The 280850-nt window shown below is 54.4% G+C and overlaps 7 protein-coding genes across 10 annotated transcripts; 5 read left to right on the plus strand and 2 right to left on the minus strand.

Annotated features, from left to right (window-relative positions):
* The first annotated feature begins 37651 nt into the window (after window positions 1–37651).
* Window positions 37652–132886, plus strand: CAMK2B (calcium/calmodulin dependent protein kinase II beta). Of its 2 annotated transcripts, XM_082846069.1 has the most exons (23): window positions 37652–37796; window positions 71245–71339; window positions 89781–89840; window positions 97046–97100; window positions 100809–100874; window positions 106650–106722; window positions 110024–110126; window positions 110215–110298; window positions 111001–111095; window positions 111257–111379; window positions 111839–111922; window positions 112679–112721; window positions 118875–118915; window positions 119080–119151; window positions 120633–120677; window positions 122240–122288; window positions 123678–123791; window positions 124134–124214; window positions 125160–125273; window positions 130141–130216; window positions 130322–130416; window positions 130596–130830; window positions 131050–132886. In XM_082846069.1, exons 1-22 carry the CDS (start codon window positions 37732–37734, stop codon window positions 130826–130828), a joined length of 1866 nt encoding a protein of 621 aa, XP_082702195.1. In that variant the 5' UTR covers window positions 37652–37731; the 3' UTR covers window positions 130829–130830; window positions 131050–132886. The 2 variants fall into 2 exon arrangements, with proteins under 2 accessions (XP_082702195.1, XP_082702194.1); XM_082846068.1 differs by lacking the exons at window positions 120633–120677; window positions 123678–123791; window positions 124134–124214; window positions 125160–125273.
* Window positions 132887–135316: 2430 nt separating this feature from the next.
* On the minus strand, window positions 135317–145709 carry YKT6 (YKT6 v-SNARE homolog). The gene is made up of 7 exons (XM_082846086.1): window positions 145469–145709; window positions 142936–143018; window positions 141647–141747; window positions 140527–140631; window positions 140174–140239; window positions 137828–137929; window positions 135317–137005 (listed from the first exon to the last, which is right to left on the minus strand). Exons 1-7 carry the CDS (start codon window positions 145570–145572, stop codon window positions 136970–136972), a joined length of 597 nt encoding a protein of 198 aa, XP_082702212.1. The 5' UTR covers window positions 145573–145709; the 3' UTR covers window positions 135317–136969.
* Window positions 145710–154033: 8324 nt separating this feature from the next.
* GCK (glucokinase) lies at window positions 154034–199987 on the plus strand (the record flags this gene model as incomplete). 3 transcript variants are annotated; one of them, XM_082847050.1, is made up of 10 exons in its annotated part: window positions 154034–154200; window positions 190188–190350; window positions 190778–191085; window positions 192102–192221; window positions 193878–193973; window positions 194162–194261; window positions 197310–197493; window positions 198646–198801; window positions 199350–199583; window positions 199843–199987. In XM_082847050.1, the coding sequence occupies exons 1-10, from the start codon at window positions 154156–154158 to the stop codon at window positions 199985–199987; spliced, it is 1551 nt and encodes a 516-aa protein (XP_082703176.1). In that variant the 5' UTR covers window positions 154034–154155. The 3 variants fall into 3 exon arrangements, with proteins under 3 accessions (XP_082703176.1, XP_082703177.1, XP_082703178.1); XM_082847051.1 differs by having other exon boundaries at window positions 190931–191085; window positions 192102–192242; window positions 193815–193973; XM_082847052.1 differs by having other exon boundaries at window positions 190931–191085.
* A 3302-nt stretch (window positions 199988–203289) lies between these two features.
* MYL7 (myosin light chain 7) lies at window positions 203290–205536 on the plus strand (the record flags this gene model as incomplete). Its single annotated transcript, XM_082847064.1, has 6 exons — window positions 203290–203412; window positions 203600–203675; window positions 204007–204111; window positions 204541–204619; window positions 204829–204877; window positions 205435–205536. The coding sequence occupies exons 1-6, from the start codon at window positions 203377–203379 to the stop codon at window positions 205534–205536; spliced, it is 447 nt and encodes a 148-aa protein (XP_082703190.1). The 5' UTR covers window positions 203290–203376.
* Window positions 205537–217110: 11574 nt separating this feature from the next.
* POLD2 (DNA polymerase delta 2, accessory subunit) lies at window positions 217111–224829 on the plus strand. Its single transcript, XM_082846028.1, has 11 exons — window positions 217111–217156; window positions 218456–218729; window positions 221511–221632; window positions 221810–221933; window positions 222221–222335; window positions 222481–222679; window positions 222949–223029; window positions 223181–223338; window positions 223542–223669; window positions 224156–224257; window positions 224611–224829. The coding sequence occupies exons 2-11, from the start codon at window positions 218510–218512 to the stop codon at window positions 224769–224771; spliced, it is 1410 nt and encodes a 469-aa protein (XP_082702154.1). The 5' UTR covers window positions 217111–217156; window positions 218456–218509; the 3' UTR covers window positions 224772–224829.
* Window positions 224830–224991: 162 nt separating this feature from the next.
* AEBP1 (AE binding protein 1) lies at window positions 224992–234531 on the minus strand (the record flags this gene model as incomplete). The annotated part of the gene is made up of 21 exons (XM_082846055.1): window positions 224992–225875; window positions 226086–226185; window positions 226339–226478; window positions 226559–226910; window positions 227113–227292; window positions 227381–227577; window positions 227845–227968; window positions 228131–228216; window positions 228319–228463; window positions 228563–228647; window positions 228993–229132; window positions 229211–229320; window positions 229960–230007; window positions 230125–230208; window positions 230330–230407; window positions 231100–231165; window positions 231243–231377; window positions 231509–231580; window positions 231708–231770; window positions 232295–232636; window positions 234279–234531. 21 exons carry the CDS (start codon window positions 234529–234531, stop codon window positions 225268–225270), a joined length of 3408 nt encoding a protein of 1135 aa, XP_082702181.1. The 3' UTR covers window positions 224992–225267.
* Window positions 234532–255001: 20470 nt separating this feature from the next.
* Window positions 255002–263142, plus strand: POLM (DNA polymerase mu; the record flags this gene model as incomplete). Its single annotated transcript, XM_082846324.1, is given in 15 exon segments — window positions 255002–255177; window positions 256483–256666; window positions 257410–257455; window positions 257458–257507; window positions 257635–257802; window positions 258649–258720; window positions 260494–260614; window positions 261963–262132; window positions 262239–262328; window positions 262429–262559; window positions 262561–262592; window positions 262595–262662; window positions 262738–262782; window positions 262785–262826; window positions 263056–263142. Coding segments are annotated over 15 exon segments (1482 nt in total).
* Window positions 263143–280850: the final 17708 nt, after the last annotated feature.

The raw sequence follows: 280850 nt of genomic DNA on the forward strand, positions 1-280850 counted from the left end.
TCACGGTGAAGCAATGGCGCCGCAGGGGTTTGGGGGAGGTCCCTCCTGCAGGGATGGGAAGCCTGCTCCTTGAGGGGCCGCGTAATTGGGAAGCTGCCCAGGTTATGACCTTGCAGGGACTGGGGTCAGGAGCATCGTGTTACGGTTAGGGTTAGAGCAGTGTCCCCTGGTGGGCCTGGACTTGGGAAGATCGCCGAGCTGCAGCACGGGAAGTCAGAGGCCCCAAAGATGGTGTGCCTGGCCCACACAGCGTCTCACAGGGGGTTTGGGGTTAACAAGAGGCCAGGGAAGGGCTGCAGAGCGGGGGCTTCAGGTGGGGAAGCTGCCAGCAGCCTCAGTGACCACCTGTCAGGGCTGGGCCGGTGCAGAGGGCGCAGGGGCAGGAGACCACGGGCCAGGGTGCAGGGTGCCGGCAGAGGGTGGAGGATAGCAAAGGGAAGTGGAAGCAGGGGCAGGAAGGAGGGGAGAGGACGTGCCCTGCTGGGCCCCGTACATCCTGTGTGTCCTCAAGGTGAACAGCCCCATCGGTGTCTGGGAGGGCAAAGCATCAACGCGGGCCACCCCTAGTCTCCCAGGTGCAACGTTTGTGCCAACTCCTCGGGGGAGCCCTTAGCCCTTGGTCGAGGGGGAGGCAGGCGGTGTTTCTGGAGCATTCCGTCGCAGTGTGTTGGACTGGACAGCATCAGGACATCCTGGGTACCCCCTCGGACTGTGGATCAGCGCCTCCCAGCGCCAGTCACAAGACGGCGCACCCTGTGTTTACGCTGGATGGAGACAGCCCGGCCTCTGGAACCCCCGGCTTCCTGGCTTAGTGACCCATATAAAGCACAGGGATCTGGGGCGGGCAGGCCAGGTGGAGCCCACAGCACGCCCACATACCCCAGGGCCTGGGGCCAGGGGTGGGGGAGTGGGCGTCCAAGGAGTCCAGGTCTTGAAGGCCAGGGTCATGCCTTGGATTTCACCCCAAATTCCTGAGGATTCGAGCAGGGAGAAGCTTCTGATGTGTGCTGAAGAGGAGCAGGCTTGGGGAAGGGGAGTGGGGTGGGGGTGGGTGGCGGCCAGGCCCCTTAGAGCCCCCATCAGCTTCTGCGTCCTATCTGCCTCCCTTCCTCCCTCCTTTACTACCCCCCCTCCCAGTCCTCCCTCCTTACTTCCCCGCCTGACCCAGCTGGTCCCAGCTCACCTCGCATGGTCCCAGGATCCTGGCCCACGACCTGCTCCAGTAGGAAACTTGAAACCGTGTGCTGGCGGAAGGTGCAGGCCGGGCCCAGGTGTGCAGGGTGACAGGTCCTGAAAAGGCACCTGTTGACCCCTCCAGGGGCGTCGTAACCCCATGGATCCCCCTAGCCTGCTCCCTCTCACCCCCACCTCCATGGCTGGAGGTGCACCTGTGAGTCTCCCCAACCTTGCCTCAGGCTGGAGGCCACCACTGGGAGGTGGAGGGTGCCTGGCTCCTCGTGCCTCAGTTTCCTCAGCTGCAGAATGACCCATGCTTGCGAAGGGCCTTTGGTGCCTGCAGCCCCTCTGGGGTACCACCCCATGGCAGGTCAGCAGTAGGGCAGGGGAGGAGCACCGCCTGCCACCCCCGGCCTCCTAGAGCCGGGCCTCCCGCCCACCCTGCACCTGCAGATCCCCCCGCTTCTCCTGGCCTTGGCTGGCCCCTCACAATTGCCTTCAGAGACCCTGACAGAGGTCACCACCCTGCCCTCCTTCAAGGAGCCCCAGCCCTGGGGGGACAGTCCCTGGCCAGATCCCCTCGGCTCCCCTCTTAACTCTTCCATTTTTCTCCCCACCCCTCCCCACTCTGCTCCTTTCCCCCCCTTCCTCCATCCCACTCCCCCACCTCCAATTTTCTCTCCTCTCTCCTCTCTGCTTTCATCTCCCCTGTTCCCATCCCTCTTTCCCTCCTCCCTCTGTTCTCCTCCCCACTTCCTCAGGCCTCCCTTCCTCTCCTGACCTCAAGGTGGGAAGGTGACCTGGTCGCCAGGGCAGTCAGGAGGTCCACATCCTTTAACATGTTTATTGTGGTAAATATGCATAACACAAAATTTACCATCTTAACGATTTTGAAGCGGCATTAAGTGCATTCACCTTGGTGTGCAATCATCACCACCGTCCGTGTCCAGAACTTTTTCATCGTCCCAAAGTGAAACTTCATACCCGTTAAAATACTTTTCAAGGACTTCCCTGGTGTTCTAGTGGTTAAGACTCCGTGCTTCCACTGCAGGGGGCGTGGGTTCAGTCCCTGGTTGGGGAACTAAGATCCTGGATGCTAAGATCCCCGATGCTGCATGGCGTGGCCAAAAAAAAAAAAATTTTTTTTTTTAACTCATTGCTGGTATTGGAAATGAGATTTTACAGAAGTCTCAGTTTCCAGGGTCTCCTGAAAGCTTGGGAGCCCAGGCAGATGGGATCCGGGCGATGGCTGTAGCATGTGGGCAGTCAGATACTGCAACCCCAGCACTCTGCACTGCCCACCACGGACTCCCTCTGCATCCAAACATTGGAAATGGGGGGCAGAAGAGTTTGTGTCAGAGTGCTGTAATGATGGAAGGACTTGACCAGCAATTGCAGGTCGAGGGGACCGTGGGCCAAGGAATGCAGGTGGGGTCTGCGAGCTGGAAAAGGCAAGGAGGAGGATTCTCTCCCAGAGCCTCCACAAGGACACAGCCCTGCCAACATTGATTCCCGCCCCATGAGACCCATCTGGGGCTTCTGACTCCCAGGACTCTGAGAAAGTAACTGTGTTTTTTTAAGCTACTGAATTTGTGGTAATTTGTTAAAGCAGCAGTAGGAAATTAATACAGGCACTGCCAATATTTTGTACTTTAACCAGTTTAATAGGTGGGTGCTGGTATCTTGTGATTTAATTCGCATTTTTCCACTGGCTAACTATGGTAGACATCTTTTCGTGTGCCTTTTGCCATCTATATATCTTTGGTGAAATGTCGGTCAAGTGTGTTGCTCATTTCCTAATTGGATTGATTGTTTTAATGTTAAGGTTTAAATTTTTAAAATGTATTCTAGGTAAAAGTCCTTTGTTTGATACGTGATTTGCAAATATTTTCTCCCAGTCTGTGATTAATCTTTTTATCCTTTTAGCATAGACTTCCCAAGAGCAAAAGTTTTTAATGTTGATGAGGTTCAATTTATTAAAAAATTTTTTATGAATCATGCTTTTGGTATCAAGTCTAAAAAATCTTAATGTAGTCCTAGATCTCAAGGATTTTCTAGAAGTTTTATAGTTTATGTTTTACATTTAAGTCCATGATCCATTTTGAGTTAGTTTTTGTATGCAGTGTGAGGTATAGGCTGAGATTCTTATTTTTACCCCCTGGTGGCTCCAGCACCATTTATTGAAAGGGCTATAATTCCTCCACTGAATTGCTTTTGCTCCTTCATCAAAAATTAATTGGACATATTTCAGTGGATCTATTCTGGGTTCTCAGTTCTATTCCATTGAGTTATGTGTCTACCCCTCCATCAATACCACACTGTCTTGAGTTCTGTAGCTATATGGTCAGCTTTGACATTGTGAGTCTTTTTCTCTTTTATACTTGTTTTGGTTATTCTAGGATCTTTCCCTTTTCATACAAATTTTAGAATAAGCCTGTCTAGACTACAAAAAGTCTCATTCGGATTTTGGTAAGAATTGCACTAAACCTGTAAATCAATTTAAGAAGAATTGACATCTTTACTGTGTTAAATCTTCCAATCCATGAATGTGGTATGTCTCTCCAAGTATTTACATCGTTGATCTCTCCATCAGCATTTTGTAATTTTCTTCATATAGATTCTGCATGTGTTTTATTAGATTTGTACCTAAGTATTTTTTTAACATCTTTATTGTAGAGTATAATTGCTTTACAATGGTGTGTTAGTTTCTGCTGTATAACAAAGTGAATCAGCTATATGTATACATATATCCCCATATCCCCTCCCTCCTGCGTCTCCCTCCCACCCTCCCTATCCCACCCCTCTAGGTGGTCACAAAGCACCGAGCTGATATCCCTGTGCTATGCAGCTGCTTCCCACTAGCTGTTTTACATTTGGTAGTGTATATATGTCAATGACATATGTACTTAAACACTTTGTATTCTTTGGGTCAATTGTAAATGGTATTGCATCTTTTATTTTCCTTTCCTCTTATTCATTTTCAGTATATAGAAATGAAATTGGCTTTTTTTTTAACATCTTTACTGGAGTATAATTGCTTTACAATGTTGTGTTAGTTTCTGCTGTATAGCAAAGTGAATCAGCTATATGTATACATATATCCCCATATTCCCTCCCTCTTGTGTCTCCCTCCCACCCTCCCTATCCCACCCTATCTAGGTGGTCACAAAGCACTGAGCTGATCTCCCTGTGCTATGCGGCTGCTTCCCACTAGCTATCTGTTTTACATTCGGTAGTGTATATATTCCATGCCACTCTCTCACTTCATCCCAGCTTACTCTTCCCCCTCCCCGTGTCCTCAAGTCCATTCTCTATGTCTGCGTCTTTATTCCTGTCCTGCTCCTAGGTTCTTCAGAACCTTTTTTTTTTTTTTTTTTTTAGATTCCATATATATGTGTTAGCATACGGTATTTGTTTTTCTCTACAACTCAATTTCTTTAATGGTTATGGGACTATTCAGGTTATTATTTCATCTTGTCTGAGTTTTGGTAGTTTGTAATTTTTGAGAAATTGGTCCATTTCTTCTAAGTTGTCAAATTTATGTGTATAAAAGTGTTCATAGCATCCTCTCATGATCCTTTTAATGGTTGTAGGATCTGTTATGATATCCTCTGTTTCATTTTCGATATTGGTAATGTGTGTCTTTTCCCTTTTTATCTTGTCAATCTTAGTAGAGTTTTATTAATTTTATTGATTTTTTTTAAGAATCAGCTTTTTACTTCATTTATTTTCTCTGTAGTCTTTGTGTTTTTTATTTTATTTCTGCTCTTATCCTTTGTATTTTCTTCCCGTTCCTTTGGGTTTATTTTTCTCTTACTGGTTTCTTGAGGTATGAGCTTAGGTAATTAATTTGCAGTTTTTCCTCTTTCCTAATGTATGCATAATGCTATAAATTTCCCTCTCAGTGCTGCTTTAGCTGTATCCAACAACTTTTTTTAAAATTCAGTTTTCTCTGTCTTACTTTTCTTTGAGACTTCCTCTTTCAGATATGTTGTTAAATTTCCAAGCAAGTGTTTGTAAAGTTTCCTACAAACTCTTGTCTTTCTACTGATTTCTACTTTAAATCCATTATTGTCAGAGGGCATACTCTGTGTGATTCAATTCCTTTAAGTTTGTTAAAGTTTGTTTTATGACCCAGGATATGGTCTATCTTGGTGGGTGTCAGTGGGCACTTGAAAAGAATGTGTATTCTGCTGTTGTTGGGTGTAGAGTGTGTTCTATAAGTATTAATTCCTGTTGGTTGATGGTGTTGTTCACTTCTTATATCCTTGTCCGTTTGGTAGTTTTATCAATTGCTGAGAGTCCTCAACATTTTTTTTTTTTTTTTTTTTCAGCTGTGCCATGTGGCTTGTGGGATCCTAGTTCCCCGACCAGGGATTGAATGTGTGCCCTTGGCAGTGAAAGTGTAGAGTCCTAACCACTGGACTGCCAGGGAATTCCCTGAGAGTCCCCAACTTTAATTCCGGATTTTTCAATTTCTCCTTTCAGCTCTACCAGTTTTGCTTCATGCATTTTGAAGCTCTGTTGTTTGATACATACACACTTAAAGATTGCTATACCTATTTGGTAGATCTTTTTATCATTAGGTAAAGTCCATCTCTGTCCCTAGTAATTTTCTATATTCTGAATACTGCTTTATCTCAACTTAATGTAGCCACTCCTGCTATATTAATATAAATCATAAAAATAATAAAAAGTATATGTTTTGATTAATGTTTACATGGTATACTTTTCCCATCCATTTATTTTCATTCTATTTTGAACTGAGTTCCTTGTAGACAGAATGTAGTTGGGGCATGCTTTTTTTATCCATTCTACCAATCTCTGTCTCTTAATTGGTGTATCTAGACCATATATAGTTAATTATTGGTATGTTAGGCTTTTATTTCTTATTTAAATTTTCTGTTTTTTCCCTTTGTTTCTCATTCCTCTGTTTCTTTTTCCTTGGCTTTCTTGAACTTTTTTAAATAATTCCACTCTGATTTATTTGTAACATTTTTTAGTATATTGCCTTGCATACTTTTATTTAGTGATTGCACTAGGTATTTCCATATACATATATAACTGATCACAGTCCATTGGTGTTGACATTTTATCACTTTGAGTGAGTGTAGACACTTTTGTTAATGTCTCTTTATCCTTCCAAATTTTAAAATACAACTGTCTTCAGTATTTCCTCTACGTTGAGGAACCACATTAGATGGTATTAGGATTTTTGCTTTAGCCATAAAATATGATTAAAGAAATTCATGAAGTGAAGTAGTCTATTGTGTTCATCTTTATTTACTTTTTGGCCACACCACGTGGCTTGTAGGATCTTAGTTCCCTGACCAGGGATCTAACCTGGCCCCTGGCAGTGGAAGCACAGAGTCCTAACCACTGGATCACCAGGGAATTCCCTGTTTATCTTTATATTTGTCCTTCCATTGTTCTTTTCTTGAAGAAGTTTCCAGCCTTCTTTTGTTATTATTTTCTATTTGGAGAGCTTCCTTTAGCCATTCTTTAAAGATAAGTCTGATAGCAACAAATTCTCTTAGTTTTTCTTCATCTAGGAATATCTTTATTTCCCCTGCCTTCCTAAAGGATAATTTCACTGGATTTTGCAATTGACTATTCTTTTCTTTCTGCACTTGAAAAATGTTGTGCCACTCACCTCTGACCACCAGGGTTTCAGGTGAGAAATCTGCTATCATTTGAATGGTATTCCTCTATTATAAATATATCGTTTCTGTCTGGCTATTATTAAGATTTTCTTCTTTGCTTTTAACTTTCAGAAGTTTAATCATGATGTGTCTTGGTGTGGGTCTCTTTAGGTTTTTCCTATTTAGGGTTTTCTCAGCTTCTTGAATCTGTACATTTATGTCTTTTGTAAGAATTGGGATTTTTTAAAAGACCTTATTTAATTACTTTTTCACCCCCTCATTCTTTCTCCCTGCCTTCTGAGATGATATGAATGATATGATATGAATGTTGGATCTTGTGTCGTTGTCCCATAGATCTGTGAGGCTCTGTTCATTTTATTTTTCAGTCTGTTTTCCTCCTGTTGTTCAGTAAATTCTATTGATCTTTCTTCAAGTTTACTGATTCTATATCCTCTGTCATCTCCAGTCTACTAGAGAGTTCATCCAGCAAAGTTTTTAATTTGGTTAGTATATTTTTCAGTTCTATCATTTTTTTGTTTTTTAATAAGTTTATTTATTTTATTTGTTTATTTTTGCTTCGTTGCCACGTGTGGGCTTTCTCTAGTTGTGGTGAATGGGGGCTACTCTTCATTGCAGTGCATGGGCTTCTCATTGTGGTGGCTTCTCTTGCTGCAGAGCATGGGCTCTAGGAGCGCGTCCTTCAGTATTTGTGGCGCCTGGGCTCAGTAGTTGTGGCACATGGGCTCTAGAGCGCAGGCTCAGTAGTTGTGGTGCATGGGCTTAGTTGCTCCGCGACATGTGGGATCTTCCTGGACCAGGGCTCGAACCCGTGTCCCCTGCATTAGCAGGCGGATTCTCCACCACCAGGGAAGTCACCTATACTTTTTACTTTATAGAAAATATTTATTTTTAAAACATTTATTTTATTTAAATTAAAAAAAAATTTCTCCAACCCCTAACACCACCTCTGGCAACCAACAATCTGTTCTCTGTATCTATGAGCTTTTTTTTTTTTAAAAAAGTTTCCACTTATAAGAGACATTATATGGTATTTGTCTTCCTCTGTCTGACTTATTTCACTTAGCATAATGCCCTTGAGGTCCATCCATGTTGTCACAAATGGCAAGATGTCATTCGTTTTTATGGCTGAATAATATTCCATTGTATGTGTATACCACAATTTCTTTATCCATTCATCCAGCAGTGGGTATTTAGGTTGTTTCCATGTCTTGGCTACTGTAAATAATGCTGCAATGAATATGAGGGAACATATATCTTTTTGAGTTAATGTTTTCATTTTCTTTGGATAAATACCTAGAAGTGGAATTGCTGGATTGTATGGTACTTCTATTTTTAATTTTTTGAGAAGTTTTCATACTGTTTTCAATAGTAGCTGTACCAATTTACATTTCTACCAATAGTGCACAGGAGTTCCCCTTTCTCCACATTCTTGCCAACACTTGTGTTTCTCCTCTTTTTGATAGTAGCGTTTCTAACAGGTGTGAGATGATAGCTCATTATGGTTTTGATATACGTTTCCCTGCTGATTAGTGATGTTGAGCACCTTTTCATGTACCTATTGGCCATCTGTATGTCTTCTTTGAAAAATGTCTATTCAGATCTGCCCATTTTTAAATTGAATTTTAAAATTTTTATTGTTTATTTATTTTTTATTGCTGTTGAGTTGTATGAGTTCTATATGTATTTTGGATATTAACCCCTTTTCAGACATTTGACTAGCAGATATTTTCTGCCATTCAGTAGGTTGCCTTTTCATTTTGTTGATGGCTTCCTTTGCTTTGCAGAAGCTTTTTAGTTTGATGTAGTCCTGGTTCCAGTTCAAGTCTGTGACTTAGGAAGATCCTAAACTCCCCTCCTCCCACAGAAACGCTGACTCTGCAACTATATATGGAACAGTTTCCCCTTAGAGAAACCTAAGGGCTGGCTGAGTGATAACTGTACTCAGCAAATGAGAAGAAAACCACATCGAAGTGGGCAGGAGCGGCTGGGAAGGAACTCAAAACCTGGAGCTTCTCTCTGATGAGAGGTGCCCACATGAGGCACCCCAACTTTTAAGACATGCACTTGAAAGACGAGCCCCTAAAACATTTAACTTTGAAGACCAATGGGACTCACACCCCTAGACCCACAAGACTGTAACGATATGAGTGGAGACTCTTATAAAGGGCTGGTGCACTTGGACCCACACACTCTAGGGCCCAGCTCACAGGCAGCCGATCACACCCAGACTTAGAGTGAAGAAGGCTCATCTGCTTATATTAAAGCACTGGCCTGCGAGGCAGGCATCTAATTTAACACACACCTCTAAGAGCCTGCTAGAACACATTCTGGGGATGAAGACTGGTGGTACTTTGTGCTTTCCCTTTGCCATGCTCCAGAGCACCAGTATCTCCTGGAAGGGAACTTCTACACACATCTGATTTTTGTGGCTGCTGCCGAGGGGATGCCTCTTGATCACCTGGCTCTGGAGGTCAGAAGAGCTTGCATTCCTCGTCCCATAGGACTGTAATAACTGGCGTCACCCAGAAAGGAGCTCATACCCTTGTCTGGTGCCCTGATTTTTGTGACTGCTTCCAGGGGACACATCTATTGATACATTGCCTGGCCTTGGTGGCCAGTGGGGCGTACACTCGTGGGTCTCACAGGACTGTAAGCAATGGAGAAAGAGTTCTTAAACAGCCATCCTCAGGTACAGCAAGAAGTAACAGACCCAGGAGCTTTGTCTTTCTATGAAGAAGGCCTGTTGGCTAATCATCATGACTGAGGCCTGAGGGGCAGGCTTCTAATTAGGTATGCATTTAGGGGCTAATTATAATCTTTTCTAGAGATCTCGGAGGGTGGATGTTATCTTTCTGCTTATCCTCTGCCATGCTACAGAGTGCCATGTCTTCTGGAGGGTATCTTTACCTGCATTGGTGCTCTGTTATTTTTGTGTGGTGCCCATTTTTCTGTGGCGGCCACCCAGGAAACACCCCTTGATCACCTGGTTCTGAGGACCAGGAGGGCTTGCATTCCTGAGTCGCACAGCACTGTGGCAATTGGAGAGATGGTTCTTGGCAGGCTGCCACCCCTGGGGCACAGTGGACTGAGGCATACCCTCCAGTCTTTCTGTGAAGAAGCCTTCTTTGCTTATCTTAGAGCATCAGCTTGAGGGACAGACTTCAGGTTTGGCCCACAGTTAGTGGCTTATAGAGCCACTCTCAAGGCGTGTAGGCTGTTGACACCATCTTGGCACTCTCCACCTGCCTTGCTCCAGCTCACTGGTATCACCAAGAAAAGAGCTATGCTCATCAGGAGCCCTGATTTTTGTAACTGTGGCCCAGGGGATAACTCCAGATCACCTGGCTCTGGTGGCTAGCAGGGCTTACGCTTACAGTTCCACAGGACTGTGTGTATTTGCGTACTTTAAAAGCTGCTGCCTGAAGGTCGGACTTCCAGTCAGCATGAGCATGAATCTAGGTACTGAGATCCTCTTCTTTGGGACATTGACAGGTCTTGGCACATTCTTAACTACTGGGAGCTATTAAAAATAGAATAGGCTGTTTGGACAAGTACAAAATTGGAGGGAAAATCAAGAGTTGGGGCAGGGTTGAACAAGTTTTATCTTCTAGACAAGGTTACTCCTTCAAGACTGAGAGAGGTGGTTGTTTCATCTACTGGATAGAAAGCTACACAAAGTCAAGCAAAATGAAGAAACAGAGGAATAGTTTCCAAATGAAAGAACAAAATAAAAACCCCAGAAAAAAACTTTAGTGAAATAATTAAATGATATTTAATTATTTACCTGATAAATAATTTTCCTGGTAAAGAGTTCAAAGTAATTGTCATAAAGATGCTCACTGAACTAGAGAGAAGAATGGATAGACACAGTGAGAACTTCAACAAAGAGATGGAAAATATAAGGAAGTACCAAATAGAAGTAACAGAGCTGAAGAATGCAATAACTGAACTGAAAAATACACCAGAGGGTTCAACAGCAGACTAGATGAAGCAGAACAAATAATCCGTCAACTTGAGGACAGGACAGTGGAACTCACCCAATTACAGCAGGAAAAAGGAAAAAGAATGAAAAGAGTGAAGGTAGCTTGAGGGAATTATGGGACAACACCAAATGGACTAACATTTGCATTACAGGAGTCGCAGAAGGTGAAGAGAGAGAGAAAGGGGCAGAAATCTTATTGGAAGAAATAATGATGAAAACTTTCCTAACTTGGGTAAGGAAACAAACATCTGGAGCCAGGAAGCCAAAGACTACGAAAAGAGAGGAATCCAAAGAGACCCACACCAAGCACACTATAATTAAAGTGTCAAAAGTTAAAGACGAGAGAATTTTAAAAGCAGCAAGAGAAAAACAACTTGTTGCATACAAGGGAACCCCCATAAAACCATCATCAGATTTTTTTTTTAGCATACACTTTGCAGGCCAGAAGGGAGTGGCATGATATATTCAAAGTGATGAAAGAAAAAAAAAACTTCCAACCAGGAATACTGTACCCAGCAAAGTTACCATTCAGAATTGAAGGAGAGATAAAAGAGTTCTATGGACAAGCAAAGCTAAAGGGATTCATCACCACTAAACTACCCTTACAAGAAATGTTAAAGAACCTTCTTTAAGCTGAAAGAAAGGCTGCTAAGTAGTAACAAGGGCACATATGAAAGTATAAATCTCATTTGTAAAGGTAAATATACAGTAAAGGTAGTGGTTTGATTACTTATAAAGCTAGTATGATGATTAAAAGACAAAAGTGGTAATAATGAGTATAGTAATTAGCTAAGGGATACATAAGATAAATATATGTAAAATGTGACGTCAAAACCATTAAGCAGTGGGTGGAGAGGAGTAAAAATGTTGAGTTTTAGAATGGGCTCAAACATAAGTTGTTATCAACTTAAAATAGACTGTTATAGTTACAAGTTGTTATATGTAAGCCTCATATAACCAGAAAGCAAAAACCTACAGTAAATATACAAAAGATAAAGAGAGAGGAATATAAGCATACCACAAAAGAAATCAAGTCACAAAGGAAGAGGAAGAAGGAGGAAAAGAAGAGGAAAGAGAAGAAAGGAAGAGAGAGGAACTATAAAAATAACCAGAAAACAACTAACAAAATGGCAGTAAGCATATTCCTATCAATAATTACCCTAAATGTAAGTGGGCTAAATTCTTCAATCAAAAGATTTAGAGTGGGGCTTCCCTGGTGGCGCAGTGGTTGAGAGTCCGCCTGCTGATGCAGGGGACACGGGTTCGTGCCCCGGTCCGGGAGGGTCCCACATGCCGCGGAGCGGCTGGGCCCGTGAGCCATGGCCACTGGGCCTGCACGTCCAGAGCCTGGGCTCCGCAAGGGGGGAGGCCACGGCAGTGAGGGGCCCGCGTACCGCAGAAAAAAAAAAAAAAAAAGATTTAGAGTGGCTGAATGGATTAAAAAAAACAAGACCCATCTATAGGCTACCTACAAGAGACTCACTTTAAATGTAAGGACACACAGACTGAAAGTGAAGAGATGAAAAAAGATATCCCATGCAAATGGAAACCAAAGGAAAGCTGGAATAGCTATACTTATATCAGACAAAACAGACAATAAAAGACTGTAATGAGAGATAAAGAAGGGTGTTACATAATGATAAAGGGGTCAGTCCAACAAGGGGCTATAACATTTATGTATGCACTGAATGTGGAAGCACCTAAATATGTAAAGTAAATATTAACAGGCCTAAAGGGGGGAATAGACAGCAACACAATAGTTGTAGGGGACTTTAATACCCCACTTACATCCAGACAGAAAATCAATAAAGAAACATTGGTCTCAAACAACATGTTAGAGCAGATGGACTTAACAGATATTTATAGAACAATCCATCCAAAAGCAACAGAATACACATTCTTCTTAGGTGCACATGGAACATTTTACAAGATAGCTTGTATGTTAGACTGCAGAGCAAGACTTAATAGATTTAAGAGAATTGAAATCATATAAGCATCTTTTCTGACCACAGTGGTATGAAACTAGAAATTAATTACATGAAGAAAACTGGAAAATTCATAAATATGTGGAGATTAAACAACATGCTACTGAACAACCAATGGGTTGAAGAAGAAATCAAAAAATACCTTGAGACAAATGGAAACAAAAATGTAACATACCAAAATTGATGGGATGCCGTAAAAACAGTTCTAAGAGGGAAGTGTTTTTTTTAAAATACATTTAATTAAACAAATATTTATTAAGCACCTACTTTGTGCCAGGCACTGTGTTATGCACCCTCACTGCATGCTGTCCACACAGCATGGTAATCTCAGAAATTAAAACCAAGAAAAGGAAAGTTGTCACAACCCTACAAACTGGGGGCGGGTGGAAGCAGGCAGAGTGCATATAGGCGATTCCCGTGCCAGAAAACACACCCACCAGAAACTTGTTTTCTTTCTCGGGACAAGTTTCTGCTAAGTGGTTGTTTTAAAGCATCTCTGTATATACTGAGAGGGAAGTTGCTGTCACCACACCCCCATACACTGAGGCTTGATGGACATTCGAATACTATGAATGCTACTCAAAAACAGGAGGTGGAAAGGGTATTTATATTTGGATTAGAAAATACTCTTTGAGTTCATATGGTTGCAACAGCCCTTAAGAAAGATATAAACATCCCTGCCCTGACTGCATAAACGTTTAAGGTAGACCTAGTTCTGGATTCCTGAGTCAGAATTGTCCAGTTGTCTGCAAACTTGCAAGGCCAGAGAAGCGAGGGGAGATTTCTGTTCTGGAGAGGAGAGAGTGGATGGCATCCCTGGTTTGGAAACACGCCAACCTGCACCTGCATTTACAGAAGCAACGCGAATGGGAGGACATCCTAGTGCTACTCTGTCTCACGCACACACTGGGGACTCAGAAATGGTCCTAGTGGTTGGCGCCCAGCATGGAGAGGCCCCTGCGGAAGTTGTGCAGGTCGTCAGTCTTCCCATCCAGCACCTCCAAGAAGCTCTTCAGCTCCACCTTCAGGTGGCGCTGTCGGTACTTTTCTCAATGTCCGTCTTCAGAGAACACACGTTGTCTTCTAGGTTCTGACTGTCTGCTGCCTCTAGTTTCTCAGCGATGTATTCACACTCTGACCTGAGTTGTGGAATGATTTCACTTTGTTTTTGGAGGTCTTTCAACTTCGTCTCCTTTTCTCAGAGTTCTGATTCCAGCTCCTCAACTCTTCTCTTCAACTGGATAGTCTTCTCGTTCTCTCTGTTTATCTCACTGCATTGCTCTTCCAGCTCATCAAATCTTGTTCCAGAGCTGGTCGTTCTCATCGTGGCAGAGGGAGAACTGCCTCTTCCACTGCTCCACGCTGGCTGCTGAGTCCTGTAGTGCCGTGGTCAGCTGGGTGTTGCTAGGAGGGAAGTTTATAGCAATAGATGTCTATCTCAAGAAACAAAAAAAAAGTCTCAAACAACCTAACTTTATACCTCAAGGAACAAGAAAAAGAAGAACAAAGTTGAAAGTTTATAGAAGGAAGGAAATAACAAAGATTAGAGTAGAAATAAGTGAAATAGAGACTAAAGAGACAATAGAAAAGATCGATGAAACTAAGATCTGGTTCTTTGAAAAGATAAAATTGACAGACCTTTAGCTAGACTTACCAAGATAAGCAGAATACATAAAATAAATAAATAAAATCAGAAATGAAAGAGGAATGAACAATTATACACCAAAAAATTGGACAACCTAGAAAAAATGGATAAATTCCTAGCAACGTACAACCTACCAAGACTTAATCATGATGAAATAGAAAATCTTAACAGACTGATTACTAGTAAGGAGATTGAATCCATAATCAAAAATCTCCTAACAAACAAAAGTCCAGAACCAGATGGCTTCACTGGTGAATTCTACCAAACATTCAAAGAAGAATTGATACCAGTCCTCTTCAAACTCTTCCAAAAAACAGAAGAGGAACGAACTCTCCCCAACTCATCTTATGAGGCTAGCAATATCCTGATACCAGAACCAGCTAGGGATGCCACAAGAAAAGAAAATTCCAGGCCAATATCCTTGATGAACATAGATGCAAAAATTCTTAACAAAATATTAACAAATTGAATTCAACAATCCATTAAAATGATCATATACCATGGTCCAGTGGGGTTTATTCCAGGGATGCAAAGGTGGTTCAACATCTGCAAATCAGTCAATGTAATACATTAACAAAATGAAGGATAAAAACCATATGATCATCTCAATAGATTCAGAAAAAGCATTTAACAAGATTCAACATCCATTTCTGATAAAAACTCAACAACTGTAGGTACAATTTTTACTTTGTAGAAAATATTTTTCTTTATAGAGAAATTTTTTATAAAAAAACATAAAACTTCTTTGCTGAGACTTTCCATTTCTTCATTTTTTTCAAGAAAGTTTGTAATTGCTTATTGAAGCATTTTTATGATGGCTGCTCTAAAATTCTTGCCCCATACTTCCAACTGCCAGTTGAGCTTGGCATTGCCCTCGGTTGTCTTTTCTCATTCAAATTGTGGTTTTCCTTGTTCTTGGTACGACGAAGGATTTTCAACTGTATCCTGGATATTTTGGTTATTATGTTATGAGTCTTAATCTTATTTAACTCCTCTATTTTTGCAGGAAGTCACCCTTTTCAGGTTTAATGTATACTTTCAGGCCTACTTTTATGGGTTAGGGTTCCAAGGTTTAGTTTTTGGAGTTCTTGCATGGCAGCGAGGCCGGCGTGCTTCCACTGGGCCTGGGGCTCTGCATGGCACTGGCTGGAGGTGGAGAGACTCAGGGCTCCATGACGCTTTCTCCCTTAGGTGTCTGGTGGGGGATCCCACAGCACCAGCTCTGTTGGGCCTCCCCTCTCCCATCCTTGGGCCCGAGGGCAGCCTTTCCTGTTGTCTGCCTGTTTTGTCGATGCCTAGTGGCGATTCAGATTGCAGGCCCCTGCGCCAGCCCTGATGTGGGAGATAAAAAGCAATGCCGGGACATACAACATGTTGTTCTCAAGTCCTGTGGCCCCAGCCTGCCTGACTTCTTCTTTCCAGCTTTCAGGATCCTTTAATGAGTGTCTGCTGGATTATGTCCAGGGAGGAGGAACTGGAAAAGGGAGTCCACGCCATCCATCCTGTTCTGGAACTGGAAGTCCATTTCCGGGAGGTTTTACCATCACAATATTTTCTCTCTAAAACAAGGAGCCATGATGGCTCCTAGATGACAGCTTGGCAGATGGCAACCCACACAAATGGCACTGGGGCTTGAGGCTGCCGGAAGGTTCCCATCATTGTGAGGGGCGGAAAGAAGGCAGGCAGATAGGAGCTGGGAGAGGGGTGCGAGGAAGTGGTCCAGAGCATCGTGCAGCTACCCAGCCTGCTGTGACCCCGGCCCCACAGACACCCCCCCACCACCACGTCTGCTGGGGCACGAAGCACAGCACAGTGTGGAAAGTGCAAATGATCTGGGATGGGGGGACAGAGGGATGAGGAAAAGGAAAAGGGAGACAGTGAGTGAGGACAGGAAGACAGGCTGCTTAGGGAGCCTCAGCATCCATCCAGCGTCTCCTCACGGACCTGCGGGCTGACATTGCTCGCGGGAGGCTCTCGCGATCCCTGTCCCCACCCCCCGGGCTCAGGGACCCCTGCAAGCAAGAAGGGAAGGCAGAGCCGGGCCTGGGGCCAGGAGGAGCGTGTGGGGACGTGGGGTCCCCAGGTGGCGCAGGAGGAGGCCACTTTTCTCAGCCGTTCCAGTCCCAGAGATAAAAATACCAGTTTGCAAAATCAGCTGCTAATCTTGTTGCTAGGTAGAGTTCAACCCCAGAATTGCCATTTTGTGCTAAGTTTGGCTGAACAGCTTTTCCTGGGAATTAGACTCAGACACAGGCCCAGGTCTTAGAGGGGGCACAAGGAGACAGGTGCTTTGCTTATAGCCTTGCGAGGGGACAGACCAACAGACAGGGTGTGTGTCACACCCAGACTGTGGAGGGACAGTGGCCCCGTGGAGGAGTCCCCACTCCACGGGGAGTCTGTGTGGAGGCAGCACACGGGGCTGGGGGCTCCCAACGGGGAGGGGCTGGGGGCAGGGGATACTGCAGTGAGCACCCTTGGGCACCTTGGGGGCAGGGTTCCTGAGGTGCGGCCTAGAACCCAGCCCCTCCAGCTGAGGACCCGGGGACCGGAAGCCCTAGGGGACTGTGAGCCCTGGAGGGGCAGGGGAGAGGGTTAGGAGCCAGGTGGAGGGGATGAGGCTGAGGTGCTCTGCACAGAAAGGCCTGGAAGATACATGGCCACAGCAAAAGGAGGCATCTTAATGACTGTAATTAAAATGCCAAGGCGGGTCTGCAGCGGCCAGGTGGTTGCTGAATCCTGCTGAAGAGCTGCAAGTGCCTGAGACCAGGGGCCGCAGGCCAGCCAGGCCTCTAGGGCCTCTGAGCCAGGAGAGGGAGGGCCATGCCCTCCTGGGAGCTTACGCTCTGGTCCTTCTCCTTCCTGGCCTCATGGACCTCACGGGGACAATTGTAGGACCCTCTCCCCAGGCTGCTTTGTTCGTCTGTTGGTTTGCTGGTTTTGGCCACATTGCGTGGCCTGGCCCCCAGCAGGGAAAGCGTTGAGTCCTAGCCACTGGACCCCAGGGAGCTGCCTTCCCCAGCCTGCATTCGCACCCAGCTGCATTCTGCTTCCTCTGGGCCCCTGCTCTGCTGGGAGGCACGAAGTCAGAGACGGCTCAGGGCCCCTGGGGCCTGGTGGGGAACCCAAGCTTCCCGGGCAGAGGCCCACTGGGGGCCACACAGCAGTGGCACCAACCAGACTGGCTCCCGCCCTCTGCTCCCAGCCTAGAGCCTGGGCCATACGGAGGGGGCCGGGGGTGGCCCAGGTACCCATACACAGTCTGTCAGGCACAGTCCTCACCCAGTGTCTGCTGCCTTCTCCTTTCTGGACCCGGTTGTCAACAGCCTCTGCCTAGGAAGGCCACTAAGGTTGCCTCTCCAGGGCCCCTGGGAGGATGCTGACACCCGTGCCCCTCCAAGTGCAGGAAGGGCTCCCTAAAATGTGACATTGCAGAGGAGAAAGAATCCTGGGCCTGGGCCACGTGTTTGATTTAGAACACAGCCCTGGCAGTGCAAGAGTCTGGCCGGCAGCCACTGGAGGCCACGGGAGGGCAGCATGTTTTCTCTCCTAGAAGCAGGAGGCGGGGCTGCCAGGCCTGTCCCCCTCCTAAGGGGCAACCAGCTGTTCTTTTTGTTTGTTTGTTTTAATAACAGCTTTATTGAGGTATAATTCACATAGCATAAAATTCACCCTTTTAAAGTGTACGATTCAGTGGTTGTTAATGTATTCACAGAGTTATGCAACAATCACCACTATCTAAATGTAGACTATTTTCATCACCCCAGAGAGAAACCTCCTATCCATTAGCAGTCACTACTAATCCCACCCCCCCCATCCCCAGGCCTAATCACCCACTAATCTGTCTGTATGAATTTGCCTGTTTCATAGGATGAAGTTGGACCCCTACCTCACACCATACACAAAAATTAACTCAAAATGGATTAACAACCCAAATATAAGAGTTAAAAGCATAACACTCTTGGAAGAAAAAACATAAATCTTCAGAACTTTGGATTTTATATTGGCTTCTTAAATATTACACCAAAAGTACCACCAACCAAAGAAAATTAGATAAAGTGGACTTCATTAAAATTAAAGGTTTTTTTTTGTTTTGTTTTGTTTTTTTGTGGTACGCGGGCCTCTCACTGTTGTGGCCTTCCCCATTGCGGAGCACAGGCTCCGGATGCGCAGGCTTAGCAGCCATGGCTCACAGGCCTAGCGCTCCGCAGCATGTGGGATCTTCCCGGACCGGGGCACGAACCCGTGTCCCCTGCCTCGGCAGGCGGACTCTCAACCACTGCGCCACCAGGGAAGCCTGAAAATAAGGTTTTAATATCCAGAATGTAGAAAGAACTCCTACAACTCAACAACAAAAAGACAAATCAACTAAAATATGGGCAAAGGACTTCAATAGACATTTCTTCAAAATAAATATACAAATAATCAATAAACAGATGAAAAGATCCTCCATGTCAATACTCAATAGGGAAGTGCAAAAACTACAATGAGATACACTTCACCCATACTAGGATGGTTATAGTGTTTTGTAGAAAGGCAAATAACAAGTGTTGGTGAGCATGTGGAGAAATTAGAACACTTACATATTCCTGGTGGGAGCGTAAAATGGTGCAGGTTCTGTAGAAAACAATTTGGTGGTTCCTTAGAAACTTAAACATAGGATTACCATATGACCAAGCAATTCCACTCCTAGATATATGCCCAAATGAATTGAAAACAGGGACTCAAACAGATACTTGTGCACCATTGTTCACTGCAGCATTCCTCACAATAGCCAAAAGGTGGAAAGAACAGTAATGTCCATCCACTGATGATTGGATAAACAAAATGTAGTATATCCATACAACGAAATAAAAATGAATGAATTTCTGATATAGCAGTTCACCCTTATCCATGGCTTCACTTTCCAAGGTTTCAGTTACCCATGGTCAACTGTGATCCAAAAATACTAAATGGAAAAATCTTAGACAATTCATAAGTCTTAAATTTCTGCCATTCTGTGTAGTGTGATGAAATCTTGTGCCATTCTGCCCGAGATCCCCAGTCACTGACATTGTCTGCTCCTGACATTCAACCACTGACATCATCATGGCTCGATGTTCCAGGATCACTCCAGTCAGATGATCCTCCTTCTCACATATGGTCAGAAGGTCAATAGGAGCCTGATGCTACATCACAATGCCTACTTCGTTCACCTCATTTCATCTCAGCATGTAGGCATTTTCTCATGTCACATCATCACAAGAAGAAGAGTTACTACAGTACGATAAAATATTTTGAGAGACCACAGTGACATAATTTTTATTACAGTATACTGTTATAATTATTTTATTTTATTATTATTGTCAATCTTATTGTGCCTAATTTATAAATTAAACTTGATCATGGGTATGTCTGTATAGGAAAAAACACAATATACATAGTGTTCAGTACTATCTACAGTTTCGGGCATCCACTGGGGGGCTTGGAATGTTTCCCCTGTGGATAAGGAGGGACTACTGTACATGCCACACCATGAATGAAACTTGAAAACGCTATGCTATGGGAAATAAGCCAGATGAAAAAAATGGCAAATTGTGTATGATTCCATTTATCTGAAATATCTAGAATAGGCAAATTCATAGATCTAGAAAGTAGATTAGAGGTTACCAGCAGCTGGATGGTGGTGGGTTGGGGAGTTACTGCTTAATGGCTACAGAGTTTCTGTTTGGAGTGATGAAAAAGTTTGGAAAGCGATAGTAGTGATGGTTGCACAACATTGTGAATGTACTTAAATATCACTGAACTGTACACTTAAAAATGGTTGAAGTGGTAACTTTTATATTACATATATATTACAATAAAAACAACTTAAATTTTTTTCTATGTATTTCGGTTCCAGGGGATAGACAGATTGCCTGGACAAGTTAGTTTGCCTCTCTAAGCCTCAGTTTCCTCATCTGTAAAATGGGACCGGACATAATACCTATCCTATGAGGTTGCTGTAAAAATCGAATGACATAACACATGTAAGTACATAGCACCAAGTTTGGCACGTGATAAGGGCTCCTTAGGGGGGAGCGGTCATCATTAGTTTGTGTGTGCGCGAGAGAGACAGAGACAGAGACAGAGAGAGAGAGAGAGAGAGAAACCTGTTCAGTTTCCAGTTTGATGCCATCCCTTCCTCGAGTTACTACTTCCAGCTGTGGTGGAGGACTTGGCTGGACCACTGCCTTCACTGAGAACAAGTAGAAAATCCAGATAAAAAAAATTGGTTTGAAGGCATCAGACAGCTGCAGACAACCATGAATTGAGGAGCCAAGTTTCCAAACAAAAGAGAATTGGAGAGATGTGAGCTCGTATTCTGCACACCACTTATATCTCCAGGTGTGAACCAGTTCTTGGCTTAGAGTGGCTAGGAATCTGAGCATGGGGCTACTACCTGAGAGGCAGGGAAGCCAGCAGAGTTCTCAGCAAGTTCCTGGAGAAGCAGAGAAAATTTTAATTATAGTGCTGACAAAATAGCCAGCACTCAAGAGGCTGGAAGCCCCAAACTCAGATGTTGCGCCTGAAGCATTTGCCTATATATTTAATGCACATGATGAGAGACTAAGAAGCTAAGAGTGGAATTTTCAACAATCTAATGGTTATGAAGAGACAAAAATTGGAATTTAGGATCTGGGTTGGGGCCTGGGGAGGGCTCCACCCTAGGAATGACCATGAACCAAAGATAGAAGGAGGCATAAAGACTGAAATCCTGCTTCCTGTTACTTTGGATTAAGATAGTCTGCCCACACTCTAGCTGCCTCCAGAGGATAAGATGAACACTCTATGGAGAAAGGTAAAAGAACCCAGAACCTCAATCAGTTGTCATGGACTGTGTCCAACATTCAATTATAAATTATAGACATACCAAGGAAACCTCAGATGACTCAGATCTTGGGGTTATCAGACAGACTTTAAAATAACTTTTTAATATTTTAAAGAAAATAGATGATTAGATGAAGAATTTCACTAGAGGAAAATATATATATATATATATATACATTTTAGAGCTGAAAACACAATAATTGATATTTACAGTACAATCCGTGTGTTTATGATAGGACACGAGAGAATAGAGGATTAATGAAAGTTGACTGATAGGATTAGTAGAAGATAGGACAGTAGAAAATATCAAGGCTGATGCACAAAGATGGAAAATACAGAAAATAATGCAAGAGGATACATGGAACCTGTTGAAAAGTTCTAAAATGTGTACACCAGAGTCCTAGAAAGAGAAAGATATTGGAGCAGAAGAAATATTAGTGGACATAATGGCTGATAATTAAAAAAAATAAATGAATGCTATCAGTCCACAGATTCAAGATACTCAGTGAACCCCCAAGCAGGATAAATACAATGATAATCTTTAAAGGAACCAGAGTAAAAATAAATAACCATAAAGTAACTTCAAAGGAGTAACAATCAGACATAGCAGAGTTTTCAACACAAATGAATAATCAGAAGGCATTAAATAACATTTTTAAGTGCTGGAAAAAATAACTACCAACCTAGAATACTATAGAATTTGATAGGAAAAATATTCTTCAAAAGTGAGGGTGAAATGAAGACACTTTAGGAAAAATAAAAAACTTAAAAATGAGAGTCTTCATTGGCAGATTAGCTACACTTAAAAAAAAAAAAGTACAGGGAGTTCTTTGGGCAAAAAGATAATCCCAGATAGAAAGATGGAAACTGAGGAGGGAATAAAGAGTAATGGATGGAAATGGTAAATCTAAATGAATAGTGACTCTATAAAACAACAACAGTAAGGCCTTCTGAGGTTCAAAATGTACATAAACCCATGGGAGTACAAGTTAACAATTCTGATATACTATAATAAGCAAATAGATGGTGGATGGTGGTAAAAAAGGAAAGAGAAAAAATTTTTAAATAGAAATAAGTGTACTTTGAGCCCTTCGTTTGTGCTGTGCCAAAGACAAAAAGGGGAAACACAATGTAGCTCTTCCCATATGATTGCATTCTGCTATGTTTTTTTGGTTTTGTATTTGATCTTCCCTTTCTGCATTTAGTATTCCGTACTCAACCTACTGAGTTAATTTGTACTCCTCTAAAAAAGGAAGGAAGGAAGGAAGGAAGGAAGAAAAGAAAGAAAGAGAAAGAAAGAAAGAAAGAAAGAAAGAGAAAGGAAGGAAGGAAGGAGAAAGAAAAAAAGAAAGAGAAAAAGAAAGAAAGGAAGAAAGAAAAAGAAAGAAAGAAAGAAAAGAAGAAGAAACCTATTCTCTACCCCAAAGCTTGGCTCTTATCATGGAAAGCCAGGCTTTCAATAATATTGCTTCAGCTAAAGTTTATAAATTAATTCAGGTAGTAATGTATTTCTTGGTTCTCCACTATAATTACCTTTTCCATGAAGCAGTGACTATCACTGAATAAATGAGAGAAGGACCCAGGCAACAAAAATTTTAGGGAAAGAAAAAGACTATGTAAATATGTAAAAATAAAATGCATGACAATAAAAACAAAAGAACTAGGAAGGTTGGAAATGGAAATAGAGAGTTTTAAGGTCTGGGAAGAGGTTAAAAAAGAGTGCTAATTTATGGTAGACCCTAATAGCCTAATAAGTAAAGGATGCATATTGTCATCAAGGGTAACCACGAAAAGAATAATAAAGGCATGTAAATAGTAAATAGTAAAATAATAGTAAAGGAATGTTTACAACACAGGGAATATAGTCAATATTTTATAATAACTATAAATGAAGTATAACCTTTAATAAGCGTGAATCACTATGTTGTACACCTGAAACTTAAATGACACTGTACATCAACTATACCTTGATACATTTTTTTTTTTTAAAGTAAAGTGATGCGTAATTAACAGGCTAATAGATGGGAGACAGGAATAATAAAAAAAAATCCAAAAAAAAAAAAAAAAGAGGCAAGAAAGGCAAGGATTGAAAGAATATAAAACAGGTGGGATAAATAGAAAACAAGGATTCACATAGTAGGTATAAACTCAAATATATCAGGAAGTACATTAAAGGTAAAGGGACTAATTACTCTAAGATAAATACTAAGACAGACTGGATCAAAACAAATTAAACTGGTAACTGCCTGATGGGGTGCCGCCTAGACTCGGAAAGGGCCGCAGAGAGAAGTCTGACGTGGCCTCCAGTCCCTGGGAAATCAGAATCCAGCTGGAAATGGAGCTCCTGGTGAAATAGGAGCTGGAGGACTTGTACCAGCAGCAGCATCACTCACTGCAAAGCTACAGTAATTACCCAGGGTGGCCTTAGTCAAGGATAGACAAATAGACCAATGGGGGCTTCCCTGGTGGTGCAGTGGTTGAGAATCTGCCTGCTAATGCAGGGGACACGGGTTCGAGCCCTGGTCTGGGAGGATCCCGCATGCCGTGGAGCAACTAGGCCCGTGAGCCACAACTACTAAGCCTGCGCGTCTGGAGCCTGTGCTCCAACAAGAAAGCCCGCAATAGTGAGAGGCCCGCGCACCGCGATGAATAGGGGCCCCCGCTTGCCACAACTAGGGAAAGCCCTCGCACAGAAACGAAGACCCAACACAGCAAAATAAATAAATTAATTAACAAACTCCTACCCCCAACACCTTCTTAAAAAAAAAAAATAGACCAATGGAACTGAACTGAGTCCAGAAACAGGCCCACACATGTATGACAACATTAACACTTGCTTATAAATTGGGGGAAGAAGAGTCTTTTCCAGAATTACTGCTGGGTGAATTGAATGTACGTATGCAAGAAAATCTTGATGTTTATATTACACACACACACACACACACGACACACGTGCACATGCACATACACGCTCTTAATTCATAAGGATTGTAGAACTAATTCAGAGGGAGAAACGATAAAGTTGTGGGAAAAAGACATAGGAGAATATCTTTATGACCTTGGGGGTAGGCAATAATTTCTTAAATAGGATATAAAAAGCATAATGCCATGGAGGAAAAAATTGATACATTTAATCACACTGAAATTAAGAACTTACATTTATCAAAAGATACTATTAATAATGTGCGAGAAGGTGAAAAGCCAAGCCACAGAGTGGCAAAAGATATTTCCAGTGCATATATCTGACAAAGGATTCTGATCCAGAATATTCAAGAATTTCTACAAATCAATAAGAAAAAGACAAGCAACCAATAGAAAAATTGGGGAAAACATGAACTGCACTTCACAAAAAGGGATATCCAAATGGCCCAAAAACATATGAGAAGGTGCTCACCCTCAGGTTATCAGGGAAATGAAAGTTAAGATCACAGTGTCACATGCACCCACCTGAACGGCCCCAAATCTTACAACACCAGTTCTTACTAGCTAGACTGTAGAGCAGCCAAAATTCATATGCTGTGTTGGTGGGAATGTAACTTGGTACAACCACTGTGGGAAGAATTGGCAGTGTCCATTAAAGGTGAGCATACTCATCCCCAACCACCCAGAAATTCACTCCTAGGTATTTGCCAAAAGAAATGCACACACTTTCACCGAGACATGAGCAAGGATGTTCACAGCAGCATAATGGATGCAGCAACAGTGGTATAGTTGCATGGTTGGAGATAGTGTGGCAATGAAAATGTTTCTAGTCCTAGACACAGAAACATGTTTGGACATCACATGGTATTGAGGGGGAAAACCTGGACACAAATGAGAAAATGCTTCACAGCTCCAATTGTTGAAACCTCACAAACAGTCCATACTAATCTGTGTTGGCAAAGGTTGCTATAGCGGCTGTCACAGTGGGGGTGGGGTCGTAACTGGGAGAGGATAGGAAGCATGCAGCCATTGTTTTGTTTCCTAACCTGGGTGCTGGGTGAAGGTGGAATTTTTTTGTGAGTACATACTTGTGATTTGTGCACTTTTCTGTATATATGTGATACCTCAAAAAAATAATTATTTAAAATAATTATCTTTCTTGAACTTTGACCCATTCTGTTGCCCTCTCTTCCTCCTTTTTGCCCCAATGAAGATGCTTCTTATTTAAATGTTTTTTAAAAATAATCTCGAGGGCTTCCCTGGTGGCGCAGTGGTTGAGAGTCCGCCTGCCGATGCAGGGGACACGGCTTCGTGCCCCGGTCCGGGAGGATCCCACATGCTGCAGAGCAGCTGGGCCTGTGAGCCACGGCTGCTGAGCCTGAGCGTCCAGAGCGTGTGCTCCGCAACGGGAGAGGCCACAACAGTGAGAGGCCCGTGTACCGCAATAAAAAAATAAAATAAAATAATAATAATAATCTCGAATTTACAGAAAAGTTGCAAAATAGTACAAAGAGCACCTATATGCTCTTCAACCAAATGCCCCAATTGTTAACACCTCACTGCATTTGCCTTATAAATCTGTTTCTCTGTGTATTTTTTCTGACTCATGTGATAATAAGCCATAGGCATGATTCTTCATTATCCCTCCATGCCCCTGTGCAAAACAAGAGTCCTCTCCTACATCAACCCAGTACAACTGTTGAAATCAGGAAATTATTCTTGCTCCAATATCACCATCTAATCCCATGCAAATGTTGCCTGTGGCCTTAATAATGTCCTTTATAGGCTCAGCATTCAGCCCAGGACCCCGAGTTGCATTTAGCTGTTGTGTGTGTTCAGTTTCTTTCTGCCTAGAGCAGTTCTCCAGTCTTTCCTTCCTTTTGGGCCTTGAAATTTTTGGAGAGTTCAGGTCTGCTGCTTTGTAGAATGTCTCATTTGTTTTACTTCCCCTGTGTTCCTCATAAATGATGCAGAGGTAATGCTGCAATGTCGATTTGTTCCACTCTGGTGATGCTCACTTCTGTTGTGTGGGTAAGACCGTGTCTGCCAGGTTTCTCCACCTGTGCTCTTCATTCCTTCCTGTAGATCGGAGTTTCCACCTGGTGTCATTTACCTTAACTGTAGTGTGTGTCTTCTGTCAGTGGACTCTCTTAGTTTTGTTTATGTGAATTTATTTCAACCTTTTTTTTTTAAAGGACATTTTTACTGGATAAGAATTTGGGGGGGCTGATCGCTTTTTTCTTACAGCACTTTGATGATGTCATTTCATTGTTGTCTGGCTTCCATTGTTTCTGGTGAGAAGTCTGTTATAATTCTTATAATCGTTCCCATGTAAGCAACGTGTCTTTTTTCTCTGGCTGCTTTCAGAATTCTCTTTGGTTTTCAGAACTTTGTCTGTCTGAGTGTGGTTCTTATTATATTTATCCTGATTGGGGTTTGTTGAGATTATTGGATATGTAAATTGATGTTTTTCATCAAATTTGGGAAGCTTTTGACCATTGTGTTTTCATTCATTCTGCCTCAATTTCACACTCTTTCCTTTGAGACTCCAATTATACGTGTGTGGGATCATTTTATATTGTTCCACAAGTCTCTGAGGCACTATTCATTTTCCTTCAGCCTTTTTACTCTCTAATCTTCAGATTAAATCATTTCCATTGATCTATCTTTATATACATTTTCCACTTGGGGACTGAAATTTCCAATCCATTCACTGATTAAGACCATATCTTTCTTTAATTCTTTGAACACAGTTATAATAGCTGCCTTAAAGTCTCTAAGTTCAACATCTGGGTCATTTTGTGTCCAGTTTTTCAGCTTTTGTAGATTGCTTTTTTCTTTTCTGGGGATCATATTTCCTGTTCCTTTGTATACATAGTGATTATTTTTTAATTGACTATGGACATTATGACTAATATGTTGTAAAACTCAACATTCTGTTAATTTCCTCTGAAGAATTTTGACTCCTGCTTTGTAGGCAGTTCAGTCACTGGCTGATGACCTTGGTTTTGTGCTTTGTTGTTGCAGATCCTGGACAATCTGAGGTGTTTCTCAAGGCCCTCTAATTTAGCATGACCCGATCCTGCCCAGCCTATATGCACAGACTGGCTCTTGGCCAAGGACTTGCAGGTACGCACGTGGAGTTCTGGGGACCTGCACACAGCTCCCTCGTCTCCGGCATCCTGTTCCACATACTCCCACTGCTTCTCTGCCCAATCTGATCTTTATCTCAGCAGGTCCATGTGACCTCTGTGCCACAGAGCTGAGTGATTGTAAGTTGTCCTTCTCTCAGGGATTCAAGTCTGGCCTGTCTGTCACCTATGGCCTGAAAACAGTTGTCTCATACATTTCATCCAGTTTTATGGTTATCTCTGGTGGAAAGGTTATTCTGGTCCCAGCTCATCCACAGTGTCTAGGCATGGAAGTCACAAGTAAGCTTTTTGATGGAGAAGGTGGCACTTATCTCCACCCGCTGCCCCCACACCCTCCTTGAGACATTGTGCCCCAGCCACTGGACCCACCACCAGTGTTCTCTGCCTGGACACTTCTCAACTCTGGCTTCCAGGACTCTTTCCTCTCCTAGTTCTCTCACCCTCAGCCTTCTCCATCTGATCTCTTTGATCAACCCTTCCTCAGACCGTCTGCTCAATGCAGGCTTCCCCCGGAGACCCATAATTGGCCTTTTACTCTCTTCCTGGCGACGTTCACTATGGCTCCCACCCTCCTCCTTCTGATGATTCCCTGGTCTGTACCTTCAGTTTCCATCTTTGCTCTGACCTGCAGGTCCATCTTCACCTGATGCTGCAGGTGGTGGTGCCAGGAGGCCCTGAGTGGAACTTAATGCCTTTACCCCAAAGCTGCTCCTCTCTCGTGTCTTCCCCCAACCCTGCCCCCTCAGAAGGAGTGGTCATGCAGCCCTGCCCCCACCCCCAGCCCTACTCATTTCTCCCTTGCAATGGCCACCAAGTCCTGATTCCAAATGGGTACCTTCTAGACCCCTGCCAATAATGGTAGCTATTATTAATATTGTTAACATTAACATCATGAAGAAGGTGAGATGTGCAGTTTCCACGGTGTGGCCCCTAGCAGCTTCTCTTGGGAGTTGAGAGAAAGGGGAAGCTGAGGAGGGTTCAGGAGACCCTGGGTCCTAGGATAGGACCAGAATCAACATGGCCCCCCTGCAGAACCCTGGGCAGAAAGCCCTGGGCACCAGCCACTTTGATAGAGACTCAGCCAGGTAGGAGCAAGGGAGCTGTGGTGGTGTGAGGGGCAACCTGCCTGGGGACCGGCCACAGTCGGGGCTGCTCTGGAGCCTGTGCACACTGACTGCTATGAGGGTCCAGGCCCACCAGCCAGCCTGCCGAGACCCCAGCTGAGGTCCTGCCCTCCAGCTGTACGGAGAGGGTTTCTGTAGTCACCTTCCTGAAGGAGAAGGAGCCTCCTCCTCTTGTGACTGTCCTATATGAGAGCCCTCAAGCCCTAGTGGCCTGCCAGGCTTGGGGGGATGCTGTGCAGGAGGGTCAGGGACTGGGGAAAGGGGCAGGAGGGCTGTGTCCATGGTGTGAAGCTTCTGATCCACCAGGAAGGCCAGGTGCAGACAGCAGCTGGTGGAGGCCAAGGCACCCTGGGCTGGGGCCTGGGCAGGAGTGAGCCCACTACACTCTGCCAGCCTCCTGGCAGAGTCCACCCGCCCCCTCTTCCACCCACTGTCCTCAGGACCCCTGGGTGGAGGGAGCCCAGAAACCTGGGAGACCCCCATGTGATGACTGCCAGAGCAGGAGACCCTGCACACAGGGGTGGGGGGCACCTCAGAAGAGGGCCGGGGGTGGGGAGTCCTGGCAGGATGAGGGAACGTGGCCCTCTGGGGAGAGTTTAAAGTGTTACCTCCCCTCTGCTACCCGAGACCCACGTTTCCGGGGTGTGCGAGGAGGCAGCATGCTCAGAGGTAGGCGTTGCTTCCCTGGGGCTAAGGCCTGTGATCTTAAAGTTCTGTTTCCATCATTTGGACCCTTTCCGGGTGGCGCTGCACGACCGGCTGGATCACTTGCCCCTACGCCTTGGGAGGGCTGGGGTGCCCCCAACCCTTACCGCTGTTGGCCCTACAGCTCAGAGCCCAGTGTCCTCATTCGCAAAGAGGTGACCATGTGCCCGCATACGGAGGGCCACGGCTACACTAGCACTTGAGTCACCCTGGCTGTTGGCCGCCTGGCCGTGGCCTGACACCTCTGAGGGAGCGCATGCCTGCAGTGCCCCATAATTACGGTGGCTGTGTGCAAACTGCATTATATTTGGCTCCCCCCACGCACGAGGCTCTTGTCTCCACGGAGCTCTCCCTCCCCACGTGTCACGTGGCCCGGCATCTCCATCCCCTCCTCCGCGTATCTGCCAGGCCAGTCCCAGCGGGGGGTGATTTGGGTTGCTTCCAGTTTTCTGGGTTATAAATAGCACTGCTATGCATGTCTTTATTACAAATCCTTCTTTCCTCCCAAACCCTGAATAACCGGTGCCCTGCGAGCGCATCCTTCCAAACCCTCCTTGCTTCCCGGCGCGTCCCACCTGCGCCACGTAGACCCTCACTATGGACGGTCGCCTGGCAAGTGGACAAAAAAGCACCAGGGGCAGGAATGCAGCCCCTTCCAGGTTCATGGGCATAAACAAACCAAACAAAAACTAAAGGAAGGAGCACCCAGTATTTCCTGATGTTTTAGTCCTTTAAATTTAGAACAAGCTCCTCGTGCACCTGGGCAGAGGCTGTCAGGTGCCCTGGGCCCTGGTCATTTCCTGGTCAGGGCTGTTGGGTTTGTTTACTTACCTTTTTTTTTTCATATTCTCATTGACTTTTAAAAATAGTACAAATATAATAAGTGAAAACATTCTTATTGTGCAAAGTTCACCATAGTTTTTGCATTTCTTCTATGGTATTTTACTTTTGAGTCTCTATGAGTCATTTGTATTTTCGTAGAAAATTTTCCATTTCAACTACGTTTTTCCAATTTATTGGTGAAGTTCTGTGCATAGTGTTCTTTTGTAACCTTTATCTCTTTATTTCACTTTTGTCCCCCATCTTAACCTTTTTGGACTTATTTTTGTTATTGACCAGACATCAAAAATTTGTCTATTTTACTATGAAAAATTTTTTCAAAGATCCAGCTTTTGGTATTATTGGTTAGTTTTACTACTGGTTGTTTTTTATTTCACTAGTTTCTGTTCGGCATTATCAAACTCCTCCCTTTACCTTTCTTGAGGCTGTCATTCTTTTCCAGTGTCTTCGGCTGTAAATCTTAGTTTATTCTCAATCTCGCTTGTTTTCTAGTTGGCTCATCTCCCCTGAACACTGCTTGGCTGCATCTCACAGCGTGTGAGGCATGGTGGTCACTTGTGTCCGTTTATAAGTTTCATTTTTGTAGTTTCTGTAGTTTCTAATTTAAATTTCCTGCTGAGTGGATGTAATTGTCTTCCTGTAGTTATTTATTTTTAATGTTATTGCACTGTTGTCACTGATTCCTGCTTTTGTAGAATTTTTTGAGACCCTCCTTTGTCTGCTACTTGGCCAATCGCTGGGACTGTTCCATGTGACTAGAAGAACATGGTTCTCCACACGTGATACCAACATTTTGTGTAATTTTATGGTGACCAAAGAGGAAAGTGGGGAGAGATAAATTAGGAGTTTGGGATTAACATAAACACACTATTGTATATATAACAGATAACCAACAAGGACCTATACTGTATAGCACAGAGAACTATGCTCAATATTTTGTAATACGCTATAAGGGAAAAAAATCTGAAAAAATACATACATACATATACATAATATATGTCTCTGTGTGTGTGTGTGTGTGTATATATATATATATATATATATATATATATATATCAATCACTTTGCTGTACACCTGAAACTAACACAATATTGTAAATCAACTATACTTCAATAAAAATAATCAATCAATACTATTATAAAGCTAAAAAAATTTTAGGGGTAATTTACATACATAATGACATGTCACGCATATAAATTACATTCACATAAAAATGCACTGATTTTAAGTGTTCAGTTTGCTACATTTTTGACAATGTATATACACTTGTGTAATCACAAAGAAATACAGACCAGTTCTACCACCCCAGGAACTTCCCTCGGGCTGCTGGGAGTCAATCCCCACATTGCCTGAGCAGTGCAGCTGCTTTTCTGATTTTTATAACCATGGATTAGTTCTAGAATTTTGTAGAAATTGTGTCCTGCAGTATGTGTTCTTTGTGTCTGGCTTCTTTTGTTCAACTTTAGTTCCAAGAGATTCACCCATGTTGTCAAGTGTATCAGTAGTTGTTCTTATTTACATACACTGATTTGTTTACCCTGCCCTCCCGTGTGTGGACATTTACGTTGCTTCCAGTTTCAGCTACTATGAATAGAGCTGCTATAAACATTGCTGTACAAATTCCTTTTTTTTTCTTTTGACATACATTTTTTTTCTTTTGCGTAAATACCTACGAGTGGAATTAGTGGGTCATAGGGAAGGTATTTGTTTAGCTTTGTAAGAAACCATCAAGCAGTTCTCCAAAGTGGCTGTCTCTAATTTCTGCACATTTTCGTTTATAGTGCTTTGCGTCTGTTAACAATAGTAAATCCTAACAGCTATTAGGTATCAGCTCCTGTCACAAAGCAGAGACTCCCAACTGGGATCAGAATTAGATCCCCGAGCTGGTGTGTACTCAAGCCCTTGCTCTTTCTGTAGCAGTGGGCTCTGCAGACATTGGCTCCTTAGGACTGACACCTGGAGAACTGGTGGGCTATGCTCACGGGTAAGGTGGCAGAGACCACCGCTTGTGCCCCCTCCAAGATGCCTTCTCCCCTCTTCTTCAGTGACGGATCCCCACATTTTAGCTGGGTCAAGACCTTTTCCCCAGCATCCTTTGCAGCTAAGTGAAGTCATGTGATAGATTCTGGCCAACGGGTCATCATGGGGAGGGTCATGTGGCCAAAGCTGACAAGGGCACTCTGTCCATCCTCCCTTTTGCTATCTGGCCACTAGGAACACGGATTTGATGGTTGGGTCTCCACGTTGGGGTCCCGGGAAGAGGGCCTGCCCCTAGTGGTGGAGCAGAGCTGTAGGCAGCTGGGTCCCTGAAGGCTACATGGAGCCGAGCAGCCATGACCGTGACCACCAGGGGTGCCACCTCTGGGTGCCTGGGGAGGAGGGAACAAACGTCTGTTTCCAGGCAGCCCCTAGCTGTTGTACACAGGTCCTCTGTATTGGTGCTGGGGATCCCAGGCCCGCAGCCACTTCAGCGTACCCTTCAAGCATGTGGGTGGAGGGCAAGCAGGTGAGCACAGGAGGGACCTGAGTGCAGGGTCTCCTGACTCATGTCAGGAGGCAGTTTCCACATGACAAGTCCCTAGTGTCCATGGCGAGGGAAATACGAGCTGGGCATGGCTCCCTGGCCCCTCCTGGCCATGTGGGACCCTGTGGTGTCATGCTGCCTGCCCCGCTGGCCTGAGCAGCCCTGGTTGATGGAGACGCCTGTGTGAGCATGTGGGAGGGAGCGTCGGCTCAGCAGGGGTCCCTGCACCCTGAGTGTGAATCTCCCAGACAGACCGTGCTGTCTACCTTGTGCTTGGATGTCTGGAGAGAAAGGAGGAGGCCTGGAGGGTTTGTGCCCTCATGTCCGTGGGCTGAGCCCTTGGAAAGGCCGGGGGACGCTGCCCATGTCCTACGGTTAGCTTTATTACTCTGTCTGTTAGTCATTCAGGTGGCTCAGACTCCCTTGGAGGACTCAGGTACCAAGCAGAAAGTGCAGATGGACAAATGACAGATGTGGTGGTGCCTTTGCAGGCACTCTCTCCTCCGTCCTCTTCATTCCTTAAACACACCAGCTGGTTCTGGCCACAGGGCCGTTGCACAGCTGTTTTTTCTGCCTGAGATGCCCTTTCCCCCTATCCTAGTGTCTCTCTGCCATTCAGATCTCAGCTTAAATGATGTCACCTCCTCAGAGAGGACTTTCCTGGACACCCACTCTGAAGTTGTCACCCTGTCACCTTCTTTGCTTTAAATCTGTGTAGAGCAAATATCACTACCCAATGTTTTCTTGTTTGTTCCTTGTTGGTATTGGGTGTAAGCCCTGTGAAGGTGGCAACCTTGCCCATCTTGTTCCCTGGTGTGACACAGTGCCTGGGCAGAGCTGGACACAGTCGGCACACACTCACTTCATGCACAAGGCCAGTAGTCACCCTTGAGCAGAGTGTAGTGATTAAAGGCACCAACTATAAAGTCAGGCGATTGGAAGCTAGTACTGATTTTTGCCATAGATTAGCTGTGTGATCTGAGCCCAGTTACAGATCTGTGCCTTGGTTTCTTCATTTGTAAAAGGAGGCTAATGATAGTCCCTATCTTGCAAGGTTGCTATAAGTTTATATGAAGTGGTGGGTGTTGGACCTTTAGAAGAGTTTCCATAGTGTAATGGGTACATTGTAACTTGTAGCTATGGCCTTCATCATCATCATCACCACCACCATCACCACCACCATCACCACCACCATCGCCAAATCACCACCACCATCACCACCATTACTACCATCACTATCATCACCATCACCACCACCATCACCACCACCACCATCACCACCATCATCAATCACTATCATTACCACCATCACCACCATCATTACCACCATCACCACCACCATCGCCATAATCACCACCACCATCACCACCATCGCTACCATCACCATCATCACCATCATTACCACCACAATTACCACCATCACCACCATCATCACCACCACCATCATCACCATCATCAATCACTATCATTACCACCACCATCACCACCATCACCATCATTACCACCACCACCACCACCATCACCACCATCATTCATCATCACTAGTATTGCCTCCATCACCATCACCAACATCACCACCATCATTGTCACCATCACCAACATCACCACCATCATTGTCACCATTGCCACCATCACTGCTACTATCACCATCCCCACAACTATCATCATCATCATCACCATCACCATCATCACCATCCCCACCACTACTACCATCATCTCGCCACATGCCTGCCATAGTGCCCTGCATGGACTGCCATGTCAGGGCCAGGTGATTGGAGATTGATGCTCTGGGGTATGGCAGCCTGCTCTTCCAGGCAGATGGCTAGGACTGGGAGAGGTGGTGGCAGTGACATCCCTCCCATGACAGCAACCCCTGGAGGCAAGGGGCATAGGGGAGGCCGTGGCTTTCCTGCGAGAATGAGCCCCATGTGCAGCACTTTTGGCTCTGCAGATGTGATGCTTGCTGCCATGGTGACCGTCCTAACAATAACCTCCCAGAACTGATATTCCCCACATCCATCCCAGCTGCCACCTGGGAGAGAGAGCCCTCCTCACTGACGAAAACCAGCTAGAAAGGATAAGGTGGGAGGTGGAGATGACGTGGAGGTGCGGGTAGAAGAGGGCCCTTCCTGCAAGAGGGGTGAGAGGCCAAAGCCAGATGAGAGGGCTTCTGGGGTCTGGAACTCCAGAAAGCATCATGGCTGGTAGCCCTTCTCCCTTCCAGCTTTTCCACTCTTCTGGGGAGGAACCCTCTGGGTCTGGAGGTGGGGAGTGGGTTGTCCTGTGAGTGGAGTTGAGGGGTTGGGCTGTATAGGCAGGGACCCTCTGGGTCCCTTTGGTAGTTCAGTCATTCCTCACTGGGGTGCCCTGATCACCCTGCCCTCCCTGCTCTCCTCAGGGTCACTCGGTGTCATGCCTTTAAGGTTCCAGCCCAGAGGAGTGGCTGCCCTGTTGACCTCAGGAGCTAACAGGAGTAGAATGGCGGCCTCAGATCACACCCTTTTAGTGACCCTGACCTCATGTAAACTTGATCCTGGGCAGTCTCCCCACCCGGGGGAAGGGACCTCAAAACAGACACCCAGAGTGCTGTGTCCTTGCCCAGGCCTGTAGGACGCCGTGCATGTGTGTGAGTGTGCATTGAGTGTATATATGTGTGTGTATGTGAGAGTGTATGTTTGAGTCTGTGTGCCTATGTGTACGGTATATGAGTGTATGTGAGTGTGGGTTGTGTATGTGTGTGTATTGTGTGAGTGTGTATGTGTGTGAGCGTGTATTTGTGTTTGTATGTGTGTGTGTGAAAATAAAAGAGAAAAGAGGCTTAATGGGGCAGTAAGGTTTGAGTCCCAGCCACTTCTTGGCTGTGTGACATTGGGCAAGTTGTTTCACCTCTCTGTCTCTCTGCTGTCCCCCCTACTAATGTGGGGATCATAATAGTATATGTCTTCTAGGACTGAGAATTAAATGAGATAATACATGTAGAATGCATATAAGCAAATCAGTGTCTGCTGTCATGGTGATTTTAATGCCACTTGATCATTGCGTGGCCTCACACTGGAAGGAGCACGTGTGACGCTGTCAGCGCACAGGGTCTGCTTGTAGCCTGGACAGAGCCTGGTTTACTGAGGGGTGCAATTTTGTTTTGTTTGCTTGCCAATTGTATTCTACTGTGTGGGACTGTCTCCTTCTCCTTCCGCTGCAGATGGCCCAGCATGTGTGGGGAGAGGCTCCTGTGGGGCAGAACACAACCGTAAGAGCAAGCCTCTGTTGGTGGGTGAGGGGCCTCCAGTGCTCCCCTGGCTGCCCCAGGAGAGGTGGGCGCCTGCCCACGAGGAGGCACCTGGGGTGCTCTGGTTCCAGCACTGAGCCCTGAAGGTGGTCTCCCCCTCTGCCCGGCCCTGCAGAGGTCAAGGCCACATCCTCCACAGGGCCCCCTCTGCCCCCAGTCCGGGTCCGGCCTTTACCCCAAGTGTTCCTTGGCCTCCAGCTGTCTCTTGGGTGCAGGCTGGGTCTGCAGAACCACCCAGTACAGGGACTGGTCACCACCTGGTCTGCTCACCTGCCTGACAGCCGTGTGCCAAAGGCATCCTGGTCGGGTGGTGGGGGGCCCTGGGTCCATCCCCACTGCCCACTCCTGCCTTGGAATCCCTGCATTAGATCTTTTATCCAGGAAATATTTATTGTGGCTTCTGGGACCAGGCCCGGGCTGGCCACCAAGGTGAGCGAGATGAGCAGGACAGGCCCAGACCCTCTGCCTGGGGAGCCCACGGTGCAGCAAGTGGTTCCTGTCAGGGCTTGCTGAACCGCCCAAATCCGGAGCTGGCTGCTGGAAACTGCATTTCCCCAGGGCCTCCGCAGGACGGACCCTGGCCCTTTCCCCTCTGAGGAGCATGGGGCTGCTGAGCCCAGTGGGTTGTCTTCGCTGGATCTGAAGTCCCGGCTCTGGATGGCAGCCTAGGTGTGGCCCTGGGAGGGGCTCTTCTGTGGGGCATGGGGTCAGCCCAGCCTCGCCTGCCCCTCCCCCCCGCTCTCCCCTCCTCCTCTCCTGGGCCACTTTCAAGATGGACCCGCTTCTTCCAGGCCCGAGCTGGAAGCAGGCAGGTGGACCAGGCCTGGGAGAGGGAAAATGTGTGCCCCTACCTGGGCAGGGGGGCTGAGAGCTCTCAGGACCCCAAGATGCAGACGGAGCAGCCACTGTTTCCCTGATTCGACACTCTGCCTGAACTGGCAATATCTGTTCCTGGGACCTGTGTTCCAGACACCCCAGTGTCCAGTGCTAGGAGGAGGGAGGGAGGGAGGGAGGGGCTAGGACCATGGGGGAGGGGGTAGCCTTCACCCTTTCATCTCCCACTCCCAGTGTCCCCAGGGTGCAGGCCTGGTCTGGGAGGCTCCTGGGCAGCTCTGCCAGGGGGCTGCACTGTGCGGTGTGTTAGAGTGGTGGAGACCCGGGCAGGAGGGGTCCTGTAGCATCTCTTCCTGGGGGTGTGAGGAATGAGTCTGTGGAGGGAGGGCCCCCCCCTCCCGCATGTGCACCTGAGGCCCCTCCTGAGGTCCAGGTCAAGGCTGGCCTTCAGGGGAGAGAGGGGGCTGGGTTCACTGTGTGCAGTCTCGTGTGTGTGTGTGTGTGTGTGTGTGTGTGTGTGTGTGTGGTGCAGGGAGTCGCCAGGAGGCAGCGGAGAAGCAGCCAGCGGTTCCCTGTGTGCTTCGCCCCAGCCGCATGGCCGCGGGTGCTGGTGCCAGCGCAGCATGTGCAGGGCCAGGGCGCGAGTGCGAATTCTGGGAGCAGGAGTGGGTGCGAGAGCGTGTGCAGGGCGCGGGCGCTGCTGTAGGTGCAGGGCTCAGGTGCGTGTGCGGGTGCGAGTGTAGGTCGCGATTGCGGGCGCGGGGAGCGTGCAGGGGGCGGCGGGCGGGGCGGGCGCGGCGGCGGCAGTGACAGCGTCGCCCGCGCTCCCCGCGCGTAGGTGTGCGGCGCGCTCCTGTCGGGCACGGAGCGCGCAGATCTCGCGTGCGCTCGCCGCCCGGCGCAGCCCAGCCCGGCCCCCGCTCGGCGCCGCGAGCCGAGGTGTCGCCCGCGCCCGCTCCCGTGTCGCCGCCGTGCCCGCGAGCGGGAGCCGGAGTCGCCGCCGCCCGAGCGCAGCAGAGCGCACGCCAAGCCCGTCCGTCGCCGCCATGGCCACCACGGTGACTTGCACCCGCTTCACCGACGAGTACCAGCTCTACGAGGATATTGGCAAGTAAGAGCCGCGGCGCGTGCGGGCTGGGCCGGGGACCCCGGAGGGCGCCGCGCTCCGAGGGCCGGGACCCTGGAGACCCAGATCCTCTGCGCCGCCGGCTCCGGGTGCACTGCGGCCCCGCGCGACCCCGGCTCCTCCCGGCTCCGAGCCCGGAGCGCACGGTCCCGCGCGGCCCCGACCCCCGGGCCCCTGGGGCCCAGCCGCCGGACCTCGGCGCGCGCGGCCCTGCCGGGCCCTGTCCAGCGCGACCGCCCGGCCGGAGGCCCCGGCTCGAGGCGCGGGGCTCGGTGCAGCGGGGGCGGCAGCAGGTGTCCCCGGAGCGCCCGGCAGACGTGACGCATTTGGCGGCCGGAGGTCGGAGAGGAGCGGCGCGCGGGGGCGGCCGCGGGGCCTGGAGCGCGGGGGAGGGGGCGGACCTAGCCGAGAGGGTCGTCCCCGGCGCGAGCCGCGCTGTCCCCACCCCCAACAAGCGGCTGGGCGCGGGGGCGGCGGGACTTGCTCTGCGCCTGCTTCTCCGCGTGGCTCCATCCGCGCGGGGGGTGCCAGCTGCGCTCCGCGCCGCGTGGGAACAGCCTCTGCTGTGGGTGCCCAGGGGAATCGGGGTTCTGGAGGATTTTCCCCCAGATCCTTCTGGAAAGAGGAGTCTGGAGTGCTGGGGGCTGAGGTCAGGGAGCTTGGATCAGGTCACCGGGGTGAAGATGAGGGGGTGAGGTGGGAGCCTGATGAGCTTCAGGGTCATGGGGCTGGATTCTGGAGAGTTGTTTGCGGGGAGGTGATGGGAGGGACTTTGAAAGCTCGTTTCAGGTAGGGCCTCACCGGGGAACAGGTGGCTCCTGGGCTTTGCTCGCCAGCAGGAGCCGTGTAGGGCCCTAGACCTGCCTCTGCCTCCGGGGTCTACCCCGAAGCGGGTCGGCGGCTCCTCTCTGGACTGCGGGTCTCCACTCTGTGCATCAGGGTGGCTGCACCTGGCATCTCCACGTCCGGCTCCAGAACTCCTGAAGCCCTGGCTCCAGCCCGGCGTGGCCAGAGCCCCTCCCTCCTCCAGCCCACCCCGTGGAAGGGGCGCTGGCGAGGTTTCCTCTTACTCATCCAGCGGCAGATCTTTTTTTTCCTTTTATTAAGAAACGTCTGTGGTGATACCTTGTGTTGGCGAGGGAAGCTGATCACTGATAATTGTGGGCGCGAGCTGGGAGGAGTGCGGGGGGTGTGAATTCCCCAAGCCTCCCTGCACGTGGGGGACGATGCCAGTTAGGCCTGGGGGGTGCTGAGGGAGTGGGGTGGAGTGGAGAAAACCCGCGGCAGGGTGCGGGCAAGGCTGGGCCCTGGGGACCCCAAAATTCCCTTCCCTCAGGTAGGGGCTGGTTGAGTGCCTGTCCCCAAGGCAGGGGGACCTGGAGAGCAGAGAAGGGATCCAGCACACAAACTGTGTGCATCCCGGAGGCCCGGAGGAAGCTTCCGGGGCATGTCTGGGAGCAGGCCTGTGAGGACAGGGCGACGGGCTGGTGGTCCTCAGGTGGGAGCAGGTGGTTGTCCGAGGCAGAGGGCGGCAGTGGGGGGAAGGTTACCCCATTCTAGGGGACCTTCTTGTCGTTTCTCTGCTTGTGCCCAGGCCCTCCCACCAGGCACCCCCGGGCCCTTTGGCAGAAATGCCTCTTCCCGTTCACCCCGTCTCCTCAACCTGAAGCTGGCTCTGCTGACCTCTCCTTCACTTTAATGTGAATCTCCCTGGGCCAGCGGCCCTGTAGGGTGGTCAGACCGACCTCGGGCCTCTGGTTGCAGCAGCAGCGACTGGTTATTCTCATCGCTGCCGTCCACACCCACACTGGGGGATGGAGGTCCTTGGTGCTGCCCTCGGGGAGGCTGGGAGGGGTGGCGGACCCTGCAGTGGAGGCCAGGCTCCTCGGGAAGGGAGCTGGGGGCCTGGGGTGGGAGTGAGTGAGGAAGCCTAGCTGTCCAGGGGGCCCAGGGGCCTGGGAGAGGAGGGGAAGACACCCCGCCACCTGGGCCAGCCCAGCACCCCTTGGCGGGGCCCCCAGGCACCAGGCCCAGTGTGGGATGCCCAGGGGCCTGGCACAGCCCTGCTGGGGCTTCCTGGGGCGGGGGAGGAGGCTGGGCCAGTGCAGGGTGAGCTGCAGCGGGGCAGGTGGTCAGGAGGGAGGGTCGGGCACTGAGGCCAGCATCTCTGCCCGGGGCTGGGGTCCGCAGTGGCCATGTCGGTGGTTGTTGACAGTGCCTGGCCGGCCTGAGGCACAGTTGGTGTTGCTTCCCGGCCCAGGTGGATGCGTCCAAGTTTATTTAAAGCTGCAGCCCCTGGCACCAGTCAGGCAACACTAAACTCCCTGCCTGGGAAGGGCTGGGCCACAGGCCCACAGCTGCTCTCATGACGCGGTCACCAGCCTCACCCTTCCCTGCCCTGTCCCCTTCTCCACCTGTCCCACCCTCACCACTGCTGCCTCTGCGCGGGATCGTTCCCTGGGGACCCGGGTATTGGGTCCGAGGGCCAGGAGAAGCTCATTTCTGGGGCTCTGCCCTTCCTTGCCCGGCCAGGGCAGGGCTCCCTGACACCAGCCTGGAGGCCTAAGTCCTGGGTCAAGAGTCACCTTGAGCCCTGGACAGTCACAGGTCAGGGCGGTGAAGCCCTCGGCCCAACACGACCGGCCAGCAACATGGCTTAAAATGTTTCCATATTGGATAGATTTTTTTAAATAGAAAAAATCTTCCAGGAGTAATAAAACAAACACTTGTGTCTCTTCTACCCGGAATTGGAAACTGTTCCTCTTTTGTCATTTTGGCTTTAAGTCCTTCATTTTAAATTGTAAGAAATAAAGCATTACAAAGAAATGTTAAGTAACCATTCTCCAAACCGACTGTCATGCATTTGGAATTTATCCTGCCAGACTCTTTTTGCTTCATTTACGCACAGATAGAAGGATCGCCAACTAATATATAGGATTCTTTGGTGTTTTTTCTTTAAACTTTACATAAAAATTTGGGAACGTGCTTCTTCACTCAGCTTAGGCCTCTGGGCATCTGTGCATGGGGACACATTCTGACCTTTCGCTGCTGCTTGTGTGTAGTGACCATAGTATCTGTAGTACGTCACGCTCCCTTCCTCATGGCAGTCTCGGTGTTCCCAGAGTTTCTCTCTTCCACTCCTGCAGCGGGTTTGCTGGTGCGCAGGTGTGAGGCTTTCTCTAGGGTTTGTCCCCCCTGGTGGGGTTGCCAGCAGGGGTCCGGGTGTTCTCTGCCGCCGCCCTGGGCCCACTCCCTCCGACCCGGGCTCGGTGCCAACCTGATTTGTCGGGCTGTTTGTTGGGTAGGAAGCAGTCTTGCATTTTGTGTTCAGGCTCCCGAAGCTTCCACTTTGGGGAGTCATCCCCTTTAAAATATGAGTGGTTCTCCCCGGGGAGAAGGCAGCTCCCACACGGCTTTGGATATAATTCAGGCGTTCGTGGACCCCTCCCCTTGGGGGAAGGTTGTAACAACCCCTAAGGGGCGCATCACTTCCAACATTTGATTTTATTTGATTCGAGTTGCCGGGGAATCCCCCCTCCCCTCTCCCCCCCATTTTATAGGCATAGAAATGCAGCTCAGGGTGGGTGGGCAACTTGCCCTGGCAGCCGGGAAGGCCCCCACCTCCAGCCCAGGGCACCCCTGTCCCTCCCAGCTTCCCCCGAAGCTCAGCTAGGCCCCGAGCTGACCTTGGTATGTCCTTGGTTCCATCCAGCGTGCCCCAGTCGGGGGACAGCAGGTCCTGTCCCGGGCTGTGACCCCTCGCCGGGAGGATAGCCATCGGCGTTCTCGGCGTCCTCTCAACTAGCAAGCGGCCTGCTAAGTAGTTAATAGATAAACTCAGGAAATTCAGAGCAAATCGACTGTGAGCCTCCTGAGCTCCGAAGCCTGGTTGCCAGGAAAGACAGGACTCAGGTGGGGGAGGAATCACCGTGTTTGCTTTCTCCGCTCTCGGGCACACTGGGTGCTTCCTGCCCCAGGGCCTTTGCCAGCGCTGTTCCCTCCTCCTCCGATGGCCACACAGGTCATCCCCCTGGCTGCTCAGCAAGGTCCCCGTGCCCTCTTCCCGCCTCCCGCCCCACTCAACCTCTCCCCACTTCTGTCTTCCCCTGTCACTTGGCACCATCTGACACCAAGGTGTGGGGCAGGTCCTGCCCACAGTGGGGTCTCCTGCACGTGCGAGGAAGCGGTGAGCGAACCCGGTGGCCTCTGTCTCCTAGGCTGGCCCCCAGCGCTGGAGTCTGGGTGCCTAATGTAGGGTATTTAGAGAAGAAGTCGCACATGTTGAGGCTGCTGTGAGATGCACATGAAGGTGAGGCTAGTTTAGTTACTATTGAACGGTATTTTTATACCATAACCTACTTTGCTGAGAGCTAAGAATATATCTTGCGCTTGCGACTTGCACTCTTTCTCTGCTGGTAACAGTTAAATGGTGCTTATTACATTAAGCTGCTTGATCTGTGAAATAGGTACCGTGATCACTCCCAGTTTGCAGAAGAGGTGCCTGAAGCTTAGAGAAGCTCCACACGGGGCCAGGGTTTGAATCCAGGCAGTTGACTCTGGAATCCATCTTCTGCTTCTCTCAGAAGCTCATGACCCTACCCCATTCTGTGTTTTTAAAATACTGTTATTCCACTGGCCGACTCATGGCCTGCTTGTGGTCTCCTCTGACCCTGGGCTCCTCAGGGCCTCACCTGTCCTTAACAGGCTGCTCACCAAGCCTTCGTTGTGCTTTTCCAGCACAAAGGCACTGCCCTACGGTTCCTTTTTGTAAAAACGTCATTTCCTTTGGTCGTCCCTCTGTGACAACCAACACGGCCCCCATTTGAGGCCGGCAAGGCTTAAAATTTTATTTTATTGATTAAACAGGCAACAAGGATAGTATCTTATAAAGAAAAACCAATACATAAGTATGTGCAGCAAATGTGACTCTTCCACACTCAAGTTTCCTCATCCCCCAGAGGAACCTGGCCTGTCTATTTTAATGTCAGTATAAGGATATGTGTGTGTGTATATAGACGCAGGTATGTATACTCACACATATACACCTCACACATATGTATGGTTTTAAAAACACGGATGCAGTCGCCATATATGTGATTCTTCAATTCGTTTGCCTCTTACACTTTTTCATGATGATCCCTCCATGTCAGGGGGACTTTTCTTACAGTTAAGTGCCTGCCAGTTCTCTTAGAAGCAGAGATGGGTGTATAGGTGGTGGCCATATTTTTAAAACCAAAAACGGGTCCCCCTTCTCTGACAAGCACGACAGAGGGAAGAGAGGATGCTGTGTTTGAAATTGGGGCTCCCAGGGTTATCAGAAATGCATGATCGTAGTGGATGAAGGAACACTTTTGTTCTTGGTGGGGCCTGGGTGTGGGACACAGGGGTCTTGTTCAAAAAGAAGCCAAGAACGTATTCCTCTCCTTTTTTTAAAAAAAAATTGGGGGGATCCCCCAAGAGCCTAGGGGAGAGAGACGCCATGTCGGATTTTCTTTCTTCTACTTAAAATGAAATTCTAGCAGAGATGGTTCCCTTAGAGAGCCCATACTGAGCTGCCTGGAATTTACCAAATGCTTTAATAAGAAAGACCAAGGGGGAAAATAAAAGGAGAAAAAAGGAAAAAGAAAGACCAAGGGGAGGTGACATGAACGGCGTCTGCTCCTTGGAAACATCTTGTCCCTCCCACTGCTCTCTGTGGCCACCTGGTCCAAGGCAAGAGATGTGGCCTTTCTGGAGATTTCAAATATATTTTTGACATGTTTAATTCCCCCTCTCTCCCTCCCCTCAAAATGGAATCTGATTTGGTTATTTTTAAAGCATCTTTCACAGCTGCAAGTCACTTTGTTAGTGTAGAAACGTAAAAATGCATTATGTATAACTTGGTTTTCCAAAAATTATCATATTGGCATGTTACATAGAAATGTATATTTTATTCATATAAGGATCTGAATCTATTTAAAATCTATTTAAAATGAAAACATCCTCGTGGTGCTCCTAGGTGCCTAACTTTCTGGTGGCCCTTATCTCCTAGGTTAGAGGGTCACCAGCTCGTTCAGTGGCCACAGTTCCTGGTGGACATAGTTCTTTTTGCATTGACATAATGATCCTAAAATAACTGAAGTTATGATTCTTTGTTAAGCCAGATACAAGCATTTGTTGAATTCTGGAACAGATTGGCAATAGCCGGGCATAGATTTAAGAACATTTTTTTGGAGGACGCATAACCCACGCTGTTCTACGGGCCTAATTTGAGAACTACCACCTTTCCCCACTTTATGAGCAGCCGGTGGGCACTGGGGGAAAGAGATGCTGTGACCGTTACCATGAAACGGGAAGCGTGTCCTGTCCTCGGATGTAACAGGACGCCATGGCGTCGGGCACATCCAAGTTGGTGCCCGTTTGCAGCAAGGAGCTGGGGGGCAGCCCCTGCCTTCGTCACTCAGCCCACGCTGAATTCCAGGGCTTAGAACCATGCCCAGCGCACAGTAGGTGCTCAACAGAGTGGCTTCATGTCACCCTCTAAAAGATGGGAGGCTTGTAGGTGGCTGGGGGCTGAAGGTGCTGGTGGTCTCGGAGGTCCTCGGAGATGCCCGGCCTGAGTGGCCATCTGTCTTGTCACCTGATGAAGGGTGGCATGACTTAGGTGCTGGCCACGGAGCTTGATGCCAAAGGGTTTGCAGCGTTCTGCCCGTCTCTTAATAAAGTTCTTCACGTGGCTTTTGATCTTGTACATTGAGGTGCAGCCTGATTTTCAAAGCCGTTGGTTCAATCCAGGCCGTCTGTTAAGGGCTTTCTGGGTGAAGAACTCCGGTCTAGTTAGGAGCTGCACCTGCTGAAGAAGGCGATCAGGGCGGTGGATCCCAGCCCCCGGCTGCACCTGGCAGACCCCACCTCAGACCAGCTGTATCAGACACGAGGAGGACGCTGGTGATCCAGTGGGCAACGCAGACACAGATCCTGCAGGGGCCTCTGTGCCCCAGGCCAGGCCCCCATGCCTGCTCCCTCTCTGGGCTCTGTGAGAGCCTCACCTGACCACATGTTTGGAATTTGCCTTCCTTTTTCTGAACACTCCACGAAATTACCCCCAACCCTATCCAAGTCACCTGGAGCAGGCCTGTCCAGAAGAAACAAAACTTGAGCCACAGATGTCAGGCACAAGTGCAATTCAGACTTTTCTAGTACTTACAAAAAAACTAGACAAAGAAACGGGTGAAAAGAACTTTAATAGTATATGTATTTAAGTCAGTTTATCCAAAATATTATTTCAACATGTAATCAATACAAAAATTATTGTTCAGCTATTTTATATTTTAAGAAGTGTTATGTTTTTGAAATCTGTTGTGTGTTTTACACATACGGCACATCTCAGTGTGGACCAGCCACGTTTCAGGTTCTTAGGGCTGCACGTAGGCAGTGGTTACTGTATTGGACAGCGCACAACTAGAGTTTCAAGGTCATTTCTATTATTATTATTACTATTTGCAACTTTTCTGGTTTCTTTTGCTCTTCACACATTCAGCAAGTCTGCCTGCACACTGGTCATTTGCCAGGCATTTTCTAGGTGCTTAGGAAACAGTTAGTGAACAAAATCGAGGGTGCCTGCCCTCATGGAGCTTATACTGGTGGGAGAGGCAGGTAATAAACATTAAACAAATTATATGATCAGGTTCTTAGGTGATTAGTACTTCTGCTCTGGGAATAATTAAGGAAACTCACGAGTGCCAGTTAGGAAGGTTGTAGTTATGAAAAGGGTGGTCAGGCCCAGGAAAAGGAGAGAAGCCTCAAATTGCTAAAATCAGGAATGAAAGGGGACATTACAACTAATCTTATAGAAATAAAAGACAATAAGGGAATTCTATGAACAATTGTGTGCCAAGTTAGAGATAACCTAGGTGAAACAGACCAATTCTTAGAAAGACACAAACAACTGAAATTGACTCAAGAAGAAATAGAAAATCTGAATAGACTTATAACAACTAAAGAGATGAATTAATAAATTAAAAGTTTTTCAATGTCCTACAAAGAAAAGTCCGTCAGGCCCAGATAACTTCACTGGTAAAGTCTATAAGACATTTAAAGAAGAATTAATACCAGTCCTTCAAAAACTTTTCCAAAAAATAGAAGAGGAGGGAATTCCCAGCTCATTCTGTGAAGCCAAGAACTACCCTGATACCAAAACCAAAGACATCTGAAGAAAACTACAGACCAGTATTCCTTATGAATATAGATGCAACATCCTCAACAGAATACTAGCAAAACAAAACTAGCAGCATGTAAAAAGGGGTCATTATGAGCAGGTAAGATTTATCCCAGGAATAAAAAGTTGTTTCAAGACACAAAATTCAATCAACGTGATATGCCGTATTAACAGAATAAACAAAGAAACTATATGATCATTTCAATAGATGCAGGCAAAGCATTTGACAAAATCTAGTACTCTTTGCTGCTAGAAACACTCAACAGACTAGGATTAGAAAGGAACTTCCTCAACTTGATAAAGTGCCTCTATGGAAACCCCACAGCTAACATATTTAATGGTGAAAAACTGAACGCTTTCTCCCTAAGACCAGGAGCAATCAAGTATGTCAGCTCTGTCCACTTCTATCCAACGTTATACAGGAGGTTCTAGCCAGGACACTTAGGCAAGAAAAAGAAATAAAAGGCACCCAGATAGGAGAGGAATAGGTAGAACTACCTCCATTTACAGATATCATGATCTTGTATAGAAAATGTCCTAAGGAATCCCTGTAAAAGCTGTTAGAACTGAAAAATGAATTTAGCAGAGTTGCAAGATACAAGATCAAAATACAAACATCCATTATATTTCATTATACTAGCAATGCTCAATCCCAAAATAAAGTTAGGAAATGCAATTTCATACAGTAGTCTAAAAGAATAAAATACATAGTAAGAAATTAACAAAAGGTAATACAAGAGTTGAATGTTGAAAGCTACAAACTACTGTTGAAAAAAATGAAAGAAGATCTAGATAAATGGAAAGACATTTTATGTTCACGGATCTTAAAACTTAATATTGTTAAAATGGCAGTACACTCCAAGTTGATCTACAAGTTCAGTGTAATACCTATCAAAATTTCAGCTGCTATCATTTATTTATTTATTTAGGCCGCACCAGGTCTTAGTTGTGGCATGTGGGGTCTTTTAGTTGCAGCATGCGGGCATCTAGTTCCTTGACCAGGGATCAGACCTGGGACCCCTGCATTGGGAGTGTGGAGTCTTACCGATTGGACTACCAGGGAAGTCCCTCAGCTGCCTTTCAAAAAAATAAATAAAAATAAAATTCATATGGAAATGCAAGGGACCCAGAAGAGCCAGACGATCTTGAAAAAGAACAAAGTTGGAGGACTCAGACTTCCCAATTTCAAAACTAACTCTACAGCTACAGCAGTCAAGACAGAGTGGGTATTGTCCGGCATAAAGGTGGGCATAGTGTGGCAAGAGGATAAACACATAGATCAGTGGAATAGGATTGAGAGTCTAGAATAAACCCATACATCAGTGGTCTGTTGATTTTTTTTGAAAAGGATGGCAAGACAATTCAATGGGGAAAGAATAAGGGGCCGTTCAACCAGTGGACAATTGTGTATCCGCCTGCAAAAGAATGAAGTTGGAACCCTACCTAACACCAGATACAAAAGTAGATGTACTAGTGAACAGTAAGCACACAAGATGCTCCACATCATTATCTCAAAATGGGTCATAGACCTAATTCTAGGAGCTAGAACCATAGAATTCTTAGAAGAAAACTTAGAGTCTATCTTTGTGACCTTGGGTTTGGCAATGGTTTCTTAGGCACAACACCATAAAGCACAAGCAACACAAGAAAAGTAAATACATTGGACTTAATTAACATTAAAAAACTTTTGTGCTTTAATGGACACCATCGGGAAGGTGAAAAGACAACCCACGGAATGGGAGAAAATATTTGCAAAGCATATATCTGATAAGGCACTTACATTTAGAATATTTTAAGAACTCACTACCTAACAGTAAAAAGACAAATGGCCCAATTAAAAAATGGGCAAAGGACCTGAATAGACATTTCTCCAATAAAGATATACTAATGGAGATAAGCACACGAAAGGATGCTCAACGTCTTTGGAAAATGCAAATCAAAATCGCAATGACATCCCACCTCACTTCCACTCGAAAGGGTAGAATCAAAAAGACAGACAATGCCAAGGGTTGGTGAGGATGCAGAGTTGGAACCCTCACGTACTGCTGGTGGGAATGTAAAATGGTGCAGCTGTTACGGAAAACAATTTGACAGTTCCTCAAAATGTTCCCTTCCTAGGTATGTACCCAAGGGATATGGAAACAAATATCCAAAGAAGACATACAGATGGCCAATAGGCACATGAAAAGATGCTCAACGTTGCTAATTATTAGAGAAACGCAAACCAAAACTACAATGAGGTATCACCTCACACCGGTCAGAATGGCCATCTTCAAAAAGTCTATAAACAATAAATGCTGGAGGGGGTGTAAAGAAAAGGGAACCCTCCTACACTGTTGGTGGGAATGTAAATGGATACAGCCACTATGGAGAACAGTATGGAGGTTCCTTAAAAAACTACAAACAGAGCTACCGCATGATCCAGCAATACCACTCCAGGGCACATACCCGGAAAAGATGAAAACTCTAATTTGAAAAGATACATGCACCCCAATGTTCATAGCAGCATTTACAATAGCCAAGACATGGAAGCAACCTAAATGTCCATCAACAGATGAATGGATAAAGAAGATGTGGCACATATATACAATGGAATACTACTCAGCCATAAGAAGGAATGAAATAAGGCCATTTGCAGCAACACGTATGGACCTAGAGATTGTCATACTGAGTGAAGTCAGTAAGACAGAGAAAGACAAATATCATATGATATTACGTATGTGGAATCTGTGGAATCTTAAAAAATGACACAAATGAACTTATTTATAAAACACAAAGAAAATTAACAGACACAGAAAACAAACTTATGGTTACCTAAGGAGAAAGGAGTGGGGGAGGGATATATTAGGAGTTTGGGATTGACAGATACACAACACTATATATAAAATAGGTAAACAACAGGGACCTACTGTATAGCATAGGGAACTATATTCAATATCTTGTGAAAAAAACCCATATATCCACACAGAAACTTGTTCATAGCAGCCTTATCCACAGTAGCCAAAAGGCAGAAACAACCGAAATGTCCATCAACTGATGAACGGATAAAGAAAGTGTGTTATATCCACACACTGGAGTAGTATTTGTGCATAAAAAGAAATGGAGTACATTATGGCTTGTGGTGCCTGAGGGCAGGGTCCAAAGCGCCGAGGCCAAGCCGCAGTGAGCCATCCCCCGTGTTCCTTAGCCCCAGCCTGCGCTCCGTCTCACACCAGGGCACCTGTCACTGTGCCCAGAAGCCGCTGAGAGCCACCTGGGAGCCGGAGGCTGGAGACTGGCGTGGGACAGACAGCAGGGGGTGAGAGGCCGGGAGGGGACACCCACAAACCTCTCCTGTTGCTTCCCCAAGTCCTGGTGTTCCATTTACCATGGTCTGGACTGGCTTTGGGTCCAGAGTGGTCTCAGAGTGGACACAAGGCCATGGCGGGACACAAGAGGCCGCATCCCTACCCTGTCCCCCGACCCGGATCGTGCTCCTGGCCCTGACTGGGGGAGGGGTTTGTGCCAGGATGGGTGCTGGAGGGTGAGGCCCCTCTTGGAGCAGGAGTGGTGGGTCCCAGCGGGTGTGGTGACGGGCATGTGTGGCAGGAGGGGACAGGCTATCAGCGTGACTGGCAGTGACGGGAAGGGCTGGAGTGGGGATGGAGGCCAAACCCCAAATCCTGGGCTCCGTGATTCTGGGACGTCTGGTCTCCTCCTTCCCGGGCCCGCACCCGCTGGGTGCCTCGGCTGGGTGCTCGTCCTTCTTTCTCCCTTCCTCCCTGCACCTCTCCTTACCTTCTCTTCTCCTTAGGCCCCTTCCCCAGGCTCCCATGTCTCCCACTCCTTCTGTCCCCTGGGGCACCCTCCAGGCTGGGCTGTGACCCCCCGCTGGCCTCGTCCCCAGCTCCCTGGCCGAGGCAGATCCAGGAACCCGTGAGCACCTAGGAGCAGGGCCTGGCCGGGAACCCAGCAGACAAGTGCCACACGGGGTGAGGGTCCTCCAGCCCCTCGTGAAGACTGGTGTCGGGGAGGACACCGCCGTAACGCCTCAAGCTCGCGGCCCACTTCTAGGGACCAGTAGGTGCCTTGGCTTCTGAGCTCTGCCCCTGGCGTTGCCCCACATGCTGGGGATCCACTTGCTCCTGTCCTGAGTGAGCTCCTTGGGACTGTCCCATCCAAGACTCCTGGGCCGGAGCCTGGGCGCTGAAGCCAGGGCTCCGGTGTCCCCGTCGTTCCAGTATGGGGTGGGCCCTGGCGTCTCCTCATCTGTGCTGTTTCCTTCCTCGAGGGTCTGTGGCCCTCAAGTCTGGGGGGGGGGGGCGGCCTCAGAGCAGCAGTGAGACTTCTGGGGCGCAGACCGTGGTCCCTGAAAGGCGGTGCTTTTCGCGGTTCCTCTGCAGGCCTGAGCGTGGGCGCGTTCGTATCCTTCCATTTTTATTTTCTGATCCGTGAACAAATGCTCATCTTGACCACTTGCCTGTGGGGCAGGCTGCCGAGAACGGCCTGTCCTGGGGCAGGTTAACCTCTCTCTTCCACTTGAAGCTCAGACTTTTCTTTCCTTCCTCCTTCAGCTGCGCCCGGGCTCTTCCTGGTGTGGTGACCGACGGGCCTTCCCCCCATTGGGCTGGCGGGACCCCGTGGAGCAGAGGCTGGGGGGCTGGCTTGGTCCTTCTGTTCCCCGTCTCCTCTCCTTTCTCCCCTCACTTAAAGGAGGCTTAGGGGTCTCTCCTGATGCTGTCCTGGGGACGCCTTCTCCTACCTCCCCATCCTCAGGCTCCTCCGCGCTGAAATGCAGGTGATTCCTCCCTGTGGATTGAGCTGTCGTCTGAGCTCCAGTCCCCTCTGCTTTCCCACGACCTGTGTCCCTCCGCCCCGAGGGACAGTTGGTGCTGGCACTGGGTGGGGGGCCAGGGCTCGGCTTTGCTGGGGACTTCTGTGCTGTCACCTCTCAGGGTGCGTGGGGTCTTCAGCCTCGGTCCCCACTGGGGCGCAGTCTGCGTGGACTGCAGTGGCGACCCTGCCTGTGCCTGGGCCCTCACTGGGCCCATCACAGCTGCTCGTCCCTTTCAGTTCATGGCTTTCTGTCTGGGATTGTTATGCTTTTTTCTCCTCTAAATTTTTCTTGTCAGCAGAGGTTAAGGTTTGATTTGTCATGGGGTTCCAAAGGCGCTCTTTTTAAAAACCTGATTTTAAAGTCAGCATGACAAGTTACCAATTTCTTCCATTTTTTCTTAATGATTTCTTAGAGATACGGCTGCCTATCCTGCCAGGAGATTTTTTTTTGTGGTAAAACATATATAACATAAAACTTACCGTCTTAACCATTTTAAAGTGCGCAGTTCAGTGGCATTAAGCACATTCACGTTGTTGTGTTATTATCACCACCATCATGCATCTCCAGAATGTTTTCATCCTGCAAAACTGAAACTCTGTCCCCATTAAATGCTAACTCCCCATCCCCTCCCCCCAGCCCCTGGCACCTACCATCCTACCTTCTGTCTCTGAATTTGACTACTCTGAGTACCTCATGTAAGTGGAAGCATACGACGGTTGTCCCTTTGTGTCTGGCTTATTTCACTGAGCATAATGTCCTCAAGTTTTATCCATCTTGTAGCATGTGTCAGAATTCCCTTCTTTATTAAGGCTGAATAATAGTTGATGGTATGGGTGGACCACATTTTGCTTATCCCATTCACCTGTCGATGGACTTTGGCTCTCGTGGTTATTTTCTTTATTTTTAAAATTTTCTTTATTGTTTTGTTAAAGACTTTTTTGACGTCGACGATTTTTAAAGTCTTTATTGAATTTGTTACAGTATCGCTCCTGTTTTATGTTTCGGTTTTTTTGGCCGTGAGGCATGTGGGATCTTAGCTCCCCAACCAGGGATCGAACCCGCACCCCCTACATTGGAAGGCGAAGTCTTAACCACTGGACCGCCAGGGAAGTCCCTCTTGTGGCTGTTTTAAAGAACAGAATACATGGTCTCCTCCCGCTGGCCACGACTTCTCAACACTGGGCTGTGTGGCCTTGGGCCACCACGTAACCTCTCTGGTTTCAGTTTCCCCCTCTATAAACCAGGAGGGTTGGTCAAATGACTTTGCGGGGTCCCTCATGTCTCCACGAATTGGCTCTGTGGAAACCCCACTTCCTTCCTCTGAGACTTGCCACAAAGCTCACCTGTCAGATGCTTGGGTGTCCACAGGCCCATCACACAGGTGTTTGCATTCCTGGAGAATAAAACTTAAGAGGGATGAAGTCGAATTGACCTGAAACGCAAAACAAAAACAAACCCCTAGAGCTTTAATGGATACACACCCCGTAGGAAAAAAGAATCAAATGGCCAGGAAGCCCATTGTTCTAAGCTCCAGAGCCCCTCGGGTCGGGGCCACTGTGGGTAGATCGCCGCCCACGTGCCCTGCCTCCTGCCAGGGCCGCGGAACCTTCCATTCGGTGTCCCTCCTCCCCGTCTGTCTACTCCTGCTTGTCCTCTGTGAGCTGCGCGGCCTCAGCAGTAATTTCAGGCCCCCGGGGGGTTGACTCAGTTCTGTCCCTGTCGGTGACTGCCTGGCACTGTGACGAGGGGGACGGATGTGGCTTTGAAGAGCTGCCTTTGAAGGTCGCTCTGCGGGCCCCTCGCTCACAGACCCGCTGCGGTTGGGTGTGCATTCCGCTGTCCTGTGACCCGAATCGGCCCTCAGGTCCATCCACGGTCGCACTGGGAGGGCAGCCACTGGGCTGCTTTCTGGAACGCACTGGCCCTTCCAGCTGTGCTGGGTGTGTCCCAGATGTGGAGACTGGAGCCGGGCTCCGTCCCCATCCAGGGTGGTCCCTGAGTGTGAAGGTGGCAGATGGGGGTGCAGCTGGGGCGGGCCCTGGGCTCAGGTTCTGGGGGGCCATATTAAGAGCACGGTGACCTGGAAGGGATGTCAGTGTCCCCAGATCAGGACAGTCAGCCTGAGCCCGAGGTAGGCGAGTGGGCTGACCTGGACCCCAGCACCCGGCCCAGCTCAGCAAGTGTGAGCTGCTCCTTGCCGGAACCTCCTGTACCAGTTCCTTCGGTGCCTCTGCTGGACCTCCCTGGGCCCTTCTGGCCTGGCCGTCAGTGGCGGGCAGCTGACCATGGACCGATGCCCGGGGGCGGGGGGGCATGTGTCCTTGGCCTCTGGCCTTGGGGGGTTCTCTCTGACACTCCCAACTGCAGTTTTCCTTTTGGAACAGAAATCTCAGGGTTCACATGCACGACTTCTCAACAGCGCCCCCCAGCACCCCTGTGGAGAGGCATCAGGTCTCTGCGTCTCTGGGGTGAGGTGGGCGGGCAGGCAGCTCCCAGAATCCCCCAGCTGAGCACCTCTATCACCACACAGTTCTGTCATCTTTATAATCGAGGTGAATTCACTTCCTTCCCATAACATGTTCATGCTTGTGAAAATATCAAAGTGTTTGCAGACATTTGTTGGTGAAATGGCTTGGTGCTCTCTGTCTAAGTGTCAGTAGAAGGGAGGGCCATGATGTGACACCCCGGCTTTGTCCGTGGCTGGAGCAAGGATGGTTGTGGGTATCCAGGACGGTCCAGGGCCCTCTCTCTGAGCTGGCTCTTCACGATGGAAAACAGAGGAAAAGTCAATAACGGTTCCGGCATCTTCTGTGGTCCCTGGTCTCTGATAATTCAGGGTGAGTTGATTTTTGCCTGGTGGGCACTCGAGGGGGACGTGCATGCACCCCAGGCAGGGCATGGGGCCAGGGGCAAGAGATTCAGGACGAGGGCCCCAAGTGAGGTGCCACCTGCACACAGGGTAGTGGGAACCCCGGGCCCCTTCAGGCCTGGTTGGACCTTCCTGTCCAACCCAACGTCATCCCCGGCCCCCAGATCATTGCCAGCTTCCCTTGACAAGCTGGAATCCCGTGCTGTTAGGATTCTGGGGGCAAGCAGGTGCAGATACAAGCGCTGCCCTTGAAGGCTCCAAGTTCATCTTAGGGGGCAAACAAAAACGTGCCTTGTTCCCTCTCTCCCGAGCATGTAACACACAGGGCCACAGGGGCTGCAGGTGGCGAAGGGGTGGGGGTTGCCTTCACATATAAAGAGCTTCTACAGGTCAATAAGAAAAGAGCCAAAATTCCAACTGAAATACGGGTGAAGGGTGTAAGCAGGCAGTTCACAGAAAACGAAATGGAAGTTCTTTCAACCCGTGAAAACATGAAGAATAGAAATTAAACCAGAACCAGTGCTCGCTTGTTCCTGAGTTCACCTCGGGCTTCAGGTACGAGACGGTTCTTCCAGGTGGCCCATGGGCTGGTGAGGCTGCCTCGATCAGTCTCCGGGCTCAGCTCTCCTGAAGCGGATGAACAGAGGCCCTGGGTGTTGTGGGTGGGCCTGGGACGGGCTGAGGCCCCACAGCGTAGGCAGGAGAGGAATTCCAGAGATCCTCCAGTCCAGGCTGAGCTGTCCAGCTGCGGGAGGCCCTGCTCACCCCCCCTCCCCCTTCCTCCTCCGGTTGTCCTCCCAGCGAGTGCCCCGCCCCAGGGGCCAAGCAGAGCCAGAGCGTTTCTGTTAGCTGCCCCCCAGCCTCTGCAGAGGCCACTGCAGGCCGCACCGCCGGCTCTGACCCGCAGGCCGTGTCCCGGCCTGGTGGGAGGAAGGGGCACCGGGCACTGAGGGGTCCAGGGTGGTGCTGGGGCTTTCCTGCCCTCCTGTCCCACCTCTGTCCTAATTTTGGCCTTTGCTTAATGCAAACCCAGTACTCGGGTCATCTCCATGGCTTCTGGGGGTGGGGGGTCAGGGCCCAGTGTAGTTGCTACTGAAGAGTGTACTGGAGAGAAGGGTGGAGAAGGAGAGAAGACAGACACCTACACGGAACGGGGGAGGGAGGGGTGGGCGAGAGTGAGGGGCACACAGACGTGAGCCTGGCCCCACGAGAAGCCCAGGAATGGCGTGCCCATGGAGGCTGCACGCGACAGGCTGGATTTGAGGCGGGTCCTCAGCGGACACCAGCTCTTGCCCAGGGGCCTCTCTCTTGTCCCCTGGGACAGCCTGCAGCACCCGCCCCCAGCAAGCCTCTGGCCTGGCCAGGATCTCATCCACCCCACCCCTTCCTCCACACTCCACCCCATGCACAGAGGGGGAAGGGAGTGGTGGCATTCCTCGTCGTAGTCCCCTTTCTAGAGGCGCCTGATAAATGTTAACAACTGGGCTGGTGGGCGGCAGGGACCCTGATCCATAGTGCTTGCCCATCCCTGTGGTGTAAATACCCCCATCATGTCTAACGTCAAGCTACCAGCATGACGTCAACCACAACGTTTGGTTTTCTGTAGCCAGGAAGAGCCAGCCTGTGAGCCAGACCCGGAAGGAGCCCTGGCAGCTGAGCCCCTGCTCTCCGTGCTGGGATGGCGCTGCTAGACTTCTGCTCAGCTCAGGTTCCCAGACTCAGCGGCTCCTGCCCCGCCCCCACTGGAATATTCCATCTATTCCCACCCAGCCCCCTACACTTTCTGAGCCAACAGAGGGCACCTGATAGGCGAATGTGCAGGAAGGGTGTGGAGGGGTGTCTGCGTTTAGGTCTTGCCTGTGCCACCCACAGTGCCGTGAGCAAGGCATTGGGTGTCCTCACCCTTCCCATCTTCCACAGGGGTCCTGAGAGCCCAGGGGCAGACACTTTGGAAGCTGTAGAGGGTGGTCCCGGGTGCTATGAGGTCTGGAGAGTCTGTGACACCCCCAGCACCCTCCTCACCCTGTGCACGTCCTCCGTCGCGCTGGGGTGTCAAGGTTTCAGTGTGACTCAGATATACCGGATTTTTCCTTATGCTTTTCTTTCTTTCTTTTGGCTGCGTTGGCTCTTAGTTGCGGCACGCAGGATCTTTTGTTGTCGTGGGCTTCTCTCTAGTTGTGGCTTGCGGGCTCTAGAGTGCGCGGGCTCAGTAGTTGTGGTGCGCGGGCTTAGTTGCCCTGCAGCATGTGGGATCTTAGTTCCCCTGACCACCTGCGTCCCCTGCATTGGAAGGTGGATTCTTAACCACTGGACCACCAGAGAAGTCCCTTCTTATGCTTTTCTGCATGTGGTTAAAAAAATGCCCCAACTCCCACCCCTGTCATAAAAAGATACTTTGTTTTCTCTTTATACTTAAAAAAAAAAACCTGATGGACTTTATTTTTTAGAGCAGTTTTATGTTTACAGAAATATTGGATGGAAAGTAGAGAGGTTCCATATTTACCTCACAGCCAGGCCCCAGTTCCCTTTCCTGTAACCATCTCACTTGCGTTCAGACGTGATACACTTGTTACACTTGATGACCAATATTCCTACATTAATATTAACTGAAGCCCATAGTTTCCATAGGGTTCACTCTGTGTTGCACAGTTCTACAGGATTGACAAAGGTATAATGTCATGCGTCCATCATCACAGTATTTCAGATCCTCTGTGCTCCTCTATTCATCCCCTCCCATCCTCCAGAGCCCCAGACAACCACTTTTTACTGTCTCTATAATTTTGCCTTTTCCAGAATGTCATGGAGTTGTGAATCATACAGTGTGTAGCCTTTTCAGATTGGCTTCTTTCACTTAGTACCATGCATTTAAGTTTCCTTCCTGTCTTTTTGTGACTTGATAACTCATTTCTTTTTAGTGCTGAATAATATTCCCTTGTCTGGAGGTTCCGCAGCTTAATTATCCATTCAGTCTACTGAAGGATGTCTTGGTTGCTTTTAAGTTCTGGCGATCATGAATACACCTACTATAACCATTTGTGTGCAAGCTTTTGTATGGACATAAGTTTTCCACTCCGTTGGGTAAATACCAAGGAGCACGATGGCTGGATCACACGGTAAGAGTATGTTTAGTTTTGTTAGAGACTGCCAAGCTGTCTTCCAGAGCATCTGCCCCATTGTGCATTCCCACCAGCAATGAGTGAGAGTTCCCGTTGCTCCACAGCCTCACCAGCATGTGGTGGTGTCTGTGTTCTGGATTTTGTCCGTTCTAATAGGTTTGCGGTGGTATCTCATTGTTTTAATTTGGATTTGATGACATATGATAAGGAGCATCTTGTCATATGATTATTTGCCATCTGTATACCTTCTGTGGTGAGGTGTCTGTTAAGGTCTTTGGCCTATTTTTAATCAGGTTGTTTGGTTGTGCTTTTTATTATTGTTGCTTTTTTTTTTTTTTTTTTTTTGGTGGTACGCGGGCCTCTCACTGCTGTGGCCTCTCCCGTTGCGGAGCACAGGCTCCGGACGCGCAGGCTCAGCGGCCACGGCTCACGGGCCCAGCCGCTCCGCGACACGTGGGATCCTCCCGGACTGGGGCACGAACCCCTGTCCCCTGCATTGGCAGGCAGACTCTCAACCACTGCGCCACCAGGGAAGCCCCAATTGTTGCATTTTAAGAGTTCTTTGTATATTTTGGATACAAGTCCTTAATCAGATATGTGTTTTGCAAATATTTTCTCCCATCTGTGGCCTGTCTTCTCATTTGCTTACCCCATCTTTCACAGAGCAGAAGTTTTTTATTCTAATGAAGCCCAGCTTATCAATTCTTTCTTTCATGGATCATGCTTTTGGTGTTGTATCTGAAAAAGTCATTGCCAAATCCGAGGTCACCTAAATTTTCTCCTGTGATACCTTCTGGGACTTTCATAGTTTTGCATCTTACATTTAGGTCTATGATCCATTCTGAGTTAATTTTTGTGAAAGGTGTAAGGTCTGTGTCTAGATGCATTTTTTGGCATCTGAATGTCCAGTAGTTCCAGTACTGTCTTAGACTGTTCAGGCTGCTATAGCCAAAATACCGTAAACTGGGTGGCTTATAAACAACAAAGATTTGTTTCTCACAGTTCTAGGAACTTCAAATCCACGATCATGGCTCTGGCAGATTCAGGGTCTGGTGAGACCTGCTTCCTAGATGGTCATCTTTCCCCTGTGTCCTCACATGGCAGAAGGGCTGGAAAGATTTATCTGGGGTCTTTTTTATAAAGCATTAGTCTTGTTAATGAGGGCTCTGCTCTCATGACCTAATCACCTCCCAAAGGCCTCACCTCTTCATTCTCCAGTTGGGGTTAGGATTTCAACATATGAATTTGGTGGTCGGGACCTGGGGGTGGGCATGGACACAAACGTTCAGTCCATAGCAAGCACCATTGTTTGAAAAGACAATCTTTTCTTCCTTGAATTGCCTTTATTCCTTGGTCAAAAATTGGTTGACTGGGCTTCCCTGGTGGCGCAGTGGTTGAGAGTCCGCCTGCCGGTGCAGAGGACGCGGGTTTGTGCCCCGGTCCGGGAAGATCCCACATGCCGCGGAGCGGCTGGGCCCGTGAGCCATGGCCGCTGAGCCTGCGCGTGCGGAGCCTGTGCTCCACAACGGGAGAGGCCACAGCAGTGAGAGGCCCGTGTACCACACACACACAAAAAAATTGGTTGACTATTTGTGTGGGCCTATTTCTGGGCTTTCTATTCTCTTCCATTGATCTATTAGCTATTCTTTTACCAAACCACACTGTCTTGATTACCGTAGCTTTATAGTCTTGAAGTCGGGTAGTGTCAATCCTCTAACTTTGTTCTTCTCAACAATATCGTGTTGGCCATTATGGGTCTTTTGCTTCTCTGTCTGCTACATTTGATCTTAGCCAAAAAGCCGAGAAGCAATTTTTGCCTCTCCGTATAAACTTTAGAATCAGTTGGTCTATAGCCGTAAAATATCTTGCTGGGATTCTGATTAGGATTACATTGAATGTATAGATCAACTTGGAAAGAACAGATATTGTGACAATATCGAGTCTTCCTATTCACGCATGGGATATCTCTCCGTTTATTTAGTTCTTCTTTGATTTCATTCATCAGTACAGACCTTGTACATATTTCGTTGATTTATACCTAGGTGTTTCATTTTTTGGTGCTAATGTAAATAGTATTGTGTTTTTACTTTCAAATTCCACTCGCTCATTGCTGATATATAGAAAAGAAATTGACTTTTGTATATTAATCTTGTATCCTTCAACCTTGCTATAATCACTTATTAGTTCCAGGATTTCTTTGGTCAATTCTTTGGGGATTTTCTACATAGATAATCATATCATCTGGGAAGAAAGACAGTTTTATATTTTCCTTTCCAGTCTGTATACCTTTTATTTCCTTTTCTTGCCTTATTGCATTAGCTGAGACTTCCAGTATGATGTTGAAAAAGAGTGGTGAGAAGGGACATTCTTGCCTTGTTTCTGAACTTAGAGGAAAAGCACCTACTTTCTCACCAAAAATATGATGTTAGTTGTAGGTTTTTTGTAAATGCTTGCTGCGGACTGTATTGTGTGCCCCCCAAATTCATAGGTTGAAGCCCTAACTGCCCCCATGTGACTGTATTTAGAGATTGGTTATTTAGGAGGTAATTAAGGTTAAAAGAGGTCATAATGGTGGGGCTCTGATCTGATAGGATTAGTGTCCTTATAGGAAGAGACACCAGACACTTTGCTCTTTCTCCATACGTACCCACTGAGGAAAGGCCAGGTTAGCACACAGCAAGATGGTGGCCACCTACAAGTCAAGAGAAGAGAGCTCACATAAGAAACCAAACCCTGCCGGACCTTGATCTTGGACTTCCAACCTCCAGAACTATGAGAAAATAAATAAATTTCTCTTGTTTAAGCCACCCGGTCTATAATATTTTGTTATCAGCCTGAGTTGACTAATACAATGTTCTTTATCAAGTTGAGAAAGTTCCCCTCTATTCCTAGTTTGCTGAGAGTTTTTTTTTTTTTTTTTTGCGGTACGTGGGCCTCTCACTGTTGTGGCCTCTCCTGTTGCGGAGCACAGGCTCTGGACGCGCAGGCTCAGCGGCCATGGTTCATGGGCCCAGCTGCTCCGCGGCATGTGGGATCTTCCCGGACCGGGGTGCGAACCCACGTCCCCTGCATCAGCAGGCGGACTCTCAACCACTGCGCCACCAGGGAAGCCCTGAGAGTTTTTATTATGAATGGGTGTTGGATTTTGTCAAATGCTTTTTCTGCATCTATTAATATGATCATGTGATTTTCTTTTTAAGCCAGTTGATGTGATGCATTACATTAATTGGTTTTCAAATGTTGAACCAGCCAGGCTTGCACAACTGGGATAAATCCTACTTGGTCATGACGTATAATTCTATTTATACATTAGTGGATTCAATTTGCTAATATTTTGTTGAGGGTTTTTGCATCTATGTTTGTGAGAAATATTGATCTGTAGTTTTCTTGTAATGTTATTATTGATTCAACTTCTTTAATAGATATAGGTCTATTCAAATCGTCTATTTCTTTTATTTTTTTTTACTGTTTAAAATTGAGGTATAGTTAATCTCCAATATTATATTAGTTCTAGGTGTACAATATAGTGATTCAAAATTTTTACAGATTATACTCCATTTAAAGTTCTTATAAAATATTGGCTGTATTCCCTGAATTCCCTGTGCTGTACAGTATATCCTTGTAACTTATCCATTTTGTAAACAGTAGTTTGTTATCCCCTACCCTTATCTTGCCCCTCCCCCTTCCTTCTCCCCACTGGTAACCACTAGCTTGTTCTCTATATCTGTGAATCTGTGTTTTGTTATATTCATTTGTTTGTTTTATTTTTTAGATTCCACACATAAATGATATAACACAGTATTTGTTGTTCTGGTCTATTTCTTGTTGTGAGAGTTTTGGCAAATTGTGTCTTTCAAGGAATGGGTCCATTTCATCTAGGATTCATCAAGTTTGTGGACATAGAGTTGTTCATAGTATTTCTTTATTATCCTTTTAATTTCCAAGGGATCAGTAGTGACGGCCCCTCTTTCATTTCTGACGTCTGTGTCCTCTCTCTTGTTATCTTAGCCTGGCTGAAGGCTTGTCAACTTTATGAATCTTTTCAAAGAACAGCTTTTGGTTTCATTGATTTTTCTCTGTTGATTTCCTGTTTTCAGTGTCATTTATTTCTGCTCTGACTTTTATTATGTCTTTTCTTCTGCTTACTTTGAATTTAATTTGCTCTTCTTATTTCTAGTCGCCTAACGTGGAAATGTAGATTATTGATTTTAAATCTTCTTTCCTAATATATGCAATCAATGGTATAATTTTTTTCTAAGCACTTTTTTTTACTGCATTCCACAATTTTGATAAGTTTTATTTTCATTTTCACTTTGTTAAAATGTTTAAAATTTTCTTTCGAGATTTCTTCTTCTTTTTTTATTTTACTGTGTAATTTATTCCATAGTTTTTATTTTTAAATGTTTGTAAATTGTAAAATATTACACGTAGACGATTTTCCATTTAAAAAATAACGTGGGGCTTCCCTGGTGGCACAGTGGTTGAGAGTCTGCCTGTCAATGCAGGGGACACGGGTTCACGCCCCGGTCCAGGAAGATCTCACATGCCACGGAGCGGCTGGGTCCATGAGCCATGGCTGCTGAGCCTGCGGGTCCGGAGCCTGTGCTCTGCAAAGGGAGAGGCCACAACAGTGAGAGGCCCGCGTACTGCAAAAAAAAAAAAAAAAAAAAAAAGTGAAACACCCCTGCACCTAAAAACCCAGGACAAGAAGGTAAACTTTGGCTTCCCTGGTGGCGCAGTGGTTGAGAGTTCGCCTGCTAATGCAGGGGACATGGGTTCATGTCCCGGTCCGGGAAGATCCCACATGCCGCAGAGCGGCTGAGCCTGCGTGTCCAGAGCCTGTGCTCTGCAACAGTGACAGGCCCGCGTACCGCAAAAAAAAAAAAAAAGAAGTAAAAAAAAAAGGTAAACTTGACCCACTGACCTTTTCCCTGATTCATATCCTCTATCATTAGCCTCCTTACCCAAGAGGTGATGCTGTTGAGATTTCTTCTTTGACTCTTGTGTTATTTGGAAGTATGTTGTTTAATCCCCATGTATTTTGGGGTTTTCCAGCCATCTCTTTGTTTTTCATTTCCAGTTTAATTCCATTGTGACCTGAGAGCATACTTTGTATTATTTCTTTTCTTATAAATTCGTTAAGGGTGTTTTATGGCCCAGAATGTGCTCTATCTTAGTGAAAGTTCATGTGAGCTTGAGAAGAATGTGTGTTCTGCTGTTGTTGGATGAAGTTGTCTCTAGATGTTAATTACATCCAGTTGCTAGATGGTGCTTTTCAGTTCAGCTGTGTCCTTCCCAAATTTCTGCCTGCTGGGTCTGTGCATTTCTGATGGAGGGGTGCTGGAGTTGCCAAGTGTACTAGTGGATTCACATACTTTTCCTTACAGGTCTTTCAGTTTTGCCTCATATAGTTTGTCCTTCTGCTGCTGGGGGTATACATGCTAAGGGTCATGTCTTAGAGAAATGACCACCTTATCATGATGGGAAATCTCTCTTTGTCCCTGGTAACTTTCCGTACTCAAGTCTGCTCTGTCTGAGATCAATATGGTATATCTTTCTCCATCCTTTGACTTTTTTCGTTGTGGTAAAATATACATAACATAAAATTTACCATTTTAACCATTGTTAAATGTAGAGTTTAGTGCCGTCAAGTATATTCACAGTGTTGTGTAACCGTCACCACTACCCATTTTCAGAACTTTTTCATCACCCCAAACAATAACTCTGTACCCACTCAGTAATCCCATTGAGTCCCACTTCCTTCAGATCCCGCTGTGTCCCCTGGGCTGGTGCCCACCCTCTTGTTCCTGTTGGCTTTGCTGCCTTGAGGCCTCCAGGAAGCTTCTCAAGGATGTCTGTACCCGGTGGAACGGGGACTCAGGGGACCCCGCTATGGCGGGGAGGGGTGGTGGATCTGGGCGGTACTGAGAGTGACCGTGTGAGGTGTGAGGCCCGAGAGGTTTAAGAGCAACACGGTGTCATGGACAAGCGTCAGAGTCGGGCTGTTCTCATCTGTGTAGGACTCACAGACTTGACGTGACTGTATAAAGTAACAATGATGACATGAGCGCATGAGAAATGTGAAAGGATTCCCCTTGGTGGTCATTTATATCTAAATCTCATTAGGATGTAGGGTGCATTTTGTCATAAGCCTTACGTGGTCAGGACATGGCTCCCCAGTCTGCTCACGGAGCGTTCCGTCTGCTCTCAGCACTGTCAGAAATGTAAGAAAACGTTCTCTCTGAGTTGACGTTCCTGGCTCTTCCAGATGAAGCCCTGCTCCCCGGGGTGTCTGGGAGGAGGGCAGTGGGGGGACCTTGATGCCCGCGTGGGTGGGGAGGGGGCTTCCGATGGGAGGAGTGGCCGCCATGGCCTGGGTGCCCTGTTCCAAGGGGCAGGCAGGGAGAAGAGGGGGCCACGCTGGGGTTTTCTCCATCTGGGATGCACCCACAGACTCCATGGGCAGCGCTGCTGTTCTTGTGTTTGGGTGGGTGTCCTCAGATGGCATTTCTGTCCCACCCAGGCCATTTGTTTCTTTGTTGAGGGTTGCATTCGGTGTTGAGCCCTTAGACTAGAACCCCTCCCTGTCCCCCGCTCTTGGCCCAATTGAGACTTCTTTGGGTGAAGATTTCTCTGGACTTGAGGACATGGCGGGGGGAAGGGTAAGCTGGGACGAAGTGAGAGAGTGGCATGGACATATATACACTACCAAATGTAAAATAGATAGCTAGTGGGAAGCAGCCACATAGCACAGGGAGCTCAGCTCGGTGCTCTGTGACCACCTAGAGGGGTGGGACAGGGAGGGTGGGAGGGAGACTCAAGAAGGAGGAGATATGGGTATATATATATATATGTAGAGCTGATTCACTTTGTTATACAGCAGAAACTAACACACTATTGTAAAGCGATTATACTCCAATAAAGCTGTCAAAAAAAATAAAAGTGAAACAGTGAAGACCAAAAAAAAAAAAAAAAGATTTCTCTGGTCAAAGAAGTTAGGGAAAGGCTGTACCTCATACTCACTGGTTGGAAATTCACAGTACAGATGACCATGTTAAAGGCCCTGGGAAGTCCTGCAGTAAAAAAGGAAGGAAAGAAGGAGGGAAGGAAGGAAGGAAGGAAAACATTTTAACTTACTGGTTTCTAAACCCTTTTGCCCACAGAACCCCCTTCGTACCTAACATCCGGGAACATCCTGTGGAGCTAATATGTGATGATGGTCATTTGGGAAATGTTTGACTGGTACACGCAGTGGCAGATTCCATAAGGCAGAGTTGGGGGCCAGCATGTGCTATGGGTTGAATTGTGTCTCCTCCAAATTCAGATGTGGACTGCTAACCCCTGTACCTCAGAATGCGACCTCATCTGGAAATAAGGTTGTCATAGACGTAATTAGTTAAGCTGAGGTGGAGGGTGGGCCCTCATCCAGTAGGACTGTGTCCTTATGAAAAGGGGAAACTTGGGCAGAGACACACAGGGAGAATGCCATGTGAACATGAAGGCAGAGATGGGGGTGATGCTTCTACAAGCTAAGGAGCCCCAGGGATCACCAGCAAAACCCCAGAAGCTGGAGAGAGGCCTGGGACAGTGTCTCCCTCACAGCCTCAGAAGGAACCGACCCCGCCAACATGTTGGTCTTGGACTTCCGGCCTCCAGAACTGTGGGACGATCTCTGTTGTTTCAGCTGCCCAGCCCATGTACTGTGTTGTGGTGGCCCCAGTACCCTAGCACAGCATGGATGACTTAAGACTTGCATTTCTGGCCCAGGCTCAGAGGTCGGGGCTGGGGAGCTGCCAGGATTCCAAGGAAGGACCTTGGAAAGGCCAGGGTCGGACTTTGGGGAAGTGGCAAGAGGTGGCGTTTTCATCGCTGGCGTGGGTTGTAAATCACCCAGCGACTGTGCCTTTGGAAATAAACTCTACAGAAATAACCGAGATGTTTACGGCAGGCATTTACAAGCAGGGAAATTGGAAACACCCCAAATGCCTGCCAATCAAGGAAGCACTCGGCTACCCATGGAAGGAACGTTCTCTATGGTGAAGATGACAAGTATATGCGATCTAGGTCAGAGAGTGGGAATTGCGTGATGTTAAATATATAAATTGTGATGTTAAATATAAAAGCAGGAACTCACGCGCTGATAAAAGGCATGCCAGGATGCTGCAGAGACCACAGGGATTAAATGTTGTCCAGTGTCGGTCTCTAGTGTGTCTACTTCAGGCCCTGTCCTGGAACCCAGGACATTCTGGATCCTGGGCAGGAGTGGGACACGGTCCCCTGATCTCTGTGTGCCGTCCTGTTGGTGGATGCTGGGCAGCCCTCATGGGCCTGCGCTCTGGACGTAGCTCTTGTGCTGGGACCTCGTGCTCCTGCCCAGCATGGCACGTGCTTGCCCAAATCCCCTCGGAGCCAGCACACTCTCCTCACCGGCTCTGACCCCGAGGCCGGGGAGCCTGGGGAGGGTCCCATAGCCTCCTGGTGTCCCTGGAGGGCGTCCACCAGTGAAGCAGTATGTAGCTGCCGGATCGTGCCGTGGAAGAGTCGTTCGCAGGGTGGGGAAGCAGTGAGAGGGAAAAGCAGAACAGAAACAGCAAGAGTCTCCTGAGTGTTGAAGAGGAAAGCCTTCCTGTGGTGCAGACCTCACTGGAGACACATCAGAACATCGTGGGATGCCAGACAACGGGTTACGGAGATGGAGGCGGCTTCGACTTGCTCTATTGAAACCACTTGTTTACTCCATTTTCTGCTGTGAGCAGGGATTCTGTTTTTAAAATTGTTATTATAAGCAGGAAAAAACCCCCACAACAACCTCATGTAGAAGTTCCTATTTTCTACCAAATTGCTTAGGTTCAGATTAAAAATATAAAGGGACCTCCCCCGTCATTTTAATCAAAGGTAGAAAAAAAAATTTTTGCTAATACACACATAAGCAGCAGCTTGACGTAGTTTAAATCCACAAATCCAAGCAAGCGAAGGGCCTGGTGTGGTGAGTGAGCGTGTCTGCTGGGCTGTCCTCCCCGCTACCCGCCCTCCCCACCCCCGAGCGCTGGCCCAGACCCTCCTCAGCCAGACTTGGGGCAGCCCAGGCCTGGCAGAATGGACGTACCCGGCCTCAGGCTGGTTCAGGACATCCATGTGTTAATTAACGCGGTAAATAAAACCGTTGGACCAGCCAAGTGCCTCTGCTGCCTGCTCAGCCTGTTCCAGAAAGATCTTCTTGTGTGGATCTGCCTGGGGAGTCGGGGGCCAGGAGGGCTGTTTTCACTGAGCGGGCACCCCTACGCTCACCCTGTGTGGGAGCCTTTACAAAGCAGATAAACAAGGCTTTGGTCCTTTCCTTTCCCTCGGGACTCCTGGCTGCTTTGGGCTGTGAAAGTTAAGAAGGCTGTGGACGGGTCGGAGCGTGGGCCCTTGTCTCTGGTTGGCTGTCAGGAATTCCCGCTTCCCGAGCACCTGAGTTAGCAGAGTATGGATGGGATCTCCCGGGTTGTTGGGCCACCGGGTGTGTCTGACAGCTCGCAGCCCTGGTGGCAGGAAGGCAGGTGCCTGTGAGGCCGGGACTGGGTGGAGAGAGCCGGAGTCGGGTGCAGGGCTGGAGCCAGGGATGGGGGCGGTGGAGACAGGAGCCACCACGTCCCTGGAATGTCTACTGGGAGGGATGCAGTGGAAGCGCGGAGCGGCTGCTGAGCAGCAGAAGTAGGGGCTCCCCGGGCTGCAAGATTCTGACGCCCGCTCCGTGCCGGGACCTCTGCACGTGCTGCCTGTGACCGTCATGAGGAAGCCCTGCAGCCCCAGGCCCTGGACGCAGGGTCCCGAGAGCAGCATCCGTGGTCAGCGCTTCTGTGTCCCTGCCGTGGGGACAGGGCAAGACCGGACCCTCCCGCCCCAGCAGCCTCTCCCACCAACACCAGCTCGCCTCAGCGGGCAGCGGGCAGAGGGCAGGCTGGGCAGCTGGGCTCGGCCAACAGAGCAGGGAGCGGACAGGTCCCCAAAGCAGGCGTAGTGGGGGCCTCCATGGGGGCTGCAGGTAATCAGTGTCAGGGGCAAGTTCCAGGTGGCAGCGGGCAGGCGGTCACGGGGGCAGCTCAGAGGCATGGCCACAGGTTGGACGGGGAGCAAAGAGAGAGTAAAGGGGATGGGGAGCCGCTGGCTGGCTCACTGCATCTGCCCGGTGTGCAGGGGCCAGTCACCCCCTTCGCTGGCGAGAGACTGACCCTCGGGTGCCACCGTGGGTCCGCGCGGCCACAGCAGTGCTGGGCGCCCACCTGCAGCAGACCGGACCCCAGGCAGCTCTGGCGTTAACATCCCCCTCTCTCTGGCCGGCCTCTCTGGTGTTGTGGTCCCACAGCGGACAGGAGAGCGCTTTCTGATCCACCAGCCGGCAAGGACTGAAAGAGTGTTTTCTTCCTTTCATTAGCTTTACCTGATTTTTAAAAGCCCCATGACATGCCTGGTGCCCGGGAGCCTCCTCCTCTGAGCATGTTATTCAGATCACTCGAAACCCGAGCGCAGCAGTACGTGCCACACCGGGCATCGTGTGGCGACCTCGAGGTTCAGGGGGTCCCCCCACCAGGCGCACCCTCTTCCCAGGCAACTTCACCCGCACCCAGACCTTCACCCTCACCCTCCCTGACCTTCACCCTCACCCAGACCCCCACCTTCCTGGCTTCTCCCCCACAAGCTGCGGCTGGGTGACCTTGCTGACCCTGCAGCCGGCCACCACCCGCCACGCCCTTCGTGGACGGTCCAAGTGTTGGGCAGTGCAGGCAGGTCCCACCCGGATGCAGTCCACTGTCCGCCCTGTCTGTGTGTGCTTCTGCATCTTCATCCCAGCCTATCTGTGGGTACGGTGGGGAGCCTCCTGCTTTGATCAGGGGCTCCGTGGCCTCCGCTCCATAGGAGACATCCCCCCACCTACAGACACTCCCGCTCATCCAGGGAAGCCTCGGGAGGTGACCCTCTCCTGCTGGCCTGCGGTCCAGAGTCTGCCCCATCCCGGGCTCTCCCTGTCCTTCTTGTCCCGCTGGCCTGACACATGCTGAGGTCCAGCATCTCCACTCTCCACAGTCGACCTGTGGTGCTCTTACTCTCTTATCACAGTCTGGACACTGTGCCTGACCCCAGCATCCCGATTGCATGTGGAGAGCCACAGCGTAGGGCCAGAACTGGACAGATGAGTAATTATAATGAAGTGGGCAAAGTGGGCCGAGACACGTGCAGCATCCGGCGTCCAGAGGAGACCAGGCTGACTTCCCGTGGGCGCTGGGAAAGACTTCCGAGAGGAGGTACTGAATTGAGTCTTGAAGGATGCAAAGGAGTTTGCCTGGGGGCAGCGGGGATGCGCTTAGGATACGGACCCGGGCCCTTCGTCCGTGTTGTTGTCTCAGTGACTGTAAGTTTCTGGGGGGCAGATGCTGTGAGCACTGAGGGAGGGTGGTTGCTGGCCTCACTGTTGTCTGTGATGTTCAAGGTGTCGGGGCCCCCAGCCCATGGCCCGCACGGCACTGGCGCTTCTGGGGGGCTTCCTTGTGATGGGCCTCGACTAACTAGCAAAGCGACCAGGAAGGGGGCGGATGCCTGGGGTGGGGGTGGGAGGAGACTGGGGCATGGTGGTGACCGGGAGGCTGGCTTCAAGGATGGAAGAGGGGAGCTGAGGGGCCGCCCGAGGGGCGGTGGTCATCGGGGGCAGAGCCTCTTCCCTGCACTCTCCCTCTGGGTAGTTAAGTCACCGAAAGCCCTCTAACTCGTGAGCTTCCGCAGGCGCCTGGCCAAGCTTTCCTGGTGACTTCCACGTGTCTTCAGCTGGGAGACTGAGCTCTGAGGGCTCCCCAGGGGCCCGGCACAGCCTCACCCCAGGCCGGCCCAGGTTCCCCCTTATAGCTGACAGGCATTGGAGTGCAGGTGCCCCGTGGCAGACCAGGGAGGGGTGGCCGGGCCCGGGGGTCGGGCAGCTGTTTCTAGAACTTCTCTTCAGGCCGGGCAGCAGGGGCAGGAGAAGCCCTCCACCAGAGGGGCCTCCAGAGGTGCCCCCCCCCGCACCCGGCAGGCAGGACTCCAGGAGAGGAAGGCCTGTGTCCAGGAGCAGGCCCTGTGCCAGCCTGAGTGCAGCCTGTGAGCACCATTATTGAGCGCTTGCTGGATGCCGGGAGCTGTGCCTGCCGCCTTCCTGGTTTCCTCCAGCGTCTGGCTCCTGCCCGCCTGGCACTGCCCTCATCACCAGCCCAGAGCCTTCTACGGAGGAGAGAGCAGGGTCTGAGCTGGAAGATGTGGGGCAGTGGGGCAGCCTGTCCAGGATCGTCCATCTGGCTGCCGGCTCTCGTTCACTTTATTTAGGCGCATCCTGCCGTGCGCCAGGGAGGATTCCCGGCTCCCTGTCACTTAGTCCTGTACTTACCCTGGCTGGGCAGCAGCCGGTGGACAGGCTGCGTGGGTCCCTTCCCCCTCCAGGGATGAGCTCACCCTAGGGCCCCTTGGTGCCTCGCCTGGCGCCCACCATGCTGAAAGCAGCCCTCTGGCTGTTGGGAACTTCCAGCATCGTGGGGTCGGATTCTGGCATAGGAAGCTCTATCCCAAGGAGGCTCGTGAGCCAGTGGTTGTCCGTGCGCTTTGGGGGCCAGAACGCGAAGGGTGGCGGCTCAGCCCTGTACGTGTGATACCCTCCACCCTCCTGGGCAGGAAGCGGATTCGAAGACCAGGGCTGGGCTGGGCTGGTGAGGGTGAGGCCAACGCAGCCTCGGGCGGCCCTCGCAGTGGCTCTGTGAGCCTTTCCCGCTCCTTAGATGGATGGGGAAACTGAGGCTCAGAGGGTGCAACCCGGTGCAGAGCAGGCCTTGAACCCAGACCTGCTCGAAGCCTGTGGCGTTTCCCCCTCACCACGCTCTCTCCCAAGCTAGTCTCACCGGTCAAAAAAAAAAAAAAATCCTTTCTTTATGTTTTTTTCTTAAAAAAAAAAATAATAAAAGAATATTTTGAGAACGTAACCCATGCACGTAGTGAGAAAATCACACAGGACAGAGGATGTAGAGTGAATTGTGTGCCCCCCGCCCAACCCCCGGCTCCCCGTCCCGCAGAGGCAGCCGCTGCCCAGTTCCCTGGCTGACTTTGGAAAAGCAAAGCTACGGCTCTGAGCACAGCTAGCCATCGTAAAGACCCGGGTCGTTAAGAAAATGTTCAAATAGATTTAGCGTAATATTTATTTATTTTCCAAGGAAGTGAATAGTCTGTCTTAATGACGTTTTGATCTCAAACAGGATTAGAGTGAAAAAGCGTTCCCTGTTTAAGACACTGCTTTCCTGGGGCCCAGAGTCCGGGTTCGGGCAGCTGGTGGGCTTCTCAGGCTGCGTGGGCAGCAGGGCTCCAGGGTGGGGTTATGAGGGGGGTCGGGGGAGGCTGTGTTCTGATGGAGGCCGTGCCTGCAGGGCCTCTGGGGAGGGAAGGCGGGGGAGGGGCCTGCGGTCGGGGTGTCCCCAGCCCCCCTGGCCCCACCTGCTCAGCCACCTGTGGCCTTTGTGCCCACCTCTCCCTGGCGGCCTCCAGTCTGGACCCTTCCCAAGACATCTCCCGTTCCGGCTGTGTCTCATACGTGCTGCGTCTAATGTTCTTCGAAGATGATCTCAAATCAAATTAAACCGACGGTGGTGACAAGTTGAATACCGCGGAGGGCCTTCTGACGGGCCCCAGGCTCCCTCCGGCCTGTGCCCCACGCCTGCCCTGGACCCACACGGGCCTGTTCTCTGGCCTCTGGCTTGCCGTGCCGCCTCCTGCAAAACTTCCTCCTCTCAAGGGTCACTGTTTCGGGGGCACGTGCAGGACGCCTCGATGGCCTTGGCAGTGGTCACCCACTCTCCTGGGTTCCCTTCTCTTGGCTCTCCAGGCTGGTCCCCTCTCGTCTCAGGAGCACTAATGCTGTGGGCGTGTACATGTCTCCTCTGCTATGGGACTCTGCAGCCTCTGCTGTAACTTGGGGCAGTGTTGGTGGAGGATCCGGGGGAGGGGGCCCTGGCCTCCAGCTTTGCAGCTTAATTATGCGATGCTTCTCCCTCCCTCCAGAACCTTCACAGAGTCCCCGCAGGCTGCACCAATCTATTCCGCGTCTGGAGCTGGGCCAGGGTTCATTGCTCTGGGAGGACTCCCTGGGCCTCACGTCCTGGGCATAGAGTGAGGGAGGATGCTCGCTTAGAGGCCCTCGGTCCAGCTGGCCCATGAGGATGCCCAGGCGGGGTGTCTCGCAGGAGCTGGGTGTGCCAGTCGGCTGGGCTCTGCCAGCTGCCGGGAAAGGGGCCCCTGCCGGGCTGGCACTGGGCGGGGTGGGCTGGGAGTCGTTTTGGGGGAGGGGTGCCCCTTCCTCGCACAGAGGCTGGGCCTCATGACCGGGTGCTGGGTGTTCACCGGGGGATTAATCGGCTCCCTGCCTCTGTTTCCCATTTCTCCCCCAGGGGGGCTTTCTCTGTGGTCCGACGCTGTGTCAAGCTCTGCACCGGCCATGAGTATGCAGCGAAGATCATCAACACCAAGAAGCTATCCGCCAGAGGTAGGGAATGGCTGTGCTGGCTGGCGAGGGCCGGGGGCCGGGGCTGGAGCCCGTCCTGAGGAATCGGGCTCGGCCCGTGGCTCACGGGGGGCACAGATGGAGCGGGGGCAGTGGGACGTGAACGGTGCCCGTGGCCGAGTGGGGCCGGGAGGGAGACGCACCCGCACACCCTCACATCTGGAATTGCACTGTCGCTCCGGTTTGGAGGCTCGTGGAGCCCCTGCCTCACCTCCCCAGGGCTGGACGGGGAGAGGCGTGCGGCCAGGTGGCTGAAGTGCTCAGGTAAGGTCGTCTGCCCATGAACTGTGGGCCAGAGGGGGCCTCGGTGACCCGAAGACTTTGGGTGACAGGGCAATGCTTGAGGGGCGGCACGAACGGCACGTTTCCTAACTCAGCCCCCGCCGGTCTTCCGGACGCAGGGATGCACGTGGGGACTCATCTGCCTATGCTGGGGAGGGCTCGGGGGTCTGCAGGGGTGGGCTTGGTGCTGGCGCCGGGCATGTGGCCTCACCCCATCCAGCACCGTCGAGAGCCCTTGCTGGGGGACGGCGCGTTCTGGGCAGACGGACAGACCCCTGCCCTCGTGGGATCCAGTGGAGTTCCACGTGGCGGGGATGAGGCGGGACGTCGGGGCAGGGGATGACATGGGGCGACAAGGCCAAGGTGGAGGTGCCGCCCTGAGCAGGTGATGTCAGAGCACAGAACCGAGGGGACAGGGGGCCGGGAGCCAGGCAGGGGGTCTGGTGGGGCCTCCAGCGTGGGTGTGGAGGCATGGGCCGTCCCAGTGAGGTAGCAGCACCACTGCCGCCCCCTGTGCTGTGGGGAGCCCACGGATCTCCAGCCCCAGGGTCAGACAGGAGGGGCTGGGTGACCCCTTTGGCAGAGGGAGCTAAGCCCCTGGCCTGACGGTCTCCCACCTCCAGGCACACACATGACCCCACTTAACACCCAGACACAAATCGGAGCCAACAGAGAGGCTCCTTCTCTGCAAAGAGGCCCTGACCGTAGGCAGTCCTGGCCCGAGTCCCTCCCCGAGGCGGGTGCTGAGAACGCCTCCGTCTGTAGGGTCTGCAGTTTCCAGCCCGGCGGCCTGTGTGGGCAGGCGGCTGAGCCCGCTCTGCGGTTCGCTGAGCTGCGTGTAGGTGTTATTTGGGCGCCTGCTGCGTCCCAGGCCTTCAGGGTTGAGTGTTTCCAGGGGCGGGTGCTGCTGTCCCAGCCCAGCTGAGGGGCTGCTTGTGCTCGGGTGATGAGGATGACACAGGGCCCCGCAGAGACGAGAGTCTGCGAGCCAGACAGCCCTGGGGTGTTTGTGTCGGGAAAGCTCAGATCCCGCAGCTAAACTGTGATCGTAATCATAATGCACAAGCTAATATTTACTGAGCGTTTGCTGTGTGCGTGGTGCCGCCAGATGCAGGGCAGCTTCCGTGTTTACTGACACTGGGTGTGCGGCAGTGGTGAGCCACCAGTGTCAGATGTTTTCAGGGGGATGTGTCCGCATAGTGTGTCCGTGGAGTTTCTAAAGCAGGAGGAACATTCCGCTTCATTCCATAGGCTTGTGCCAGGCCACAGGAGGAGAGAGAGCCCACCTTCAGAGGTCCCATGGATTCATGAGGGACACCCTCACTCATCCACCAGCTTTACCTAGCCTCTCCCAGTCAGTGCCCAGCACTGAGGATGGGGTGATGAGCAAACAGACCCAAACAAGCCACTACAGCCCCATTCGAGGGGTGGGAGCACAGGGGACAGAACAGGGAGGTTGGATGGGTCTTGAAGGATGAATAGGAGTTTGTGGAACTCAGGCAGAAAACCACCTGTGTATGTTTCCGTGGAATCACGCAACTCCTTTCAAGGAACCTCACGCTCCCCTGTTTATATCCTCAAAGTGTTCTATAAATCGGGAGGATCAAAAGCAGTGGAAGGGCTTCCCTGGTGGCGCAGTGGTTGAGAGTCCGCCTGCCGATGCAGGGGATGTGGGTTCGTGCCCCGGTCCGGGAAGATCCCACGTGCTGCAGAGCGGCTGGGCCCGTGAGCCATGGCCGCTGAGCCTGCATGTCCGGAGCCTGTGCTCCACAACGGGAGAGGCCACAACAGTGAGAGGCCCGCGTACCGCAAAAAAAAAAAAAAAAAAAAGCAGTGGAAGTCTGAAATTCCTTTCGTGCTCCACAATTACAACCTGCTTCTTCTTCCACCCCTGCAGTAGCAGGCCTGCTGCCCACTTCCTGAGAGCCAGCCTGCTTTCCATTGAGTCCCGGAGGCTGGGCCCCTGGAGACCCCTGCTAAGGGCACCGATGTGGAGCTGTGCAGACCTGGTGCTCCGTCAGCCCTGCGCCTGGCCTCAGTCTCCTTCCTGGCTGGGCGTAGCCTGGGTTGAATGGTGGCAGGCAGCGCCGCCAGCCCAGACTAGTCTGGAATCGAAGCAGCCAGCCCTTGTCTGTTGTCACCTTCCCTCGGGACCACATTCCGGGCCAGGGAAGCCAGGACACCCCCTGCTTTGCCTCTACTCTTGGGCCCCTGCATTGCGCAGGTCTGTGGAGGTCTTGGGCATTTGTTCCCCCCGTTTACCTCGTCATTATGGAAAATTTCAAACATCCCCAAATATAGAAAAAATGATAGAAGGAGCCCCCAGCTTCGACACAACAGTTTCCAGCTCCCAGGCAATTTAGTTTTCATCTGTGACCCTCCCCATCTCCCACCCCTGCCCATGTATCTGCAGCAGATCCCAGGCCGGCCACCATTTCACCCATAGTGTTCAGCATGTTTCTGTAACGGAAGAGGGTTCGAGAAACAACTGGCACCTCCCTGTGCAGGGACCCAGGGATCTTCTGACCCTCTCCAGCCCCTTTCGGGGCTTTCCGAGCTGAGTGGGCAGCGGAAGGGGCGAGGGGAGAGGGTCTTGGGCCCCCGACCCTCATCTTTATGCTGAGTGTGAACCAGCAATGGGGCAGCCAGGCTGCTGGGTTTGGTCTCGTCGCCGCACGGCCCTGACCACCTTACTGTATGACCCTGGCCATGTTACTTAGCCACCCTGTACCTTAGTTTCCCCAGCCGTAAAATTGGGATAAATCTGATATCTACCTCAGAGGGGCATTGTGAGGGTGAGAGAAGGACTAAGGTGCTTGGAAGGAGCTGGCTGAGTGTGGTGCTGCCAGGGCACCTGCTGCCTTCTTCCCGACTATCCTGCCCAGCCTGCAGGTTCCAGGACTCCTCCTCCAGGAAGCCTCCCTGGGCCCTCACATCCAGCTTGGAACCCCCCAGGTCCCGAAGCAGTCACCTTAGACATTTCTTCATTGATCACTTGCTCCTTGAGGGCAAATGCAGTGGGTTCGTCTTTGGGCCTTCCCAGCTCCTGGCCCAGAGCCTGGGAAAACACACGTAGGAACATCCCACCCTCTCCTTACCAGCCTTTGGGGGCTGGCTCCATAAAACCCAAAGTTCTCACCTGGCCTGACACTCAGCCTTTGGCCCTGTCTTCTCCTTACCTCCCAGCAGCTCTGCTCAGGCACTTGGTCTTTTCTGGTTCTGTACACCCCAGGGCCTTTGCACCTGCCTTCTCTTTGGAAATGCTTTTCCTAAACTTTGTATCTGCTTAACTCCTGTTGATGACACTTCCTCAGAGGGGTTTCCCCTGAGCCTCCAGTGGGAATCTGGGACCTAAGCACCCTGTTTTTATTTTTTGGCTGTCTCTCCCACGAGACTGCCAGGACTTCATCTGTTTCATTCACCACTGTGTCTTCCACACCCTGCTCAGGCCCTGACAGGTGCTGAGCTCTCCATGTTTTTGAATGAATGAATGAATGTTTTGAGTGAGTGGATTTTTTTTTTTTTTGTGGTACGCGGGCCTCTCACTGTTGGGGCCTCTCCCGTTGCGGAGCACAGGCTCCGGACGTGCAGGCTCAGCGGCCACGGCTCACGGGCCCAGCCGCTCTGTGGCATGTGGGATCTTCCCGGACCGGGGCACGAACCCACATCCCCTGCATCGGCAGGCGGACTCTCAACCACTGCGCCACCAGGGAAGCCCGAGTGAATGGATTTTGAAAGAGCAGATGTGTAGTCTTTGCTGGAGTGAGGTTAGTCTCCCAGGTGTGAAGTTGGGATAGGGACTGGGTGGAGTGAGGTCTAGAAGAGGGTTTGCTGCAGGGTGGGGTTTGCAGGGGAGGCCCCTGGTCACTGAGCGCCTGAGCATTTGGGAGGTCCAAGTTCAGGAGAAGTTCCATGGTGAAGACTGAGGGTGGTGGGGAAGCAGGGAGGGGAGGCCTGGAGCCCACTGCTCCTCCCTGAATCTTGGTGACCACCGTGCAGCCTGCACCTGTGTTCTGCAGGGTCCAACATGCTCCCAGCAGAGGGTCCTGACGCCAGACCGGCCCCCTTCCCACAAAGGCCATTTCAGAGATGTTTGCCCCACCTGTTGTCCTGGAAGGCGCGGGTGGAGGGGAGCGGCCCATGGGTGGGGAGGAGGACGCCAGGCAAGCGCCCTAGAAAGAGGGAGAGTGGGGAAGTGGAGACTGGACCCAGAGGCCGGAGGGGAGGCCCCACTTGTGCCGGCTTCATATTCAGTGCAGTGTGGAGCGGGCTCACTCAGCACTGCAGGGAGGGTGTCCACTCCTGGGCTGAGGAGACAGGCTTAGTCCTTCAAGGCTTCCAGGGATAAGGAGAGCAGCAGGAGGACGACGCTGGTGCTGGACACACAAGCACTGTCCCACCCGGTAGCTGGCAGTCCTTGAGGCCACGAGCACACTGCAGGTTACACCCAGCTTGTGCCCAAGGCAGGAAGAGTAAGATTTTTTTAATTTAATAATTAAATAGAGGACTGTGAGGCATTCAGAGGCTGTGAATGTACTGAATAATGGGAGATTATTAAACTACTGTTAACAAAAGCAGTTAGAGGAAAATTAATTGACGGGGTGGGGGGATAAGGAGAGCATCGGACCCACGAGGCTTACAAAGGTTTCCTGTTGCTCCTGCGTCCCCTCCCCCTCCTCCTCCCCCCGCTCACTGCCAGCACTAAGGGGCTGGGCTGTTGGCCTTTGGAGGGAGCCCCATGGACTGAGCTCCATTAGTACTTACTGGCCCCCAGTGTCCAGGGAGCAGGTGTCCCAGAAATGACCCCGGCCTGCAGCTGAACTCGGGGGAAGGACCCTGCACAGGAACGAGGGCTTAGGCATTTATTGTGTCCTGACCCTCAGCAGCAGTTTTCAGGAGGTCGGTGGTGGGCGCCCCATTCCACAGACGAGGAAACTGAGTCCCACAGAAGCAGAGATGTGCTCAGGATCCCACAGCCGTAATGAGCAGAGCCTGGGACACGGGCGGCTCTAGATTTCACCCAGCTGCGGAGGACCCAGGGTGGATCAGGTGTGGGGCTGACCTCACAGGTGGGGGGGCTGACCTCACAGGTGGGAGGCTGACCTCACAGGTGGGGGGCTGACCTCATGGGTGGGGGGGCTGACCTCACAGGTGGGGGGCTGATTTCAAAGGTGGGGCGCTGACCTCACAGATGGGGGGCTGACCTCACAGGTGGGAGGCTGACCTCACAGGTAGGGGCCTGATCTCACAGGTGGGGGTCTGATTTCAAAGGTGGGGGGCTGACCTCACAGGTGGGGGGCTGACCTCACAGGTAGGGGCCTGATCTCACAGGTGGGGGTCTGATTTCAAAGGTGGGGGGCTGACCTCCCAGGTGGGGGGCTGATTTCAAAGGTGGGGGGCTGACCTCACAGGCATGGAGCTGATCTCACAGGTAGGGGGCTGATCTCACAGGTGGGAGTCTGATTTCAAAGGTGGGAGGCTGACCTCACAGGCATGGGGCTGATCTCACAGGTAGGGGGCTGATCTCAAAGGTGGGAGGCTGACTTCACAGGTGGGGGGCTGACCTCACAGGTGGGGAGCTGACCTCACAGGTGGGAGTCTGATTTCAAAGGTGGGGGGCTGACCTCAACAGGCATGGGGCTGATCTCACACGTAGGGGGCTGATCTCAAAGGTGGGAGGCTGACCTCACAGGTGGGGGGCTGACCTCACAGGTAGGGGCCTGATCTCACAGGTGGGAGTCTGATTTCAAAGGTGGGGGGCTGACCTCACAGGTGGGGGGCTGATTTCAAAGGTGGGGGGCTGACCTCAACAGGCACGGGGCTGATCTCACAGGTAGGGGGCTGATCTCAAAGGTGGGAGGCTGACCTCACAGGTGGGGGGCTGACCTCACAGGTGGGGAGCTGACCTCACAGGTGGTGCTGACCTCACAGGTGGGAGGCTGATTGCATAGGTGGGGCTCACGGCCCGGGTGAGGGAGTCACCGCACAGGTGAGGGACTCAGCGCACAGGTGAGACAGGCCACAGACGTTGAGATCTGGGGCTGACTTCTGAGCCTCCTCCCGCCCCCAGGCTGATGCCCAGTTTACCCCCAGCTACCTTCACCTGGGGCCACCCCCTCCGCAGGGCCTGTGTGGCCCCTTCTGCCTTGGGGTCACCCCTGCCGGAGCTGTGACAGGGCGGAGCTGTCTGGCCCCTAGGGGCTCTGGGGCTGAGCCTGCACCCCGGCCAAACCTGCCCGGAAGCCTTCGCCCAGCAGGAACCGGGGGCTTTCCTGCTGCAACCGGCGCTGCCGCTTTGCTGTCAGCCCCCCGCGACCCACAAACGGGAAGACGACCGAGTCAGAGGATAACGGGCGCCGGGGAATCCGCGGAACTGGGTTACGGGAGGACGCGGCGCCGCATTGCAGGGTCGGCTGAGCATGCGCCGCGGGCGCTGGGCTCCCCTCCCCTCCCCTCCCCCCTCCCCCCTCCCCCCTCGGGCACCCCTCCCCAGCCTGGGCACCCCTCCCGCCTATTCCGCGGCCCCGCCCCTGCCCCTCCCTGGCAGCTCCTAGCGCCCCAGGGGCGGAGTCAGGGCCTCACCGTATAATGTCCCAATTTCAGATAAACAATATTTTTTTAGAATAAGTATGTCCCAAACCCCCAGCCAGCTTTTGATCGACCCTGCTCTCGAATCGGGGCTCCAGGGGACCCTGGGTAGTGGGAGGGGTCTTCCTAGGGACCCGGAAGGTGGGTGGAATAGGAGGGTCCCTTCCTTGGCCCCAGGCTCAGTCTTTAACTGGACAGACCCATCCCTCCCGGGTTCTGTTGCCAGGACTTGGGTTTTTGCGGAGTTGGGGGCGCCCACCTGCAGGTGGGGAGGGAGGAAGAGGGAAAGTTGGGGGCCCCTGTGGGCGGGGGGGACCCTCCCCCAGTCCCATGCCAGGGGGAGGATGGGGGAGCAATGAGGGAACCTGCTGCGGTGGCCAGATTTAGAAGTAATTTGAGTTTCAGATAGGCTGTGAAAAATCTTTGAAGACAAATATGTCCCAAACTGCACAGGACATACTTGTATTAGAAAATTATTTATCTGAACTTGGGACATATTTATATGAAAAAAACCTTGTTGCTTACCTGAAATTCAGATTTAACTGGTCATTTTGTGTTTTATCAGGCAATGCCAAACAGAGTTGTTGAGAGAAGAGGTCTTTGCCATTAATTCATTATTCAAACAGGCTAAGTCAGAACTTCCCCAAACTGGAGTGAAGGCAGGAGAGGAGAAGAAAGGAGGGGTGGAGGCCAGGCTGTGTGGGCAGGGGTCCTGGTGGACACCCCCATGTGCTTGGTGGCCTCACCTGTGAGGAGGAGAATGTGGCAGCTCCGTGGCCCTGTTCCCTGGTTCTGGGGTGTGTCTGTTCCTGGGGCACGGCTGCCTCTGTGAACCCTGAGTCCCAGGGGCTGGGGGGGCCTGATAGCGATGCTCTGTGAACTCAGGCCACAGCGGTGCCCACCCCATTGAGCTGTAGAGGGTCAAGAGAGGGTGGGGAGGTGGCAGCGCCTAAAAGGGGGACTGGTCCAGGGTTACTGGGAGGAAATCTCCACGAACTCCCGGGCCCTTGTGGGGTTGTTTTATCAGCCATTCCTGTCATTCCCCAAATCTGGAGGGGTCCTTACCGGCAGCCCTGTGCACCCCACATGCACCAAGGGCCCCCCTGGAGGTGAGCGTAGGGTCAGAGGGGCAGCCACAGGCTTGAGGACCCGCTGTCTTGGTCAGCACGGCAGCCCCTGGCTCCCAGCAGGCTGGCTCTCTGTCTCCGCACAGCCTGTCTCCCAGCTCCGGGGCGGGGGTGGGGCGGCGCGGGGTGCAGGGGCCTCTTGGTCTCCCTCCCTGAGCCCAAGGCTGTGCTTTGCGCACAGTAGGTCCCTAATGAACATGATGAAGGGGTGGGGGGAGCAGAGCGCTTTCAACTCAAGAACTGAGCTGGAGGAGGGGTCTGTTGGGAGGTGGTGGTCTGGGCCACCAGTAACTACAGATGGAAGGAGAAGGCTGGTGGGAGGGAGGCGTCCCAGAGGCCTTGCTGAGTCTGAGTAGGACCCTGACAGAATAAGCCCTGCACCCTCTGGGGGCCATGCCCTAGCCTGGAAAGCACGCCGTGCTGTGGCAGTGTCACGGGTGCCATCTTGGGGTGGGCTGTGATGAGACCCCACCCCCGGCATAGGACGTACTGCACTGGGGCTGGGAAAGGAAGCAGGAAAGGAGGAGGCCACTGGTGGGCTCCTGCTGTCACCATGCCCTGCTGTACTGGAGGGTGATACTGTCCCATTTTACAGTTGACAAAACTGAGGACTCGAGAGGTAGTCATTTTTATTCACATCACCTCCTTTTTGCGTATTAGTCAGTGTGGGAGCCCGCCCTAGGGTCGTGGGCATGACCAAACACAGGATGGGGACCCCGGACAGCTGAGATGGACAGCAGTCTGTGTCACACAGGCTCAGAGCCCGGGGAGGACACTGCACGTCACGCAGGCCACTTCGGGTGCACTTGGGGCAGAATGAACAGGTGACCAGAGAGTGGGGTGCCCCTGGCTGCCCCAGGGGAATGTGGTTGCTTGTTTGAATAATTCCTTGCTGGCAGGGGACCGAGGTCACCAGTTGAGGATAGGTCTGCTCTGCTCCTGGTCTGCCTGGGAGGAGGGCCGCTTGGCTGGGTGACCGGGCTGGGGAAGCCTACAGCTAGGCCATTCGGGCCCTCCCGGTTTCACCGGCCATCAGGGCAGCACATCACACGGGGCCTCAGTGCCAGGCCTTACATCATGAAATGCCACGTCTGTTTCAGAGCTGAGCTGTGCCCCGTGTTGGGTGATGACGGCTCTGAGCCTGAAGAGGGCGAATCTGTTCCCATGGAGGAGCAGCTGAAGGGCCACGGGGACCGCAGAGGGAGGGCTCTGGGGACCACGTGGCCAGCTAACAGCTCAGAGGCCTCAGCGCTGCGGTGTGGGGAGCGGCAGGTCGCTGGCCCAGCTCCCATACACCTGGCAGCTTGTCCTTGCCCCTCGAGGGCCCTTTCTTTGTCCCAACGAGGCAGTGGCAGCTGCAGGACCCACACAGGTGCCCTCCCTGGGCTGTGTGGCTGCCAGGTGACGCTGGTGTCATCATGGCTGGTTGCGTGCCGCCTTTTAAAAAGAAAACACACACAGGAAACTACCATGGGAGCTGCTCTTTTCATAATCATGGCTTTGCCAGTGCCCGCCAGGGCCTGAAGCGTGACTAGACCTTCCTGGGGACCCCAGTGCTGGATGCAGAGCAGGATGGGATGCCCCCAGGGCCCTAGATGTTCCCTGGGTGAGGAGGCTGGGGTCAAGCATGTTAGCCCATTGAAGGCTTGAGAAGCCCCAGGAGAAAGACCATAGGATGGCTGAGGCCTCCACGCCAGCCCCCCTGGCTGGCGGCCCAGCTCCGAGGCCCTACCCCACGGCCTTCCTGTGCCGCGTCCTACATCTGAAAGTTGGAGGCGATGTTAATAACAGCCCTTTGTCGCGGGGAGCCCTGGAGAGCCGAAGAGCGGACAGCAGAGGCTAATCCGAGGCCACCCGCAGACGCTCTTGTGCTCTGGAGCAGAGGAGCGACCAGGGTCCCAGGGCAACGCTCCCCTGTGACCTTCTTCCAGCTCCTGAACCAGCTTGTACCCCTCGACAGTGACCGGCCCGCTGCAGGACCCTGCGCTGCCCCTGGGGTCGCTCCCACATGTGCCAGCCCCCTGAGCCCTGTCAGGAGGCGAGAGCCCCCGAGGCCCTGGCTTGGGGACGTCCTTCCCGAAAGTCCTGTCTTCTCCTGCAGTCTGTCCCTGCTGCACCCAGAAAGGGGCTGAAGCTGAGGTGGGAGCCTCCAGGGTCAGCAGGTGCTGGTGCTTACACTTGAACCAGCCTCTGTCTGCCCTGGTCCACCCACCCCCAGGCCTGCTCATCCCCTTCCTGGGACCCTCAGGGCAGGACTGTAGGTGGTAGGGCGAGGTGCGCAGGCTGGAGGGTGCCGTGGGCGCTGCTGTGAACCCCGCTGGCTGCTGTGAATGTCCAGGATGTCCTAGCAGAGTCGGACTCAGCAACTTGGAACCACAAGAGCTTCCGGCCCGTGTTCCCGCGCTCTGTTCCCCTGGACCCTGACAGCTTTGGGACACGTTGAGTGAAGGAGTTGATGCTGGGCAGTGATTACCGTGAGCCCGCATGGAGTGGGATGTGGATATCCGTGAGCCTCTGAAGAGTCTAGAAAGCTCTCTGTGCCATCCGATGGCGTAGGTGGTGGAGACGGGTGGGAAGGAGAGGAGGGAACCCCGGATGACGCATCCCGGGGCCCAGTGACGCGGGTCACCTGGGGACAATGGGTCCTTGCCCTTGTCCAATGCAGCCGCGGACCCCCACCTCCCTTTGGAAGAATAGAAGCCCCTGGAGAGGAGACAACTGCTGGGGTCCTGAGTGTCGTGTTGGACGGAGGCTGGAGGAGGGAAGCGAGAACAGCAGCGAGGATGACAGGCCAGGTGCCCAGCTCTGTGGGCAGGCAGCGGGGAGGGGCCGGCAGCTGGGGTTTCCTCTCTTCCGTGGCCTCTCCCTGGGAACACCCCCCAACCCTTTTCACACATGGGAAACAGACTCAGAGAACAAGACTTGGTCCCGTTCAGGGCCCTGTGTCCAGTGTCCCAGTGGCCACCTGAGCCCGGCCCATAGGCGAGCCTGCCACACCCCAGCTTGACGACGTTGGTTTGGGTTCACTGCTGGGTTAGCCTGGAAGGAACAGGAGCCTGGGCAGCCCCTGACCCTGTGGAGCCAACAGCTGGACAGCCAGGATGGGACGTGGGAGCTGCCCCTAGCCCTGCAGGCTACGGCTGTCCTCGGACCTCCTGAGGTGGGCAGCGTGGGCATCTGACCTCCCCCCCCCCCCGGGGAGGGGAGGCACTGTCTCTGGCTGGCACAGGACGCCTGACCTTTGGTCACACCCACCCGGGTGAGGACAGGCGAGGCAGCCAAGGGCAGGGGCTGCTGCCTGGACTCCCCGCAGCTGCCGTCCTCCAGCCACACCCGCACCCCCATGCTGCGTGTTCAGGAAGGTGATTCTGTAGACATGTCACCCTCTGGGGCCTGGCTACACGCACACTCCCACGCCCCGCAGCCTGTCCACCCGGATCCTGTGGGCATCCTTCTCCCCTGGGGCCTTGGCCACAAGGGGTGGGCGTCTATGCTTCAGTGCAGAAATGGATGGTGACCCCGGGGCGGGGGCCTGACCCCAACCTGAAGCTCAGATCCCTGCTGACTGGTGTCCAGGAGCTGCTGAGTTTGGCGGAGTGTCCTGGGCAGCAGCCATGGTGGCCCACGATCTCCAGCCGGTTCCCTGACGTGTCCCAGCCTCCCATGTCCCAGGCCAGGACCCCAGCAGAGCCCTCTGCCATCCCCTCGTCCCCAGCTCTCCCTGGCCAGGTCATCCTCCAGCCAGGGTGGGCGGGGGGGGAATGCAGAAGCCCGCAGAGACCCTTGTGCAGGTGGGGTCTCCCCAGTGAACACAGCCCGCCCGGCCCCAGGGCCTAGGGGGGTCCAGTAGGCATCGGGGAGGAGAGAGCGTTCTTGAACCCCTCCATGTGCCAGGCGGTGTGGGCTTTCCACGCGGGGTTTCATGTTCGGTCCAGCCTGACCTGTCCTTACTCCTGACTTCCCGGGACGTGGCCGCACTTGTCCTAGGCCGAGCCCCAGGGAGAGGGTGGCAGCCCCTCCTCACGGCTGGGCCTCCTGTCTTCCCCCCGCCGCCCCGTCCTTCCTCTGCCCGTGCCCGGTGCCTCGCGGGTGTCCTTCTGCCGGTGACGGCACTGCTGCCGCTCGTGGCAGCTGGAGAGGGGCCAGGCGCCCACCCACGTCCCTCCGTTGCCCTTCTCCTGACTCCTCTCACCCCCCAACCGCCCCGCTCTGCTGTGAGTCACCCACAGCCAGGGAGCAGGTGGCGGCTGGGAAGGCGGCCGTCACTGTGGGGCTGTGAGGGAGGCCACCAGCCTCAGGTCCAGTCCTGGCCTTGGGGACTCTGAGCTCCTCTGGGTGCCTGTTTCTCGACCGTGCGCCCCACCCTGCAGGGTGCAGCAGGGCCCACAGACATCCTCTCCCACCTCCAAGGGCGGCATCTCCCGCCCTGCCCTCAGCTGCTACCTCTTCATTCTTGACTCAGCTCCGGCTGCCCCCACCTGGGGGTCCCTGCCTGGGAGAACTCGCCCTGTTGATGAGTTAGTTCGTGGCGGGGAAGAGCCAGTTTGAGTCTCTCTGCCATTCCACAGGGAGTTACTGAAGTCAAAGTTAACGCTTACAGTGAGTGGACAGCGCCCCCCTGTGGTCACGTGTGGCAGCGCCTGTCTCTTCCTGCCCCTTGGGGTCCCCTGACCCATCCCCTTCGCAGTGGTGGGTGCCAGCCACGGCACAGTGACAACCCCAAGCGGGCCCCTCCCCGCCTCCTGGGGGCACCTGGGGTCTGGGAGCTGCCATCCTGTGTGGGGTGTGCACCAGCGTGAGGCGTGCAGGGCTGCACGGGGCCACCTCCTTTCCCGGGTCACCCGGCGCCACACCTCGGGGACCCCCAGAGTGCAGGGTGGGCCTGCACAGAGATCAAGGCAGAATCACCCAGAAGCTTCCAGGTCCCGCGTTGCTGGGGCACGGGCCACAGAGCTGAGGGTCTGGGGCCTCAGGGGCTGTGACAGGAGCTCAGGCGGGTGACAGCTGGTGATGGCAGGTCCAGTGTCGCTGGTGTCTTTGAGTAAAGTGCTTTTTGTTTTGTTTGATAAGCGCTTTTATAGAGTATAAGTGAATGCCGTGTTTTATCGATGGGGTGTTTCTCTGCTAGGAGAAATAAATAGCTTGTTTCTGCCTCTGCCGGCCCCCTCGCGGGAGCAGGTGTAAGTGTCGCGTGCACGTCAGGTTGCCCCAGACGCAAGACCGTCGCTTTTTTGGCTACAGGCCCGCAGGCACTTAGGCTGGTCTCCATGTGGGGTGTGGATCTGTCAGGCACCCGAGCATTTAAGAGACGGCTGAACTCAGGGGTTCCCTAGAGCTTCACATCAGAGGGGGTGTGAGAACCGAGTCTGTGCCCGCATGAATGGCACGCTCCTCCAAAGCCCCACTCTGGCGCCCCCTTGAGTCTCCTTCAGGCAGCACCATCCCCCGCACCCCGACTCCGCTGTCCTCAGGGATCACGTCACTGCTGCACTTGCTCCTTGGGACCCAGAACCAGTGTCCCATGGGTCCCCGGGACACGGTCAGTGCTGGCCTTGGGTCTGTGGCGGGGAGGAGGGCGGAGAGGTCTCGCCTTGACAGGGTGGGGTTCTGGAGGCTGGCGGGGAGCTTAGCTTGTGCCCTCATTCCCTGGCTCCCCATTTTTCCATGTCCTATTTCAGAGGTCGCCCTCAGACCCCAGAGGCAGGGCACGTGAGGGGTGATGCAGGGACCGACCCTGGAAAGGGGGCCCAACACCCTCTGGGGACAGGATGCACGGGGGTGTCAGTGGGGCGGGTTCTCGGGGCTCACGCGTCCTTGCGTTCAAACCTGCACAGGTGTGGCTCACGTTCCGAGACACGTCCCGATGTTCCGTAACAAAACGCCAGCCGACGTGGTAGCAGGGCCACGAGCAACAGGTGCCTGGGCCTCAGGGCAGCTCCGGGCACCCGGACCCTCAGGGCACCAGGCCACAGCCCTGGGAGGGCCCTTTCGAGCCTCTTGGCTGGGCTCGAGGCACCGTGGCCTCCACAGCCCTGGCAGGTGCCTGGTTGGCCCCTCCTGGGGTCACCCGCTGCCTGCCCATCACTGCGGTGGGCAGGGCAGGGTCTGGCTGCGCAGGAGGACTCTTGGGACCTCCCTCAGGAGGGGGTGCTGGGCTGGGGTGCCCGGGGTGCTGATGGGTCCTGGGTGGGATGGGCAGCCTTTTGACTGCCTTCTCTCCACGGGCCTGCTTGGTGGTCACTGCTGTGGTCTTCTGAGTCCAGGCAGGTCCCTGAGGCCAGGGCCCCGGGAAGGAGGGAGGCTGGCAGGGATGAGTAGGTGCGGCAGTTCTGAGAGGTCACAGGGCTTGCTCGGGGTTGCTGGCCGGTCCCACATCCTGCTGTCCGCTGGGGGACGCGGTGGGGTGGAGGTGTCCTCCCAGGTTCCCACTGGTGGTTTAGAGCCAGGACACACTTCCTGCCAACCAGACTGGGTTAAATTAAACCCACCATGTCTATGGTGGGTTTTACGGTGTTCATTTGGACATTCAGAAATGATGCCTCAACTTTGTAGAAAGAAAATCATAGGATGCAGGCAGAGTTAGGATGCTGGATTCTTCCTCACATGGCCACGTGCTGGGCCCGCGATGGGCCTCCTGGGCCGGAGAGGGACAGCCTCCTCCTCCAGCCCCTCTTGTGGCTTCTGGTTCTCATCTGAGGTCATGGAATATCAGCTTAGATTTTTAATTCCAGGGCAAATGTTACCATAGCGGGTTTTATGACACACCCTCATCATATTTAACTAGTGGCTTTGTGCTCCCTGGAGACAGGATCAAACTTCTAAAAAAAAAACAATATTTTTCCCTATGATAAAAGTAACACAAGATTGTTGTCCAATTTGGGGAAAAAAATATAAAGAATAAAAATTACCCGTAATTCTGCCACCCAGAGTGAAGCAATTACTATCTTGATGTGATGTACACACTTGGACTCTTACCAGCTCGGACCACGTGTTGTGATGCAGAGTTTCAGAGCTGCTCTCTGGCTGAGTGCTGCTGGGCCCAATATGGAAAGGGGACAGCCGGGAGTGTCAGTGACCTGCGTGGCCGTGGGGTGGACACCAGCACCTGGGCTGGGCAGCCTGGTGTCTCTTCTTTTTTAACATCTTTATTGGAGTAGAATTGCTTTACAATGGTGTGTTAGTTTCTGCTTTATAACAAAGTGAATCAGCTATACGTATACATATATCCCCATATCCCCTCCCTATCCTACCCCTCTAGGTGGTCACAAAGCACAGAGCTGATCTCCCTGTGCTATGCGGCAGCTTCCCACTAGCTACCTATTTCACATTTGGTAGTGTGTATATGTCCATGCCACTCTCTCACTTTGTCCCAGCTTCTCCTTCCCCCTCCCCGTGTCCTCAAGTCCATTCTCTACATCTGCATCTTTATTCCTGTCCTGCCCCTAGGTTCATCGGAAACTTTTTTTTTTTTTAGTATGTGTTATACTAAAATATATATAAGTGTTAGCTTACGGTATTTATTTTTCTCTTTCTGACTTACTTCACTCTGCATGACAGACTCTAGGTCCATCCACCTCACTACAAATAGTTCAATTTCGTTTCTTTTTATGGCTGAGTAATGGTGTCTCTTCTCGACCCCAAACAAATAATTTATCCCCCCGAACATGCCTCGGAGTAGGTCCAGATTTTTTGGATGAGGCTCTCTGTCCTTGGTGACAAGATTCAGTAAAAACATATAGTTGTTTGTTATCTGCTTTCCAAAGATGGAGTCCCACATGGATTTTTCTCCCGGTTTTTATCTATGACTGCAGTCAGGCAGTTTTTCCAGAGAAAACTACCCCTGCTCCCACCGCCTCATAGCCTCCTGTCTCTCTCTGACCTCAGCCTTCCTCTGGCCCCATCTGCATGAGGGTAAGCTGCTCAGGTGCCGTCCACATCAGGAGGAATCTGCTGTGACATTATGGGGACAGGAACAAAATTGGAACGTAGACTGTGGGTTAGATTGAGTATCGTATCTGCACTGGATTTAGTGAGTGGGGTAACTGCCCTGAGATTATGTAAGAGAACGTCCTTGTTCTTATGAAACACACCGAGTGTTATCTGGTAGAAGGACACCGAATGCGGGGCTTACTTTCACATGCTTCAGAGGAGCTAAGTGTATGTATAGGAAGGACAGAGATACAGAAGTGCGGTCCAATAGTACTTTGTACTATTCTTGCAACTTTAAGTTTGAAAAATGTTCAGAATGATAAATGTAAAAAGAAACACTATGAAAGAACAAAACAACCCACAAACCCACAACCGTGCACATCCAGCCCTTGTAATTCCACCCTGCGGGCGAGCAGTGGTCCTGGATGTTGCGAGAACCATTCCCCTGCTCTTCTCTAGAGTGGGCCTCACGTCTGTGGAAAGCCATCCGCCCCCCAGCTGGTTATGCTGACTGTTGCCTGTTTTGGAGCTTCATACAGACGGAAAAGTGAAAGCCACCCCGCTTGTGTTCTTTTGCGGCCACTTTCCACTTATCCCTCCTAATGGTGACTCTTGGGCTGCATCTTGCCTGCTGATGCTGTAGCTGCCCCGCCCACCCTCCCCCCCAACGCCCCCCACAGGATGGGCCACAAGAGTGCTTGCTGCATTGGATGTGGAGGTGAAGGAGTGAGGGAGGGAGCAAGGGAGGGTGCGAGGGTCTGTCCCGAACGCCCGGCCCCTGCCCTGCGGTTCTGCCAGAGCCCTCCCAGGGCCAAGGGGCCTGGCAAGACAGATGGGAGCCGGGTGGGCAGCTCAGGGAGGTGTTACCATCTCCGGGAGGCTTGAGTGCTCATCCTGAGAGGAGGGAGAGCCAGCTGGATGCCCCAGGTGTTCCCAGAGAGATTCCTGTCTGCAGGCATGACTTTCCCGTTCAGGAGAGGCACATGTGTGTTTCCAGGTATGTCCGTGTTCAGGACTGTCCTGATTCTCCCAGCCTCTGTCACATGGCCCAGGGACAGCTGACCACACACTAGCCAGCGGGCTCCCTTCCTGCAGGAGGACCTGTTGGTGGCTGGGTCCTTTCCCCCCAGGCAGAGGCAGGGATGGGCTGGCAGGTCTGAGGAGCCCTGCCGAGTGGCTTTACTGCTTCTGAGAACATTCTGTAATTAGCACATTAATTGTGTCCCGCTAGTGAGGGCTGTCAGGCGTTCCCTGGTGAATCAGGCGGTCCTGTGGTCTTGTCTGGTGTATTAATGTCCTCCCCAGGCCCCTGCAGTGAAGGGCTCAGTGCAAGCAGCGGCGGGGTGGGGGGGTCCCAGGCCCCGAGCACCCCCTCCCCAGTCACTTTCCGCCCTGGAGCAGCTGCCATCCTGAATCCCCACCTTTCTTCACTGTCCGGCCGCCCGTGTGTCCGGTGCCGTGCGTGTCGGCCTCCATGTGAACGACGCGCGGTTTGGGTCCTCCTCCGTGAGCGGCTTTTTCCACTTGGCCTCACGTTGGGAGGTTGGGGTGATGTGCACACGTTGATGGGTATATTCTGTTGTGTGATTTATTTCTGCCTTCTCCTCTCAGTGGAAATGTGGTTTTTTTTACTTTTTTACTGTGACAATCTCCATCAGCTTTTAAAATCCTCCTGGCACCTCTGTTTGAAAGATAAAATTTCTGGCTGATAAGTTGCTTGGTCCTTGCGGGGGGGGGTGGCCTCTGGAACTGAGGTCCTGTGCCTCTTGGGGATGGGTGCAGGGACACAGGGCTGGAGTGGGGAAGGGACCAGCAACAGTCTTACCCAGGGTGACTTCTCTCTGAGGCTTTGACTCTCCTTCCTGCTGACGTTGCAATGAACACCAGGACCCATCAAAATTCAGGCCTGTGTTTTGTAGGTTTGTGCGTGGGGGTGGGGGTCAGGTTGAGCATCCTTTGCCCAGATGTCCAGCCAGAGGCCGGCCCAGGCCCATGCTGACCTGCAGCGCTGGTTGGACGCCCCCAGCGGGCCGACAGCCCTGCTCTGCCAGCCCCTCAGCCGCTTCTGAAGAGCAAATTAGGCCTCAGCAGAAAGCTCTGCAGAGTCTGGAATTAGGACAAATTAGTGAAGGATTGAATTGGTGCTGTCCGTTCTGTTGCTGAGAGATGGCATTTTCTCTTCCTGAATCACCTGGGGAAACTTTTGGCCCCGAGTGAGCACCGCTCCCATCTCCCATGGGCCTCTCACCCCAGGCACTGGGCAGCCTCTTCCAGCTCAACACTGCCAGCCAGGGATCAGGATGGGGGTGGGGGGCACAACGTGACGTGTGCCCTGGGCAGGCAGCGGTCACCCGGGTGGGCACTGAGGGAGGTGGTGGCCAGGTCCTCCTGGCCGTGAGTCTCGTGGTTGGCAGTCTGTCCAGCATGCAGTCGAGGGGCACAGGGTGTCACTGGCTGCAGGGCCACAAGGTGATACCATGTCCCTTTTTGTCCCCAGATCACCAGAAGCTGGAGAGAGAGGCTCGAATCTGCCGTCTTCTGAAGCATTCCAACATCGGTGAGTAGCCCTCGGGATAGGGGTCCCAGCTCTCCCATACAGCCAGCAGGGGGACCCCAAAGGCGTCCGTCCCTTTCCTTCTCCATTGAAGTATCCCACCCTCAGGCCCCTGGAAACATCTCCTCCTCCTGACCCGGAGGGATTCCTGCAGGGACTTTGGGGCAACCCTCTGGGGGAGGTCAAGGCTGGACTCCTCCTGGACGGGTCCCTGCCCATCACTCTGTAAGTCTGATCCATGATTCTGGTGAAAACACACAGGGGCCTCACGTTCCATGGCTTCAGAAAAGCCACAAGACGGCCTGATTACAGAGAAAAAAGTTTGGAAACCGAAGACCACACCAGGCACAGCCCCAGCCTGAGGTCTGAGGTCTGATTCTGGAGAACCTCTGCCGTCCCCCCAGCCCGGGGCCCCTGGAACTGCCATCTGGGGCGGGGATCAGCTGCCCCTTGGGGGCACGTGGAGCCCCAGGAGCCCAGGTCTTGGCCTCAGGGAGTGTGGGTGCCCTGCCCACGGTAGGCCCCTTCCTTTTGAAACCCCAGACTGAGTAGGGACTCAGTCCAGACACAAGCGTAGGAGCTGCTGGGACCCCAGACCCCAGAAGCTGGTGCAGATCTCCCGGGGCCTGTCAGCCTCCGCCTGCCCGCCTCAGCCGTGAGCGGCCCCTGTCCGCATAGCACAGCTGCCTGTCCTTCTGCACCTCTGGTCCCTTTAGGGACTCCTGAGGAACGCAGGACCCAGCCCTTGACCACACTGGGAAGCAGCCGGGTGGCACGGGGGGAGGGCGGGCCCGCGTTCTCAGAGGCACCCAGGGAGCTCATCAGGGAGGATTCCTGGGCACTCTTGCCCGTGCGCTGACTCAGCTGTGCCGGGATGGCGCCCAGGACTCTGTCTAAAAGGGACGCCAGGCTGTGCTCAGCAGCCACGTCCGTGCCCCTCGCAGGGCAGGGCCTTGGCCGTGGGGCCAGGAGGGCCGCAGGGGGGCTTGGGGGTCCTCGGAGCTGGTTGTGGGAGCTGCTGCCTCCCTGGCTGTGGCCCCTGCAGGCTGCTGGCTCTTCTGCAGCTGGCCCAGCCCGGGCGCAAGGTGCAGGGCAAGGCAGATCTCCCGTTTCTGGGGGGGGCCTTTGGTGTCGGCCCCAGGGCTGCCGCCGCCCCTCGTGCCTGGGCCCATACTCTTTCTAACCACGGACTCTCAAGGCTGAGACTGTTGGAATCACAGTGCGCAGATTCCTGACCTGCCCCCCCGGGAAAGCCTGGCTTGGAGGCCTAGAGTGGGCCCAGGAATCGGAATCTGAGCCAGCCTGATGGGTGATTCTGAGGTGGGAGTCCACAGGGACCCCAGCCCCCTCTTCACTGGGCTGGGGCGCGTTTGGCAAAAGGCTGTTGCCCCTCTGCCCGTCCAGGTCCAGGCGCCCGAGGACCCTCTCTCTTGGTGCTCCTGGCTGGTGCCACCGCACCGCCAGCTCTACCCACACCCCTTCCCATGCCAGCTCCCTCCCCTGTGTCCGCTGAGCGCCCATCAAGTGTGGGTCCGCCATTCTGAGTGATTTTCAGGAATCCTCTTACTAGGGAGAAGACCCAGGTGTTCTTGGGTTGGTGTTCGGGGCCAATTCTTCAACAAGAAGCCCCCCTGCCCTGCCTGCATACCCCGTGTGGTTCTGGGTGCGTTCTGAGTGGTCCCTGGAGTCCGCCTAGGGGGCTTATTCTAGAACACAGGGGAGGCAGAGCTGAGACTGTGGGGTTCAGCTGAACATTCTCTGTAGACTCAGGAGGGGCTCTCTGAGGAGTGAGTAGTGGGGGAGACTTTTGGGGGAGGTGAGGGGAGCCCCTTGCTCTGTGGCCTGTGTCTACCCAGCCCCATCTCTGAAAAGAAGTGTTCCCAGCCCCTCACCCCCGGGTGAGGAAGCAGGACCACATTCAGATAGAGGCGGGGTAGGGCCTCTGGGAGGGGCTCCCCTTCCTGTCCTGGCTCACTCAGGAAGCAGTTGTGCTTAGGGCGTGGGCAGGGGAGGAGCCTCAGTTTGCCCGTCTGGAAAGTGGAGATGCTGCTACCTTCCTCACAGGGACCCCCCCCCCGCGAGGACCCGAGAGGGTTCCCCTGGAGAGCCGGGCGTGAGCTGTGAAAGCCCTCCTTTCCGAGGCAGTGTGCTGAGGTTCAGAGCTCAGAGATCTGGACTCGGACCCCACCTTTCCCCTCAAAAGCCACAGCAGCCACTGAACTGCTTTGAGGCACAGTCTCCTTGTTTGTGGACTAGGCGTGTTTCACAAGTGTGTCAGCCGTCCAGGCTTGGCAACTAACTACCCCAAAATGCAAACAACAAGCGTTGATTTTCTCTGTTTCTGTGGATTCAAGAGCAGTTCAGCTGGGTGATTGGGGCAGCCACCTAGTTTGTGGGATCGGTGCAAAATGAAAATGTGGGGACTTTTTTCAAAAATTATTATGAATTTCAAAACAGCAACAGCAGGGCAGGGCCCTCTTGAGCCTGGGGCCTGGGGCAGCTACACAGGTGGCTTGGCCATGAGCTGGCCCTGCCCAGGGCTCCAGAGACAGACAGAGACAGACAGAGACAGAGACAGACAGAAAGAAAAAGAGAGACAGAGAGAGGCCGAGACAGAGATTGAGACAGACAGACAGAGACAGACAGACAGAGATGGAGAGGGAAGGAGAACAAGGAACACAGTGCCTTTTCTTCCCCAAATTGTGGTAAAACATACGTAACAATATTTATCAGTTTAACTATTTTTAAGTGTACAGTTCTGTGGCATTAAGTACATTCACAATGTTATGTAACCATCGCCCTCATCTGTACTCAAAACTTTTTCATCACCCCCAGGGGAAACTCTGCATTCATTAAACACTACCCCGCCCCCACTGCCCCCAGCACCTGGCACCCACCATTCTACTTTCTGTCTCTATGAATTTGACACCCTGGGAACCTCATCGATGTGGGGACCATACAGCATTTGTCTTTTGGGAACGGGCTTATTTCACTGAGCCTCATGTCCTCAAGGGTCATCCGTGTTGTAGCAGGTGTCAGAATTTCCTTCCTTTTTAAGGCTGAATTATATTCCACTGTGTGTATATTCCACATTGTGTTTATCTCTTCATCCATCAGTGGAACTTGGCCTGTTAGCTATCGTGACTAATGCCGCCACGAACATGGGTGTCCAAGTCTCTGCTTTCAGTCCTTTGCGGGTATACCTCGCAGTGGATTCTTGGAGCATATGGTGGTTCTGTGTTTAATTTTTGAAGTTATGATCCAGTCTGGGAGGGGTCAGGCTGTCACCCTGCCTTATTCTGTTTGTTTGGAGGCCACACACGAGAGTGGAGGAGCCAAGCTCCCCTCTTAAAGGAGGCCCAGCAGAGCGTGTAAATACTTCTCCCCATCAGCACGACGGCAGTGGGGGCTGCTGGCTGCTGGTTGGGCTGTAGCATTAGGAGCTGGTACCCGGAGTCAGGCCCCCGGGTAGAAGCTCCCCTCCCAGGGGCTTTAGTTTCTGTTCAGAGACCAGGGGACACCTGGGCAGAGGAGACAGGTGTGGGCCGGCCTTGGCAGTGTGGGCCCGTCCCGGGAAGCAGGCCCGGGCGTCTGGGGACGGGCATGACCCACAAGGGCCCTGCTGTGGGCCATGCCCTCCACAGACACGTCTGTGCTGTACTCGACTGTCCATGAGGTTGGCTCCCTCCACCCGGGGACTCAGGAATCCCCTCGTCAGCGCATATTTACGGGCACCTACCCCGTGCCAGCGGGAGGCTTGGCCGAGGGCAAGGCTGCCTCCACCCTCACCTCACTGGTGGGCTGTAGCCACCTCAAGAGGTTGCTGCTCAGCACGTGAGGGTGTCCCAGACTTCCCACACTGCCCCCAGGGACTGCGGGTGACAGAGATTAAGCAGTGCCCGTGGCAGGCAGAATCTTCCACAGCCTTGTTAGAATGGGCCCCATCGGGCGGTGAGCAGACCCCGTCGGCCTTGACTCAGAAGGCAGCCCCCAGCCTACCTCCAGCCTCCCTTCAGCCTCCCTCAGCCTCCCTCAGCCTCCTTCCAGCCTCCCCTCAGCCTCCCTCAGCCTCTCTCCAGCCTTCCCTCAGCCTCCTTCCAGTCTCCCCTCAGCCTCCTTCCAGCCTCCCTCAGCCTCCTTCCAGCCTCCCCTCAGCCTCCCTCAGCCTCCATCCAGCCTCCCTCAACCTCTCTCCACCTCCCCTCAGCCTCCCTCAGCCTCCTTCCAACCTCCCCTCAGCCTACCTCAGCCTCCTTCCAGCCTCCCTCAGCCTCCATCCAGCCTCCCTCAGCCTCTCTCCACCTCCCCTCAGCCTCCCTCAGCCTCCTTCCAGCCTCCCCTCAGCCTACCTCAGCCTCCTTCCAGCCTCCTTCCAGCCTCCCCTCAGCCTCCTTCCAGCCTCCCTCAGCCTCTCTCCAGCCTCCCCTCAGCCTCCCTCAGCCTCCCCTCAGCCTCCCTCAGCCTCCTTCCAGCCTCCCCTCAGCCTCCCTTTAGCCTCTCTCTGGCTTCCCCCCAGCTTCCCCTGAGCCCCCCGTCAGCCTCCTCTCTGCACACTGACCCTTTCTCTCCTGGGCCCGGCTCATTGGTGGCAAATTCCCACCTCCTGGTTTCTGGGGCTGGAACTGCCTTCCCTTGCAGGATGGTCCAGCCAGGAGCTGGGCGGGTGGGCACCACGGGGGACAATGGCCCTGCAAGGACTTCCTGCTGAGATGAGGAGGCCAGTGCAGGAGGGGAAGGTGAAAGGTTTCCAGTCTCCAAACGCTCAGGGCCCATGCTGTCATTCCTCAGCTCTTCCTTCCCAAAGCCCATCATATGATAGTTCGCAGGGCCCTACCCTCCCTCACAGCACGAGGGACCAGGGAGGGGTTCAGGCACAGCTTTGGAAGGGCAGAAGGACCCCCCACCGAGAGCCCCCTGGCCTGGGACTCGGGGTCCTGTCCCTGGAGGAGCTGTGGCCCCAGCAGCAGGAGGCGCATCCTTGGGCTCCCCCGACCCCCTCGTCCCCCTGACCCAGTGCTCCCAGGCCAGACTCTTTCAGGTATTACTGGGACTTTATCTGCCGCCTCTGTATGCCACCCGCAGTGTTATTTACTTACTGTTATTTAAGTAAAATAGATTCTATGACAATTCTTTTCTTGACTTCACTGCCTGTGAAATCACGGGTCTGATGTGCTAGGTAGGTTTTCTTCTAAACCATTAAAGTAACGCATAACTATTTTTTAAATGTTAAAACTGTTTAACTAAAAGGAGTGTCTGTGCCCACGTGGCCTTGACTCCCATGCAGAACCCCCAGTGTCTCACAGGGTGAGGCCCAGGGCCCTGCCAGCAGGACCTGGGAACCTGAGCCCCTCTCACCTGCTCGGGGGTCGGGGCCTGCGGGCAGGGTGGCCTCCACCAGGAGGAAGGCCCAGCAGCACCCCAGACTTATGGACCCCTGAGGCTCCCCTGTGGAAGGGGGATTCCCCTGCATGGGAGGAGAGAAAGGCCCCACGGGGTGAGGGGGGTTCCTCTGGGTCGCTGTCTGCAGGGCTGGCGGGGTGGTGGAGGGTGGACCTCTCCCCTCCATGCTGCCCCTCCACCCCAGGCCTTTCTTTGCTTGGAGTTCCAGGGGAGGCTGCTCGGAGGGGCTGATGTGCTGGGCTCCCCGCAGAAAGGAGTCAGCAGGGGGAGGGCTTTTGGTCCCTCAGGGATTTTGCAAGAGGGGCCTCGAGGAGGTCGCAGTGAGCCGGGGGTCTGCTGTGTGTTAGGGAGTTGCAGACCCGCCCGGATGGAGTCGGGGTCCGGGCGCACCTGGGTGGGGTGAGGCTGGACGCCGGGCCCTTGAGCAGAGATCACAGTGAGCGATGGGAGGGGGGGATGGTGAGAGAAGCAGACGTGTGAGCCGAGGCGCCCCTGGAGCCACCCATGCCCCTTCTCCTTGGCAACCAGATGCCCTGACTGCTTGCGTCAGGGGCCTGCCCCCTGGGCGCCAGGCCGTGGCCCGAGGACAGATTGGGGTTCCTGGTGTGAGGACGCTGCTGGTGGGGCCCTTGGGAAGCCCGGAGCTGGGAGAGAGGGGATGCTGGCCGCCAAGCTGGGAGCTAGGGCAGCTTCGAGGGCGTGAGTGAGGGGCTGTGGGCCCCGGGAGAAGCTCTGCTCTTCACCCTTTTGGTGCTGGTGGCCCCATCCCTCGTGGTGGGGGGGAGTGAGGCCTAAGGAGCTGAGGGGCGGAGCGGGCCGAGGCTGGTGGAGAAGCAGCTCTGTGGGGGCTCCGAGCCCCAGTCCACACTGCTGCTTTGGCCTTGTGTGAGCTGTGTGACCCTCAGCCAGTAACTTACCCTCTCTGTGCACCTGTAACTTCTCAGGATGAGCACACTGCGGGCTCCTGACACAGGAGGCAGGATCCGTCACGTGGGGGGTAGTGTCCAAACGAGCCGTTCCTAGAAATACCTGCTGTTGAGTGCCGCGCGCGTCTTCACCTCGAGGAAAAGGAGGCACCGGGCTTGTGTTCTTTGTGCTGACATCCACTTCGCTGTTCACTCATTCATTCATTCCCTCATTCATTCATTCATCAACTCCTAACCAGCACGGCTCTGGCCGGGCCCTTGTTCCAGGCTCAGGGAGTGAAGAAAACGCACTAAAGCAGAGAGCGCGTGCGTGGCCTGGCACCATCCTACCGACCATGCCACTTCTGGAATGGGAGCTCAGGGTCTGACCTTTGGAAGTGATGCCGCACGGGGCCCTGGGCAGGTGGTCCTCCGCCCAGGGGTCCCTGCCCCCTCAGCCTGGCCCGAGAGGCTGGCAATGGCGCCCTCCGCACTCCTCTCCCATGAAGTCCCTGGACGGCTCCTTTCCAGACCTGGTGGTGTGGGCCTTCGTCCCTGCACCGCTAGCCCCATCCCTGCTGCGTCTGGGAGCAGGGGACCCGGCGGGGGCTGAGAGGGGTCAGGGTCTCCCTCCGGCAGAGGAAAGGAAAGGCAAGACCACACCCCTGAGGCCCTTCGCCTGGGGCCGGCCGGCCTGCAGGGCCCACGCTCACCCCTTGGGCTCTGCCTGCAGCATCCCCCGGGCCCTGCCCAGCCCGGGCTGTGGGAAGCCCCAGGCCTCGGCCCTCCTCCTTGGAGCGCTTGTGCTACTGGCCATGGGACTGGATGGGTCGGAGGCGGGCTGGGAGGCGTGGGTAGGCCCCGGGCTGCTTCCCACGCTCACGGCCTCTCCCATCCCCACAGTGCGTCTCCACGACAGCATCTCTGAGGAAGGCTTCCACTACCTGGTCTTCGATCTGTAAGTGCCGGAGCCTAGGGACTTGTGCTCTCATCTGCTCCCAGCGTTGGGCCGGTCTGGGACCCTTGGTCTCCCCAGCCCCTGCGGGCAGTCCTCCGCCTCCCGGGTAGCCTCGCCCCCAGCCGCGTGGGCCAGCCTCCCTCGGCTCTGCTCTTAGCTTGTTGGCTTTGCGCTGGCTGGCGCACGGAGTCCCAGGGGGATGGGACTGCCCGGCTGGTCCCCTCCCCCACACAGAAGGGCCTGCTGGAGGCTGGGGCGGAGGGGAGGGAGGGAGGGGAGGACCCCCGGAGGAACGGGCCCTCGGTCTTCCTTCCCCTTCCTTCCCCTGGCTGGGGCCCACCGGCTGGCGTGAGCATTTGCGTGTGTGCATGTGTGTGCAAGAGTGCCTCTGGGTTTATGATTGCGTGGATGCATTTGTGTATGTTGATGAATGGGCACGTGTGTGTGTGATTTGTGGGGGCGTGTACGTGTGTACACATGTGCACGTGATTTGTGGAAGGGTGTGCACAAGAGTGCCTGTGTGTTATGAGTGCATGTGTGCGTGTGTGTTTATGAGTGTGCACGTATGGGTTTCAGTGTGTGCACGTATGTGAGCGTGATTACATGAACACGTGTATGTGTGTGGTTTATGTGTGTGTGTGGTGTGTGTATGTGTGAGAACATGTGTATGAGTTGGGGTGTGGACATGCACGTGTGTGTGTGCATGTCCATGTGTGCACACACATGTGGCTTGTGGGTGTGCATGTGCACCCACATGCGCGTGTCTGTGTACACGTGCATATGATTTATGGGGTGTGCGCATGCATGTGTGTACACATGTGACTTGTGGGAGTGGATACACATGGGTATGTGTGTGCACGCATGCATGCGTGGCGCTAAGTGAGAGCGTCTGGGGCCTCTGCTGCCTCTCACTTCCTGATGGATTTAGAAGCGGTGATCTCATCCCCTCACTTCCCGACAGCTCCGGCTGAGTGCTGCTATATTTAGCTATCCGTGAGTCAGCACAGCTCGGGACCCTGGGGTGGGCAGGGGCTGTAGCTTTGGGGTGGCTCTGTGTGGCCTCCATGAAGCCCAGCCTGCGGGCTGTGGCCATGGGGGCAGGGCGTGTCTCCATGGGAGAGCTTCCCATCTCTCTCAAATGACAGATGCCTCGGCCATGGGGGCGTGGAGGCCTGAACCCCTGGCCCACGCGGGGTCTTTTGGCCAGGTGAGGCCTGCAGGGGCTGGGCCACCTCTCGGTCCCCCTGTGTCCCACAAGACACCACTTGAAGTCACCAGCCGGGTGACCAGGGCCGACCTGTGACACAGCTGCCGCTGCTGGGTGGAGGCTGTGCCCTGAAACGTCTGTTGCCTGGCCCCTGTGGAGGTGGCAAGCTTGCTGTCACCCCCGTGGGCCCCCAGACCCACCCAGTTCCACCAGCCTCTTTTCCAGGAAATACAGAGGCCCCCGGGCTGGAGGGTGGCCATGTACGGGCCCCTGGTGGCCAACAGGTGGGTGGGTATGTGTGATTCAGGAGTGGACAAGGTGGGAGAGAATGGTGTGCACGTGCGTGTGTGTGTACGTGTGTGCACACTCGTGCATGTGAGTGCGTGCACGTGTGTGAGAGGGTCTTGAATCTGCTGCCCCACACAACAGGCAGGTGTGGGGAGAGGCTCTGAGCAGGGCTGGAGAGAGGAAACTGGCTGGTGTTTTTGGAGAGGGTGACAAGGAGGGGGAACCTGGGCCTCGCACATCCTCCCCCCAAACCTCTGTGGCCCCCAGGCCTGTTGAAACTCCCATCTGCAGCATCCAGGACAGCCCTAGGCCTCAGGCAGCTGTTTGGGGGGGCAGGGAAGGCCTGCGCGGGGGGCTGCTGCGGGAGGGGTAGGACTGGAGGCGTGGAGATGCCCCCCACCCTGCGCACAGCCCTCCTGTGCCACTCTGCATCCCCTCTGCCACTCTGTAGCCCCAGAACTGGGGAGACGTTTCTGGCCTGGGTTGGCCTCACCTTCAGGAAGCCCCAGGCCCTTTGGTAGATTGGGGGCTCTGTGGATTTGGAGATTGACAGGTTTCCCCACTCCCCATGCCTCAGAATGTCACTTGGCTTTGGGGACCAGGCCTGGGAACAGAGGAGAGGGCTCTCCCAGGGGCTGTGGCTGCAGCCCAGAACTAGCCATGCTGTCTGGCCGGAGCCTGAGGAAAGGGAGAACACTGGCCTCCAGACCAGGCCCCTCCCGGCCAGCTCGAGACGCCAGCCCCCTGCAGCCAACTCCCTGACCTACAGCTCTGGACCACAAGGCCCCAGATGCACAAACTGAAGCCTCCTGTGGATGCGAGGACCCAGAGGGCCTGTCCCCGGCCCCGGGTGGAGCCTCCTGGGGGGGCTCCCTGTGCCCCTGCTACAGCCCCGAGCAATAGCTGTGGCCTTGCCACCTCTGCCCTATGCTTGGACTCAGGGTCTGCAGAGCCTGACCTGTGAGCTGTGTGTGCAGAGAGAGAAGCAGTGAGTCCCACTCCCTTGGGCTGGACGTAGAACCTCATCCTCCCGCTTCACACACACACGTGTGCACACAGACGCATGAGGCTCTGCTCCCTCGGGCGGTCACCTGCTCTGATCCTGAACCTCCGCGGGTGGCAGAGTGGGACCCTGAAAGCTCCCCCAAGCCCCAGGCTTGTTGGGAGTCTGACAGGATCTGAGGGCCAGCATCTAGCCTCGAGTGGGAGCATGCCAACACCCAGTGCATCCTCGTTTTTGTGTTTCTCTAACACTAAGAGAGAGCCCGCCCACGCCGGGGCCACTGTCCAGTAGGGCCCATGCCCGTGGTCGCTGAGTGCTGGGCACAAAATGAAGCCAACCCAAGCCCCAACTTCGAGAACTAATGGGAACTGAGATGCAAATGGAGAGATCACAGCACATGAGGCCAGCGCAGCTGCAGGTGGAGAGAGGGTGTGGCTGCGGAGGGAGTGTCCCTCGGTGTCCACACAGGACACAGGAGGGAGACTCTGGACCACACAGGGGTACAAAAGCCCTAGATGGAGACTTCCGGTGGACTCAGGGCTTGCCGGGTGGAGTGAAGGGCTTGGGCAGACCCGGGGTGGCTCCTCCCTGCTCCCCGTGCATCCATCCCTCAGCCCTGCTTTTCACCTTGCTGTCCACGCCCACATTTCCCAGCCCAGGGGATCTAGTCATTCTGGCAAGCGACACATGGCAAGAGAGTGTGTGGACAGAGGTCCCACTCTCCTTCTGGAAGTGGGGCTTTGAACACGTCGTGCCCTCGCCCACCAGGGAGGCCAGCTCCAGGCACCGTCTCTTCTGCCCCTGTGCCCTGTGTGTGGGCCGCATCCCTGGCCTTGGGGGGTTTGACAAGGGAGAACCGGAATTAGTCACAGGGCCTGGGTAACAGTGAAGAGGCCTGGCTCAGACTCCGGGGCTGCCTGAGCGCAAACTCTGGGAAAGTCCCTGAGATCATCGAGACTCAGTTTTCTGAGCTTAAGAGTGCCAGTGTCATGGAGGGGGCGTGAAGGCTAAAATGTGAAGTACCGCCCTATGTGAGTAAGCGTTCGGTAAGCTGTCAGTCCCGGGTGACGCTGGAGAAGGGGCGGAGGCGGTGGTGGTGAGGACGGTGGGACTGATGGCTGTGGATGTGAAGACGGCGGTGCTGCCGGCGGTGGTGACGAGCAGGTGGCGATGGAGGTGACAGGGCGACCTCTGTGTGCTTTTCCCACAGGGTCACTGGTGGGGAGCTCTTTGAGGACATCGTGGCGAGAGAGTACTACAGTGAGGCAGACGCCAGGTGGGTGCAGAGCCCTCACACCATCCTGGCCCCTCTTCTCCTGCCCGGCCTTCCCTCTCTAAGCCTGGCTCCTGCCCCTCTGGCCCACATCTGCTTTCATGCACGTTGTCCCTGACGTGGCCCGGGCCGACGGTCCACTGGGCAGAAGTGTCAGGCTGCCCGCCTGGCGGACGCCTGCCCCGTCTCCCCTGGGGTGGGTGGGAACTGGCCCACAGAGGGGCTCTCCTTGGGGTAGCTGGTGGGGGGAGAGCAGACAGAGCATGGCGGTGGGCATCCTCCTGCCCTTCCCTTGGACTTGGTCAGCCCTCATGGTGGTCGAAGGGGACCGACCTTCTCAGAGATACCATCTGCAGTGCAGCTGCTGGGAGATAGCAGGGCCCTTCCCCCCAGAAGGGCAGGCCCCCCGTGACCTGCTCTGGCCCGTGCTGTGGGCCAGATGCCACCCCGACCCGTGACAGGTGTGTCACTCCTGACAGCGCATCTCAGCTTGGAGATGGCTGCGGGCCACCAATCCCGGCCCGCCCAGCCCGGCCCGCCCAGCTCCCAAGGACACACGCGTTTAAAAGAAAAAGAAAAGAGGCCGACAGTGGCCCTCTCTAGGCGGCTGAGTTACGGATGCTTTTAAATTTTTTAATCTTCTTCGTCTATTTTAAAATTTTTCTTTAACGAATATGTATTCCTTTTCTAATCAAGAAAATGAACGTTATTTTAACAAGTAGCTTTTTGTGACTTGCTTCTGCACCCCCAGGCAACCTTGCCCGTCGGTGACAGCCTGGGTCCCCGTGCGAATATGTGAGTGGGTCCCTGGTGTCACCCGGGCACCCACAGAGCTGGGCGGCAGGAGGCTGGGGGCCTGGCGGGCGCTGGTGTGGGGTGCTGGAGCCGGGGTGAGCTGGGGTGTCAGGGCACTGGCTGCTTTTCTGAGGCTCCTTGAGGAAGGGCTTTCATTTTGCACAGCAGCCTGGGAAGAACCCGTTCCCTCCGAGAGCAGGAAGACTCCATTTTTATTTCCTACTTACAAGAAAAGTAGAAAGTAAAACAGAGGCACCTCCTGCTGCTCTGGGATGCTTGGGCGAGAATGTCCCAAGTATGTGTGCCTGCCTGCTGGGTGGAGCCAGAGCCCCAGACCCGGGGTCCTGACATGTGTCAGGGCAGGACAGGAGAGGAGGTCCCCAGCGGCTGCCCCCAGTTCGGGCCCCAGGGCCCGCAGCCAGGGCAGCGCTGGGGCCAGGAGGGCTGCCTTCCAGTGGTACCGGGGCGCCTCGGGGGGCGCTTGCCTTCACCGTCCTCGTCCCACCCCCGCCTGGAGCGTCCTGCCAGGGCTCCTCGGTTCTCAGCACCCACCGCTGGGCACGGCCCAGGGCCTGGCAGCCTCCTGCGCTCTGTGGTTGGTGGTCTCACTGGAGGGGGACGTGGCCCACAGCAGAGCCCCGCTCTTGGCTGGAAGCCCCCAGTGCCCACCTCTTCCCCATATGCCCGACGGCCACACTCCCTCCCCTGCCAGGTCCCCCACGCATGCCCCGTCCCCCCAACACCTGTGTCCTCGGAGCTCCTCCCTTGCCCACTCTCACCTGCCTCCAACCTCGTCTTCTCCGATGACCGCTTCTGCCCCCGCCCCCGCTCCCCAATTCTGCGGCTCCCTCCTGCCTGCCTGGATGCCCGGCATCCTGACCTTCCTGCCTGGGCCTCCCTTGTGGAGGCTTTCCTGGCGTTTGGGGCCCCACCCACAAATGCCTAGTTTCCTCTCATAGTCTCCACCTTGCTCATAGCCAGGCTACCAGGGGGGCGAGAGGGAGCGAGGGACACTCTCGAGGATCCCTTCCAGCTGGTCTCACTCGTTAAACCCGCACCTCAGGCTGCCCCTTTTCCCGGGAGTCCTGGACCCTGGAAGCGTGCTTTTGACCTTTGTGTCGGTGCTTAGCCTTCGGGCAGGACGGCCTGAGAGAGTGACGTGGATGCCCACGTGGGTGGGTCTCCCACGGGCATCGTCAGGAACTGTGGCAGATGGGGTGAAGGCTTTCTCCCGCCCTGGGAGGGTGTTCCCACAGGACCCCCAGTGAAAGGGGCCTGGGCTCTGCTGAGGCTGGAGCCCTAGACGCCCAGCCGTGGTGGTGGGCACCTTCCCGGCCAGCGTGCAGGCCTGGCCCCCGCCAAATGCGTCAGCCACCCTTCCGGTGGCCTGCCCGGGGCCGTGCTGCTCAAAGCTGAGCGAGTGATGAATTTCCAACGTGTCACGTCTCTAGAGGAAGAGGAAGCAGGGCAGGAGTTGCTTTTCTGAACCTTTTTCTAACCGAGAAGGCTGGAGATTCCTCTGAGGAAGAAGTGGGATCTTTATTTTGGAGTTTGTGGGGAAAAGGAGGGGTCTTTTTCAAACCTGGGAAAGCAAGAAGTTCAAAATATTTAGAGCCCATTTTTAAAAACCCTGAAAAGCAATATGGCTCATGAGGGATGCTTATGGGGGCCCGTGAGAAGGCTGGCTGTCCCAGGGAGGGGGCGAGGGGGGTGGGGAGGAGGGGGGAGGGGCACATCTGAGGTGACAGCAGAGCCCAGAACCATGAGAATAACGTCCAGGACCGGCCAGCGTCTGGAATGCCGCTTGGGAACAATTCTGACCACAAAAGTGACTTTCTGAGTTGTTCAGAATATGCAAAAAGGCCCCACGAGGAAGACGGTACGATGTAAATGGCAGGCAGAAGGGAGGCAGGACCTCATGACTGGCCAGGCGGCCTCATGTCCTCCAAGGCCGTGGTCTCAGCCGGGAGACCAGGGTGAGAGCAGGGTGACGAGGGCCCCGGGAGCGGCCCCCCAGAGGTCCCTGGAGGGTGGGCTAGCTGGAATGGGCCGCTCTCCAGGCAGGTGGCGTCCACCTGCAGGCCGCAGAGGCCACTGCCACGTCGGTCCCAGAGACGCTGTGAAGAATAGGCCCGGGAGACAGGCGAGCAGCGTTGCCGCACTGGCTGTGGGGAGGGGGTGAGCAGACCTGCACCGTTTTCTCTTGGGGAACGTGGTTTGCTTGGCCAGCTCATTTGTGAGTACTGGGGGCTAAGCCAGCACATCTCTCCATCAGGGCGGCCACGAAGCGACCTGAGCAGGGCCTGCGGGCTGGGTGGACAGGGGCTGCATCAGAGCTGTAGGGCTGGATTTCAGCCAACGGGCTGAGTTCTGTGATGCTCGGGGAGACATGCTGGCTCAGCAGGAGCAGTCACCCCATCTCTGGCGCTGGTTTGGGGCCCTGCATCCCCAAGAGGAGACACGGGGGAGGGCAGAGGGCACAGCCCACCCCCATCTGAGCCGACGTATCAATCGGTGCTGCGGCCGATGGATCCCTGGGTCCGAGAGACGTTTGGGGAACACGTTCCTACAAGGCTGGGCCTGAGGACACAATCGAGAGGAAAGAACCGACATGTCCCTGTGGTCATGGAGGCCACAGTCCGGAGCAGAGACGGACGCTGCCCAGACGCCCACACAGAGCGCACGGCCGCTGCATGACTGCAGTGTGGACGACGGGGGTGCCTCACGCTCGCTCGACACGGAGGAGAGTGCAGAGAGCGTCCTGGGGTTGAGAGCGGGGCAAGCTCACAAGGGTGGAGGAAGAAGAGGGGCTCGACCCAGAGCTGAAGACTCGCAGGGCTCTCGGCAGGCCTGAGCTTGGGGCCGGACCGTTCCAGGGCTTTCGGGGAGTGGCCAGGGGCCCAGGAGATGCCGGCCCGTGGGCTGTGAGGGCTGCTGATGCGCTGGAGGGAGGAGCGGGGTACTACGGGGATGGCCGGGCACACGGCACACGGCTGGGACAGGTGTCCCCCGGGGCAGAATCAGGGTCTGGCTGCAGCGGCACAGGCGGGGGCTGGTCTGCCCCAGGGTCCCCAAGGCCCTGTATGGGGTCGGGTGCTGCAGCGTGTGGGTGATCCAGGGACTCGAGGCTGAGCTCCGGGAGGATGCATTGGTGCCCCCAGCATGCCTCCCCAGGGCTCTGGGTTTGCCAGGGAGCCGCAGATTCCCAGGGACTGGGAAAGCCAGAGTCCCCTGCCCCGGGCCCTGGCTCAGTGGCCTCAGCTACAAGTGCTGGGCCTTTATCTGGCCTCTGTCTCCGCCCAGCAGCCTGTCCTGACCTCAAAAGAGCTTCCCCGACCTCATGGCTGAGCTCTGCCTATGAGGAGGGAAGCCCCTGAGTGGGTCAGCCTGGGCTGCGGGAGGGGTGCTGAGCCCGTGTCTGCAGTCACGGGAGGGCTGGTGGTGGCTGGGTGTGGAGCTGGGGATGCAAGGATGGGCGTGAGGACCACAAAGGATTGTTCCTGGCAGATGAGGACGTTGTGGGAGGGGCAGGAGTGGGGAGGGAGGCACTGGGAGCAGGTCGGGCAGGAGAGCTCAGGGCGTGGGGCGGGGATGGGCTTTCCAGCCCCTAGAGGCACCTAAGGGCAGGGGGTGCTGGGGGACTGTCGCCCACAGGTTTGGGCCCGGCTCCTCTTGACCCCTGCAAACCTCAGGAATCCATCATCAGGATTCTGAGGTCTAGGTTTCCGCAGGGGGGAACTCAGGTTTACTTTTCTACGCAGCAGGTGGGCTCCAGATGTGGCCGTAGGTATTTGAGGAAGAGGCCTGGTCCCCTGTCCCTTCTCTGAGTTTGCTGTTAGGAAAACGAAGCCCACCCCTCCAGCTGACCTTCAGTCACCCCACAGGGTCCAGCCATGGCAGGAAGGGTCCTGAGGGAGTCTGCCTGTGCATCCCTCGTCCCCACCCAGAGGGACTGTGGCTGAGACCCCAGGGGGTGAGCTCCAGGGAGCCGGTGGCCCTCCTGTCTCCCATGGTTGGTAACGCTGCAGGGCTGCTGTGGGAGCCCAGGGTCTGTGCCTGGCTTTGGGGACAGCTGGAAACTTTCCAGTCCCCTGGGGCCACCTGGGGGAGGCAGGCTCAGGCCACAGGGGCTGGGGGCATCTAGGTCTGATGTTCAGGGCACGTTGCTGAAGCACCGGTGTTGGAGGCGCCTGAGGAGAGCTGGGTCTCTCCCTCCAGCCAGTATTACCCTGGAGGGCTCGGGACTTCTCCCGGCTCTGGAAGGAAGCCCCTGGCTTGGGGCCCTGGGCCGTGCCAGGCTGTCTCTTCGCCGGGAGCGCATCCGGGACCCCAGGGCTGCTAAGGAGCTGAGCTGTCTAGCACGGCAGCCAGCAGCCAGTGTGGATGTTCAAGTTTATTCAAATGAAATGACTCCTGCCCTAGCACATGAGTGACTGGAGGCTGCAGCATTAGCGCCGCCCCAGAACAGAGGGGGGCCCTAGTGGCCAGGGTGTCACCCCACACTGCGGCATTGTCCTGCCCTCTCCCTCTCGCCCTCTCACCTCTGCCTTTTCCTGCCCGGGTTCCCCCATCTCCAGCCTGCCTTGCAGGGTGTGGGCTCAGGCCGGGCCTCCCTCCTGCAGGGCGCCCAGCTCAGGTCCAGGCTTGGCCGGCATGAGCCTGGGGAGGAGGGCCCTGGGGCCAGGCGTGTCTCCTCTGAGCAGCACTTCCAAGGGCCTGGCCCGAGGGGAAGGCAGGGTGGGGGGCGCAGGGGGCCTGGCCGGGCCTTGTGCTGACCTTTGGGGGTGAGGAAGGCTCCTCAGAGGTCCCCTCCTGGCCAGTGTCTCCTCTCCCATGTGGCAGGCCGCACCTCGATTCCCTGCTTCCCCGCGGCCCCCTGCCAGGCTGGGGACCCCCCCCCCAGTGCCACACAGCACCCTGCTCCTGCTCCCCCGCCCACTCTTCGGGGGCCACCTGCACTAACGCGCCTGCTGTTTGCTTCAGTCACTGCATCCAGCAGATCCTGGAGGCGGTTCTCCATTGCCACCAAATGGGGGTTGTCCACAGGGACCTCAAGGTGAGTCCCCACCGCGCTCTGTGCCAGGTGTTTGTTGTCTGTAACTGCATGTTGCGTTTACCAGGAGGCTCTGGGCTGGGGCAGTGCAAGCGCCAGGAGACACTGTGTGCGTGGGACGTGTGCACGTGCGTGTGTGTCTGCGTGTGAAAGTGCATGCATGTGAGAGTGTGTGTGCGTGTGCATCAGCACCTGTGTGTGTGCATGTGTGCGTGTGAAGGTGCGTGCATGCGAGAATGTGGGTCTGTGTGCACATGTGTATGTGTGTGTGCCTGTGTGGGCACAGGTGTAGATGTGCTCACATGCACACGTGTGTATATGTGTGTGGGAGCATTGTGTGCACATGCATGTGTGAGAGAATATGTGTATGTGTGCATGTGTGCACATCTGTGTGCGTGGTGTCTGTGTGTGTGCACGCATGCATGTATTTGCACACGTCCCTCCCATCACCTCTAGGCTCCGGGGCTGAGAGGGGACAGTTGTCAAAAATCAGCCTATTAACACGTGTCCACTCGGGGTCTCGCTTTCTGGGCTCCGGTTGAGATTCGGACCTGGCAGGTGGGACACAGGTGATGTGCGCGCAGGTGGGGCTGATGCCTCGGGAGCAGGGGCTGAGGGACCAGCCTGCATGGTCTCTGCAAACTTCCAGCCCTTTCTTCTAGTGGCTCTTGGCTCAGCTCTGGGCAAAGTGACCATAGAGCATTTAAAGCAAGGTTTGTCACCCACAGGGCTCAGTGCGGTGGGAGGGTCTTCAGGAGGAGCTGCACCCCATCCTCCTGCCTCCCTCCCTCCTCTCCCCCTCCCTCCCCCTCCGCCCTCCTCCTCCTCTCAATTTCTCCTCCTTTCTTTGATTTTAGCTTTCTTCAAGTCTGGGTTTGGGTCAGTTTCTTCTGTTGGGGGGTGGGGGGACCCCTGGGCCTGTCATCCCTGCTAAGAGACCTGCTGGTGGCGTTTGAGACCAACTTTCCCATGGGTGCTCGGGCTGAACGGGGTCACGCCCTTCCTCGGGCCGCCGAGGGGTGTGTGTCTGTGAGCTGATCTTTGTGGGGCTGCTCTTGGAATGTTGTCCTGCCAGGAGCAGGCCCAGGACCCTCTCCTGTGCCCTTCACGTTCCCGCTCTCTCTCTGCATGTGCCGTGCGGTCCCCTGTCCTTTCACATGCCCACCCAGGCCCGCCGTGTCTGCCTGTCCTGTGGGTCTCCCTCTGTCGCTGTGTCTTGTCTGAATCGGCCTCACTGGGGGCCTCTGGGAGGAGGGGCCGCAGGGGAGTGGGCGCGCATCCCCCCTTGACTGTGGACCCCGTGATGCATAAGTAACTTTGAGGCCAAAGCAGGCAAATGGAGATGGATGCTCCCCCCAGGCCAGGTGTGCCCTGGGGGCAAAGAGAATCCTTGCCGAAAAGAAGAAAAGGGGGCAGGAGTCTGCCAGGTGTCGGGGGAGCAGACTGCCCCTCCTCCTCTAGAGAGGCCTCCACCATCATGACTGAGACAGCCCCCCAGAAGCGGTGCTGTGGTGGGTGTCCTCTCAGCCAAGGTGTGGAGGGTGGAGAGAGTGGAGGGGGCTGATGCCATCCCAGGGTGCTGCGAGGGAGCCAGGGTGGAGCCCGGGGCCAGGGCGTCACTGCTCGGACCCAGCTGGCTCCCCTGCCTCTCGCCCCGCCCGGCCCCGACCCTTCTTGTCCAGTTCTTCCCAGGGACCAAGGTCACTTAGCTCCTTCTTCCTGGGGAAGAGTGCTGGTTTGTTTCCTCGGGGTGGGGGTATCTGAGCTGTAGAAGTCAGGTCAAGCCCCCAGCTGCAGTCCCTGACCCCTACGATTTCAGACTTCTTTTCTAAATTTAATTTAAAAAAATTGAAATATAGTTGATTTACAATGTTGTGTTTATTTCAGACTTCTTGATGTGGGGTGTGTGGAGAGGTTGGGGTCCCCTTGCCCCACGCACATTTGCAAAATCAAGGTGTTCAGAGGCGGGCTTCCCTGGTGGTCCAGTGGTTAAGATTCCGTGCTTCTAATGCAGGGGGCGCGGGTTCGATCCCTGGTCGGGGAAGTTCCACATGGCATGTGCTGTGGCCAAAAGAGTTGATGGGACATGCATTAAGAAATAAACTTTAAAAAAGGAAGAAAAGGGGAGTATTAAAAAAAAGAAAGACCAATAATCCAAAAAAAAAAAAAAAAAGATGTTCAGAGGCCTCCAGGCCGTGCTGGGCAGACAGGGCTGAGTGTCCCCAGCACACATCACCTGGAGGGACAGCACCTCATCCAGCCAGCTGTGTGTGGGCCTGGAAGAACTGGTTTCTGCCGGGTGGGGCTGGCATACTTCATCTCTTCCACGTGTGTCGTCCTAACACCCCAGGTGTACAAGTGGGGTTAACTCAGTTCGGTTCGTGGTGTTTGTCTTTCTTGGTCGCACCAAAGTGGCAGGGTGGTCTCAGCGGGCCTTCTCGTCGGGAGGGTGGCCTGGCGAGGGGGCCGAGGGCCCAGAGAGGCATGAGGAAGTCCAGCGGCTTTGAGCTCTGAGCGCTGACCGCTGGGAGGTGGTGAGGCTGGTGGGATAGGCTGGGATGGGAGGGGCCCAGCGCACAGGGCCCAGTGCACAGGGACCCCCTCGGGCCTTCGGGGCCAAGTGTCCCCAGTCAGGGGGCAGCAGCCTCGGCGCTCCAGTGGGACAGGGATGAATGTCCTTCCAGCTTGAGCAAGGGCGCTGCTGCCCGACTCAGGGAGGTCTGCATGGGACCTTTCCCACCTGCGGTCGAGGCAGGCCCCCTCTGGCCAGCATGGGGCCGGTGGGACTTGGTGGACAGACATCCTGCACTGCCAGGCTCTCGGGGCCCTCGGTTGTTCCTTCTTGCCCTTTGAGGGCTGCCGTCCTGCCAGCAGCGCCTGAGCGCTCCGGCAGGCAGTTGTGTGTGCAGCCAGCCGTGGTGAAGGGAGGGAAGCCCCTCTGCTGGTGGACGTCCCGGGCCCCTGCAAAGCCTGCCAGGGCCTGTAGGGTGCGCTCAGTTTTTGGTCCCAGCGCCCTGAGTTCACAAGCTTGCGCTTTGAAAGCCAGCTTCCCTCAGCTCTGGGGTGCCTGTCCCTGCCCCCCGGGGGTGCGGGGCAGGGACAGACTGCGGGGTGCAGGCCCAGCGGGGCCCAGAGCTCTGGGATACACCCAAGCCAAGGGTGTCAGCTGCGCTGGGGGGACACCCACGTGGTGGCGGGTCAGGCCTGTGTGCCCCTGTCTGCAAAGCACTATTTTGTCCCCCTCCCTCCCGTGACACCCCCGGGTGTAAACCACACGCTCTCGGGCTGGTCGCCTTCCCCGCAGCCCGAGAACCTGCTCCTGGCCAGCAAGTGCAAAGGGGCCGCAGTGAAGCTGGCGGACTTCGGCCTGGCTATCGAGGTGCAGGGGGACCAGCAGGCCTGGTTTGGTGAGTAGCCGGCTGGCCGGCCGGGGGCCAGGCTGGGGGCGTCAGCTGCCCCCGGGGCCCCTCACACGGCCCTTTCCCCTCCTGCTAGGGTTCGCTGGCACGCCAGGCTACCTGTCCCCAGAGGTGCTGCGCAAGGAGGCGTACGGCAAGCCGGTGGACATCTGGGCGTGCGGTGAGGCTGGTGTGCGGGGCGGGGTAGGGCCACAGGGCCACTGTGAGGGACCCGCCGCTGGGCTGACTCACAGGGCTACCCCCCGCTAGGAGAGCCCTCTCCACCCAGACTGGAGTCGCTAATGCGATCCTGGCTGTTGCTGAGAAGCCCACCGCCCCAGCACCTGCCCCGCGCTCTGCAGAGCGGTCTGGAGGAGGAGCGGCAGGTGCCCGGGTGGTGGATGGATGCTGGAGGGCTGGAGACCGTGCACACCACCCTGGCGGGGCCTGTCCTCTGCGCGGCGGAGGGGGCCGGCCTCGGGCCTCTCCTGTGAAGTAGGGTGAGGGTAGAGCAGAGGTGAAGGAGATGTATATGCCATTCCGCCGTCAGGGTCTCCAAACAGTGACACTTGCTGACGCTGGCTGCGGGGACCAGGGGGCGTCCCACTGGACCTTGAGGGTCCTGGTGTTCTCATGGGGCTTGCTGGCTTCGGGCAGTGACCCCCACCCTAGCTGATGCTGAGAAACTGGCTGAGGGTCCCCTAGCTGTCAGGCGGCAGAGCTGGGCATATGACCCCCACGCCGGGGGTCACACAGCTGACCCCACGCAGCAGCGCCCCACTGGCTTGTGGCTGCGCTGTGGGCTCTGTGGGCTGGGGCTGAGCTGCTGGGCGCAGGCGGTGAGGGCGGCAGTGCGAGGCCCTGCGCTTGCGGTTCCCCGCAGGGGTGATCCTGTACATCTTGCTGGTGGGCTACCCACCCTTCTGGGACGAGGACCAGCACAAGCTGTACCAGCAGATCAAGGCCGGGGCCTATGACGTGAGTGCCGTGACCCCCCCGACCCTCCCCATCTGGGGGAGGCAGAGGCAGGGAGCGGGGTGACGCCGCCCGTTTCCAGATGAGGCCCCCCCCTCGGAGAATTCTGTCTTCTGCCTGGGAAGGGGGCTTTAGGCTCCCTTGTGCGTGGCTTCCCTTCGTAGTTCCCATCCCCGGAGTGGGACACGGTCACTCCTGAAGCCAAAAACCTCATCAACCAGATGTTGACCATCAACCCTGCCAAGCGCATCACGGCGCACGAGGCGCTGAAGCACCCGTGGGTCTGCGTAAGTCGCCCCAGCCTCGGACCACCCCCCGGCGCGTTGACCCTGGCGCGCTCTCCTCGCATCTGGTGGGTCCCCTGGTTTCCCGGGGGCTGCGTGGCCTGTGACTTTGAGGCTGGCGGGTTTAAAGACCTTAGTCCCTGGGAGACTAAGGAGCTCTGTGGGAAGAGGAGGCCCAGTCCAGGGCGTGAGGGGATAGAGTAGTGAGGCGGGTGAGGGACAGGTGGGGGGGCGGACGGGCCATGAGGGTTGACGGGCTGGGGGGTTAGGCAAGCAGCGGGGACAGGTGGCCTCTGGCTGCAGTGGGCGGCCGGCAGCTCTTGGCACAAGGGCCCTGGGGGTGCTGCTGCCCTGAGCCTTGCTCCGAGCCCCCTCTTTAGAGCCCCGCCTTGGGGACAGAGCTGATGCCCCTCAGGGCTCCTTGCAGCGTGTGACCCCCTCCTCCCTCCCCCCTCCCCACAGCAACGCTCCACTGTGGCCTCCATGATGCACAGGCAGGAGACCGTGGAGTGCCTGAAAAAGTTCAATGCCCGGCGGAAGCTCAAGGTGAGATGCCGACCCCAGTGAGGGCCAGGGTGCCATGCCAGGCACGCGTGCTCACCCACCCAGAGGGGCCGAGGGCCCTGCCCTGGGAGCAGCTGGAGGGGCTCGGGCAGGCCTGTGGGGGTCCCAGTCACCTAGGATGGGCTGCTCGTCAGCGCCGTCCCAGACTAGCTCCCCCATGGCAACAACACCAGAGGTGCCCAGACGTGAGCCTGGTCCCCAGGTGCACAGCTGGTCCCTCCTCAGCCGCCCACGCCGCCCATGAGGCATTCCTGGGGCTCCCTGGGGGGAAAGGCGCCCTGTGGTCGGTCATACTCTCTGAGCGGGAGAAGGCTGAGAAGCTTCTGACCTGGGGCAGGTTTGGTCAGGAGATCAGCTGAGCTCTGCTGCTTGCGTGGGCAGGGGGAGGGTGGGAGGGAGGGCGGGGGGCCCTGGGCAGGGAGCCCGTTGGGAGCCAGGCCCGCCCTCCCGACAGGCTGCTCTGTGCTGAGAGTGAGTGTCCAGGCCTGGCGGCTGGCGTGCACGTGCCTGTCAGGGAGAGGAGGTGGCGTGGGGAGAGGCAGACCCCCAGCTGCAGCCCCGGGGGGTCTTGACGCCTTTAAGAGCTGGGCTCAGTGGGCAGTTTAGGACCTGGGATGCGTCCCTGTTTTAATGCTGGACATGGGTGGCATGTCTGGGTGCAGCTGCCTCTCTGCGAGGCCGTGACTCGAGGTGCGGGCGGGGGTCTCCGCCTGGCCTCAGCCGTGTGTCTCTCCCCAGGGCGCGATCCTCACCACCATGCTGGCCACGCGGAATTTCTCAGGTGAGTAGAGCCTTCTCCAGGAGGAGCAGGCCTACGGCGGGAAGGCTGGGGAACGACCCGCCACCAGCTGCCTGCCGTGTCCTCACCCCACTGTCCCCTCCTCTGCTGCTGGCCCGGCCCAACCTTCCGCCCTCTGAGACCCTCGGGCCACAGAGGAGGCCTGGGCTACGGCCGGGCCCCGCGAGGGCCCGTCCCTGAGTGTTGGGTCTGTGTCTGAGCTGCCCGCCGGCCGGGCCGCAGCTCCGTGTGTCTGTGCAGGCGTTGGTCGGCACCTCTGTGGCCTCGTTGTTGTCCTGAATCCTCTGAGCACCCGTTTTGTGTGTGGGTTGGGGGGCGGCTAGAGGAGGCTCCGGATGCTCTGGCTGGCGGCCGCCCCCCCGGGCGCCGAGGGTGGGCAGGGCTGGGGGTGTGCGGCCGCTCTGGGGGGCTTCGGCGCCCCTGAGGCCATGGGCCCAGGCAGGCCCAGCGGGGACAGTGTCACCCGAGGAGGGCCGCTGCCCCCGGCGCTCCTGTGGCTTGTCTGTGGCCCGCGATGCTGGTGCGGGTGCGTCTGTGGTCCGTCCTTGTTGTCCGTTTGCATCAGCACGCGCCCCATCCTGTTACTTTTGCTGTGGTGCTGTGCTGCCGGGCGGGGGGGCATGCTGTCACACCAGTACTAATAGGACGTGTCCTGTCCGCACGCCCAGCCCGGCACCCGGAAGGCCCCGCTGGGGTTTTCCAAGGAGAAAGGAGGCAAACGCTTTTCCAGTGTCAGTCGGTCTCCATCTTGTTTTCACGCTCCTGTGAAGGGATTCTGGAACCATCCGTCACCTAAACTTTGACTCTAATCTTCTTCTGCTTCCTTTGTCTCTTCTCTTCCCTCACCTCGCCCACCCCTCGTCTGTGTCCGCCCCTCCCCTCGTCTCTAACCCGGTGCTAACAGTGGGCAGACAGACCACCGCTCCAGCCACAATGTCCACCGCGGCCTCCGGCACCACCATGGGGCTGGTGGAACAAGGTAGATGTCCCGCCTGTCGGCATGCAGGTCCCTTTGCTGCACGCAGCCGCTGGCTGGGCCTTGAGAGCCTCCCCAGAGGCCCCGGGAGCCCCTGCTCCCGCCGTGGACACGCCCACAGAGCCCCCGTGGGCAGGGAGGCAGCCCCAACTGTCCCAGCGGCCTCAGACCCCACCTATTTCAGGAGGGGCCAGGCTAGCTGACCCCTGAGCCGAGTTGCCCTCCATGCCTTTGACCGAATTCCCCAGTCCTGGTTCCTGAGTCTGGGGGTCAGGAGACCCCTCTGGTCAGAGCCCTTTGCTGTCTCAGTCTCACTCCCCGCTTGTCCATCATGACCCCTGCTCAGAATGACCTTGACACCAACCCCAGGAAGCCTCGGGGCTGCTGCTGGGAGTTTAAATCCCGAGTGGGGGCCCTGGGGAGAAGGGCGTGAGCAGAGACCCTACCCCGTGAGAGCCCACTGGCTACCCTGGCCACCCCCGACCTGTCCCGCACACGCGCCCAGGGCCCTGCCCTGCGCTTCCAGCCGCTCGCATGGAGCCGGTGGTCTGTGCTGAGTCCCAAACACGCACGTCTGCCCCGTGAGCCCCAAGACGGGGCCCTCGGCCACCCAGAGAATGACTCTGAAGGCCTCCTCTTGGTTTCTTTCTACGAGGCCCCCATTACCTCGTCCCCACCCTGTGAGGGGAGAGGCTCATTCTGCTAACCTGTGCCCCAGTCTGTGAGGGGCAGACCTCCCAGAAGGCCCATGCCAGCTCCCGCTCATCCGACCGTGACCTTGGCCGCATCACATGAGGCTAGTGGACCCCAAGACTTCCTAGTGGGCCCATGGCCCCAGCCTGAGCTGAGGGTGGCACAAGTGTAGGGCGGGCAGAGCCAGCTGCAGCTGAGGGGCCTAGAAGAAGCCCGGCATTTCCTGCCGGTGCCTCGAGTGTTGGCCGGGACAGGGCAGACGCCCAGCCCCTCCCAGGCCCAGGCCCTTTCTTTTTTCTTTTTTTTTTTTGGTGGGGGGTACGCGGGGCTCTCACTGCTGTGGCCTCTCCCGTTGCGGAGCACAGGCTCCAGATGCACAGGCTCAGTGGCCATGGCTCACGGGCCCAGCCGCTCCGCGGCATGTGGGATCTTCCCAGACCGGGGCACGAACCCGTGTCCCCTGCATCGGCAGGCGGACTCCCAGCCACTGCGCCACCAGGGAAGCCCCCGGGCCCTTTCTTTACTGCACATCCAGCCCAGCTCTTACCCCGTGACCCCACAGGGTATGCAGGCCCGCCTGCCCACCCAGAGGACCCCGGCTGCTGCCTCCTGGGGCTTTCAGGGCAGGGCTGTCCTCAGCAGGAGGGCCTGTGCTCCTCCCGTGAGCCCGGTGACGGGTCCAGCAGGCAGGCCCCCGGGGTCGTCCTGAGTCAGCTTCATTTTCTGGGCCTTTCCGGAGCACCTGAGAGGGAGGGAGGGGCAGTGGGACACGGGACAGTGAGACTAGGGGCTCCTGGTGAAGCCGGGGGTGGGGCAGCGGTGAGCGAGGCAGGCGCCTCTGAGCCGCTCTCTGCCCGGGGCTCCCACCTGCAATGCCCGCTGCCTGCAAGGGGATGTGGAGCGTCCGTGCATGAGGCCGCGAGCATGTGCGGCTCTGCCCCCGGCGCCCAGGGCCACTCTGTCCTGGGGGTGGTCCGTGCATGTGGACAGAGCCCAGCATGGCTGTCCCTGAGTGATGAGCTAGGGGACGAGGTAAAGGCTGGGCCCTGTGGGTTGAGCCCCCATCCCCGCTAGGTCAGCCCACCTCAGCCAGTGCGTTGGACCCAGCAGACACGGCAGGCAGGGGGCTCAGTCCCAAGGCCATTGCTTCTCTGTGGATGACGGCCTCTGGGGTGACGTAGTGCCCTCGGCCAGCGGAAGACCGGGTGTCTTTGTAGATCTCTTGCAGTTCATCAAGGCGGCCTGGTCAGTCCCACTTGGCCTTCACCAAGAGGAGACTCAGGCAAACTGCTGGGGTGGCAATGATGGCCTGGCCCCAAGGACCTGGGCCGGGGTGGGGCAGAGGGTCTCTGCTTGTCTTCGGGGGTCTAGGGCGCCTGGTTGGTCCACCTTGGCTCCTGCTGTGTAGTAATGAATTCGACTTGAATTCGACTTGAGGAAACACAAAGGAAACTCCCTATGCCTTTGACCGCTAGTGTAGACAGGAGTCAACAGGATTCTGGAATTATTCTCAGACAGAGATGTGAATTTCCAGGAAACGCGGCGGCCAGGAGCTGAGCTCAGGAAGACGGCAGCTGTGTGTCCAGACACCCTGTACCCAGACACGCAGGTGTAGGTTACAGGGGTTCGCAAGGAGGAGTGTTTGGAAATCGATTACAAGGACAGGTGTCTGCTGCAGGGCATCCTGGAGCCTGGGCCGTGGTGGCGGACTGAGTCCCCTGAGAGGTGGCTTGTTAGGGAGGGGAACTGGTACCGTCCCGTGTAGCACGGTCTGGAATGTGGGTTTTGATAGAATCAGGGACTGAAGGGAACCCTCTTAAGACCCAGGACTGTCCCAGGGTCTGACCCAGGGGCCCCCCTTTCCTGCCCAAGGGGAAGACCAGGCAGAGCTGACTCTGCCCCCACCAGGGCACTGGGCTGGCCCTGACCGGACTTCTCAGACCAGCACTGGCGTGCACTGGCTTTAACTCAGCTGGCCGGGAATGCCGCTGGCCAAGGCTGTGTGGCACTGGGAGGTGACTCTCCCCAGACTGCCCACCTTAAATTGGGGGCGGGGGTCAGCTTGCTCGTCTGCTCAGCTCTCACGACGAGTGCCTTCAAGACGGTCTGGACCCCACTTTCCTCCAGCTGTGTCCAGCCAGCTGGTCGGCCAGCATAGACAGGGTCCCTGGGCTCTGTGACCACAGCACGACCCCCACTTCGGGGTCAGTAGGGAGGCTAGGGCCATGCTGGTCAGGAGTGAGGCTGCAGGCCCTGGAGGCCCGGGAGTTCCCATGTCTGCAGGGCTCGATTGTTCCTCCGTGGTGAGTTACAGGCATGCGGACGTAGCTGCCACCTGGGAGGTTTTCACAGTCCCCGCAGTGGGAAGTGGGTTGTGGCCCTGAGCAGGCGGCATTTCTGGTCCTGGATGCCTGCGGAGTCCGGCCTCACCAGGTGAGGCCTCGCCCTTGGGAGGATGAACTGGGGGACGAGGAAAGGGATGACCTGTGGTCCCTTCACTCGCTGGGGTACTGTGATGCTTCTCACGGGGTGAAGCCCACCGGGCGACAGGGTTGGGCCAGGAGTCAGGTTTCTCGTTAAACTTTGGCCCGTGGATCCTGGGAGGGAAACTTGAGGGAATTGATGGGTCCGTTGGGGAGGAAGGCTGGGAACTGAGGCTGCGCCCAGTGTAGCAGGTCTCCGATAACCCCGCGGGGCCCTCTGGCTGGGGGCAGCCACCTGTGTGCCAAAGCAAAGCCTGGAGGGCGGCGATGGCCACCTGGACAGGGGGTGGCCCAGCGGCCTGGTCACTGCACTGGGGACCTTGACCAGTGGTTCTCGAACTGAAGCAGCGTCAGGATCCCCCAGAGCAGATGAACAGTTAAACTGATGCCGAGCCCACCCCCGAGTTTCTGCCTCAGGAGGTCTGAGGCAGCCCAGGCGATGAGATGCTGACGTTGCTGGCGGGGGCGGGAGTGGGGTCCAGGGGGACCCCACTTTGAGAATCGCTGCATCTCTCTGGGTCTTTCTGATGCGCCAGCCGAGTCAACGGCCTCCAGGGATGTTCCCAGCAGGAAAGGTCCCCCCCGCACAGGCCTGCTGGGGGCCACCCTCCTCCCTCTGGGCAGGCGGCCTCCCCTTCAGGGCTGGCCAGCCAGAGCTTTTGGAGCCGGTGGTGGGGACTGTGCCACCTTCCTTCCAAGGCGAGGGACCCCCACACTCCGGCATCCGACCCCAGGGCTGCTTCTCTAACCTGCAACGGCTGTCCTGGGGCACTGCTTGGTGTGAGCGTGGGCAGGGTGGGTGAGGCAGGAGCCGCTGAGCCCTGGGCTGCAGACTTGCACTCCCTGCCTGAACGTCCACAAACCTTGTTTTCTCTCTCTTCTTTCTTCCTCACTCCCTCTCCTCCCCTTCTCACCTTTCCTTTTCTGTAAGGTAAGCTGACTTCCTTTGTTTTCTTTTTTTTTTTTTCGAGTTCTGTAATTAAAACTGACCTCTGCAGAGGGTGCAGATGCTGGGGGGCTAAGGGCCTGTGGGGTGTGGCAGGTCAGGGCCCCTGAAACTGGCTCACAGAGAGGCAGAGGCAGAGCCGGGCCGCCCCCGACCTCCTCCCCGGGGGTGCGGGGAAGGCTGGGATGAGACGGGCCGTCTGCTGGGCCTGGGCTTCTGAGGGGTGGTGGGAACCTGGGATCCAGGTGGCTCTTTGGACCCTCCCCCAGGTGTGTCATCCTGTTGATGTCACTCAGAGCTTAAGGTCCTTGGTGGGTGGGCACAGAGGCCCGAGTTGGCCCAGTCAGTGCTGCCAGAGCAAGGCCGAGCGGTGGCCCCAAGGCTCGGGCTGCGGGGTGGTTTAAGAGGGAGAGTGAGGCTGCCCCCCGGGGCTCTGAGCTGAGAGGCGTGGCCTGAGGCCTGGCCGTGGGACCAGAGCTCGGAGTCCAGTCTGCCAGGGGAGGGGGGCCAGGAGGCTGAGAGCAGGCACCTGGGGTTGGGGCAAGCCCCTCCCTCTGTGGGTGGCCAGCTGCAGCCCACCCACCCCTGCCTGGGAACATGGGGGTGCCTACCACTCCAACCTGCCGTCCTGCCCTGTGTTCCCATCTCGGGTGACGGGCAGCGCCCTGCCTTCCTTTTCGGGGAACCTGCATGCTGCCCTCCCGGAAGCCGCTGGTCACAGGTGGGAGGAGAAACCTTGGTGTCCCCCCAGGTCATGGCGGATGGCCGGGGGGAAGGCCCTGTCCCGGGGACGAGGGTCCTCGGGCAGCGCTGGCCAGGCCTTCCCCAGGGCAGCCCTGCTCGGCACAGGGCACAGGCCCGCTCTGTCCCCAGCTGGGCGCAGAAGCTACCTCTGCCTTGGGACCTTGGGTCGCCTGCTCGCTCAGTCTTGGGGAGCCCAGGCTCCTCGCAGGCCCCCGAGGCTGCCTCACGCCGAGGGGGTGGGCTGTCCTGGGACCCGGGCCCCTCACTCATCACGTCTGTTTCCTCCAATGCAGCAGCCAAGAGTTTACTCAACAAGAAAGCAGACGGAGTCAAGGTGAGGCGCTGGCTTGGCCCTGGGGGGTCTGGGCCCCCCCTGCCCCGTCTCGAGCCTACAGCTTTGCCCAATCCCCGAAGCTCCCTCTGGGCCTCCTCCCCTCCCAAGGAAGGGGCGTGACCCCCTCATTCTCTCCCTAATGGCTTCTCTTCCTCTCTCTGCAGCCCCAGACGAATAGCACCAAAAACAGTGCAGCTGCCACCAGCCCCAAGGGGACGCTTCCTCCAGCTGCCCTGGTACTGAACCCCTCGTCCCCCGCTTCTCGGTCCTCCCGTACCCCGGCTGTGTGCTAGCCACCTGTCGGGAGGCCGGGGGTAAAGCTGGAGTGTGTGCCAGCCTGTCTCTGACAGATGACACTTAGCCCTTCCAGCCCCACCGCCGCTTGGGTGTGGGAGTGAGGGTGGACTCCAGTTCAGGCCGTGCCGGAGAGCCGCTCTGGGTGCAGCGGACAGGCCCCTGCTGACTTGTAGGTCGGCAGTGAGAGCCCGTCAGGGAGCCGGTGAGGCTGACAGCCAGGATGCAGGGCACCAACCTTGCTCGGCCTCTCTGCTCGCAACGGGCTGACCCCCCGTTGATGGGCCCAGGCAGGCTCTGCAGGGAGAGTGGCCCGGGGGTCGGGGGTGAGGACAGGTTAGGCAATGGGGACTCCCCCGCCAACCCCTCTCCTGGGTGCTGCAGGGGTGTGCTGTCTGGGAGGTGGGGGCCTTTGGTTTCTCCCCGGGAAGAATGGGTGGGCCTGACCTTAGCTTCAGAGCCCAGTGATCTGGAGGGAGACAGAGACCCCTTGGTGGTTTCCCTGGTGATGGCCCAGCAGCAGCTGTCGGGTCTAGGGCAGCAGCAGCCATGGCATTTCCCATCAGAGTCTGTGTCCTGCAGGCCCCGAGGCAGGTGTGGGGAGATACACTTCTATGGCTGTGCGGGCCTGTGGCTGCCTGGAGGGTTCAGGGAGCTCCTGCTGGGGAGGGCTGGGCAGACGTGAGGTCAGACGGACCCGCCAGCACCAGCCCTCACCTGGAGGGTCCTGTCCAGGGGACGGAGCTGGTGGTGCAGGGCTGTGGCCAGCGGGTACCACTGTGGTGTCTCGTGTAGAGCAGCGCCTGTGGTGTCTCGTGTAGAGCAGGCCATCCCGAGAGGCTGGGGTTTGCTGGTCCACAGGTTCTGAGTTTGCTGAAAGCACACTTGGTGTCCCCGCGGGCCCCAGGCCGTGCTTCTGGGAGTGAGCCCTGGACCGCCCGTGGAGAGGCTGGGTTTGCCGAATGGCCATCCAGCGAGTGGGAGGGCGGCCTTGGCCCAGGAGGGGAGGGTCCCACGTGCCGGCCTCGCAGCCAGCCCCGTCTCGGACCCCATCCATCCCATGTGCCACCCCACCCCCATGACATCTTCAAACTGTGCCCCGCCCATGCTGAGGCAGAGGGCCCGGCTGCAAAGAGAGGAGGCGGTGCCCCGAGGCAGGGCACCCAGCGTGTGGCTTCTCGCCACCGCCCTCAGGCGCACGCTCTCCATCGCCCTCCCGTCGCAGGCGCCGGTGAGGTCCCGGCAGGTCTGCTTGTTCCATCTACATCGTCCCAGGTTTCTCTCCAGCTGCTCTGCTCCCCGCTGGCCATCTGCCGCCCTGCTGAGCTGCCACCCTCTCCTCTCCTCTCCTCTCCTCTGGGGGGCCTCCACTCTCCTCTTCTCACTTCCCTCTTTCCTTCCTCTGTGCTTCCTTCTTCTGTAGGAACCTCAAACCACCGTCATTCATAACCCAGTGGACGGGATCAAGGTACTGCGCGTTCCTCACCGCCCTCTTGGGAGTGTCTGCTCAGGCAGTAGGCAGACCCCCTGGCCCTGGGGAAGCTCTGGGATGTTGACCCCGGGGAAGCATTTGTGCCAAGACAACTGTGCAGGGACCCCTCCCAAGGCAGGACAGAGCCCCCCTGGTCCGCGGGCTGCTCCCTTTTGGGGAAAGGCCCCAGGTGCGGCCCTTTTTGGAGGCATGGTTGTACCAAGTCCACGGTGGACACAGGAGCCTGGGCTTCCTCATGTCCTGAGCAGGGTCCACTTCTCAGACCCTCTCCATCCTGCCTTGGCGATGGCCAGGTCCAGCCTAGCCAGGAGCAGCTGAATGCAGGGCCCATTTCAGAGGCTCAGGGCGCCAGGAAGAGCCTGGGTGTCCTCCGTGATGCGTGGCCAGGGCTGCGTGCTCCGGGGGAGAAGGGCCGGCGTGGGCTGCCCGGCGTGCCCCCGAGTGTGGGGCGGGGGAGAGGGGAGCAGCACAGACTCCCCGACCTCACCCGTCGCTCTTCGCCTCTGCCCGCTGCGCCCGGTGCTGCCCGCTGAGCTGCCCCCTCCTCCTGCCCCTCCTCTCTGCTCTGGCATCAGCTCCCATCCCATCGGCATCTTCACCCCGGGGCCAGGGAAGGGGCTGGCTCTCTGGGGTGGGGGGAGGGATGGGTGGGCGGCCACGCTGTGTTTCCAGAAGCGGACTTCCACCTGGGCCTGGGATCCTCAAAGGGTCCCCACACACCCCAGCCATGGGCCAGGACCAGGGGGCCTTGGGCAACTGGCTGTGGGCCGGCCCCCAGGCTCAAGGTGCTAGGAAGAGCCCGGGTGTCCTCTGTGACTCGGGGCCAGGGATGGGTGTTCCTAGGACGCTGTGTCTGGAGTGAGGCTTCTGGGGCTGTGGTGTGAGCCCTGATCCTACAACCTGTAGACACCCGCATTCCTGGGCCAGGGCCCAAAGCAGTGTGTCCTGTGAGGGGGCTGGAGGGGGCGGGGGGTCCCTTGGGGACCCTGTTAAGATGTTCCTTCTGAGGAGCAGGCAGGCCTTCTGGGGACCCGGTGACAGGTGGCTGGCACCTGGTTTTATATCTGAAGGGCAGTAAGCCAGGAGTGAGGTAGGAGGTGCTGGGGCCCCCTCTCTGCCCTTAAGGCCACCCGAGAGGTAAGGCCAGGCCTGGCTGGATGGTCCGGGCCTGGGGAGGAGGTGTGGTCACTGCTGCAGTCTGTCTGGGCCAGGCCAGGGCTCCGGAGCAGCTACTGGAAGCTTCCGCCTTGTCTGCCAAAATGCACGGGCTGTGGGTGATTTTCTGCTCCACTCGGAATCTTGGAATTCCAAAAAGCTTGTTTTCCTCTCTTGTGGATGAGTCATCTGAGCACACGGAGTCTTTCCACTGGGTGTGCCTTGTGGGGATAAGGGGAAGTTGGGGTCCTCAGCTGTTGGGGACATGGCGGCCCAGCCTGGGGACAGGTGACCCCTGGGGCTGGTGTGAAGCTCCAGCGCTGCCTGTGGGTTTCTGGGGTTCAGGCCACGTCCTGACCCGTTGTCTCCCCGTGTCTTCCCAGGAGTCATCTGACAGCACCCACACCACCATAGAGGACGAAGACACAAAAGGTACCCCGGCTCCCCGCCTGCGGGGGCAGCGGGGCGGGCCACTGGCGGGTGGGGAGCCGGGATGGAGAAAGGCCGAGACCTGTGGTGCGGGCGTGTGCCCAAGGGCTGACCCTGCTCAGGGCTGCAGTCCCACCTGAGCCTGGGTACAGACCGGCGCCGGGCAGTCTCCGGAATAGCATCCAAGCAGAGCCTGACGGGCCCGGGCTCCCTGAGCAGCGAGGAAGCCACTGCCCTGGGTGGGCCGGTTCTCTGCACGGGCCCCCACATTGCTCTGGGGGCTGTGCGCCCAGTTCCCATGGTTGAATTTGCTGTTTCTTCTCTCAAAGGTCCTTAAACCTGTGCCTGCCCGGCTGGCAGTCGATTCGGGGACGGGCAGCAAGGGGCGTTTCCTGGGCTCGTTGTGGGATTGGGGGCTGGGCTGCAGAGACTCGAGCTCCCACCCACTCTCAGGGCTCCCAGGCCGAGCTGGGCCGTGCTCCGTCTGTGCTCCGCAAGGGCCCCAGGGTGCCGGGCGCCGTGTGCTCACCCAGGGCCCCCTCTTCCACCCTCGACTTCCTCAGCTGCCCCCAGGGAGGGGATCTGGTCCCCCCTCCACTCAGGCCAGGCCGCCCGCCCCCACGTGGAGGGCCCGCCTGACCCTCTTGGCTCTTGTAGTTGAGCGCTGGGTGCCCTCAGGGCTGCCCCTGGGCTGGACAGCGGCCACTCAGCCAGTTTGGGGGTGCAGTGGCCCTGTCCTGAGTGCCCTCCCTGCCCCAGAGTGGAAGCAAGCATAAAGCTTTGGCCCCTGGGCGCAGGGAGGGTGGGCGTTCACGTGTTTTCTCCAGACTGCAGGCCCCGAACCATCAGCATGGGGCGTGGGGGTCTGCAGACCTCTCCCAGGCCCTGTCCTGTGGTTCTGTCCCTGCCTCAGCAGGCTGGGGGCCTGAGGCAACCCGAGCCTGCAGGAGCACAGGGGGGCGGGCCAGCCTGGCCAGCCTCGTCCCAACCCCTTGTCTGGCTGGGGGAGGGTGGGCAGATGCCCGAGGGGCCTCGCGGGGCAGGGCAGGGCAGGCACAGGGGCCCCGGGGGCCTCTCACCTCAGCTGTGTCATCCGTCAGATGCGGAGAAGCCTCGGTGGGCCCAGGCCTGGCCTCTGCTGGCCTTGGCACACAACATTCCCACCTGGAGGCCGGCCTTCGAAGGCCCCGTGTCCAGCCCTGCACGTGGTCCTGTGTCTGCCTCACATACCTGCTGTGATCGCACAGCCCTGGGCGCGCGGGGGTGATGGCGCTTCACGAGCCCTGGACCCCACCGCGTGGTTCTCCAGCTTAGCCCCTCTCCTTCTCCTGCACTCCCCCTCCTCTCCTGCGTGTCCTCACCTGCGTGTTCACATCTCGTCTGTCCGCTCAGCCCCCAGGGTCCCTGACATCTTGAGCTCCGTGAGGAGGGGCTCGGGGACCCCAGAAGGCGAGGGCCCCCTGCCCTGCCCGCCTCCGGCTCCCATAAGCCCCCTGCCCACCCCATGTAAGTAGCCGGGCCCCTGGTGCTGTGGGGGTCTCCCTGAAGGGCCTGCAGCTCCTCTGAGGGGGCACTTGAGAGCCAAGGGCCGGCCGAGCTTGGGCACCAGCTTGCCCCCGACAGCCCCCCTCTGAGGCTCCCCAAGGCCTCTGCCCCTCAAGCCCCCCTCCGTGCGGGCCTTCCCCACTGGCCTGGGGGGCCGCCCGGTCCACCGTTCTGCTCGGGTGTCAGGGCCAGGGCTCCTTGATGCTGAGACAGGCCCCAGGGCAGCAGAGAGCAGGGGCCCTGCTTCCTCTCCCCCAGCCTCGCCCGGCAGCCTCCTCATATGTCTGCCTCCTGTCCACCCAGCCCCCAGAATCTGTGACATCCTGAGCTCCGTGAGGAGGGGCTCGGGGACCCCGGAAGCCGAGGGCCCCCCGCCCACCCCATGTAAGTAGTGCCCCAGGCCTGCTGCTTCTGCTGCCCAGCGGCTCCTGCGTCCTGCCGTGCACGGCCTCAGCTGCTCCCAGGCCGGGCTGCCGAGTCCTGGCTAACTGTGTGGCCTGGCTGGCCGTCGGGGGGCACATGCGCTAACTACCCCCCAGCCCGGTTCCCCGACCCTCACCTCCCACACTGCTCCCCGCACTGCTGTCCGGGGCCCCAGGCCTCTCCCCCAGAGGGTCTCCCAGGCCCAGGGCAGCCGGCAGGGCCCCTCTGAGGCCGCCCACCCACGTGCCCTGCCCCTCGGGCCCTGGGCCGTGCCCTTGCCAGTCACGCTGACTCCGTGTGGGCCCCGGGGAGCCTCGGGGAGCCCAGGCACAAGGAGCTGTTATAGAAATCCTCTCAACCACAGGCCTGGGGGTTTAAGGGGAGAAGAAAGGGCCCGGCCTCCCTGCAGAACTGGGTTCTCCACAGAGGGGCCGGACGTTCTGCTCATCCTTCACTCACTCACCCCTTCCACACCTGTCGGGCGCTGACCGAGGGCCTGTCCTGCACTGGGCTGTCTCCTCTGTCCCTTCCTGGGCCAGGCTGCCCTTCAATGGAGGGCACCCTCCGCCCGCAGCAGCTTTCCACGTGCCCCCACCGACCTGGTCAGACAGGTGCAGCTGGCTGAACGTTCCTGAAGCTTCCCCCTGTGCCCCACACCCCTCTCTGTCACGCTCCACTGCCACGTCCCTTCTCCACCCCTCTGTCCCCCTCCATCCCCCATGTCCCCTCGTGTCCCCCTCCATCCCCCATGTCCCCCCTCTGTCCCCCTCCGTCCCCCATGTCCCCTCGTGACCCCCCGTCCCCCCACTCTCTGGCTTTGGCTCACCAGCTCATAGGTTTTGTCTTCTGTGTGTTTCCCGCCTGCCTCGTGTTTCTCGTGTTCACGTCTCGTCTGTTCCGCCCCAGCCCTCAGGATCTCTGACATCCTGAACACGGTGAGGAGGGGTTCGGGGACCCCAGAAGCCCAGGGCCCCCCACCCTGCCCTCCTCCGGCTCTCCCAGGCTCCCCACCCACCCTGTGTAAGTAGCACCTTGAGTGGCCCTGCTGGCTGCTCCTGGGGGCTCACAGGGGTGTGGAGACCCCTGGCTGCGGTGCGCCGCCCCCTGGCTCTGGGAAGGGGCCGGCTCGGGGGTAGGGGGACGTGGGGTGCAGGGAATTCCACACGGAGCTGCCGTTTGGCTAAAGACATGCACGTGTGCGAAGAGAACCAGGAAGCAGTTTCCCGTGGTCTAGAGCCACACGCTCCCAGGGTCTGCAGTCTGCGGGTTTCTTCCGCAGCGAGGATGGGACGGCGCCGGCCGGGTGGTGCCTGGGGTTACGCCCCCGCCGGTGATGCTAGGGGTGGGGGCCCGGCCGGGCGGGCGCTGGGCTGGGCCACCTCCCCAGGGAGGGAGGAGCCGCCGCAGCCCGTCTGCTGCCCGCCCGCCAGTATCGCTTACAGGGATGGATGACACCCCAGGGCGGCAGCCATCCCCACCTCCGGGGAGACACCGGGCTCTCAGAGGAGAGGCTGCGGGGCCGGGGGCCGGGCATGGCGGGGGAGAGGCTGGGTGAGTGCCGGGCCGGGAGGGCGCTGACCCCCGCCCACCTGCTGCGGGCCAGCCCCAGGGGCCTGGCCGAGAGGAGGGAGGGGGGAGGGAGGCCCTGGGAGCAGCCGGGCAGGCACGGAGGCCAGAATACTGTGGCCTGAATCCGGGCTTGCCTGAGGGGCGTGGAGGCGAGTGTCCGAGGTGAGGGACGGGGTCTTGCAGGCAGGCGCACAGCGGAGCCTGTGGGAGGGGGCCGAGCCCCGTCCCCATTTGTGCGGCGTCCTATCCGAGTCTAGAGGCCACCACGTCCCCATCTCTGGGGTCCTTGCGGCCCCTCCTTTCACAGATGAGAACGATGAGGGGAGGAGATGCGGAGGGTTGTGCCCAAGGGGGCCACCTGCAGCGTGACCTCGGCCCGGGGCTGCGACCCACCCTAGGAACGTGCGCGGGCCAGGTGGGGACCTCTGAGGACAGGGCATGCCACGGGTGCTGAGCACCCCAGGCTGACCTGGGGGGCCCACGGCACTGGCTTGCCCCTTTAGGGGTCTGTCCTGAGCTTGACTCTGGGAGGTGTGGCCACAGAAGGTGCTGTGACCAGCACTGAATGGAGGGGTGGCCGGGCCTGCAGGGTGCAGGGGAGGGGAAGATGCAAAGCCCTTGGGGGCACCGAGGGCGGGGGGGCCCCCCATCAGTCTCCCTCAGGGAGAGGGGTCCTCGTGCTTGGATGTGCACCCTCCTCTCACCCGGAGTTCCCGGCATCCCAGCTCCATAGGCCTGTGTGAGGGTCCTCGGGTGAAGGAACGTGGGTGGGGCCAGCCCGGAGAAGGGACTTCTGAGGGGCCGTTGTGGGGTGAGTTATGGCGCTCAGTGGGCCGAGTGCCAGAGCCAGGGTGCCCCCTCTCCAGCTCTGGGACCAGGGTTCGGCCCCTCACGGCACCGAGGCCCGGGCTGCAGAGGGCCATCCCTGGGCTGGGCTGTGGGTACCCTCCTTTCCCGGGAACGTCCCCGCCAGCTGTCTCAGTGTGGAAATGGGGTCGGTGCCCCTGGCCGGGGCCGTGTTCTCCATGATCAGGGATTACGCACAATCCAGGCTGATCCTGTGCAGCTGCCTCCCTGGGGTGGCTGGGGGCATCCTGGCACCCCTGCAGCTGCCGAGGGACAGGCCTTGGGGCCAACCTGGGGTCACTGGGGTACCCCCGGACCCTTTGCCGGTGGCCGGGCCTCCCTGGCCTGTTAGCTCACCCCAGGAGAGCCGGAGGGGACGTGGGGCTGCACTTCAAGCCAGACCTCAGCTCCGTCCCCGGAGTTGTCTGGTGGGGGGGGCTTGTCCTCAATAACGAGCCTCACCCCCGCCCCCAGGAGTCCCTTCGCGCAGCATGCCACTGGGGGGGAGGAAGGATTGCTCCGCAGCGTGGGGTTAGACGTGGGCGGCAGCCCCTCCGAGGGTCAGGAGCGTCCAGCCCACTCCTGGGCTCGTGTGGCCTCAGCTTTCCCATCTGCAGAATGGGCGTGGTGGCTGTTTCCTAAACTTCAGACTTTGCAATGTGTGCTGCGACCCTAGGTTTCTATTTACTTAATTCTTTCTCTTTACACTGACTCCATTTTTAATTACGCTTTGTTTAAAAATGCTCAATATTACTTCATTAAGTGGAAGATTCAGCTCGCCACAGTGCAGTAGGGTGACTGTAAAATCAGAGTGCACGGGACACAAAACAGAAAAAGTCACTCAATTCCAGCTGCAAGGCTGTTGGCTAAGGGCTCACATGGGGCGGGGGCGGCTCACGACGTTTGTGAAGAAGGGGGGTTGACAAGTGTCGGGGTGTCGGGGTGTGTAGACGTCCCCTTGGCGAGATCAGCAGGATGGCCTGGAGCTGACAGAGTAAATCGCAGGTGGGAGGTGGGGGCTCCTGAGCAGGGGCTGGACCTGGTGCCACAGGCGGGAGGCGGCGAGGTCCCGGGTGACAGACTGCCCTGGGCAGAGACGGAAGTGGCAGGGGCTGGGTGTTGCCCCCCCTCTGGGCGGGGTCTGGTGGGGGAGCTAGGCTGCGCTGGCGGGAGATCAGAGCCTGAAGCTCGAGGCCACCTCCGCAGAGGTGACAGGTGAACTGGGGATGGGGGTGGATGAGGTCCCAGAGGAGAGAGGGTTGCCCAGAATTGGGAAACGCCCAGGCAGAAGGTGGAGAGGTGGGCAGGCTGCGGGGGAAGCCCTGAGAGGGGAGACGAAGTGTGATGGGATGGGCGAGGGAGGGGGCGGTGTGTGGGTGGAGGTGTGGAATACCCAGAGGGTGAGGACAGAGGCCGGCCTGCACGTGTCTGTGTTGGGACCGAGCTCTGCAGGTGGACGTGGGGCATCAGGACAGCTGGGCCCACAGCCCGCCTCCCGGAGGCCAGCTTCCAGGGCTGACCAGACAAGGTGGGGCTCAGGTTCTGCAGAGACAGCCTTAAGCCCAAACCCTGCTGTGGTCCAGACACGGAGTTCGGCGGCAGAAGCGCCGCCAGGTCCAGAGAGAGCATGTCTTTTATATAGCGGAAGCCCACGCGTGCTTGCGGGTTGGTGTGCACACACACACACACACACACACACACACACACACAGCAAACACACACACGCATGCCCACGTGCCCACTCTCTCACCTGCGCACGTGTGCACGAAGGTGCACACACACATACACATATGCTCATGCATGCGCTCAACCATGACACCCTTGGGTGTCATGGAGCTCACCCTGCAGCCACTGTCCAGAGCCGGTGCGACACGACCCAGGCTCCCAGCTCAGACACGGGCACGCCTGGGCTCGCACGCAGCAGGCAGCATCTTCCACCATGGACTCTGTCCGCTTCCTAGCTGGGTGCCTGGGAAAGTGAGCGCCCAGACAGCCGAAGGTGCTGATGGGAGGGCCGTGGGCACATGCTTCAAAATGCTAACTGCACCTTTTTGGAGCTGGCAACCCGCGCTCTGGGAATGTAGCCTGCAGATCAACTCACGTGTGTCCTGGTCCCGGCTGCTCTGCCAGCTGAAGACTGGAGACCTACAGATGCCCATCACTAGGCCTGGTTGAGTGGGGATGCCCATCCCACAGGAGTGGCCGTGCAGAGAGTCTGTGGTCCCGATGTGCTGCTGGGAGCAGGGGGGACACCAGTACCCATGCTGGGAGTGCGCAGGCATGCGCAGCTGGTGTGGCCATGACCGGGGAGGGAACAGGGGGACAGAGCTCCTGGGGTCGTGCTTTCGGTGGCCTTCTTGGGTCTGAGTTTTATCACTGGCACGTTATCACTGCTTTAGGAGATCACCACGTGTGGATGCGTCTGTGCCTGTGTGCACACTCGTGTGTACTTCCTGTGTGCCTTTGGGTGTTTCTGTATCTGCACAGAAGTGGTTAAGCACCTCAGGACGGTACTTCTCTGGGGAGAGTGAGCGAACAACAAGATTCAGGGGAACACAGGCATCTGCATCTTTATCTGGAAGGTTTTATTTCTTGAAAAGAAATCTAAAGCAAATATGAAAATGGTTCAGATTTGAATCAGCAGGCTGTGGGCTATATTATTCTTTCGGCTTCTTCTATGTGTTTAAAATGTTTTGCCTGAAAATAAATGGTAGTTAAAGAGATAAAGGAGCCCCCAGGCGAGCACCTGGGGGACTGGGTCTGTCCGGGACCAGAGGTCAAGTGGGCAGGAACCCGGAGAAAGCTGCTGGCGCAGGGCCTCAGGTGGAGGGTGCAGGTTGGAAAGGTGATGCCAGAGGACTGGCCTGGGGTCCCAGGACCGCAGACAGGTGGAGGCTGGAGGAGGTGGAAGGCCAGGCGGCAGCCTGCGGCCTTCCAGGGAGAGAAGGCAGTGAGGCCCGCACTCTGCCTTCCCCTGGGCCCGGCTCCCTGGCCTTTGCGCTGAGGCCTGGCCCTGCAGTCTTCAATCCCCTGCCTGCTTCGTGAGCCCGCCCTTAGTAGACAGCTGCCTCCCCAAGAAGGCCTATGAGAGCAATGTCCGTGGTGGGGGGCGGGCAGGAGCTGGGAAGGCTGGTCGCAGTGTTGCAGCTGCGGAGGGCCCAGGGGATACAGCCGGAAGGACTGGGGCGTGGCAGGCTTGGCTTCCCCTTCCTGCCTCTTCCAGACCTTTTGTACTCTGGATGGAGTATTTCCGTCTTTCAGGGATGTTGTATTTAAGACAAATAAGACAGAGGCTTGTTGGACTTGGAAATGGGGACCCCGTTGGTGTCCCTGAAGGGAGCAGTCTAAGCCGGGCAGCCTCGGGGTCCCTCCTGGAGGGGGAGGGGGAGGGGGCGGGGGGTGCTCTGCGTGGGACCCCCCCCGGGGCTGCGGGGGGGTGGCTCACGGGTCACTGGGCGGCTGTCCCCCACAGCGCGGAAGCAGGAGATCATCAAGATCACGGAGCAGCTCATCGAGGCCGTCAACAACGGTGACTTTGAGGCCTATGCGTGAGTCAGGGCTCCTGGGCCCATCCTGGGGCTGCGGGGTGGGAGGGGGGTGGACGGACAGGGCGGGTTCTGAGGGGCCCCTCCTCACCTGGGTCTGCCCCCCAGGAAAATCTGCGACCCAGGCCTGACCTCGTTTGAGCCCGAAGCCCTGGGCAACCTGGTTGAAGGGATGGACTTCCACAGATTCTACTTCGAGAACTGTGAGTGCGGGGCGGCGGCAGGAAGAGGGCGGCATCCCCGGGGAGCCCGCGGGCCCCCAGCCGGGCGCGCAGGGAAGCCCTGTCCGTCCTTGTCCCGCCGGAGGGGGAGGGGTGGCCGGGCCGGCGCTCTTAGGGGGCTGGGCCGGCGGCGCGGTGCCAAGCCCCTGCCCCGCCCACAGTACTCGCCAAGAACAGCAAGCCGATCCACACGACGATCCTGAACCCGCACGTGCACGTCATCGGCGAGGACGCCGCGTGCATCGCCTACATCCGCCTCACGCAGTACATCGACGGGCAGGGCCGGCCCCGCACCAGCCAGTCCGAGGAGACCCGCGTGTGGCACCGCCGAGACGGCAAGTGGCAGAACGTGCACTTCCACTGCTCGGGGGCGCCCGTGGCCCCGCTGCAGTGAAGGTGAGCGCCCTGGGGGGAGGAGAGCGCCGCCCGGGCGGGGCTGCGGAGAGCGGTGGGGAGGCCAGCGTGGTGTTAGGGGGGCAGGGGCGCCGGGTCAGGGCCTCCAGGCTCCTCGCCGGGCGGCCTCGCAGGCGCCCACCTTGCAGACGCCAAACCCGTGTCAGACGGAGAGCGACCGCCGGACGCTGACCTGCCCGCCCTCGGTCCGCCCCGTTTCAGAGCTGCCGCGGCTGGTTTCACGGGACAGACTCGGTGTTTGGAGCCCAGCTGCCCTCGGGCGCACGGCCTGCCTGTCGCATGTTTGTGTCTGCCTCGTTCCTCCCCTGGTGCCTGTGTCTGCAGAAAACCAAGACCAGATGTGATTTCTTTTTAAAAACAAGACGACAACCGCACACACAAAATTGATGTCGGATGAAATGGAAAAAAAACGAAACAAGGGAAAAAGCTGTAAAAAGCCCTGGCGTTTGTGGGGCTTCGAACCTTCCGGCCGCTCCCCGCCTAAGCTCCACGTGTCCGTCTGCTCCTGGCCTCCTACGGGGACCGGCCGGGGCAGTGAACTTGTCCGCAGGGGCCTGCCACCCAAGGAACGGTGTTTGCTAGGTGGCGCCCACCCCCACGCGTCTGCATCCTCCCTGCCGCGCATGGCTCCTTGTCAGGAGTGTCAGGTGTCGTCTGGGGAGGGGCTGGGGGGGCTGAGCATGGCTGTCCTCCCTCCTGCTTCCCTTCCCTCCTGTCCTCCCCGGGGAGGCGCAGGTGCGAGCTCCCGGTGTCCCTGGCATGGGTGAGCAGTGCAGAGGCTGGGCCAGCCCCTCTGGGAGGATGCGGAGCCCTCGGAGAAGGCCCGGCGGGCCCAGGGCTCCAGCTCTGGCCCCGTCGGGGCCAGGGAGGTGCACTGGGTCGGGCAGGGGGTGTAGGGGGGTCACCCCTTACTTTCAGACCTCATGCCTGGCAAGAGACATGCCGAGAGGATGCTGCTGGCTGCGGCCCAGTGTGCAGGGGACCCCGGGGCTGGCCTCCCTTCTGTTCAGGCACCTCTCCCTCTTTGCCCCCTCCCCCCTCCCCCCGTGTGGGTGTGGGGCAGGAAGGAGAGAGGGGTCAGAGGCGGGTGGGTGCCTTTGGCTCCCAGGCCGAGGCAGAGTCCAGGCAGGTGTTTGCTGAAGGAAGCTGCGCTTTCAGAGTCTGGGCCCAGGGCAGCAGGGAGCGGAGGGCCGCACGGGGCTGCGTGTGACAGGGACCCCCGGGGTTGGGAGAAGGCGGGCTGGGCTCACCTGGGGTCCCCCTGCGTGCTGGCGGGCACCGTGGCGAGCCTCCGGGGTGGGCCACGTGGCCAGGGGGCGGCAGAGAGAGTCAAGGGCCGTCGTCTGGGTGTGCGAGCGGGTCTGAGCTGGCCCGCTGGGCTGTGGTTGGGGGGGTGCAGGGGCCGTGATCGCAGCGGTGCAGGACCCCCTGCCCCAGTACCTGCCCTCTTCCACTCATGTTGTTTTCAACACGGATTTTCTTTATCTTCCCCCCAATCAAGCCAAGGGAGGGGCCTGGAGTGGGGAACAGGACACAGGATGCTGGTCTCCAAGGGGACTGTCCATCGACAGACACTCAGAGTGGACGCTCGCCTGCCCGTCCGCGGCTGTGCTCAGGACAGCTGTCCCCACCCACGGACGCGGGGTAAACACCTGCCAGGCTCCCTGGGCCTCGGGCAGCGGCAGGGCCCGCCGTGGACAGCGTGTGGCCCGGCCAACCTCGCCTCCTTGGGCCTCCTCCCCTCCTCTACCCCTTCTCTCCACGGAGCTGCCTGTCTGGGATAATTTGGGGTTTTTTTTCTGGGGGATAGTTCTTTTGCATGACCCCTCATGAGCAAGCCACACCCGCTCTTCTAGCTAGATGTCCGCGGTGTGGCAGCGTCGGCCAGCCCGCCCTGCAGAGGGTCGGCTGCCTGCGGTGCTGGCCGGCCTTTCCTCTTCTCTCTTTTTGCTGAGTTTCATTGTCTTTTCTTTCTGAGCCTTGTAAGTGTACAAAATTATTATTTTGTTCTGTCTCGGGAAACTGCAAATAAAAGGAAAACAGGACAAACTGCTTCAAGTGCATCCGCGTGCTCTATGCTGGGACCCTGCTGACCCCTCACCTCACGGCAGGTCCCTTCTCCACCATGTGGGCCCCGGGCTGGCCAGGCTGCAGAAACCCTAGGCCAGACGTTCCCGAGCCCGTCTCGGTGGACGGCACGCCCAGGTGGGGCCCCTCCGTGCCGCTGCAGGTCAAGCTCTGCCAGCTATCCCCACCCCAACCTCTGGTTCCCCTGAGGCCCTGGACAGACCCCTGAGTCCCCACGCACCCAACCTCTCCCGTCACCCTAGTGGCCTCTGAAGATGAGGCTGGGAGAGCGGATCTATGTGGGAAGAGCCGCAGGACCAAGGCCTGCTGCCCTGTCCAATCTCTCCCTCCACCCATCCGTTCTTCGTGCACGTTGATTGGAACACGCGGTGCCCAAGGCCAGCCCCCGCTGCTCCTGTGGGCCCTCAGGCTGAGTTGTGTAGACAGCATGTAGGTGTCACACAGGCCAGCGTGGATGTCAGACACCGACGTCAGGAGCAGAAGAGCAGTGGCTGCTGAGATGCAGAGGACCGAGCGGGCGATGACAACGGGGGCCCGGAGAGACTCTGCGAGGAGCCCCGAACAGCAAGAGCCCAGAGCAGAGACCAGGGGGACAGAGGAATGCCAGGTACGGAGGCTCCCAGATGGTCCCAGACTGAGGAGAGGGCGGGAGGGAGCAAGGGCCCGGGGTCGGCACAGCCAGGTGGTCCCCACCAGGCCTTCCCTCTGCAGCTTAGCCCCAGCATGGAGGGACGTGTCACCTGGCTGCCCATGGCACCCCTACAGCAGGGGACACAAAAGCCTGCTGGGCCTCCCTCGGGAACACTCACCCTCGGCCTGTGTGGCTGAGTGAGCGCTGGCCACGTGGCTGCTGGCCTGTCTGATCACCTGACCACAGAGCCGCATGGCAGCCCGGCCCCGCGGCTGTCTGACCACGTGGCCGCATGACCACACCGCTGCATGGTCGCCTGGCCCTCCAGACATCTGCCCTCGTGGCCGCACACACTCAGGCCCCACCGGGCGAGGGCTTCTGGGGCCTGCCTGTGCTCTGCTGTCCCTCCCGCAGACCTCTTGGCCCACCTCGCTCCCAGGCAGACCCTGGGCAGCCCTGCTGGTACCTCAGAGGCACCCTCCTGTGGAGATGGGCAGCCTCACCTCCACGCCTGGTCCCCGGGCCCTGCTGCCTGTCTGTACCTTACGCCTCGAGCTTACTCAGCACAGAAATACAGGCTTCAAGACAATCTGATACACCAAACGCGCCCACCCAGGGGGGTCCAAGTGACTTCTGACGAGACGGCTGCCGCTTCGGGCCAGCTCAGTCCTGTCCACTGGGACAGAACAGGCCTCCTCCTCCAGCCTCGGCATCTAGTTGCAGGCACCTTCAGATGGGCCAGGAGGCCCTCGATGCCAGCTTGTCGGCCCCGTGGCCGATACCCGGCAGGGGCTCTCAGGTGTGCAGGCAGGAGGGAGGGCTGCACGGGGAGCACCTCGGAGGATCCGAGAGCAGGGCACAGAGAATCTAGGACAGAGCCCGCGAGTGGAGTCTGTCCCCGCCGCCGCAGTATCTAGGGCTCCACTCACCTATCAGCTGTAATCCGAGGAGGCTTTCCAGGCCAGGCCTCCCTCCGGGCACCCGCCACCGCCTCCCCCCACCCCCCATCCCCCCCACCGCGGATTCTGAACCCTGAGGTGTGCCAGGACTCCGAAACCCAGAGCAGGGCCGGCAGGATGGGCGGAGGGAGGTCAGTGAGAGGGCCTTTCACTTGTCATTTTAAAAAGCACGTGCTTTGGGCATAGCTCCCTCCACCATGGGTAAAACCCCTGCCCTGGCGGGTCCTCTGGGCACGAAAAGCCGGGAATGCCCACGCTGCTCCCTATTGCGATGGTCAGAAGTAAGGCTGAAGACAGGCCCCAGGCCAGTGAAGAGACAGACTGAGAAGTGTTTGCAGACCGTCTGATGGCCAGCTGCCGCGGACGTTCCCTGAACGAGGACGAGGGTCCCAGGCCTGCAAGGATTCCTGGAGCACAGGGAGCTCCCACACCCCAGCAAAGACAGCACGCGCCGGAGGGGTTCCCGTCTGCGAGGCCCCGGCCCTGTGGCTGTGCGGCAGCCTCCCAGGCGGTGAGGACCAGGTCACAGGGTTCAGAGCAGGGCTTCTCTCTGCTCTGCGGCTCCGTCACCCACTTCCTGCTAGAAAAGTCTGAGGGGAGATGACCGCTTGGGCCTGGTGGGGAGGGGAGCAGGGGGTGGGGGGTTAAGGGAGATGCTGTCTCCCTCCACAGGAACTGCCCCAGGAGACGGGGGACCCCACGCTCTGCAGGCACACGGCGCGGAGGGGCAGGGCTCCCGCGGAAAAGGGTCCCTGGGGCTCCAACAAAGCACAGGACTATTTTGGAATTTCAAAAGTCAACTTTATCCAGATAGGAACCTTTCAGACAGAACACAGAGAGAAGAAGGTAGGCGGCACTTACTAAAATACACTTTGCCAAACGATTTAACATTAGAATACAAGAGGAGCTGGGGAAATGCCGGATGCGGGGCCTCGGCCAGCCCCACCCCCAGTTCCTCCCCAGTGCCCTCCTTAGTGGGGGGAGAGCCAGGCAAAGCTCAAATCTTTCCTAAGGGGAGCGCACGGCCGCCTCAGGCGCCAGCGAGCACGCTGGGTCTGCGCCTTTCAGGGGCATCCGCGGCAGCAGGACTCACACGGGCAGGCTGCTTGTAGAGAAAAAGGGCGGCTGGCAGGTGAATCTCTTCGGGTGGGGTCCTCGGAAGCCACGCGGATCCCACCTTCTGGCCCAAGCAAGGGAACTCCATCCCTGCCCGTCAGGGCAGTGGGACCTCCCAGTTAGGGCAAGAACAGAGTGCGCAGGGATGGACACCCAGGGACGAGACCACACTGGTTGACACCACCCCAGCAGGGGCTTCCGCGGAGACGGAGTCCCGCAGGGGCATCCCGAGCTTGTGTCCTCAAGAAGCGCAGCAGGGCCCCAGAAGGCAGTCTGGAACATGGCAGTAGGGCCCGAGGGACCAGAGAGGCTGAGAAGGGTCCAGAGCCCCCCGGGCCACTGCCTGGGCTGCTCTGTGTGTCTGTTTCCAGGGTTGGGCCTCAGAGCCGTGGGCCTCGTGCTGCTGGGGGCGGCTGGGGTGGGGGGGGAGGGTGCGGGCTCAGCGGTGCTTCTGCAGGGGGCTGGGCTGGAGTGTGGAAGGCTCAGGCCGTAAGTGGGGTGCTGGGAGCCCCCGGGCTGGCTGGCACCCTCTCTCGGTGCCTGGTAGTGGTGGCCACAGTAAAGGTCACTTGCTAGGACGTGTGTTAAGTCCCAGGTGACTGTCAGGAGTCTTGTCACCAGAAAGGCAAGTGAAACCTGTTCATGAGAGCCTACAGCACACCCTGCTATGATCCAGATGTTCAAAGCCAGACCGCAAGTCCGGGCAGGCGCCCCTCCCGAACTTCCAAGGCATCTCTGTGGAGCTCGCTGGACGGGCACTGCAGGAAGTCAATCTCAGCAGGAGCGCAAACAAGGTCTCAGAACTTGTGAAGCCCAGTGGCTGTCTCCTCCCGACATGGACACGCTGGCCCGAGCCCCCATCGGCGCCCCCCACGCCCACTGCGCGCGCAGTGGCTGTCTGTCCCACCCCAGCCCTGTAGTCAGGGCACCCCACTCACTGGACTGTTAACACAGCTAGCGTACAGATAAAACCCAAAGGTGTACTGACGATCAACAAAGAGCCGGCTCTGACCCCCCCGTGGGCCTTGCACACGTCCTTCCCAGGGGGTTAGAAACGAGCCCTGCAGCATCTACAGGAGTCACTGAGCTTTATGGTTTCATTCGGCCCCAAAATACACGTTTAGGGGGCCTCAAATTACTAGACATGTGAATCTGAACGTTCCCCACCCCCAGGTCCCTTCCACCCTTCGGTTCCTCCCACGAGCTCCAAAGCCAAAGTTGAGTCTGTCCCACTCGGGTCGTTCCACGGTGGGTCTGCTCCCTGGGGGCTGCAGTTCCGATGTGAGTGACGGTGGCGTTCCAGCGCAGGGGCCTCTGCCGGCCGCTGTCACATGATCGCACAGCACGAGTTTTGCTTCCGGGCCTGGAAAGAGACAAAGAAGAGCTGAAGAGGTGGACCTCGACACACGTAGCACTGGGGGCTCCGTGGGGGTTGGGCGGCTTTACCGGGGGCTCCGGGAATCGCAAGGAGAGAGAGAGAGAACCGGCCCGTCCGCGACGCCTGGAGCGAAGCTGTCCAGGAGCAGTTCATACCCCTGAAGTTATTTTGTCCGCCTTCCGTTAACGCTATCAGTAAGGAAGTAAACTTCCTGTTGTCAAGCCAAGTACAAAGAACAGGAATGTTAAGTCGGGTTGGCTGAGTCTCTTCCTCTGCTCCGGCCCCATCTCCCCGTAAAGCTGTCTTAACCCACAGGGGTGCTTCTTACTGAGGATGTCCTCAGAGAACAGAGAGGTTCACACTTTGTTTGTGGGGCCTCCGTTACCTTCCCTCTCACCTCCTGTTCGCAGATGCCCCCTAGCCCCACTGGCATCGCCCTCCAAGGCACACGTGAGAGCAAACGTGTGTGTGGATGGACCAAGTAAACGCAGCGCCCCGCTGTTCAAACTGAAATCCTTTGGCTGAAGGGAAGCTAACTAGGAACATAAGGAACTCTCTGGAAGGCGGCGCACTGCTGCTCCTCGGCAGGCAGCAGGGATGCGGGGCCCACCCTTCCGGCCTGGGGAGGGGGGAGCCCGGAGGCAGGGCGGGGCAAGGCCCCAGCTCACCTAGGCTCCCACAGCGCCCCAGTGAACCTGCCGCTACTGACCGGCCACGTTACTGAACGTTCCAAGGAAGACTTGTTTAGTGGTGAGCACGCGGCCACTGCTCTGGGGAGGGGGTGCTCGGGAGCCGGGCCGCACTCACCGTTTTATAGAAGGCTTTAGACTGTATTCCCAGCACTTCGGATTTGGACACCAGGTCATCTAGCTTCTCGCCTCGCTCTAACAAAGACTCCATGGTGTTGTGCTGGACAAGAAGAAAAACGGAAAAGAACACTTTGCTCTGTTCACAAAGTGAGTAGACGCCAGCCCCCTCGAGAAGCTCAGTCACAGGAAAGCACTTCCTTTGGGCCCCTCCGCCATATCTGGGCCACTGCATCAAGACACAGTGTCCCAGACCTGTGGAGGAAACAGGACCTAGTGACCTTCCTGGAGAACCTAGAAGGTTCTAACTGGGACATAAAGCACTTCCCCCAAATCCTCCACAGCACAGCCTCAGCCAGCCACACTCCAGGAGGGATCACCTACGCCTGTATTTATACACACACATTCCTACTGCACAGAACGCTTCCTGTTCCCCCGGGGGAACTGTGTCTAAATCGCATTACTGTCAATTCTGCGAGAGCACTTCTGCACTTAGGCAGTACAGACAGACCCTTTCTGAATGGGTGAAGGGATGGAGGCCCTCAGAAGAGCCCCCAGCCCCACTGCCAGGACCATCAGGAAGTGGCCGACTCACTCCCACCCCAGACGGCCATTGCTAGGGCAGCCGCAAGGCCCTCAGAGGCCTCTTCAGAACAAGTGGCACGAACCTAGCTTTGCACATGTGAAACGGCACAGAATGAGGAGTGAGCAAAAATGTCCTTTATCTCTACACACAGCCGAGCAACTCAGATTTCCACCATAAAAAGTTAACTGGCTCAAGACATGAATGGGATAAAAGGTAGCATAACCAGTAATCCAGATTTTATCACTGCAGCCAGAATGGGCGGGGTGTCCAGGACCCATCTGCTCTGTGCAGTGGAGAGAGAAGGAAAGACGGGGAGCATGTGTCCCCCGGCTCTGTGGTGCTCACGTGCGCAGGTTCTGAAGCAGCAGAAGGCAGAGACAGGGCTCGGTTAGGAAACATGCAGAAACATGTCACAAAAGACAGAGAAGTGCCTGAAAACTGTCACATCTAACTTTCATTCCAAAGCCCCCAAACATTATCCAAAGCATGGTTTAGAAGACCTAGGCTTGGAGCCCCTGGGATGCTCTTTATAGAACACAGCCTGCTGGGTCCTGCCCCAGACCTGTGCATGAAAGCTGAGCCAGCGTTGGTAGGAATTTTATATTTGGGGTAGGATTTGTCTGGCCACCTTTTCTGGGTTTTATTTTAATTTTCGGGGGGCTGTGCTGCGCAGCTTGTGGGATCTTAGTTTCCTGACCAGGGATCGAACCTGTGTCCCCGCAGTGGAAGTGCGGAGCCCTAACCACTGGACGGTCAGGGAAGTCCCCTTTCCTGGGTTTTATATCCATCTACTTAGGTGTCCATCACTTGCCGGGCGCTGGCTAAGCCCTCGCCCTAAGCCTAAGCTGGGCGTTGTTCTGTGAGCCGGGGCGTAAAGCTCAGGATAAGCTCCCAGTCCTGGGAGCTCGCACACGGGTCAGGATTCACGTAAACGTGCAGTGACCATGCAGCGACATTCGTAAAGGGCCTGTACAGCCTCCGAGTACCCTGGTGGCCTGAGTGCAGGGCGCCCGTGCAGGAGGCAGGCAGGAAAGGGAGGGAGGGCCCGGGGTGCGAGACCATGTCAGGGAGCCTGCACTTTATCCTGGAGCTGACTTGGGAGCTGCCAAGGACTTCAGGCAGAAGAGTGACAGATCAACAGCTACTGTGTAGTGGACAGACTGGAGGGAGGCAGGAAGCCAGGGGACCAGTCAGAGGCAGAGGCCCCAAGAATCAAAGCCAGCGCTGATTGAGGGCCAAAGGTAGCTCAGAGTTTTAACAAAATGTTGAAGCAATTACAAACCAGGATATTTCAGCTAAAAATGCAGGGTTCCCGCTCTTCTTAAACAGGCCTGATTCTGACAACGCTGGGCCTGCATTTAGTCAGAGCGGGTGAGCCTCAGTCTGTGCCGAGACCCAGACCCTGAAAGGGAGGCGCCTGCTGGGCAGCGGCTCAAGCTAAGACAGGCACTGCAGAGGCAGGACCACAGAACTCAGATCCCCCGAACCCAGTAACTACCCAGACAGGGAGTGCGGACGGGAATATGCTGGGTCCCTCAAACAACGGGTGCCGTTAACCAAGACGGGGCGCAGGAGGGATCCTGCTAGGGTTGTCTGAGTGAGTCTGGCTTTGAGGCCTCTGATGCACGGGGACAGGTGGGCAAACACCACTTTCAGAAAAGTGCTTCGACTACAACTAAAGCAAGTGTCAGCCGCGCAGGCTTGACTACCGGCAAACCTTTCTGCCCCTCAGTTTGGGGACTTGCTCTCCTACTTACTTACCAGGATGATTTTGGTCTCATCTAGCTCAGCCTGCACTTTAGTCATGGGGTCAGCTTCTCGGGGGTTCTAGGAAAGAACCAAAAATAAAAACCACGTCAGGACTGGAGTGGCCACCTGGAAAACGGGGCTCAAAACCAAGTGAGCTGGACACACTTTCGGAAGTTAAAAACCACAGGCTGTTTAACCACATGATAGAGAAGCAAAAGCTTGCCTAGGAGCTCGGGTTCCAGGTCTTAATGTGGGTCCCTGCGTTTTTCAAAAGGACATCAACATCCACATCACCCAGAGCCACAGCCACCAGGGCCACCGGCTCTTCTGTTCCACACAGCTTTGGCACAGTCTTTACACCCTACCTGGTATCTACTGAGGTGACCGTCCAGGCCTGCGTACTGGATGGTATCGGGGGATCCAACTGGCCAGTCTATCCTGTCGACCTGCTTGGAGAATTCGTCCAGTACCTGCAGGACAGAGGAGCTCAGCAACACGCCCTCCCCTCTGCTGTGCTCATCCGAAAGAGAGGACCCAGGGAGGAGGGTAGAGGAGGATGGCTAATGGCAAGGGGAAAATCTAAGCTCAAGTTCCTCCTTCCTCAGTATTCTGGGAATTAAAAACCGAGGATGCCTAGCCTCATATGAACCTCATCTGGTGAATGACAGAAGTATTAGAATTTCAAACTACAGATTTCCACTTTTATCAGGTTACGAATTTCCAGAACAAAAGATATTGGCCCTCTAATTTTCCAAAACAATTCTCCAGAAAGGTAATTAGGTCCCTTGAGTTTAAGCAGCCACCAGATTTCATGTGCTTATAAGTGTATGACTGTTTTGGGGGATGTGAGGCCAGGGCCTTTGAGGAGTTTATCATTAGCACCACACAAACACACTGAAGAACGTGGTGGCGCTAGCCCCACACGGGGAAAGAAGCTGCTGTAACTGCACGATGGGCCAGCAGGGGGACTCCTGCAGCAGAGGCACAGAGGTGGGGAGGGGCCCAGTGTGTGCCCTACGAGCCTGTCGGAGCAGAAGAGGGGAGGAGGGGACGTGGGTCACGGGGCAGAGCACGCATTTCTTTCTTCAGAAAGAAATGAAAGTCATGGCTTTGAGGGCAGAGGCAGGAAGAGAGCCAGCAAGAGGAGTGACGGGGGCAAAAGCACAGCCAGAGCTGACGCGAGGGCCCCCTCCCAGAAGGAGAGTTGCTGTGACTCTGTGGCCAACAAGAAGAGTCAAGGCAGCACCAGGGACACTAGTAGGGTGAGAAGCAGAAATCGGCAGGGGCAGGGGGTACGGTGGGGTGGGACGGACGGGACTGGGAAGGCTCCCAGACTCTCTCTTGGTTTAGGGTGAGGAGAAAAGCTGAGAACAGGTTGATTTTGGACACACTATTTCGCCCCTTCCGCCTTGGGCCCTGTCGTCACTCCCGGCCCCAGTCCACACTCGTCTGTCCAAGTACAGTCCAGCCGAGCTGCAGACACACCTTCTCCAGCAAGGTAAACGCCACCCGGGATGGGTATTCACTGTCAGCAATGACCACTCCCGCCAGACTGTCGTTTCTCACGTAGACATGGCACAGATATTCTAGGGAGACAAGAGGCCAGACACACAGAGGGTGACGTGAGGGCTTTAGACTTTCTCACCACCAAAACCAGTCAGAGTGTTACAGTGCTGGGCTCCTGCCTCCTGGGCCAACGAAGCGGCTCTAAGTGAGGTTTATGGTCAGGCCCTGCACATAGGACAGCGCGTGTAGTTCTGACGGCAGCGCGGCCCAACACCTGCTGCAGGGTGAGTGAATGCCCCAAGGCCCAGCGTGCAAAGCCAGGGTCTAAAGGAGCACCAGTGGTGCAGAAACATCCCAGGCAACAGGGCCCCAGGTGCATGTCCGAGTCACGTCCTTGAGCTCTAGGTCAGGCTCGCCTGTATCTTGGGAAGCTGCAGCCCTCTGGGGCTCTGCTGTGCTCTGCTCCCAAGCTGATGGAACCTTGGCCAAGCCAAGCAGCCTCCACTTTCTTAGAAATCACCTGTCAGGGCCTCAGCCTTCCTCATTACAGCAACCTAGCCTGCTCCACTCTGTTGGTGGGCCTTGGCGGGGACAGGGCAGGATGGGAGGAAGAGACAAAGCCCATCCAGAAAAAAATTAGCCACAGCTGGCTGGGGTCTCAAGCATGTGCTGAAGTCATCAAATTATCAAAAGGTACAGTCTATACAAGGGCTTCTGCAAAACAGTCACAACTCCTGAAATTAATTTTTGTCACTAAAAGGATTCAGAGATGACACAGCTCACCAAATGCCTCTAAAATAAATGTCTAAAAATTTTTAAAGGAAACCTGAATCACGAAGAAGAAAAAACTAAGGTCAAGAGGAAAAAATAATGAGTTTCCAGATTCCTGGGCAAAAATCTAAGCAGCACAGAATACAGTATTACCTCCACAGGGCTGGGTGGACGTCCTTTCCTGAGATGTCTACAACTCCAGAGGGGAAAGAGGACACAGCAGGAAGGCCACTTACTGCTCCGAGAGGCGGACCCCAATCTTAAGCGAGTCCAAGCTTTTGGGGGTGATTTTAACCAGGCAACTTTGACACCAACAGTGGGCATAGAATTTTGCGTAACAGGAAAACGAGGAGGAGGGAAGAGAGCAGCTAGCAGAGGAGTGGGGTCCTGGTAGCCCACTTCATCACGCGGCAACCACTCCTGCTGATCGAGCTCCGAGCTGCCTGAGGTGGGGCAGCCAGGCCAGCACACACTCACAAGGTAGCAGGTCCTCTTACCTTGTTCCTTGACAGAAGCTCTGCTGCCTTTCGAGGAGCGCTCCACAATCAGCTGACTTGTGAAGGTCATGAATTCCTGAACGCTAAGAAACACAACACATATTACCTGTTCCTGTCACCTTGTCCCCAACACAGTGGAAAGGGACCTCTGAGTGTATACACTAAGGAGACACTGCTTCTTGGTTTCATTCCTTTCCCTCCCAACCTTAGGATGAAATAATAAACACCCTGTCAATGATCACAAATACAGGTAATTAGAAATCACCAAGACCATTCAAACCACATCTGCTTGCTACCTAGCTCGCTCAAACAAACCACTTACAGACTTCCAGGGAACTTTCTACAGGTTATACTTAATTTAACATTTTGGTCAGTGTATGATTTGGGGCACAGTGGAGAAGCAAAAGCCAGCTCCTGTTTTCAAGGCTCCACTGACTTCTGAGAAGCGGGGACAAGTAAAATCTGTGACAGAATAACGTAAGTGGCAACAACTGTTTGGCGGATGCACAGTCAGTTATGGCCGCTGCCACTGGCTGAACCCGGCAATGCGACATGTCCGCAGTGACTGCTGGCTCTGGCAGAGAACGAGGCCTCCGGTCTGCTGGGGCAAATTCACCCTATGAGCCCGGGGCACTCTGGAAGGAAGGCAGGGCAAGAGCTCAGACAAGACAAGGAAACGGAAAATGGCTCGCACAGAGGCTGAGAGGGAGGAGGCGGCTCACGGGCCCCACTGAGAGATGTGGCCAGAAAGGAAGGGTCCCAGGTGACGACGGTCCAGCTGGAGGAAGCGGAGTTAACAAGAAGCCTCTGACTGGGAATGCCATGTAAAGGGCCATCAGCACAGGGCCGTGACTTGGGGAATCCACAGTTAGCCCCAGCAGATGTGGATACTTCTGAAACCGCACGGAGAGCCACACAGACAAGTGAGGACTCGGGAGGGGACTTCCCTGGCTGGGATCCCAGCTCCACCACTTATGAGACGTATGACCTCCGGGGCAAGGTACTTACTGCACCAGGCTTCATCTATAAATCGAGATTTACTGCGATGATTAGATGAGCACTTAGCACGATGTCTGGCGCACAGTATTACTTGTTATTATTATTTTGAGAGGGTGATAGGATCAAGATGATCCCTTAGAGAAAAGTCTGAAAATAAGGAAGTCCTTGCAGTAAAGCTAAAAAGAGACAGAGCTTAGAGCAGGACTATAATTAGACAAATGAAGAACTGCATTCATTGTGAGAGTCTGCCTACAAGGGCCAGAAAAGCTGGAAGACCCTTCGAAGGGTTGAGGCTTGGGCTCTGATAATCCTGAGACAGGCAGGATGGAAGAGAAGAGGACGTATGAGAAAAACGGTGAGCTCGGCTGGACTACGTGTTGTTTTAAGAAGCACTGGTAGAGGTGTCCCTACAGTATCGCAGTTGTGTTAATCATCTGAAACTGGTCTGGGTATCGCAAACCAGTGAGGTGAAAGTCCTACAGTGAAATCTCTGAGAATCTTCAGTATACGTGCGGAGGGGAAAAAGAAAAGTGAAAGAATCAGAATTAGCCAAGTTAGCTCCCGAAGTTCGACCACAGAAAAGAAGGGACACAGAACAGAGACTAGAGGTCATGATAAAGAAAGCTACCAAGTGCCAAGAAGGACCCAGAAAGAAGCAGAAAGTTTCGACAAAATAACAAGAGGAATTGTCTGAGATCCTGCCAGTAAGCCACTCTCATTAAGAACAAAACAGCCGCGCTGAAGCAGCGAAAACAGAATCCAGACTGCAGATTCCCCCAGACCCGGAGACTGGATGACCACAGACCCAGACTCTGTAGGGTCCTTCTCCTTTTGTGCCTGAGTCACCCCCATCCCCCCCACGAACAGGCTGGAAGTGTCTGTGGTAATTCTAACACACACCTGATTGCATTAAAGTGCCTCACGAACGTTCAAAAGCTTGTAAGCGCTACAAATCCCATGCTTCCTTCCAAATCTTCACCGTAGAACCCTTCTGTACCACTGACGACCAACCATAAAGAGCGTACGATTTGCATTGGGGTCCTGGCTGGTTTGGAATCCATCTCTTGGGACCTCAGTGACTTCACCCATAAAATACGACAGTATACCAATATCTCTCATACGGAATTGCTGGAAAGCCCCACCAGATAATACAAACGTGGCTCTTAAGGAGTGGCACGTGAACTTCCTAGGTCAGCATCACTAAGTGGGCGTTGCTGGTTTAAAATATAGATCGCTGGGCCTCCAGTGGACGTGAACCTGGGGAATCTGCACTTTTTCAAAGCCCCCTAATAATTTTTATACGACAGAAATTTGGAAAAACCCTGATTACAGCATTACGTTCTACGATGGGATAAGGCTTTTTGCGATCGAAAAAAACATGAATCTTCAGAGGCACAGTCCGCAGGCCGAGGAAGAGGCCACCGCCGGCTCCACTGCGGGAGGCCGAGCCACGGCTCTTCCCCGATTCCGGGGCCGTCTCCAACCCCGACCCCGGGCCTCCCCGCCCGGGCGCCGCCCGCCTGGGCCCGCCTACCTGGACCTCTGGAAGAAGCTGAAGGAGGACACGTCGTACGCGGCTTTGAGGAGCACCGCCTTGGCATCGCCTTTGTACAGGACGCTGAGGCTGTACAGCCTCATGGCGCCGCGCCCTCGGGCCGGCTACCCGCCTGGCCGCGGGATCGGCTCGCAGGCAGCAGCTCGGCACCGCCCCTCGAGACCACCACAGGTTGCTGACGGGTCGGCCGCCGGCTTCCTCCGCCTGGCTCTGGGTCCACTTCCGGCTCCGATCAGAGGCCGCCGCCCGAGGCCTAACGAAGGGTTTTCGTGCCCCGGATGCAGAAAGGAGCAGCCGGAAGCACGGGCGAGGGGGCGGGGCAGAGTGCTGCGCGTGCGCATGAGGTCGGTCCCCGCCCTTCGGGCTTTCGTAGGCCGGCCGGCTCGCTGCTCGTAAGTCTTTAGCCTTCCCCCGCTGTCCTTCTCTCTGCGAGGGCCTGTCCTTTTCTCCCTGGCCGTCCTGAGTTCTCCCAGGGGCCCCTCGCTTCCTCCCGGTCCGTTCTGAGCCCTGTAGGGTCGCCTGTGTCCCCCGGCGCTGTCCTCCCTCCGAACGGTGAGACCCAGAGTCCCACCCACACGCTAGGGCTTTGTAAACCCCACACAAGGGACTTTGATTTATGGGCGAACTGCTGTCCCTGGAAAGTGTTTTGTGAATCATATCTCCTTTCTGAGTGAAGAAAGGCAGGGACCTGCCGGGAGGTGAAGGCATGCCTCTCATTTTCAGATGATTGAGTCCTCTCTTGCCATTCCCACGCCTTCCTCCTGCCTGCCTGGGAGCAAGTCCCTGGTCACACAGGTCCCTTCAGCACAAGCCCGCAGGGGTGAGGGCTCCTGGGCCTGCCCACCACCTGGGAAACCAGATGTCTAACCACTGATTTGGGAGCCAAACTGCTGACCTCACAGAGTAGCGGAGCCACTTCACCTCAAAAGGGGCAGAAATTCATCTCCAAACTGAGGGAGCAGCTTGGCTTACTGTGACTTGGAAAAACTTACTTTGCTTGAGATGTTGGAATAGTGCTTTTTCAATGGATGGGGATGAATGAGGCTCAGTTCCGTAAGGGTAGTACATCTTTCATGCTTCTTGTTTGTTAAATGGTATGTTATCCGAAAGCATCTTGCAGGACAGAGGTGAAAGAACCTTGGTGTTTGGAAGTTGGCAGAAGGGTTACACAACTATCATGCTAGAAGCTAGAAGCAGCCAGATCTGAAATGATGGGAAAGAGATGGTAATATTTGAAAAACCAACGGCATCACTCTAAACATTACCCTAAATCAGGGTGTCTCAACCTTGTCACTGTTGATATTTCGGATTGGATAATTCTTTGTTGTTGGCGGCTGTCCGTGCATTGCAGGCAACATCTCAGGCCTTTTACCCACTAGACGCTGGTGACACCCCACCGGCCATTTGGCAACCAAAAATGTCTCTGGGGCTTCCCTGGTGGTGCAGTGGTTGAGAGTCCGCCTGCCGATGCAGGGGACACGGGTTCGTGCCCCGGTCCGGGAAGATCCCACATGCTGCGGAGCGGCTGGGCCCGTGAGCCATGGCCGCTGAGCCTGCGCGTCCGGAGCCTGTGCTCCGCAACGGGAGAGGCCGCGGCAGTGAGAGGCCCGCGTACTGAAAAAAAAAAAAGTCTCTGGTGGGACTTCCTTGGCTGTGCAGTGGTTGAGACTCTGAGCTTCCACTGCAGGGGGCACGGGTTTGATCCCTGGTCGGGAACTAAGATCCTGCATCCGTGTGGCCAAAGATAAACAAACAGACAAATAAATAAAAATACAAAAATGTCTCTGGACATTGCCAAATGCACCCTGGGGAACAGTGGGTTAGAGAACCATTGCTCTAAATATTCCTGTGGCTGAAGGAAGTTTCCACCACCTGCTTTCACTCAGTACCTTCCTCACCGACCCTCTTCCCTGGCTATTTCCAAGTGCAGAGGGTGAACAGAGCTTTCCCACATCCCCTCCATGTTGGTACTAAACGTTAAGAACAGACTTTGGCCAACGCCAGGCCAGTGTCACGGGATGGTGGAGAGCTGTGCAGCCCCATCCTGACTGCGCTGACATGGTTGACCTATAGGGGGCGGGTGAGAGCCATTTTTGAAGACAGTTCTCAAAGTCCCTTTTCCTTTGCCACTAAAAGTCATACAAAAGGAGGAATCAGGAGGACAGTGTTGGGTTGGAATAGATTTAAATGTATTCATGTGACACATAATAGTAATTGTCTTGAAGTTTCCCTTACACCAAGCACTTTCCATATGCGTCCTCATTTAATCCTCACAAAAACAGAGGAAAATATTATTACCACCTTACAGACATGGAAACTGAGATTCAGGTTAAGGAAATTGCTCCTAAGAGGCACACGTCAACACCAAAACACGTAACAAACTTTCACAGCTCTAGCAGCGCTCTCCCTCCTCTCTGGCCTTGCTTGTCCTCCATCACCCCAGAAAGCCTCGCTTGGCCTATGTGGTTACCAGCTCCCCAAGCTCATCCATCTTACTGAATAGCAAAACCCACCTTCCACTCCAACACCCCAGCTGTCACCCAGCTTGGATTCAGTCCCAGCACTTCTACAAACCACAAAACCACAAAAGTGAACAAACCATTAACTCCTCTGAGTCTCTCTCTCTTTCATCTGTAAAACTAGACAAATACCCTTTCCATAAGCATGTTGCTGGGAATGATAAGACATTATGTTCCAAGCTCTACTCATAGTAGCTGTTTAACAACAACAATGATGATTATGTGTATTGTTACCGTTCATGACAAAAAGGAGGAGAGGTCATGGTGGGTTACAGGTGTCCTGCAGGCTGTGGGAAGTGGAGATTTGATGGTAGGCTGAAATCTGAGGAAGGTCTATAGGTTGCAGATTAGTATTGTATCTGTTTTAATTTCTTGATTTGCTCATGGTGTTGTGGTTATGTAAGTGAATTCTTTGTTTTTAGGAAATACACACAACTACTCGGGTAAAAGGACAGCCTGTCTGAAACATGCTCTTAAAGGGTTCAGATCTATGATACATATGGAGGGTAAAGCAAATACGGTAAATTTAAAGAGTCAGGATGAAGGGTATCCAGGAGTTTCACTGTACCATTCTTGCAGCTGTCCTGTAAGTCTGCAATTATGGGGATAGAAAAGATTGTAGGGCAGGGTGCTGATGTCATGCATGCAGCATCCACACTTGTGGGGATGGCATATTTCTCTGGAGTCCTGGCCCCCCTCATTTGCTGGGCCCTGCAGACAGAACTGGAACAAGGCTGCCCACGACAAATGGCTGAGGCTTTCTAAGTTCGCCCCCACTGGGCAAGGCAGGCAGCCACCCACCTTCGAGGCTTTGCTCAGCGCTCGGAAGGCACTCAATTTAGCTGCACAGTGGAACCCTCTAGGGAGCTGGATAAAAGCTGGCTGAGGGGCATACTCCAGGAGGCCCAGCCCAGGGGGGAAACCAGCCATTCAGTGGCCTCGGTCCCCATACCCCCTTGTCCGGCCAGTCAAGGCCAGGGCAGTAGGGCTGTTTTCACTCTAAGCCTAACACCAGCCTCCACAGCCTACCCAGGAAAGGGGCCCTGAAAGGGGCCACCAATGTGGTCAGGCCTCCAAAGGAGTTCAGAGCATGTCACTATTGTTTTTTTATAAAAGTATAAAAGCTTTTTCTCTGGTCACTTCTTTGGATTTTCATTCTCTCGTGAAGGCGCCTCTGTACAGGTAAAAATTTAAATAAAACCTGTATGCCTTTCTCCGGTTAATGTCAGTTTAGTTCCTAGGCCCAGCTGGAGAGCCAAAGAGGGCAGAGGAGAATTATTCCTCCCCTACACCTTCTTAGTAGTTCACCAAGTCTAAGGAGCATGGACTTGATGCCATCAACTGGGGTCTACTAGCAGACCCAGCCCCCAGGAAGGCTGCTGACTACCACCACTGCTTACCCACGTGTCCTGTGCTCCCACTCGGTTCTCCAGGCCACAGGGAAGACAGGCACAGACATGGCTCTGCCACCAGCAGAGAGGGAACAGAAGATGACAGAGCAGGAGAGGACCGGGTATACTATAAGGTTTACCTGGAGGCAGTGGGTAGGAAGAAATCACAGCCAAGGAAGACAGGAGGCAGCTGGGAGCTCCCTGAAATAGAGGGACAGGCACCCTCAGAACTGCCTCTCCTGCAGGGGCTTCCCAGGAGCTGTATTTGTACCACCAGGCACCCCTCCCCTGCTCCGGATCTAGGGATGGATGTGTAGCCCACTCTGGATACACGGTCACTTAGGCAGGTGACTTGACCTGAGGCGCCCTTACTCCTGTGGTGCTGCCCTGCACAGAAAGTGGGAGAAAGTCTGCAGAATAGGAAGGGGGGAAGGGGGGCAGGCAGAGGCCCTGGGAAAGGGGCAGAGCCGGCCACCATGAAAGAGGAGTCTGGGCCTCACAGCAGCCTGGTCCCCAGGACCTCTAAAAGCAGAAAGCAAGGACGAGAGTCATCATAAAGGAAAAGTCACGACTAAGAATCTGAAAGTGCAAGCGATAGAGCCCCCTCCCCAGCCCCCTCCATCCCCACAATCCCTGTTTCCACATGGGTGCCCGGAAGTCTGAGCCAATCAACACAATCCCATCCCTATTGCCTCAGAGATTGGTCTACAGATGGGCACCTGACCCACGTCTCAGCCAATCAATGCAGACCTTCTCCCCCCACCAGCAGGGTAGGCCGTCCAATTAGAGCAAAGCCCAGGACTTCGTGTTTGACACTTGGGAGAAGCAATGGGATTTGCCCAGGTTAAAAAGGTCAGCGAACGCCAAACAGTATTGGTACAAACTTCTGCTTAAACATAGAAGATGAAATACATATGTTTATATGAGCTTCACTAGAATGACACAAAGAGGGCAGGAGGAGAATGGCAAAAAGTGAGAGGCTCACCAGGGTAGGCAGGTTTAAATTGGGGAGAGGCGGGGTGATGGGGGCTTAGCAGAGTGAGGGCCTGAAGCACAAGGTCCCGGAGCTGCAGGGGCGGGTGGGGGGGGCGGGGAGGAAGCAAGGGGAGCCCTGAAGACGCTCCTCCCTCCTGCACCACAGATACTTCCCCCAGGAATGTACCATCCTCTGCCTCACCCTAGGGAGGAAGATGCAGGACTTTCCTGTGGAGACTTGAATGTTCAGCGATTCTGCCACTTTGAGGCCCCCGTAAAATCACCTGTTGTTCCAATCACCTGTTGTTCCCTGTTGGGTAAATGTCTCCTGTGAGGTCACTCCCAAGGCTCTGACCTGTGTGCAGTGTGGCTGCCCTTGGATCAGGTGACATTCCAGTCATCTGTGGCCAGGGAGGCCGCAGGGCTATGCAGCAGGGCCTGGGACTTCTGCATGAGGACTGCCTTGGCCCCTGTCCTTGGGGGATGGTGAGCCTTTGCAGCCCAATCCTTCAACATCCCCAGTCTCAGTGAACTCATTTGAAAGTGGTAAAAATAATACCACCCCTGCCTACTGCCCCAAGACTGTCTGATCAAATGACAGAATGAATACAAAAGTACTTTGTGAATCATAAACGTTTTAATCAGTATAATTATAATGACAGTTTCTTCTCCATATAAATATATTTTCTTTCTTTAGGAATAAATCTAATAAGAAATATATATGACCTATAAGAGAAAAATAATGAAGCTCACCTGAAGGGCATAAAAGAAGACTTCAACAAACAGGGCAACTGGCTACATTTCTGAATGAGAAGACTTGGCATTATAAAGATGTCTGTTCTCTAAAATGGATCCCCAAATCCACAAATTCAATGCCTTTCCAATGAAATTATCAACAGCATTATTTTAGTGAAATGGGAAGAGTAGATTCTAAGATTTATATGAAAGATAAAAGCCTTATGGTAAAGAAAATTTTGTAGGAAAATAAAAGGAAGGGATCCCTTCCCACCAGATATCAAAAAACTGAAAACTGCCAACTGAAAGAATGTGGTATCTACAGGAACAGACAGAGAGACATCCAGCTCATAGACAGAGCTGAGGCCAAGGCAGGCAGAGTACCAAGAGCCACTTTTACATTTAGACAGTCTGTTGCTGACACAGGCAGCAAAATGAAAAGGAAGAGAGAGAGAGAAAGAAAGAGAAGAAAGAGAAAAGGAAGGAAGGAAGGAAGGAAAGAAAAAAAAAGCACCCAAATGTGCCACTTCCCATCTTTGTCCCATGCACCAGAAAGGATGACACCCAACCAAAGAGAGCTGGATGCCTGCGCCTCAAGTCACCCCAAGGCATCACCTCTGGCTGGGATCCCATTCTAGATTGCAGCTACACCCTGGGGGCAGGGACAGAAAACCTTGTATCTCGGAACCAGAGATGAGGGGAAACCCTCCTGATGCCTCCTGGGCAGATGTGGAAGAGAGTGGGCGGTGGCCTCAGAGCAGCTCCTCACAAGTCCAACCTCAGTTCCTGGAGTATCACAAAGTGTTCTGACAGGCTCAGATTAGCTGTGGTCCCAGACTTGGCCTGGTGGCCTTTGAGGACACCTGCAAGGTGACCAGAGCAGAGCCGTTCCCTCACAACAGAGAAATACAACAATGGAGCATAAACTGTGGTGCAGTTATCAATACAAATCAGTGGGGAAAAGGTAGCCAACAAATGTTAGACTCCTACCTCATACTATACACAAGCAAATTCCAGAGGGGCTGAAGTGCTGAACATTTTTTAAATATTGGAAAAATATTACAAGGAAATGTGGGAGAACATTTTTCTAATTTTGGATGGGAAATGCTTTTCTTTTTAAAAAAAAATATTTTTAAAATTTATTTTTGGCTGCATTGGGTCTTAGTTGCTGCGCATGGGCTTTCTCTAGTTGCAGCGAGTGGGGGCTACTCTTCATTGGCAGTGCGTGGGCTTCTCATTGCAGTGACTTCTCTTGTTGCGGAGCACGGGCTCTAGGCACGCGGCCTTCAGTAGTTGTGGCGTGCAGGCTCAGTAGTTGTGGTGCACGGGCTTAGTTGCTCCGCAGCCTGTGGGATCCTCCAGGACTAGGGCTCGAACCCGTGTCCCCTGCATTGGCAGGCAGGCTCCCAACCACTGTGCCACCAGGGAAGCCCCCAGAAATGCTTTTCTTAACAAGACACGAGCTTCAAAAAAAGAAAGAAAGCCAAATTCATAAAAAAGAAATACTTCTGTGTGTTAAAAGACACCATTGATCAAGCCATATGTTTAGCAATAGGTAATACAGCATATTCAACAAGAAAAGGATTAATAGATATTATGGATGGAATATAAAAATAGTTTATACAAATTGAAAAGTAGAAGACAATTCAATAACAAAACAGTTAAGTAATATAAACAAATCATCCTTAGAAAAAGGAATACAAATAACTATAAACATATGAAAAGGTGTCCAGCACTTTGCAATTCAAATGATAATGAGATGACAGATAAGCAAAAGTTATAAAGATTCATCATCTCAAGGACTGGCCAGCATGGAGTCAAACTCCTAATGATGCTGGAAGGATTAATTGGTGAAGCCATTTGAAGGGGCCAATGTAGTGCTGTCTGCACAATCATAAAATGTGCCCAGCATTGGACCTAGCAATTCAGCCTTTAGGAAGCATCCAGAAGAAACACATGCACGTGTTGACCCTGGTAAAAGGCCAAGATTTATAACAGGGGAAAACGGAAACTGCCCAGATGACCATCAATACGAAATTGGTTTAAAAATATTTCAGCGTATCCATTTGGAGAGATCTCACCGGCCACTCCTTCCCTCTCCCTCTGCTGGATCCCAGCAGAGCTCATGTTTCCAGATGGTAGTCAGGGAAGGCAGTGACCAAAGCTTGAGGGTGGCCTGGGCACATGTGGCAATGCCACTGGCTAAGCCACCTGCTCCCTCTCCTCTGGTTCCCAGACTCAAGGGGGCCTCTCCTCCTTAGGACATGAATTTGGAGGACCCTGTGACCCTGCCCTGGGAACTGGACAGGTGGCAAAGTCTGCGGTGATAAGGTGATTGGGCTGTCGCTATGGTGATGGGGATGGAGGCCTTTTGCCATCAGCCCCAGTTTTCTGCATGGCAGCTCTAATGACAGGATGGTCAGCCCTGCAGAGGCTGGAGGGTGTGAGCGCAGAGGCCTGTTCCTGGTTGCCATGGCAGCGTGGGCCCTCGCAGGAGCGCAGAAAGCCCTGGCAGGAGAATTCCCCACTCCATACCTGGTCAGAGCAGGAAGTATTGGGCCGTGACTGAGCCTCAGGGAAGCAGGTTGGGGTGTGAGAAAAGAACAGTCGCCCACAGCTTAATTACTCAAAAGCTGTCCCCCAGCCACAGGAGGAAAGAAGACCTTTTCTGCTGAGTCTGTCTAGAGAACACCACGCCGTCACAGCTCAGCACAGCCCGGAGAGAAAGCTGACCAGTGCTGACCAGCTCTGGAGCCCGGCAATGGCCCTGCTCCGATGATACCTGGCCTGACAAGGCCTCAGTGGGGAAGGGTCCCGACTAGGACCCAGAAGAGAAGGCTGGCAGGCTTGCTGGAGAACAATGAAAAGGAGGAAACTCTGTGATTGAACCTCAAGCCAGAAGCCAGCCAGAAGGTGGACCATATTCTACCAGACACTCGGGCCGGCCGTGACCCTTGGTTGGGAGAAGCCTGGGGATATTTCTGCCTTGGAAGCCTGTTGGGGAACACTGAGGGGTTCCAGCTCCCCCAGGCGGGCTGCGGTACAAATGCTGGATGACAGAGCCAGGATGGAGATCGCCAAGAAGGAAAAGGTAGCTCTCTGCTGCATTCGGTTTTCTAGAAGTGCTTCTTACACGTTCCTGTATTCAGTGGTTTGTTTAACTTGACCAAGTGTTTGTGCCTCAATATCTGATTGTATGTGCAGGTGCTTTAGGGACGACCTGCTGGGAGTGAATTATGAGGCATTGACTTTGCTAATGCTTTTATTTTATTTTTATTTTTTAACATCTTTATTGGAGTATAATTGCTTTACAATGGTGTGTTAGTTTCTGCTTTATAACAAAGTGAATCAGTTATACATATACATATGTCCCCATATCTCTTCCCTCTTGCGTCTCCCTCCATCCCACCCTCCCTATCCCACCCCTCTAGGTGGTCACAAAGCACCGAGCTGATCTCCCTGTGCTATGTGGCTGCTTCCCACTAGCTATCTATTTTACATTTGGTAGTATAAATATGTTCATGCCACTCCCTCACTTTGTCACAGCTTACCCTTCCCCCTCCCCGTATCCTCGAGTCCATTCTCTAGTAGGTCTGCGTCCTTATTCCCATCTTGCCCCTAGGTTCTTCACGACCATTTTTTTTTCTTTAGATTCCATATATATGTGTTAGCATACGGTATTTGTTTTTCTCTTTCTGACTTCACTCTGTATGACAGACTCCAGGTCCATCCACCTCACTACAAATAACTCAATTTCGTTTCTTTTTATGGCTGAGTAATATTCCATTGTATATATGTGCCACATCTTCTTTATCCATTCATCTGTTGATGGACGTTTAGGTTGCTTCCATGTCCTGGCTGTTGTAAATAGTGCTGCAGTGAACATTTTGGTACATGACTCTTTTTGAATTATGGTTTTCTCGGGGTATATGCCCAGTAGTGGGATTGCTGGGTCGTATGGTAGTTCTATTTGTAGTTTTTTAAGGAACCTTCATACTGTTCCCTATAGTGACTGTACCAATTCACATTCCCACCAGCAGTGCTAGAGGGTTCCCTTTTCTCCACACCCTCTCCAGCATTTATTGTTTCTAGATTTTTTGATGATGGCCATTCTGACTGGTATGAGATGATATCTCACTGTAGTTTTGATTTGCATTTCTCTAATGATTAATGATGTTGAGCATTCTTTCATGTGTTTGTTGGCAGTCTGTATATCTTCTTTGGAGAAATGTCTATTTAGGTCTTCTGCCCATTTTTGGATTGGGTTGTTTTTTGATATTGAGCTGCATGAGCTGCTTGTATATTTTGGAGATTAATCCTTTGTCAGTTGCTTCATTTGCAAATATTTTCTCCCATTCTGAGGGTTGTCTTTTGGTCTTGATTATGGTTTCCTTTGCTGTGCAAAAGCCTTTAAGTTTCATTAGGTCCCATTTGTTTATTTTGTTTTTATTTTCATTTCTCTAGGAGGTGGGTCAAAAAGGATCTTGCTGTGATTTATGACATAGAGTGTTCTGCCTATGTTTTCCTCTAAGAGTTTGATAGTGTCTGGCCTTACATTTAGGTCTTTAATCCATTTTGAGTTTATTTCTGTGTATGGTGTTAGGGAGTGTTCTAATTTCATTCTTTTACATGTAGCTGTCCAGTTGAGACAGTGACTTCATTGGGCAGACCAGGTCCTCTCCCTGCTGCTCCAGACTCAGGCCCTGTGACCTGGAAGTCACAGGCTGCCAGGAGGCCCGGGAGGTGACCTCTGTTGGGAAGAGGGTCCGGGGAGTTTAGAGCCCCAGCTGGGGGGCTTGGGGCCTGGGATCTTGGTGGCAGAACCAACTGCCCAGCCATGAGGCAAGTCTCAACAGACATCACGAAAGGTCTCAGATGCCTGCGCTTCCCTGCAGGAATCTTTTCCTAAGAAGCCTCAGGGCCGTTGCTCCTGGTGAGGAGTGGAGAGCAGTTACTTTTTCCAAAGCAAAGAAAAATCCAGACGTCTTCTGAGCCAGCCCTGTGCGTGAGCGGAGCCAGGGCTGGTGACAGGGCAGAAGGAAGAGCCTGCCTGCTCCCCCAAGCCAGGCGGGGCGGGGGAGACGGAGGAGAGGGCCCATATCCAGTCCCTTTGGCATGGTTTCCTCCTCACATGTCTTTTCTTCTCCTTCTTCTGTGAAATGACAAGGTCAGCATAAACACTGGGCTCGTTCTGCTCCTGGCAGAGCTAATGATGTTGGGAGAAAAACAACCAGCCTGGGTCGGGGTGCCCGCAGCTGCAGGCAGCAGGAAGCCCACGTCTGCTGGTTCCTGGGCCGATGGCCGGAGTTTGGATGAGAAATCCTGCGCAAAGGGGCCGTGGAGGCCAGCTGGGGAGAAGGGAGGCGGGGTCTTTGGCACAAGCAGAGAGCTAGCGTGGCGACAGTGAGAGGTGGGGCCTGTGGCTCGCCGTGGGGAGCTGGTGTGGGGAGGCCACCACGTCAGACTGGGGCTGGCCCACGCCCCCTTCTCGTTTGTCCCAGGGACACAATGCTCCACGCGGTAAACCGTTTCTGTTCCACACATGCGGTGTGCTGGCCCCCGTTCAGGAGCCAGGCTGGTTCCAGATCGCTGGTGGGGGACGGAGGGGTGTTTCACTGACAGCCTTGTCAGGGCAGAGAGGAGAGGGAGGCACCACCTCTGGCACGTGCCTTAGGGGGTACCAAAAACATCAGTCATCAAGATAAATAATATTCTAATTCAAATTCTAAAGAATCAAAATCCATGCGAAAAATTACGATGAGCAAAATGCCAAATTTCTAAAGAAAGAGGGCCTGAGTATTACTGATTTTTTTCGCTTGTCTTAGGCCTGTGCCGGCTGCCCTTAGAATGCCAGCTAGCAAGGTGCCAGGGCCAGACAACGGAGGCGTGGGGCTGTGACGTCCACACCCCTCCCGTCTGTCCTAACTGCCCAGAGGACCCACCTCTTGTCTGGGGGCTGGGGGAGCGGGGTGGGGGTGCTTCAGCTTGGTTTCAGGGCCGTCCTAAGGATCTGAGGTTTCGCTGCCAGGCCCACCCAGGTCCAGCCCTGCATCCCTGGGAAGTGATACACCCACCCGAAGCCAGCATGTAGCCTGGAATGGTCGGCTGGGGCTGTATCCACGCAGGCTCCCAGGAGGAGAGCGTTCAGGTTGCTTTGGAGGGAACTGCAGTGCTGCTGGTTTTGCTCGTTCTTTTCTAATTTATGTATTTATTTATTTATTTTTGGCTGTGTTGGGTCTTCGATGCTGCGCGCGGGCTTTCTCTAGTTGCAGCGAGCCGGGGGCCACTCTTCGATGCGGTGCGCAGGCTGCTCATTGCAGTGGCCTCTCTTTGTTGCAGAGCACGGGCTCGAGGCACACGGGCTTCAGTAGTTGTGGCTCGCAGGCTCTAGAGCGCAGGCTCAGTAGTTGTGGCACACGGGCTTAGTTGCTCCGTGGCATGTGGGATCTTCCCGGACCAGGGCTCGAACCCCTGTCCCCTGCATTGGCAGGCGGATGCTTAACCACTGTGCCACCAGGGAAGTCCTGGTTTTGCCGTTTCTGTTTCTCTGGTTCATCTTGCCTCTGTGACCTGTCAGATCACCTGTGGTCATCCCCCTATACTCTGCAAGAGTGTGTGGCCTCAGTACCGTTTTCAGTGGCTTCCCTGGGGGGATGGCAGCTTCTTACGTGGTTTTTCTAGAGCTCCTTGGGGGCAGGCCCGCTCCTACTGATGCTGCTTCCTCTCCCCTCCAGCCTGCGGCTGTGGAACCCCACCACAGAGTCATTCCCTTGGCATGGAGCTCTCTCTTTTTTCCGCCATAGTTTTATCATCTGTAAATGGGTTAAAAATATCATCTTTTTCCTTAAAAAATTTTTTTTAATGAAGTATAGTTAATTTTCAATGTTTCAGGTATACAGCAAGGTGATTCAGGTACATATATCCTTTTTTAGATTCTTTTCCATTATCGGTTATTACAACATAAGAAATATAGTTCCCTGTGCTATACAGTAGGTGCTTGTTGTTTATCTATTTTATATATAGCAGTGTGTATCTGTTAATCCCAAATTCCTAATTTATCCCTCCTTCCCTTTTCCCCTTTGGTAACCATAAGTTTGTTTTTTATGCCTGTGAGTCTATTTCTGTTTTATAAATAAGTTCATTTGTACCATTTTTTTTGGATTCCACATATAAGTGGTATCATAAGATATTTGTCTTTCTCTGTCTGACTTACTTCACTTAGTATGATAATCTCTAGGTCCATCCATGTTGCTGCAAATGGCATTATTTCATTCTTTTTTGTGGCTGAGTAATATTCCAGTGTATATGTGTACCATGTCTTCTTTATCTGGTCATCTGTCAGTGGACATTTAGGTTGCTATGGAGTTCTATCTCTTGATGGCCACAACTTCTAGGAGACCTGAAATTGGGTCCTGGGAGCCACCTTGGAAGTTCCTGGTCTATTCTTCCCCCTCCCTCATCTGTGCCCTTCTGCTGGTGGGCAGGAGCGATGAGGGCTCTAGAGCCGGTACAGTTTGCCTTATGTGGTGGGTTTAGGGAGCACTTTTCAGGAGGAAAGCTGGGAAGGTAACACTCCAGGTGTCTTAGTCTGCCCAGCTGCCATCTGGGTGACTTAACCAGCAGACACTGCTTCCTCACAGTTCTGGACACTGCAAGTCTGAGATCAGGGTGACATCATGGTCAGATTCTGGGGAGGGCTCCCTTCCTGGCTTGCAGATGGCTGCCTTCCTGCTGTGTCTTCACATAGTTGCAGGGGGGGAAGGAGAGCACTCTGATCTCTTCCTCTTGTGGGGGCTCTACCCTCATGCCCTCATCTAACCCTAATCACTTCCCAAAGGCCCCACCTCCTGACACCATACACTGGGGGTTAGGGCTTCGACATATGAATTTGGGGGGACACAATTCAGTCTATAGCATGAAGGGTGGGGGTGAGAGCCATAGGGGGCACTGACCTCCCTCCATTCAGCCCCCCTCAGCTGCCCTGGGCACTTCGCTGCTGAAGGAGAAGGCTCAGAGATGGGGTGAGTCTGCATCACTTGGCAGGCATGCGCATCCAGGTTCCCTGGCAGGACTTGTCCCAGCAGATCTGGGGCCCCAGCAGGAGAGATGCCCTGCCCCCAAGCCCCTTGGAGACCTTGCTACTGCCAGATGCTCAGGAGGACGTGAAGCTCCAGGTGGGCCCCAAGCAGGTGTTCTGGGAAAGGGGCCTACGCAGGGAGGAGCAGATGGCTCCGCTGAGCAGAGCGGTGATAAGACCCTGAGTGTGGGGGGAACCAGGCTCCCCGTGGCTGGTGTGGATTCAGCAGCAGGGGCTGGGGCTGTGCCTGCCTGCCGTGGGCCCCTCTCGGCCAGGAGCCTCTGGCTCTGAGCAGTGTGAGACATTGTCCCTGTGGTCCCGTGACGGGGCTGGGCTGGGAGGCCGTGGAGCAGAGACTGCCCCAGGAGAGCTGAGCAAGCTGCCTGCGTCCCAGGCCTCAGGGTCCAGGCGCCTCAGGAAGAGCATTAAAATCCCCAGCATGACTGTGCTCTGGAGAGGCGTCATCGTCGGGCTTCTCGGGTCAGGAGCAGGCCAAGGGGACCCGGCAGTGAGACGCAGTGCAGACCCAGCCAGGCCCACGCCTGCTCCTGCAGCAGCAGCACCGGAGGGTGGGAGCGGGGGAGAGGCACAGAGTGCTCTCGGCCGCCTCCCCCATTTCTGCAGAGCTGCCCTGAAGCCACCTGAGGCAAGCGACGTGAGAGCTGCATTCAAGGGCGGCCCTCCAGAGAAGGTTCTGGGGCCCCCACTGTGGGCTGCGCTGCAGCCTTTGGGGACAGCCCAGGCGTGTTCCCCATGTGTCCCCATCCCGGCGACAGTGGGGCAGGCCTAGCCTGGCCCAGCCCCTCCACCTTCACCTCACTTCCCGTCTCATGGGTGGGCGCTGATCCTCAGGAGGACGCGGCTCTTCCTCTGTCTCTCTCCTTCTCCTGTCTCTCTGTCTCTGTCTCTGCGTCTCTCTGTGTGTGTCTCTATCTCCCTATCTCTCTCTGTCTATTTCTGCCTCTTTTTCTTTCCCTCTCTTTCTGTGTCTCTCTAGGTCTGTCTCTCTGTCTCTTCATCTGTGTGTGTGTGTGTGTGTCTCGCTGTCACTGTGTCTCTCTCTGTGTGTCTTTCGCTGCTTCTCTGTGTCTCTGTCCCTCTCTCTGTCTCAGGCTGGGTGCACATTGAGAAGAGGCCCCCTTATCCCCCCCAAGCCTGCTGCCTCCCACATCAGTCCCTCAGGGCTGGGTCTACCCCCTGCCCAGTTTCCTCCCAGACTGGAGTCCCCTCGGGCCCCTCCTCTGCACCCCTCCTCTGCACCCCTCCTCTGCTCAGCACAGGGCTCCCTGCTGAGCCCACGTCTTCCTCTTCCAGGCCACTTCCCTCCTCAGCCTCCAGGGGCCTCCCAGGAAGCTTCTTGGCATCCACCAAGGCCCCTGGTCGTCTGACCACCACCATCTCCTCTCTTGTGCCATGTATTCTATTCCTTCATTTCTGAAAGAGCAGCCGTTTCCTGGTGACCAGTTTGTGTACAGGCCATCGAGCTGTTTAGAGAAGCCAGCTTTATGGGACAAAGTTCCAGCAAGTACATGTGCCTGATGAGGGTCCATTTCTGTTTGTTTACTTCTGCTCCAAGGAATCCCTCACTAAAGCCACTCATGTTTCAGATACAGTTGTGGTGCCGGCTCCTGCCTCCCCTTTCTCAGTGAAGTTGAAAGCCAGTTGTCAAGTTTCATAAAAAGCACCATGGGGGTTTTGACTTGGGGAGAGATGAAACTTCCACCCCAGAATATGGACCACTTCCCCCTGATTCAGATGGTCTTTTTTTTGTCTTTTTTGCTTTTCGGACACGTGTTCACCTTTTCTCTCTTTGGGTCTTGGGCTCTCCTCTCCATGAGACTTGGGCTCCTGGCCCAGGCCTCTCCCTGGCCCCTGAGAAAGCCAGTCTGGCTCATCCTCCGGCCATTGACACCAGAAGGTCCTGTCCTGAGGGCTGGGGCGGGCCAGGGTGCTTGGGCTCTGAGCCTCCCACAGGCTTCCTGCAGGGCAGCTCCCGGACGCCAAGCTGGGTGCCGGGGGTCCCACCAGCTGCTGGAACCAGTGGGAATTGCCTGGTGCTGACAGCCCAGCCATGTTCTAGACCGAAGGGAGGTGATTGGGAGGGGCACTGTGGGGAGCGGGGCTGCAGAGGCCATGAAGGCCAGAGTGTGTACCCAGAACATGAGTGGTCCTGCGGGGTAAGGGGGACAAAGGGTCAGGTGTGCGGGCAGACCATGCCAGAGAACCCACCCTTCCAGGTGGGGGCCCGCTGCTGCCCTGCTCTCGATCACTGCCCCCTTCCCATCCCTGCACTTGCTCTTCACATGTCTCGCTCAATCCATATCTGCTCTTCCCCCCTCAGCTGCCCCCCACCAGGCTGCACCTGCCCAGCTGGCGGCAGCGGGCAGGTCTTCCAAGTCTCCCCCACTGGTGCTGGGCCCAAGCAGGAGTCTCACCGAGGGGAAGAGCCCCAGCGATGGGCCCTTGCTGCCAAGTCCCCACCGGCCAGGTCTGCCCACTGCTCAACCACTGGCTGTTCTTGGCGATGGTTCTCGGAGGCTGCCCTGCCCCTAATTTCACAGAGGAGGGCTTTGCAGGCAGAGAAGCCCCGTGAGTCGCTGAAGTCGCACAGGGTGAGTGATGGAGACCTGGGTTCAGTGAGAGCATGTGTTCTTAGGCAGTGACTTCATGAGCCCAGAGGTGGCCCCTGGAGAGGGCAGAGCCTGCATGGGCTCTGGAGCCAGCTCCTTCGAGGCCTGGTGAGATCTGCGCGGCTCTGGGCCTCACCCGCCTGGTCTGCAAAATGGGGCAATAGCAGCGTGTGCCGCCTAGGCTGGGTGTGGAGACTTCTGTGAGGTGTAGCTGGAGGTCGATCAGATGGGGACGCAGGGACCAGGAGCTTCTGAGAGGCCCCAGGGCTCTGGCCACCACTGCTCACTGCTCCGGGGTTGATACTGCCTACACTGTCTCCTTTGCTCCCGCCCCCTAAGGTGTCCTAGCATAGTGTGCTTGCGGAAGCACATTTAGGACCACGGCCTTATGTTCTGTGAATGTCTGTAGATGCCTGCTGACCTTCCAACACACCCCTGCCACACACAGCTCAGCAGACCCCTGAGCCCTGGGCAGGACCCTGGGTGTTGAGTGGTGAGCCAGCTTGGCACAGGCTGTGGTCCTCCACGCTGGGCACCCTGGGCTTGCCCATCCCTCGGCCCACTGTGCCGGCCACCCTGCCCAGGCAGGAGACCTGTTTGATCTCGGAGAGACGGCAGTGAGTGGTGGCTTGAAGCAAGATCTAGTTCCCTGCCCAGGAATTGAACCTGGGCAGCCTGGATCAAAACCAGGCATCCTAGCTGCTAGACCACCAGGGGCTAGAGGCTAGAAACAAAATTCCCCTGGCCCTTGCCCCCCGTGAAAACTGCATTTCTCAAGGAGGCAAAAACTGTAAAAACGGGTACAAGTTGACTATTAGAGACACAGTACAACAAGTGGGAGAGCACATAGAGAAACCGTTTGTTTAGTTAAGACAGAAGTAAGGCAGAGATGCACACCCGGCGAGCGAGGGTGTGGGCGTCCTCCCCAATGAGGAGGAGAGCGGTAAAGAAGCGGTTAAAGCATTCATATAGGGCAGTTCTTCCGGGTCTTTGTTTACCTTTGGCCAATTACCTGGTTTCTTTTTCCACACCTGTCCTGCCCTAGGACCTCCCCAACATGTGTGCGCAACTTTCTTTCATGATGGGTTCCAGCCCAGAGGCCTATGGGGGGCCTTGGCATCACATATTATGGGGTAGCGCCCCTTCCATTTTGACCCCCAAGGAGCCTTTCTGCGCATGTGTAGTGTCTCCCTTGCCCCAAGGATGGGAAATATGTGACCTCTTGATCCTTCACTCAAACAGGGTTTAGCCCCTCTCTGCTCCTGCCAGGACCCTTATCTTAAAGTGTCTTCAGGAGACAAAGCCAGGCTGTTTACCTTGTTTCTGTTGTTATTTCTATTTTGAAGTGCAAACAGGAGGCTGGTTGTAAATGTCCGACCTGAAGCCCATCTTTTTCTCACCCCAAGCAATGTGAACAGGAGGCCAGTTGTAAATGCCTAGCCTGGAGCCCGTCTGTCTTGTCCCTCACAGGGCATCAGCAACAGACCTGGATGGAGTGCTTCCGGCCTGTAAGGACCCAGCAGATCCATCCTCTGCCCCCAGGGGAGGTGAGGGGCGGGGAGGAGATAACGACCCTCCCTCGTTAGCACTCCGCAGAGAGCAGAACTGGTCTGGGCACCCAGAAGGGAAGGAGGCCAGCTCCACCTCCAAGGACTGCCCTCTGCTCCCAGCCTGTGCCTGGCTGGGCTGCAGGCTCAACCTCACTCTTCCCCTTTCCAGCAGGGTGGCCTTCGGTGACTTTGAAATCCCTCCAGACCTCAGTTTCCCCTCCTGTACAGTGCCCCCCTGGGCTGCTGTATGGGTGTGAGCCCCTGAGTGTGCGCCTCTTGCAGGCATGAGCAGGGCGGGGCCCTCATGCTAGGTAACCGAGCGCCGACCTTTCCAGAACAACACTTCCACCGTGAGTAGAAGTGCAGAGAAGTCCCACAAGTAGACAGATGGAAGGAGGAACGTGATGCATCCCCTTCCAGAAGATACAGAGTCCTCACCCTGCGTCCTCCATCCCTCCGATCTCTGCTTCCGTCATTGTCATTACATCTTCTTCTCTGACCTTCCTGCCTCCCCCTTCCCTCTTCTAAGGATGCTTATGATGTCATTGGGCCCACGGGATAATCCCGGACCATCTCCCTATCTCAGGGTTCTTAACAGCTGCCACGTCCCTTTTGCCATGTAAGGCCACATTTCACAGACTCCAGGGACTAGGAATTCTTGAGGGGGTGGCTTTGCCTCCCTGCCCCCACCCCCAGCTCAGTGACGGGCACAGCCCCGCCTGCCTGCCTCCCCCTTTGGCTCACTGGCTTTGAGGACTTTTTCTTTGCAGCTGTAGATATCCACCCCCCACACCCGCCCCGACTGCACACACGCTTTTAATCAAATTCTGACACTTTTAGGACTCCCCTGGCGGTCCACTGATTAAGATTCTGCGCTTCCACGCAGCGGGCACAGGTTCGATCCCTGGTCAGGGAACTAAGATCCCGCATGCCGTGGGGCGCAGCCAAAAAAAAGAAAAATTCTGACACTTTTAATCAAAATCTTATAAAGCAGACCACGCAGAGCTATTCCCCCTCCTGGGCAGCCCTGAGGAGGGCAAAAGAGGAGGCTGCCCAAGCCCAGACCCGTGCAAGGTCACAGCCTGCATTTTCCCTACGTTCAGGAATTGGTACCAGTCTCCTGCGTGGCCCAGTGGAGGGCAGGAGAGGCCAGGCTAGGGGAGGGCCTGGGGGCCCATAAACAGCAGAAGGAAGGGACTGAGAACCAGGGCAAGTGGCTCCTGGACATCTTAGGGAGTTTGGGATGAGGTGCACGGCACGCCCTTCCTTTTCAATCTTTTCCAGGTGGGTTGGCCAGGAAGGCCAGCGAGAAGGGATGCTGCACAGGGGCCTGTGGGGGAAGCCAGCCCAGATGGGATGTGCCCATGAGGGTTTCGAGGCAGGAAGAACACTCAGGACGGGACACGTTGGGTCATGAGGCCCTGCAGCACAGGAGAAAACCACTTTCCTAGGGGAGGGGCAAGGACTTGACGCTTCTGGTCCGTGAGGATGAAGGGACAGCACCACCAGGAAGAGCCAGGAGTCCCCCGCCTTTCCCCTTGTCCACGGCCAAGTGCTCTGCTTGTGTCTGATGGGTGACCCTCAGTCAGCCTTCCCTCCAATGCAGGCACATAACCCTGCACAGCACTGTCCGGGCGAAACGCAGCGTTTTATAGTAGGCACGTTACAAAAGTAAAAAGAAGTAGAGAGATTAATTTTCATAATGCTTTATTTAACCCACTATAAACAGAATATTATTGGGACTTCCCTGGCAGTCCAGTGGTTAGGACTCTGTACTTCCACTGCTGAGGGCCCAGGTTCCATCCCTGGTTGGGGAACTAAGATCTTGCAAGCTGCGCAGCACGGCCAAGAAAAAACAAAAACAAAAACAGTATTATCATTGAAATGTGTAATCTACATAAAAACTGTTAATGAAATATTTCACACGCTATGGTTCATATTGCTTTCCAAAGCCATGTGTATTTTCCACGTACAGCATCTCCCAGTGTGGACTTGCCACGTTTCAAGTGCCCAAGAGCCACATGTAGCCAGTGGCTACCGCCCTCAATAGCACAGGTCACAGCCACTCTGACAGGTGGTCACCCAGGGAATCGTCAGGAATCCCTGGCCATAAGCAACGCAAACTCAGTGGAACCAGAGGAAGCAAAGAGGGGCTGGACTGGCCTGATGGGACTGAGCTCCATGTGCTGAGGGTAGGACAGCTCTGGGGAGCAGGACCTGAGACTCAAAGGCAGCCAAGGCCCCTTTGTCCACCTCTGTCTGGGGCTGGCGTCACTCTCCCCACCTGACGATGCTCCAGGCTCACAGCCTTACAGCCTTATAACCAGAGGGAAAGGAGAGCTCTTCCCTGTGAGTTCCCGCTAGACACGATTCCCAGGAAGGACTCCTCAGGGCTCTGTTGGGACCACGAACCCACTGGAGAGCCACAGGGTGCGCGCAATCTGACCGGCCCAGCCCGAGGCGCTAGCTGCCCAAGATACTAGAATCAGCCGCCTTCAGGAGTCAGAGGGCTGGTGTAGGGACGCAGGACAAGGGTCCTGTTCTGGGCACACCCGGCCTGACCCCCGTCCATGCCTGTCCTAACAGCAGCGTGGCCCCCGCGCAACCCAGCTCCACTCACCAAGACGCTCACAGGCCTGCTCTGGGCTCTTGTCTTGCATAGCCCGTCCTTGCTGTGTGCCCCTTGGCCAGCTGGCCCCAGCAGCCCTTCCGCCCTACCATCCTCGCCCCCAAGCCTGGCTCCGCTGGCCGTCCCACTCCAGGTCCTCAGCTTGCAAGCCCACTTTTCCCACTGCTTCCAGAGTGAGCCATCTGAGCCCAATTCCAGGCGTGCCTTCCCTGCACAGAACCTCCCGTGGCCTCAGCGCAGAGCCAGATCCTCATGGGGCGGCCCAGATTTTAGCCTCAAGGCCTGAAATCTGCAGCCACACTCCAGCCACCCCAGACCCAGTGCCCTTCACTGTACCCAGTCGAGCTCCTTGGCCTTGGCTGTTGTCCTCTGCCTGCCTGGCTACCGGCACAAGGAGCATGGGTGAGCAGGTCGCAATTATAGCTTTAAATTTAGCGGGACTCTTCTTGTACCTCTACTGGAAGCAGCCCTCCCTTGAGAACCAGGACGTCTAGGCCCACAAAACCTAAGGTGGTGGGTACAGAAAGAACAAGTTCCCCAGATGGGTCAGGGGGAGTGATGAAGAGCCTTTGGTTCCCAGATCCATGTATTTTACCTTCTAGGGACACAGCATCACCCAGTGGCCATTAAAGAGGACATTGCACCCTGGAGGTCACCTGCCCCTTCTACAGGGGAGCATCTTCAAGCTGACAGCTCAGTTGTACCTTCAGGAGGCTGTGTGACCACTGTATAAGGGGGACAGCTTCTAGGTGGGAGGACTAGTGGATCCCGTGGACCGTGTGCTGTCTGCCAAGCCTCCTTTGCCATGAAGGGGCCCTTCGTCTGCGATCGTGTTGTGGAGGATCTCATATCAGTAGATCAGACATTCTGTGGTTCCTCGGTTGGTGGAACAGGCTGAAACACTGAATGTAGGAAAGGCAGATGCGTGCCTGGAATATCAGATGAACTGTTGCCCCTTCCAGAGAGGGAAGGGTCCAGGGTAGTCAACCTGTCACCGAGTCGTGGCTGGTTGGTCTCCTGGAGGAACAGTGTCACACCAGGGGTTTAGGGTCGGTCTCTGATATTGGCAGGTCACACATTTGACAGCAGCAAAAGCTAGATCAGTCTTGGCAAAAGGGAGCCTATGCTTCCACCTCCGCCACCACTGTTATTGGTTTGTGAGGGCATCGTGTAAACACTGAGCTGACGTAAGGAGCTGCTGGTCAGTCCTCCACGTGCTTATTTAGTGCCTCTTCTCTAGCAGATGGTTTCTCACAGGCAGTAACTCCCATGCACCTGGATTTATCTATATGCCTCCTCCCCACACCTCTCCTGTCCCCAGTCCTCTTAATCTCTCTCCTTCCAGCTAAGCTATTCACCCCTGTCCATGGTCTCTGCGTACCTTGACCTTTGGGCCACTTCTTTCTCCTCACAAAGTGAGTCACTGGGTGCCCGGCCCCACACTCTGCCTCTTGAGAGGATTTCCCCTCACCGCTGTCTTCTGGGGCCACCCCTGAGTGGGACTGCGGTGCAGCAGAAGTCCACTCCCAGCTTGTACCAACCCAGGTTGGCCAAGCTGACCTGTCCGTGGACCAAGCGTGGGTGGGTTTTTGCCCTCCTCCACAGCCAGGCAAAGGGAAGGCCATCTGTGAGCTGAGAGAGGGGCACGGGGGCATCGGTGCAGGAGTGGTAGGTGACAGGTGGGTCTGGGCCAGCTGTTCCTACAGCTGGACCTGCTTGAGCCTGGTTGCAGATGCCCCACTTCCATCTTATGATGGATGGCTGCGGGGCCTGCCCGATCTGATGACTTAGCAGCTCTGACAGCATTCAGCTCATGACGGGCAGTCCTGGCCACGTGGTCACTCGATGTCCCATGGTCAGATGCTCTGTCTCTACCTATGCCCGGTGACAGGCCAGGAGCTGCCTTTCAAGTGGTGTTTGGTTCTCTGCTGCAGTTGGCAGGACCTTGCTGCAGAGCCCGGGTTCTGGTCTGTGACCCTCCTCTGGGGGTTTATCACACTTCACACAGTGTAACACCTCAAGTATCAGGGCTGCCGCGTCACATGGCCTCAGAGTCAGGGCTGATTGTGGCCGACTAGCTGCAGAGCCCTTTCTTTTCTCTGTCTCCGCTTAAACTGTCAGCCTTCTGTTTCATCCAGTAAATAGGCTGGAACAGTATTGCCAAGGGCAGAATATGCTGCTTCCAAAATCTGAAGAGGCCTGTCAAGCACTGTGCACCTTTCTTAGTGATAAGAGAAGAAGGCACATCATTTGTTGCTCGCTTGAAAGCAGTTGTCCTTGGCATGTCCAGACCACTGGGCCCCTCACATTTCACTGATGTGGCAGGCCCCTGATGTACCTGGTGTGCCTCGCCAGGACATCCATGGTACTTGCCCCTTTTGCTCGGTGGGTCCAACTAGCATGGTGTCATCAATATGGTGAGTCAATATAATGCTCTGTGGTCTGTGTAGACCAGATGGTTTAGGTGTCTTGGGACTGTACTGTGACAGAGGGCAGGAGAATTCACATCATTTGGAGCAAGACTGTGACTGAATACTGTTATCCATCTCATGTGGGCACAAACTGCTTCTGCTCTTCCTTCCTGAAGGGAATTGTAAAACAATGAATGCCTTCGCTTGGGCTGCCATAACAAAATACCATAGCTTCAGTATGGGTGGTGGCTTCAATAGCAGACATTGATTTCTCGCAGTGCTAGAGGCTGGAAGTCTGAGATTAGGGTACCAGCAGGGTTGGATTCTGGTGAGAGCCCTCTTCCTGGCTTGCAAATATCCACCTTCTCACTGTGTCCTCACATGATGGAGAGAGCTCGAGCTGCCATCTCTTCCTCTTCTTGTAAGGACACTAATATCATCATGGTGGCCCCACCCTCATGACCTCACTAAACCTAATTACCTCCCAAAGGCCCCACCTCTAAAAACCATCACACTGGGGGTTAGGGCTTTAACATATGAACTTTGGGGGGACTTTCAGTCCATAACAATAAATTTGCCAGACTAATAGCTGCCTACTATGTACCTACTATAAACTGTGTTTATACGTTGGGACCCTAGATATCAATGTCAATTGCCATGAAATAGCCATTGAAGTATCTGAATATTATGTGTATTCAGGCAAATAGCCACATATCCCTATTATATATACTTGCCGTGGTGTTTCAGGGTCCTTCCTTCCTCATGGAGACTCAGTCCCTCTTTCAATCAATGGGTTCTGGACCTGAGAACAGGCTCGGGTTTGGAAACTATGCCTTTCCGTCTTAACTTTCCACTGGGGCGGCTGACCTCAGCCTTCTGCTCACCCTTTCTTGGCCCGAAGGATACAACACTCTATCAGCTTTCTCCTTAGATCCCTGTAGGCCAACCCCCTCTGGTTGTCAGTCTTGCTGCTCAGTATGGTAATTATTCCTGCTTTGCTTCTGGTCTCTGCCATTAAGGGATCTGGCATCCCCACTGCTACTAAGGAGTGTAGTTCTGAAACAACATCTCCTCCCATCAGCCCTGGTCTACAGAGGACAGCCCCCTCTGAGCCTTTCCGTTGATGTCCCCTCATCAGCATGTCCCCTACAGCCTTGGAAAACAGAATATCCCTCTACTTTTCCAAGGAGTATGGCCACCTTGTGGGTTTTCCAGTCTTACAGAGCAGATCAACATTATTATACCCATTTCTCTTATCCTTTTGATCACTTCCTCCACGGTCTGCCATATAAACTCAAGAACCTCTGCCTCCTTTATTTATTTATTTACTTATTTATTTATTTATTTATATACTTTTTTAAAAAATTTTATTTATTTTTGGCTGTGTTGGGTCTTTGTTGCTGTGCGCGGGCTCTCTCTAGTTTCAGGGAGTGGGGGCTACTTTTCGTAGGGCTGCGCGGGCTTCTCATTGTGGTGGCTTCTCTTGTTGCGGAGCATGGGCTCTAGGCACACGGGCTTCAGTAGTTGTGGCTTGTGGGCTCAGTAATTGTGGCTCACAGGCTCAGTAGTTGTGGTGCATGGGGCTTAGTTGCTCTGCGGCATGTGGGATCTTCCCGGACCAGGGCTCGAACCCATGTCCCCTGCATTGGCAGGCGGATTCTTAACCACTGCGCCACCAGGGAAGCCCTATGCCTCCTTTTTTTAAATTGAAACATAGTTGATTTACAATGTTGTGTTAATCTCTGCTGTACAGCAGAGTGATCCAGTTATACATATATTTTTTTTTTTAAATATTCTTTTCCATTGTGGATAATCATAGAATATTGAATATAGTTCCCTGTGCTATATAGTAAGACTCTACCTCCTTTAATGTGGGTCATTGCTTTTTTAAAGCTTTGAGAGCCACCCCAGCAATGTAATGGAACCCTCTCTTGGGACCCTTGCCAGGGTGTTAAATCCTACATCACCAGTGAATGCTCCCTTGTCAGCAAAGTTACCCTTCTCCTTAGAGTCTACCTGCCTTGGTCCAGCACGTGCAGGTCAAGTCTCCCACTTCCGGCCAGAACATGTTAGCCAGAGCCTGCAGAAACCTCAGCGTATCATTCTTTTCCTCCCTCAGCAGGTCCAAGCCTTCCCCAACTGGCCATTTTGAGATTTGACATTAGTGCATATGGCCAGGGGGAGAGGCAGAGGCAGGTCCTGAGAAGGACATACATCGTCTCTTTGAGACTTCTGCGTTTTTGTCAAGGGAGACAAGGCCTCCTTCTCAAAACAAGGGTACTCTGTAAGCCCAGAGCAGAGGCTGCATGGGAATCTGGGAATTCAAAATTCTCAAGCTCATCTACACATACCCGGAAAGCCAATCACATACCTCTCTTTCCAACTCCTCCTTCAGTGATGCCGTGTTGGCAGCTTGAAATTGGCCATGGAGGGAGGGCTTACACCATGAAAATCAGAAAATGCTACCAGGAGCTTCCCTGGTGGCGCAGTGGTTAAGAATCCACCTGCTAATGCAGGGGACACAGGCTCGAGTCCTGGTCTGGGAAGATCCCACATGCCACGGAGCAACTAAGCCCGCGAGCCACAACTACTGAGCCCACGTGCCACAACTACTGAAGCCTGCATGCCTAGAGCCCACGCTCTGCAACTGCAACAAGAGAAGCCACTGCAATGAGAAGCCCGCACGCTGCTACGAAGAGTAGCCCCTGCTTGCCGCAACTAGAGAAAGCCGGCGCTCAGCAACGAAGACCCAGTGCATCCAAAAATAAATAAATTAAATAAGTAAATTTAAAAAAAAGAAAAGAAAATGCTACCAACGAGGTCCTCCATCATCCCTGAGAGCCACTTGTTAACCATTGGCCAGCACACCACTGCCCACACTCCTCCCTCATGGGGCAAGCTTGCCCTCTCTGAAGTTCAAATACTGCTCCCTTACAATTAAGTCCTGCATCTGGTCTCCAGCTCTGTTGGCCTTTGGGTGCAGGAGACAAATACTGCCCAGGAGACCCTCCTCCTCTCCCACTTTGCTTTAAATCAAGAGATCCGAGCCTGGCATTTTCTCTTTTCAGTGCATTGTGACACTTATCAACAGCCACTCAGTTGCACAGTCCTTAGGCTGACGTCCCCCCCCCAAGAGCCCTCGGCGCCAGACATCACACGGGCGGTGCCTTCTCTTCCATCAGCGCTCTGCCCCCACCATGGGAATCAGTGGAAGTCTGCCACCAGTACTGCTTCTGCCACCAGTGACGCTCCTCTCCTCTCGTCAATCCCGCTGCAAACAATCCACTTCCAGAGCCCCACCTCATTTCTAAGACCAGCCTGGCACCAACTTAGGGCTTAGGAGGAGGGTCCCAGAAGGTCTGTGATGAGGCTTCCGGTGCCGGTCACTTGTGAGAGAGTGTGCTCAGGTGAGGCCAGGTGCATGGGTGTTGGGGTTGGAGGCAGATTCGGATTCAGCAGAAGTCAATCCCCAGTCTGATCTCACGGGGAGCTCTGGAGCGTGAATGGTGTCGTGAGTCATCCCTCCTGAGGCCGGGCAGCCTCTGCGCTCCTGTACTGGGCAGTCATTGGCTGGGGGTCCCAGTGGGAGGGCCAGGGCTGCCAGATTCAGCAAATAAAAATTCAGAATGCCCAGTTACATTTGAATTTCAGATAAACAACAAAATTTCAATATATGTTCCCAATATTGCGTGACACACTGTATTTTCTCTGCCAATCCCGGAGGCACATAACCTTCCAGGTATTTCTGGGTGGGGTGACTTCATAGACTGAAGACAAGTCTTAGGAGAAGGGTCCAGCTGTGAGCTGCTGGCAGCCAATTGGAGCAGCTGGGGAGCAGGTGCAGTGCCCAGCAAAGGGAATCGTGGCAGATACCAACACCACCTATAACGTGATAGGTTATGCCGTGAGCAGGACCACTGTGTACTCCATACAAATACAGCCACCGCTGAGTTCTTTAAGAGTTCAATGATTAGGTAGTTGATGTTTTGAATGCTTTATAGTATGCAAAAATCGTTGGTGGATTGCTGTATATAAAGAGAGCTTTAGTGATATTTGGAGAATGAGATGGAGTGTTTGGATGGGCATCATTTATTTTTCATTTAAAACAAGGAATGTAGGCTCTTGCTCTTGGAAATTTGTTCACCAACATGTTTTCAGAGTGGCTGCAAAGTCATGAGTGTAGTTCAGCCACCTGGGGAATCCATGTGGGGAGAAGCAGCAGACCTAGCTTGACCAGTGGCACCATTAGCCATGGAGTAAGTCAGAGGGTAGAACAGGGCGTTTCCCTCCATCCTTTCAGACACAGCCCCAACTCTGTCTGCAGGTGGTGGGGCCGGAGCGACGGGGGGAGCATGTAGCAGAGCCCCCCATGCCGTTGTCACATGACCACTGCCAGAACCACAGCCTCCGGGAGGTGGCCCAGAAGGGTCAGGGGATCAGGTTCCAGGGAGGCTGGGGGGCCTCTGTTCAATTCCTCCACTCAGGTCTTTTCCCCTGGAGAGCCAGTTGTTAACCATTTTCCGGCAGAGCGCTGGTTTCCATCACCTCGAAGGGAGTAGAGTCCAGCTTCTGCTTCACCTCCTGGGGGCTTTCCTGAGCCACCCTGTTGAGGGTAATTACCTATGGGTGTCCCGCCGTCCCTTGCTTCCCCCTCTCTAGGCTTTCTCACATGCAGCAGAGCCGAATGACTTGTTAGTCCCCACTGTGGCAGTTCGGGTCCATTAGGCTGTACCAGATACCCAACTATCACTGAGTTCTCTGATAGGGCTCATAATCTCACACAATAAACAGGCCAGAAGTGGTTCTCAGCCCAATACAGTGACACCCTGATGTCAGGCTCTGGGTCAGCTGTGCTGGCTGTTTTCGCCTCCCCCTCATGGCTGCAAGGTGCAGCCACAGCACAAGGGATACCAACAGACCTAGTGAGGCTCCAAATGCAAGAAGGGTGGGCCTTCTGCTGCCACATCTTCCCCAGGTGCCTCCCTCCTGGCAGCTCCAGAAGGGGTGGGCTTTAGGCCAGATGGGGCCATCCCCCAGTGCTGGGCTTGTCGCCACCTGATCCCCAAACAAAACGGAGGGTCCATGAGCAAGAAAGAAGGGGAACCAGTGGTGGGGGGCAAGAAACAGTGTCTGCCCTCACCCCTAGGAGCAGGCATGAATCACATGTCTGAGGTCACGTAGGTAGCAAGTGTCCACCAGCTCCCATCTCCTGCTCCAAGTGCCACGAGGGAGCTGGAACAATGACTTCCAGGGTCCTGGCTCCTCGGGGTGGAGAGACCCTGCTGCAGAAGGAGGCTTGAGGGAGGCAGCAGCTCTCTGCACGGGCGCCTGTGTCTTTCCACCTCTAATGTGGTTCCCTGACTCTCTTCAACTTCAACTGCTACTCTTTTTTTTTACTTTCCACCTCTAATGTGGTTCCCTGACTCTCTTCAACTTCAACTGCTACTCTTTTTTTTTACTTTCCACCTCTAATGTGGTTCCCTGACTCTCTTCAACTTCAACTGCTACTCTTTTTTTTTAAATGACGATATAAAATGCATACAGTAAAATTCACCTTTTTAAGTGTACAGTCTGATGAGTTTTGTCAAATGTGTACAGTTATGTAGCTGCCATCACTGTCGAGATACAGAATCTTCCCGTCACCCAACAGATTCCCTCCATCCCGCCTCTTTTTCTTTTTAATAAATTTTTATTGGAGTACTGCTGCTTTACTATGTTGTGTTAGTTTCTGCTGTACAGCAAAGTGAATCAGCTACGCGTATACATAGATCCCCTCTTTTTTGGATTTGCTTCCCATTTAGGTCACCAAAGAGCACTGAGTAGAGTTCCCTGTGCTGTACAGTAAGTTCTCATTAGTTATCTATTTTATACATAGTAGTGCATATATGTCAATCCCAATCTTCCAGTTCATCCCACCCTCCCTTCCCTCATTGGTATCCCTACATTTGTTCTCTAAGCCTGTGTCTCTGTTTCTGCTTTGCAAATTAGTTCATCAGTACCATTTTTCTAGATTCCACATATAAGCGTTAATATACGATATTTATTTTTCTTTCTGACTTACTTCACTCTGTATGACAGTCTCTAGGTCCATCCACATCTCTCCAAATGGCACAATTTCGTTCCTTTTTATAGCTGAGTAATATTCCATTGTATATATGTACGGTATCTTCTTTATCCATTCATCTGTCGATGGACATTTAGGTTGCTTCCATGTCTTGGCTATTGTAAATAGTGCTGCAGTGCAGTGAACATTGGGGTGCATGTGTCTTTTTGAATTATGGTTTCCTCCAGGTATATGCCCAGGAGTGGGATTGCTGGATCATACGGTAGCTCTGTTTTGAGTTTTTTAAGGAACTCCATACTGTTCTCCATAGTGGCTGTATCAATTTACATTCCCACCAACAGTGCAGGAGGGTTCCCTGTTCTCTACACCCTCTCTAGCATTTATTGTTTGTAGATTTTTTGATGGTGGCCGTGCATCCAGCCTCTTGGTGTCAATCACCTCCTCCACTCCCAGACCCTGGAAACCACTGGTCTGTTTTCTGTCCCTTTGGTTTTGCCTTTTCTATGTAAGTGGGATCATTGAGAATATAGTGTTTTGTGTCTGTCTTCTTTGACTTTGCGTCATGCTGTGCACATATCAGCAGTCTGCCAGTCCTTCTTACCTCTCCACAGCTGAGCCGTGGTCCACTGTAGGGATGAGCTATGTGTCCATTTATTCATTCACTAGCTAATAGGCATTTGGGGGGTTTCCAGATTTGGCTACAATTAATGAAGCTGCTGTGAATATTCAATTATGAGCTTTTGTGTAGACTTGCGTCTTCATTTGGTGGGATAAATATCTAGGAGTGATGCCAGGTGGCGTCAGGTGGCAAGTGTATGTTTAACCTTGGAAGAAACCACCAAACTCTTTTCCAAAGTGGGCTGTACCATTTTTATTCCTAATATTTGAGGGCTCCAGTAACTTCACGTCCTCCCCAACACTTGCTTTTGGCCATTTTTAACTTCTATTCATTCCGGTGGGTATACAGTGGCAGAGCATTGTGGTGTTAATTGGCATTTCACTGGTTGACTAATGAGGTACATATTTTCATATGCTTATTGGGCATTCTTTGTGAGGTTTTAAAAATTGGGTTATTGGACTTCCTTGGTGGTCCAGTGGTTAAGACTTCGACTTCCAATGCAGGGGGTGGGGGTTCGATCCCTGGTCGGGGAGCTAAGATCCCACATGCCTCGGGGCCAAATAACCAAAACATAAAACAGAAGCAATATTGTAACAAATTCAATACAGACTTAAAAAAAAATGGTCCACATCAAAAAATGTTTAAAAAAAATGGGTTATTGTCTTCTTATTGAGTTGTAAGAGTTCTTTATATGTTCTGGACACAAGGCATTTTATCAGACATGGTTTTGCCAAAGCGGTGAGAGTAAAGCTACAGGGATCCTATTAGGAACATGGAAACATGTTTCTATGAACAGGGTTCACAGCCTTCTGCTCCCACTGCTGAACCCTTGGGCAACAGCCCTCACCCATCACTGCAGTCTTCCTGTGATGACACCCCAAGCTCGTCTGGGGCTGGATAGCTCAGTGACTAAGAGTCACTGGGACAGAATGCCTGAGTTTGAACCTCATATTTGCAGGGTGATAAGGGTAAGTAACTTACCTTTCTGTGTCTTGATGACTGTACCTGGCACAGCACATAAACAGCCATTATTGTTGTTGTTGTTTGTTGTTGTTATTTTCCCAGCCCCATCCATCCCACCTCTGCCACCTCATCTCCCTTCCCCCTGTCCCCCTGCTGTCATAAACCATCCGGCCTTCCACTGTCTGCAGGACGCAGTTGAACACACAACCCCAACTTTTGGGCCCCTCACATACTGTCCCTGCCTGCCAATTAAGTCTTATCTACTTATCATGTCATTAAATAAGCATTTATTAAGGCTTGTTGTGGGCCAGGCCTTGCACTGGACATTTCCATAGCCATATGAAAACAGCGGCAGCAACCACAAACAAACAAAAAACCTAGCAGGACCTGGTATTCTTGTTCAGGGAAGTTCTTTGACATCTATTAACATTTCTTCTGCTTTTCTCCATCTGGTCAGGTTTTTCTTATCTTCCTGAGTCAATTTTGATAATTCATATTATTTGGAAAATCATCCCTTTTCTCTAGATTTTAAAAATTTATTGAAACAAGTCTTACACATAACTTTCATAAGACATTTCAAGCTCCTCTTTATCTGTGGTTATGTCTCTTTCTTATCCCTGAAGTTATTTATTGGTGTCTTCTTTTATCCTTGATTAGATGACCAAGTGTTTGCTATTTTATTGGTCTTTTTTAAAGATCTGGGTTTGGGATTTCTTAATCAAGTTTACTATTGTTTTTGTTTGCATGCTGTCTGTACAATTTGTTTCTGCTTTTATCATTACTGATTCCTTTATCCTTAGGTTTACTTTATCTTCTCTGTGTTGGGGATTTTAAGACCTTGAGAGGAATGCTTTGTTCATTGATTTTCCATTTATTTTTTTGTGAGTGCCTTTAAGGGCATGAATGTTCCTTTGAGTATTGCTTTGGCTATTACCCATACTTTTTTTTTTTTGGCTGCACTGGGTCTTCATTGTTGGGTCTTAGTTGCTGCACGCGGTCTTTCTGTAGTTGCGGCGAGTGCAGGCTACTTTTCGTTGCGGTGCCCGGGCTTCTCATTGCGGTGGCTTCTCTTGTTACGGAGCACAGCCTCTAGGCGCGCGGCCTTCAGTAGCTGTGCCATGCAGGCTTGCGAGCTCTAGAGTGCAGGCTCAGTAGGTGTGGCACACGGGCTTAGTTGCTCCGTGGCATGTGGGATCTTCCCGGACCAGGGCTCAAACCTGTGCCCCCTGCGTTGGCAGGCAGATTCTCAACCACTGCGCCACCAGGGAAGTCCCTACGCATACTTTTTATTTTCGGTACACTCATGGTTATGCATTTCAAAGGGATCTGTAACCCAACTCAGATGACCTCTTTAGCCCAAATGCCATTTGCAACAATCTGATTTCCTGGGTGTGCCCTCTGTGCATGTTGTTTCAAGCCACTGTAAGTATCTGTGTTTCTCCAAATACCTCTGACTTTGTCCTGTTGGCCCCTCTATCTGGAATGTTCTTCTCTGCTGGCCGCTTCCCACTCATGCATTAAGGGCAGCAGGAAGCAGTACTGAGAAATCCTATTCTCCAGAAAACCCCATCAGTCTCCTCCATGTTCCCCCAAGACTCTGTAGCTCTGCCAGTATCAGTCTACTTGTTATTTGCTTGTTCCTTCTGCTAGATTGTAAGCTCCTTGAGAACTAAAACCTAGTCATTTTCATAACCTCATACTAAGCACAAATTAGGTGCTTAATAATGTTAAATGAATGAGTGATTCAGTCCCCTCCCAAGCTCTATTTTTGCTCATTGGTGCTATCATTCTGAGTATTAATTAGGGCAAGCTTAATTGCTGTAACCAACACCAAAACAGGAAATGGGTCTATAGAGCAGAATTGTATTTCTGGCTCATATGATAGTCGATGCAAGTGTGAGCTGGCTGACAGGTTGTCCTCTACATGGTAATCTGGGAGTCCAGGCATCTTACATTTCTTGTCTGCACTGCCTCCTAAAGCTTCCTCCTCATCAGTGTGATGAAGCCCGCAGAAAGGTAAGAAAGAATCTAGAAAAGCCACTCTGTTTGAAAGCCTGGACCAGGAAATGGTAGGCTCACACAGGGTGGTACCTCTCAGAGCAAGAGAGGCTGAGAATACAGAGTGGCTGGCCAGCCATGCACGTGGCGTTGTTATCACAGCGGGCAAAGAGGACATGGATTTTGGCCCACAGCTGGTAATCTCTACCACAGTCCACGGGTACCCTTCTTCTTACACTTAGAATTCACATTCATCCCTCCCCAAAGGTGATGAGCCAAGGTCCCACACAGTCTTTGTATCCAGGGGGAGATGCAGGCGTCTCCACCAGGTGCAAGTAATGCTGAGCACGGTCCCATCGTCTGGGAAGGAAAGATGAGTCACCATCCATCCTTCCTCCCTCCCTCCAGGACCAGGGGAGTGGGCAGAGTGTCCACAATCCAAATTCCTATTGGGAAAGGGGAAGAATGGAAAACAAAGAAGTGACATCCATAGTGATGATGAAATCTCACCAGGCAGGGACTGGGAAGACCTTGCCCTGGTGGGGACATGTTCCTCCGTAGGACTCCAGTTCTGCCCTTTGGGGGAGACTCTGCAGCCCCAGGGCCCACCCTTTGGGAGATTCTTCTTTGACCACTATCCTCTATGATGTAATACCCTTTCACAGCCTACTTCTTTCTGATAAAGTTTGGGGGCCCAAGGATTATCTTGTGGCTTAAGCAATCAAAAGCTTTTTCAGGGCTTCCCTGGTGGCGCAGTGGTTGAGAGGCCGCCTGCCGATGCAGGGGACACGGGTTCGTGCCCTGGTCCGAGAAGATCCCACGTGCCATGGAGCGGCTGGGCCCGTGAGCCATGGCCGCTGAGCCTGTGTGTCCGGAGCCTGTGCTTCGCAACGGGAGAGGCCACAACAGTGAGAGGCCTGCATACTGCAAAAAAAAAAAAAGCTTTTTCAGGCCAAGTTCATGGGGGGGTTAGCAATACAATTCCTCAAAAACTTAGGGCATCGCATCTATTTGCTAATAGACAAATGGTGGCAGTAACTACCACCAAAATCTCTCTCCTCGACATGGTTTTTATGTTGTCTTTCTTCTTAGTCCCTATTCCCCTCTTAGTGGCATCCAAAACAATAGATCACAGTGAGAATTAGTCTTTGCCACAGGTCTGAGACCTGTTGTTTACAGAAATGACTGAACGGGCCTTCTCAAAACCTTCTTCAGGCTTATGTCCAGTTTGGGGCAATCCAGAAGTAGATTTCCCTCACCCTATTCATAAGTCATATCACATCCATATAGTGTGCAGGGCACCTGCTGGTAAACATTGTTGAAAGAATGAACGAAGGTGCAAGGGTGATTGAGTGGTGATTCCATTTGGGGCAGTAAAAAACTAGCTTTTACCATAAAAATAAATAGCTTGTTAGTATTCTCTCTTTTATTATTGTGGCAAAACATGTAAAACATTAAATTAGCCATTTTAACCACTTTTGAAGTGTACAATTCAGTGGCATTAATTACGTTCACAATATTGTGCAACTATCATCACTTTTTCCAAAACCTTTTCATCATCCCAGGCAGAAAACTCAGTAACTCCCCATTCCTCCCCACCATTCCCTAGGTAGCAACTATTCTACTTTCTGTCTCTATGAATTTGCCTATTTTGATTTTTTTTTTTTTTTTTTTTTTTTTTGGCGGTACGCGGGCCTCTCACTGTTGTGGCCTCTCCCGCCGCAGAGCACAGGCTCTGGACGCGCAGGCTCAGCAGCCACGGCTCACAGGCCCAGCCGCTCCGCGGCATGTGGGATCCTCCCAGACCGGGGCATGAACCCGTGTCCCCTGCATCAGCAGGCGGACCCTCAACCACTGCGCCACCAGGGAAGCCCCTATTTTGATATTTTATGTAAACAGAATCATACAATATTTGTCTTTTTGTGTCTGGCTTATTTCACTTAGCATAATGTTTTCAACATCCATCCATGTTGTAGTGTGTCAGAACTTCATTCCTTTTTATGGCTGAATAATATCCCAGTATATTTAATAATACTTTTCTTTCATCCATTCATCTGTTAATGGAAAGTTAGATTGTTCCTACCTTTTGGCCACTGTGAATAATGGTACTATGAAGATTAGCATACAAGTATATTTTTTAGTCCCTATATTTAATGCTTTGGGGAATATACTTTAAATACTTTAGGAAATTGTTAAGCCATTATTTCTTCAAATGCTTTTTCTGCCTCCTTCCATCTCTTTTCTCCTCGTGGAACTCCTACAATACTTACGTTGGAATGCTTTATGGTGTCCCACAGGTCTCTCAGGTTCTGCTTATTTTACTTCATTCTTTTTTCTGCTAGGCAGATTGGATAAGTTCAACTGCCTCATCTTCTTGTTCACTGACTCTTTCTTCTGCCCGCTCCAAACAGCCCTCTAGCATTTTCTTTTTTGTTGTTTTTCATTTTAGCTATTGTACTTTTCAGCTCCAGAGTTTCTATTTGGTTCCTTTCTATAATTTAAATTCTAGGGAATTGTCATTCCCTGTTTTTTCATACATTGTTCTTCTAATTTCCTTTAGTTCTTTTCCTTTAGCTCATTGAGCATGTTTAACTTAAGTTTTTTGACTGGTAATTCCCATGTTGATTTGATGTGTTTGACTAGTAAATTCCAGTGTTCAGGTTTTCTCAGGGATAGTTTCTATTGATTTTTTTTCCTGTGAATGAGCCGTATTTTCCTGTTTCTTTGGATGCTTTCTAATTTTTGGTTGAGTACTATATTGTGGTAACTCTGGAAGTCAGATTCTCCCCCCCGTAAAGACTGGTTTTGTTGCTTGTTGAGGACTGCAGTTGTTCATTTGTATAGTGACTTATCCAAACTTTTTTTTTTTTTCAAAATTCGTATTTCCTGTTGTATATGTTCACTGAAGTTTCTGTTCTGATTTCTCTGCAGTCAGCCTGTGACCTGACAGAGAAATCCTTAAATGTCTGGATCCAAAAAACAAAACAATACAAAAAATTTAAACTGTTATGTATGTCTCTTAAACTCTTCTGCTAAATGCCACCAGGGAGGCTGCTGCAGCCTGAGGAGGATGAAACAAAGGCAAGCTCTGTACTGAGCCCTCAGGGAACCACCAGATCAACCAAAATGCACAGCCCAAGGTCCTGACTGCCCAAGGAACACGGGTGCCATTCCCATGGCCATGGTGGGGAATGGGGCTGGTAGCTGGTTTGTGTCCACTACTCACTTACAAGCCATCAGCAAACTCTCCTTTCATCAAGCACTTCCCTGGTTCTATAAGTGTCCAATCAGGTTTATTTTGATCATTTTTTTCTAGTGTAGTGGTTGTTTTGGTGGAGGGACTCATCTCTGGAACTTCCTACTCTACCATTTTCTGTGATGGCATCCTCTTTCCAGACAATAAGCTTCATTGATTTACTGTGGGAGTGGCATCCAAGAGGCTGTGCCACGTGTCTGTCTCCTTAGAACACCAAGATAATCAGCAGGCATGGGGGTGGGGGTTTGGATTAGGACCTGCTAGAGATCTAGAGCTTTGGACGGCCTGTATTCTAAACTCTGACCCAGGGGCTAAAGCATCCTTTGGTAGTAAAAATAGCTGCAAATTATTGAACAACTTGTATTGCCAAGAGTCTTAGCTACATTATCCCATTGAATCTCCTCAGTAGCCCTGTGAGGTAGGTAAGTCGCTACCTCCACTTTACTGATGAGGAAGCTGAGGCCCAGAAGCTAAGGGACTTGCCCAAGTCCTACGGCCAGTGAACTGCAGTTTTCTGACTCAGGCTGGTGACCTCGTGTTCCTGTGTCACCCCAGTGTTATCCTGCCTTCCTTGCAGGGGTCCTGGATGGTCCCACAGCCTGCCTCCCCCTCCCCAACCAATGTGCAGGACACTCCCTGTCCCTCACCCACCCTCTTCCCCTACCCCTCCCATGGCCACAGCCCTTAGGTGTCCCCCTGAAACCTGGCCCCAGGCCTCCAGGCCCACCTGCTGTCAGAGGCTGCACCATGCCATGCAGACCTTGGCCGCTGCTGCTGTCCCCAGCCCCACCAGCTGACGCTGAGGTCTCTGAACATCTCCAGCCTGGAAGCAGCTCCAGAGGCTGTTTCCGGACCCTCAGCATGTGCTTGGCCCTGAGGGAGCCCTCCCCCTCTAGTCAGGAAGACTAATCTTCCAGTACACCTGGAGTCAGGCTGGGCTGTAGGCAAATCCTGGCCAAGTCGTTAATGGCTGTGGTATCTTGGAACTCCCTTAACTCCCACGGGCCTCAGTTTCCCCCCATTTAAAATGACTGCCCTAGGCTTTCAGGCCAGTTGTGATCCACATAAGCATCTAGCACAGCAGCCAGCACGTGGAAGCCACTGGGTACTCACCAGCTGTGGTTATCATGACCCCAGCCCACTCTGCTGTCTCTTGTCTCCTCTCCCCGTTGCCTGTATCCCTGACATGGCCACATTGCCTGACACCCTCTCACCACCAGGCCCCTGGCCTGCCCTTACACAAGGGCACAGCGAGTCTCCAGTCAACCCTGCTGTAGGCAAACACGTGCAACGCCATGCTGACCTCCAGGCCCCATTGCTTCAGGTCAGGGAGTGCCCACACTGTTGCCCAGCTGGTGCCGAGGGCCATCAGGCCATTGGGGAGGGGCTGGCATCTCCAGATCCCAGCCCCACTTTCTTTCCCACTGGAATATGGGGGCCGGCAATTTGACACATTTAACTCTGAGCCTGCATCCTTCAGAGTCTGCACATCAGAGCCTTTGTGCAAAAATAGCAGATAAGGCCCAAACTTTTTATTTTTCAACCTGATTTTAAAACAGTACTCCATTAATACACATTCATTGCAGAAAAACTTAGGACATACAGATAAGCAAAGAGGAAAATTAAGTCACTCATATTTCCATTATCAAGATGACTACTATTACCATTTTTCTGTATTTCCTCCCATGTGTATATTAGATATAATATACATATACATGACAAAAATGAATCATGCTATATTTTATAACTGTTTTTTCTATTTGTCTTCTATTGCTATGTAAAAAACTACCTCGAAATTTAGTGGCTTGAAAAAACAAACCTTTATTATCTCACACTGTCTCTGTGGGTCAGGAGTCCAGGAGTGGCTCAGCTAGGGTGCTCTGGCTCGGTGTCTCTCCTGAGGTTTTAGTCAAAATGTTGTCTGGGATGGCATCACCTGAAGGCTCGATGGTTGCATCTGCTCCCAAGGTGGCTCGCTCACCTGCCTGGCAAGTTGGAGATGCCCATTGTCAGGAGGTCTCAGTTTTTCTCAGTGGACCTCCCAATATAACCTGAGTGTCCTCATGATCTGGTGCTGGCTTCCCCCAGAGTAAAGAATCCAATAGAGAGAAAAGCAGAAGCCTCAGTGTCTTTGATGGGCTAGCCTCACAAGTCACGCTCTGTCATTTCTGCAATAGCTTATTAGTAACATAGGCCAGACCTATTCAGCATGGGTGGAGCCTACCCGGGGGGTTGAATGCAAGACATGGGGCTCATTGGAGGCCCTTTTGGAGGGTAGCCACCACATTCTCTTTAAACAGGATGTCATGAACATCTTTCCATGCCAATAGAGGCCGATCAATCTTACCATTTTAAATGACTGCATATAAATGTAGCATAATTTATTTAGACAATTTCCTAAGGTTGGGTGTGAGGATTATGTCCCATTTTTGGATCCTAGAAAGAGTAACCTGGAATATCCATCTCCGAATTTGTCAGATTATTTCCTAGAGATAAATTACAAAGAAAATTAAATCATGCCTGTCAGTCAGCTCCTTGAGCAACCGAGAGATGAGGGTACCAACTGGGACATAGAGAAAAGTCCCTCTGGTCCTGCTCTCAGATGCCCCACATCTCTCTCTCCCTATTAAGTCAGGAGCTCACTATCTGCTGAGACATACTAGCCCATTGTTGTGCAGTTCTGGTTTTTTTTGGGGGGGAAAGTCTAAGCAGAAACCACATTCATTCAACCTCCTTAGGACAACCCTTGAGATATTGAAGACTCTAATTATGTCCTGGGCATCCCTCTGGAGCCATTGTCTCTGAGGCCCTCCCTCTCCTGGCCCCTCTTCTCTGGACAGGTCTATCCCTTGCTGCAGGGATCCTTGACCCCAGCCCAGTGTTGACCCTCTGGGGTCACTCCTTCACCTAAACAGGAAGCGGTGAGACAGGGCACACCTCTTGTGGTGGGAGCACAGGAGAGCTGGCATGTTGCACGAGAGTCTGGCTCCGGAGGATTAACTAGTATGGGGAAGTGGGGCTGTTGGACGCCTTCCTTCCTGCCCTCACAGGTGCTGGGGAATGCAAGGAGGCAGCCCCAGGAAAGGGCTCTGGTGAGGGGTGCTTGCTGGTCAAAGTGCAAGCCAGAGAGGACACTGGAAGTCCAACAAACAAGAAAGGGCCCCACTGATCTCTGCCCAGCCCTGTCCTCTCCCACTTCCCAGAGGAGAGCTGGAGGATTTTGATCGTCTTCTCAGGTGCTATGTGCCTGGACCAAGAGAAGAGCAGCTGCTTCTTGGCCTGGCTGCTCCAGAAGGCCCCCAACTCCAAACCCAGGGGTGAGCCCTGCCCACCCTGTGCAAACAGCGGCTCAGAGCCAGGGGCTGGGGGGACAGTGATCTGTCACATGTGGGTTTGGTGAAGCCCTTGGGGCTCTATTTTGGGAAGGGGATCAGTCATGTCAGGGGCTTCCTCAGGGATGACCACACTGGCCATTGGCGGGAGAGCCTGGCATCCTGTCAGGCTACCTCTCCCCAACCCCGCCCACTCCTGAGCTCTCGCTGGTTTCAGCAGGGCTCAGCAGCTTCTTGCAGGTCCAGGCAGGACGGGTTCACTCCCGGGCAGGGAGCTGGGAGTGGGGAAGGGGGTGGCTCTCAGAGCGAGCTCTGGCCTGGATTTTGCAGACCCAAAACCCAAGGATGACCTTCCCGGCCTTTTGAGGCAGGTTTTGACGATTTACAGTTGAAGACCCCTGATGAAAACAAGCATTTTCTACTTGGTGGGGGCAGATGGCCCTGGGTGGGGGTGGGGCCAGTCATCAGGGTGGTGCCCACCCCGCCTCCATCTGCTCCCCCTCACTTCCCCACCCCTCCCCTCCCCTCCCCACCCCACCTCCTGGCCCCACCTACCACCATCCCTCACCCCCACCCTCCAGTCCCGCCTCTGCCCAGGGCCTGAGCCTGGCTCTCAATGACCCGACCGAGGTCTTTCGTGCAACCTCCGCCCCCCTTAACCAATCCTGCCAACCGATCCTGACTGGCCACACGGCAGGGCTCTGAGGGCTTAGGAGAGGAGCGGCCCAGGAGGTCCCTGCCCTCTGCAGCCCTGCTTCACGAGGAGCCTGCCTTGCTCAGGGCCTCAGGCCTGGCCTCCCAGCCACCAGCCTGTCTCCCCTCCCAAGTACAGGACAGGCCCCAGGTGAAAATTAGCCAGAGATCCCCGTGGTCCAAGAGCAAGCCCAGACCCTTCGACCTGCATGGGGCCAGCCCCTCAGCAGCCCCGCCCTGTCTGCCTGGCTCTGCAATGTGCTTTCCTGACCTGAGCAGCGTGATGACTGCCGCCCTGGCACATCCAAGGACTGGAGCGCATATAGAACGGTTCTGCTCCCTCCGCAGAAACTCTGGGCGACGAATCCCCACCCCGGTGGGCTGAAGGCATGGGGCACCACCCCACAGCCCTCCCCTCGTGGCCCTTATCACCCCTCACTCCAGGCAGGCCTCGTCTGCCCTTTTGGCCTGGTCTGACCCGGTGGCGGTAGGCTGAATATTTCAACAGCCAGCTGCTGAATGCTCTCTGCAGAAGCCCTGGGCGGCCTGCGCGGGCAACTCCCCGGCTAGGCGGCTCGCGCCTGCACGGGCGGGCCTCAGACTCCCGGCCTGCAGCCCAGCCCTGCGCCTCCGCAGACAGGAGTGTCTCTACCTCCCTGCAAACCTACCTTTTGGCGCCTCAGAGAGTTGGCGATGGAGGCCACAAGGAGCTGGGTCCAGACAGCTTTGAATCTGGTAAGGGTCACCCCAAAGCCAGGGCAAGTGGTCCCCAGGGCCACGGCTGGGGCAGGTTCTTCCTGTGTGGGTAGGGCAAGTGGTTTGGTAGAGTGGAGGTTAGGGGGAGCTCTGGACCCCTTGGAAGGAGGCGCAGAGGTGCGGAGGCTAAGAGGCAGCTGGTCCCTCCCGATACCCACTGTCCAGCCTCTCCAGGAGGGGTCTCCAGGGACGGCCTCTTCTAGGGTACTTGTTCCTGGGGCTGACAGTGCTAGGCTGTCCCCTGTGCTCTGGCCTCACTATTCAACTGCTACTTGGCATCCATCTCCCCTTGGCTAACAGACACGCCAACGTGCCTGCAGAGACCAGGCGGATTTCCCCAGCCCAACCCACCCCTTCTCAGTCTGCAGAACGTCCCCTCGTAGCGCTCAGCCATCAGTATGAGGACAGTCCTTAAGGACACGGGTCTGGACAAGGCCACAGGCTGTACAGGTTGGAAGCAAAGTGGGAGAGGCCAAGCTGGTTGGGCAGGGATGACGGGGGCTGGTGGGGCTCGGCTGGGGACACCTGCCCCATTTATGCCACAGTCAGTGTTTTGGGACCCTGCCCCAAGGGCTCAGGAAAGATGGCAGGACATCCTGTGGGGCTTGTATTTGACAGATGAGGAGACAGGGAAAGGTCTGAGAGGGCTTCCCACACCTGCACAGCAGTGGACGGGCCCCAGAGGGCCAAGGCATGGGGCCCCTGGGCAAACGCTGGGTGCCCTGTGGGCTCCAGAACCCATCCCAGTGTCCTGGAGGGCAGTATGAGCCCTGCGTGGGTCCAGCTGCAGCCATGGGATGGCTGTGTACACACAGTGGGTGACCCTGGGCCAGTTGCCGCATACTCCTGGGGAAGAGTGTCCCCAACCCGCCAGCTTCAGACTCTCCTGGAGAATCCCAGGAGAGCCAGGATGGGAGGACCCCGGAGAGCCAGAGGGCACTGGGCAGTCTGGCTCTTCTCCTGCAAAGCCCCGGGCCAGGGCAGCAGAAGCCGGAGTCCTGGGGGGCTGTGGCACTGTCAGATGGTGGCAATGGCCCTGCCTGGAGAGTAAGAGAGTTGCTCAGGGAGGAGACCCCCTCCCACCATGTTTGGGTGCAGCCGTGAGCCCTGATGCTGTGTCCTGTGACCTCCTGGTGAGCAGGCAGGGGTGCAGCTATGGGGGCAGGGCTGGGGGGACAGGCTCTGTCTGTGCTTTGTTCTTCTGTGACCTGGGGGGGACAGGTGGCTTCTTGGGGTTCCTAGGCTGCTCGGCAAGACCTTTAAGCCAGCTTGCACGGACACCCAGCCTGCGCTCAGGGAAGGGCTGGGCAGCCCAGCGGGGTAGGGAGGGGAGGAGGGCTCAGAGCCAGCACCTGGGTTCAAAGCCAGCTCCGAGCATCTAGATCTGTGGCCTTGGAAAGGAAGTGGAGATGATAAAATGCTTGGGTTCCAGGGGGATTAAGCGTAAGGGAGAACTGGGGATGCCCCAAACGGGGCCTGGTGCACAGTGCCTGCTTCTGGGGATGTTTCCACGGGGTCTGTGAGGCAGGCCTCTGCCCTGTGACTTGAACCCAACTGGCGTCCGCCTAGACACGCAGCCTTGGGGGTAAGGTCGGAGTGCCTCCTCTCAGGGTTGCAGGCTAACTGTGGTGTCTGCAGGCCCCAATGCACCCGAGAAAGGGGCTCACACCCACCATGGAGGATGCGCCCCACGGCCCCAGGGAGGGTTTCTGGAGGCCCGTGTGAGCCTGTGGCCGCCTGGAGTGTTGGACTGCAGCCATGGAACCTTCCAGCACCCTTCCCAAACTCTGCCCACATGGGCCTGGACACAGAGGGTGAAGGCATTGGGTCACAGCCCCTCATGAGTCCAGGCTCGAGGCCACTGGCTGGGCTGCCATGACGGAGAGGGAGGGGATGGAGCCCAGCAGGGCCTGCGGGCTGGACCTCTGCAGGGTCAGCATCGCTTTTGTTAAGAGCCGTGATGTCTTACAGTTCTGTTTTGGGAGAGATGCCGGGCAGCCTCTTGAGGACTTCTGACAGCGGCCCTTGCGTGCGTGGCTTTGGGTGCTGGCCTCACTCTGTGCTGGCTGCAAGTGGCTGCATCTAGAAGATGAGCGGATGCCAGCCCCGCCCCCGAGCTGTGTCAAGGATGAAAGAAAGGCAGCTTGTGTAGTGCACTCACCTCAGAGCCTGGCGTATTGGAAGGATTCAGCAAATGTTAATGTTACTGTTCCTTCCTGGCGCCTTTTACTTGAAAGTGTGTGAAAGAAACAGAGACGAGGCCAGGCTGTAGGCATGGGCCTCTGAGGACAGCCTGGATCGTTTCACAGAGCGTGAGGGCCTCTCTGGGGGTATGTCCTGCCAGGACGGCCTTGGGGTGGGCTGCACCCTCACCCCATCTGGGGCTGTAGCTCACCCCAGAGCCGCAGAATGGCTTAGCAAATACTGGTGTTTGACTCTGTGTGTCTTGTCGTAGACTTTATCAGCCCCATCCCTTTGTGACCTTCCCTGGGTTTAAATTCTAAGTGTGAGGTCTTGGTAAGAGAATTCGCTCCTAAGTAAGGATCTGTATGCATTAGGAGTGCTTTGGGCTGCAGGAAACTAAAGACCTGACTGACTGTGGCCTTAAGTGATTAGTATCTATTCCCACAACCGGCACTTGGAGGTGGGTGGGTCCAGGGTTGGCTCAGCACATCAGTGATGTCATCAGGGCTGGGCTCACTCTGTCTCTCTTCTCTGCCATCTATAATATGCTAACAACCTTTTCTCTTTAGCCTTGTCTCCTCGTGGTTCAGGATAGCTGCTGCAGTGCCGGTCAACACACCCTCATACAGCTATGTTCACAAAGTTAGAGGCGCACTGACCTTCCCAGAAGGCCCCCCTCCTGCTAAAATCAGGCTTCCCTTTACCTGACACTGGCCAGAACTGGGCCACATGCCCATCTCTAAACCAAGTCACCAGCAAAAGGGGATAAGATAGCTGGGCTGGGCTTAGCCCAGTCACAGGCTGTCCCCTGGGCCTAGGAAGGGGCTGTCTTCCTTTGACGTGATAGCTCCCCAGGCCCCCAACAAAATGTGGGCTCTAAAAACTGAGGAAAAAGGGGCAAGCAGCCGTGTTGTCTCCTGATTGGAATTCAGAGCATCTCCACCCCCCGAGCTTACATGGAAAACTACCAGCGAGAGAGTAGGAGTTTTTTGAAGAGTGGACCCACGGCTTTTATTCGAGCAGCCTCCCTTTCCTTGTTGGTCCAAATATGTAGGGAATCAAAGTGGTCTTCTCTCCATGAACACGTGCTGTTGTGCAAAGGGGAAAGGGCAGCCACACCACGGTCCACACGCAAGGTCAGAGCAGGGTCCCTGCTTCCGGGGGACTAGTGGGCATGGGCACGGTGTTTAAGCCCAGTGTCATGCCACCATGAAGGGATGCGCAAGCGGCCACTCCCCCAGAGGGTGCGGGAGGAGAACCCAACCCAGGCCGTCCACACTCACGGGAATGGCGGTATTGAATCTGAGCTTTTGTGTACCAGCCTCCCTCCTGTCAATGTATAGGGACCTCTCCTCCCTCTGAGGGCCTCAGCGCCTTCCAGGCTATGGACTGCCATGCTTTAGTCCACCAGACACCTCTAACTAACTTTCACCTCTAAGTAGTGTGTCTTGACCATCACTTACGGACATGTGTACGCACTGGCCCACTAACTCCCTTAGCATAGGTTCCTAGAGGTATAATGATCGGACCTTTTAGACAGTAATGCCAGCTGCCCATCGCCCTCCAGGCGGGCTCCTCCAGCCCGTGTCTCACTCACTCTCCTGGTTAGCGCCTCCCTCCTCCCCTGGCCTGGATCAGGGGTACAAAGGGAGGTGCCATGTCTGCCCTCTGCCCCTCACCCCCCAACATGCCCCAAGCTGCATTTGTTTGGAAGCTGGCGTTGGAACTGTGCTATCTTAATTTTTCAACTGGTTGTAACTGTGGTAGTTTGAAATGATGGGCCATCCTGGACCCAGGGTCAGGGGGCAAAAGGAGACCGTCGGTGTGTGGGGGAAACACACACTCTGTGGTCCCCCTTCCCTGTACTGCACAGCCCCTCGTCCGCCCAGCTGTTCCCCATCTCCCTCCCTGTGCAGGTGGAACAGATCCTGGCGGAGTTCCAGCTGCAGGATGAGGACTTGAAGAAGGTGATGAGGCGGATGCAGAAGGAGATGGACCGAGGCCTGAGGCTGGAGACACACAAGGAGGCCAGTGTGAAGATGCTGCCCACCTACGTGCGCTCTACCCCGGAAGGCTCAGGTACCGCGGTCCAGGGTGGGGCAGGGATGGGACTCACATGGGAACCATCAGGTCCTCATCCAGAGGCAGCTCTCCCCTGGCCCCAGCAGGGAGAAGTGCCCCAGGCCCTTCCTAAAAGCCCTGACTGTCCCCAGCAGCCCCGAGTCAGCTCCCCAAAATGCTGTGCCCCAGACACCAGCCAGGTCTCACCCTCTGCTCCGCTGGCCCTGCCCTGGGGCCTTCAGGCTCACTCTGGCCTCAGGAAACTGGCTCTCTTCATCTCACAATGAGAAACTGGTTTCCCACAGTCATTTGGGGGACTCCCAGCCCAATCCTGAGTCTGGGCCATTTTCCTAGGTCTTCAGGTGGGCCCTGGGCTGGGGGCAGCTTCAACCCAAGACAAGGGATTCCTGCTGCCTTCCCCAGTTCACCTTTGCCCTTTCCACAGTTTATCCTGGGGTCCCCCAGATGTCTGGCATCGGGGGCCCCTCGTCCAGCTCTTCTGGTCCCCCCACCATGCCTTCCCCTCCTCCTCTCCCAGTTTGGGGGCTCCTGCCCGGCGGTGCCCATGAGACTGATGTGCTTCTCTCTGTGGCTGCAGAAGTCGGGGATTTCCTCTCCCTGGACCTGGGCGGCACCAACTTCAGGGTGATGCTTGTGAAGGTGGGGGAAGGGGAGGAGGGACAGTGGAGTGTGAAAACCAAGCACCAGATGTACTCCATCCCCGAGGACGCCATGACGGGCACTGCTGAGATGGTGAGCAGCTCGGGCTAGGGCTTGTGGGGCCAGGGACCTCGGTCAGGACCACCCAGGATCTCGGAGCATGGCTAGTCCTGGTGGGAGGGCCCACCTGTCTACCAGGGGCGGGCAGAGCTGTGGGCCCAGCCTCAGGGGACCCTGCTGCAGAAGGAGGAGGGAGCTGAGAGGCTTAGGTGGACGGCCACTGGGTGCGGCCCCGGAAGGTTGCACCCCTGCCCAATTTCCCAGAAGGATCTGGAACAAGGCAGGGCAGCCAAGAGAGCATGCTGGTCCAACAGGCTCGCAGCCCATCGTTCTATCTCCACCCCACGTGTTGCCCTCACCCTCCACTAGCATGGATGCCAAGTGGCATGACTGCAATGCTAATATCTGACCACGGGGAGGACTCGGGAAGGACCACAGAAGTAGGATGAGCCCTGGGCGGAGGTGGGGAGCAGCCAGAGCCCATCCCCGCGAGGGGCAGGGCTTCAAGGTAGGAGGCCAGCGGCCGCCTGGTCCTTGCCGCAGCCCCGCATGCCGTGGGTCTGGGCATGGAGCAACGCTGGTGCCACCAGGGAGCTCGGTCAATCAGCAGGGCACTCTGTAACGCCCAGCTCTGTGGATAGGCCTTTGTGAATGGGGTGGCAGCTGGTCCTCGCAGGCCCAGGGCTGGGGTGGCCAGAACACTTGGAGGCAACAAAGAACACTCTATGCTGGAGTCAGAAATCGTAGTTATCGCCAGGGATGTGCCTCTGTCCAAAGCCTGAGACTAGACTCCACCGGGTCCAGCCGGGAGGGCCAGGCTAACAGAGCACAGCTGGGCTAGGGACCAACCCCGTCGTCCTGGCATTGCCCTGTCCCGAGGGCTGCTGTCAGCGGGACTGTGGCATGGGGCGGGGCTCAGGGCCTGAGTCCCGACAAGCAGTGCAGAGGCCACGCTCTCCTGGGGCCCTGTGGCTCAGCACGGGCTGAGGAGCGCCTCGGCAGGAGGCTCGCCCCTGCCGCTGATGGCCTCCGCGGTGTGCGTCCTGCAGCTCTTTGACTACATCTCTGAGTGCATCTCCGACTTCCTGGACAAGCATCAGATGAAGCACAAGAAGCTACCCTTGGGCTTCACCTTCTCCTTTCCTGTGAGGCACGAAGACATTGACAAGGTGGGACCAGGTGTAGAGTGGGTGGGGGGAGGTGGACGGATGGACGGACAGACACCCCAGAGAAAGGCACCCATGAACTCTGCCCTGTGCTGCCTTCAAATGCAGCTCCCATTGTTGGGAAAGAGCCTTGGATTCAAACTGGCTCCATCACTTACCTCTCGTGAGACTCTGGGAAATGATCGTATTAGCTGATTCTTACTATTTGCCTCCCACAACCCTATGAGGCATGCGTATCTCCCCCATTACAGGTTAGGAAACTGAGGTGTAGCAACTTGCCCATGGTAGGAAGTGGCAGTGCTGCGGCTCAAACTCAGGCAAACAGGCTCCAACACACCTGTGTGTCACCTCTATGCTGTACCGCTGCCTGTGGCAGAGGTGGCAATGTGCCGGGGCTGAGGGTCTACCCTGCCTTCCAGCTGGCAAGTTAGCCTGTCACAGTTACACGCACACACACACGTACATGTAAATCACACACACACACACACCACACACCAGTTATGCATGCTCACATAGACATGTGTAAATTATACATATGTATGCACATAAATTATACATGTGAATTGTACACATAAATGTATGCGCTGTACATATTTAAATTATACACATGCATGCACTCATGTCGATTATACGCACATATAAACACATAAATTGTACATGCATATTTTTATGCATACATAAATTATACATATATACACACAGGCCAGTTATATATTCATATATATCTACACATGCCAATCATATATACATGTAAATTATACATATCAAGTATACATACATATAAACGTGTAAATTACACATGCATATTTACACGTCAAGTATACATGCATGCATATATGCACATGTCAATCATACATATATACACATTCACAGGTCAACGATACATACACACCCACACACATTGATTATACATACATATATACATGTGTGTGTAAATTATCCAAACATACGCACAGTTATACATAACACACAGGGCCTCTGGGTCAGAGAGAAAGCCAGGTCAGTACTCCTGGCAGAAGCAGGAGCAGGAGCAACGTCTCATATTGCTTTTCCAAGCCCCAGTCCCCGCTGGGTACTGAGGGCCAGGTGGGACCTTCACACGCAGAGGGTGCACACAGGAGAGGAGCCCCGATCTTCTACTGGCTGCACCCCTCTGGACCTCATCCTCACTCTGGGATGACAACCCTGGGCTTAACTACACAAGCATTCTTAAATTGGCTGGGATCCAGCCCTGCAGAAATATGAGATATTAGTAGAAAATTAGCTCCAACACTTCTTGAACTTATACGGCTGCTTTGAGCCTCAGTTTCCTCAGCTTTAAAGTGGGTGCACAGGGACTTCCCTGGTGGTCCAGTGGCTAAGACTTGCGCTCCCAATGCAGGGGGCCCAGGTTCAATCCCTGGTCAGGGAACTAGATCCCACATGCCACAACTAAGAGTTCACATGCCGCAACTAAGGATCCCGCATGCCGCAACGAAGATTCCCCGTGCTGCAACCAAGACCTGGTGCAGCCGGATAAATAAATAAAAATGAGTAAATTAATTTAAAAGAAAGGTTAATTATAAAGTGGGTACACATCCCTGTGGTCCGAGTTAGCTCCCGTCCCTTCACGCCTGCCCCCAGCATCCAGCAGCCACCGAGGCCCCCCTCTCCCCCCAGGGCATCCTTCTCAACTGGACCAAGGGCTTCAAGGCCTCAGGAGCAGAAGGGAACAACATCGTGGGGCTCCTGCGAGATGCCATCAAACGGAGAGGGGTGAGTAGCATCTGCAGCTGCCCCTACCCTGGGCCCCCTCCCCCTCCCCTCCTGCGGGGAAGCCAGGGAGGGCTTTCTGGGCATCCCCCCAGGAAGGGGTCTCTGCCTTCTGCGCCTGGCTGGACTGGCCTGGAGCAGGCTGAGAACCCCCCCAGCCCCATCACCACTGCCTCTATGCCTCTTGGCAGGACTTTGAGATGGACGTGGTGGCGATGGTGAACGACACTGTGGCCACGATGATCTCCTGCTACTATGAAGACCGCCGGTGTGAGGTTGGCATGATTGTGGGTAAGGATGCGCCCCCTGCCTGACCCAGGGGCCTTGGCCACCACCAAAGACAGGGCGAGGCTTCCCGTCTTCAGCAGGCTGCACACGGCCTCTGCGCCAGTCATGGACCCCAGAGGTGCTGGAGCCCAGGGTCTTAGGGAGCAGCAGGGGTGTCCCGGAAGACAATACACCAATGTACATTGGTACTGGGTGTACCAATAAACAGGTGCTGTTTATTGGTAGGAAGCATTTCAACACTCACAAGTCACTGCCTCAGATGGTGTACCAGCTCACGTCCACCTGGCCCATCAGGATTTAATTAAATCACCTTATCTGGTAAGTTGACCGACCTGTACAGATTTGTCCAAGTGGAAGAGGAGAAACCAGAGTGGTGTCATCCCTCCCTGGACAGTCTTACCACACCCCGGGGCAGCCATCTGCCCTGCCCGAAGTGGAGGCAGGTACCAGGAAAGGAGGCAGCACTGGCCCCAGTGGCCCTTTCCCACCAACCAAGGGCCTTTCCCAGAAGTTCCCAAGGCCTTACAATGAGTGTTTACTGAGGAGTGTTTACTGGACACACAGGCGAGTGGGTATTTCCCTGGTTCCCAGAAAGTCAGCACTAAATGTGTTTGCTGCCATGGCCTCTTCAGGGCCAGCCCTGAGGGTTTCTATGTTCTTAGGACCCATCTCCAATTGCATGCACATGTCCTAAGGGGCCGGCGAGCTGCTCTCTGCCTCTCCTCTAGTTTCTCACATCTCCTCCTTCCATTCTCACCTTTTGGATGGGAAGTTCTTTTTTTTTTTTTTTTTAACATCTTTATTGGAGTATAATTGCTTTACAATGGTGTGTTAGTTTCTGCTTTATAACAAAGTGAATCAGCTATACGTATACATATATCCCCATATTCCCTCCCTCTTGCATCTCCCTCCCACCCTCCCTATCCCACACCTCTAGGTGGTCACAAAGCACCCGAGCTGATCTCCCTGTGCTATGCGGCTGCTTCCCACTAGCTATCTATTTTATGTTTGGTAGTGTATATATGTCCATGCCACTCTCTCACTTCGTCCCAGCTTACCCTTCCCCCTCCCCATATCCTAGAGTCCGTTCTCTAGTAAGTCTGTCTTTACTCCCATCTTGCCCCTAGGTTCTTCATGACATTTTTTCTTAGATTCCATATATATGTGTTAGCATACGGTATTTGTTTTTCTCTTTCTGACTTACTTCACTCTGTATGACAGACTCTAGGTCCATCCACCTCACTACAAATAACTCAATTTCGTTTCTTTTTATGGCTAATATTCCATTGTATATATGTGCCACATCTTTATCCATTCATCTGTTGATGGACACTTAGGTTGCTTCCATGTCCTGGCTATTGTAAATAGAGCTGCGATGAACATTTTGGTACAGGACTCTTTTTGAATTATGGTTTTCTCAGGGTATATGCCCAGTAGTGGGATTGCTGGGTCATATGGTAGTTCTATTTGTAGTTTTTTAAGGAACCTCCATACTGTTCTCCATAGTGGCTGTACCAATTCACATTCCCACCAGCAGTGCAAGCGTGTTCCCTTTTCTCCACACCCTCTCCAGCATTTATTGTTTCTAGATTTTTTGATGATGGCCATTCTGACTGGTGTGAGATGATAACTCATTGTAGTTATGATTTGCATTTCTCTAATGATTAATGATGTTGAGCATCCTTTCATGTGTTTGTTGGCAATCTGTATATCTTCTTTGGAGAAATGTCTGTTTAGGTCTTTTGCCCATTTCTGGATTGGGTTGTTTGTTTTTCTGATATTGAGCTGCATGAGCTGCTTGTAAATTTTGGAGATTAATCCTTTGTCAGTTGCTTCATATGCAAATATTTTCTCCCATTCTGAGGGTTGTCTTTTGGTTTTGTTTATAGTTTCCTTTGCTGTGCAAAAGCTTTGAAGTTTCATTAGGTCCCATTTGTTTATTTTTGTTTTTATTTCCATTTCTCTAGGAGGTGGGTCAAAAAGGATCTTGCTGTGATTTATGTCATAGAGTGTTCTGCCTATGTTTTCCTCTAAGAGTTTGATAGGAAAGTTCTATAAGTCCACACCTAAACAGGAGCTCCAGGGGCCCTGGCAGTGCTCCCCTGGCTCTCTCCGGTTCCCCAAGACACCACCACCTGGGCTCTACAGCCGCTTGCCTCGGGCTCGCCCCATCTGGAGCAGAGATGGCAGAGTGGCGCGTGGTCGCATCTGCCCTGATGTGCTTAGAAACATGTTTATGATAATCACCAAGCACTAAACATTAGGAGAAACCATATCAAAGTCTGGATTTCTGTTTTTTCCCCACAAAAACTTGGAAGGCCCGGCATCACTGGGCCTGAATTCCAGGCAGCTCCACTGCTGGTGTGAGGTTGGCATGACTGAGTTGCTGTCCCTGATGGCTTGAGGGGTGTGCAGTCACGTTCAGATTGAAGCTCTGCTGTCACCATTTTGAAACTCTCAGTTTAAGAACAAAGGACCCCATGTTTTCATTTTGCATGGGACCCTGCAAATTACAAATTCCTTAGCCAGGCCCACCTGCAATGGCCTGTGTGCTGTTCCCAAGGGCCCACGCTGTGACATACTCACCTCTGGGTGCCCGCCTCCTCCCCACAACAGAGCCTGGTACAGAGGAGCTCAAACACATGCTTAGAAAGTGCCAGAACACAAGGGTGGTGCATAGATAAGACAAAATCATAACATCCCATACCCATCTCTAATTGGCAAAGCACTCTGACACATGTTCTTTCCCTCATTTCTCTCAACTACCTAGGTAATAGGAGTAGGTGTTACCAACCCCTCTTGGGGAAGAGGAACCGCCCAGGGAGTTGGGCTTATCTACCTGAGGTCACACAGCAAACCCAGGTCTTCCAGCTCTTCGGAGAGCTGGTTTCCTTTGCTCCAGGGGATGTAGGAAGTGCTGGGGGTGGAGGGCTCAAGGAAGCTGGGAAGACAGGGCCACACGGGGCTTCCTGCCGGGGGGATGCACCCAGCCGAGCGGGCATCCCAGGAAGCGCAGCGCCAGGTGCGGCCTGACGCTGCCGCCTCTTGCAGGCACGGGCTGCAACGCCTGCTACATGGAGGAGATGCAGAACGTGGAGCTGGTGGAAGGGGACGAGGGCCGCATGTGTGTCAACACCGAGTGGGGTGCCTTCGGGGACTCGGGCGAGCTGGACGAGTTCCTGCTGGAGTACGACCGTGTGGTGGACGAGAACTCCCTGAACCCCGGCCAGCAGCTGTAAGGACCGCCCCTCCCCCTCCCCACACGACGGCCCCGCCCCGCTCTGGCGGCAGATGGGGCCGGCCCGCAGATAATGGGCTTGTTTTTAAACAGCTCTGGGGAAAAGCAAACTGACAATCCCTTCGTAAGCTGGCTCTTCTCTTCCTTCAGCTCGTACGCGTATGCCCCTCTGTGAACCGGGAACAGTGAGAGATGCCAAGGATTAGTCTTTAAAAAGAGGGTCTATGGGGACTTCCCTTGCGGCCCAGTGGTTAAGACTCTGCGCTTCTACTGCAGGGGGCGTGGGTTCCATCCCTGGTCGTATCCCACATGCCGCGCAGTGTGGCCAAACTAAGACTCCAAAAAAAAAAAAAAAGAGCGTCTGTGGATAGATGAGCAGGAACCTCCCCGCTTCCGACAGGTGACCCCTGGCACAGGAAGGCTCTGAGACGCCCCCCAGCAACGTTAACTGGGTTTAGCCCAGAGTTCCCCAAAGTACAGCTCTGAACACGTTCACAGAATGAATCATAGTATTTGGGGGTATGCTGCGGGTTCGCGGACAGCTGGAGAGCCAGCCCTCACAGAGCTTGTCCTGAGTCAGGGCTCTCCTTTATCAGCCGCCTTCTGCGGCGCGCCAGGCACGTGCTAATTCTTCCATGAGCTTCCTCTCGGGCTCTCATAAACCTCTACTAGGTCGGTAGTATTCAATGTGCTACAACATGAAAATACGGAGGTTTACAGACTCTAGCGCCACCGGGCCAACTCCGTGGATTCCAGGAGCGCAGGGACCTAGGAGCCCTAGCAAGTGAGCAGGGGCCCGCCCAAGGCTGGTCACTAGCCGCTCTAAGCCTGAGCTCCCCCAACTGACACTGGGTGATGAGAACAGCACTCGTTCCACAGCTGTGGGAAAACCCAAGTGGGCTCAGCGCAGGGTCCTCCCTGAGGTTGGCCTCAGAGGGACTGAACCGAGGCCCCACAGTAGAGCGTTCTCCCAAGGCCCCAAAGCCCCTGTTGATAAATGTGGGAACGGGCATGAACCCGGTTTTGCCAAGGCGGGGGGTGGTCACATCCCACATGGCCTCCTCGTGGCCGTGACTGGGGGTGGTGGCTGGCCTCTGCCTGCTGGTGGGGACCTCCCTCCTGGGGGTGACCCGGCTGCTCTCTGTCCAGGTACGAGAAGCTCATCGGCGGCAAGTACATGGGCGAGCTGGTGCGGCTCGTGCTGCTGAAGCTTGTGGACGAGAACCTGCTCTTCCACGGGGAGGCCTCGGAGAAGCTGCGCACGCGCAGCGCCTTCGAGACACGCTTCGTGTCGCAGGTGGAGAGGTGCGTGGGCGCGCGGGGTCGAAGGGTGGGGTACAGGGGTGGCGTGCGCGGGGAGGGGTCCTGGACCCAGACCCACGGGGTGTGGGGGCGGGGCCCGGGCGGGGCTCAGAGAGCAGGGGCGGGGCCCTGGTGAGGTCAGGGGGCAGGAGCCCAGGACCTGGTAAGGTTCCGGGGTGGGGCAACCGCGGCAGTAGTAGCCTTCAGCCCCCAGGGGAACCCGGCGTCGGGCAGCTGACGGAGACCAGGCGTCCTCTCTGTGCTTCCCACCCGCTGTGGACCTCGTCTCACTTCATCCACGCAACAGCCCCGAGGCGCGGCAGTGTCACCCACGTTAGGGCGGAAACCCTGGGTTTAGAGAGAGGAGTAATGACCAGATTACTGCTGGTCCCTGGCGGAGTCAGACCCGCTCCGCTCGGAAGCCCGAACCCCAAAAGCGCTTTGCCTGGGAGAGGTGGCCAGGGGGAGGAGAAGAAGCCGCCGCTGTGGGGATCGGGCTGGTCCGGGACCAAGCGACCCTCCCGCGACGCCCTCCTGTCCCCGCCCCACAGTGACTCGGGCGACCGCAAGCAGATCTACAACATCCTGAGCACGCTGGGGTTGAGGCCATCGGCCACCGACTGCGACATCGTGCGCCGCGCCTGCGAGAGCGTGTCCACCCGCGCCGCGCGCATGTGCGCCGCGGGGCTGGCGGGCGTCATCAACCGCATGCGCGAGAGCCGCAGCGAGGACGTGATGCGCATCACCGTGGGCGTGGACGGCTCAGTATACAAGCTGCACCCCAGGTGGGCCCGCTCAGCCGTCTGCACCTCCCCGCCGGGTCCAACCTCCCTCTTGTGAATTCGCCTCCTAAGGGCAGAGCCCGGGCATCGGTCTCCATCTATGATATGCAGGCCGAAACGGATGCTCTCCGAGGTCCCAAGGATTCTTAATCTCCTCGCTCCCCTAAGCCCACAGACTCAGGGGGAGGTTCCCCTTGGCTTACGTACCCTGCCCTGTCTCAAGCGCGTTAACTAACCGCAGCCCCGCTTGCCCCCTGCTCAGCTTCAAGGAGCGGTTCCACGCCAGCGTGCGCAGGCTGACGCCCAGCTGTGAAATCACCTTCATCGAGTCGGAGGAGGGCAGCGGCCGGGGTGCGGCCTTGATCTCCGCGGTGGCCTGTAAGAAGGCCTGCATGCTGGGCCAGTGAGAATAAAGGCTGCAAGGCAAGGAGGAGGCTGTGGCCGCTACTAGACCTGGGCTCCAGGGGACACACTTCCTACAGGTCCCCCCAACCTGGTCCAGTCAAGAGGCTTCTCCTTGTAAGGACCTTGGATGCCTCCCATCCCCGCTGTCACCCCAGGAGATGGGGAAAGCTTCTCTGGGGATGCGGTGAGGCCCTGAGCAGGGCTCTTCTCTCAGGGTCAGTTGGTAGGATAGCCCTAGGGCCCTGACTGGGTTGGGGGCTGAGATGAACAGGAATGGAGAACCCCCAAAGTACCTCACCTTTCTTGCTGCAATCAGGGGCCCAGAAGGGAGTTATTAACTCAGGATTTTGTTGCATTTCTGCACTGCTTGCCTCTTGGAGCTTTCAGCCTGGCTCAGCCCTTGCTCTGGGAAGGGGGTGCCCTCTGGACTCTACCATGGCCTGGCTTCCCTGGGAACCCAGCCCACATAGAGAGGCAGCCCTCATGACCTGGCCAGACCTAGACCTGGGCTCCACAGGGGGCCCGGGGAGCTGCAGATCACCCAGGCCTGGGAAATGGAAGGGACCAGCTCCATGTTGGAGGCTGTGGGTACCCCGAGGCCTGGAGATGGCAGCCTTTTCCCTCCCATCCTGCCATCCCTGAGTGGTTTCTGGTTCTGGGATGGACCCTCACAGGAGGTGCAAGAGACAGAGTCCCCAAAGCCCCTGCCCAGAGGGGCCCAGGAAGAGGAGGAGTCCCCCTACCCACAGACAGGCCTGGGAGCATCTCCGGGATCCAGTCCTCGGCTCCCACAGTGCTGGGCACTCAGAAACCCCAGCAGCACTCAGCACACCCCCAAGGGACAACCCAGGCCTCTTTCTTCTCACCAGACCTCCATGTACCACACCAACCTCTCCATGCCCAACCTGGGACTGTGTGGGGTTTTTTAATTAAAAGTTTTAAAAGTTTAGAACATGACCTTGTCCACCATTCTTTGATCTCTGTGTATAAGACTGTGGGACAATAAACATATAGACGTGGTCACATGTACACAGACACTCTGCAGGCCTAGGCGTGTTTTGGAGTTTGCCATCCTCTCCACAGAGCTATGCCAGGGAGTGTGAAGAGTGACAGACCAGGCCTTAGGAACAGGAATGGGGTGGTGTGGCGGGGTGTGGTCAGAGGTCCTGGACTTGCCCAGGCCTCTGCCCACCAGCCTGTGGGATGCGGGGTGTGGTTCTGAGGTCTCCGAGAGCTCCAAGGGAGTGTCAGGGAAGGAGTGGGGCTGCTCTGGGAAGGGGGACGGCTGGTTCTTGGGACTGGTCCTGCTGCAGGTCGGTCTCAACAGGGGATCCCTTGGAGCCACTTGGGTTGTGACAGTGACTGCAGTGGGAGGCCAGGATTATAAGAAGTCACATGATTTCTGCGGTCTTTCCAATTTCGTCCTGAATGAAATGCCTACTTCAAGTTAGTCAAGCCTAGGGCCTAAGACCAGTTACTTATGAACACGTATTCGTAAGATTTTAACATACACGCACTTTTTTTTCAGGTTTTTGGATGTTATCTTTTCTTAATTTAACTTTTATTTTATATTGGACTATAGTTGATTTACAACGTTGTGTTAGTTTCAGGTGTACAGTAAAGTGACTCAGTTATACATATATCCATTCTTTTTCAGATTCTTTTCCCATATAGGTTATTACAGAGTATTGAGTAGAGTTCCTTGTGCCATACAGTAGGTCCTTGTTGATTATCTATTTTGTATACAGTAGGGTGTATTCCACTCACTTTTCAATGAGAGAAACTATCCAGCAAATCTGGAATGACTGTGTTGTTTTATTCAGAACTTAACCCCAATTGTGATTTTGAGTTGTCACATCCTCCTTGAGATGCTCTCTCGTTTCCACGTATGCCTCATGTGGAATTTAGTTCTCTCGAGTCTAAATTATGCATCAGAAGTTTGTGTGAGCATCTGATGACTTCATTATCAGTAGTAATGTACTCGTGTTCCACCATTCAGCTGCAGTATTTGATCTCATTTTACCATAAATTATTTCCTAGCTGTCCTTTATGTTATGGTTTAGGGCATGGTATTGTTTTTTGTTTTTTGTTTTTTGTTTTACAATTCTCCATGGAGGTAGCTTGTATAGCCTATGAATTTCATTTCAGGAGAGTAAAGGAGGTGTTATAAAATACTTACTTGCTATACAAAAGGGACATTGGGGCTGATGGATGAGAGCCCTGCTCTCCCAGCTGGCCTCCCCGCATTCCTCACCCCAGTGGGCCGTCTCCTGTACCCGGTTCAGGGAGCAGCCAGCAGCCCACTCCTGCTCTGGGCGGTCCCCAGCCCCCCAGCCCCTGTCTGCCCCGGGCCTGCAAGGAGCCTCGAGGCTGCTGCTCTGGCACAGCGGATGGAGCCTGGGCCCCTCACTCTGCAGTTGAGCCCCCCAAGAAGGGCTCGTGACCCACTTTCATGGGGATCCCAGGGGAGGCTTGGGGTCCAGGCAGTGCTCCGTGCTCCAAAAGCATCACGTGGAGGCTCTGTTTGGGGTCACAGGCAGCTCAGGGCTGGTTTCTGCCCCTTGGTCAGAGGGGCCAGAGGCCAGGGCCAAGCATCTTCAGCAAAACCTCTGAGAATCCCCAGGGGTCTCAGGCCAGAGACCATCCTCAAAACCACCAACTGCCCTCCCAAGCCCAGTGGGGGCCCCGGGCCAGCCCCCGCACCACTGCTGTCCTCTTGGCCTGAGTGGGTTCTGGGCTGGAACTGCAGGAAGGACAGTCAGGTGGGGTTACGGGGGCCCCTCGTTCAGCATGAGAGTGGTGAGAGTTGCGACTCTGCTCTCAGGAGGCGTTTCACCCGGTGCTGTCAGGGTGGGTAGACACCCGGATGTCACAGGGCGGGCGGGGGGGCCTGAAGGTCGCCAGGAACGTGGCTGGAATCTGCTCGGGGGCCCTGTCCTCCCCCAGCCCAGGCAGAGGCTGCCAAGTTTGGGCCTATCCTCTCCTCCTGTCCTTATTTGGTGCGCGCCAGGTGATAAGGCTGAGACATAAAGGGGGCTGTGGGCCCCTCGCAGCAACCAGGCTGCTGCAGAGAGAGACGATGGTGAGTGCCAGGTGGGGGGGACTCAAGGCCAGTGGCCCCCCAGGTGCTGTCCTTTGGGCTGGCGGAGCGGAGCCAGTGACTTCTGTGCTTGTGTTGGGCCCGGAGAGACGGTCTCCAGGGACAGGAAGAGGACCCTGACCCGGGCTCTCCCAGGAATGCTCTGGGGAGGTCCGTGGCAGGGAGTCCTCGGGGAGCTGGGGAGAGGACCCCTCCGCTCCCACTGTGTTGCAGGCCAGCAGGAAGGCGGGGACCCGGGGCAAGGCTGCGGCCACCAAGCAGGCCCAGCGAGGCTCTTCCAACGTCTTTTCCATGTTTGAGCAAGCCCAGATCCAGGAGTTCAAGGAAGTGAGTGCCCTACCCCCAGCAACCTGGGACCCATCCGGACACCCTGCCCCCAGCACACCCCTCTTCTCTGTAGGTCAGTGGTCCTGGCCCCTGTCCTTGCTCCTCCCACCACCCAGGATGCCCCCACCTCCCGCCTCCCCCGGGTGGGGACTGCTCCCACCTGCAGACTATAGCCTGCACCTCACAGGCCTTCAGCTGCATCGACCAGAATCGTGACGGCATCATCTGCAAGTCGGACCTTCGAGAGACCTACTCGCAGCTAGGTGAGGGCGTCCACCTCCCACCCGGCCCGGCCCTGCTGGCACCAGGGTCCCGGCTCAGAGCTGCTGGGCTGGGGGGAGCCCGCTGAGAGGGGATGGGCAGGCTCTCAACAGGCAGCGCCCTGGCCTGTATTCTTCTCCCGGCTCACCCTCCCGCCTCCTCTCACACCCCTCCCCCATCACACCCCCTCCCCCATCACACTTTCCTTCCACTTCACCTCCCCCACCCAGAGCTGCCTCTCACTCTCTACCCTGGGAAGGAGGGAGGGGCAGCCCAGGCCCTACTCGGGGACACTCAAGGTCCCTGTGTCCATTTCACGTCCCGCCCCACCAGGGAAGGTGAATGTCCCAGAAGAGGAGCTGGATGCCATGCTGCAGGAAGGGAAGGGGCCCATCAACTTCACAGTCTTCCTCACACTCTTTGGAGAGAAGCTCAACGGTGAGCCTGGGGCGGCTCTGGATCCCCCTGGCCAGGCAGCGAGCTTGAACCCCACCTGGACCCTGCCTGGACCCGGCCTGAATCCCACCCAGACCCCTTCCATACCGTACCTGGCCCTCACCCACCCAGAGGTTGTAGGGGCCACCTCTGCATTCCAGACCCATGAGCACTGATCACCCCAAGTCTCGGGGTTGGGAAATATGCCTTCAGATTCCAGTCCCAAATCCCCAATCCTAGTCTCCCTGCCAGGCTCACCCATCTCAGAAGGACAGCCGCTCCTGGCACCTCTGAGCCCCGAGGGGCGCTTTCTGTCGGAACACCCTCTCGCTTCTCTGGGCCTGGAGGACTCCCCCTGCACCCTGGGTTCCTCCTGGGTGGGACCGGGAGGATGGCAGTGTGGCTGCTTACCTGACCCCCTCGGCCTCCCAGGGACAGACCCCGAGGAAGCCATCCTGAGCGCCTTCCGCCTGTTTGACCCCAGTGGCAAGGGCGTGGTAAACAGGGACGAGTAAGTGGGAGCAGCAGGGCGAGTGCCGGGGGCACCATGTTGGATGGAAGCAGGGAGGGCGGAGGGTCGCCTTGTGAGGGTGGCCACCTGGACTTTGGGGCCCTCTCTGCTTTGGGGTGGTGGCCACCTGGGCCAGGGGAGCCCCCATTTTCCCCTCCCGGATCGGCCGCCCCTGCAAGGCCCTCCCCACTGCTCCCCACCTCCTCCAGGTTCAAGCAGCTTCTCCTGACCCAGGCGGACAAGTTCTCTCTGGCCGAGGTGAAGATTCCGGCTCCTTCGACACCCCTCCAGGCCCCTTCGCAGGGCCCCCAGCCCGCAGGGCCCTGGGGAGGTCTCGGTGACCCACTGCCCTCGTGGGCGTAGGGCCCAGCTTTCCGGGGAGGTGCCACCTCTCTTGGGATCTGGAGGGTGAAGGACATGGAATCAGAAAAGGAGGAGGGTGCAGGCTGGGTGAGCTGTGTGCAGAGGCGCAGGCGTGAGAGTGCGGTGCACCTCAGGATCTGGAAGAGGTTTCCTACACTGGGGAGGGGGAGGGGAGGGGAGGGGAGGGGGAGGGGAGGGGAGGGGGAGGGGAGGGGAGGGGAGGGGGAGGGGAGGGGAGGGGAGGGGAGGGGAGGGGAGGGGGCCGGGCCCGTGGCCAGGGTGGGCCCTGAGACCCACGGCACCCTTCGCTCCTGCCCCAGCCTCCGGCTGAAAACGCTTAGGGGCAGCGTACAGCCCCAGGGGTGGGCGAAGGGTCTCAGGTCTCCCTCGGGTCACGGGCACCGGCCCCCAGGACGCCCTGGCTGGGCGGTGTCTCACCAGTGCCTCCCCAGGTGGAGCAGATGTTCGCCCTGACGCCTATGGACCTGGCCGGGAACATCGACTACAAGTCCCTGTGCTACATCATCACCCATGGGGACGAGAAGGAAGAGTGAGCCCGAGGCGCTAGCGGCTGGGACTCAGGGCCGGCCTGTGGGGACACCTCAATAAACGCTGTTTCCGAATTAGACCCACAGTGGTGGCCTGTCTGTGACAGATGGGGTGGGGCTCCACAGGGACTGCTGTAAGAACCAGCCCGGCCCTCACCGGCCCCCTCCGTTCACCCCACACCGTCCCGTGATATATGAACCGGGATGTGCCCGGCTTACAGATGAGGACGCCGAGGCCTGCGAGGGTGCCCAGGCCACTCCTCTAGGAGAGGAAACCCAGAGCTTTATGCCCATCTCCACCAGGCCCGGATCGAGCCACGCGACGGGGCTCTGCTCAGCAAATATCTGCCAATGGCCCAAGGACTCTGCCCTCCTGGGACCCCATCTCTGCACACGGGCTCAGGTGGGCATCTCTGCACGTGCATGTGGTGTGCTGGGCCCTGTGTGAAAGGCACCGAGGGACCCATTTGAAAACACAACAGGTGAGGTGCCTTGTCACCAAAGGAGGGGCTGGAGTACACGCAGACTTCCAAAGGAATTGGCCTCATGCCTCGGGGGTGAAAGGATCAGGCTGCCAGAGAGGGAATGGGTGTCTCTGGAGGGCATTGCTCGTGCCCCGTTCCCCACCTCACCTACAGAAACCAGGAGCTGGGGGGCACCCAGCCTCATCCTGGGAATGGGAGGGGGAGCAGGGCAACCTCCAGAGCACCCATGGCAGGGAGGGGGAGGAAGAGGCAGTGGGGAGAGAGACAGCTTGAACCTGGGCAAGACCCAGAACACAGGAAGTCCTTCTCTGGACAGGAAGCAACGCTGAGTAAGAGCTCTCTGCCTCCCCCGCCACCCCACCACCACCCACTCCCTCCAGGCCCTGCTGCAATCCCCCAGCTGGGGAGGCGGGAGGAGGTGAGGGAGAAAGGAGGAACTGACCACATTCCCTCCAGAAGGCAAGCAAGAGGGAAGGCATTTCACCCGACGGGTGTTCAGTTTGGATGTTTACCTGGGACTTGGCAATTTTAATTACTACATTGCGAATTGAGATTTAAAGTTATCATGGCCTTTCTATTACTTATTCGTGATCACAGATGTCATGGCACTGCCTGAGTCTTCATCCAGAGAGCAGGCAGCCTCCCCGACTCTGCCCCCTACCCCCGCCACAGCATGCTTGCCGGGAAGATGGGTGAAAAGGATCAAGCAGGTGTTGGGAATTCCCTGGCGGTCCAGTGTTTAGGACTTGGTGCTTTCACTGCTGGGGCCCGGGTTCAGTCCTGGTCAGGGGACTGAGATCCTGCAAGCCTCACAGCATGCGCGCGCGTGCGCGCGCACACACACACACACACACACACACACAGCAAAAACAAAAGTCAAGCATCAAGCAGGTGTTATGATTCTAGCTCATGAGTTCTGCTTGTTCAACAAACTGATTTCAAGAAGTAAGGGATGGGGCTTCCCTGGGGGGACAGTGGTTAGGAATCCACCTGCCAATGCAGGGGACACAGGTTCAAGCCCTGGTCCAGGAAGATCCCACATGCCACGGAGCAACTTAGCCCGTGCGCCACAACTACTGAGCCTGAGCACCACAACTACTGAAGCCCGCACAGCTAGAGCTCATGTTCCACAACAAGAGAGGCCACCACAATGAGAAGCCTGCACGCTACTAGGGAGAGTAGCCCTTGCTTGCCGCAACTCGAGAAAGCCTGGCGCAGCAACAAAGACCCAATGCAGTCAAAAATAAATAAATGAAATAAAATAAACCATGATAACTGTAGAAAAATGACTGATAAAAAGCTCCAAATATTAAAAAAATAAAGTTCAAAAATTAATTAATTAAAAAAAAAGAAGTAAGGGATTTTATAATTCAAGCCTCTTCAAGGAAAAATCGTGAAAGACTCTGAAACAGACCAAAAAGATCATAGGTGTGTGAACAAAGAACAAAAAGCGTCGTTCACCACCCAGTTCTACAAGTCACAGCCCACTGCGGTCGCCCACCATCCGGATGGAAGACAGGAGGAAGCATTCTGTGCTTTGGATAACTGGCCCCTAGATAGTTAGATGCATATCTCAGGAAGGATTCCAATAACCCCAGATTCCTGCATCTTCCCATACATTGAAAAGGACTAGAATCATTAACTTGATTTGTGACTAGGAGTCACACATCCTTTGTCCTTTGTGACTAGGAGTAACACATCCTTTGTCCTTTGTGACTAGGAGTAATCTTTTACCAAGACGTATGCTTGACTACATGTATCTCCTAGCCAAAAAAATCGTATATAAACTGGCTTCTCGCCTTCCTCTTCAGAGCAGTTCCAAGGAGCTCGCGGAGCAGCTGTCTCTCAGGCTACTGTCCTCAGTAAGACCCGCAGGAGGGCCTTGAGCCAGGGCCGACCCGCTGTGCTGCTGAGTCCCTTGGGCTTTGAGTGGTGCAAGCAGAGATGGCTGCAAAGGCAAATGCAAATTAAAAATGAGAAAAAGTTAATACTCGCTGATGCAAAGAAAGTAAACACTCTCCTCCCCTTCCTTAGAGCATTTCCTTTAGAAAACTTGTAAGTTCTTTCTGTGTGTGTGTGTGTGTGTGTGTGTGTGTGTGTGTGTGTGTGTGTGTGTGTGTGTAAATCTGTTTAAAAGCTAAATCAGCCTCTTGCCAGTTTGACAACGCTGGACCGTCTCCCAAGAACCTGGGGGCATCTCTCTGGAGAGAGGTTGCACCTCCCTCGCCCAGATGCCCTGTGTGGTAGGAGCTTGATTTCCATGGCCCGGCTTGCAAGCCTGCTTCCAGTTGTAAAGAGATGAGAAGTTTGCTCTTCCTCCAGATAAAGGCAGTTAGCAAACGCAGGTGGCCCCCTCAGTCCCAGTGGGGCAGGGCGGGGTGGGCGGCGGGTGAGCTGTGTGACAGACAGTGCTGCCAGGCCTCTCACTCAGGACTGGTTTCTGTTTCTCTTGAGGATGAGGACAGATGGGTTGAACTGGCATGAAAGGGGCGAGACTACTTCCTGCTCTGCCATCTCTGTGATGAGCAGAGTCCTGGCTTCGTGCTTATTCAGTAACGCATCTGTCTTCTTTCTTGTGACTTTGGTGGAGAGGTTTTCTGGGTTGGCAGGAGATGTTCTTTGAATTATCACCCCAGCTTCGCCTGAAGCTCCATCCCACCGGAGCCTCAGCCTCGCTGGAGCGGGTGGGGAGTGGGGGATGGGAAGGTGGGGACAGAGTGGCCTCACCGGGCTGGCCAGGTGTGCAGCGCGTGGTCAGGGTGGATCCAGGCCCCTGTTCGCTGTATTTTCTAATTTTATCCTGAGACTGTGCAGCCCCCAGCCTGGGCCCCAGTCCCTGCCCTGCCTCCACCCCATCTCAGAGGCAGGGCTCACATTCTTTCTTTAGCCATTTTGACACCACTGATAAAGTTAGAGACAGCCTCTTTTATCAGTTCTGCCCTGGCATGAGAAATCTGCGATCCGTCTGCTTCTCCAGAAGATGTGGCCTGTCTGGAGAATTAGCCGACAGGGTCTGATAGCTGTCACTCTCCCTATAGCCCACCTCGCCCACCCTCTGGTCCAGGCCCTCTCCCAGCCGGCTGAGAGGTCCAGTCCCCCAGTTTGGGTGACTGAGTTGATCCAAGAGATCTCAGTGTTGGTGCTTTGCTCTGATTTCACTGCAGCAACGATGCAGTTACACTGGAGAGACTAGTAAATAATAGGTCTACATACACTTGCCTCTTTGCAGTGAGCCTTCTAGACTCTTCTGGCCTGAAAGGCCAGGAATGTGGAGATGCAGAGGGAGGCACCGTGCTCGGGGAGGCCTTCTCCGCGGCAAAGGAGCAGGCCTGGGAGTCGGGGCCACACTCATCGTGTAGGTGAGTGACCTTGAACGACCCCTGCTCCCTCTCTGGGACTCGGTTTCCTCATCTGTGAAGGAGAGGCAGGGCTGGATGTGAACAGCACCTGATGCTTGTTGAGCACTCCTGCACCAGGCACTGTGGAGATACCTTCCAGGGCCACACGTGGCAGACTCCTCATTGCCAGCCTCTAGCCCCAGAGTAAAGTCTATGCTTCTCAGCCTCCTTGCCAATAGGTGTGACCCAGTGGGTATCAGTTTTGCCCTTAAGAGACAGATGTGTGCCCTTCTTTACCTCCCTTCCTGGCATACGACCCCCAGGGCTGTTGTGGGGGGGGCGTGGGCTGGACCCAGCTGGGTCCCTGACACTTGGGGGCACCCCACGACAGCTAGACCTCCTGTCCACAAGAAGAGAAATAAAATTCTATGTAATCGGGCTTCCCTGGTGGCGCAGTGGTTAAGAGTCCGCCTGCCAATGCAGGGGACACGGGTTCGATCCCTGGTCCCGGAAGGTCCCACATGCCGCGGAGCAAATAAGCCCGTGCGCCACAACTACTGAGCCTCTGCTCTAGAGCCCGCGAGCCACAACTACTGAGCATACGTGCCATCACTACTGAAGCCCATGCGCCTAGAGCCCGTGCTCTGCAACAAGAGAAGCCACCACAATGAGAAGCCCGCGCACCGCAACGAAGAGTAGCCCCTGCTCGCCGCAACTAGAGAAAGCCCACGCGCAGCAACGAAGACCCAACACAGCCAAAAATAAATAAAATAAATTTATAAAAAAAGAAAAAAACACTTCTATGTGATCGAAGCCCTATTATTTGGAGTTTTTTTATAGTTATAGCAGAACCTATTCCTAACCAACACAGTATGGCCATTATCCCCACCTCAGCGGCAGGGAAACTGAGGCACCCCGTGGTTAAGCAAACTTTTCAGAGCCACACACAGCCCGGAGGTGGCACAGCCAAGTTTGAATCTGCTGTCAATCTTTGTGTGGACTGATACCAGGCAGAGCATGTGGCACTAAGGCTATAAGTCTGGGTCTTTCTCTCCAGGACAATAAACTGGCCACAAGTGGCCCCAGAGAGCCCATGGATGGACTGAGTCCTCACACGTGGAGGCCCCCCACACACACCCAGGGGCTGAAAATGAAAACATGTGAATTATTGATATATACCTCTTAACAGCACTCACCCACACCCTGCCAGCCTCTTCTGAGATCAGCCCAGAGTAAGCCCCCTGCGACAGACACTAGTTTTAGTTCAGGACCACCGGGCATATCCACAGGGCGGGGGCCACTGCAGCACTTGATTTTGTTTTTCTGATTCAATGTGCAGCTGGAGGAACGTGCAGATGTCTTGGGGGTGGGCTGGTACCCCAGACAGTTAATGGGTGCTGTCTGCACAGGTGACCTGACAGTTTCCTAGCAGCGAGGGGGGAGGGGAGGTGGTGAGGGCCTTAAAAGGGTGGCAAGCTGGAGGAGTTGTCGTCTGTTTTGAGGTGACAGAGCCCCTGCGAGCCACAGCTCGTCTGCATACCACAGTGGGGCAATCACACCATAGTCAAGCCTTTCTGTGTGTCAAGTTCATGCAGAGCTGCTCCATGAGGAGGCCAAGTCTGTTTCTCCACCCTGGAACCTGGGCTGGCCCATGGCTTGGTGGCCTCAAGCAGCCTGTGGTTCTGTCCTCACTTCCTTGGAACGGGAGGTCATTGTGCAAGGCAGAGCCCAGAATAAATGTCACGTGAGAGAGAGCCCTGGCCCTCGGCCATCCCACCCAAGGCTGGACTTGGAACTGAGACTGTTGGACCCCTAGCTGCTGTCAAATGGCCATGTCCAACCTCAGGCAGGAAGAGACAACGAGCTGTCGGGGCACCCACTGCACCACAAGAAATAGGAAATTGTTGCTTTAAGTCAGTAAGACTTGGGATGGTTTGTTTTGCTGTCATAGATGAGAGGAGGAGGAAATAATGTCAAGGAGGAGGAAATTTTCCCCTCTCCCCTCGTGAGTTCTTGTGGCTGGACCAATAATAAAGTTGAACAAGACCAGTTAACAGGAGAAAAAGAAACACATTTTAATTCCTGCACATGGAGGTCTCATGGGAATGGGACCTAAGAAGCCACCAAAGCAGGCAGCTTCTATACTTTTTAGACAAAGAAACCAATTTGGGAGGAGTTGACAGCATGAAGAAACTGAGGTTTTGAGGGCTTAATTGGGGAAGAATCTAAACAGAATTTGGGTTTGGGTTGTAAATTTAAAAAGTCACAAGGTGTGTTCATGCAGGCTTCTCGCCCCAATTTCCCGTCTCTAGCAATAAGGGTGTCCTTCCCCCTCCAGGCGTAGGGAGCCCACCTTTCGCAAGAGAGGTGATTTCCTGCTTTCAGGGAGACAGAAAGGAGGCTCAGGATGTCCCTCCTGCATTGGTCATTTCTTAAGTAACTTTAATTCAAAATAATCAATATGCCATTGTGGCCTATTATGGGATGGCCCACCCTGAGTCCCAACAGTAGCACTGCCAAAACTTTAAGAAAGATGAACTGACAATTGAGATCCTTTCCTTCATTTTGACCTTCGGTTACAGGAAACAAGGCCCACTCCAACTGGCTCACGGCTCACTGGTACCCCAGGCACCCATGGTTTTTGGTTAGAGACTTGCTGAGACCAGCTCCTCTGATGGAGGACACAGGGCATGGAGATGCTGAGAGTGCAGGCTGGAGGGAGCTGAGCCAGAAGGTGCGGGAACAGCTCTGGTGGTCATCAGGGCTGTGCCCGCCCCCTCACAGGTCCCACATGTGGCCTTCTGGACTCCTTGGGCTTCAGGCCCCAGCACAGGTACCACCTCCCTAGGAAGCCATCTCCCGACACAGGTCTGGGCCATGCTCCACCTAGGGCTTGTCCAGACCACCCTTAGGTCAGCCCAGCTTCCCGGCTTCAGCAGCAGAAGCTTAGAGACGTGCGTCATCCCATCCCTAGCACCAAGCCTGGCCCGTAGCAGGTGCTCGGGGAATGTCTCGCGAATGATTATAGCGATATTATGAATGTCCCGACTCCTGGAGCCTGAGACCGGGAAGCTTTGTAGGTTCTGTGGGTCCGTGGGGTCTGCGGTTTCTCTCCAGCAGGCCTTCGGCCACAGGAGACAGCACGGAGGAAAGGGGCAGGAGCTGTGGCTGCGGGGAAAAGGGGTAGCTCTTCTCCCACTGTCCCCTCCAGCTCTGCCGCCCACTGCCCTTCAGTGCCCGTCTGCGCTACCCCAGGGGTCTGGAACAGCCTCTGACCTCCACCTGCCAACTCGCCTTGGCCCTGCCCCCGCCCACAGGATGCTCTGCTGACGCGCACAGCCACCCAGCTCCAAAATAGAGCCTTACCATCCCTGCCCGCCCCGTTCTGCCGTCAGCAACACCTCCACCATCCTCCCCTGACCCGCTCCTTAACTCTCACCCCTACAAGGGTGAGAGTTTGTCCTCCTCCCACCCCTACAAGGCTGCCCTCCCCAGCACCTCCCCAGGTGCCCTGGTCAGCCCAGCTCCAGCCTGATTGTCCTGCCCCCTCTGACTCCCGCTGCTGGCCTGACCTGACCCCCGACACCCTCCCTGCGAATGTCCACAGCTTTCTGCTTCCACAGTGCAAGGAGTTGCCTTGCAGTGGACAGGGGTCATTTTCCCAGCTCAGTGCCTGTCCGCTTTCTAATAGCACTGATTCCCATGAGGAATTACTTCTCTCAGAACGTGTGTGGCTCTGATGGGGGTAGTTCCTGGTAACCAACCCTACAGAGGCGAGGGGCTCAGACCTCATCTACACAGCGGGCAGCAGGCACTTGGGCCAGCCAGCTGGACCACCTTACCCAGACTGTTTCATGAGTGAGTAATCTTAGGGCAGAGGGAACCCTGGGGGCTGGCATCAGATCAGAGAACTCCAGACAGGAGATGACTGCTGTGCTCCCAGCTTCACGGCCCTCCTGTGCTTTCCATCTGTTCCCAAACCCAGGCCTCCAACCTCCCACCAATGCTGTGTCTCCCTTATACTGATATCCACCTAATCAACTACCTTTGTTTTGTTTTTTTTTAATTTTATTTATTTTTTTATTTGGCTGGGTGGGTCTTTGTTGCTGCGCGCGGGTTTTCTCTAGTTGTGGCGAGCGGAGGCTACTCTTAGTTCCAGTGCACAGGTTTCTCACTTGTAGTGGCTTCTCTTGTTGCAGAGCACAGGCTCTAGGTGCACGGGCTTCAGTAGTTGTGGCATGCGGGCTCAGTAGTTGTGGCTCGTGGGCTCTAGAGTGCAGGCTCAGTAGTTGTGACGCACGGGCTTAGTTGCCCCGTGGCACGCAGGACCCTCCCGGACTGGGGCATGAACCCACGTCCCCCACACCGGCAGGCGGACCCCCAACCACTGCGCCACCAGGGAAGCCCGAACTCTTGTGTATTCTTAGTGGGAATGTAAAATGGTACAGCTGCTGTGGAAAACAGAATGATGGTTCCTCAAAAAATTAAACATAGAAATACCATTTAATCCAGCAATTCTATTTCTGGGTATATGGCAAAAAGAATTGAAAGCAGGGCCTCAAACAGATATTTGTACACCCACGTTCTCAGCAGCATTGTTCACAATAGCCAAAAGATGAAAACAACCCAAATCGGTATCCATCAATGGATGAATGAACAAAATGTGTTCTATACATAGACTGAATTATTGTTTGTCCATAAAAAGGGATGAAATTCTGATACATTCTGCAACATGGATGTACATTGAAGATATTTTAATGGAAATAAGCCAGATACAAAAGGACAGATATTGTCTAATTCCATTTATATGAGATACCTAGAATAGGCAAATTCACAGAGACATAGATTAGAGGTTGCCAGGGGCTAGGGTAGGGGGAATGGAGAGTTATCGTTTAGTGGATACACAGATTCAGTTGGGGATCATGAAAAACATCTGGAGATGGACAGTGGTGATGGTTGCACGGCAATGTGAATATACTTAATACCAATGAACTGTGCACTTTATAATGGTTAAAACGGTCAATCTTACGTTATATATATTTTACCACATTAGTGAGCATTAGTGAGCATCATTGAAGGCCCTCTCCCTGTAATGCCATTCCACCCGGCCCTTGTTTTCAATGGAAACTAGTACTTATTTGAGGGACCCAATCCCAAAGACACCACTTCAGCCTTTTGGGACCCCTCTGCTCTTTTATATACCTACATACTTCATTTAAGAACATGTTTGGGGCTTCCCTGGTGGTGCAGTGGTTGAGAATCTGCCTGCCAATGCAGGGGACACGGGTTCGAGCCCTGGTCTGGGAAGATCCCACATGCCGCGGAGCAACTGGGCCCGTGAGCCACAGCTGCTGAGCCTGCGTGTCTGGAGCCTGTGCTCCGCAACAAGAGAGGGCGCGATAGTGAGAGGCCCGCGCACCGCGATGAAGAGTGGCCCCCACTAGCCGCAACTAGAGAAAGCCCTCGCACAGAAACGAAGACCCAACACAGCCAAAAATAAATAAATAACTTTATAAAAATAAAAAAAAAAGAACATGTTTGGGCGACTTCCCTGGTGGTCCAGTGGTCAGGACTCTGTGCTTCCAATGCAGGGGGTGTGGGTTTGATCCCTGGTTGGGGAATTAGGATCCCGCATGCCACACAGTGCTGCCAAAGAACAAACAAACAAAACATGTTTCATTTCATGTTCAGAAAATCCAAAGTGGGGAAAACAAATTAGGGGTTCCTTTTCTAAAATAAAATAAGAAGTTAGCAATTGCTGGTCCTGGTTCAGTAGCTAAGTGGTATCCGGGCTGGCACCTTTGCCGGACACTACCAGGCACTGTATTCACTACAGAAAGAACGGAGAAAGGCAGTAGGCTGTGCCCCTCCTTCTTATCACAAAACCAGATTTCTCAGAAACCCAACCTTCCACCACCCGCCCCCATCCCTGCCAGACTTCCCCTACATCTCTGCCAGATCTGATCTCATCATCACCCTTGGCTGCCAGGGAGGCTGGGAAAATCAACACTTAAGCCTTTCCATCCTTGCAGACAGCCAGGGCAAGAGAGTTAGGGAAGGATGTTCCGCCCATGGAAGCACACCCACTTGTCCGCAGCCCCCCCTTTCCCAGCCACCATCATTCCTACTATGACTGTTGCCTCCGGGTCTGTCCTACACCCCCTCACCTGCCCCAACTGCGTGCCTGACATAGGCCTGCCAGTAGCCGACCTCAGTGGAGAGGCTGCCCAGCTTCATGTCTGAGCAGAAGTATCAATTCCAGCCCCCGGCTCCCTGGCTGTGTGACCCTGTGCAACTATGAATCTTTCTGTAAAACGGAGATCATAGTACCTGCCTCACAGGGCTACGGTAAGACTCAATAAGATAATGCTCTTGAGACATTTAGCACATTACATGCCCCGCCCCACCCCCACCCCCCAAAAGTGCTCATCTATTCATTCAACAAATACAGGCTGAACTGGGAGTTTCCATGAGTCAGGCACTGTGGTAAGTGAACTAGACTAGCTTTCCGCACATCCTCTGAGGGCAGACTTATCCAATCCAGTCTAATTGGATGTTTGACAAATGTCTGAACGGCAGGGACAAAAGTGAAGTAATGGGTAATTAGATGGGCAGTCCAGCTGACCTGCATATGCAGAGAGCCAGCACACATACAATGGCAGGGCTGAGTCACGCTGCCTCAGAGTGAATCCTAGTTGTTACTCACTAGCCGTGTGACCTCTCAGTGCCTCAGTTTCCTCTTCAAAGGGTTATTGGAGGATTAGCTGAATTTGTATGTGTCAAGAATTTAGAACAGTGTCAGGTCCATAGCAAGGGCTTTTATGTGTTATCCATAACTATTATCTACTTTGTTGCGGAGACAAGACTGGGACTTGAGAAACAGATGCAGAGTGAACCAGCAGAACGCATGTGCTAAAGAGACTGAATCCCGGCGCTGGTGGGAGTGGAGAGGAAGCGTCATGGGGAAGGGCCACTGGGGCTCGCTTAGGAATTCCAAGCGATGTGGATTGGTGGAGATGTGGAAAAGAGCCCGCACGAAGTGCGGGACGGCACGAGAATTCCTTGGTGGGTAGGAGGAGTGCGGATGACGAGAGGCAGTGAGGACAACAGAGACCAGGAAGTGTTGGGTGGAGGCTGGCAGGGCTGTTGGCCCCGTGCGAAAGGCCTCAGCCAGCCAGTCCGCTTCCCTGACCCTAACTCTAAGTCCTCCCCCACTGTTCTGGAACCCAGTGCCCGGCCCTGTCCTCGGACTTGCGGCAGAGTAATCGCTCCCCTTAGGCGGTGCAACCATCGTCCTCAGCCCTCCCACCGTCCACCGCAGAAGCGGGGACCCAGCGGTGTCCTGGGGTGGCGCAAGGGGCGCCAACTCTCGGGAAGGCGCAGTGACCTCAGGGTCAGGCCTCCGGGAAGGGCCGGGTCGGGGCGTCACGGCGCACACGAGTGCACACTAGCCTCTAAGCTGCAACCCCGCCCCGCGTTTCCCTTGGAGTCGGGGGCGTGATCCCGCGCACGCGCAGAGCTCAGGGGCGGGGCGCGCGTCAATGGACGGGGCGGGCGCGGCTGTGGGCGAGCCCTGGGGGGGTGATTAGCATGGTGGAGCGCGCTGTCATTGGCGGGGTGCAGCATGGGCGGGGCGAGGCTCGCGGAGTGGCGGGAGGAGGTGCGCGGCGGTGAGCGGTCCCCGCGATGATGAGCATGGTGGAGCACGCAGTGATTGGCGAGATGCCTCTGTGGGCGGGGCAAGGCGCGCGGATTGGCGGGAGATGGCGCGCGGCTGTGGGCGGGGCCGCGGCGTGCGGCTAGGTGAGTGGGGTCTCGCTTCCCCAGGCCGCGTGGATGCTTGGGGGGGGGGCTGGCTCTTTGGGGGGGCTGGCTCTTTGGGTGTCCTCGCGTGGGGGCGGGTTAACAGGCATCTCGCGAGGGAGGTCTGAGCAGGCTCTGTGCTGTACTCCCCCAGACGGCCCCAGGTTGCGGGCCGGGGCCGTGGCCTGGGGATTCAGGCCGCGAGACTCCTTCGAGACTGCGGCCAGAGCGCTGCCGCCGCTCTACACTTTGGGGCAGATAGTTGATTCAGATACCGTCCCAGCCCAGAGCTGTTCTGTAGGGCAAAATTCAAGCCACCTAATAGCTGTGCTAAAAAGGCGGGAGGAAGAAATCGGTTTTAGTGCCACGTCTTTTTTAACCCATTCCATGCAAACTATTATCATCCCTGTACGCATGTAAAGAAATGACTGAGCTGCTCCACGCACTGATCTTGGAACCTGCTGTGGATCTGACGCCTACAGTACGTCTCAGTGGGGCTCCGGGCTGCTTCTGGAAAGTGGGCTCAGGTGCTGATGCCTCTGCTCTCCTGGAGCTTTTATTCTAGTCAGAGGAGGCAGACAATAAACTTAAAATGTATTGTCTGTTGGAAGATAAATGCCATGGAAAACAATAAACATTGGAGGAACAGAAGTGCCAGGGGAGGGTTGCAGGTGGAGAAGGTGAGGTTTGAGCAGACCTGAGGGACCTGAGGGAGAAGAGCAGGCCTCCTGGTTGGGGGACAGGAGGGCAGGACCAGTGGGGCAGATCTCATAGGCCACTGTAGGGACTTGGGGTTTTATTCCGTGAAATGGGGAACCTTTGGAGGGTTTCGAGCAGAGAAGTGACTGATCTATGTTTTGTTTTATTTATATTTTTAATCATAGGCTAATTATTTTATGGTAGGCTTGTGTAATAATAAGGCTGGCCTCATGCCTTGAGATGGGGCAGGTGCCAGGGAGCTGGATGGAGGCAGATGAGGAATTCCATTTGGGGCATGGAATTTGAGACCTTGATCATTGTCTAGGTTGAGGTGTGGAGCAGGCAGTGGACCCTTGAGATGGGTTTGGAGAGCGCCAGTGGGAGAAGCATTTCCTAGCTTTCCTCATCTCCCTTTTTGCAGGTTACAGGGGACCCTGGTATCCAACCTAGTCGAGTTCCAGGTGCTGTTCTGGCCGGAGTCTGGTGTGCACCACAAGTCTCCCCCACCCTCAGGGCCCTGCGGGTGCGGTGGAGCCACACTAGGGACGCGGCTGCCGCGGAGGTTGCAGGGATTGCAGGACTGCCTTTGTGTCCTTTCAGGGACCACCTCCTCCCTGTCCCGGCCACAGCGGTCCGGACACATCAAGCACGGACATGTTTTCTGAGCAGGCTGCCCAGAGGGCCCACACTCTGCTGTCCCCACCATCAGCCAGCAACGCTACCTTTGCCCGGGTGCCCGTGGTGACTTACACCAACTCCTCGCAGCCCTTCCGGCTGGGGGAGCGCAACTTTAGCCGGCAGTATGCCCACATTTATGCCACCCGCCTCATCCAGATGAGGCCCTTCCTGGTGAGCCGGGCCCAGCAGCGCTGGGGTAAGTAATGAGTTTGGGGAAGTGCTTCTGGGTTTGTTGGGCAGGGGTCTCCAGACCCTTGGGGTCGTCTGTCTTTCCTAATCAAGTGGCCTGGGCGTGCAGGCCTTTTTCTTTTTTTTCCCCATTTCTTCCTTGGTGATCTTTCCTGCTTTTAAGTTATTCTTGATGAAGTAGGACCCCCACCACCTTCAACTTTTGGGTGATGCCCCATCACCCCATTGTTACTATTTATACGAGTGGCTTTCTGGGACTTCCCTGGTGGTCCAGTGGTTCAGACTCCTCGCTTCCAATGCAGGGGGCATGGGTTCGATCCCTGGTTGGGGAACTGCGATCCCACATGCCTCGTGGTGCAGCCAAAAAAAAAAAAAAATTACAAAAAAAAAAAGGGTAGCTTTCCACGTAGTTTTCATTTCATGTGTTATGTCTTTAAACTGAAATTTTGTGGGTGAGACCGTGTCTTATTCCTTTTTATTGCGCCCCCCACCCCCACCCCGCCGCCCAGCACCAGGCTTGCTGGGTTTCAGCCCAGGCTGCACATTGGAACCACTGGGAAAGCTTTGACGAGCACTGGCTCCCAGGCCTGTCCCATCCCACCAGGTCAGCTGGATTGACTCCGGTTTTATTATACGCAGCCAGGAGAACACTTGACCCGATCTCCTAGCTACATCCTCATGTTAGAGATGTTTTCTGTTTTCCTTACTGCAGGCAAAAGTGTTATTCACCTTCTCTCTGCCAGGGTCTCCTTCCTCTGTCTCCCAATGCCTTTCTCTCACTTTCCTTGAAGTCCTCGAGGACACCCTCCTCGAGCCTAAGGTCAATGTCATCTTTTAGACTCTTTACAGCAGCATCTGCTGTGGTACCAGGTGTCTCTTCTTTTTTTTTTTATTAATTTTTATTGGAGTCTAGTTGCTTTACAATGTTGTGTTAGTTTCTACCGCCCAGCAAAGTGAATCAGTTACACGTATATACATATCCCCGTCAGGTTTCTCTTCTAACAAAGCTGCCCGGTGACAGAAAGCAGCCATTTTATTCTGTTCACAGAGTGGGGCCCACGATGAATGGGGCCTTGGCTGGGTGACTGACAGTAGGCAGCATCGTTCACTCACCACGTGGCTTCTCTGCGTGGCCAGGCTTCCTCCCCAGAGCTCAGTCCATGTCAGAATTCACCTCTCTCCACTCACAAGTTTCCTGAACACCTCAAGCCCTTTCTTACCTTTGGCTCTCCCTGCGCCTGGCACGCTCTGTCCCCGGCACACTCTGTCCCCAGGCTTCCTTCACAACCTCAGCTGAAACATCCTGTGCTTCGAGAGGCCGCCTGGGCCAGCAGGGCCTTCTCCGTTCGCGGCACTTGTCCCAGCGGCAGATCCCGCCTTTCCTGCTCTTGCCTCTCTGTCTGCGCCGGAAGCTCAGTGAGGGCAAGGATGGGCCTTCGGGTTCGCTCTCGGTGCTGGCGCCTGGCCTGGCGCCCACACTCCGCCTGGATGGACAGATGTCCCGCCCTCAGCACAGGGCTGTGTGGTTCTACCTGGTGCTCAGACATGCACGCTGGATCTCAGCTGGGTAGCCTTGGGCGTGTTCCTTAATCTCTCTGTGCCTCAGTTTCCTCAGCCAGGTGGTAGGGTATAATAATATCTCCAATGGCGTGTTGTCGGGGGTGGAAGAATTCCAAGCGCAGGGCTTGGCACGGCCACCGGGGGCTGAGTGAGTGCTCGGTGGACATTGTGGCTTTGGCATCTGTTGTCTCGTGGCGTCTGGCATTTCTATCCAGTGCCGGCGCCCTCCTTATCTTATTTTGAAGTACTCCCCCTCGCTCCCCAGGGCGTGGATCTGTGCGATGTTCTTGGTTATTCCGGGGCAGGAGGGATACGTGCTGGGGTCACCGGGCTAAGGAACGGGCTGGTCCCGAGTCCACATTATCCCATCACCTCCTGTTAGCGTTTTCTCCAGGCTTGGGGTCTGTACTAACAGACCCTCAGGCCTTCTGGGACGTGGTTCCTCCCTCCTGCCCACCCGAGTGACCGCTGCATACCACCCCTCTCCCACGCCCGTCTTCCTGCCCGTCCCTAACGCTTCCTGTGTGCTGTTCTCTGGGATCCCAGGCCCTCTGGTGACTCCACAGGGAGCAGAATGGGGCGGGTGGGGATATGAAGTTTGGATTTGGGGTATCTCTGTTTTCAGATGACGAGGCATTTGTGGGGCGGATGAAAGAATCCAAACTCTCAAAAGAGACTGTAATATTGTTAGGGCAGGGCTGTGTTGAGACTTGGCATACCTCCTTCTAAGGATCAGCGTTATAATTTAGGTATAAGTGAAGAAACTCTGCATTAGCTTCCTGTGGCCGTTGTAATAAACAACAGAGCCGCAAACTGAGTGCCTTCAAACAACAGAAGTCTATCCTCTCCCAGTTCTGGAGGCCAGGGCTCCGAGATGCAGGTGTCGGCAGGGCCGCGTTCCCTCCAGTCCTTCCTTGCCTCTTCCAGCTTCTGGTGGCTGCCCCGGCACTGCTGGGCCCGCGGCTGCCTCCCTCCCGTCTCTGCCCCATCTTCACGTCGCCTTCTCTGCATGTCTGCCTCTCTTGTGAGAACGCTTGGCATCCAGAGCGCAGGCACATTCAGAGTCCCTCTGTCCCCCTGGGGCCAAGCGATCCTTTAGGTCTAAGGGGTCCTTGCATTTGATGTTCTCTCCCTCCTCGTGGAGGCCAGGGCCCCAGGGCCGCGGTGCTCTGTGGCCGTGAGGGGGTGGAGGGGGCTCGTCTCTGAGCTCAGACCCCTCGCGCCGCAGGCAATGGAGTCCTGATTAAGAAGCTGTGTGAGCTGCAGCCTGGGGAGAAGTGCTGTGTGGTAGGGACCCTCTTCAAGGCCATGCTGCTGCAGCCGTCCATCCTGCGGGAGGTCAGCGAAGAGGTGAGGCCCACACGGGCTGCCCCCAGAATACTTCCCTGGGGCCACCTGCCTTGCATCCTGGGAATCAGGGCTGGGCCTCTGCCCATGGGGGAGGGGGCTGCAGGGCCATCTCACTGACGTGGCACCGGAGCCAGAGTGGGCTCTGGCCCCATGACCACTCCCATCTTTGAATTCCAGCACAACCTGCTCCCCCAGCCTCCTCGGAGCAAATACATCCACGCAGACGATGAACTGATCTTGGAAGATGAATTGCAGCGTATCAAACTGGCGGGCGCCATCGACGTGGCAAAGCTGGTCACAGGTGGGGAGGGGGGAGGGGGTGGCCCACACCTCTGGGTGCTGGCGAACACCTGCATTATTCTTGCAGCCATGGGTTTGGGTCCAGGCGGTGGGTGAGACCCAGGTAGGGGTCAGTTCTTCCCACCTCCGCCCAAAGGCACTTGACTCCAGGAAGCAGATGCCCAGTCCTGAGTCCTCAGTGAGAACTCACCAGCAGAGGAGAGCTGCTGGTTTTGTCATCTGGGTGCCTGGAAGGGGGTGGTAGCCCCTCGGGCCCCCCCTCCTGGGCCTGACCCTGCTGCTTCCCAGGGACGGTCCTGGCTGTGCTGGGCTCTGCAGGAGACGACGGGAAGTTCCTGGTGGAGGACCACTGCTTTGCAGGGCTTGCGCCCCAGAAGCCCACACGCCCCCTCGACACGGCCAGGTGAGGAGCAGGGGCCCGGGTCCGGTCAGTGGTCCGGGGGAGTCACATTCGCTGGCCCCTGCTCCCCTGTGATGGTGACAGAGCCCCACCAGGAGCTCCACGCGGCCCTCCCAGCACCCACGAAGACCCCGACTTCTTCCGGCAGGTTTGTGCTGCTGGTGTCCGGCCTGGGCCTGGGTGGAGGCGGGGGCGAGAGCCTGCTGGGCACCCAGCTGCTGGTGGACGTGGTGACGGGGCAGCTTGGGGATGAAGGGGAGCAGTGCAGCGCCGCCCACGTCTCCCGGGTCATCCTTGCTGGGAACCTCCTGAGCCACAACACCCAGAGCAGAGACTCCATCAATAAGGTACGGCACCCACCTGCCTGCGTTCAAGCCCTCCTTCCCCGCGGAGCGTCGGGCACGGGGTCTCGCAGGCCTGGTGACCCAGGAATCTCCTGTCCTCAGGCCCTGCTTTCTGAGGGCGGTGGTGGGGGCCGGAGGCCCGGAAGTCTTACTGTCCCCCTGTGGGTGGGGCTTTGCTCTGCTCTTAGCCCTCCTGGCGGGGGCTCTGGGTATGGCTTTGATGTAAGCCTCCCTTGGGGCCTGATCGCCTGTGTATGGGCTTCTCCTCCCAGGCCAAGTACTTAACCAAGAAGACCCAGGCAGCCAGCGTGGAGGCTGTCAAGATGCTGGACGAGATCCTCCTGCAGCTGAGCGTGAGTGAGCTGGGGGCAGGCCAGTGCTCGGGATCGGGGTCTCTGGCACTGCAGTTGGGCACTGGAAGGTGGGCTGGGGAAGGTGGACTCCAGTGGGGTGCGTATGGAGGGAGCTGGGCCCTGCGAGCTCCCCTGCCCCTGTGCCCTCCAGGCTTCCGTGCCCGTGGACGTGATGCCAGGCGAATTTGACCCAACAAACTACACGCTCCCCCAGCAGCCCCTGCACCCCTGCATGTTCCCACTGGCCACTGCCTACTCCACGCTCCAGCTGGTCACCAACCCCTACCAGGCCACCATCGACGGAGTCAGGTAGCCCCACTCCAGGCTGACCCCTGGCCTTCTGCCTCGGTGGCACCAGGAGGGGAGGGTTGGGCCCAGGGCTGTGGAGGGCCCACCTGGAGTCGAGCTCGGGACTCCCTGTGAGGGTGCCAGGTGAGCTCTGGGCCGGCAGCTGTGGGAGGAGTGCAGACGGTGGCCCCCCAGGGTGGGGTCAGCTGAGCCCTGCCTTGCAGATTCCTGGGGACGTCGGGACAGAACGTGAGTGACATCTTCCGGTACAGCAGCATGGAGGACCACTTGGAGATCCTGGAGTGGACCCTGCAAGTCCGTCACGTCAGCCCTACAGCCCCTGACACCCTAGGTACTGGGACTCAGACAGTGGTGTGGAGCAAAGGGCCGGGGAAGGCCAAAGGGGCTCCTGTCATGCTCGGAGGGTTCCCAGCCTGGATTTGCACCCACCAGCCTAGCCGTGACCTATCTAAGGAAAAGCCCCAAAGCTTGGTTTGTCTTGGGAGCTACTGTGGAATCTTACGTCTGTTCGTGGCCAAGGCCCTGCTTAGGGCTGAAGGCCATGGGAGCACAGTGGGAGCTAGGGCCGGTCGGAGCACTGCACCCTGGCCCGGTGCCCACCCAGAAGGGCGAAGGCGGCAGCGGCAGAGCATACTGCCCTGCCTCTGGGGCCACGCAACAGTGTGTGGAGATGTTTTTGTTGTGGCAGCTGCCACAGGGTCACGTGTGTGAGATGGCACTCCGCGTCCTACACGGGACAGCCCTACCCGAGATGTGTAGGTGTCTCCGTGCTGCGGCTGAGAAGCCCCACTCTCAGCTGTGGGTCCTCCTTCTCCAGGTTGTTACCCTTTCTACAACACCGACCCGTTCATCTTTCTGGAGTGCCCTCACGTCTATTTTTGTGGCAATACCCTCAGCTTTGGCTCCAAAATCATCCGAGGTAAGTTTTGTCTTCTGGGGGTCCCAGGCCTGGGCTGACGCGGGTGACACGCTCTCAGCTGGGGCCAGGGCTCAGAGAGAAAGCCTGTGTTGGAGTGTCCAGGCGCCCATGGGTGGACAGCCCAGGCTCTGCAGGGACTGAAACTGTCCCCACCAGAGCTCATTCTGGTCAGTGTGGCTTTAGCCTTGGACCTTTATGGCATCCTTGGCCCTTTTCGTTTCTGGTCTCAAGGAGCTTCTGTGGTCCACGCTCCCATGGTGCTGATGGGGGGCTCCTGTTCACTTCTGGTGACTTCCCTTTGAGACGGGCCTCACCCAGAACCTAAGGCGCGCCCCCACGTGGCTTCTTTGCAGGCCCCGAGGACCAGACAGTGTTGCTGGTGGCTGTTCCGGACTTTAGCACCACACAGACCGCCTGTCTGGTGAACCTGCGCAGCCTGGCATGCCAGCCCATCAGCTTCTCAGGCTTTGGGGCGGAGGAGGAGGACCTGGGAGGCCTGGATCTGGGCCCCTGACTCACAGAGGCGGCCTTGTCCGGAGAGGCCCCGGCTATTCCTTCCCTGTGGCGTCAGCACCATGGCAGCTTTGCCTTTGTAAATAAAGCCTGAGTGTTTACTGGTGTTGAGCTGGGCAGACCCGGTGGCGGGCCAGGGCACTCCTGTGGAGAGAGCCTCCCTCCTCCTCCCCTCTCCCAGCTGGTCAGGATGGCAAGTGGTCAGTGACACATCTGCCGTGAGCTTGGTTTATTGGTGTGGCCGGAGCAGATGGTGGAGAAGTCTGCCCCCACCACCCCCCCGTACCCGGGCTCGCTCAAGCTGCCCCAGCCCGGCCCTGCAGCAGAGCGGCCGGTGGAGCAGACGCCTGACACAGACCCTGGCTCCTAGGTCTCCATCACTTCATGCCCCCTCCTGGCAGGGCCCACACCGGGGGTCTTTCCTTTTGCTGATGGCCGCTGAGCAGGCCAGGGCAGTGTGACTACTGGTGCAAGCTCGCGCGTTGGCAGACCTGTTCTCAGAAGTCCCCGAAGTTCACTGTGTAGGTCTCAACTGTGGTGAAGGGGATCTCCTGGCCCGTGACCATCTTTCTCTCCTCCTCCTCACCCTCCTCGGGCGCCAGCTCTGTCCCAAACTCCGTCACCACCTCCGTGTAGGTCTCGGTCTCTGACTCCTCCCAGCCAGCTGTGGTCTCGGGTGGAAAGTGCCAGGGACCCAGGGTAGAACTTGGGGCGGGGGAGGGGGCGAGGGAGGGGGTGGGGAGCAGTGTCGGGGGGGTGGGGGGCGACGTGGGGACGGTGGCCGGGCTGGCGGTGGCGTTCAGGCGCCGGAGCCGCATCTGTTCGCGCATGCGCAGCCGGTACTGCAGGCGGCGGCGTTGCATGCGCCGCTGCTGGGGGGTCATGGGGCGCGACGGGTCGATGTGCGGGATGGGCCGGTTCCCGTTCATGGCCATGATCTCCCGGATGCGCTTCCAGTTGGAGCGAGCCAAGATGAAGTTGCACTGGGTGGCCCCGATGTCGTAATCCACGTTGCAGGTCTTGGAGCTCGGGGTGTAGCCCTCCGCGTGGGCCGTCACGCGGTACTCCCCCGGGTTCAGGATGCGCCAGTAATCGCCGCCACTTGCTGCAGAGGGAGGACGGGTTCGGCTGCCTAGGAGTACCCCCTCCCAGGCCCCAGTCCTCCTGTCCGAGATCCCCCTAGCCCTCCCTCTGGGGGGCTCCAGAGGAGCAGGGACGTGCTAGGCAGGCCAGGCTTGCCTTGCCAACGGCACGTACAGATTTGGTGCCCCCCACCTCGGGAGGCAGAGTGGCGTAGAGGTATGCACTTGTGTACCTGTCTTCACTCCGTGGTTAATGCCGCTCACGGAGATGGTGGCGTTGGCGATAGGGATGCCCTGCTCGTCCGTCACAACCCCCTTGATGCCGCGGTGAACCTGCAGGGGAGGCAGGGCGGGTGTCCACATGGAGAGCCCACTGGGTCTGCTGCTGCCCTGTCCCATGCACGAGGTCCCCTCGCCCTTCACCACCCTCTCCCCAAATGCTGCCCCACTCCTCCACCTGCACGCCCTCCCCGGCAGCCCGCACACCTGCTCCATGAAGGTGAGCAGAGCTTCCTTGTTGTTCTCCCACTCTCGGGGCAGCTCACTCTCGTGAGGGAACTTGTCGCAGCCCAGGTAGATGGAGAGTTCCAGGCAGTTGGTGTGCAGGTAACTGAAGTCGTTGATAGCTGGGCAGGGCAGACACAGAGCCGCAGTCACCCCTGCCCACACCAGATGCCCCACCGCAGACCCTCCCAGGCTGACTCACTCCCAGAGCGGGGTTTCCACTTGGCCCCGTTGACGATGCCCATGCCGCCAGTGTAGTCCTGCGCTTGGCACCCTCCCCGGTAGGGCTCGGTCATGGTGAGGTGGGTAGAGGCGAAGGAGATGGACAGCCAGCGGAAGATGGCGTGGTCTGGGGTCTCTTGGGCCTCAGATGCTTCTTCTTCATCCTCTCCCCGGGCAGCTGCCATGGCCGCGGCCAGCAGCTGCTCCTGGCTGGGCGTGCGGGCCATGTCATAGGGGTAGGACACGAGCCGCTCGCCGCCGTTCAGGTTCGCTCCCAGCACGAAGGGGTTCTTCTCCATCCAGGCAATGATAGCCCGGACCTCCGTGGACACCTAGGGTGGCCAGTATGTGAGGTGTGGGCTACAGCCTCCATCACCCTCCATGTAGACCCCATACTGGTACTCATGCCCCCTCAGTCCCTCCAAGGCCCTGCAGTCTCAGCACCCGGGCTGGGTAACCCACAGCCCACCCCCAAGTCCGGAGCTCCAGGACCCCAGGGTCCGGGCTGCTCCCACAGGCCCTGCTGGGCCTCACCGTGGCATCTGGAGACAGGTAGTGTTCAGGGATGGGCAGGTTATTGTTGGGGACCCGGTAGGGAACCCATTTCCTCTCCTCAGCTCCCCAGAGCACTGAGTTGAGATCCGGGAAGTCCTCATAGATGTCAAAGCCCTCCTCGGTCCACAGTCCCAGCGCCCAGTTCCCAAACTCTGAGCCCTGGGGGAGCAGGTGGGGGTAAGCATCAGCAGCCCACCCACAGCCCTGCCCCACCCTGGCCCTGCCTTACCCCCTTCCCTCTACCCACCGTCTGCGCTGCCACCTCGTAGCCGTCAGGATTCAGCGAGGGCACGAGGTGGATGCGCGTGTCCTGCACCAGGCTGCGCACGCGCGGGTTTCCGTCTCGGTACTCGCGGCACAGGTACTGCATTAGTAGCAGCAGCAGCTCTCGGCCTAGCACCTCGTTGCCATGGATACCAGCTGTGTAGCGGAACTCAGGCTCCCCTGTAAGGGCAGGAGCCTCAGCAACCAAGCAGCCTCCTGAGGCCTGAGGCCCAGGGGATCTGAGGAAGGACCCAAACCGGCCTCATCCCCAGAGGGGTGAGGGTGGCTGAGGATTGTAGGGCCCAGCAAGGGGCTCCAAAGATAGGTGGGAGGTGGTGAGCTGGAAACATCAACGGCGCAGACCCAGCTACAGTGCCAGGGCCTTGCCTCTATAATCTGTTGGGCGTGGGGAGGGCCAGGCCTCCAGGGGGCTGTCGGGGCCCTCACCCAACTCGTGATCCCCGGGGTTGTCCGAGATCTCCATGGCGTAGATCTTGAGCCCACGCGAGCTCTTCCCTAGGCTGTATGTGCGGGTGATAGTGGGGCACTGCTCGTTCACCACCTTCATCAACTGGGTGCCAGAGAAGACACAGAGTTACGCAGCCCACCTACTCCCGCCACCCCCAGCCCACCCGCAGTGACCACATCTCTCCCACGGCCTGGGTCTGCTCTATGGGGAGGCTCCCCTGTTAGCCCTGAGCCCAGTCCGTGGCCTCAGGACAAGCACCCCAACCTGGCGCATGTCCTTATAGCTGTGGTGCCGGAAGTCCAGGTCGTCGGTGGTCAACACCTCGTTCTGTGCATAGTAGCTGTGGACAGCTGCAGAGGGTGGGCAGACAGGGCCTTGAGCTGGCCACCTGCCAGCCCACCGCGGGTTGCCCCAGCTTCCCATCCATGCCCCTGCCAGCCCCCTGCACTCACGGGACATGGGGCACCCCAGCACCTCCAGGCGCATGCATAGGCTGCCGTTCCAGGTGAGTGGGTAGATGCGGATGAAACGGGCCACCACCGGCTCCGGGAGCTCGCTGAGCACAGGTGTGTCCTTGTCCACGTTCCCACGGAAGGTCTGGGAAGAGGCAGGCCTCAGAGCAGCCCCCAACCCCAGCCGAGAGCCCACCTGCGGTTCAGACGAGGGGCGTATAGAGCCGAGGGCTCAGGTGCCCACCATTTCCTCGTAGCCGTTGGTGTACATCACCCATGTCTGGCTGTCATTGCTGAAGCCCACGAAGAAGGAGGTCACGAAGTCGTCACTGGGGAGCGGATGGTGGTCAGGGTAAGGCTTCTCTCCCCGCCCCAGGTTCAGGCCCTCAGGCGGCCTGAGCCCCCTCTTCTGGGCCCAAGAACCTAAGAGCTAGCAGGTGTGTGGTGTTGGCCCGGATGTCGGGAGAGGCTGCCATGCCCGCTGCGTGGCCGTGGGCGACTGGTTTGCTTATCTCGACCCAGGGAACCGACCGGCCATAACCGAGGAGTGGCGGTGGGGTGGGGTGGGGCGGGGGAGGGCCCTGGAAGGCCCACTGGAAAGTTCTGAACGGGACTCAGAGCTGTGCCTGGAGCCACCTGCCCCCACCAAGTGCCTGTGAGCCTGGTGGACTTACTGGATGCTGGAGTCGCGGCCCTGGGTGATGACGCCCGTGAACTTGGTGGTCCTTCTGGTGTCCACCTCGATCCACTGGGTCTGAGAGTCGTCCTCGGCACACCACGCCCCGTCGTAGTAGTCGTCCTCAGTGTCGCCGGCCTGTCGGGGACAAGCAGGCGGGCTGAGCAGGCAGGGAACCCCTACCCAGCTGGGAGATGGGCCCATCCCGACACCCACCTGCATGTTGAGCCGGCCACGCTGTGCCCCTAGGCCGTGGCGCAGCATGGAGGAGGACCGGATCTGGTTGTCCTCGATGCGGTGCGACTCCATCCCGATGGGGGGGCACTCTGGGGACACGGCACCCCAGGCTGGTGGCCCCCTGGCTCCGTCCCTCCCTCCACCGAACCCAGAACGGAGGAGCCCAGCACCCACTTCCCCTCACATCAGGGGGCGCCAGTGAGGGCAGCTGTGCTCCAGCCTGTGCTTCCCCACCCTGAGCCTCAGCTTCCCCCTCTGGAGAACGGGCTGATGACACCAGGCTCCAGGGGACCATGGGGCTCACATGAACTCACAGGGACAGCCACCCCAGGGCCTGGCCGGTCCCAGGCATTGTCTGCGTCGGGGCCATCTGCACACCTGCCTTGTGCCCCGAGCTCTGTCCCCTGGGGTCAGGCCCAGGACAGAGACACTCCAGGGCCTCTCCCGTTCGCGTTGCAGGACTTTAAGAGCAGGAAGGGGCTCTGGAGGCCTGGAGTGCCAACAGGAAATCCGGGTTTGGGACCAATGTGTGGCCTTAGGTGGGTCACGTGCCCCATCGCCGTCACCCTGCGGCCATGGCACGGCCCCAGCGCCGTCACACCCGCCCGACAGCCTCCATACATGCCCTTGGCAGCCCCGGCGCTCGTAGCTATGCTGCAGCCCTCACAGCACCCCCCAGCGCCCCGCACCTATCCCGCTCCCCCCGAGCCCCCCAGCGCCTCACTCACTGAGTTGCTCTGCTGGAGCCCACTCCTCCAGCTCACCCTTCCGGGGCCCTGGGGACAACAAAGGGAGGAGGTGGTGCTGAGGGTCCCAGAGCAGCCGGGGGTCTGGCGGACCTCTCACGGGGACCCAGGTTGTGTGGGCCCAGCCCCCAGCCCCCAGAGACACACCTTTGTGGTCCTTGCCCTTCTCCGCAGTCCATTTGTCATGCGTGTCCTCCTCCTTGGGCCTGCTGCCCTCCTTTTTGGGTTTCTCTGAAGGGTGGAAGCGGGGAGGGCCTGTCGGCTTAGCCCCAGGCTAAGGGGGGCTTCAGGGGGCAGGTGGGGTGGGGGTCAGGCCTGCACGGGGGGCTGGGGGCAGCCTGGGTCCACTCACTCAGGCCCTCCTTCTCTTCATCTGTTTCCAGGCCAGGGTCAGGCTTCTGGGGCCTGGGAGGCCGGAAGTAATAGTCCACTGTGGGGAGGGAGAGCCTGATGAGATGGCCCACCACGAGCCGGGGCTCCTAGGTTCACAGGAGCCCAGTGGGCCGGACTGGGCGCGCGGTGCACAAGGTGAGGAGGTGAGATCAGGGTGGGCCTTAAAGAGTCCAGATGGGCTGAGACGAGGAGGGAGGGTCCTCCTGGAGGGGGAGGCTGCTTGGGCACAGGTGGGGTGAGCGAGACCCCGAGGAAGTCACCAGCCTGGCGCCCCTGCAGGGCGTGGCCCGGAGAAAGGTGGGGAAAGGCTGGGCAGGGAGTGGGGCACGGACATCGGACATGCCCCGAAGGATGACTGGCACCTGTGGCGGGAAGGGGGGTCTGGAGGGCTGAGCTGGGGCCAAGGGGTTGATGGGGACCGAGGCCAGGAGGAGGGGAATGGGGTCCAAAGGGGCCGGGAGCAGGAGGGAGCGGAAGGCGGCATGGGAGTCCCGAGGGACGAGGGGCGAGGTGGTCAGGACCGGAGCTCGGAGGGCCTGAGAGTGAAGCCCACTGGGGCTCAGGGCGATGGGGGGAAGAGCGAAGTTGGGAGCCAGGAAGACCCAGCCTGAGGGAGGAGATCAGGGGAGGGCGGCCAGGCTGGAGAGGGTGGCCAGGTAACTCCCACCAAGCTGGAGGCACAGGCAGCCCGACCTTGGGATGCAGAGGGCAGGGGCCCTAGGCACTCACTGTCGTCGTAGTTGGGGATCACGTAGCCGTCCCCATAGTTGGGTGGCAGCGGCTTCAGAGGCGGCTCTGTGGAGATGGGAGGCAGGGTTGAGCCGGAGCCCCCTCGCCTGGCACCCCGCCCCCCAAGTCTGCCCGCATCCTACCTATCCTCTCCTCCGGGGCCTCGAACCCCGGCCTGGGCGGCTCAGCCTTCTCCTCGGGGCGCTCGGGCCAGAGCCTTTCTGGCCTTCTCCTGCTGGGGGGCGGCCTGGGCTGCTTCTGGCGCCGAATGTACTCAACTGGGGGAGAGGGGGGCGCTCGGAGCCGGGGCCAAGGCCAGGGAGGGTGGGGCCTCCGGGGGCCGGGGGTGGGATCCAGGCGGGGAGGCGGGGCCGGCGGGGCCTGGGTGGGGGGGCAGGGTCCTACTCACAGTCTTCGTAGTCCTCCCGCTCTATCTGGTCGTTGTAGTCCAGCGTGGGCTGCTCTGTCTCCTCCTCCGGCTCTGAGGGAGAGCGCTTGTGGCCGCCTCATCGAAGGCACTCCCCGACGCCGCCACCCCGGCCCACCCCGGGGACCCAGCAAGCCAGGGCGGTTGGTGCCCTGAGGCCAGGTGGCCGGCGCCCACTCACCAGGCTGGCGCTCCACGTCGGTCTCTCCTGCTGGGCCCTGCCAGGGATCTGGGAGGGGCCCGTCTGCAACACAAAGCCCAGGAGCAGGTGGACGGGAGGCCTGCCCTGACCACTGGCTGCACCGTGAGCCTCCACGAGACCCGGGCCCAGCCGACACCCCCTGAACAGCTCACTCCCGGGAGGCCCGGGCTGCTCTAGCCCTAAGCACCCTGCTGGCATTTCCGGGGGGCCAGAGAGCTGGACGGCTTTCTGGGGAGCCCAGGCCCTGCTGTCTGGGAGGCCCTGCCGCAAAGCTGCCCCCACAGGCGGGCACCCTCCAGGCTCAGAGCCCAGTGACGCTGTGGGCAGGTGGCTCTGGATGGGGCCCAGGGGACGGATCCCAGGACGGTGGAGAGCAAGCCCCCCCCCACGAGGCTGCCAAGCACTTCCTCCCCAGGGGAGGAGCGGCACCGAGGGAGGGACAACAGTGAGGCCGCAGCGCCCACCCGGACTGGGGGCTCTGAGGGTCTGCGAGAGGCAGGGCCTCAGGGACCCGCCCTCAGCCCAGCAGGTCAGAGCCCCACGGTCTCAGAAGAGCCAGCACACACCTCCCTCCTGGGGCAGCTCCTCGAGGCCGGGGCTGGCGACTGGGGGCAGTGGCCACTTCGGGCTTTCGGAGGGGGTTGGGATGGGGGCCTTCTTCCCAGCCAGAGGCCTCTTGTTGGCCTTGGGTGGCTTCTCCTTGGGCTTCTTGGTGGCCTTGGGTGGCTTTTCCTTGGGCTTCTTGGTGGCCTTGGGTGGCTTCTCCTTGGGCTTCTTGGTGGCCTTGGGTGGCTTCTCCTTGGGCTTCTTGGGAGGCCTGGAGGGCGCCTCCGGGGGCTGCTTGGTCGCCTTTGGGCCTTTGTCCTTCTTTCCTTTCTTCCCTTTGTCTTTGGCTTTTCCTGGAGGTGCTGTTCAAGATGCAGACTCCGGTAAAATCAATGAAGAACCCCCTCTATGCCCCATGTGCCCCCCCACCCCCGGCAGGGTGCCTACAACCTGGGCAGAGGGGCTGCTGTTAGCCCTGCATTTCCCAGATGGGGGAAACTGAGAGGTGAAGCCACTTGCAGTCATGGCAGAGCTGGGACTGGCTTTCTGTCACCACCACACCTTGGCCTGGGTAGCTCAGCTTCCCAGGGGGTAGGCCCTCGTCCTCCCATCTCCCAAAACCTCCAGAGGAGCACCTCACAATCCCCTCTTTCACCGTACGGCCCCTTGGCCAGTCAGGGCCCACTATTCTGTGCTGGGCACAGAAGGGGCAGAGAGGTGACTAAGCCATCCAGGCCTGGGGAGACTGCCCAGTCTAAAGGGGGAGGCAGTCTCCTCCCTGCCAACTGCCACACAAAGTAAAGGGCATGGGCCCCGGGGCCTCTCTGAAGCTAGAAAAGCTTCAAAGAAAAGCGACACTCGTGGGCTATCCCCTATCCAGGGGTAAGGAGTCTGGGGTGGGTTGGAAGCCATAACCATAGGGGGTCCTGAGGCCACACAGAGGACAGATAGGATAGGTGGGCACTGCAGCTGCTCGCCCATCTCGGAGTCTGGGGGAGGGAGGAAGCAGGGGCAGGGCCTAGGGCTGCCTATAGGAATCCTCCAGGCCCCTGAGCAAATGCTGTTGAAAATGTAATGGAGGAGTGGGGGCCACATGACCGAAATACTGGAAAATCTACAAAACGCAGACAGTCAGGAGAAACAGAGCTGCCACAGCAGCGTGCAAGAGGCCGGGACAGCAATCTCGACCGGAATGGCGGGGGAGGCCGCGATGGGTCCCAGGGAGGAGCCAGGAAAGATCTAGAGCGGGATGAAGGGGAGGAGCTGCTGACCTCAGGAATGATGGATGGTGCCCTGGAGTCTCCTGGGAGAGAGATCAGCAAGACCCTTGCCCACCCTCCGGAAGGTCACAATAAACAGCTAAGATTTATTGACAGCTGATTATATAAGAGGCAGTAGGCTACATGCTTTGGTGATGCATCACCTCGTTTAATTTTCACAATAACCCAGGACTACTGCCCAGTGCCTCTGGGAGCCTTGTGGAGACGAGGGTCTTCTGTAACACCCTCCCCCGGCTCTGTGCTCCTGGAGTAGGAGGCCAGGCAGCACAGGTAAAAGGCTGGTGTCCCAGGCTGGGACTCTGGCAGTGGTGTGGGCACGGCCAGCGTTTGCCACAAGCACACTGAGTGGCCCCATCAGGACGGCAGGGCTGTTCCCGTTCAAACTGACCTGGGCAGGGGGCAGCAAAGTCCCCAGTTAGTTCATGTCTAGTCCCTCTGGGGGTTTGGGGCTGTGCATGACGGATTGGGAGGACCCAGTTCCACTGGGCAGTGGACCTGCTGGATGCGTCTCCAAACCCAAAGGGCTCCAAGCCAGCACTGACCTCTGCCTGGCACAATGTCCCGCCAGATATCTGGGCTCTCTTGTGCCTTACAGAGCCATTCCTCACGCTGGGCAGACTGGACCTCGGCCAGACACCACCGAGGCCCGCCATTCAAGCCTGAGGTGCAGGTCTCCCCGAGGCCCCCCATCACACCGAGGGCCACCCCTACCCGGTGCTCTTACCCTCTTCGGCCACCCCCGGACGCGCCCCCGGCTTGCCCCCTGTCTGGGCTTTGCGGACGGGAAGGGTGGGTTCAGGGGGTGGTGGGGCCTCCACGTCGTCCTCCCGGGGCTCGGACTCCAGCTCCGACAGGAAGCCCTCGAGGAACTCCTCGATCTCGTCGTCGGTCAGCACAGTCTGCGGGCGCCCCCCGGGGCACAGTGCCAGCAGCGCCAGGAGGCAGCCGAGCAGGGTCGCCCCGCGCAGGACCGCCATGGTCGCGGCCCGCACGGGGGGCGGGGGGGGGGGCCTCCGGGGAGGGGCGGGCGGGGGCTCCGGGGAGGGGCGTGGGGGGGGCTCCGGGGTGGGCAGGGGACTCCGGGGTGGGGCGCTGAGGGCTCCGGGACGGGCAGTGGCTTAGGGGTCGGTGTGGGCTCAGGGATGGTCTGGGGGTTCCGAGGCGGTGGCGGCGGCTGGGAGCTCAGGTCCCGCGTGGCGCGCTCCCGCGCGGACCGCCTTCTCCAAAGCGCCAGAGGCGGCCGGGGCGGGGGTGCTGGGGCTTCCGGAGCCGGCTCCCCCCACCCCCGGGGAAGGAGGAGGAAGGGGAGGAGGAGCCGGGCGTGGACGGAGGGGCTGCGGGGGGAGCCGAGCAGTCCCGGCGCCGCGCGCGCTTGGCACTTCCCGGAGTGGGAACTGCGGGCTGTGTCCCGGGCCGGGGCCCGCGCCTTGGAAGAAAGGCCGCAGGGAGGGAGCGTCGGAGGGGACGCGAGGTCCAGAGGGTGCGGATCGGAGCGCTCCGACGCCCCTGCCCCGCGCCGTCTGCGACACCGCCCCCAAGCCGGATGGGAACTGGAGGCGAGATGCCCCAGAACCGGCTGGAGGTGAGCGGGACCCCTGATGGCAGAGCCAAGCCACGAACTCAGGCCTCGAGGACCCTCCCCATCTCGGGACCCGCAGCAGTGTCCCCACCTATCCTTTCCTTCCTCTGGAGCCTTGGCCTGGCAGCTCTGCCAGCTGTCACCAGCCTTCATTCAGACATCCAGCTAACCTCCCAGGTCCGTGAGAGCCGGGCCCTGTGCTGGTCCCCCTGGGAGGGACCGCACTTTGGGAATTCACCCTCTAGTGAGGGGGACAGGTGCAAAACCGCCCTCAAGGCAAGCTAACTGCTCTGCTGGGGGTAGGAGCCCCCATGTAAGATTGCCCCTCCCCTCCCAAGGGACTGACATACTAGGTCAAGTTTGGAGGGAGGGTCAGAGATGGAGCAGGGAGGGACAGACGAGATGCCTTTCAAGTTGTATTAAACTGTGTGTGTCATTCATAGGCATGGGCTGTCAGGGGTGTGGAGGGACTCAGCACTCACACAGCAATTTCCACACAAGCTCAGGGGGTTCTTGCCCTCCCCTGCACTCCCAGCAACAGAGGGAGGGATCCCAGATGAAGAGCCTGGCACGGAGGTGGGAGCCAGCCAGCTGGCTTATGTGGCCCCCTTCTAGCAGATGGTACAGCCTCAGGTGAAGCCAGGTCAGATCAAGGGAACATTTTAGGGGCGGTGCGTGTGAGCCCAGCCCCGCGTGGAAGATGTAGGGGCCACAAAGGCATAGGAGATCAGACACTACCCCTGAGGACATGGGCCAGCTGGCAAGAGAGGATGGGTACCTTCAACCCAACGAACCTGGGTGCTGGGACCTACCACGGGAACAGTTCACTCACCACCCGAATAGGAGCCACAGATGTTTACGGTCGGTTCCCTCCCCTACGGTTTCTTTTACTATTTCCCTGCAAAGAACATTTCTTCACCTCTAGGGATACACTGCTTTCCAAACAGCTGAGATCCCAACCAGGACAAACAGACGTTCCTCTCCTTCCTCTTACCAGAACCTAGTTTTTTAAAAGTGTGTTTACCATATCTCCAGCTACCATATGGACCAGACGCAGCAGGGGCATGTAGATTGGGTAGTCAGAGAATCCCAGGATCGATTAGTAATGTCTGCCATGGGTGTTGGCTTAGGGAGTTATGCCATGTGTACCTGGTGTTTCCGTAAGTCTCTCCCCAGGGGCAGATGTTGGCTGGCCCCAAATGGGCATGACACCTAAGGCCAGAGCTCCCAGAACGTTCCTCCTTGATGGGATGAGGAAGCAAGAAAAAGCACATCTGGAGCCCATGGGCCAAGTTTAGCAGCAGTCAGCCCTGAGCCAACGTTGTCTGAGGGTTTGGCCCAGTTGGGAAAACCCAGGAGAGCCTGAGATGATGAACAGGCAGCAGCCAGGGAGCGTCGTGCGAGCTGCTGGCTCAGCCCGGGACTGGGGGCAGGACCCAGGGGGCTCTCCCTTCTCTCACCACTTTCTTTCAAGGCCCTTCATTCGCTGCTCACTGGTTTGTACTTAGAAAGGCAGTGGGACTATGTCAAGAGCTGGTCCCTACAGGCAAATCCCAGCTCCGCCCTCCTGGCCATCTGATCACAGCAAGTAACCTCACCGCTCTCCGTGGCCTCACTGCCGCTGACCAAACAGGGACTTTGCACGTGCTGTGCCGAGCGCAATTTCAGCACTCGCGACCCAGCAGCTTCCAGTTCTTGTCAGTTCCCTTAGGAGACCAAGACCCACCTGGGCTCTCGGAGGACGCCCCCCCCACCCCCCCAGTTGGGCCTCCTTGTCCCTGTGCTGTCCTCGCCCTGCCGTGTGTACCCAGGCTGGTCCTGGCAGCAGTAGGATGAAGAAAGCTCTTACCCATAAATGTCCTCTGCGAGCCTCTGAATCATCGCTCTCGAAACTTTTGTCTTGGAATTTGTTCTGTTGCCCCCAGTTGAGTGTGTCAAATAGGGAGGCCCAAGGCTGGGGGTGGGGGTGGTGGCGGCTGTCGAACGTCACTTCCCTGGGAACAGCTCCCGAGTTCAGCTGGCTCACACATGGATCAGATTTGGGCTCAACATCCTCTGCCAGGGAAAATAGAAGCCCTCAGAAAATTAGAAAGAAATAGACAGAGGCTTCTCCTCAGTCACAGTGAGTCACCAACAGAAACATGAACAGAGGCCTGTGGGGAGCTGGGCTCTGGGGTGGGGTGGGCAGCGCGTTGGGGGCCCCCCTGCCCCCTCCCACCCAAGAGTCTGGGCAGGTGGAGGGGGGCAGTGCTTCCCTCGGTGGGCAGGGCTGGGACTCCACTTAGCTTTAAGACCTGCACTCAGGAAATTGTGTAGACCTAGGCCCATCAGGACCTGTCATCTAAACCAAACTCCCCAAGGGCAACAGCCCAGGCCGGGAAGAGGCAGGCCAAGAGGCGGGAAGCTTGCGGCCTCCTGTGGCTGCCTTTCACCCTTCCGGGATCCAGGCCCCCTGCCAGCGGGTGGGGTGTCTGTACCCATGTCCAAGGGCTCTCCTGAGCTAGTCTGGGAGTCTGCTGGACGTCCTGGGTCCCCTCACCTCCAGCTACCTAAGAGAAGGCTGGGCCTTTCCCTCCTACGGAGCGAGGCCTACCCTAGGGGCTGCAGCAGGACTAGGCTTACAGGCAGAGACAAGGCGACATCTCACCCTGGTGGATCAACCCTTGCTGCTTCCAGAGTTGGGGAGCAGAGTTCTTGGGGGAGCCTGACAAGGGCTGGGTGTGTGTGTGTGTGTGTGTGTGTGGAGTTTTCCTGCAGCCTTGTGAGGGTCAGGCTGGTGGAGCCCACAGATGCAAGGGTGGGGAGAGGAGGGGGCGGGGCCTGCACTCTCACTTCTGCCCAGGCTGGGGTCGGTCCAGTTTAGCTCACGGGCCAAGAGCTTACCTCTGAGGGCCATTGAGAAAGAACCATATGCCAGGAGGGCTGCCTGCCAGGGTGGGAGGTCCCCAGGAGAGACACCTGGCTGGGGGCCGAGGTGCCCGTGCTTGGGGTCAGCAGCAGGGGCATTGCAGAGGTCTGCAGAGACCCATCTGGGAGGAATGGTGCAGTGCAGAGGCCCTGCGGACTGCAGCGAAGGGCGGGGTGCGGGGGGCGATGGCGGTGGGGGAATGTGGACATGTAGGCAAAGCTGTCACATGGGGGCTTTGCCCCTGTCAGTAATGCCCTCAGCGGGGCGGGGGTGGGCGGGGAGCCAGAAGCTCCCACGTTGGGAAGGGGGTGAGCAGGTGGAACGGAAATGGAACCCACTCTCTTCCCACTATGGTGGGGTCAGTCCCCCAGGGATGAGAAATCGAAGCTTGGCTGTAGGTCAGGCTTTGCCTTGTTAATGCTTTCCGATGCGACAGCTTCCTGCATGAAAAGAAGAACCCAGGATGGACCTGGAGCAGCAGGGAGAGGGGCTCTCCTGCTTCCTTCTGCTCATCCTAGAAGCCACACTTAAAACTATGACCTTGAATAACTCGGTTTTCTCAGGCTGTAAGTTGGGGTGGGGGGGAATGGCTCCATGACCACTAGCAGTGCCCCGCCCCTGTATGGAAGGGTCTCCCTTTCAGACAGGCCTGGTCAAGCAAGGTTAGCCTCTTGTCTTTGCAGATCAGACAGTTTGGATCTCGAGGCAACTCTGGCTGGAGCCTTGGGAGGCATGAGGGTCAGTCTCATCCCTGCGTGGGCCCCAGGTGACCTTGATCCGTTCCCCTCTCCCACCAGACCTCAGGGTGGGAACCCTGAGGTCACTACAAACCTAGTGACCACACCTCCGCATGAGATGGAGAGATGATGGAGTGGCCCCATCCGAGCACTCACTCTCCGCGTCCAGGGAATGAGGGGGTCCCCGGAGGAGGGTGCCCCGAACCCTGGGTGGCCTCTCTTCCCTAATGGGAAGAGCCGTGCTCTGGGACTCTCAGGGAACTCATCCATTCTAAAGGTTTCAGCAGAGTCTCTGCACCCAGGGGCACCACACCTCAGCTTCCTGAGTGACTGAAAAGATGCCCCCAGGCCGTCCTTCTAGGACTGCCAGCCATGTCGGCAGGAGACTGCCTCATCCCATGTCACTGTAGCCTGAGAGTCCATGATCTCATCATCCTCCACTTCCTAGCCCCCAGCCCGCCCCTATCCCGCCACAGCATCAGCCCCCCTCACTCTGGGTCCCCAGCGATCTAAGCACGTGTCTGTGGGTGTGTGTCCCTGACTGCGGCTCATTTGTTCACTGGGCAGGTCTCCACGGAGCTTTCCACAAGGTCCAGCCCTGAGCGTGGCCCAGAGACCCAGCAATCATGGAGGTATCCTTCCTCTGAAGATGTTCAGGCCAGAGGGAACAGGATGTGAGTGGTTGGACCTCCGGAACAGAGGGCACAGGGGAGGGCATCGAACCCCGGGAAATGGAGTCCTGCCCTGTGGGAGAAAGGGAAGGGGGATCCCGGCAGGGGAGACCCTGTCTCCCGGGCTCAGACTCCTTGTCAGTCGCCTGCATCTCAGGTCCCAGCACGTGGACAGTGGGCTGGGCAGTGATGGTGCTTTTAGTGCTTGTAGAGTATATGCGCCATCTTGCCCCGTTTTCAAGTAAGGAAACTTGGGCCCAGGGAGAAGTGATGCGTCCAGGTCACAGCATGTCAGTGATGGCGCGTCTATGAGGCCAGACCGCATGCTCTTTTCCATCCGGTTTACACAGCATCCGGCATCGGCCCACCAGGCCGCGGGGCTACCAGCCCCTCCTGCTGAGGCCCGAGTATCACCAGGAGCCACCCTGGTGCCTCAGCCTGGGCAGAGGTGGGAAACTCACCTGCCAAAAGGACCAGTGTGTCCCACTTCTAACTGCGGCAGCCGCAGAACACTGGGGCTGGGAGCAGTAGCGGCAGAGCTCCTCCAAGGCTCCCGCGGCCTCCAAGGCAGCAGCTCAGACCCGGCCCAGCTGGCCCAAATGAGTGTGTGCGGTGAGGTGGGGGTCGGAGTTGTAACTGGAAGGCTCTGGAAGCCGGGCCTCAGGACAGCAGGCCCTGGGATCAGGCACCAGCCCTCCCAGTCTCCTGGAGTCCTGAGTTGGCCTCGAGGGACCAAGCGAGAAGGACCCAGGCCCATCCGGTCCCTCTGCCCCTCCCTCTCAGGGGAGGGTCCTGGAAACGCCCTCTTGTCTACAGTTTGGACAACACCGGGGGATAAGTCTGCCCGGGCTCACCAGGAGGGTGGTTCCCAGAGCCATGGGACCTGGGGTCTCCCAGACAGTGTCTAGCTGTCCGCACAACTGGCAGAATGATTTTCTTGGTTTCCAACAACTTGAAAACCACATGTGATTTTCCATAGTCTGGTGCCCCCGCCCAGCTCCCCAGGCCCGGACTGCTGAGTGAGCAGAGTTCACCGGAATTCCTTCCACTCACCGCAGGACCCAGCCCCCGGGAGACTGGGGGGTCACTGCAGCCGCAGGGGGGCTGATGGGCTGAGGGGCGGGAGGCGGGCTTCCAGTGCCTGAGTAATTCTGCAGCCCGCAGACTGGGATGAGGACAAGGGCTGCGTGTGGCAGTGTCATGTGACAATCAGGCAGGGTTGTCCGGTTCCAAACAGGCTCTACTGGAAAAAAGTATGCTCAGCATTCCTCCCACCTTCATCTAAATTGACTCCGATGGATCGAAGATGTAGATGTTGAAAGAGAAGCCCTCAAAGCAGTAAAAGAAAACATAGAAATCTGTGCTTATAATCTTCGTGGGGGAAGTCTTTCTAAGCAGAAACTGTAGAAGGATGGAGACTTTTGGTTGCTAAAAGCGCTAGCTTTCTGTTCAGAATATCCTGAAAATGAAATTAACAGGCAAACAGAACACTGGAAATAGGTCCACAAGCCCTAGGTCAGAAAGCGAACATTTTAGGAGCTGCCCGTGGCCTCAGAGCCTCTCTCCAAGCCTCAGTTTCTCTCCTCCTTAAAATGGGATAATACTGGCAGTATCGCTCCTTGTGAAAAGGGCACGAGGATTCACTGAGATAAATCTAGAAAGCTGTGCCTGAAAAATAGTAATTCTTTGAGAAAGGGAAAACATTCTTTACATTTTTAAAGCTAATTTGACCTTGTTTCCATTTTTAAAAGTGAGCCCCGAGATAGAGGCCAATTCACAAAAGAAGCGTAAGTGGGGACTTCCGTAGTGGTCCAGTGGTTAAGACTCCACACTTCCACTGCAGGGGGCACAGTTTCGATCCCGGATCCGGGAACTAAGATCCCGCATGCCTAATAAACATATGCAAAAATGTTGACCTCATGAAAAATTATGCAAATGCTAATTAAAATACACTGAGTAGTGCTTTTCCAATATCAAATTCCCAAAGATTAAAATCCTCCTGGTGGGCTTCCCTGGTGATGCAGTGGTTAAGAATCCGCCTGTCAATGCAGGGGACACGGGTTCAAGCCCTGGTCCGGGAAGATCCCACATGCCGTGGAGCAACTAAACTCATGTGCCACAACTACTGAGCCTGCGCTCTAGAATCCGCGAGCCACAGCTACTGAAGCCTGTGCACCTAGAGCCCGTGCTCTGCAACAAGAGAAGCGACTGCAATGAGAAGCCCGCGCACCGCAACGAAGAGTGGCCCCCGCTCACCGCAACTAGAGAAAGCTCGTGCGCAGCAACGAAGACCCAACACAGCCAAAAATAAAATAAATACATTTATTTAAAAAAAAAACCCTCCTGGTGGAGGCGGTCCCAGGAAATCACTGTCTGAGCACTGTCCTGCAGGACCATTTGGCTGCAGAGATCAGAAACCCCACTGTGATGAGTAATTTTGTGTGTCCCCTGACTGGGCTAAGGGATGCCCAGATCAACGGTGAAACATTATTTCTGGGTGTTTCCGTGAGGCTGTTTCCGAAAAAGAGTCACTGATCTGAATCAGTGGACTGAGAAAAGCAGATGGCCCTCCCCAGTGTGGGTAGCCCCAATCTCTGCTTGAGCTGGGACGTCCATTTCCTGCCCTCGGACATCAGCTCTCTCGGTTCTCAGGCCTTTGGGTTTGCACTGAACTGCACGACTGGCTCCCCTGGGCCTCCAGCTTGCAGACGGCAGATGGCAGCCTCCATAATCATGTGAATCAATCCTTCCTAATCAGTCTCTCTCTATACATGTATATGTATCCTGCGGGTTCTGTTTCTCTGGGGAACCCTGACTGATTCGCTTTCTAAAGCAGCTGAGCCCTGACAGGCGATCCCACAGGTGCCTGGTAGGACAGAGGGCCACCACGTTCCCCTGCAGCCCAGCCTTCACTGTTCACCCAGACCCCTCCCTACACCAGAACTTCAGCCTGGACTGCAGCTCGATGCATTTCCCAGAGGGGACTTGGACCAGGCAACTGGACTCCACCCTATACCTTATTCCAATCAGCTGCTGGAGGGGTCGGCCGTGTGCCCAGGTATGGCTGCACCGGCCACCTCCCCTGGAGCCAGAAGAGGACCCGAGGTCTGGGTAGGCCCTGGGCTCATCTTCTCGGGAAACTGGACGCCAGCCTCATAAATGAGCATGTGCCCCCAACATCTGCACCCCTCTGCCACTCCAAGGACAGATTTTCCCGTCCTGAAGTGCATTGTGACCTCAAGGTGGGTGAAGCATGTGACTCTGGAGGTGGCGAGCCTGGGATGTCCATCCTGTCCACGGGGACTTTGGGGAATGAGCTGCTGCATTAGCCCCTGAGAAGGCCTCCCCTTCCCCACCCCCCACCCCGCCCTCAGACTAATACAACACGTTACTGATTTAGTGGGAGGAAATCCCACCGACAGGTGGGCACGTCCTGCCTCAGGGGACGTATTTGCTGTTCCTTCTGCCTGCAGTGTCCTTCCCAGCGTCTCACTGAAGCTTCCCCAGCTGCCCTTCATAAAACTTCAGCCCTCTCCTATATCTGCCAAAACAAACCATCCCACTCCCCTACTTTATTTCTGACATATTGACCCATTGGGTGATACTGATGGTGCTAATGGCTCCAGTTAAGTGGCCTCCCTGTGCCCATTCCCTTTGCCCTGTGCCTTGTAACCTTGTAGGCCCCTCCTACTCTGACTACAGGCTTGGCCATGTGATGGCTTTGGCCAGTTGGACAGGAACAAACTTGGTCCAAGGAGAGGCTTGAAAAAACACTTGAAGCATCCTCTCTCCCCTTCCCCACAACCTTCCAGAACGATGAGAGCACACCTGGGCTGTCCTGCTGGAGGACAAGACCACAGGGAACAAAGCTGAGACCATGCAAAACAGGCTGCCACAGCCAGTGGGACACAAGAGGGAGACCAGCGAGACCAGCCAAGCTGGGCTCAGATGGGCAGAGCTGCCCAGGCAGCTGGCAGGCAGGTGAGCTAATAAATGTGATTGTCTTAATCTGCTGAGTTGGGTGGTTGGTTACTCAGCAATAGCTAACGCTCATATCAGATGTTTATCATCTGTCTCCCTACCAGCAGTGCCAGTGTCGCAAGACCAAGGGATCAGGGGCTGTGATATTTCCTACTACAGCTCTCTGGCCCACAGAGGCCCTGAGTAAATATCCGTTAAATGACTAAATACAGAATAAATACCGTAACAGAATCTTGTGAGACAGACAACAGTCCTGGAGCTAGTCAGAACTGAGTGGAGGGTGGTACTGACACTGGTGAAGAGAATGGCAGTGGGTGAGCACCAAGGGAGTCTCGATAACTGATGCAGGTCCTGTCTGTGAGCTTCAAGACAAAGACCAGGGCTTCCCTGGTGGCGCAGTGGTTGAGAGTCCGCCTGCCGATGCAGGGGACATGGGGTCGTGCCCTGGGAAGATCCCACATGCCACGGAGCAGCTGGTCCCGTGAGCCATGGCCGCTGAGCCTGTGCGTCTGGAGCCTGTGCTCCGCAACGGGAGAGGCCACAACAGTGAGAGGCCTGCGTACCGCAAAAAAAAAAAAAAAAAACAACAAAGCAAACAAACAAACAAAAGACAAAGACCAGCTCAGAGTCCCCTTCCTTTCATTTTGTTGCTCCTCCATTCTCAGCATCTGGCTTCCATCTCATGATGCAAAACAGCTGCTTGAGATCCAGTCATCATTGCATCATCCCAGCCAGTAGAAAGGCATAGAAGGGCACAATCTCTTCCATTAAGAACTTCTTCCAGAAGCTCACACAAAGCTCCAAGTTCATTCCATTGGCCTTGGCCAGAACTCAGTCACAGCCATACCCAGCTGCAAGGGAAGCTGAGAAGTGGAGTCTTTTTTCTGACAGCCTTCTGCCAGCTAAGTGTGAGTTCTGTTATCAAAGAAGAATGAGATAAATACTGAGGAATAATTGACAGTCTTTGCTACAGCTGACATTATTTTCACTTTTGTGTCTGGTAAGATTACTAAGATCTTCAAAAGGTGTTAAAAACAAAACAACTAGCATCTTGTAGAGGAAGGTGTGAAAGCTGAAATCCCAGGGAAGATAAGAATAAGAAACACGTCGTGTTATTAGCCATTTTATAATCAGTTTGTGTGTAAGGTATTCACATTCTTGCATGTTTGTCTGCAGACCTGAGCCAGAAGCCCAGCCGACAAAAACAAGACGCGCTGACCAGCTCTGTAGGAGGAAGGGGACCCCTAGCAGGTATGCGTCCCCAGCTCCACAACCCCTGCCATTAGCGTGGAGTTTCAGAGCGCCCCCCAGGCCGCTGCAGTGCCCAGAGTTCTCAGTGTTGAAACCCATAGCTGCCGTCTCTATCCGGATCTGCCTCCTGAGAGCCAGGCTTCTCTAAGAAGTTGTTCACACTCATTTTTCCACTTGCTCAGTCCCAGGGAACTGTTCCTGCACCTGGCACTCTCACCAGGCCCCAGGGATCGCCCAGAGCCACCAGAGGCCCCGTCGTGACCTCCTTCCGGGCTGGCTCGCCGTCCTCCTCCCCTGCTTCCATGGTGGCCTTTGCAGCACCAGTTCCCTCCCAGTACACACCACGCAGCCCTCACCCACCAAAGGCCCAGACCCCTGCCCACCTTTTAAATCATCCACTGATAGTTCTTTGCACAAACACCATCCCAAAGAGAGAAGGGGTCAGACTCCATGTCTAGAACCCCAAAGACCTGGATTCTGGGAGATCACCATCACATGGACCTCCGAGGCCGGCCCTCAGGGTCTCCCACGGGGATGTATAAGCTCAGTCGAGCCAGCCCTGGGCCTCACAGGCTCACCTCGGGCACAGGGTCATCTCCTAGCAAGAAGCACTTGCTGAGGGCAGTAAGAATAGGATACACGCATTTAGTGCCAGGAAGACTCGCCCAGCCAGAAAGTGTCCGTAGACTGGCTCCATGTGTGGGCATGGCCACCCCAAGTCCACACAGGGAGGACCCGTGCCCTGGGAGCTTTCTCTCCAGCAGAGGAGACAGATGCTCTGGGCCAGTGGGCTGGGGGACATGCAGGGGACCCAAACCAGACCGGGGGAACAGCAGAGGCTTCTGGAGGAAAGAGTGAGGGGGATGAGCTGGGTGAGTCCCTGCAGGGAGGGGACGGTAACCCAGGAGCGGGGACTGGACATATGAAGACCCTGCTGTAGGGGAACTGCCGAGGGGATCTCAGGATGGGCACAGTGTGGGCAGGGGGCTGAGGGCAGCGTGAGGCCCGGGTAGGTCAGCAGACCCCTGGAAGCCAACTTGCACTTGGGTTCTGTGCTGTGGGCAGTGGGACTTCGTGCGGCCGTGTGGAGATGGGGAGGGCAGAGGGGTCATGAGGGGCAGGGATGCCAAGCGGGGGAAGATGCTGGGGCAGGACCCGCAAGACCTGGGCCCAGCGGATGACAGAGGAGCCAGCGAGGCTGCTGGTTGGGAACTGGTGGGTGGGAATCCAAGAAGGCCCACAGGAAAGTAGGTACAGGGAGAGGAGGGGTAGACCAGCATGGGGGCCTGCCCTTCAGACACAGTCCTGGAACTGGGACCGTGAACCTGGCTGTGTGGATGTGGGAGTGACGGAGGGGTGAAGGGGAAGGGCAGATGCACCCAGGGAGTGCGTGGGGAGTGGGACAGCGACCTCACCCCTTCCAGGTTTGATGAAAGGATCAGATGTTATGTGATGGTGGCCACTTTGCCCTAACCCCTGCCCCTTGAGATGCCACATCCCCAAATGAGCCTGTGCTCCTCACGGGGCTTGCAGGGCCTGCAGGTGGGCCCCGAGTGCCTGCGCCGGGGTGGGCACACGGCGGTCCTGCCGACCTTGCTGCTGGGTCTGAAACCCTGCCGGCTGTGAGCCATTGGAAACAGGGGTGGGGCCTGGGAAGTCTCAGGGTAACTCCCACCCCACCCCTGCACCCCTGCGGTCAGGAGCCCTGGGCTAAGCACCCCTACCGGGCCTCACTGCTGCTGGTTCTAGGTCTATCTAAAACTCTTCTTGGGACTTCCCTGGTGGTCCAGTGGTTAGGACCCCGAGCTTCCACTGCAGGGGGCACGGGCTCTGTCCCTGGCTGGGGAACTAAGATCCCGTAAGCCACGTGGCACGGTCAAAAGAGAACTCTTCTTATTACAAATCTCTTTATTATGCAATTGGTGTGTGCTCATGGCAGGAAAATTAGAAAACACAAGTAGGCAAAATAACAAACTGATTATGATAAGTTTTGTTGAATTTCAAACTGTCTGATCCCCCAGAGAGAACAAGTAACAGTTTGTGACATGATCATCCGGGAGTTTTGGAAGCACATTGACCAGGAATTCTGTGATGGAGCTAGGCTCCTTGGGTCACATCTGTGAAATGATAGAAAAAGTATCTATTAGTCTCTGCCCTCGGTTCCTGGCACAGAGCTCCTAAATCCCTTGGAATTTCCTAAGTGATAAGAACGTGAGGAGCATCTTTTGTTCTAATATTTGGTCTTTGAACCCACTCCCTGGCACAGAGCTCCTAAATCCCTTGGAATCTACTGGGTGGAAGGAGGATCTTTTGCTCCAATTCTGTGACTAAGTGGGTTCCTGGATGGCTTCAGGATCAGGGCTGGTCACCAGAAAGATCAAGCCATGATAAGGAGCTTGGAACTTTCAGTCCAGCTGGAGATGGAGTTAATGATCGATCATGCCTGTGTGATGAAGCTGGCTATATAAAAGTCCCTAAAGATGGGGTTCAGAGAGCTCCTGGCTGGTGAACACATCCATATGATGGGGGCTCACTCCAGCTCCACGGACACAGAAGCTCCTGTGCTCAGGGCCCTTCTGGACCTTGCCCTGTCTATTTCTTCATCTAGCGGTTCACTCATATCCTTCAATATCCTTTGTAATAAGCTGGTTATCTAGTAGGTAAACTGTTTTCCTGAGTCCCGTGAGCTGTTCTAACAAAATATCAAATTGGAGAAAGGGGCTCATGGGAACCCCAACTTATGGCCAGTTGGTCAGAAGCACAGGTGACAACCTGGACTCAATGTTGGCATCTGAAGTGGAGGCGGGGCCAGGCGGGTCTGCACTAACTCTGGTCAGTGTCAGAATTGGGTTGAACTTAGGACACCCAGCTGGTGCTGGAGAATTGCTGGGTGTGGAAAACCCACACGTCTAGTGTCAGAAGTGTCACGTGAGAATAAAGAAGAACACAGGGGTGTTTTTCCAAGGCAGCACCCCAAGGCTGCTGTTCACCAGCTGTGCAAACTCCAGCAAGTCACTTGACCTCTCTGTGCCTCTCTCTCCTTCCCAGCAAGATGGGAACATGGATGTCATCCACTGACAGGAATGTCCTGGGCCTCAATGAGCTGACACGTGTAAAGTGCTTAGAACTGCTCCTGGCAGAGAGCGCTGCTCTCATTTTAAGTGCACATGCTTAAAAAAAAACATTTTATTATTGAAATTTCAAACATATCCAGAAGTGGAGAGGTGATATGCCGAACTTTCCGCCTCTGTCATCAAAGTTCTCAACTCAAGGCCCATCTTGTTTCATCTGTGTCCCACCCTTTCCTCCGCCTCGACATGATTTTGAAGCAAATCCCAGACATCATATGATTTCACCAGGAAATATTTTACTGCGTACTTCTAAATGAAAGGACTCCCTCTGCTTGCCTCTCAATCTCTCTCTCTCTCTCTCTCTCTCGCTCCACCATAACCTATGTAATGAGTGATAACTCTCAACCATGTTTCTTTTTAAATTAATTAATTAATTAATTTTTTGCTCCTTTGGCTCTTTGCTGCTGCGTGAGGGCTTTCTCTAGTTGCAGCGAGTGGGGGCTCCTCTTCGTTGCGGTGCGCGGGCTTCTCATTGTGGTGGCTTCTCTTATTGGGGAGCATGGGCTCTAGGCGCGTGGGCTTCAGTAGTTGTGGCAGGTGGGCTCAGTAGTTGTGGCTTCCGGGCTCTACAGCGCAGGCTCAGTTGTTGTGGCGCACGGGCTTAGTTGCTCTGCGGCATGTGGGATCTTCCCAGACGAGGGCTTGAAGCCACGTGCCCTGCATTGGCAGGTGGATTCTTAATCACGGCGCCACCAGGGAAGTCCCCCCCCCCACCCTGACTTTAGTTCTCTCCATGGCACTTTGCCCTTCTCCCGTCCTCTCAGTTATCTGTGGCTGTGTGACCAAATGCCCTAAAGCTGGTTTGTCTTAAAGCAGCGGTGCTACATCATTCCTTACCATTCTGTGAGCCACTGCATGGGGGAGGAGCCGGCTGACGCCACGTGCAGGAGGATTCTGCTTACAGAATATGAGGAACGATCCAGCACCGCTGCTTTAAGACGTCAGCCGGAAGCTGGGGTCCCGAGGGCTCCTGGTTCTCTGTTCACGTGGTTCCCAGCACCCACAGTGCAGCCTGAACTTCTTTCCGTGACAGTTGCCTTCCAAGAGGGCAGAAATGGAAGCTGCGTGCCCTCGTCAGGCTGAGCCCACGCATCCCACAATGTCGCTTCTGCTGCCTTCTGTTGGTCCAAGAAAGTTCCAGGGCCGGCCCCCTATTAAAAGGAGGGGATAGACCCCACCTCTTGCCGGGGAGAGCATCAGAGGCACGATTGGAGAAGGGTGTGCACGCCGAAGGGACTGGTTCGGCCATGCCCTCTGTGCCCCGTGGCACCACCCAGCACCGTGTGCATTCTCCTTATTTGTCTGTCTGTCTTGCCTCTACAAAAATGGAATGAAGGCAGGTCCTTCTGTGCGTCTTATATCTGTACCTCCTGTACTTAGGGCAGAGCTTGGTGCGCAACACAATCTTGTTGAATCCGTGGTTGAGGGGCTGGCTCAGAAGTCAAACAGCCACTGTTTAAATCATAATTGTGCCTCTGTGTGCACTGTAAACTCGGAAAGAGTACTTTGGCTCTCGGCCTCAGTTCTTCTATCTGTAAAATGGGGGAAGTAATAGCAGTGCCAATTCCATACAACTGGGGAGAGAATAAAGATGTAATAGAACAAATAATTAACACAATACATGGCCTATACCAAGCCCTCCATAAATGTCAGTAGTTGTACTGACTAGGATCCCCCCCGCCCCACTATACCCAGATTCCATCCTTTTCCATCTGCATGCGGCCCTGACCACGGACACCCTCCTGAGCTAACCACCCACCCCCCTTTCCTCCAGTGAAGGACAGACTCTGACCTTGACCTGCCCCATATCCTGGGGCAGGCTGCTGCCTCCCTCTGTGGCCTCTCAATACCCTCCACCCCGTGGGCCACCGTCCATGACAACCTTGGGCATTGAGCCAAGCTTTCCAGCCCAGGGCTCTCCTTGAAGCCGATAAGCTGGAACTCCCCACAGTCATATCTGTGTTTTATTTCAATAACAGTAGTAAATTGGAAAATACCTAAATGACATTGGGTCTGTTCACTCAAGAATGTAATAATGTCATATTCTGCCTTAATATCAATGGAATTACCTGTGGTGGAAAGGGTAGACAGTTGTGTCAATTTGTGACGGAGTTTGGTTCAGCAAACATCCCTCTTCTCGTAATTCTTCCAGACCACTTAGCCCTTCCCCTAGGGATTACCAACCATGCTGAGTCAGGGCTGGTTGGACAAATGAACGCTAAGAGCCTTCACTTTAAGGACACATCTATCTCTTTTCCATCATTCTTAGGCCAAGTCCCCATGGTGGGAGGGAGTCAGGGATTCTTCTCTACCCCTTGGCCCAGTCTTCCCACTCCAGATCTTGCCCCAGGCCTCCAAGCCCCCCACCTCCTTCTTACACAGAGCCCATCTGTTTGTGTCCCCCCCTCCCCCAAATCCACATGTTGGAATCCTGATGCCCAAGGTGCTAGTGTTAGGAGGTGGGGCCTTCTGGAGGTGATTAGGTCATGAGGATGGGGCTCTCGTAGCTGGGATTAGTGCTCTTATAAAAGAGGCACCATGTCTCACCCCCTCTGACATATGAGGATACAGTGAAAAATCTGCATCTTGGTAGCGGGCCCTCACCAACACTGAATCTTCCAGCACCCTGATTCCACATGTCCAGACTCCAGAACTGTGAGAAATTAATGTCTGTTTTTTTCAAGTCACCCAATCTGTGGTATTCATTATAGCTGCCTGACCAGACTTAGACACCATCCAACAAGCAAAGGGAACCCACGTTTTCCTTAAAAGACAGTATAGTTTCTCAAAAATAAAACATCTCCTTTGGTCACATAACCTGGCAGGCCCATGGCAAGCCACAGTCCCTGGCATGAGCACATCTATTCCTATCAGAAACTATATCCTGCAGCTCTGACGGAGTTTTGCAGAGATCCAAGATGGGCCATGGAACCTGTCAGCAGAGTCCAGGGCTGAGCCTGGGTCGGAGGTGTGGACTCAGGGTAGTAGGTTGAATGGTGGCCCCCTGCCAAATTCATGCCCATGAGGAACCTCAGACTGTGACCACATTTGGAATAAGGGTCTTTGCAGATGTAATTAAGAATTTCATGATGAGGTCATCCTGAATTAAGGGTGGGCCTTAAATTCAATGACTGGTGCCTTTATAAGAAAAGGTGGGGGGGCACTTCCCTGGTGGTCCAGTGGTTAAGACTCTGTGCTTCCACTGCAGGGGGCACGGGTTTGAACCTGGCTGGGGAACCAAGATCCCGCATGCCATGCAGCGTGGCCAAAAAGTAAAAATAAATTAAAAATTTAAAAAAATATATATATATATAAGAAAAGGGGAAGGGACAGAGGGAAGGCAGCCATTGGGTTGGGGATGGGGCAGAGATCAGAGGGATGCAGCCGCAAGCCCAGGAATGCCAGGAGCCACTAGGAGCTAGAGGAGGTGGGAAGGATCTTCCCCTAGAGCTTTCAGAGGGAACACGGCCCTGCTAACACCTTGATCTTAGAATTCCAGGCTTCAGAACTACAAGAATAAATTTCTGTTGTTTCAAGCCCCCAGTTTGTGGTAATTTGTTACAGCAGCACAGGACCAAATACACCAGGTACTATGAACTGAATTGTGTTCCCTCAGATTCATATGTTGCGGCCCTAACCCCCAATGTGACTGTATTTGGAGAAAGGCCTTTTAGGAGTAATATGGTTAAATGACGTCACAGGGGTGTGGTCCTAATTTGATACGACTGGTGGCCTCATAAGAAGAGGAAGAGATCTCTTTCTCTCCCTCTCCACGAGCACACAAAGAGATCGTGTAGGCACACAGAGAGACGGTGGCCGCCTACAAGACAAGAGAGAAGGCCTCAGAATGAAAGCTGCCTGCCAGCACCTTCATCCTGGATTTCCAGCCTCTAGAACAATAAGAAATGTTTCTTTTGTTTTGGCTGCCCTGTCTGTGGTATTTTGTTCTGTCAGCCTGGGCAGAACCAGATAGCCCAAAGCCACAGTGATGCAGTGGGTAGCTCAGGAAGGTCCAGGGAGTGGCACTAGAGGCCAGAACTGTGGGCCAGTGGTCCTCAGGAGCTCCAGTCCGACAGCATCAGCAGGCTGACCGCACACCCTCTGGAATGTAGCTGGCAAGTAACCCGCAGGAGACGGGAATCGGTGGGGGGTTGGGCCTCAGAGCCAGGCAGAGTCCCGGCCCCACAGGCCAAGGACAGGCGCCAACAGCACTGAAGCGGACTTCAAAGACGGTGCTCCATGGGGAGGTTTTATGAAGGTCACGAGGACTGAAAAATCACCCCCAGGGGCCTTTTCTGAACTGGAAGTGGGAACAGGAAATAGCTAGATGAGATTCATCTTGGAAAGATGCGAGCTCATACATCTGGGTAAAACTAATCCAAAACACAGCATGAGAAAGCACAGTGCAGAACACAAGGGAGGACTGCCACCCTCAGGGCTGCTGAGAGGGCCCAGCCAGGAGATCACCTGTGCAGCCTCTGACTTTTTTTGGGGGGGGTGGTCTCAGCGTGGGCAGCAGGGAGCTGGGGACTTAGACATTTGGGAACCCCAAGCCAGGTTTATTGGAGATAGAGGGCTGAGGTCTCCGCTTCCCAGCTGGATGGACAGTGACCTGGTGGTCCAGGGAGGGGAGGAGAGGAGCACGCCAACCATCGATGCTGTGGCTTTGCCCACCTGTGCCCAGGCCTCCACTCAGTGGGCACTGAGGATCACCCCTCACAAAACTTCCCTGGGCCTGTGGAAATCCTCATTTTTGCAAGTTGCCCAGTATTTTAAGTATTCAGGTGCGATGGGTCATTAAAAGCTGCCTCTGGGGCTTCCCTGGTGGCGCAGTGGTTGGGAGTCCGCCTGCCGATGCAGGGGACACGGGTTCGTGCCACGGTCCGGGAAGATCCCACATGCCACGGGGCGGCTGGGCCCGTGAGCCATGGCCGCTGAGCCTGCGCGTCCGGAGCCTGTGCTCCGCAACGGGAGGGGCCACAGCGGTGAGAGGCCCGTGTACCGCAAAAAAAAAAACCAAAAAACTGCCTCTGCTGCCCCAAAAGAGAACCCAGGTGCCTGGGATGGAGACAGAGGCCATCAAGAAGAATGGAAATTGTTTCAGGGGATAGGCTGCTGCTCTCTGAGGAAAGGCAGAACCCACAGATGGGGAACATGGACTCCTTACAGAGAGCCTGGGAGCTCCCCCTTCCCAGATGGCAGGAGGAGAAACGAGCACAGGAAATGAGAGAGGGGCCGCATCCCAGGCCTCCCAGCCAGGGTGTGTGTCCTGGGCCCAGGAGGGCAGGTCGGGAGCTGGTGTGGAGGCTGAGAGGAGGCCTGGGCTGAGGCAACAGCCTGCTTCAGCCCTGTGCCGCAGGCAGGGAAGACTGAGGAGATCACAGAGCATCACAAAGAGATTCCAAAGCGTAGTGTCTGGAAATATGAGAGACATACAGGAACACTCGATGTTGTCAAGATGTCAGGTTTCCCAACCTGGTCTAGGGATTCAACACAATACCAATCTTGGAAAAGGAATTGCTGGGTGAGATTTTTGTTTTCATTTTGTTGGCTATGGTTGCTAAATTGGCTTCCAAAAAGTCCCTCCTACAATCTGCCAGTTCCCTCATGTGTGATCAATTTTGTAAACGTCGGATAATGCGATAAGTGAAGATACTCTCATTTAAGTTTGCCCTTCCCTGATTGGACGAGTCAGGGAATCTGGTATGTTTTTGAGTAGCATTTCCTCTGTAAATTGCCTACTGGTGTTCTTGCTTGTTGTCTTTTCCTTATTAATCCGTGGACAATTTCATAATTACAGGAATTAGATTTAAATTCAAAACGTGTCACACTCTTCCCCTGGTTTGCCTTTTTTTATTATTATTATTATTTTTAAATTTATTTATTTATTTTTGGCTGTGTTGGGACTTCGTTTCTGTGCGAGGGTTTTCTCTAGTTGCGGCGAGCAGGGGCCACTCTTCATCGCGGTGCGTGGGCCACTCACTGTCGCGGCCTCTCTTGTTGTGGAGCACAGGCTCCAGACGTGCAGGCTCAGTAGCTGTGGCGCACGGGCTTAGTTGCTCCGCGGCATGTGGGATCTTCCCAGACCAGGGCTCGAACCCGTGTCCCCTGCATTGGCAGGCAGATTCTCAACCACTACGCCACCAGGGAAGCCCTGGTTTGCCTTTTAATGTTTAAATACATTTTAAATTTGTATGTCTTCAAGTTTATCATTCTTTTCCTTTAGTGTCTTCAGGTTTATTGTGATACTTTAGACCATAAAAACATTCATCGACTCCCCAGTACATTTTTTTTCTTTTTTAGATTTTAATATTTGATCCATCTGGATTTTATTTTGGTGTTAAACCGTAAGGGAGGGATCCAACTTCCATTTTTCCAAATGGCCGGCCAGTCGTCCTTAACGCCATTCGATTGAGAAAGACTGAAAACCCTTTCCAGGGGTTTGAAGCGGTCGCTCCACCAGCACGCTCACTCGCGCATCTGCCCGGGCCCGCTATCCAGGGGCCCGGCGCCGCCAGGTTTCCGGGGCCCATCGGTCCAGCCCGACCCAGTCGGAGGGGGCGAATAGCAGGGGCTGGGGCGGATACTCCTCTCCTGCTGAGAACGGATCCCTCTCCTACCCGCCAAGGACCCACCACTAACATCCCCCTCCCCCCACGCGCCGAGGACGGATCCCCGGATACCCCCACCTCGATCTCCCCTCTTAGCCTCCGAGGACGACTTCCCTAACCTCCGCCTCCTCCCTTCCAGCTTCTGCCCGCACCCCTTTTACCCGACCCCCTACCCTCCACCCCAGTCTCTCCTCCCGGGTGGTCCCAAGGATGGGACGGGACTTTCCGCGAGTGTAATTTCAATAAAAGGCGTGTGCTCTGGCTGTATTTGCATAGAGGCGGGGCCTCTGGCGCTGAGAGGCCGGAATACCCAATCAGGTGGAACCCCAGGACCTCTACCTCGCTCCAAACGACCCTGGGGTCGAAATCCGCCCAGAGACTTAATTTGCATGGGGCGGGGCCTGCCTCCTTGAGTGGCCGGGCGCCACTTCCCCTTCCAGTCGGCTTCCGCCCGCTGGCTTCCGCCCGCTGGCTTCCGGCTTCTGTGCGGCTTCCGCCCGCCTTCCGCCCGCCTTCCTTCCGGCTTCTGTCCGGCTTCTCTCTGCTTTCGCCGGGCGCCACCCGCGGCCAGGGGACGAATGCTACCAAAACGGCGGCGAGCGTGGGTCGGGACCCCGGACACCGCCCCCTCCTCCGCGGCACGCTTCCCTGGGGTCACTGTCTACCTGGCTGAGCCACGCATGGGCCGCAACCGCCGGGCCTTCCTCACACGCCTGGCTCTCTCCAAGGGCTTCCGCGTCCTGGACGCCTACAGGTGCGCGGTCGTGGCGAAGCTCGCCGCCAGGCGAGGCCACCTTCCTAGGGCCGACCTTTCTGAGGGGCGCGGGGCGGGTCCGGCGCCCACGGCCTCGCCTCACCGGGGAACGTGGCACGCCCGTATAGGTATCACCATGCCGTCGCGCCCGGTGGGCCGGGGGATGCTGCTGAGTGGCGTGATGGCCTGAACACAGATGCCCGTGCTCGGAACTTTGCAGCTGACCAGCCACATTCACGTATGTTGTTTCCTTACTGCTGAGGACATTGAGATCTGAAACGACTCCCACGCAGCTGACCCCGGAGCGGAGGGGCACCTGAGGTGTTTGGATTCCAAGTTAGCCCTGGCATTTCATGGTCATATAGCCTTCCTGTCAATTTCCTCTTTTGTAAAAGGGTGTTAGCAGTTAGGGCCAGGAGTGTTTCTGTAGGACAAGGAGAGAATGTATGCCGGAGGCTTTATAAAGGGCCATGTGAGTGGAGCGGTGGTTAACAGTCCTTCCTTAGGTGGATTCATCTTGCCCTGTTAGCTAAACTGATTTCTCTCCTCAGGGCTGAGAAAGTGACTTGAGTGAGGCTCAAAGAGTAGAAGAAAACCAAACAAAAACAAAACCACTACAGAAGCAATGCTGAAAGTAAGGGAGGAGAGTTCCCATGGTTTTGAAGTTGAAAGAGCAAGTGAATCAGGGGCCAGTCCCCCTGAAGCTTAGTGAACCATTCCCAGGGGTGCAGCAGACCCACTCAGGAGAGGATGATGACCACGGCCTAGAGTGTACTGGGCACTATCTAAGCCGTTTTGCTTATTAGCTCATTTAATCTTTACAGCAACCCTGCAAAGTAGATATGTTATTATCTCTGCTCTGTGGATGAGGCAGTCAAAGTACAGAGATAGGTGATGTGCCCAAGGGCACATAGCAAGTGTGTGGCAGAGCTGAGGTTCCAACCCAAGCAGTCTGTCTCCAGCACTTCGATGAAGACCCCCTCCTGGTCCTGGCCCCTGTACCCCTGGCCTCTCCTTCCTCTGGGGTTGGGGGGAGAGGGAGACAGACAAGTTAACACAAAAAAGGGTTGGTCTTTTCATCATAGCTAGAGCCGAGAACCACGCACAGCTCTGCAGATGCTGGAGTGGTGGAGATGTTTGTCTGCCAGGAGGAGGGGCTGGGAGGTCTTTCTGAAGAATGAATAGGTGGTCATCAGGCAGAGGGGATAGTAACAGCAAAGGCCTGGAGGCATGGAGTGCAGCAGGAAGAATGGCAGGTCTGGGAAAGGGCTCTGGGCCTCACTTCCTCTTCTTCCCTCCACCCAGCTCAGAAGGGACACACGTCATGATGGAGGGGACCTCAGCAGAGGAGGCCGTCTGCCAGCAGGAGCGCAGGACGACAGCCCTTCACCCAGGATGCACCCGCCCAGTGCTCTTAGAGGTAAGCTGGTTCACGGAGAGCATGGCGGCCGGGCAGCCAGTCCCTGTGGAGTGCCGGCACTGCCTGGAGGTGAGCCGGGTGAAGGATGAGGGTGGGGCCCCAGAGAAGGCCCCAGCGCAGGCCGGCCGGAGCTCAGCTGGGACAGGTGACACCAGGTGACACGGTAGCCGTGCCTCAGTGTCTTTCACATGAGGTGGGCGGTGAGGGCTCAGCCCAGACCACCAAGGGGCCCTGGGAAGCCAGGCCGTTCCCGCTTCTCCTCTCACCATTGGTGCAAACTCTCTTGAGATCCACTTATTTTTGGCATCTTTAGGCCTTTCTTGCTTACCAAGTGGAGAGACTGTGACACCAAGTGAGGCCAGCAGGAGGCCGTCCTTGGGGTGCTGTGAGGTTCATGGCCTCCGCCCACCTCTGTGCTTCCTGGGTGAGCACAGCTGGGGGCTGCAGGTGTGGGCTCAGAGCAGGGCTGCCCGCATTCAAATCCTGACTCTGCCTGTGAGCCACGAGGCCTCGGTGTCCCCGTCTGTGAAGTGGGGGTGACAGGCACCCCAGCCCACTTTCCGGAGGGGGTTCCGGGAGGTGGGGCACATACAGCACGTGCGGTGGCAGCTGGTGCCACTGCTGCCGCTCTGGCCTCTGCAGGGCGACACCGCCTCTGCCCCATGCCTCTGGCAGTTGTGCCCTCTGAGAGTCGGCCCCGTCTGTCCCGAGAGCCCTAGGTGACCACCCAGGAGAGGCAGGGCTCCGGGGGGCTTCCTTGGCCCCTGCCTACCCTGCAGCCTCGAAGCGGCCTGTATATTGCCCTTCCCCAGGTGGCTGTGTGCGGGAAGGGGCCGCCACGCCCAGCATGGAGGCTGCCCTGTCCTGCCAGCGGCCCACACCCCTCACTCACCACCACGCCGGCCTCTCGGTGAGCCCTGGGTCCCCTGCCTCCCTGGGATGGGGCCAGGCCCTCCTCTGTCCCAGCCTTGGAGGGAGGGATGGGGTGAGGTACCCCGCCATCCCTGCCCCTCCCCAAGGGCCCCTCTCTGCAGTAGGCTCTGGAGACGCTAGCGGAGGCCGCGGGCTTCGCCGGCAGTGAGGGCCGCCAACTCTCCTTGTGCAGAGCAGCCTCAGCGCTCAAGGCCCTTCCCAGCCCGGTCACGGCCCTGAGCCAGCTGTGTGGCCTGGCCCACTTTGGAGAACGCTCGTGCAGGGTCGTCCAGGTCGGTGCTCCCCGCACTTAGCAGGGCGGGGTGGGGGGAGGCGAGGGGGCCTCAGGGCCTGGCGAGGGCAGGTGGCTTGGTGGCTCAGAGCCCAGCTGCGGCCGGCCACCCTCTTCACTCAGATTCCTCACGTGTCAATGGGGGCCACAGCACCTGCTCTAGGGGGACCGAGGGGACTCAGCCAAGGGAGCTGCCGGGAGCCCAGCAGGCTGGTAGCTGGCTCCACTTGGACCAGCTCAGACTGTCCAGGAGGGTGGAAGAGGACCCCTGAGCATGCGCACCTCTTTTTACAATGCGAAGTATTTGAGGACCCCAAATGTGAAGTTGTCCTTTTGTACACTTACCACTGAGCGAGTATATCACGATGGAAAAGATACTTCTGAATTCACTTAAGCTTTTTTTTTTTTTTGCGGTACGCGGGCCTCTCACTGTTGTGGCCTCTCCCGTTGCGGAGCACAGGTTCCGGACACGCAGGCTCAGCGGCCATGGCTCACGGGCCCAGCCGCTCCGCGGCATTGTGGGATCTTCCCGGACCGGGGCACGAACCTGCGTCCCCTGCATCGGCAGGCGGACTCTCAACCACTGCGCCACCAGGGAAGCCCCACTTAAGCTTTTAAATGAAGTCTTGTTGAATTCACCTATGTTTTAAAAGCAGTTGTTTACGTATCCCAGGGCTTGCTATTTATCTGAGAGGTGGCCCACGTTCCCCGCCCTAGGGGCTTGGAGGCTCCCTGGGCACAGTCTTCATTTCCAAGTCCCCCGGGATCCTGCTCCCACAAAGCCCCCCTGCTGGGCCTTGGGCCCCCAGCTCTCCTCTTTCCAGTCAGGCTTTGTCTTCTCCCACAGGAGCTGCTGGAACGCGGAGTGTGTGAGGAGGTGGAGAGAGTCCGGCTCTCGGAGAGGTACCAGGCCATGAAGGTACGCAGGGAAGCCCCTGGCAGGGGCACGGAGCTCCACGGTCCTCCCCCAGAGCCATAGCACATGGTTCATGCCATGTCAGGTGGAAAGTGGGGGCAGTGGGTCCCTCCCGGGGTCAGAGAAGGTCTCACTGAGGAACTGGCAGCTCAGCCGACACCCGATATACACGAGGCAGCCAGATGGAGGCGGACGAGAAGCTTGTTTTGAGCACAGGGAATTTTCTAGATCACTCGGCACCATGTGTTCTTATTTGACTATTGATGGCATATTCTCAAGTATATCACATGCTCTGGCATTTTACACAGAGCATAGTGAACAAAACAGAACCTTTTTCCGGGTGCCACGGGGACCGTTAAATCTGTGGGGCTGCTCACCCTCGCAGTGTCTCCACCTTTGTGATCTCACGTACTCATTTTCTTGGTGGCGTCCTGCCTGTGTCCACGGCGCACCTTCCCGCTGGTCCCGCCCATTTCTGGTCTGATAACGGAGCTACCAGAGCTCTTGTGGATGCCTCGGTCGGGCTCCTTAGACACCCTGGTTTTGTGGCTGGAGGTTGTCAGATCAGCGACTGGTCGGTGGGGGGGCTTCAAAAAGGGAGAGGAACCCTGTGTGAAGGACGGGGGGCGGGAGGCTCAGGGGTGTGGAGGCAACACAGGAATTAGTGCCTGGAGAAGCGCTGGGAGAGGGCACAGCCATCTGCTACCTCCCCCGGGGTACCCCTGAGTCCCAGAAGGCATCCAGGCCAGGAGAGAAGTATGTGAACAGTTAGAAGTTTACTGTTATAAACAACATGATTAGGTTATTCTCAGCATCTTTCCCATCCAGTTCATGCTCTTGGTTCAGGGGATCTAGGGAAGGATGGCCAGCACAGTCCCAAAAGGGCAGGCTACAGCTGGTCTGCAGGAAGTGGGGCTCAGGGACACGAGTGCCACCCAGCTGTTCTTCCTCCCCTGGGCCTGCTCTTGTGTTTCAGAAGTCCCTGGGGAGGGGCTCTGAGTGGCTGGCCTAGGGCAAGTGCCCACCCCTGTCCAACGAGCTATAGTCAAGGAAGAAACAGGTGAGTTGCTAGCGCCCACCCTGGGTGTGGGATACCCGTGTGAGGGCAGCTGGCCACCCCACGAGAGGTCAGCTCCAGCAGCATAGTTTGTTTCCACTCGCCTGGACATCTCTGCTGACCCGTGGCCAGGCAGTGGCAATTGTCGTGTTTGAACCTGGAACAGAGCCCCAGCCAGCCCTAACCTGTTCCTTCCAGATCCTGCTAAAACAGCCCCCTGGCTGTTAACTGCCCTTTTTGCTGCCTGTTAAGAGGCAGAGCCACAGTAATAAGTCCCAGCTGCTGTTGGGTGGGATGGTATGGTTTTCCCAGTGAATGGACGGACTGTCAGGACGCCTATTTTGGTGATGTTGGAATCATAGGCTAGAACTGTGCAAGTTCTGGGGAGAGACCCTGCTTGAGGAGGGGACCGAGGCCTGGGGAGGGAGCACGTGGGGTCTTTCCCTGCCGTCCCCTGTGAGGGTGGGCTGTGTAGGCCAGGCTCGGGGTTTGAGTCCTGCCTGTGCGCTCGCTGTGTAGCCTTGAGCACGTTGCTAAAACTTGAAGAATGTGAGTGGGGATGCCACTTGCCCGGCCAGACAAAGACTTAATGAGGCCACTTGTGTAACGCTGCAGTGGTGCTGTCCTGGGACACGCCTTGCACGGATCAGTGTCGTCACCCGCTGCTCGCTGTAAGAGCTTGCTCCTGACCAAGTGTGCTGTGCTCATCCTCAGAACAGCTCTTCACTCAGATCTTTGGGGTCGGGCTAAGGACCGCTGACCAGTGGTACCAGGAGGGGCTGCGGACGCTGGACGACCTCCGAGAGCAGCCCCAGAGACTGACCCAGCAGCAGAGAGCAGGTGAGCCCTCGGAGCGCTGGGCCCTGGGCTTCCCCAAAGCACCTGTGCCTGAAAGCCTCCCACACCATGGAGCCCTTAGCTCTGACGCATGGCATATGCTCGTGGCTGCCTGTGTGGCAGGGAATGGGGTGAGTGTGAAGACGGGCATCTTTATTTGGTGGGCTTCCTGACCCAGTGGAGTCAGGACCCGGTGCGGCCCCTTCTCAGCGATAATGGTCAGAGTAGCTGCCGTGCCGTTCAGGACCTCCTGGTTAGACTTGGGCCTGGACCAGGCATGTACCCCTTACTCCTGATTCCATAGACGGGAGGGCATGTCAGAGCAGCCCGGGCCCTGGGCACACTTGCTTGTGTGCTGCTTGGCGCCTTGGCCCACTGGCTGATGGCGTGGGAGAGGCTCAGCGGGGAGAGGCTCAGCGGGGAGAGGCTCAGTGAGGAGCCTGCTCGTGGGAGGTGGTGCCGAGCGGTGGAGAGAACGTGAACTTGAGAGTTTGTCAGGCCTGGGTTTGAGTCCCATCTCTGCCGCTTACTAGGTAGGAGACCGTGGCCCTGAGTCTTGACTTCTCTGAGCCTGAATTACGTTCTCTGTAAAGCATGGGATCCCGTGAGCTCCTTGGCGTGAGGCCAGCAGGTCGCAGGTGTTGAGCAGACTCTGTGTTCTCTCCCTGTGGCCTGGATCGGGGACCCTGCTGAAGGAGCCCCACAGCCCAGCACTCGTTGCCTCTTTGAACATCTTCCTGGGGGCTGGGGGAGGGGAGGCCAGCTGGGGGTCCTGGGAGAGTCTCCTGGCCGGTCAGCAGGACGTGAGACCACAGAGCCGTGCGTCCGGTGGAGCGTGATGGTGGCATCCGTCGGTTCCGTTCAGTGTTCTCTCCCCGCAGGAGAGGCCCGCAGCGCTTACTGAGCGCGCATCCTGCCCGGGGCCGTTTATTCCCTCACGTAAACCTCTCCTAACTGTGTGTGTGGAAGGCCCAGTGATCCCTCTGACAGGGGAGGAGGTGGACGCGGGCTAGAGCGAGGTGTTGTTAAGCGGCAGAGCCATCTTCACATCTCTTTATCACCTCCCGGCCCCGTTTTATGGATGGGAAAACCGAGGCATTGAAAGGGATAGTCTGTATCTTGATTGTGTCAGCATCAGAATTCTGGTGTGACCTACAGTAGTTCTGCAAGATGTTACCGCTGCGGGGAACTGGGCAGAGGGCACAGAGGACCTCTGTTATTTCCTTCAACTGCATGTGAGCCTACAATTGTTTCAAAATAAGCGTTTGATATTTAAGGAAGAGGAGAGGGTAGTGGGAGACAGCTAGAGAGGGCCAGGCTGGGCAGGTCAGGAGAGCCGTGCTGCCCACAGGACTCCAGCACCACCAGGACCTGAGCACCCGGATCCTGCGGTCAGATGTGGAGACCCTGCAGCAGGCGGTGGAGGCAGCCGTGGGGCAGGCCCTTCCTGGGGCCACGGTCGCGCTGACCGGCGGCTTCCGGAGGTCAGGGGGCTCCACATGCCCTCCGGCTCAGCTCCAGGCCCTTCCCAGTGAAGGCGTCTGAGGCGGGACCACTGAGGTGGGCCTTCCCTCACTGAAGGGATTCGGGAGAACACGGAGGCTGAGAGTCAGACTGGCCCCCTCAGGGCCACGACGTGGACTTCCTCATCACCCACCCCCAGGAGGGCCGGGAGGCAGGGCTGCTGCCCAGAGTGATGTGCTGCCTGAAGAAGCAGGTGAAGGGCTTCCTGCTCCCCCCGCTGACGGTCCTGCCAGGATCCTGGTTCCTGTCCCAGCCCCACATGGCGGTGCCCGGCCATGTCTGCTCTCCCCCAGGACCTTGTCCTGTACCACCAGCACCAGCGCAGCCGGCAGGCAGACGACCCCACCCACCTGCACCGGCAGAGCCACACCATGGATGCCTTCGAGGGGACTTTATGCATTTTCCACCTGCCACAACCCCAGGGGATGCTGTAGGGGCGCCCAGAGGCCCTGCCCCACCCCGACCACCTGGTGGTCACCCCCATCAGCCAGTTCCCCTCTGCGCTACTCAGCTGGACTGGCTCCAAGGTAGGGAGTGTGCTGCTGCGACCACCCTGGGGTCTGGGGTTGGTGGCCCTGCTGATGCAGTCACTCTTCCCCCAGCGTTTCGAGCGGGAGCTGCGCCGCTTCAGCTGGAAGGAGAGCCGGAAGGGCTCTGGCTGAACAGCCATGGTCTGTTTGATCCGGGGCAGGTGTGTTGCTGGGACGGGAGGCCTGGGTGGGGAAAACGGCTCTCTGCCCGGCCCACAGTCTGCTTCGGCCCCAGGGCCCTCCAGCCTGGGACCCACAGGGCCCTCAAGAAGCACCCCACCGCGGGGCTGGGCTCTGCCTGCCCTTCCAGCCTCCTCGCCACACCTGTCTCCGGGAAGCTGCCACATGGTGGAGTGGCTCCCAGGCACTCGTGCTTGCGCTCTGTTGCAGAAGACGTTTCTCCACGTGGCTTCAGAGGAAGACATCTTCAGACTCTTGGGCCTTGAGTACCTTCCCCTCCAGCCGAGAAATGCCTGATCCTATTAGCTGGCCCCCACTTCCGCTCTCTGGAAATGGAGAGTGCCATTTGAGCCAGACGCTGTGGGTGTTCTGGTCCCTGACTGTTTCCAGGTGGAAGATGCACTGCTGCCCCAAGTCCTCACCCCTCCCAAGTGGGAGCCCTGTCTGTGTGGACCACCAGCCCCCCACATACACCCAGTTCAAGCTGTCATGAAATGAGCATGTGGAACAAACTAAGCTGTATTTTCTGAACGTGTTGCTGGTGTGGGTGACCGGGGAGCATGGGCATTGGTTCTGCCCAGAGGTCTGCTACGGGGTGCTGGTGAGGGTGGGGGATGTGGACCTAAGACAAATAGACTTCCAGTTATTTCTCCAACAAAAATGGGTTTATTCAGGATCAGCAGAGAATGGGTCTGCAGCCATGGCAAGCCATGTGCAAGTCCCCAGCAAAAATGGAAAGGAAAACGCTCTTACAGAGGGGAAAAGGAATTTGGGAAGGCTATAGTAAACAAGAGTCCATGGCTTTTCATTGGCCGAGTCCTCGTCAGGAACGAAGAGGAGATCTTTCTTTCTTTTGGGCTCTGCTACCATCACAGGGCATGAGCCCTCCCCGTTCTGGTCTCCCAACTCTTATTAATGTTTTTACACTTCCCCTTTCGATCAAGATGCATCTCTGAAAGCATCACTAATCTGAGTCAGGCTTTCCAGTTTCAGGGTCTTTTTGTCCCTCAATACAAGTAAGGACGTTTCCTGGGTGTAGTGTCCCACATCAGAGGGAAAGTGCACAGATTGGAGATCTATTGAGGTTATATTTAAGTAACAAGGAGGGGTAGGAGGGACAACTCTTAGGCACCAAGATCCTAAACGGTAGAGATTATCTGAAGCCTTATGTAATCAAAGGTCTGGTGACAAAATTCCAACAGGCCTAGTCTGAATATCTTTGGAAAGCTGGCTCATCGGATGTCATCTGCTTCAGTTCAGGGAAGTGTTTACTTTTAGGTCACCAGATGATTTGCAGGTCCAGACAGGGTTTGGTGCTTTCTTTAGGTGTGTCATGTGAATCCAAGAGTTGTATTCCTTGGAGTTTTGCAGCACAAGGGTTGGTTAGCAGTACCTGATAGCAGCCTTTCCAGCAAGGTTGAAGAGAGTCCTTCTGGAGGTGTCTTTTCCAATAGATGAAACCTGCAGGTTGCAGGGTGTGATGTTTAAGGTCTTCATCTCCCAAGAGTGCACTGTGAAAAGGTTGCTTACCAAAACATGGTTATTTTTAATAGAAGCAATTAGGCCTTTGCAGTATTGGAGTATCTCTCTTCTTATTGGTTGTGGGTCAAAAGAGGCAGGAGCCGGGCTTCCCTGGTGGCGCAGTGGTTGAGGGTCTGCCTGCCGATGTAGGGGACACGGGTTCGTGCCCGGGTCTGGGAGGATCCCGCATGCCGCGGAGCGGCTGGGCCCGTGAGCCATGGCCGCTGAGCCTGCGCGTCCGGAGCCTGTGCTCAGCAACGGGAGAGGCCACAACAGTGAGAGGCCCGCGTACCGCAAAAAAAAAAAAAAAAAAAAGAGGCAGGAGCCAAGTGCACTGGGCATCCTGTGACTACCTCAAAGGGTGTAAAAGTTCCAAAGGGGGTGGGTCTATGATTTAGAAGGACCAACAGCAATGCTTTTGACCAAGGTATTTGGAGGGCCTCTGCACGTTTTGCCAGTTGAGTCTTAATAATGCTGTTAGTGTGTTTGACCAAACCAGAGGACAGGGGGTGGTAAGTGCAGTGAAAGTGTAAAACTGGCCAAACAGCACAGACTTTTTGAAGCACCTGGCCAGTGAAATGGGTTCCTCTGTCATCATGAAGTTGAAGTGGAGTTCTCCAGGTAGGGATAATCTTTCCCAAGGCACTTGAGTCACAGAAGAGGTAGTAACCTATCTGCAAGGGCAAGTTCCAGTCCAGTGTGAAAACATACATACCATGACTAAAACATACTTACATCCACGAAGTGGAGGAAATTGTATGAAATCCATTTGCCAGATCTCAAATGATCCATCAGGCAATTTAAGACGTCCAGGAGCAGTACAATCAGACTTGCCTGGGTTGCACTTCAGACAAGGGGAGCAATGAGTAGGTGCTTTCTGTGGCGTTGCTAGTGTTTCCCCACCAGTACTGACTCATGAAGGCTGTCATTTTGTTAGGCCAGTGGTTTAATGCATGTACAGTGGTGAGGAGTGGGTAGGACTGGGTTGTTACTTGGCCTGAACCAGAGCTTTCTCTTTTTTATCAAACCAACAGTCGTTGAATTCCCAATCTTGTTTTTCTTTTCCCGAGGCCAGTTTTTGGGCTTCCCGAGCCAGTTTTTCAAGGTATCACTTGAGGAAATATCCCTTTGGACCATGACAGAAGTTTAGCTGCTGTGGTTCCTTTAAAGGCGGAATTCCTTGCAGAAATTTTGGCAAGGTGATTTACCTTAGCTTCCAGAGAGTCCAGTTTAGAATGCCCTGGAATCTTACTAATAACTCAAGGGTGGATAAAAGTGTTGCATCCAATAATTCCTGAACACGGGGGCCATTTTAAATTTTATTTCTGCTGGAAATAGGGAAGCCACATTGCTTCCACAACATTCCAAAATCATGAACTACTCCGAAAATGTATCTACTATCGATATAGATATTGGCAGTTCTGTCCTTGGCTAAAGTACAAGCCTGTGTGAGAGCATATCATTCAGCCTGTTGGGCCAAAGTAGCCGTAGGTAAAGATGCTGCCTCAGCAACATCAAAAGAAGTTGCAGTAACATCCCCAGCACAACATCTGCCATTGTCCCCTTTTAAATAAGAACCATCAGTGAACATGAGAAGTCAGTGTTACCGACTGAAATTTCCTAGACATCATCATGAGGAGTCAGGAGGTGGTCTGTCAGGGTTAAGCAAGGGTTAAGCAGTTGTGAGGGACTTCCTCAGTGACAGAGGAGAGAAGAGTAGCAGGGTTAAGGTTATTACAACGTAGAAGAGTTATGTGAAGAGCAGCTGACAAAAGGACTCCAAAGGAGGTGAGACGGCTGACTGAGAAATGTTGAGTGTGATGAGAATTCAGGAGGGCTATTGCATGAGGTCCAGAAATGATTAAAGGAGATCCCACAATGATTTTCTCAGCGGCCTTAACCACAAGGGCAGTGGCCGTGATGGCTCGAGGCGAGAAGGGTATTTCCGTGTTACAGGGTCCAGTTGCTGGCCATAATACCCTATGGGTCGACGGGGGTCTCCTTGTTTTTGGGTGAGTATCCCAAGGGCATTCCCTTCTTTTTCGTATACAAAAAGGGAATCTGATCATTGGGGTGCCTAAGGGCAGGTGGGTTCTTCAAGCTCTCCTTTAAGTCCTTAAAATCTATGTATCTGGTTCTTCCCATAAAATTGGATTGGAGTTGTGCTTCAGTAAAACATACAGGGGTTTGGCCATGAGAGAGAAGTTTGGAACTCAATTTTGGCAATAACCAACTAGCCCAAGAAAACCTCACAGTTGGTGCTTAGTTTTGGGTTTAGAGAAACTTAGCACACCAGGACGTCTGTCTGGAACTAAGTGTAGCCCTTGTTCTGATATCAGATGCCGTAAACAATGAACCTGGGTTTGGGGCAAACTGCAATTTATCCTCACTGCCGTATGTCCCTTTAAGGCTGAAATCGTTAGCAGGTGGATGATGACTTCCAGTGAGGAGGTTTGAGAAAGAGCAAAGAAGCAAATCATCCACATATTGAAGCAAAGTAGAACCTCTAGGGAACTTTGTATCATCCAGATCAGCCTTCAGGAGTTATGAGAAATCAGGACTCTCAGTAAAACCATGAGGTCTTACTGTCCAGGTGAATAGGCTTTCTTCTCAAGTGAAGGCAAAAAGTTATTCGCTAGGTTCAACCGGAATGTTACAGCATGCACTGCCCAAATCAAGTTACAGTAAAGAATTTACCTCCTATGGGAATGACTGTTAGGAGCGTACGAAAGGAGCAACAGGGTGTCAAGGGATAGCTATGTTGTTTATTACTTGGAGGTTCTGGACAAACCTACACCCTTGGCTTTTAGGTTTCCTCATCTGTAAAATGGGAGTATTACAAGGGCTAGTACAAGGACTAATGAGGCCCTCAACCTTGTAATCTTCAATTACGGGCTTTATGCCTGGGATGGCTTCTTTACTTATACATTGTCAATACTGGGAAGAGATTTTGAGAGATCTGTTTGAATCTCGATGGGAGATATGCTGTGAATTTTGCCAGTGTCAGTGGAGATTTTGCCCATAAAAAGGATGGTAGCCGATTCAATAGGGACAAATGATCTGTGTTTCCAGAATCAGCTCTAGTATCATCAGAGGTGGAGCAAATGAAAGATATCAAAGAGTCGTTTAATTCACATTGTTGTTTACTCTGATGACTTCTGTCAAATTCTGGAATTATTTCCCTCTTTTGGGAGAAAGAACTTCTGGCCTGATGCTTCTCTAAGAAGTCTCGGCATAATAAATGGATAGAGGTGGAGGAACTAAGAAGAAAAGTGTGTGTATCTCTCAGAGGGCCTAAACAGAGTGGAATAGGTTCAGAGAGAGGAGCCTGTTGAGGTTCATTGGAGATCCCCACTATTTGAACTGTTTACTCTGAGGCAGGGGCTGCTTTATAGTAGTGGGGCTGAGCCTTGAGAGTGGCTCCAAGTGTCAATTAGGACTGAAGAGATTCGCCCCCAATCTGGAGAAACGTTTCTCTAAGCCAGTTAAGAGGGAAGATTGAGAAGAGCCCCGTGGTTGAGAATTGGGAGGATGGTGGAAAAGCTGGTTAGAAGACTGAAGGTGCCTGAAGCACTTAGATTTGTACAGTCTCTTTTCCGAAGTCTAGGCTCTTTGCAACAATAGCAGAAAGTAGGGCCTAAACTAGGACCTATTTGACCTAAAACAAATAGGAGGGTTTTGGTTTCATTTAGGAGCCTTCATTTGCTGGAGTTGAAGATAAAGGAGTTTAGCTGTCTCCCTTTTAGGTGACTCCTCTAAGAAAGTGAGAGAACTGGTTTTCAAGATTAACTAAATCTGGAGTGGACACAGTTTTTCATTCTATCCTGTTCCTTTTTGCTAGAAGGGAAAGGTCCTGCTTCAGCCCACATAGAGTTAAAAGCTGCCTGGGTAGAATTAACATCTGAAGGAAGATCAGAATTTTCTTTAAAAACAATCTGAAGTCAGTTGTTAATAGTCACGAACAGATTCATTAGATTACTGTGTGCAAGCCTGCATTTTGTTCCAATCAACAGGCTTTGGAAAAGCTGCAGGAATTGCCCCATGAAGTGGCCTAGCATTGCCTGAGCCTGATCATGTAAGTTAGCAGGGTGGTCTCCCGGTTGTAATTCTAAAGGCCTTTTAGGATTTTCCCAAGTAGCAGTTCTCATCCAATGCTGAGCCTGGCCTTCACCGACAAGCATGTGAACTAGCTGATGTAAGTCAGAGAAACCCGGTTGCTGAGTTTGAATGACTATATTAAATTCCTCAGCAAATCTGTGAGGATCTTCAGTTACTTTGGAAACATCTTTGACTGTGGCTCACAGTTCACCTTTAGTCCAGGGAGTATACGAAATTAAGGGTGTAAGTCTGGATTCTTAGGAGGCTTAATTTTAAAGGGACAGGTTCTGATAAGTTCAGGGGAAAAGCGAGTGGGGAGAGTTTTAGAGAAAAAGGGAAGTTCAGTGAGAGAATTAGTATGGGGAACTGAGGAGCTAGAGCAGGTGTAGGTGGCCCAGAAGAGCAGGAAGTTGGCACTGGAGGCATGGCCTGAGCACAAGGGGCTGAGGGAGGGAGACAGGATGTTGCTGGAGGTGGAGCCCGGGACAAAGCAGCCAAGGAAGAAGAGCCTGAGGCTTTGGGACCCCTTCTATCTTTTTAATGATTTGTTTGCCTCAAAGTCTTATTTTGCAGAAAGTCAGTTTTAGGCTGCTGCTAACATTTGGAAGCCTCAAAATATGCATTCCATTCAGTTTTGGAAATTTTAGGGCTCTGATAGTCCAATTCCGTTTTAAGAAAAGTAAGCTCCCCATAATGGCCATCGATATTCTAGATTGCATTTGGTGAGGTGGGTCCATTTAGTTAGAAATTCTCATGAGGAAGGGCTACAGTTTTTAAACATGAAATCAGCCAGACGGACATCCCTGGTGGTCCAGTGGTTAAGACACCACACTTCCACTGCAGGGGGCATGGGTTCGATCACTGGTTGGGGAGCTAAGATCCCGCAGGCTGCACTGCATGACCAAAAAATAAATTAACAACAAAAAAATATCAGCCAGAGTCCCTGTAAGGTGGGGGGCGGGGGCTGCCCTCAAAATATTTAGATAATTGGGATCCCATTTTTCAGCAGTTTTTCTCTAGAGTAAGAGGATAATTTTTAAAAAGTCTAAACATTTCAAGCAGCTTACAGCTTAAACAGCTTGCAGCCCAGACAGTTCAAATATCTCTAACAGCCTGCAGGCCTAATACCAGCCAGTTCTAAAGGAATAGGTTGGTCCTAGAGGAGCCAGGCCAAAGGCTTCTCAGCAGAGTTCCAACAGAACAGCCCCTATTCTAAAGGAATGGCCCGAAGCCTGAACTGGCACAGTTCTGATGAAATAGCCTCAGTTCCCAAAGGAATGGGCTGAAGCCTAGCCAGTTCCAGTTGGAACAGTCTGATTTCAAAATCAGATGTGTACTTGAGTACAGAACAAGGCCTTATCCAGAAAGGACAAGACCTTAAAATAGATCCCAGGTAAAGCCTGGAGAGCTTCAAAGAGGGCAGAGGCTCAGATCCAGGAGAAGTACCTTCAAACTCCAGGGTCAGTGAGAAAATCAGAGCAGCAATGGGCTCATGTGGGAACTGCACCTGTTTACTTACAAGCCCATCAGGGGTCTTCTCTGGATCCCTGTACAAGTCACCAAAATGTTGACCTAAAACAAATAGACTGCCAGTTATTTCTCTAGCAAAAATGGGTTTATTTGGGATCAGCAGAGAATTGCAGTTCAGGGTCTGCAACCACGGTGAGCCACATGCAAGTCCCCACATGGCAAAGGAAGGAGGGGGAAAAGGAAGTTGGGAGGCTGTAATAAACAGAGTCCCTGTTTTTTAATTGGCTGAGTAGTTGCCAGGACTGAAAAGACTCTTTCTTCTTCCTGTTGGGCTCTGCTATTGTTGCAGGGTGTGGGAGCTCCCTTTCTGATCTCCCAGCTCCATTTAATTGAGGTTTCTGTTTATTAATTTTTTACAGGGGCATCATAGCTCTGTGACCCGTGGCCAGAGGCCTCAGGCTCCTCCCCTGTAGAGCATGGACCTGAATGGGGCTTTGTTTCTGGGGTTGTTGTTATAGAGCCTGAGGTAGTGGGTGGCAAGTGCTTTGCACAGTGCCTGATTCAGCTTCTAGCCTCAGGGCCTCTGAGCTGAGAGGTGGAGGCGGGTCTCTTGCCTGCTCGGAATCTACCTCGGGCTAAAGGGTGTGCTGGGGCATCTGGAGAAAGGGCCCAAGCGTAGGGAGGTGGGAGGAAGAGAACTTTCAACGCTGACCCACCACCTCCTGCCTGGCTTAGGTCTGTATCTCCCAACCAGGCTTCCTGTCTCAACCTTTGCTCCTTTAAGGTCTGTCCTCAAAAGTCTTAAAAACAGGTCACATGGTATCTTTTACTCCTTGCTCAAAGCCCTCCAGTGGATCCCCACCTCTCAGTAAAGCCAAAGTCCTCACAGTGGCCCCTGGGGGCCTCCACCTGTCTTATCTCCGGCACTACCCCTCTCTCAAGCCCCACTGCCCTGTGATGAGCAGGTGCGCTCCTGCCTCACTGCTTTCCTACTTGAACCATCCTAGACACCCATGAGGCCAGTGGGTGTTTCATCCTCTCACTGAGGGGGGCCGGCCACGTGGTGGTCTTTCATCCTCAAATCCCCTGGCATGCTCCTTGCCATAGGGCCTTTGCCCTTGCTCTACTCTCCACCTGGAAGTGATCTTCCAACTCAAAAGTCTCTTTATCAGGTGATAACTTCCTTGGCCAATCACCACATAAAAATTATATTTTTTTAATTAACATGCTGTAAAATTGACTCTTTTGGTGTAAAGGTTTATGAGTTTTAACACACGTTTAGACCCATTCACCTCCACCAAAATCAGGACAGCCCCTCATTCTGTCCCACTGTGGTCATGCGCTCTCCCACTCCAAGCCCACCCATTTGGTTTTTCTGTGTCTCTACAGTTTTGCCTTCTCCAGAATGTCGTGTAAGTGGAACCTGACTATTTGTAACCTTTTGAGACTGGCTTCTCTTACTTAACATGCCTTTGAGATTCATCTAAGTTCCTGCTATTCCTCTTTCTTTCTTTCTTTCTTTCTTTTTTTAAGAAGATGTTGGGGGTAGGAGTTTATTAATTATTTATTTTTGCTGTGTTGGGTCTTCGTTTCTGTGTGAGGGCTTTCTCTGATTGTGGCAAGCGGGGGCCACTCTTCATCGTGGTGCGCAGGCCTCTCACTATCGCGGCCTCTCTTGCTGCGGAGCACGAGCTCCAGACGCGCAGGCTCAGTAGTTGTGGCTCACAGGCCTAGTTGCTCCACGGCATGCGGGATCCTCCCAGACCAGGGCTCGAACCCGTGTCCCCTGCATTAGCAGGCAGATTCCTTGCGCCACCAGGGAAGCCCTATTCCTCTTTCTTGTTGCATAATATTCCATGCCATGGATAGTCCACAGGTTACCCATTCACCTGTTGAACATTTGAGTTGTTTCCAGGTTTTGGTGATTATGAATAGACCACCTCTAGACATGCATATGCAGGTTTTTGTGTGAACAGAGCTTTTCATTTCTCTTGGGTAAATAATAAGACATAGGATCACCAGGTTCGATGATAAGTGTATGTTTAACTTTATAAGAAAGTGCCAAATTGTTTTCCATAATGGCTGTATCATTTTGCACTAGTGAGGAGAGCCACACGTGTAAGTTAAACATGTACCAGTAGCCAGGTGCTCTGTATCCTTGCCAGCACTTAGTAGTTTCAGTATTTAACTGCTCTAGTAGATATGTAACAGTAGCTCATTGTGGTTTTAATTTGCATTCCCCCAGTGTCTACAAAAGTCAGCCATCTTTTCACTGGTTTATTTACTGTCTGTATATTCTCTCTGGTGCAGTGTGTGTTCAAATTTTTGCCCATTAAAAAAAAAATTGAATCGTTGGCTTTCTTACTGTTGAATTTTGAAAGTTCTTTCTGTATTCTGTACATAAGTCCTTTGTTAGTTATGTGATTCATAAATATTTTCTCGCAGTGTGTAGATTACCTTTTCATTCTCTTACCAGTGTATTTTTCAAAGCAGATGTTTTAATTTTTGCTAAGTCTACTTTACCAGTTTACCAGCTTTTTTTCTCAGCCATTCAAAATAGCTGTTATGAAGAAATTCAACAAGCTACAAGAAAACTCAGAAGACAGTTCAATGAACTCAAGACTAAAATTAATGAATAAAATTAATGAGGGCTGGTGGTGCAGTGGTTGGGAGTCTGCCTGCCGATGCAGGGGACGTGGGTTTGTGCCCCGGTCCAGGGGGATCCCGCATGCTGCAGAATGGTTGGCCCGTGAACCATGGCCACTGAGCCTGCGTGTCCGGAGCCTGTGCTCCGCAACGGGAGAGGCCACAGCAGTGAGAGGCCCGTGTAATGCAAAAATAAAATAAAAATATAATTAATGAAATTACTATGGAGATTGAAATTATAAAAAAGGACCAAACAAATTCTGAAGCTGAAGAATTCAGTGAATGAGAAATAAAGATCAGAGCTGAACTAAATGATATAGAGACCAGAAAAACAATAGAAAGGCTTAACAAAACTGAGAGCTGTTTTAAAAAAATAAAATAAAATTGACAAACTTTTAGCTAAACTATGAAAAAAAGACTCATAAAAAATTATAAGAGAAAGAATAGACATTATAATTAATACTGCAGAAAAAAATTGGATAAGAGATTACCATGAACAATAATTGACAACAAATAAGATAACCTGGAAGAAATTAATAAATTTCCTGCAACATTTACCAAACTGAATCAGGAAGAAATAGAAAATCAGACCAATAATGACAAAAGGAATTGAATCAGGAATCAACCTCTCAATATAGGAGGAGCAGACTCCCCAGGAGCTGACAGCTTCCCTGACAAATTCTATTTACTAAACATTTAAAGAATTGATACCAGGGACTTCCCTGATGGTGCACTGCTTAAGAATCTGCCTGCCAATGCAGGGGACACAGGTTTGAGCCCTGGTCCAGGAAGATCCCACATGCCACAGAGCAACTAAGCCTGTGCTGTGCGCCACAACTACTGAGCCTGTGCTGTAGAGCCTGTGCTCCACAACAGAGAGAAGCCACCCCAATGAGAAGCCTGCGCACTGCAATGAAGAGTAGCCCCTGCTCACCACAACTAGAGAAAGCCCACGTACAGCAATGAAGACCCAATGCAGCCAAAAATAGAAATAAATAAAATTTATTTTAAAAAAAGAAAAAAGAATTGACACCAGTCCTCAAACTCTTCCAAGAGATTGTGAGGAAGGAAGACTTCCAAACTCATTCTGTGAGGCCAGCATTATCCTTATTCCAAAGCCATTTCGCACAACAAAAGAAAAGGAAACTATAGACCAAGAGATTAGAAGTGTTGGCGAGAATGTGGAGAAAAGGAAGCACTTGTACATGTGGTGGGAATATACATTGGTTCAGACACTGTGAAAAACAATATGGAAATTCCAGAAAAAATTAAAAAATAGATTTATCATATCCAGCTGTACCACTTCTGGGTGTATACCCCCTGAAAATGAAAGCAAGATATTGAAGAGATATATGCAATCCTATGTTTATTTATCACAATAGTAAAGCTATGGAAGCAATCTAAGTGCCTATAAATTGCTGAATGGATAAAGAAATTGAGATATACATTTATTTATTTATTTTACATTGGGCCATTTGCAACAACATGGATAAGCCTTGTTGCAAGTGAGATAAGTCAGAGAGAAATACAAATACTGCATGATATCACTTGTATGTGAATTCTAAAAACCAAACTCATAGAGTAAAATGATGGTTGCAAGGGGGATGGGATGGGATAGGACATACATTTAAGGGTACAAATTTGTGACAAGTAACAAAAAAGTCCTAGAGATTTAAGCAAGGTATAATGAATCTAAACAATAGAGAATAATCATCAACACTTTTACATCATCTTTTCTGAATACCATTTTTTAATTTTAGAAGTGTTTTTATTGGGGTATAATTGGCATGCAGCATTATATTAGTTTCAAGTGGACAGCATAGTTATTCGATATTTGTATACATTGCAAAATGACTGCCATGTTAAGCCTTAGTTACCACACATCACCATACATAGTTACAACTTTTAAATATGTTTTATATATTTTGGACATTAACCCCATATCAGATATGATTTGCAAATATTTTCTTCAATTCAGTAGGTCACCTTTTCGTTTTTTGATGATTTCCTTTGCTGTGTAGAAGATAATCTGAAGTAGTCCCACTTGTATATTTTTGCTTTTGTTGCCTTTGCTTTTGGAGTCAGATCCAAAATTTCATGGCCAAGACTGATGTCAGGAAGCTTACCACCTATGTTTTCTTCAAAATTTTTTATGATTTCAGGTCTTGCACTCAACTCTTTAATCCATTTTGAGTTGATTTTTGTGTATGGTGTAAATTAGTGGTCTGGTTTCATTCTTTACGTGTGGCTATTCAGTTTTCCCAGCACCATTTATTGAAGACACTTTCCTTTCCCCATTGTATATTCCTGGCTTCTTTGTCATAAATTAATTGACCATATATGCATGGGTTTATTTCTGGGCTCTCTATTCTGTTCAATTGATCTATGTTTCTGTTTTTATGTGAGTACCATACTGTTTTGATTACTATAGCTTTGTAATATAGTTTGAAATCAGGGAGCGTGAGGCCTCCAGCTTTGTTCTTCTTTCTCAAAGTTGCTTTGGCTCTTCTGGATATTTTCATATATGGCCTTTATTATGTTGAGGTATGTTCCATCTATACTTACTTCATTGAGAGTTTATATAATAAATGGATGTTGAATTTTGTCAAATGCTTTTTCTGCATCTATTGAGATGATGTTTTTTAAATCTTTCTTTTTGTTAATTTGGTTAATACATTGACTGATTTGTGGATGTTGAAATATCCTTGCATGCCTGGAATAAATCCACTTGATCATGCTGTGTGATCCTTTTAATTGTTGAATTTGCCTTGCTAATATTTTGTTGAGGAATTCTGCATATATGTTTATCAGGGATATTGGCCTGTAAGTTTCTTTTCTTGTGGTGTCCTTGTTAGGTTTTGGTATCTGGGTACTGCTGGTTTCATAAACTGAGTTTGGAAGTATTCCCTCCTCTTCAATTTTTGAAAACATTTGAGAAAGCATTTGGTATTAATTCTTCTTTGAATGTTTGTTAGAATTCACCAGTGAAGCCATCTGGTCCTGGACTTTTGTTTGCTGGGAAGTTTTTTATTTCTGATTCAATTCCCTTACTACTAATTAGTATATTCCGATTTTCTATTTATTCATGATTCAGTCCTAGAAGGTTGTATGTTTCTAGAAATTTCTCCATGTCTTCTAGGTTGTCCAATTTGTTGGCATATAATTGTTCATAGTAATCTCTTATAATCCCTTGTGTTTCTGTCATATCAATTATAATGTCTCCTCTTTAATTTCTGATTTTATTTATTTGAGCCCCTCCCCCTCTCTTTCTTGGTGAATCTAGTTAAAGGTTTGTCAATTTTGTTAATCTTTTCAAAGAACCAGCTCTTAGTTTCATTGATTTTTTTCTATCATCTTATTAGTCTTCATTTCATTTATCTCCGTATGATCTTTGTTATTTCCTTTCTTCTAATAACTTTGGGCTTTGTTTGTTCTTCTTTTTCTAGTTCCTTGTGGTATAAAGTTAGATTGTTTGAGGTTTTTCTTGTTTCTCGAGTTAGGCATGTATTGCTATGAACTTTCCTCGTAGAACTGCTTTTGCTGCATCCCATAAATTTTGGTATGTTGTAATTCCATTTTTATTTGTCTCAAAGTATTCTTTGAATTCTCTTTTGATTTCTTTGTTGAACCATTGGTTATTTGGTAGCATGTTGTTTAACCTCGTATATTTGTGAATTAGTTTTCTTCTTGTAATCAATTTCTAGTTTCATACCACTGTGGTCAAAAACAAATCTTGATATGATTTCAGTCTTCCTAAATTTATTAAGACTTGTTCTAATATATGATCTAATGTATGATCTGTCCTGGAGAATATTACATGTGCACCTGAGAAGAACATGCATTCTTCTGCTTTTGGATGGATTTTTTTCTATATATTTTTTATATATTTATTAAGTCCATCTGGCCTTATGTGTTTTTAAGGCTGGTGTTTTCTTCTGATTTTCTGTCTGGATGATCTATCCATTGATGTAAGTGGGGTATTAAAGTCCCCTAGTATTAGTGTATTGCTATCTATTTCTCCCTTTAGGTCTGGTAATATTTGCTTTAAAAGTTAAAGTGCTCCCATGTTGGGTGCATAAATATTTGCAAATGTTATATCCTCTTATTGTTATTGGCTCTTTTGTTATTATGTAATGACCTTCTTTGTTTCTTACTATAGTTTTTGTTTTAAAGTCTATTTTGTCTGATATAAGAATAGATGCCCCAGTTTTCTTTTGGTTTCCATTTACATGAAACAGCTTTTTCAGTTCCTTCACTTTCAGTCTGTGTGTGTCTGTACATCTGAAGTGAGTCTCTTGTAGGCAGCCTATAGGTAGTTTTTTTGTTTTTTAAATCTATTCAGCCACTCTCTGTCTTTTGATTGGAGGATTTAGTCTACTCACATTTAAAGTGATTATTGATAGATATGTACTTATTGTTATTTTGTTACTTGTTTTTAGACTGCTTTATAGTTTCTCTGTTTCTTTCACTTTCTCTTGCTCTCTTCCTTTGTAGTTTGATGACTTTCCGTAGTGGATACTTAGATTCCTTTCTCATTATATTTTGTGTATCTACTATTGGTTTTTGCATTGTGGTTACCATTAAGGTTACATATAATAACTTATATTTATAACAATGTATTTTAGGTTGATAGCAACTTAAGTTCCAACATATTCTAAAACTTGACATTTTTACTACCCCACATTTTATATATATATATATATATTTTAAAAATTTATTTATTTATTCATTTATTTAATTTTTGGCTGCATTGGGTCTTTGCTGCTGCACGCGGGCTTTCTCTAGTTGCAGTGAGCGAGGGCTACTCTTTGTTGCGGGGCACAGGCTTCTCATTGCGGTGGCCTCTCTCGTTGCGGAGCACAGGCTCTAGGCACGCAGGCTTCAGTAGTTGTGGCACATGGGCTTCAGTAGTTGTGGCTTGCGGGCTCTAGAGCACAGGCTCAGTAGTTGTGGCGCACGGGCTTAGTTGCTTCGCGGCATGTGGGATCTTCCCGGACCAGGGCTCGAACCCACGTCCCCTGCATTGGCAGGCGGATTCTTAACCACTGTGCCACCAGGGAAGCCCCACACATTTTATATTTTTGATGTCACATTTTACATCTTTTTATCTTGTGAATCCCTTAACTAATTATTGTAGCTACAGTTATTTTTAGTGCTTTTTTTGTTTTAACCTTAATACTAGCTTTATATGTGATTAAACCATCACCTTTACTGTATATCAGTGACATTTATACTTTACCAGTGAGATTTATACTTTCATATGTTTTCTTTGTTACTAATTATCTCCCCTTCTTTTCAGCTTAAAGAAGTCCCTTTAACAATCCTTGTAAGGCCAGTTTAGTGGTGATGAACTCTTTTTGCTTTTGTGTATCTGGAAGATCCTTTATCTCTTCTTCAATTTTGAATGACAATTTTGCCTGGGTAGAGTATTCTTGGTTGGAAGTTTTTATCTTTCAGCACTTTGACTATATCATGCCACTCCCTTCTGGCCTGCAATGTTTCTGCTGAAAAATCTGCTGATAGCCTTATGGTGGTTCCCTTGTATATATCAAGTTATTTTTCTCTTGCTGCTTTTAAGATTCTCTCTTTAACTTTGGACATTTTAATTATAACAGGTGTTGGTGTGGATCTTTTGGGGTTTATCTTATTTTGATATCTCTGGGCTTGCTGGATCTGGAGGTCTGTTTCCTTCCCCAGGTTACAGAAGTTTTCAGCCATTATTTCTTAAAATAAGTTTTCTGCTCCATTTTCTCTCTCTTCTTCTGGGACCCCTATACACATAAATGTTAGTCCATTTGATGTTGTCCTGTGCATCCCTTAGGCTATCTTCACTTTTTTATATTCTTTTTTTGCTCCTCTGATTAAGTGAGTTCCACTGCCATGTCTTCGAGATCACTAATCATTTCTTTGGCTAGCAAACTAGATGATTTTGCTGTTGAACGCCTCTGAAATATATTTTTTTTAGTTCAGTTATTATATCCTTTAGCTCTGTGACTTCTGTTTGGTACTTTCTTATATTTTTGCTCTGGTTGTTGAAGTTCTCACCTGTTTCATCCTTTCAGCTCCCAAGTTCAGTGAGCATCTTTATGACCATTACTTTGAACTCTTTATCAGGTAAATTGCTTATCTTCATTTCATTAAGGTTTTTTCCCCTGAGGTTTTGTTTTGTTCTTTCATTTGGAATATGTGCTTCTGTTTCCTCATTTTGCTTGACCCTCTTCATTTGTTGCTATGTATTAGATGAAACAGCTACCTCTTCTAATCTTAAAGGAGTGTTCTTGTATAGGAGATAAATTTTATTGTTCAAACTTGCCCTAGCTCTTCATTGTCTCTCAAATCTTTGTGATTGTCCAAGCAGCCTATTTTATTTTTAAGAGCTTCCAGTAGTCGAGGGTGTGCCAAGACCTGCCAGTGCCCCAAAGGGAGAGATCTCAGTCTGCACCTAGTTTTAGGCTGATTGGAATCCGGACCCTCAGGCAGCAACTTTTAAAGTATGCAAATAAATACAGTCTTGTGAGACTGTAATAGTAAACTCTGGCCTTGGACCAAGGGATCTAAATGTGCCCCCCGGGCAACAGTTGCAAAATCTGGGGCTCCAGACAAATGTATAACCTCTTTTCTGGGAGATACCAGAAAGCTATAGCAAGGCAGAAGGTGAGTACAAAGATAGCATCCCCTGGCTTATGTTCCCTGAGAGCACCTTCGTAGCCTCTAGATGTGTGGTAAACCCAAAGCCTGTCCTGCAGGCTGAAGCTCCAGGACAAGTAAAGAGGCCTCTCAGGGGTGTGTTTTAGTCTGCGGTCTGTGTAGACCCTGGGGGTAGTAGTCTGCTAAGAATTATGTCTCCTTTTGTTACAGTTTTGTGGGGCCCAGGAACAGAAGTCCCCCTGGCCTCCAAAGCCAAACACACAAGAGGTGTCCCCTGGGCTGCAGCTACAAAAACTGGGGCACAAGACATAAAAAAAATAAATAAATAAACTGGGACACCAGAATTTCTCAAATCTCCCCTCTGGGAGATACTGGCACCATTGAGTATTGCAAAGGGAGAGTGTGGAGATGGCATTCGCCAAGGAAAAAAAAGAAAAAACAAAGATGAGATCCACTGGTTTTAGCAAGACAGAGGGAGAGCAGGAAAATGGCACTCACCAGTGCCTCCACTCCCAGAGAGTCTCCCAACAGGCCCCTGCCCCTCCAGTGGACACTTTAAGATTAGCAAGTGAAAAAACAAATAAATGGAAAGGTGTCTTATGTTCATGGATTGGAATAATTAATATTATTAAAGTGTCAATCCTACTAAAAGCCATCTATAGAATCAGTGCAGTCCCTATCAAGATTCCAATGACATTTTTTTTTATAGAAATAGATAAACTGTCCTAGGGAATTCCCTGGAAGTCCAGTGGTTAGGACTTGGTGTTTCCCCTCCTGTGGCCTGGGTTCAATCCCTTGTCGGGCAACTGAGATCCCACAAGCTGTATGGCACAGCCAAAAAAAAAAAGAAAAAGAAAAAGAAAAACTGTCCTAAAGTTTATATGGAACCAAAAAGACCCAAATAGCCAAATAAATCCTGAGAAAGAAGAACAAAACAGGAGGCATCATACTTCCTGATATCAAGCTATACTATAAAGCTATAGGCATCAAAACAATATGATACTGGCATAAAAAACAGACAAATAGACCAATAGAACATAACTGAGAGCCCAGAAATAAACACAAGCATATACAGTGAACTAATAATTGACAAGGGGGCCAAGAATACTCAATGGAGAAAAGACAGTCTTTTCAATAAATGGTGTTGGGAATATTGAATATTCACATGTAGAAGAGTGAAACGACCCCTAACTTAACGCCATTCACAAAAATTAACTTGAAATGATTAAAGACTTAAATGTGAGTCCTGAAGCCATGAAACTCCTAGAAGAAAACAGGAAAAAAACTCCTTGACATGGCTTTTGGTAATGATATTTTGGAAATCACATCTCAATCATAAGCAACAAAATAAAAAATAAACAAGTGAGACTACATCAAACCGAAAAGCTTCTGTTCAAGAAAAGAAACCATAAACAAAAGTGGGGACAACTTACTGAATGGGGAAAATTATTTGCAAAAGATATATCTGATAAGGGATTAATAACCAAAATATATAAAGAGCTCATAGAACTCAATAGCAAAAGTTAAAATTCAAAAAGTAAAAATCCAATTTATGTATTTATTTTATTTAACATCTTTATTGGAGTATAATTGCTTTACAGTGCTGTGTTAGTTTCTGCTGT

The sequence above is a fragment of the Leucopleurus acutus genome (assembly GCF_964270905.1).
Source record: "Leucopleurus acutus genome assembly, chromosome: 9".
NCBI lineage: Eukaryota > Metazoa > Chordata > Mammalia > Artiodactyla > Delphinidae > Leucopleurus > Leucopleurus acutus.

Bases quoted from the DNA above. Each gene is read 5' to 3' on its own strand.
- CAMK2B (XM_082846069.1), top strand. From the start codon at position 37,732: ATGGCCACCACGGTGACTTGCACCCGCTTCACCGACGAGTACCAGCTC. The intron at 100,875-106,649 runs GTGGGTGCAGAG...TGTTTGCTTCAG, and splicing joins TACAGTGAGGCAGACGCCAG to TCACTGCATCCAGCAGATCC. The intron at 110,127-110,214 runs GTGAGTAGCCGG...CCCTCCTGCTAG, and splicing joins GGACCAGCAGGCCTGGTTTG to GGTTCGCTGGCACGCCAGGC.
- YKT6 (XM_082846086.1), bottom strand. From the start codon at position 145,572: ATGAGGCTGTACAGCCTCAGCGTCCTGTACAAAGGCGATGCCAAGGCG. The intron at 137,930-140,173 runs GTAAGTAAGTAG...CTTCTTGTCCAG, and splicing joins ATGAGACCAAAATCATCCTG to CACAACACCATGGAGTCTTT. The intron at 137,006-137,827 runs GTGAGTGCGGCC...GTCTCTTTCCAG, and splicing joins CTAAAGCCTTCTATAAAACG to GCCCGGAAGCAAAACTCGTG.
- POLD2 (XM_082846028.1), top strand. From the start codon at position 218,510: ATGTTTTCTGAGCAGGCTGCCCAGAGGGCCCACACTCTGCTGTCCCCA. The intron at 223,670-224,155 runs GTACTGGGACTC...CTCCTTCTCCAG, and splicing joins TACAGCCCCTGACACCCTAG to GTTGTTACCCTTTCTACAAC. The intron at 224,258-224,610 runs GTAAGTTTTGTC...GCTTCTTTGCAG, and splicing joins TGGCTCCAAAATCATCCGAG to GCCCCGAGGACCAGACAGTG.